Source organism: Falco cherrug, chromosome 1 (genome assembly GCF_023634085.1).
Source record: "Falco cherrug isolate bFalChe1 chromosome 1, bFalChe1.pri, whole genome shotgun sequence".
Lineage (NCBI taxonomy): Eukaryota > Metazoa > Chordata > Aves > Falconiformes > Falconidae > Falco > Falco cherrug.
Window position 1 is genome coordinate 7,810,557 of NC_073697.1, and position 288,358 is coordinate 8,098,914.

At 39.9% G+C, this 288,358-nt stretch overlaps 7 protein-coding genes and 2 long non-coding RNA genes across 32 annotated transcripts; 6 read left to right on the forward strand and 3 right to left on the reverse strand.

Moving 5' to 3' along the window:
- Positions 1-1,999: 1,999 nt before the first annotated feature.
- INTU (inturned planar cell polarity protein) lies at positions 2,000-57,643 on the forward strand. Of its 4 annotated transcripts, none has more exons than XM_055728311.1 (16): positions 2,000-2,173; positions 13,040-13,626; positions 25,296-25,381; positions 32,286-32,489; positions 37,168-37,286; positions 39,848-39,937; positions 40,498-40,575; positions 41,337-41,526; positions 45,631-45,684; positions 46,918-46,980; positions 48,020-48,241; positions 48,807-49,229; positions 49,767-49,864; positions 50,618-50,807; positions 54,682-54,836; positions 56,857-57,643. In XM_055728311.1, the coding sequence occupies exons 1-16, from the start codon at positions 2,061-2,063 to the stop codon at positions 56,966-56,968; spliced, it is 2,784 nt and encodes a 927-aa protein (XP_055584286.1). In that variant the 5' UTR covers positions 2,000-2,060; the 3' UTR covers positions 56,969-57,643. The 4 variants fall into 4 exon arrangements, with proteins under 4 accessions (XP_055584286.1, XP_055584292.1, XP_055584280.1 ...); XM_055728317.1 differs by lacking the exon at positions 2,000-2,173 and adding an exon at positions 8,166-8,314 and having other exon boundaries at positions 56,829-57,643; XM_055728305.1 differs by lacking the exon at positions 2,000-2,173 and adding an exon at positions 8,166-8,314.
- Positions 57,644-72,272: 14,629 nt separating this feature from the next.
- Positions 72,273-97,349, forward strand: HSPA4L (heat shock protein family A (Hsp70) member 4 like). Of its 4 annotated transcripts, XM_055700010.1 has the most exons (20): positions 72,273-72,636; positions 77,003-77,060; positions 78,420-78,560; positions 79,902-80,024; positions 81,516-81,615; positions 83,360-83,493; positions 84,431-84,675; positions 84,762-84,838; positions 86,028-86,179; positions 86,684-86,790; positions 87,181-87,314; positions 88,539-88,741; positions 90,132-90,179; positions 91,286-91,387; positions 91,911-92,048; positions 92,894-93,019; positions 94,167-94,274; positions 95,364-95,483; positions 96,034-96,195; positions 96,659-97,349. In XM_055700010.1, the coding sequence occupies exons 1-20, from the start codon at positions 72,530-72,532 to the stop codon at positions 96,851-96,853; spliced, it is 2,580 nt and encodes an 859-aa protein (XP_055555985.1). In that variant the 5' UTR covers positions 72,273-72,529; the 3' UTR covers positions 96,854-97,349. The 4 variants fall into 4 exon arrangements, with proteins under 4 accessions (XP_055555985.1, XP_055556141.1, XP_055556206.1 ...); XM_055700166.1 differs by lacking the exon at positions 90,132-90,179; XM_055700231.1 differs by lacking the exons at positions 90,132-90,179; positions 91,286-91,387.
- Positions 97,350-101,376: 4,027 nt separating this feature from the next.
- LOC114016606 (uncharacterized) lies at positions 101,377-131,962 on the reverse strand. 7 transcript variants are annotated; one of them, XR_003561139.2, is made up of 4 exons: positions 131,770-131,962; positions 131,291-131,359; positions 111,979-112,130; positions 101,377-108,890 (listed from the first exon to the last, which is right to left on the reverse strand). It is a non-coding gene; the product is annotated as an uncharacterized LOC114016606 (long non-coding RNA). The 7 variants fall into 7 exon arrangements; XR_003561141.2 differs by having other exon boundaries at positions 101,377-102,504; positions 106,083-112,130; XR_003561140.2 differs by having other exon boundaries at positions 101,377-102,504; positions 103,309-112,130.
- Positions 131,963-132,134: 172 nt separating this feature from the next.
- Positions 132,135-150,409, forward strand: PLK4 (polo like kinase 4). The gene is made up of 16 exons (XM_055698918.1): positions 132,135-132,323; positions 133,150-133,245; positions 133,998-134,093; positions 134,188-134,302; positions 136,249-137,278; positions 139,287-139,387; positions 140,964-141,337; positions 142,193-142,297; positions 142,672-142,774; positions 143,626-143,775; positions 144,686-144,816; positions 145,702-145,793; positions 146,172-146,313; positions 147,984-148,124; positions 148,971-149,077; positions 149,797-150,409. Exons 1-16 carry the CDS (start codon positions 132,294-132,296, stop codon positions 149,894-149,896), a joined length of 2,913 nt encoding a protein of 970 aa, XP_055554893.1. The 5' UTR covers positions 132,135-132,293; the 3' UTR covers positions 149,897-150,409.
- A 2,061-nt stretch (positions 150,410-152,470) lies between these two features.
- Positions 152,471-165,395, reverse strand: MFSD8 (major facilitator superfamily domain containing 8). Its single transcript, XM_055723449.1, has 12 exons — positions 165,130-165,395; positions 163,153-163,238; positions 162,076-162,119; positions 160,686-160,926; positions 160,251-160,364; positions 158,694-158,838; positions 158,012-158,070; positions 156,787-156,892; positions 155,566-155,700; positions 155,074-155,177; positions 154,716-154,975; positions 152,471-153,943 (listed from the first exon to the last, which is right to left on the reverse strand). Exons 1-12 carry the CDS (start codon positions 165,213-165,215, stop codon positions 153,728-153,730), a joined length of 1,596 nt encoding a protein of 531 aa, XP_055579424.1. The 5' UTR covers positions 165,216-165,395; the 3' UTR covers positions 152,471-153,727.
- Positions 165,396-165,666: 271 nt separating this feature from the next.
- On the forward strand, positions 165,667-192,450 carry ABHD18 (abhydrolase domain containing 18). Of its 3 annotated transcripts, XM_055706162.1 has the most exons (15): positions 165,667-165,685; positions 168,607-168,744; positions 169,575-169,683; positions 172,978-173,062; positions 174,149-174,249; positions 176,011-176,089; positions 176,172-176,256; positions 177,049-177,076; positions 179,362-179,500; positions 181,512-181,601; positions 182,321-182,422; positions 183,794-184,172; positions 186,246-186,408; positions 187,425-192,083; positions 192,230-192,450. In XM_055706162.1, the coding sequence occupies exons 3-14, from the start codon at positions 169,592-169,594 to the stop codon at positions 187,474-187,476; spliced, it is 1,395 nt and encodes a 464-aa protein (XP_055562137.1). In that variant the 5' UTR covers positions 165,667-165,685; positions 168,607-168,744; positions 169,575-169,591; the 3' UTR covers positions 187,477-192,083; positions 192,230-192,450. The 3 variants fall into 3 exon arrangements, with proteins under 3 accessions (XP_055562137.1, XP_055562130.1, XP_055562124.1); XM_055706155.1 differs by lacking the exons at positions 165,667-165,685; positions 168,607-168,744; positions 169,575-169,683; ... (2 more) ...; positions 176,011-176,089; positions 176,172-176,256 and adding an exon at positions 178,869-178,957 and having other exon boundaries at positions 176,996-177,076; XM_055706149.1 differs by lacking the exons at positions 165,667-165,685; positions 168,607-168,744; positions 169,575-169,683; ... (2 more) ...; positions 176,011-176,089; positions 176,172-176,256 and adding an exon at positions 178,815-178,957 and having other exon boundaries at positions 177,060-177,076.
- A 2,260-nt stretch (positions 192,451-194,710) lies between these two features.
- LARP1B (La ribonucleoprotein 1B) lies at positions 194,711-227,357 on the forward strand. Of its 10 annotated transcripts, none has more exons than XM_055708338.1 (19): positions 194,713-195,316; positions 203,220-203,281; positions 204,365-204,424; positions 207,453-207,621; positions 209,031-209,174; positions 211,544-211,687; positions 211,900-212,068; positions 215,898-216,042; positions 216,247-216,421; positions 217,268-217,440; positions 217,923-218,297; positions 220,027-220,150; positions 221,016-221,227; positions 221,607-221,713; positions 222,258-222,415; positions 222,730-222,874; positions 224,105-224,214; positions 224,437-224,564; positions 225,357-227,357. In XM_055708338.1, the coding sequence occupies exons 1-19, from the start codon at positions 195,040-195,042 to the stop codon at positions 225,588-225,590; spliced, it is 3,111 nt and encodes a 1,036-aa protein (XP_055564313.1). In that variant the 5' UTR covers positions 194,713-195,039; the 3' UTR covers positions 225,591-227,357. The 10 variants fall into 10 exon arrangements, 8 of the variants coding, with proteins under 8 accessions (XP_055564718.1, XP_055564313.1, XP_055564376.1 ...); XM_055708401.1 differs by having other exon boundaries at positions 194,714-195,316; positions 211,544-211,645; positions 222,255-222,415; XM_055708213.1 differs by having other exon boundaries at positions 194,863-195,316; positions 222,255-222,415.
- Positions 227,358-232,143: 4,786 nt separating this feature from the next.
- Positions 232,144-244,876, reverse strand: PGRMC2 (progesterone receptor membrane component 2). The gene is made up of 3 exons (XM_055708835.1): positions 244,485-244,876; positions 234,120-234,275; positions 232,144-233,380 (listed from the first exon to the last, which is right to left on the reverse strand). Exons 1-3 carry the CDS (start codon positions 244,858-244,860, stop codon positions 233,283-233,285), a joined length of 630 nt encoding a protein of 209 aa, XP_055564810.1. The 5' UTR covers positions 244,861-244,876; the 3' UTR covers positions 232,144-233,282.
- Positions 244,877-245,370: 494 nt separating this feature from the next.
- Positions 245,371-252,923, forward strand: LOC114016597 (uncharacterized). Its single transcript, XR_003561127.2, has 3 exons — positions 245,371-245,560; positions 246,800-246,975; positions 251,367-252,923. It is a non-coding gene; the product is annotated as an uncharacterized LOC114016597 (long non-coding RNA).
- The last annotated feature ends 35,435 nt before the right edge of the window (positions 252,924-288,358 follow it).

The following is a 288,358-nucleotide window of genomic DNA, read 5'->3' on the forward strand; positions in this document are numbered from 1 at the left end:
ATTCTAGCCTAAAATTTATAGCCTCAGTATGCATGTGTAGGGACTCTTGCCTCTTGTTTGCTTGAAGAAAATACATGCAGCGCTAGCAGCTCTGGCTCCTAATTATGCTGCTGTCAGACACTGAGCTGCCAAAGGCTGATTACGTCAAAGAGGAATTACAAAATATTTTTTGATTAATCAATGCAACATTAAGCATCATCAGTTAATTTCCCCCCCCCCCCCCCCTTTTTTTTTTTTCAATTCGGCATGTAGACGAGTGGACACAATTTAAAACCACCTGCACTGTCACTTCCCCACTTTCACAGGGCTCATTAACCATAGCAGACATACTATGAAGACACAAAACCATCTATGAACAGGAGGAAAATTTCTAACCTTGTAATCTGAGCCATACTTCCAGGAACATTTGTGTAATGAAACATTCTAAGCTTCGGATCACACATTGCCTACTGGTGCAGTCACCCAGAAACATGGATAGTGCCTAAGTGTTTTTCTAGAGTGATGGGGACATAACCACCATGCGATTTCCATCAGCTTTCTGAAATCAAGATGTGGGTATTGCAAGAAGTTCTTCGCTCTGTGCCCACTGCAGAAGCCTTGTGCTTATTTTAATACTGTACATCCCAATCTCCTCCAGTCACTGCTATTTAGACCCAAAATCCTGGTATATCTTCAGCTTCCCTGGCACCATAGCCCTGGTGCTAAAGGTCACGACAAAGGTTTTATGGTCATAATCCTAAATAGTACCGCTGCTGTTGCTTACCTCGGTGGATGACAGTGGTTCCCAGGTTCTTTGGCAGGAGTAGAATTCAGAGGAAAGTGTTCTCTTAAAATTTCTACCTGGTATCAAAGAAAGAAAGAAACCAAAAATTAAAAAAGGAAAAAGCGGTTAAGACACCTAAACACTAGAGTCACACTGCTTGGTGAGAATCCCAGCCACAGACTCACAGTGATTCTGCATTTACCTTCTTCAAACTGAGCTGTTGTCACTCACTCTCTGCTCAAGCCAAAGGCTTAAAAAAGCTGAAGTTTCTACTCCAGGCAGTGGCCAATATTCCATGGAGTTGGGTGCTAAAATATTCAATGGCTTCCGATTTGTAATCCATTCTGTATCATGCCGATGGTCCTCCTCTTAATGGTCTTTCTGAGAAAAAAAAAAAAACTTCATTGCTGTGTTGCTATAATTATCTCAGACACAATGACTGAGAGAAACTAAATGTGATGCTTTTAATAACTGATTGCAAGACTTTATTAGCTATTGATCTTAAATCACGTAGCAGATCTGGAGGAGATGAGCACATCTTGAAAAAATCTGAACATTAGAGAAAACTGATCTCTGTGAAATTGAGCAGAGGAAATACATGATGGCAATTCATGGATAAGAAATAAAAATGGCCAAGGTATGGGTTGCACCACTTCTTATACATTTGCATCAGTGTTTGTTCAACACACCGTGTGAGAACTTTGCAGGTGGGAAACCAGTAAGGAGCTCTGTAACTCAGTAAAAGCGCTTGTAATTACTGTTCTGTGAAAAAGGGAAGCAAAGACTGGATCAGAGTTTGTGGGACTGACAATTTTTTGTATTGATTTTTAAGGAAATTGAATCAGCCGGGCAATTACATTATTTCAACCAACAGGAAAACACGTGGGGGGAAACCCATTTTCTCACATAATGGGAGCTGGGGATGCAGCTGGGAGGGGATAAAAACCCCACCAAACCAACCTATGGCTGCAGCTCGGCACGGCTTTACTGCATGTATATGAAACTTGTGTTTCCGGGGGTCGTTAGCTGCCGAGAGAGCCGACACCGGGCGACAGCGTAGAGCAGCCCCCTGGGCCGTGGCAAGGGGCCGTGGCAGAGCCCGGGGCGGGGGGGGGGGGGGGGTGCGGCAGGCCGCGTCTCCGCGGGAGCAGCACCCCCCCGCCCGTCCCCCGCGCCCCGCGGCGTGGCGCCGGCGGGCTCTAGGACCGCGCGGGAGGCGCGGCGGGAGGCGGGCGGGTTGAAGGGCTCCCACCTGCCCGCGGGCGCCCGCAGTCCCCGGTGCGGCGGGAGGCGGGCGATGAAGGGCCCGCGGGCGCCCGTGATGTTCGGGGCGGGCAGGTACAGCATCCCGCCGCCCGCCACCAGGAACCTGGAGGATCTGGACTCGGTGCAGAGCGTCCTGCTGCACAGGTCAGTGGTGGGGAAGGGGAGGCGGCCCTGCAGCCCCTCGCTTTCCGCCCGCATCCCCCGGGAGCGGCGGCCGGGCCACTCCGCGCAGCAGGAGGTCGCCGCAGCCCCGCGAGGAGCCGCCGGCCCGGGAGCGCCCCGGGCGGGCCGGGGGGGAGGGGGGCGGCAGCGGGGGCCCGTGGCGAGCTCCCGGCCCTGCGGAGAGGCTCCCCGCGGCAGCCTTTTGTTGTCGAGGCGGGAAGCGAGAAGGGCCGCGTCCCGACCGCCCCTCACCTTCCTCGGGCGCCGGGGGCGCGCCGTGCCCGCCGCCGCGGGGGTAGGGGCGGGCGGGCGGCGGGAGCTGGGCCCGCCCGGTGCCCGGGGAAGGGGCGGCTGCTCGCGGGGCACCGGCTCGCCCTCGGGCTTTCCCTCCTCCCTGAGGAGCGGCGGACCGGCAGGTGAGGGGAGCTCCCCTGAAGCGTTTCTGCAGGGCTGCGGGGCAGCCCGGGGGCTCCCTCTGGGTTTCTGAGGGAAGCGGGTTGACAGAGGGAAACTCTTGCATCAGTTCCATGTGCATTTTGCACCCTTCTTTAAGGGCAGGGGAAAAAATGCAATAAACCTGAACTCGCACACAAATGCGGGCCGGGCACTCCTTAAGCGGGTGTGTGGGATGCATGCTGCCTGAGAAGACGCTGGGGTTTGCCCCTGCCTTCGCCATCCCTAACGTGCAGTACTCCACTGTGTCCCCCCACTAAGAAATCTCAACATTAAGTTCTTGCCCCATAGGCCAAAGCAGGACTTTCAAAGTCAGCCTCAGTGCCATTTTCTGTGGCCAGCTGAGAGCCGCTTAAACTTTACAAAGGAAACACCAGCCCGTTTGGTGGCGGTGTCCAGGAGAAGCCCATCTCCAGTTGTCCTATAAAGTGCCTGCTTCCTAACGCATTTTCTCAGCTACATTGATTTATCTCCTACTGAAGGAAAAAGTACACTTTCTTTCAGTGCCGACTCCAAACAGCTTTTGCTATGGAAACTAACAACTATTAACTCAGCTTCTCTCCAGCTCAAAGCATCAAACTGAATAGTCGCTTAAAATCCATTCCTGTGAACGCTGAGGATGAAAACACTGAGTACAGCAAGGAGGGCACACCAGGATCAGCCCGTTCCTGCATTGCACGCCGAAACCACTTTTTAAGCAATAAATGTGCCCATAAGCTAACAGGGGACCTTCTGGTATCTGAAACCCTGTGCATGCATTTGTCAGTGACTTAACAGAAAATGCTCCATTTCAAAGTTGGGTTAAAAACATGCTGCCCCATGGTATTCCTTACATTCATATACTTTCAGTGTAAGAAGGTACTATTCATACTTGAAATGTTTTCATGTTGACTGACTGCAAATAATGGTTTTCTTTCATGCTTGATATGCCTGCTATGCATAGCAGGTGATCCTAAAAAAGCCTGTAGATTTAAAGCAAAGCAAAAACAGTAGGAAAAAATCTTATTTGTAATTACAGCTGCTTTTCATGCTAGAGGGAACTCCTGGCTCTGTAAGACTGTTTAGCAAAAGAATGAGATGGGTTGAACTAGTCTTCCCGAATTCTTCTTGGCAGTCTTCTGTGGGGTTTATGTTGTTCTTCTAAAATACTTGTGTTCTAATTGTATAGAGGGAAGTTGATACACAAAGCTTAAAAGTCGGAAAGAATGGTCTATTTATTGAGCACTGGGGTGTTTTCTCACAAATTTTCTGTTCCTTTGGTCACAAAGGTGGCCTTCATTTTTCATTTAGTCTGTTCATATGTAAATATTCCAATTAAAATGACAGTCCAGTATCACTATTCAATTCATGCTACTTTGCTGTGGATGGTCTTTATGCAGTAATGTCAGAAAAGCTGTGAAGGGAAGATTTTGTAATTATGATCTGATTGGTGTAGTTCTATGTAAACCTTGTAATCACAAAATCCTATTTATTAAGGAATGCCTGTGAAGTGTGCCTTTTGTCTCTTAAGAAAGTCCAGCAGGATAGGGGAAAGCTGTATTGTCATTAATCTTTAAAAAAAAAAAGAACTCGTTTCTGTCTCATTTTTGCTGATGCTGAACACTGAAGGAATAAAATAACAATAGGAATCAATAGGTGAAAAGTCTGTAATGTCACTCTTTACCAGTCCAGGTTTTCTGTTAGTTTTTCTTCAGATGTTTGAGTAAAGCAGGTGTTATCAGCAAGAAACAGAACTGTTACACAACGATGAAAATATTTCCCTTGTCTTATTCCTAAAATCTTAGTTGTATCTACTTGTAATGTATCACATTATATCTGTTATATATTGTGTTAAGTCTATCCAGTTGTTGATAGAACCTTCCTAGAAATCTTGCCTGATTTGAGAACAAGCAAGAAGGAAAAAATGAAACTATGAGAGGTCACTTAGCCCTTCTTATTTTTTTATGAATAATGAAGAGCTGTAATTTGAAGTATGGAAGGGGAGTGGGAAAGCAAAGGCACGCTTAAAATGCTGTTGATACGCCTAGTGAGTGTAAGACAGATTCAGCAATGGTCCAGGTATATGCAGTGAGATTTGTCTCACAGTGTTACTGTGGCCTGTTTAAACTGCCTGCACTGTACAAAAGAGCCACAAAAGTGGTAGATCCAATCATTAAAAGAATTCTCCCAGTCTGGAGCACTGTTCAGGTAAGTACAGAGACAGCACTATGGTCTGCTTTTCCTCACCCACCACCTGCATTTAGCAGGGGGAGTGACCCTGAAGAAGAAGGGGAGATTGCTAAAAAATCAGGGATCTGATCTAATTCTGGGAGAGTGCATTGACACCTCACAAGCATAACGGGTACTCCTGAGTATCAGGCGGCATTCAGTCGTACCAGAGGGACCGTTAGTTTGCCCCAGTATGCCAGAGGTGTAACACTGTCACAGTTTTCAGCCCTGTGTTGAGAAGAGCTCAACTACATCCGCAATTCAGGCCCAACAAGCCCTCTGAATGTGAATCCGTGAAATCAATCTGGCATATCATCAGTGAATTGTGGGTCCTGGTAAGATTGCTAAGATTGGGCCTGACTATACGAAACCAAACGCGTCAAGTTAGAGTAGTCATAAACACTAATCCTAAATTTCCCTGTGCTCCTCCATCTAGCTGCCAGGAAAGACTCTAACTCCAGCCTCATTACTTCTGCATCGGGTTAAAAAAATCAGCTGTCAGTACGTAATAATGAAAAAATGTTAGTAGTTTAAATTGGACGGTGGTTGGAGTTGGGGTTCACAAGTATCCATGCAACAGTTCCCAAAAATAGTTACACCCTAGTTATTTTTCTCCTTTATTAGAATGGACCAGAGTATCTCTTTGTGTGTCCTATACACTGTCCTCTTTTAACTCCAATCTAGTCCTGAATATAAATGTGGCTCAAGGTAGACTTACTTTTAAAGCATAATAGCTTTTGAAGCAGGTTAATCCAAAAAAGTAACAAGGAACTCTTGTTCTGAAATTAATTTCTGCACATGGATTTAGTTCCTTGCACTAATCAGAACAATCTTAAGGCAAAGAGGAGTGCTTTTTAACTACCCACTTTTTAAATGCTTATTCACCAGTTGTCCAGTAAGGGTAAGCTGTGATATTGATGCCAATGATGCCCTGTGGCAAATTTTTACCATCTGCTTGTTAGTAACAGCAACCTAACATGGAAGGCTTATGGGTTCCTCAGTGAGAAGCATCAGCTCAACTACTGGGAGTAAGTGTAAAGGATCTGCCAGAAGACAAATTATTTCGAGACTTTCCCTAATATTTATGCACAAGAAATGAGAGGCTTTCCTCTCGAGAGGGATTGTGTGGGAAAATCTGTGTCTTCACTAAAATGAAATCCTGCTGTGTGAGATATATTATGTCTTGAGATCTTTAATTGTTCCCACAGCAGCAAAAATTTCACATTCAATTCAGAAAAATACTTAGGTGACTCACAACTACCTAAGTGGACCAAAATCTTCCATCATCCTTTCTTTCATGATAGGGTTATCCCTATAAAACAGCAGTAGTGTAGGACTGCTGCCTCCTTTTTAGAGTGCCTGTATTTCTCACTTATTGAGCAAACAACTGGAAACAATTAACCAACTCTTGAACTCAGTGAAATTTAACATAACTAACACAGGACCATCTGGCATAGACTATCGCTTCTCGACAGAAACACTTCAGTGTGCTGTTCAGCGTATTATAAGTGCTTGCAAATACAAGCAGAATTAGGGAAGGCGGGACACTGTATCTCACCTACCTCTATTAAAATTCTAATTTTAATATTTCTCTTAGATATGCAGGAATATTCTTGCAGTATTCCTCTTAGAAAATCATAAAATCATTAGACTCTTTGGGAAATTGTGTTTATAAAGTATCTTTTTTTTCAAAAGTGCTTTTTTGTTTTCAAAAAGTAAATTGTTTGGGAAGTGGGGTACTTTCAGAATATTTTTTCCACTTATTCTTCTGGAAGCAATATAAAGCATGAAAGTTGGTGCATATCTGGCATTCTGACAATTGGAAACAACCAAAGACCTGATTTATTTTTTTCTCTTTTAAAGAATTGTCTACCATGCATGCATGGGTTTTGTACTTTGTGTGAAGTGGTTATTGCTGGCTCAGATAGGAAAAAAACCTTAAATTATCTACCATATCCTGAGCTAAACTGAATGAAACCATGTTAGAATTTTTTTTTTCTTTAGGTAGGGAATGTTTCTGTCTCCTTTGGATAGCTTTGTAGTCTTAAAATCCACGTAACAGTGATTTATCTGTAAAATCAGGTCTTGTACAGGCACTTCAGAATGGCCACAAAATTTAATATAGGTATCTTTAACTACTTCAGTTGAAGCCTTAATGACATGGATACGAGTCCAGAACATTTCTGTTTGTTAATTCACTTGAAATCACACTTATTAGTGAATGCTTCCTTAAAACAGTTTCAAGCACAGGAATTTCATACCAGAATTCTGTGACTTCTACATAGTGCTCCAGCACTATAAAACCTCACTGCTGAAGCAGTGCAAATATCCCACTGAGCAGAGATTAAATCCAACACATTAAAAATGTTCCAACAATTATTCTTCATCCCTTTCGTTATTCACCATGTGTGTCCTGATGGGTTTACTGACATAGCTACGCAGCAAGTTGTCTGCAGGGTTGCCATGGGTCTTGTTTTTCATGGATGTGAATAATTTAAGTCCTGAAAACCAAGTAGGGTTCCCCCCCTCCTCTTGACTGTGCATGATTTTGCATTCGTAGACTGTATTGACTGATTTAAGGTGCTAAATCATCTAGCTTGTTCGCCTGTCTCACATCCTTGCCTCTCCTTCCTAACCTAACTGCTTTCCTGACTAACCTACAGAGAAGTTACCTTAGTTTCTTATGACAGAGCATAACATAAAGCATAGAAGTATTCCACCGCTAACCATTTGACTTCATGAAAATTACGATTTACCTCATGTTTCTTTCTCCAAGTCAGTTTTTTATTATAAGCAATGCTTTGAGGCTTGCCCTGGGACTATGAGTTTCATTAGTAGTCTCTTTTATGGGACTGTTGCTGGGACCTTGATATCAGTCAACTAAATAGTCTGTTCTCCATTATGTGTTCCATATTGACCCACTGAAAGACTTTCAAGGGACTAGTGAGACTCAGCTGCGCGTTCTGAGGAAGCAAACAGGGAGGCTGGGCACTTTCAAATGTTTGTTTATGATTATTCTTGCCAGCCGGAGGAGCGGCCGGCCAGCTGGCCTCTCTACCAGCACACTCAAACGGCAATTTACCTCCTCCCGAGGCGGGCAACAGTGCGGGGCCGTTATTACCGCTTACCGATGCCCGGGGCTCTCTCCCGGCCGGCGGGACCCTCCGCGGGCCTCCGAGGCGGTGCCGCCGCCGTTCCCGCTCCCGCGGCGGGCGGGACGTGCCCTCGCGCTTCTTCCCGTCTCCATGGCGCCGGCCCGGGGCCGCCAATGGGGAGGGCAGGGCGCGGGTCACGTGCCCGGCCGGCGCGGAGGGGCGCGGGTGTCATGGCGTCCGGGGGGGACGGCGGGAGCGGGCGCGGAGCCGCTGAGGGGATGGAGCCGCCGCGGGAAGAAGACGCTGAGCGTGCGGGCAGCGGCAGCGAGAGCGGCTCGTGTGCTACCTCGCTGTCCGGGAGCTCCGAGTAAGGGCGGGGCGGGGGAGGCCAGGGCAGGGCGAGCGGCGGGGCGCGGGCCCGGGCCCCCTCAGCGTGCCGCCCCGCCCCGCCAAAGCGCAGCCCGCTGAGGAGGCGGCCGGTGGGCCGCGGCCCGGTGGGAGCTTCCGTCCGTGCCTGTTTGAGCCGCAGGGCCGGTTTTAGTGGCTTTGTGCTTTCTGAGGCGGCGTTTGTGTGGCAGAACCCCGCAGGTAACGTGGCGGGCGGCAGCAGGCGCTCAGCTGGCCGGCAGTCCCTGGGCTGGCGCTGGATCCCGGCCGGGCGCTGCGTGAGAGCGGGAAACTGGGGCTTGGCTCGTGTATTATAAATGCCTTAGCACTGGAGACGCCGTCAGCCTGTTTTTAGCGGCCTGTCTTTTGGGAAATGGTAGGTGAGAAGACAACTCTGGAACAGCAGTACATATTTTAAAGTCACATATGCAACCGATGGGGTTTTCTTACTATTTTTTCATCTAATTCGTATAAAATTTACTCTCTTCTCTGTACCCTGCATTAAAACAATTCTGTCTGACAGTTCAAACGCATATTTCAAGGTCTAATCGATGGATTTTATTTGGCATGTTATTTTCGTAAGTAATGCAGCGAAGAAGGAAAAGGTTTAAGTGGGAGAGGTTTCAAACATGTTTAAGTACACTTTGTCTTGCAGTTGTCCCGTGCCTCTGGCTCAGTGAGAAATGAAGCGGTTTGGATGTACACCTGCCTTATTTTGTTCCTGTGTTTATAAGGCAGAACTTAACTTTAACACATCTCACTTGAACCCATGCTTTTTTTTTTTTTTTTTTCCTTCCCTCCTCCTTTTATGAGTTTTGGATTTTTTCTTTTCCAATTCTTGCATCTAAAATGCAAATCTACTGGTGTTCTTTGTGCGTGTTCAGGGGATATAGCCGTGCTCCACAGTTTTCAACACAGAACACGATGTATAATACTGTTGGATAAATTGAAACACATCTTTTCTATCACTGCATCAACAGGACTGCGAAGCTTTAATTTTAGGTCCAAATAGTGTCTTCTATTGGGCCTGTACCAGTCCAGCCTTCTGAGTACAGAAACAAGAGGTTAAGATGTGGCTTGTAATGAAGATGGAGAGAGAAACAGTACAGTTTTGCAAAGTAAAAGGTACAAAGATAGGACTGTTAGCTATCGTAAGATAATGGCATTTGTTCATCTATAGGTGATCTGTGTATGGTTTTATAGTAGGACATATTTGAGTAAAAGAAAGAAAGAAAAACCTTGGGAATGGGTTTCTGAATTAAAAGTTACTGACTTCCAGATTAAACTTCCGTCAGTTGAAACTGTACTACTTAATACTACAGCTAATGTGGACAAACCAAGGTACACCAAGGAGCATTGGTGTAAGGGTAGAAATAGGGCTGATGCAAGTTGTTTCTTCATCAGAGCCCTATGATTTTTTGCATGGCCTATTTTCAGACAGCTGTGAAGTGAATGCTTACATATGCCATTGTGAAAGTAGTGTGTTGGTTTGGTTTTGGTTTTTTTTAATTTTGTCTAATTTAACACTTGCTGCCACTTTCACTAGTTGTGATGGATCAGGACCCTTCTAGGCAGCCATAGCTGTTAAGAGGATGGCAGCTTTGCATGTACCAAACTGATGCCTCAGTCTGAAGCCATACTTTGTTGTTGCATAGGCAAAGGTTGGGAAGACTAAAGATGATTAACTTTGCTTCTGCAAAGTATCATATGGGTGGAATTGAATCATATAGTGCAGTACAATAGTTAACCTTTGGTTCGTTGTTTTCTTTTAATTGCTTTAAAACAAGGCTCATAGATGTTAACTGTTTATTGTTTCTGAGTTTCCTTGGGTGAGAACAGTCCTGTCTTGCTTCAGAATCAGAACTTGGATCCTTCGTTTCTGGTATATGTTTCTTACATACACAGGCAATTTCAATTGGCACGTTTTTTCAGACATTTATCCTAAAGAAGAAATATTTGTGGGGATCAGCGAAACTGCTCTTAGAGGAATGTGGGTCTTCCAGATTTTTAGATCCCTTGACTGAAGCTTCCAGACCTATGTAGAAGCTCAGGTTATTGTGCAAGTGCTTGTTTTGGCACAAAGGAAGAGAGGTGGGAAGGAAAGGTGTTGAGAATATTGTATTTTATTTTTTAGCTTAGTATAAATTAGTTGTGAAACCACAGCATTAAGGAAAAAACCTGTCATCCTAGCTGTAGATTTCTTGTTTCAGCCTGTACTTTTTTAGATGTCTGTATGGATCTGTATTCAGAAAGTCATAGTTCCTTTGCAGTACCTCATTAAGATGCCTTCAAGGAGAGAAATTCATGCCGTTGTGACATTTTTTTCAGTCTTCCATCTTCATCAGCTTATTCACATAGAGTGACTTTGCCATATGTGCTGCTGCTCCTTGAAGAGCCTTTTCTCTGGAGTGCTTCTGTTTGAGTGGACCCAATGTAAACACCATGCTAACATACCCCCCCACACCCCTACCTTTTTTTTTTTCCTTGATCCATATAGTAGTTTCTAATAAAAATAGACAATGAAGCTGGAGAACGTGTGTGTATGAACTGACATCCAACTTGAAACTTCAACTTCTACCCCAAAGAAGAGCGAGCTTTTCCAAAAACAATAATCCCTTTTAAAGAGGAAAAAAAAGAGGGAACAAAGAAGGCTGTTGTACATCACAGGAGTTTCTGCTAACCCAAATGTTATTTCTTTTTAAGTTTCTAATACTTTCTTTATCAATTTTGGGTTTTCCCAATTTTGCTTACATGTACCAGAATGCAAGAGTACTCCTTAAAAAAACAAACCAAGGAAAAACTTTGTCATGTTATTTCTTACTTAACCACCTTTGAGACATGTTCAATCATAGCATTATCTGGTCCTAACAGACTTTAGGTGGCGTTATCATTTTGATACTTTATAAGAAGGTACTAAATATCTTGAGTAAGGTTTTGTAGAAGATGCAAACTCTTGACTTACCCATAGCCATTAGGAGCAGCCAAATTATCACAAGTGGTGTGTCATCTTTTAAAACTATCAGCTTGGGCAAACTAATAAATGCAAAGGAAGTGCAGGATGTTTCTTCCTGTCTGCCACATCCATAAACTTCTCTAAGTCACTGGGGTTCCTGGAAGAGAGCAATGCCGGTGTTCTCTGTATTCTTAGTCCAGCCAGATCCTCTCTTTGAGCCCTTAAAGGTGCTGTGGTGCAGTGTCTGTGTATAATGTTCTCTGTTCAGCTGGACTTTGAAGCTGCATCGCTTACCTGTATATTCAAATCAATGCTCTATTTGAATTCTAGAATACTATTTATAAATGACATTTGCATTCTCTATTCAGTAAAATAGCTAATTCTAGTATAAAATGTATGAATGTATGTTAACTTTAAACAATCAATGATATTAATTAGCACGTAAGTCTCCATTCTGTATTTTTCCTTATTTGATTTTTATCAGTGTGGTCTCAGATTGCAAGAAAGGGAGACCTGTTTGTCATCTAGTCAGGAAGAATGAACTGGTCCCGTCTGTGAAAATCTTCCATACAGAACATCCCATATGTTCCTTACATTGCCTGCTAATGCTGATTTTGTGTGTTTGTCTGTGTGAGATCAAAAACTTTTCATATTGTTTAGGTTAGATACTTTGGTAAGTTAAACCACTTAAGTACGCATCCTTTGACCATTACTGATCCTCATCCTTCTGCAGTTGGACTGTTTGGCCTGTTGCTTCTCTGTTATCGTTTTTCATTTGGTTTTTTTTCTCCTCCAAAAGAGTTTTGTTTCCTTCAGCCTCTCCCTTTAAAACATGTTTATAAACTACTTACTATTTGTCTCTGTGCTCTGGGCTTGTTTCAGTTACTACATCTTTCTTAAATTGCACTATCCAAAACTGGACATGGTTGACACATTGCCATTGCCAAATTAGGACATAAAAAATTTTGCGCTGTGCAGATGGCACTCCTGTTAATACATCCTGTAGCCTTGCCTTTTCTTTGCAGCAGCTTGTTGCTAGTGACTTAAAGTGATCCACTCCAGCTGCTAGAACTTCTTCTGTAGCAGTGCTGTGTCTTTACTTTTTTGTTGGGTATTTTTGAATGTGATCTTGAGTATGCTATTTTGAACTTGTCTTGTGAAAAGTGTTAACCTAGACTTTATCTTGAGGTTGTTTTGGGGGTGGTTTTATATATATGTAGAGAGAGGTGATTTTAAAATGTTAATCTTGTCTTTCCAAAGGGCTTGCAGTACAGACTGTCTTGTAAATGCATAAGAGAAAAAATAATTGGAGAGAACAAATAGGATGGCGTCTTTTCTCTTAAGAGAAAGCCCCATTGTGCCCATGAATGTAATTACTAATTAAAACTCATATGTGAAAGAAATTATTTGGGGTTGGGGTTTTTTGTTTGTTTTCAGAAAAGGGAGTATTGCTTTTTGCAGTGGCTGTTTTCCTGTAAGGCATTTGAATAAACTATTTCAACATCTGGGAGAGATGTCTTTCCTTGCCGTATCCATAATTTGTCTGAGAAGAGCTCTTACCCTCATGGCAAACTTAAAACAGTTGAGCTTTCAGTGTTCAGGAGGTGACATTATTATTTTTTTTCTTTCTCTTTTTCTTTTTTCCTTGTCCTCTCTCTGTCCCCTCCCTATATATCTGAAGTAATCAGATGTCACTTGCATAGCAGTCTTCCTTATCAGGGTTGTCACTGATAATTCTTCTTTCTTTCCCAGTGACCTTGAGCCTGAATGGCTGGATGGTGTGCAGAAAAATGGGGAATTATTTTATTTAGAATTGAGCGAAAGTGAAGAAGAAGTTCTGCTTCGGAACACCTGTCCAGAAATGCCAGCCGTGAATCATGTCAGGTTTCGTGAAAATGAAGCTGAAGTTATTCAAGAAGGATCACGAAAAGAAAGAAAGTATGAACTGAAGAACCTGACCAAAATATTAAAAAAGAAGAGTCTTTTACCAAAGTGTTCTGGTAAGAAAGGCAGTGGAAGTTGTAATGTGCACTCCACTGGGCCTACTTCCATACTGAAACACCAGTCTGCTCAGAAAATTTGTGTCACTGTTCAGCAAAAATACAAAGATGTATATGTTTATGTAAATCCCAGAAAACTGTACAGTGCTGGAGAAGATGAGCAGCACAAGCTGCTGGAGGCCTTAGTAGGGATTGTCCATCAGTCTTCATGGAGCAGCAGAAGAGCAGAAAAACAAGGCAGGAAGGAAAAAGTCATCAGAGGAACTGGTGAAGAGAAGCTTGTAGTACATAGCTTGGTGCCAGGTAGTTCAGCAATGAAAACAGGTCAAATCCTGATTGGTAAGTAGTTGAACAAATAGTTAACTTCTGCACTTCTCCTTTGAAATGAAGATATATTTTTTTTGGTTTGGAGTTTTTTGGGGTTTTGGCTTTTGGTTCTTTGGGGGTTTTTTTGAGGCAGCTGACTTGAACATTCCAAGGCATACGCAATTACTTACAACTGTTTTGTCAGTTCTTGAGGGATTATTTTAAATAAACATTATTGCATCTGATATTTTGTTATCTCTTCAATTTTACTTTATTAGTGGTTTTAAGAATGTGTAACATAAACTAGAAGGTGTTAATATAGTAAGGAGATGACTATCCTTCAAGGGTACAGGGAGTGAGCAGCTTGAACTTCAAACAACATATACACTGCCACCACCACCTTTAATTTAGTGCATAATTTTCTCAGTAGATAAGTGGGACTGGAGAAAAACTACAGTCTGCCAAACTTTGTATTTTGCTTTAATTCTTTTCCACACCATCCCCTTTAGATAAAAAGCTTTACTGTATATCCTTTAAATGGATTTTGTACCATAAAAATGAGGGAAAAAAATACGGAGTGAGATACATTCATATGTTACAAATGTTCTGCACAGTTTTGTTTGGATATTCTTCTGTTTAGCAAGTATAACAGCTGCTTCTTCAGGGATCATGATCAGAAGGCCTCTGAATACATAGTGGGGCTGTAGTCTGAGGAGGCAGTGAGCCAGTATAGCAGCTCTCCTTTATGTTGGTTTGGCTGTTGTCAGATACTTCCATGAGCTGATGCAACTAAATAACCTGGCAGGAAACTAACCCAGAAGAAATGTTGTCTGTCTAGTTTTTGCTGGTATAGGAAGTTAAGCTGGGGTCACAGAAGGCCTGACAAGCACCCGAGCGTGAATAATGGAGAGGGATGAACCTTTAAAGGTAGCTGGTAGTGAAGGAGCAGAAATACTTCCACTTCCAGCATCAAGAGGCCATTAAAAGGACTTGGCACTCACAAGACCCCAACCTCACAGACAGTAAATGTGAGAGAGCTAGACTACATCTGTAAAGGGTGGAAGGTTGGTTGTTTAATTACCCTTGAAGTTGGTCCCTCATAGAGAGAGAGCAAAGATGTGACGTTGGTTAGAAGATCATGAAAGTCTTGATACTATAGTAGCACGAATCCCACAAAGTCAGCATGACTGCTTTTAAAATTCCAGTGTTGTGTGTGTAAAACGGCAAATCGTGCTTTGACTAGCTGATTCTTCTAGCACGTGTTTTTGGTAGGGATGCTAAAGAATACTCCAGAGGGAAAATTGGATAACTTTCAGATTTTGCCAGAAAGAACTGATTAGTCAAGAAGTGGGGGATGCATGAGGAGGAGGAGGAGGGAGGGAGTTTCAGCTTGATCTGCTTAATGGTAGTTAATCTAATTAACGTAAGAGTGGGTACTTATAATGTGCAAGTTACTTTTGGGACACAAATTTGTATGTAACTGCATGTTTGAAAGAGCAGGTGTGAAGTCAGAACATGTAGGCAAACAGCAGATCCAGGAGATAAAGCTAATCTTCTAAATGGAGATGGTACTTCATCTGCAGGATTTAATGCTTCCTGGAGCTAGTGAGGACAAAAACTGTGGGGGTTTTTGTTTTGTTTTAAATAGAAGAAAATTTAAATTAATCTAAAGAGTCTAGCAGTTTAATATGTCCTAGCCTGTCATCAACCAATATTGCCTTGTTTTTGCGCATTGGAAGCAAATACTTTCAAGCATACTGTAGTTATTCAGCTCTTAACTGGGAAAATGAGCTGTATTCTGTGCCAACAGTATAAAATATATAATTTTCATATAAAAATACTCTCAAATTATATATCTATAGTGAACACTGTGTACTCTGGAATTTTTATGTGGTGTCTAGAAATAGGAATGCTTTGCATAAATTAGATGCTCAGGTTTCAGTGCTGTCTGCATAAAGAATATGCATTAAAAAAATTTTGTTCCGGTCAAAAAACCATCTGGTTTACTGCATCTTCATGGCACATCAGAGGATGGGATAACTATGGTAAACACCCAAAGCCTGATTTAGAAGCAACTTGTAGTTCAATGGATAGCCTCCTCAGATCCTCCCAGGATCTGAAGTTGGACGGAAAGTTCAAGAAAAATACAGTAGAACTTTGCTTTTTTGGTTGGTTTTTTTTTGTTATTGTTGTTAAAAGGCAGTTTTAGGAATCCTGTTAGGAATTGCAGAAACAGTCAAGAATGTTTCTGTGGTCAGTCTAAAACTGAACAATTTCCACAAAAGATAGCAGCTTCTTGAACAAATGACAAATACCCGATCAGTATAGCATGGTGCCTGCTAGCTGGTTTGGTTATAACTTTGTTCATATTCATTGACCTGCATATGCATAGATATTAACCTGTTTATGTTTTGCTTTTTAATATTCTAATAGCCTTCAATGGTGCAGGCCATTTTTTTGTAGTAGTCTTTTGTGAAGCAGATACTAAGTATATTTACCTTTAAAAAGAAACATTTCATAAATGATACACTGTGGTCTTTGTGGTGACTGGTTTGCAACACGTGTTGCAGGCAAATAGTCTTGACTCAGGGAATTGTTACTGAATGTAGCTCTGTCCATTAATACAAAACTTCAGATCACTGTTTCAGGTGCTGAGAAGGTGAAAACAAAACAAGACCCCAAACGATAAAGAAAATACCTTTTCCCGTGCCTTCTCCAGACTCAGATTCAAGCAAAAATCTCTCCCCTTTCCTAGTCTCAGGTACCCTTGCTTTCACTGCATGATAACAATGTCCCCCAACTCCGTTGGTGAAGTAATGGATGGTGCAAGAAGGTGGGACTGCGTGTGTGAAGTTTTCCTTCTACAGCTCCTTGCTTCTTTCTTGTTTTCCTGTGCTGCAGCATGACTCCTCCACAGCCCTTTAGGGATGGGTCCCCTCTGTGGGCTACAACCCTTCCCCTGGTGACTGCTGCTTTCTTCAGTACGTCTGGGCAGAGATACCATGGCTTCCCCAGCTAGGCAAAGTTTTGATACGCAATGAATTGCTTGTACCAGCTTCAGAACTGGCTATGAGCAGCACAAGGCAGCTCATGACCTCCTGCCACATGGGTCACTCCTGTAGCACCCTGCTACTAAAATCCTGCCAGTTACACTTGGGAGAGCGTTTAACTTTCCCACCTTATTTAAAACTTGGACTCTCTAGATTATTTTTTCCAAGTCTTGGGTTTGTAATATGTAAACTAATAACCAAGTTACTGATTACTTCATATTTTCATTGGCTAATTAGTTAATTTGTCAGTGATAGGTATGGTAGCAGTTTAAATGGCTAGCAAGGGGGACTACGCTTTTTTTCATTTTTCTTCACTCAAACAGTTACAAAGTGGTTATTGCTTTAACATTTTTTAGTAGAAATAACTGCTTTCCCCCCTCTAAATAATCACTTTACTCAGGTGGCTTTCTTAACTTATTCTGAAATGTGTATCCCTAATAGCTTTGAACACTTAAAACATCTGTTTATTATTTGTGCACTACACTTTAATTATTTTTTTTGAGATTGCATATGGAAGTCATAAGTCTTGTTGCTCTGCTTTATTAACCAAGCAGAATGCAGGCACTGACCATATGAAAGTAAATACAACGGTTTTGCAAGCTAAAAAACCCCTGCTGCTTTGTAGCAATCATTTCCTTTATCTTTATTTTTAATATTTAACAATTCAGCATCTATCTTAAGTTTTCAAAACAAAAAAGCCCTCATTGATTTTTATATTCTTACTGTCACTTTCATTTTCGTTAATATGAAATACAGCTGCTTTTACCTCATGTTTTTTTAAGTGCCTTTTGTATTTTTCACAAAACTTTTTTTCTTACTTGAGTTCATTATTAACAATATGCAAAGCCTGGCCTGCTATGTAAACCTTTCTAGTCTTATCTTAGAGCTTATCTTCAAAGATAAAAAGCTCCACTAAGTACTCACTTTTACATCCAGGCAAATAATGGTTGTGATAGGAAATGCCATTATCATTTGATATCCCCCGCCAGCCTCCGTTTCAAATTGAAACCCGTCTGATTCACAGCAGAGGATACTTCTAAATGCCAATGATCATCATTTTTACTGTAGTACAAATGGAAGAGTAATTCCAACAACACTGAAAATACAAGAAAGCTCTTTTCACTAGCAGAGCATACTATTGTTATCCTCTTTGAAATTATTTTCTGTTCTCATTTCTTTCATCACTGAACAGTGTGCATGAATTCTCTCACCCTATCAGTGGGTACAATTGTAAAAAAAGTGTTAAAACTACTCATGGACCAGGGAGTGATCTTGGATGATAGTAAAGATGGGCTATAATCAGTTTCGAACAAGTATTCATAAGATGCAGGCTGCTGTTGCAAGCTTCAGTTGAAAGGTCCAGATCGCAGCCCATTCACTAATATGATTTTCTATGAGTTTCTAATCCAGTAATTCCGTTAATGTTATGTGGGAGGGTTATTTGTTTTCCCCAAATAAATAAATGTACAGGTAGCAATCTTTGCTCATTTTAATAGTAAAAACACAGATATTGCTGTTGGAGTTCTGAAGTTCTGGTAAACAAGGCCATCATTGCTGGAAAGCCAAGTGTATCTGTTACATTTCTATAGCATAGACAGTGGTTTAAAATGGTAATCCATTTACAAAAATTAAGCAACTTGCAGTCATCTTCCAACAGTTAAAATAAATGCTGGTTTTGTCATTTGCAGACCATGGAACTAAGAGTCCTGTCAGAAAAATGTCCCTGAAAGGACCAAAATACTGTGAGTGTGTGAGATTTTCATGAGGAGTTACCATATATGGTGTACTTGTTGAAAAGGCTCTCCAAAGCAGAGATGCTGGGCACGCAAGATAGAAACACAGAGCTTGCGTAAGCTTTGCTGTGTTTTCACTGTGGAGTTTGGGATGTCGTTTATGTTCTTTTAATCTCCTCTTGAAGCATAACAGCATTGGTTTGGGTAAAAGCAGCCTGCTAGCATATAAAGCAAGTAATAGATCTGGCTTTCTTCAGTAGAATGTGTTCCATACTTTGCCTTTTTTGGAAAGGAGTATGTGAACATTTATAAGTACTTGCACCAAGTCATTACCAAGAACAGAGGAAACTAAATACCAGGATTTCATGAAAAAAGTGTCCTCAGTCCTCTCCCATGGTTCTGATTTTAATTCAGCCAAAAATATTCACTTCTCATCACAGTATGGAAGTGGTATTCACTTACCAGTCAGTGTCCCCCAGCTTAATACAAAGATCATCTACTTTTAGAAACAGTGCTTGCAGGTTTATCTTTAGGGAATGGGTATTTAACAAAAGTAGTAGTCCTGTGCTTCATTGCAAAATGATAGGCAGCTCTGAAATAAACATTTTTGGGATGCCAGCAGTCCCAAAGACTTTTCTAAACTTTGTCTCTAAAAAAGCAGGAAAAATTTCATCAGCTATGTGCAAACTAGGTATTTGATATCAATATACACTGTTCTTAGCTACTACTGACTGGATGCAAGAAGTCTTTTCTAATGAGAAGATGGGAAGATACAACAAAGAAAATAGGAAAGAATTCCTGCTTCTCTCCTCTCCCTGTTCCATCACTAGTAAAATTCAGTTCTGCTTGGCATTGTGTGGAGGACATACATGGACATCTTACAGTTTCTGTGTGAACTGAGAATCTTCTTATAATAAATTATAGAAATCAGAAGCTTGATTATTCATTGTTACGGGATTTTTAAAAAAGCTTACTTTATTCCTTAAAGAGAAGGACATGGATTTTTTTCTAAATTAAATTCATTGACTCAAGGTCTGATATCCTGGAGCTGCCTGAAGAAAATTTATTTCCTCTATTGCGGTTGCTCATTTTGTCTCTAAAAATGGAACCAAGTGAGACTGTTCTAATATTCTTCATCTTGTAGCATACATGCTGGTGACTTTCATGGCAGACAATAGTGATCTTATTGCTGGTAGAAACGCCAGCAGGGCAAGTGCTATTCTATATAGTATTATGCAGTAAAATTTTTGTATACAACTGTATTGTTGAAAAATCTAAAAATAAAGCAAAATTTTACATTATTTTATATCAAGTTTAAAAACAACATTTCATGCAAGTGTCTGCTTCTTGTCTATGTAAGTATATGCAAAGGGGAAAAAGTTCACTTTGATCTTAGATACTTAACAAAAGTCAGTTGGAGGGGGGTTTTCACCCACTTCATAGAGCACAAGAATGATTGGAAAATGTATTTGCAGTATCATCTGTACAGCTTTTTTTCTCTATTATGAAATGTCTCTACATCTGAAATTCAGCAATGTTTCAGTCTGGGAAAATTTGACTGAACTCTGCGAACCATCAGGTTAGATCAACTTAAGCAAATACAATTGGAAACACCATTTACCCTTTTATTTCATTTAACATAAATTGATTAAGCATTAAATAAGTGAAATTAAAGTTTATACATTTGTGCTATTTTTTTGACAGACTTAATGTCTGAAGATATGTCAGTCTCACTTTGTGTAAGTTTTTTACTTTCCTAAAGAGGAGAAAACAATTATCCAAGAAAGTGTAGATGCGAGGCTCTAACAAAGGAACATTTGCATATATAAACTCTTTTGCTGGCATCGGTTGCCACACGGGATAGGTCTTGTTGGTCACGTTCTGCTTTAAGATATTAGGTGTTTGTAATTTTACATACTTCCTATCATGCCAGTGATGTCTTTCATTCTGTTACTTCAGTCTCTATTTTTTGTATGCTCTTGTGTTTGGCAAAATAAAAGAAGGAAAAAATGTGAACACCCTACTACCACCTCCCACCCCCAGTTCTGGGAAATTCATACTGATAAATCTAGATTTTTTTCTCAGTTCTACATCAAGTTAGGACAAGAGGAAATGGTATCAAGTTGTGCCAGGGGAGGTTTAGATTGGATATATAGGAAAAATTTCTTCATGGAAAGGGTTGTCAAGCATTGGAACAGGCTGCCCACAGAGGTGGTGAATCACCATTGCTGGAGTGTTTAAAAAATGTGTAGCTGTGGTCCTTAGGGACATGGTTTAGCGGTGGACTTGGTAGACCTGGGTTAATGGTTGGACTTGTTGGTCTTAAAGGTCTTTTTCAACCTGAACAATTCTATAACTCTGAGGTGCAGTTCTTTAATAACAGCATTTTCTGGCAAAATGAAGGCAGCCTGACAGGACGGCTTTGGCTGTGTCTTCTGGAAAGCTGTTCCATTTATGGTATATGATTACATTTTTACAAATAGAGTGGGATAAATGTTTACTGCTGCAATGAAAGTTTTACATATGTACATTAGGTGTCAAATAAATAAAACACTTTGGGTATATGAGATGTAAATACTGTTGGATCTTCTCCTTTCAGAGTGTCTTTGTATATTCCACCCTGGGAGACATGGTTCAAAAGTATTCCCTTAAGTGCTAAGGTGCGTACAGCTTCACCAGATGTGTGTAGCTCATTTGAATGGCTTTGTGGATTAGCTGGCTCGACTGTTGTCTTCACAACAGAATTCGTAAGGTCTCTAGTAAAACATAACACAAACAGTTTTTGTTTAAGCAGTGCTGCAGGTGAGTACAAGAACAATTTCTGCTTTCTTTTGTATTTGTGAATGATAATCTTCGATACGGCATTCTTCAATAAAGAACGTAGTATTTCTGTTTATAATTTCTTGTTATATTAGAGCAGCCTGAATGCTCTGCTTTTGATTACTAATTTTCATGTCTTGGGGCTTTGGCGTGGACTTGCTGAGTTGTTTTTAAATGCTGTTTAACTTTCAACTTCCGTGTCTTTGAATTATTGTTATGTTGAAGATTCTGTAGGCTATTCACTGGGCTGTGCATTAAAAAACACAGAGATTAGGGAGAGAGCTACTATCACATGGTACAGAAAAACCAGTTAATTCCAACGAATGATAGTATTTTTGAGTGTTTAATAGAACTTAACCTTTTCTTGGTTTTGCTGTAAACAAAGAGTAGGAGCGAATGTTTTCTAGTGTATTAAAAAGGAATATTGCTTGCATTTTGGGGGGGATTCTGTATTTCCTTACTGATGGTTAGTTAAGAATAATGTTCTTTCTCTTATTGGCCCTTAATTGTGTTTTGCACTGATTTTGAGCAATTGACCCAGTACCTGGGAAGAATTCCAGTTGTATTTGATGGTGTTTAACAAGGTAGAAGACAGAAATAATTATAAACTCAGAATTTTTCTAAACTTTCATATTCTAGATTCTCAGGAAATGGAGAGACCTTAGAGGCAACAGGTTCTGCTTTTCCTTAGTATGCACATCGTTAGCACTGTGTTTGAGCTAAGAAAGTCTTCTCCCTAGAAAACCTGAAATACATACTGAACCTTAGAGTTGTTCAGTGCTTTATTGCTGCAGTTGAGCACGTTTTTGTTGCCAAGTCAAGGCCTAAAATATAGTTATACTAACATGCACATTTACTACAAATCCATACCCTTTTTCTAATCTCTTTAACCTGCATGAAGGAGTGATGAGCACTGCTGCTACTGCCTTGCTGAAGTTGAATGCTGCTGTAACTGCCTCTGGCTTTGTACATGTCCTGGCGCAGGAGAAAAGGACAAGTACCTCCATTACAGCTTCTAGCCTGTGCATTCAAGAATTCATATAATTCCCTGAACTCCAGCAGCCCTAGTTGTGAGGGAAGTGCTGGTTTATTTCACCTTTTTCAATATGGCTCACCTAAATGTGATGAGATATAAATGTATATAAAAATAATAAACTGTGAACAGAGGAAATAATGAGCTGTCCAGCTGTCTTTAGATTTATATCCAAATTAAATTAAAAAAAATACACACATCCTTCACTGTGCCAGTCTCAGAATTCTTCCCCTCCCACCTCTCCTCACACGTGGAGATACCTCATACTGCTCCTATTCTATTCCCTCTCCTGCCCTCTAACAGCTTTTTGGACAAGTTTGTGTTTGCTGTGTCTGATTCTGAACTGCTCTTGTTCAGCCAGCTGGAGTTGGCTGGGCTGGAGCACAAACAGGACGGGTGATGAGCTCAGGGTGCGGCTTTACCAGGGGCAGGAGAGGAAGGGAAAAGGGAGAGGTCTTCTCTATTCAGCACATTAAGGGAACTTGTAGCACATAACATGACTTGTGCCTTCTTTTCCAGCTTTGGCTGAAATTTAGTATTGGGATCAAAGCTGTTCATAGTACAACTGGAGAAGCCTCATTTCCTTAGAAAACAAAGCTCAAGAGTACCTGTTTTGAAAGAAAATTGAGTACCTCAGTGAATATTTATCTTTTTCAGTTGTTTATTAAGTGTCTCACACTACATGTTACACTATATTAAACACTGATACTCATAAGCTTGAAGAGGATGTGGAGGCACTTTTTAAGGGAGTCTTTGTGCAGTTCAAGCAGTTAGGCTTGGTTTTCAGTTTGCTCTTCCAGAGCAGCTCTTGCTGTTTTCAGTTTACACCTGTAAAAGGCATAAGAATGATCTTGGAATGAAGTCACTTTCAGTGTTGAGTAAGAAGCTCATTTCTTTATTTCCCTTTCTACAGACAGAAGGTACAAGCTGGAAACTAATTGAGTTTTTCACCTAATAGGACAGAAAGCAGACAACTGACAGTGACACCAAAGAAAATCAAGTATAAAATAAGGCCTATTTTGTTTCTCTGAAGTTGAATATTTGATTCTGGAAAGGACCTAATGCACCATATCAAGTCCTATATCGTGGTGCCACGGGCAGTCACTTTGTGTAGTTTTTTTCATAAATTTATGTTGCCTCATCTTAGTTTTTTTGCCCTAGGTAGCCTTATTGGAAAGCTTTTTAGAAACTTGCTGCTTAGAGACTAAAGAACCTCCTGATTTCTACTCTAGCTGCTTTCACACCTAGCCTTTACTCACCTCATCTTTAACCAACATAAATGGGTTCTCCATTTTCCATGGTGACTGCAGTATTATTTCTATATATCTGATCTCATTTGATTTCATTTTTCTTAAGCACAGGTGACTAGAATTGTAAGTCGTACCCTGGATGGGATCCTGTCAGGTCCTGTTAATACTTACCTACATTCAAAAGAAATGTCTTCCGTAACGCATGCAGGTGCTGTGTTTGCCTTTTTCATGTTTTGTGTTACTTGGCTACCTTCTTGAGAATGAATATGCTATTTAATTCCATTATATTTCTGTTATTCCAGTAATATTTATTGATTTCTTCCTCTGTGATACAGTGTTTCTTTTGTACTGAAAAGTGCTTCCAACATCGGATGTTGACATCAGAGAAACCATCAAGGACTAACCTTTTAGCAGGCGTTTTTCTGACTTAGGTTCAGCCTAAAATCTCACCTTAAATGTTGGACTGATGTTCTAAATTGGCAATTAAGTTATCACATCTTTTGGTTGATTTAGGCTCCCACTACCATACATGAAATATATTTAATATATATCCTCTTCTTACTGCTGCTCCCTTTTTTCTTTTTTGAAACTAGATGAAAGGCCGAAAAACCTTGTATTTTTACTTTTCAATTTCTGTTCCTTTTGACAGGTCTCAGTAGTTTTATCTTTTGATGTTATTTTAGCTTCATGTTTTCTGACTTCTTAGGTGGGGTTTTTCACTGGTCTTTTTCATACTTCTTACATACTCCATGCTTAAACATGCATCTTTTTGAGGGGAATGTGGCAGAGGTTATCAGCTAATAATTACTGGGATACATCTCTAGAATATTTTCCAAATAGACATCCCAATTTGGTCTTTGTACTTTAATGTGGATTTTAAGTTTGTAAGCTCTAATTCAGTTCTGTTTGCTTTCATAACTAGCACCTTTTAATTTCTTCAAACCTTTTCCATTTGCAGTTGAAAACTTTTCCTTCAGGATCCTGTTGGGTTTTTTTATCCTGATTTCTAATAATGGGAAAAGAATCAGATTTAGAAAACGCAAGATGTCATTAAGCAGGAAGAGCTGGCAGATAAAAGCATGAAGAGGGCAGAATAAGAAGCCATAGGAGTGGAGGCATGAAAAAGAAGAAAAAGGACTAATTTGTGATGTAGCTTGAGAGACAAAGGTAGCGTAGGGATGAAATGAGGACGAGTGAATGGTTTTCTGCCAGTTTAGTGAACTAAGCTGTTACTGATATGCATGATAACTGCCAGAACTGCTTCAAAGAGAGGGGGCTCAGGGGTGGTGAGATTCCCGCATCATTAGGCTCAGTTAACAATTGAAACCTTTGGTGTAAGCAATGTCCTGGCACTTGTGAGCTGCTATAGGAAGAGTGACTTTTGGAGTGCTTTTGGAAACAGAAGTGCTTATATCAACAGAGGTAGCAGTGGAGGACTGGCAAGTGAACAGAGGTGGGTTTGGAGGAAAAAAAAGTAATTCTTGGACAAAACTTGATAGGTGAAGTTGTTGGGTTTTCTGATCAAGTAACAAGAGTGATACAAGCCTGGATGGAGGGAAGAGGCTTTGACAGTTACTTTTTTACTTTTGTAAAATGATAGAAGTGTGGCAGTAAGGCCTTAAGAGCACGGAGGTAATAGACAAATGTTTGTAAACATAGTAAATGTTGCATGCAGAAAACATTTACTTGAATGTTATAAAGACATTTATGATTTTTTGAAATGACATGTTAATTTTTAAAACAAAACACTCTTTGGCTTTGTATTGTAGTGTAATACCATCTGACTTTCTCATGTTCTTGTCTGTTTTATCTCCAGGAGATGCTCTAGTTGCTGTAAATGATGTTGACGTGAATTCTGAAAACATAGAGAGGGTTTTGTCTTGCATTCCAGGTCCTATGCAGGTACGGTAGTCAAACACTTATTCCAGCTGTCCTCTGTAAAAATTAATGTTGTTCATAGCCTTTTTTGCTTAGGAAACAGAACTTGGGCAGTCCATTTCTTAGAACTTCCTCATCTACTTTTTGGACACATTGGTTGACCAGTCAAACTTTCAGAATTTAATTCTAGTCAGTTCTGTGAAAATAAGTAGGTGCAAGTGACTCAACTCAGTGTCCCATGAAGGGATATTGGGCACAGTCCAGCTGTTACATACTTTATTTGTTATCAGCCAGTCAGAAAGCCCGTGCGACATTGTGCAAGAGGTAGCAGCATACTTGCAGGTTTAGACTAACCGTAACACCTGATATTTTTTTATTTTTTTTTTACTGAGTGTGAGAATCAAGGCATTCTATACTTGCAGAATTCTGAGTATACATGTTTCTTTATGAGAACTAGTACATACACATGTGAAAAATCAAGCTTTATTACTTTTCTGCTTAGAAAACAGATTAACACTTGCATCACAATTCTTGTTGAATACAGGGAAGTAACTCCTTTGAGACTTGCACAAGCTTTTAACCAGTGATAGTTGTAGTTACAGGCAAAGATGGCAAATATGGTTGCTTTGACAGTTATTATTTTGAACACTGATGTCAGCAAATGAAGGACAAGGAATGTAACATTGTGATGCCTTGCTCTTGGTGGGTAATATGGCTGGAGATGTGCAGTCTGGCAATAGGATGTATGAAGCAAGATATTGATGTCTAGCTTAAAAATAAATATGTCAACCACAGAATAGTAGTGGCTTTTTTTGTCAATTACTGTTCTTAAAATGCTAATAATTACTATGCAAATAGTTTAATAACATAATTATCTCTTCATCACTATGAGACTCACAAACCACAAGAGAGTAAAAAGAAGCCTGAATTAACAAGTAGTGCTATTAAAGATATTTAAGAGCATGTAAATGGAGAAATTGATACCACTTTCATATTTAAATAGAAAAATAAAATCTTGAGTATTTAAGAGCTTTTATATTACTTTTAAGATCTTGTAAAACCGAACAGTGATGAAGACCAATAGAAGTCAGTAATAAAGACTGATAACAAAAAAAACAAAAAAAAAAAATTGAGAAAAAAAACCCCAGCAAACAAACCTGACCTGCTGAATAATATTTCTTCCTCCCAAAACATACTGCATATATCTTCGCTTCTAGCTGAATAATTTTGGAGCTATAATGAAGAATTGAATAACTAATAAAGGATTAGACAGGTATTTCAGAATTAAACCAGGAGAGTGTTAATTTCCTAGGATGTTGGTAGCATAAAATTATTTTGGGTTATTCTGCTTAAATCCACTTCCTGGTGGATAGGGTGACAAGGTAAATGTTGCAACTTAGGTATGAGATGGAGCAGGTTAAAATTACAGTGTCTCTTACAGTATGTCTGTAACCTCTTGGTAGTTTTTCTTCAAGTAGAATATATGAGGTGATAATAATAGCAATGTTTTACTGTCCAGAGATAAAAAGAAGTGGAAATTTTAGGTTTTGTTAAACATGCTTCTGTTTGCAACTTACATAGTGTAAGTGCCTGTAGAACTACATCCGCCACTGCAGTAAGATTGAGTACTAGTATGTCAGTTTAGGAAGCTTTCCAAGATATTTGACAGTATGAATCTTGCCTAAGCTACCAGAGTTGTGGTCAGGTGTTGGCAGAGCTCCATGATAGAAAAACCTTGTCTTGCCTGCCTTTGACCAAATATGGAGTTGCTGTAAGTATTATTAAATACAGAATGATTAAAAAAGCAGATATTATATTGTTTATTTAATTGTATCCTTGCTAGATTAAAGTATATGTATTACTTGTTGCTATAAATGCAATGCAACCCTTTACATAGTAGTTACTTTTAATGCAGCATTAATGTTTACATTGTCAGTAAATCTGTCAAGTAGACAGCGATTACTTGAAATGTATACCCGTTTGTCATGTTGGCTTTCCAAAACCTTTTATTAAAGTGCAATTACTCCTTTTCTACTGTGCAGTTTAAGTCAAGCCAGAAGAGTGATGGCTGAAATAGACCAGTGGAGAATTTAAATACAGAGTACTGGGTTTTTTTGCAGTGTAGAACACTGTGTTCATGCTGCTGAAGAAACAGAGGGTTGTTGTTTCTGAGATCTAGTGATAAAGCCAGCTGTTACATAAGCAAAATTGTTAATGTATTCATCATTCATTGCAAAATAGCAAAAAAGATGCAGTTTAAAGCCATTTTACCATGCTTATAAGTTATTTACATAAGCTAAGTCACTGCTTTTCTCGGTTCAGTGTTAAAAATTACTGGAAGTAATTTAAAAAACTACCTAGATTCTCACAGTTGCAGTGTGTGGCGTAACATCTCTCGTTACTGTATTTCTGGAAGTTTGCTTCCCTTACCTCAGTTTAGGCAAACAAGCTTCTAGGCATGTAAGGGCTAATTTAGTGTATTTATTGAGCAGTAGAAGTCCAAATGCAACATCAGATTTTGGTTGGTTGGTGTTTTTTTTAATGGCAGAACTGTTTCTGTTTGGATGCTTGCACGTCACCTAATAAGGTAGTCCTTGCTCTGATTAAAGCATTGGACATCTCATTTAGAAGTTCTGTAGCCATCACTGAATGTGACAGACCGAAGCATACCCCTCAGTCAATGCCTGAGATAGTATGATAAAGTTATATTCTGAAGTTTATACAATATTACATTTCTGTAATCAAAATATCTGCTTTTTCCCAGCACCACAAGACAGAGAAGACAGAATAGGAGGGGGAAGATGGGCTAAAATAATGTATTTTTCCTTATCCCAATACTTGGAAGTTGCAGCATCATTTTACCTGAAATTTTCTAAAAATATTCAGCCTGAGGCAGACATTCAGAATCAGAAATTTCAGACTGAAATTTTGAGTTACAGTTGTGCAAAGCATAACCACATGGAAAACAGAGACTTAAACAGGAAATGGTGCGCAGTCTGAAAAGGCAGGCAATGCCACCAGCTCTGGCTATAATAAAATCCATATTCTAAGGCATACAGCTTTCTTGCAGATAAACAGAAAGCATGCCTTTCTGGGTCAGACCAACAGTATAACTGCTACATTTCCTGTTTCATACTCTCCTGGTTTTGGTTGGGGTAGAGTTAGTTTTCTTCTTAGTAATTGGTGCAGTGCTGTGTGTTGTATTTAGGATGAGAATAATGTTGATAACACACTAATGTTTGAGCTGTTCCCAAATCAAGGACTTGCCTGTTTCCCGTGCTCTGCCAGTGAGGAGGTTCACAAGAACCTGGGAGGGAGCAGGGCCAGGCTAGCCAACCTGAACTAGCCAAAGGGATATTCCATACCATAGACCAGCATGCTCAGTATATAGACTGGGGGCAGTTGGCCAGAGGCTGCTGATCACTGCTCGGGGACTGGCTGGTCAGTGGGTAGTGAGCAATTGTATTGTGCATTGCTTGTTTCGGGGTTTTTTTTTCCCCTTGGGTTTTATTCCTTTTGACCCCCCACCCCCCTTTCATTACTGTTATCATTACTCTGTTTTCTTTCACTTATTAAACTGTTCTTATCTCAACCCATACATTTTGCCTTTTTTTTTCTGATTCTGCCCATCCCACTAGGGGAGCAGGGAGTGAGCGAGCAGCTGCATGGTACTTAGTTGTTGTCCAGGGTTAAACCACGACACTTACACTGACAAATGTTTAAATAAAGGGTATTAAGAAACAATATAAATACAGAGTGACCTTCCCATCATACTTTTCGAGCTCCCAGCGGTCAGTAGTTAGGGACATGCTGGGTCACTTAAGGTTTGTACCTTCTTTTTTAATCTAGTTCTTAAAATTTCTTTCACTTCCACAGCTTACTGTAGCAGTGATTTTTGTAACTAATTTGTCTTACGTTCATTTTTTGTTTTCAAACTGCCATCTAATTAAGTACATTTCACATCCCCAGATTCCTGTGTTATGAGGAATAGTTAACTGCCCATGTCTTATTCTTTATATCATTGCATGCCTTTGGAGATCTCTGTTATGTTCCACTTTTGCCACATCTTTCCTAAGCGGAAAAATCCCTGTATGTGTACCTCATGGTTTGCTGTTATTGTCACCTTCATCCGTGCCTTCTTGCGGTTTGATTAATATTTTTTTGAGAACTCTTCTAAGTCTTAAGAATATGTGAATGCTATATATTTATAGAGTGGAATATCAATATTTTCTGTGCTTTTCCCATTCTTCATTTTATTTCCTTTTTTGTTTTCTGCTGTGCTTTGAACTGGTTTTCTTTAGGAGAAATGAAATCAAAGTTGTGAAAGATTTCATAGTCAGTATTTACAAAAGGGTACTTCAGTAGTCACATATTCAGTCGGATCCTGTGCACTGCTCAGGACAAAGATTCATTTCTCTTCCACAACAAAAAAATAATAGTTTTTTAGGGTATGTAGAAATGTAGTCTTTGGGTCACTTTCTATTACAGCATTTTCCAACCTAGATGGTCTTTTTCCAGTATTTTTTTATTCAAGGCAGGAAATAGATTAAATTCGGGACAAAAGTAGAGGGGAACAGAAAATGTCATGTTTCAAGCTGTTAGAATCAAGAAGATTTGGGAAGGAATATGTAGCCAAATTGTGGCAAGAGATCTTTCTCAAAATACAATGACTTCACACTTAAGCTGTGTGGTATTGCCTACAGGGATGCAGGAGGCAGCATGGATGCCTACAGGAGGAGGGAGAGCTGAAGTTCTCTTTGGTCCAATTTGTTTTGAGCTCTTGCTTGGAGGGCCGTATGGTTGTGTATCTTAAAACAAAACAGACTGAGCTGGTTTTTTTTTAATTGAGAGACTAAAATATAGACTGCAGCAAGAATTACATCTGTGCGTTGTTAGTGTAGAGACTGTAGCTTAAGTCATGAATGTGTCCACAGATGAGATGTAGTAGAAGTTAAGAGAAATAACTATTGAGCCTTGAGGAAATCTGCAAGAAGTTAAACAGGGTATGAGGAAAATCCTCTGAAATACATGCAGATGGCATGGCAAAGAAAGAGAACTGAGTCACAGAATGCTGGAGAAGAAAATATATATCTATAAAACTGTGAACAATCAAGTTATTGGGTCTTTAAAAGCCACTGCTTCTTAACTGGATGTTTCTGCTCCTGGAGTCCTGTTAACATGCAGTTTAATGAATTGAAACTGAAATGACGAGGAGAAAGCAGGGGATGAGTTACTGTCAGAAAAGGAAGTGGTAGCACGCGGTAGGAGAGCAGGATCGAGTACAGCGCTGTTCCAGAGAATGGGAAGAGAAAAAAAGCTGTTAGCAGCCAAAAGAGGAGAGGAAAAGATTAATGAGAAGTGTTGGGAAGGAACAGAGGGGAATGGGAAGATGGCAGTCAGTGACATAAGTGTTGTAGTTGGAAGAGCCAATGATGGCACTTCTCTCTGATCTAGTTTGACAGGCAGTGGGTGTCTTAAAGCATCATTATTTCGTGCTGGCACTCCTCTCTTAAGTTTCTGTATATACATAGGCAATTACGAAAATGTAAATTATTTGGGTTTAAATGTATAAATTACCTCTGCTTGGGCTTTTCAAGTATAAACCTTTTTGGTTGCATCAATCGTTAGGCTAAACTTTCACTGAGTTTTAACGAGAAGCAGGATTTGGTGTGATGTATTATGTTTAGAACTTCCCAGTCAATAGGCATGTTAAAGATACTTTAAGGCAGACAAACAATCTTGAGTAAAAACATATGAAAGAGAGAACTGAGAGCATGCCTACTTAGTCCAAATAGATATATGTTCAGTCACTTTGAACAATGATGAAAACTAAGGAAGTAAACCTATTTATTCTCCTCAGAAATTACAATTTTATGATCAGTCAAGGGCTAGGTATTTCTCACATATCCTTCTTTCATACTTAGGATGAAGTGTTCATTCACAAAAAAAACCCCACACCACTCTTTCATAACTGCTGAAACAACAAAAGTATTTTTTGTAAGGCAGTGTTCATAAAAAGGACGTCTGTAAAGCAAATTGTGAAACATGTTTCCACACTAGGTTTGGATTTTGTGTTGCTTGAGAGCCAGGAAATATGCATTTATTCTAAATTTCCTGATCTTTATTTGGGAAATAAGTGACAGTAAACATCATATAATTTTTTGAGAAAATAAGCTTGATCACCTAAACTTCAAGTTATTTTTTAAGAGAGAATGCTTTGTTTGTGCTTTGATTTTAATTGGTTTTTCTTCTGAAGACATAGAGCAGCAAGTGCTGTAAACAATTTTTATGCTTCTTGCTAGTTGTGCGCAATTGTTAAATTTAGCAACAAAACTCTTATTTGCTGACTTTACAGTTAAAAAAAGAAGGAAAGTTAACACAGTGAATATGTTGGCAGATTGAAAGAATTGCTACTCTGTTACAAAATAAGACTTTTGCAGTCTAATGTAAATTGATTTTCCTGTGCAAATATACCTGTCAGTGCAGTCAAAAGAGCAAATAAATGCTCATGAAAGAGTCTTGAGGATATATACTTATGAAAGTGCTGACACTTTGAAAAAAGTCAGTGTGTGTTTCAAAAGCATTGTAATAAGTTTTGTGTTCAAACAAACCCGGAGCAGTAAGTATATTTTTCCATTCTCAAAACCCTAAGAATTAAGTATGAAAACACATAAACCACATGCTTACTCATATGGTTCATAAAGCATGTAATAGCTGGCTTTGTCCTTAATAATATATGGTTATGTAATGCTGAATATATAATTGGTTTTCTTGAAACAGCAGGAATTTTTGAATGCTTACATCTTTATCAGTAAAGCTAAGAAAGTTTATAATCTCTTAAAGGGTTCAAACTGCGTCTGTTTCATCTGATACTAGAATGTAATTGTAATTACAGCCTCATTTTCACAATAATTAATTATCTTAATAGGTTAAACTTACATTTGAAACATCAATATTTGAGCCTGAAGGAACTTCTCAGCAAAGGTATAAACGGGCACAGTCAAGTATGAACAATCTGGTTCGGCTCTTGTGGGGAGAAGATAGTACGGACCTTCAACAGGCTATACAAGACGTGCCTCACATTGTTATGTTCCTCACACTGAAACTGGACTCTGAAACATCTAAGGATGAGGTATGTGGCAAACTAAATAAAACTGAAGATGAAGGGTAACGATTGACAACAGCAGCTGTCATGTTTTTTAACGTAAAATTCATAAACAAAAATTGCTAATCATTTTGAGTAGGGAATAGTTTGTAAAAATGTCCAGAATTAAGGCCTGAAATTCCAGGGGGGGAAAAGAATAACATCACTGCTGACAAACTCGTAATTGGACTTGAAATCACCTCAGTGCTGCTGAATGTCTTTACATAAAGAGCAGGGTAGAGGTGTTAAAGAGAAAGCAGAGATAAATTCAGAACTTCATTATTGTCTGTCAGATGCTCACTGTGATGTTTTCAATACACTTCTCAAACTTGAACTATCAAATCTGCCTAGTCAGAAAAATTTTCCCCAGCAGGAGCTGTTGGCAGTCCGTATCCATAATCCATCTAGCTCCTCCTGTTTTGAAATGCTAATATGCCTTTTCTTAGGGGACTCTTGCATGTCGGCTGTTTGCAGTCAACTGTTGATTCTTGCTTGGGCTGCATTTTTGAGCTTCTGAAGTACTTCTCCTTTGTCCAGTAAAGCTTCCTTTCACATTTCTTTCCTTTTTGTGTTCTTCAGAAAAATTTTGCCAGTCTATGTGTAACTCATTAGGTTTGTGTAGGCGGTGGTCATGATGTAGTCATAGCTACAAATACTCCACTCAGAACGCAGGGGCGCAGAACTGTGTGGAGGGCTGAGTCTGACCTCTTGCCCAATCTGAAAATGACAAATGGACAAAGTGGACTTTTTAGGAACAGGCTTTTGGAAAAAGAGTCTTCTCTTCTGTAAATTCTCCTTAGATTTAGCATAGTGCCCCAGTGATCTTGTATTATTTATGACATGGAGACATCAATTGAAGCACAAGTTTTGCCAGTCCCCAGGGACTGGGATGGCAGGACAGTGATGGAGTGGGGGGCAGAAATTTTGCTTTCTCTCCCCTGGAATTAATCCTTAGATCCAGTTCAGTGCTCCATCCCTTCTCTGAGATGTCTTTATATTTTTTGATACCATTTTTCAACTGACAGAAGTCTGTATTGCTCTGTTGGTGATGAGTAATAGAGAAAAAGTGTTACACCTACACGTAATGGAGTTTACTTTTATCTTCTGAACTGGGAGGACTGGGGAGGACAACCCTAGAAAATGACGTGATATCATAGTATCATGTAAAAAATGTTGTAAGTTTGCAGAGTGAAGTGGTTGAAAGCTAGGAAATGACAGATTTATGGCCACTTGTGCAATAATTCAGCCCTTTTGTACATATGCATCACGACATTGTCTTAAGTATTCATTTTTTTCTGAAAGATGCCTGTCTTGTGCAGAGGACAAGATGGACAGATGAGTGTGTGTAATTAAGGCTTATTAGGCAACTGTAAATCCAGTACTTCATGACTGGAGTACTTTGCAATATAAGTCATGCTCTTAACATTATAGTTTTAAGGTAGTGTGTGCTTCACTGCGTATTACAGCAAGATCTAACACAGTAAGCTTTGGTTTGCAGTTCTTTCTAATCCTGTTTAAGAGATTAAAATGTTTTTCATGGGAAGTACCTTCAGCAGAAATTAGTTTATACAAATGAGCCTTATAATTATTACTTTTTCTTTTTTCAGTAGTGTTGCAGCTAAGCAATGTCTCTCTTTCCTACCTGGAAAATGCCTCCATTAAAACATATGATACTGCAGTATTTTTTTTTGCTTTGGTATTTGCATATAATAAAAATGAAAGGAGCTCATTTAACTGTAAATTAAATAAACTTAAGATGCTTTTATCCAGGTTTACTTACATACTGCAAATAGTTCTTTTTTTCTTCAATTCTAAGTTTGCAGTCCAAGACTGCTATGTTATGTGGATAGAACAGCTATGGACAATCACTGTAGACTTAGACCAGTGTTTTATTGGTCACATGAACTTTATGAAATATTTAAAAAATAATTATTTCAGGGCCTCTGGCTCTTCTGTTGGTAGGTAAATAGATATGCAAATGGATAATTGCCTTTCCTGCACTTCAGAGTAAATGGAGTACTGCTCTCTTGCCCAATTGTTTCCTTATACTCTCCCAAGAAACAGGATTAACCCTGAACGTTGAGCAAAGGTAAAAGAGGGATTGTAATGCACTTGTTCTCCCTTCATACCATGGAATAATTGTTTCCTGAGAGGTCTTGGCAGTTATGCAGCCCTAAATAGTCTCTAATGTTGGGACGTGCTTTGTTGGTGTAATCCAGCTCTTTATAACACTTCCTAACAAAAGAATGCCACCTTCTTCAAGGCATTTATCTTTAATTTCATTTGGTGAGCAGTAAGCGACATTTCTCCTGTGGATGTACTGTTTCAAATTTAGTTTACAGTAGTACTTCAGATTAGCAGTGAAGTTATTATATATCTAAGCCATATTGCACACTAAAAATATAATGAACCTTTACTAAGCTTCTTTGCCCATATCCAAAGGAGGCATGGTATGTAGATCACGTCTATGTTAACAATGGCAACTAGAACTAGTAACTAATTCTTGCACTTGTGAACTTCTGGCACCCAAAAATAGAATTAATGAGCTCTAAGACTTCTGAATTCTATCTACTGAACTACAAAGGAAAGTAGTATCAGAAATAATTGAGGATATGTGCATGTGTGTGGAAGATGCCCCTTACGATAATGGTTTCAGTGAGTAAGGTTGATCTTGCCTTTTTTTATGTTTTATTTCAAGGCAGGTATTATGATTGTAACATATGTTATTTGTACCAGCATACAACGGTAACATCTTTATGTGTTAGAACAGGTTTTGATGATACGATGTCTTAAAAGGAATAATGGTCATATCCCTCCTATGTGATAGTATTCCTGGAAGCAGGTGTTTAGCATATTTGCAAAGTAGGTATTATGAGTACCTGTTAAGATAGCTTGGTTCATACAGACACTGACTTGTACCGCCTGTAGTGTTTCTCCCTGTTTTTATAATTTCTGAATTGATCTTTATAGTTGTCTTTCATATACTGGGGTTTTTTAAATCTTACATATGATGCAACTTAAAGCCTCTTGTCAGTGCATTCTGTTTGAACATTATAGGGTTTTAGCTGATCAGCACCATTTTGACACAATTTCTGTCAGTCATTTCTTATGTTGTCAAGACTGTTCTCATTATTTTTTAAATGTTATTTAGGCTCAGTTTGAGAAATTAGTAAAATAAACATAAAAAAGGGAAGCTGTTTGATAAGCCATTAGTTTAGGTAGTCTGTCCAGATTGGGGTTTTTCGGGTTGAGGCAGCATTTACACTTTTTAAGAAATGAACTACTTCTCATTTATTACTTCCATTGTAATTGGCCTATGAACTTTCGCCTTGCTCTGACAACAGCTGCTCTTGTATGGTGGTATGAGCTGAACCTTGCAAGCTCACATATATATGTGTGTGTGTCTATATATACATATATATGTGATACAGCTGTGACCTTTTGTTACAGTTGTCTTTTCTTCCCCTGGGAAAGTGTACAGATAATTCTCAAATGAATTCTGTGTAAAGGCCCCACTTCACAGTGAGGAGAAAAAAAGGCTCTTTCTAACCCTTTGTAGTGCTGTAATTAGAAAATGGCAGGGGGTTTGCCAGTGAGGGATTGATTCAAGAAAAAAATAATCCTTGTCACTAATGAGTACTTAAAAATAGAGCTAATTAAATTGGATAAGAATGAAGAGTTGCCAGGTCCTTCAGTAATGAAACTTTACATTCTTTTAATCTTGGTGAAGGAAAATTTTCTAGTGGGTGTTGGTGCTGGCAGTGCTTAGTGACATAAATGGGAAAGTTAAGTCATGTCTATGCTTCTTTTGTTTGTGTAGAAAGATAATTCACTATACTCTTTGCACTGATTATGCTTAATGCTACATGCATTATTTCTGGCCCGTCATGGTTTGGCGGAAAGCAATAAACACGAGGGAATCATATGTTTGCTTATTACTACATTTTTATGATTGTGGAAATAATAAATATAAGATTTTTGAAAATAATTTAAAAAAAATATTTTAAAGAACTGGCTAGAAAAAGAAAAATAATTGCCACAAATGTTTCTCTCTACTGATCTTCAGTTTTGAGATGACTTTTTTAAGAGTTTGCAGATACAAAGGGTCAGAGGCTTGGTGATAAAATTGTTAATGGTGTACATGTTGTTTGCGTATATAGCTCAGTTATGTTTTGTGCCATACATGTAAAGCAAATTAAGTAGGGTTATATAGAGAGATTGGAGGCTTTGTATTGTTGGTTTTAAAGATCTAAACCACAATACTGAAACAACCATACAAACACTAGATATCTCTTGAAATCAGATTTGTTAACAGTGTACTTTAAGCTCTAAAAGGCAGTGGCCATACTGTTTGTCATTTTATGTTTCTCCATATAATAATGATTCTAAATAAGTCCTACTTTCCTATAAAATAGAAAAGTTAAAAATGTCAGAAATATTCATGTGCATTTTAGAACTTTCCAGTATGCCAGTGGAGACCACTGCTTGCTTTTACCATGTGAAAGTATATGATAAAAGCTTTCACAGTTAAAAAAAAAAAAATGATGCCAGAAAAAAACCCTTTTAATCTTGTTAGCTGTGGGGTTTGGGTAGGGGTTTTTTGTTTTGTTTTGTGATTTTTGGTTTTGTTTTACTTGCTTAACAAACAGCTTTACTTTCTTCACAGCAAGAAATTCTTTATCGGTACCCCATATCAGAAGCGTCCCAAAAACTGAAAAATGTGAGAGGAATATTTCTCACACTGTCTGACATACTGGAAAGTGTTACTGGTACCCAGATTATCAGGTAAAAGTATTTGAAATGTAACATATTACTACTTTTATTATTTTATACATATGTGTTCAGAAAACCACGCGTGGGTCATGCGTCAAGTTCTAGACAAAACAGGAGTGACTCTGCCTGTTAGGCAGTAATCTTTTAACTTGAACAGCGTGCCTGAAGTTGGACTGCTCAGCCCAGGTGTACACTGATTTGGGGGAATTTCTTTGTCATGGGTGGCAATGACTAGGATTTTTTAGTTCAGTGAAATTGTTTTTAGGTCCCTTCTTAGACCTCTTAAAACATTCTTACCTAACCTGAGATTTTGTGGCACTGTACTATGGCAAACTGGAAATTCTACAACAGCTTCAACAAATTTTAAAACAAATTTTTAAAAGATAAAATGTAATTCAGTTAAATTCATGAATGCCTGCTACTTTTAAATTAATTTCATTTCACATTCAACTTGGAACATCTGAAAGATTTTTTGATATCTACAGACCAGGACTCTAGTAAGAAGTCTAATAAAAAAAAAAAAACACTCCTGAGTTTCTAGAGCAGCATAGGGGTGGTGGAGATATGTCAGGAGATTATTGAATATGTAAAGGTAGATGGTTTTCTGATGGAATAATTAGAAGTGAGATAGCAGGTATCACTTTTCCACTTCACACTTCTTCCCATTGAGAATCAGTACATGAGTTTGCAGCTCCTGAGGATCTCTGGCAAGATTTCCTTCAGCACATCAGTGCCTCCTGTGTAAGACACAAGACCTAGATGGGTATAAAAAAGCCAAATGCAAGTGGGACTTCAGGCCCAGAAATACACAGTGCAAGCAGTAGTGAATGTCATTGGCAATAATAAGGAATTCCTCAAAAGGCAAAAAGCCTGTTTGATATATTAAAGTTCGGTTTTCCACTGATAAATTTTTCCTTAAAAGGAGCTCTTGAATATTTTTGCTTACCAGAAAATTAATCCTGGCTAATTTACTTTTGTTTACATTTGTTTTTAATTTGTTTTTTTCTCAGACTTGTTAGTATCCTGCTATTTTGAATAAGAAGTTTTAAGACTGCGCTTTAACCATGCTTATAACTTTCCAGTTAATGAGTTCCTAAAAGTCATGTTAACAGCAGGTATCAAATGCAGGCTTTTGATCTTTTGCATATACCAGTATTTTAATGTGATGCCACATTAATTAGCACTGAGGTATGTTAACCTCTTTTAAATGTTTATGCATTATTATTGTCCAGATTTTCAAACACATCCAAATGACAAATCAATCTGTTATTTTTCTGCTGATATCATGGGTACAGATCATAAAATAATACAGAAATCCATGATAGCATAGATTCACCTTTCCTGTTAAGGTTCTCAATTTCCCATTTTTGAGTTCTAGAAATACAAAGGCACTTCTGCTGGTTTCTGTGGACTGCCTCATCTCTTCCAAAAACAGAATAGATAGTCCTCAGCTCTCCTATGAAGCTTTTTCTGTCAGAAAAGTAAATCACGATTATTGTCTGCACACGTATTGTGTGTCTTTTGGGATGGGAGATGTTTATTTCTTTATAGTTAATTACATTATAAGTATGTAATTTGTTTTGTTTGGAAAGCACTTTTGGTTACGTGAAGAACAAAAATTTTCTGGTGACCTGTGGAAATACTAAGGTATTTCTTAACTAATGAAATGACATTTCTCTTATTCAGTACCATCAATTTTATGGTATGAGAGAATCGGTGAAGCAAGTTAATTCTGGAGCCGTGTCCTAAAAATTAATTTCTTGAATCTTTTCAGCATAAACTTAAGTTATCCTTCTTTCACTTTGCAGCAGTGTTATCTTGTTATTTAAAATCTCTAACGTGATAGTAAGAGAGGTGGGGTTTTGATGTAAACTTAGTGATCAGGATATTTACAGACCTTGGTTTTAGCAGCAACCAGTACATTGAATCTGATAATCAGGTGCATAATGTGAGCTTTACTGCTAATTAGAACATTGGGTCTAATTCTGTGTCATGTTGTAATCCACTCTGTCTCTACATCTTTCTGGGATTGCTGAGCCTTACAGAGCAATTTTCTATACAAGGAGATAGCATAAGAGTTCAAGCTTATGTTTATCACACAGGTAATGTGTTCAAATACCTCTTGAGCTTGTTGTCAGAATGTATATAGAGTCTTTTTAAATGATTTTGTGAGTGACTGCTATGTTCAGAACTTTCATTAGTACCTCCAGTTGCCTCAATGTGATCTGAAATGACATTCATTTTCTAAGTTGATTGTATTAAAAGCTAGGCAGGAAGACCTTTAAAGAGCATCTGAATCATTCAGAAGATGACTGTAGCTCTTCAGTAGTGCCTGTTCAACCATTACATTTGTATACTTGAAAACATTACTACTGGCGTGATCTGTTTGGAACAGGAATCAGAGAGTCTTTGAGTTCTAATTAATACAATTACCTAGCCCAGCTGCATGCATGTGATTATACATGAGCACAAGACTTTGCATACAAAATACTTATAAATCATTCTGGCTTATAGTGGTGGTCTTCTATAACTTCACAGTGTTAACAGAAGTACTTCTGGTTTAATTTTCGTAGTTCCTCGCTCTTCTTGTGCGGAAAACTGGTTCAAGTTGTTTACTGGAAAGAATGTGATAAGTTGCTTGTAATTGGCCTTCCTGAAGAAAAGTAAGTTTGAAGTAGAATGGTTTGTTTCCTCTTGTGTGTCCTTATATTGTACTCTTGTATCAAAAAAAGCAAGACAGGCAGGGCTTACAATGTACTCTTTTTACTATAATTAGTTTCTGTACCTGTGATCCCACTTTTTTGATTGACTTTGTTTGCATCTTTTATATATCCATTGTTACAGTTTCTTTTTCTTCTAAACGGAATGAGGTCTCATAAGATCTCAGAAATATGTGTAGGCTAGAAAACAGTAATTTTGAGTGTTTGGTAAAGTCAGGTTCTGATTAGAGACTACCGAATAACAGCAGTAATATTACATATTTATGTGTCCTAGGAGGACCTTTTTTTTCCCCCCTCCTTTTCCCGCCCCCCCCCCCAGCTTTACTACTGTCTGTGTCATCATGGGCAAGTCACTTGGAAGAAATCTGTTGTGCAGTCCAGTTAAGAATTTTTTGTTTCCACTATGTCACTATTTGAGAATAGAGCTTTTCAAAATATGACTACACTTAATTATAGTAAAAATGTTATAAACATAGCTGTACGTTTGAATTTTTATTTTTTAGTGTGCCACTTTCTCAGCTGAGGAACATGATTGAAGATGTTGTCAGGACATTGAAATTTATGTACAGTTCTTTAGACAGGTGAGTTCTTTCAGAAGTATTTTTATTGATGCTGATTGAAAAATAGCATTAATTTTAATGCTTACATGGAATTTCTTTGCATGTTGCTTTACACTTCTGCAAAAAAACGGAATTCTGTTCTTGCCTTTTTGTGTCAGTCTCAACACTGTTAAGACTCTTTTTAAACAGCCTGTGTTACTTCAGAAAGTTTTGTCCTTAGATTAGGTTAAATCTAAGTCACTGTGGTTGTCAACAGCACTCTGCAAATGTTATCCTTTGTGTTAAAGCACCATCTGTAAAACGTACATATGAATCAGTGTTGTATTTTTAATAAAGTAAACACTCCAGAATTCTCAACTTCATTTGGCAGAGTAGCTGTCTTTCTCTGCATTTGGAAATCACCCAGAAAATTTTCAGTGTGACTATAACCTAAACAAAATTGCCAAGGTAGGCTGTTCGTATGCTTGCTTTCAATTCAGGGTTAAAGTGCATATGCCATAGAGAAAGAAAAAGAAAGATGTTAATTTCCAAAAGGATGAAGCTGATCATTGTCTCATCTTCAGTTGGTCTAAGACATCTATGGTGCTTCGGATTTTTTCTTTGTTTGTAGGTACTGCCTGGATATGGGCCTAGTGGGATTTTTTATATTTAAAATTAATGTTAAGAAAAAAAAATCTAAATGTAGTGTCATGCTCTAAAGAGACTTCTGTAGCACAGAGGGTTATATAAACAAGCTACATGTGTCTGAATGTTATTCTAACTTGGAGTTCATGTTTGTTCAGTGCTTTTTGCCAGGTGGAAAATGTTTCTTGCCTGGATCATTTTTTCAACCTGTTCTTCCAGCGTGCACTTCAGCCTACAAGACTCAAGTCAAATGCCAGCCCAAGTGCTCAACACTATGATACCTGCAGTGCATTATTCTTAGACAGTCTCCCAGGCTTGCGCTGGCTGACATTGCCTCAGGAAGTCAAGGTAATGTCATTTTTGGATCTTTCTAGAAAGACTTGTATATGGAAAGCCAAGAAAATTGATGCGGGCATCTTCTGCTGTTATTGTGTAATTTACATAAGTGCTTTGCCCGTCCCAGACCACCCATTTTCTATAGGATCCTTTATTTAAGAACTACACAATCATTTGCGTATTTGGAACTACACAGTCATTCCCACAGGAAACACTGCTATCATGAGTGTAGTTTGGTGACTTTAGGAAGTCTAAATCTATGAGGAGAACGTGATGACAAAGGAATTACATTTTATGTAAAAAAAAATTATAATAAAAAACATCTATACATGCATACCCCACAACCTCTCTAACAGCTAGCATATGCAGTAGGGAAAGCAGCCCCTGGTATGTAGGTTTATGTTTGATTTTGACCATTGAAGTATTTTTCTAGGTAGAAAATACTACTGCAGAAGCTCATGCATAACTAGATATTTAGGAGAGTTATAAATGCCTGTTGCAGAATCAAAATAAGTACCCATACAGCACTTGTTTGACATCATATAGGTACAGCTTTTCTGCACCAACTCACTGTCTGGTTACCTCCCAATCAGAAATCGGATTGTGCTTTAAGCAGTAGTAAGACAAAAGCTAGATCACAGTAAATAGCATTATAGCTTTCAGTCTTAAGCCTTCATTTTGATGACATTAGGAAGTTAAAATAGGGATCATTAGGATAATTATTAGTAAAGTAATATTTTTAAATAAAAATAATAGATTTTATACATGTGATGCATAATCTCTGGCAAGTCTTCTGTGAAGTGGTTTTTCACATACACCTTAGAATTGACATTGTTAGACCAAGATAGATGAAGGTGATATTTCTCAGATTTGAAACAATTGTAACAACTTTGTACAAGAGAAATCAATCCTAAGGAGATTTCAGCAGTGGAACCATACTGCTGAACATAGCAGAGACCAACATACATGGTCTTATGTGGTTTTGTTTAGTATTTATGGTATTATTTGGAATTATATATCTATTTCAATTACACAAAATCAAAACTGAATTCAGATTTAATTGTGCAAAACAAAGTCTGCAACACGGGTTGCAACTAGAAAAACTTTGTCTTACTGGGGGGCAGATTCTGTAACCCAGTTCCAGCATAGTTTGGGTCTGCACAGATAAGCAAATCCTAGTAGTTGGCAGACAAGCTTATTATAATACCTTTTATTAATGTAGTAAGTTCTGTCAAGTGAACAGGATACAGTCAGCAAAGGATGTACATAGAGGAAAAAATTTATGAAATTACATTTACCACAAAAGTTGATAGTTGTGTCTCAGGTACAGAAAGTTCCTCTAAAATGTTTTTTCTTGTATATTTTTTTTTTCTGATGTGTATCCAGATCATCTTTTAATATATATATAATTTTTTAAAAATGTATTATTAAATAACACAATTGTGTATTTAGAAATGAACCAGAAGACTTCCTTTACTCTTTCACAGAGCTTGTAGTTTCCAATATTTTTTTTCTGTTTTCATGTTACAGTTTGCTATAAAGTGAGTTAGCATCACTACCTAAGGGGTTATGTGTTCCATGTAAAGCATTGCTAAACCATGGTTTGATCTGACAGTAGGTTCAGTTGAAGATAACTGAGTCTTGCTAGGTGCAGTTTCCTGCTTTATTTTCAATTATACTGGAAGTACAGAAATCGAAGTGTACTTTCAAGACACGGTGATTGTGAAATGATTGGGTTTAAGTTTCCTTCGGGGACTTTTGTGTGGCACAGAGTACAGGAAAGCTCTCTTCCCTGCCCCCCCCCCCCCATTTTCTTGGTTGTCTTAAATGAAAAGCTCTATTTTTGGAAGACAGTATAGTCTGCTTGGATAAATAATGCATCCACAAGAAATTATTTTATAGAGCACTAAAGCAAAAATTTAAGCAGGGCTGGTAATACAAGTACCCTGGCTATCTCCTGGCTTTTTTTTTTTTCCTTCCAATTGCTGTAATCTCATCAGTATTCATAGTTGTTATTCCATTGTAGGTTTTACTAATGTTTCTCATTTTAATCCCATAGAGGGTTTTTTTTTTTCCTAATTGGGTCTTTAGCCTCTTAGCAAAATAAAGTTAAAAATGAGGCAAAATGAGGCTTCTTTATTGAATTTGTAGCAACTTGAGGTAGAAACCATCTCACCTTCTTTTAAAGCTATTATATAAATTACTACAGTTGAGGTGCTACTCCTGAAATCTCCTTATTATTTAATGGGGAATATCTGGTACTTTAATAGTAATTCAACTACGGAGCTTCAGCTGTTTACTTTAGTATTAGATGAATCATGCCTCAAGACTCCTGTGGCTTCATCTGCATTACCTATGAAGACAACCTGAAGTGTAAGGACTAGCTCAAATAAAGAATACCTGCGCTGTAGGTATTTAATGAAATGCAGTGTCATTCAAGGATCTAAGCATATGACTAAGTAGCTAACTACTGCTTAAATCTGCTGGCCTTTACTGAGACAGACATACTGTAAAATTGGAACACTTCTATGTAGAGCAATCATTTGACATATCATATAAAACCTCTAATATCTGTGATTGCAGTTGAGAGGGTAATTTTCCCCACATCACGTGTACTTAAATTGCAGTTTGGTAATATTTGATATCTTGTCCTTCATTCAAGAAATGTTAAATATCAGATGTTGTAGTAAGGCACAGTGGACCTGTTAGATTATCAGTCATTTCACTTGAGGGTCTAAAGTGGATGAAAGAAAGACTCACTGCATTTTCATTCTCCATCCCCTTGAATATCAGTGCATGTAGGATTCATTTTTGCCTTTGTGATCTTGAAATATTTCCAACTCCATAACAAGGACATTATTTTTCATATCGTGTGAAGAGTTTTTTGCATACCATATTAGTCAACACATGTATGGCAGTTTTTGCAAAATTTCACAGGAAAAAAGAAGTTTCGTTAAGATGGAATGATGTTTAGAATATGTTAGTCTTGTCATGGTAGAGGGTTTTTGTTTTATGATTATTTGCCATGATTTAATGCAAATGAAGCAGCTGGGAAATTTTGAACTGAGAGTTTTCTTTCGTGGATATACCCAAAATATTTGTAACTATTTGTATCAATTACACTTTGCTCTCTACTTGAGCTTGCAGATTGTTTCTTTCTTGTAAAATTGTGGGGTTTAAAGGGATTTAGAAAACAACATCATTGATATTTATAATACAGACTTAGCTTTCCAAAATTGTCTGAGATCATCCACATTTTCCAGAAGAATTTTGTTGCAGAAGATGAAACTTCCATCCATTTTGATGAAGATCTTTATTAGGAATATAAAACAAAAAATGTCAGTTCTTTATTGGGCAGAAAGCCCTTTAAATTTTAACTGGGGAAAAGCTGAGAAACTGGTTAGTTGTCAGCTGCCAACAGCCTCACTGACATTTCTCTGAAAATCTGGCTGTATTTCAATTAGAGGCAGCCTGTTAATACTGCCCGAGAAGTTTGTAATGATGGGGTTTAGGTTCTTTTCATGAAGTAGCACGTTTATGTCATGAACTTCAGTGGCTAGTACCATGTTCTTTAAAGGAAAGTATTTTAAGTAAAATGTATATTAACAATCACTCTTGTAGTTAGAGAAATAAGCAAGTTTAAAGCAGTTTCAGTAGAACAAAGATAATGTGTGAGAGAGTTTTTTGGCAATTTCCATAGAGGCAAAAACTAAATCCATTGTGAAAAAGGTTTTTCTAATAACTCAGCTGGATACAATAGCTTGCCAGATTTCAGAGTTCTCCATAGCCTTCAAGGGGTAGTCTCTAGACTTCATGTTTTAAAGCATGCTGAGAGTGACATCTCCTTTATACCAAACGGTGCGTTCAACACAAGCAGAGAAATTTTACAGTTTCAAAGAAGAGGAAAATACACAGAAATTAAGGATTTTTCTTTAAATCTGTTGAATAGAGGTGTTCATGATATTACTACTGAAAAGCATGTGCAAATTTTTATCTATTCACTTTGTACTTATGAATCCTAATCTTCTGAGACTAGCAAGATAGAGTGAACTATGCTATTATTGTAAGTTACTGTGTTGGAAATCTCTATTAAAATATACTGTTTAAATATTTCAGATGGAAATTGACACAGCACTGAGTGATCTGGAAGCAGCTGACTTTGCAGAGCTGGTAAACATTTTCTTTTTGTTGTTTGCATTGCACTGTATCTCTTTACCTTGGTGTCATATTCAGTAGTTTAAAAAAGCACTAATTCCAAACTAGTCCACTTTTTTTAATCAAGTGAGAGTCAAAGCAAAAGTATACTGTATTATTCTTGGTTTAAGCTTAATTTTACCCATTCTGTTTACCTGAATTTCTCTCCATGATTAACATTATAATTGTCTTATAACCCTACAGGGGTTAGTCACTGAAAAGCCATGATTTACTATAATTTAAGCCCATGGGATGTCTACAAGGACACTCTAATTTCAGCATAGCTGATAGTTGTTACATTTCTTTTTTTGTATAGATAACTGTCTCTTTCCCAAGCAATTGTGAATAAACCTGAAAACTTATATGGAGCACGAAGCACTTAATTTTCCAGTTTACAGAAAACAATTACAAGTTATGCATAATTTTAATACTGTTAAAGGAGAAGATAGTAATTTACTTGTGTCACTTGCTGTGTGTGCTCTTTACTGTACTGATCACCTCTTTAGCATAACAATTTGGGGCATAAGTATTCTTAATTACAAAATATGCTTAACGATTCTTAAAACCTAAAATACGAGGTAGGCAGACATATAGCCCATCTTGCAAAAGAATAAAAAAGAAAGAATCGCTGTAATAAACAACCTGGATGATTATTTACAAAAAGCAAATTTATAAGTTGTAGTTTATTGCACAGAAATTGCTTGCACCCACTTAATTTAAAATACACTATATCTACCTAAAGATAGTGTTACCAATCTGAGAGCACTGGGCATCTAGATTAATAGATCAATGAATGGCTATATTTTGGGTAAAATGTCAAATAATGGAAAAAAATGCTTTGAGTTGGATGTTTTACTCTAGGAGGGCCTCTGGTGTCAGTACTTATGCTTCAGCTACTTTGCTGTTAAGAACCCTGAGAATTTGCGTATCTTAAAAATAGTTTATCTACAGATAAGAACTAATCAGGAAATTTTGAGCTGAAAATTGTTAGAGAAAATTGTAGTGACATGAAAATCAATAATAGAGGCTAAAAGCTTGGTATTCCACTTAACTGTTCAGTGTTAACTGACATTGACAATAAGAAGTGGTCAAAAATGAAAGTATTAAATAAGATATTGATTACCATTTGCTGGAATTAGTTGACTTGCATTTAGTAAATAAAATAACAATTCTGAATGAAAAACTATACCATGATTTTTTTTCTCACAGTCTGAAGATTATTACGACATGAGAAGATTATATATGATTATGGGTGCTTGTCTCTTCTACAAGGTAGTATCAGTGATTAAGGTCTAAAGATTAGGCAAATGCATCTGGAGATCTAACACAGTCATGGAGTAACCCTTTGCAAAACCTCACAAACATAAAAAAATTGTATGATTGCTTTAAATATGTTTTTCTAGTAACAGACATAAACCACAAACACCATAACAGAAAAAACTGAAGTCAGGAAGTGATATGTATCAGTAAGAGCAAAATACTTGTTTGAAACTGTCTTACGGGAATTTTGCAGCGTATGATCCAAGGATTGGAGAGGGACAGTAATAAGGAAGTAACTAGAGTCAATTCAAATGTGAGACTGTAAGATATTCTAATAGGCGCTTTTTTTTTGTTCATTGCCATTTTTTAGTAAAGACAACAGGTGATCTATCTTTAGTCTGTCTTTAAAACAAAGATTTGAGAAACTGTATTGACAGCTTTTTTCACTTTGGCCTCATTTGTAAATTTATTTTTATTAAATGTAGTCACTGTATTCAACAGTAAAAAGAGGAAGACAACAGCCTTTGCGTTAAGGAAATGTACATTTTAAGGATTTCATCATGCAATTGTTGTTTGTGCTAGTAGTGTTATGAGACTAAACTATTAGCACAAATGGAACTGCACACTGTCTACCATGACAGCACTTTAACTGTAATGCCCTTAGTGCTAGGAACACCACTGTAATGTGTCTTCTTTGGAAATTTTAGTAATTCTAGTGAAAGCACCATATATTTGAGAGAGAATTAAAGCACCTTAACTCTGTAGCTGTTTTGCAAGCTGTTGAAGCCGTGCATTTCCCAGCTTGCCTTTAATAACTTGCATATATGCTGATGTTTTATTTGTTTATATTTCAGTGTTTTGGTTCTTCAGATATGATGCAAAAGCTCAGTGTTATCTGTTGTACAACTGTATATCAGAAAAACAGTCTCTGGCCAAAAAGCTTACAATCTTAATGCATGTGGAGCATGGATATCTTTATATGAAAAGTACTCTTTAAGTGGTGGTGTTTTATTTCTTACTGAATACACTTCCTTTTCTGTGTTTAATTAAGGGTTACTTGATTGGTAATCACTTGCCAAAGGAAGATCTTATTGATATAGGTTTATATTGTCGGCACTATTGTCTGTTACCCTTGGCAGCAGAACAGAAGATTGGTCAGTTAGTGATATGGCGGGAAGTATTTCCACATCATCATATCCAGCCATGTGAAGTTTCGAGTTTTACAGGATATAGGGAACCTGAAGCCAGATACTTTTTACTCATAGTTGGCTTGGTAAGTTAACGTTTGCAATATGTCTGTTCTCTGATGCTCTGTTTTGTCATTCTGTGTTGTCTGTCACTAAGTAAGAGCAACATTTCCCATGCATTTTATTTAGCAATTTTACCAAATATTCATATTATAGCTGTCTCATGGGATATAATTCCTCAAGAGAGTAGTATTATTTATACATTCGTAAAGCTTGCAAGTTTAAGTATAAATTCTCATTATTTTTATGCGTCTTCATTTAATTATGTTTTTACTTTCATGATCTGGTATTTTCAGGCAACTCATTTCAGAACTGTGTTTGGGTTTTTAATGTGAGCTCTTTTTTTTAAAGCAAACAGCTGAGTTTCTAAGTGATAGCTTTTACATTTGCATCATTAAGTTAACGTGACAACAGAAAGATCTCCTTGGATGTGATTCAATTAGGAAAAAAAAAAGTAACTCCTCCGGGGATGAGGAAGGAGTGTTGAACGTAGTGCTGTATTTTGCCCAAGTATAATATGAGACATAAATATAACACAGCACGTACTGTATGTTAAGCCAAAGGCTAATGTTGATACCTCGGTATTTACAGAGAAACTTCATGCTGTGTGTCCTGCTAGAGGCAGGAGGCTGTGCCTCAAAAGCTATTGGGAATCCAGGACCAGACTGTATATATGTGGATCAGGTCAAAGCTACTATACTTCAGCTGGAAGGATTAGATGCCAGCATAGAGGAACGGCTGGATTCTCCTTCCAATCCACCTTTATCTTGTGCTGACTGGTTCCTTCCTGCAACACGTGACAGACTGGAGAGCTTGACCACCTCACCCATCCTAAGTAAGCTGCAAAATACTTCCAAATCGGTAACCACTCTGGCAAGCAGGAGGACCCTGTTTGGTGACTCTTCTTTAACGACACGTAAGCCAAGCCCTACAAGAAACAGTGTAGGATCTGACCACGGTAACGAAGGTCCTGTGGAAGAGGAAAGCAGTAATCCACAATCTATAGTGGATCAGGTCAGAGAACAAGGAAAATTGATAAGGTTCTGGTGGGTTGCAGGGGAGGAGGCAATTCTTTTAAAAACTCACTCAAGTAACTATTAAAAAAAACCAAAACAACCAAGCATACTATAGAAGAATAAACCTAAGCAGTCATGAATTCGGTAGAATATACTGCTGTTGCCTTGGGAAGCTTTGGGTCAGCCTCAGAGCAATCACATTTTTTTATTTTATTATTGCTTGTAAATATTTGGGGGTTTCAGTGACTGAAGTGGGCACAGCTGTGTTGGAATCGGCAGAAACAATTGGAGAATATCCCCACAATAACAATGGCGTAAACATAAGTTGTCATAACAAATTGCTGTACAATTGCACAACCGCTTCTAACACATTTTAGTCTAAAATAGGCTATAAATTACATTTATATAAGTTGATGGAATTTTTTTGCCTTTTTAAAAATTATACATTATTTTCCTCGTAGGTGATTTGTTGGTTTGATTTTGTTCTTTTGATAGCTGCGTTTTCTGTTAGTTCATCTATCTGCTTGTTTTTCAGGCCACTAGAAAAAAACATACCCTACCAAATCCTTTTCATTTAGGAAACCTCAAAAAGAACCTTTCAGAGAAAGATACAGAACTTCTTAATGCTATCAAGTAAGAAATTATTTTGTATTAAGTATTTAATTTTTAAGGTCATACTTGGATCATTTTTTGAATATGAATTTGAATCTGTTTATGAATAGATTACAGAAGTCCCTGCATAATTTTATTCTAACCAGAACTTTGCTGTGTGAGGATTCTCAAATAGTGACACTCTTAAATGAAGAAATTAATTAGAACAGATAACTTTCTCAAGTGTGTGTCAGTAGAATGTATGCACGTGTCCCACATATATGTGACCTTGAAAGTTCAAACAGAAGCATTTTTGGGCCACATACACACTTTGTGCCTTTCCAGTATCTCTAGGTAGGTGTACAAAGGACAAAGAAGTCATGATCTTCCCGGTTCCCACCTGTTGCTTGTGACAGCGCAGTCTGCTCTGCTGTTTTGCTTGAGCTCTAAAGAAAGCTTTTACTCCCCCCCACACCCACACCCAACGCTTTTATTTCCCCTTTCCTTTTGGTGGTGAGAATTTTTGAGAACACAAGTGCAATACCTAACTAGTACCATAGTTTTTCGGTTTGTTGGTTTCGGGTTTTTTTAATTTAGCAAGATTTCCACCATGTGGAAATAGACACCTTTTGAGTATCTGTATCTCTATTGTCTGTAACTATTGCGGTCACCAGAAAAACAATTACTTCCTAAGAAACAAAAGTATATGTTGTTTAACTGAAATGCCTTTCAAAGTTATTTTAGGATTAAATTAATTCTTTTTTTTCTTTTTTTCTTTTTTTTTTTTTTTGTAAGGTTGACTTCTGGTCCTGAGAATACCCTCTTCCACTATTTAACTTTGGAAACGATGCAAGGAATCTTTATTACTCCAACCCACAAAGAAGTAGCACGGCTTGGTGGCTCCATCCATCCTCAGTTAATTGAGAATTTCTATCGTTGCTGTCTTTCAATTCGTTCCGTTTTTCAGCAGTCCATGAGGAAAGAAGTATGGAAGCTTTTGATTTTTTCCTGTTTTTATATTTACATTCTTAACTCAGCATTTCAAGATTGTTTTCACTTGGTTATTTAAATAATTCACTAGCAAGTGTATTTCCATGTATGTGGTTGTTTTTAAAGCTTCTAATACTTTCACTGTTATGGGCAGGTTCTTTCTCTGACCATCCAGCCAAGTACGCATTATGGCTTTCTTTCCCACCAAAAATGCCCTCAAAATAAATCTTCCCATGTCTCCAGTATAGTATACTCTTACTCTGTTTCATATTAGGACTGTTGTTTGTAACGTAGCAAAAAGTTTCACATGCTGGATTCAGAAACTGTAAGTAGCAAAGGGGAGGGTGTTTAGCCATTCTAATTCTGGGAAGGGATTTCAGATTGGCAACAAAAAGAAATTCAGGCACTCCTTTTTTTTTTTTTTTTTTTTTTTTTTTACCCAGAAAATTTTCATATGAGCAGTGACTGCTATTTCCCCTCACCGTGCTGTCAGTGTGTCTGAACACTTGGTGTCTTTGGTCTCAGTGCTACTCAGGATCGCTTATACATTTGCCATCCACTAATGTCTGTAATCATTTGTTCACATGGGTAGTGGTCGAAAAAAACCCTGGCTATAACAATCAATTCCTTTTAATTATGCTGCCAGATCTCTTTTTAGATTAGCTGGCATGCTGGAACAGGCAAGGCTTTTTCCCTTTACAAAGATGGCCGTTTGAACCTTGCTCTAGCTGTGGGCTGAAGCCGATGCCAGCTGCCAGAGCTTTATGTGGGTATTGCTATTTAGATTAGACTTAAAAATAGACAGAAGTGATGTCAGCAACTGTATTGCCTTGTGTTTGATTAAAAATATCTGTTTACCTCAAATGGTCTATCTGGAGAAAGATGGTAGTAGTAACGCATACATTTAAACACTGGGTATAAGAATCCATTTATGAGATACTCCATCCAGATCAGACCTTTTGTGTTCAATGCACACTTTATTTTGCTAAAAGTCAGTTTTGTTAATTGCACGGTTGATTTTTATTGTCATTAACTAAAATTAGGGTAACATTTCATCTCTACTAATTTTGTGACCTGCTCAGTCCTTTTGGAAAAGAGAAATAGTTAACTATAAACCTAAGGGGAATACTGTCTATTAGTTGGATTTTTTACATCCTAAAGTGGCGATCCAAGTGAATTAAATGAGAAATGGGAAATAACTGTACAAACTGAATGAAAGCAGTTTGCAAATAGTAGTATTTTTTCTGAACGTTTTCTTCAAATTACCAAAGAAGTCACTTCTGGTTAGACTGATGTGCCTTGTAAATGATCTAGGAACTTTTACATGTTAGAAAAATAGGTTAATTTGGTGGATTGTTCTGTCAACTTCATATGACACCAGGGTTTGGCTGAGTAGGACTTTGGCAATGAGTCATGTATTTTAGACGCTTCTGTCGGGAGATAGAGAAACCCAAAGCAAGCAGAGAGAATACACAAATATTTCTTATCATCAAATTGCCTTTGGTTACAACTGTTAAAGAAACGGTTTATAGTTCAAACAAAAAAAAAAAGCTTGAATAAAAGAAACCTTTCAACCATTAGATGTAGCTCATAAAAAGTGAAAAACTGACACTTGAGAGTCAAGACTTTGGTTTTGGACACAACTACCTTAGCACATGATTTTCTGGCTTCTTCAGACGTAAGTACAGTAGGCAGCAGCTGGGTTCATTCTGCTCTGAAAATCAGAAATAATGGATGGATATGTGCTGCAGAACAAAGTTTCTCTTTTAGAGAAACTTGGGGTGTTTTTTGCATGTTGGCTCCAACCATTAATGCTGAAATTGGCAGGTTGCATTATGGCATAAGGAAAATGTGAAAGAATAAATTGAAGTTTTCCTTGTTTGTAGTGCACGACAAAGGGTCAAATATAGAAATGTACTATTATACTGCTTATTCCTTGGCATCAGCTAAATATTGTGTTATAGTTTAGGATTCAGAGAATTGCACCAGTAACGCAAATTTATTGTAAATCAATCAATAATTAACGTTGCCTCGCTTTTTGAGAACTGAAAATACACGATTTAACCTCTAAATGTGTACAGGAAATTTGAATACATTTTAAATTGAGCAAAAATAAGCTCTGTAGTCTTAAACCCTAAAATATATGTCGCTGTATGTAATAAGCAGCTTTGGCCTCATTTTCTTCATCATCATTGTAGTATTTTCTTAATGTTAAATAAAATCAGAAGGAAGTAAGTTTTTCTGCATATGACAGTACAAACCCTCATAGTTCTGTCAAATATCCCCTCTTAATATGTATTTTTTCTTGAGTATGAATAGCACAGTGTAAAATGTGCTAAAATATAAACAGATGTTAGAATGGAAATTGCATGATGAAGACTCCATTTTTTTGCTGGGGAAGATTATTAGACTGAATACTAACATATTCCTTAAGTCTTCTTCAATAGCGGTATTAGCAAGAACAGTGTTTGAAACAACTTTACATACTAAGGAATGATACAGGAAGGGTCAAGTCATCTATTGTGAAATGTCTTCCACTCTATAAACTAATAGTAATTTAGAATATGCTTTATGCATTCAATACAAAGCATGTTTAGGGAATTTAAAAGACATTTTCTCAAGTAAATATTAGATGTTTCGTTTCTCAAATACTAAGGTACATTTCACTTCTACCATTTCGGAGAAATTAAGATAGTTGTGATGTTCTGACCATCTTTGCTAGGTCTTCAGCCCCTACATTTTCAACATAGTAGGCAGATTGAATGATGTGGCTTCTGCATACAGCAGACAGCAGTTCCTTGAGATAATTTTTTTTTTTCCCAAGAAAACATTTTATTTTACCTTTGAAGCAACTGATTAGAACAGAAGCTTCATTGACAGATCCAGAGATGCCCTGGTGTAGCAACTCTTTTAAGACCAGTTCATCTCAATGGGATTTCCACTCCTGTTTCCATAATCTCATCATGCTTCTCATGCTTCAAAAAGAAGAAAAAAAAAAAGATTCCTTTTTTTTCCCTTTTTTTTTTCATTATTACATAGATGTTTACAAAAAAGTAATAAACTTCCTTTAACTTCAGTGGGAGAAGAGTTAAACTAGTGACAAACCCTTTCAAAATTCCTCCTTTATTTATCTCCATGTCCATTCTGTTCTTCTTTCCCTTGTGTTTCTGATGAAAGATACCATGGCTCACAAGACCGTTGAGCACCAAGACAGAGCAAAGAGAAAAAAGTAGATTTTGTGCCTGCAGTTTGAACCTCACCAGACAGGGACCAGGAATTCAGCTAGAAACAACTGGAACTTTTGCAAGGTTTATTCAAAAGCTCTGTACAAAGCATAGCCCTAAAAACTCAATGAAACATGAAAATGTCTTTATTTTCAATACATCTTATGCACTCATGTTGAGTAAGAGCAAGAAAATGCTCTGAGTGCTGCAACTGTTTATTTACAAAAAGAAATTCCTGCCTGGCGAAGTTTATTGAACAGACTTTTACTATCACAGTTCATAATTAGGGAGGCACAGAGAGAAAGATGAGAGCTTTAGCTGTTGTAACACACTTATTTAAAGAAGCTGTATTATCTCAGATGCCTTGTTAGAGAAATAGTGTTCATCTAGAAGGGGGAAAAAATCCAAAAAGGGAACATGTGTCTACTTCCAAGCTGTATAACAATGGAAAAGCTTGTTGATGCTGAAGTAACAAAACTGGGAAGAAAAGAATCATGTAAGCAAGTTGGTTACATCTTCTAAGTCTGGCTTTTTAACAGCAGTATCATTCATCAGAGATTCCTGAAGAAACCACAAACTTATATTTACTAGTGTTTATGTAAAGATATTTCTTTCTATACTAACATTTTGCCAATTCTTTTACAGAAAAAGACAAAAGCAGACAGTGGGATGTCAGAATTTAGTAAGGCAGATGAGGACCTAGATCTGGTGAGAGAACATGGAGTTTTGTTTGAGTGCTCTCCTGATAACTGGTCTGATCAGAAGAAACCACCACCAACAATGAATTACTGGGTTGTGGGGTGAGTTTACAGACAAATGCATATTTCTCCTAAAGTTTTCCATTTTGAATGTACCACTGTATTCTTTAAGATTAACTTTAACTGTAGCGCATCACAGAAACTTGAGTTGACTGAGTGAGGTAGCTTTGATTTGGGATCTGGGAAGTTGCACTGGCGTGATATTCCACCTGCTGTCAAACATAGGTGTGTAACTGAAGTGAGCACCGTGCCAGCATGTTACCACCGCAGAGCCGGCACCTTTGCAGTGCTACGCTGTGCTACGCAGACACGCGGAAGTGCTGTAATTATACTCTTTCACAATTCTGCACTTTATTTGTGCTCCCTGCACTCTTTCTGACGGCTCCATTCCCTCCTTTGCAAGTAAATCTTACTTGTCTTGCCTCCATGCATAATGCCGATTCAGTGATACAAAGAAGTAAGGTGAACAATTGTAGTTGTTGGTTGGTCGGGGCTTTTTCATTGGGAGGACCAAATCAACCTAGCAGTCTACTTGAGATATTTTGGAAAGGCGGTATTCTTTCCTCAGTTTGTTTTCAAAGTTCTGCCATCATCATTGTGAATGGATTGTGATTTGTGTTTTATTTTTTTTTAATTTGTTATTTAAACTTAATTTTAAGATATTTTCTTAATGAGGCGTATAGTTATTGCTACATAGCTAAGGCTTATTTGCAGGACAGAACAGCATACTGCCCTAGGCATTAAATACTAAAATTAATACTGCTTCTGAAGTAGTTAAAATTAGGTGTAATGAGAAAATAGTGTGTACTATTTCTTCACAATTCAGAACACACCAGATCTTGTGATTGTTTAAGTCCAGACCAGTAAGCCCTATTCTGTAGCCACTACTTCTCATATGTTATTCTTTCCTCAATCTGCTATATTTTGTGCCGTCTACATTTTAGCTGCAGTAAGCAGACATATTAGGAATAGTCTGTCAACAGGATGTTTCCTTCTTTTCTGCATTCATCTTCTGTATTTGGCAATCCTACTAGATGAATAGAAAAATGCAAATACCCAGTTAAATGGAAGCTGTGCTTTCACCATATGAAAAGAAAAAAAATCAGTCTAGGCAAGGGGTGAAAAGAAGACAAATGGTTATGCTTGATTAATTCATTAGGTTACGATTTTCAACTAGTTCAACTATTGTGCAAATAGGAAAGTCAGAAAACGGCAAAATAAATTTCTGAATATGGTGTAAGAACTTTTTTCTGATACAAGGAGAGGAAACATCATCCGTAGGTAATTATATTGGCCAGGAATAATAATGTAGAAATTCTCTAACAGAACTTCTGTTCAACCTTTTTGCCTCCAAGTCAGATCTTTAAAGAGAAAAAAGAAAAATAATTGTTTCCCACCACGAATGTACATAGCTGCAGTTTGTGTGCTGTCCTTGGGGTTGGAAAACTTAAAATCTGTAATTTAAACATTTTAAAATGTTTACGCTGCTGTTGAGATGTTTGAAAAGAACAAGTCTCTGCATTACCGAACAACATGTTAAATCTGGGGGAGTCCACTAGTATTTGCAGAGCTATATGCTATGCTGGAGTGCTACACACAGCTGTGCAGCCGTACTAAGATCTTTCCTATTTTAACTCTTCCACTAAAAGAGCTTACTAGACTAACATGTGGGAAACTACCTATCCAGATGTATTAAGTCTAAGGATAAGTAAGTATGTGAATACTGGCACTTGCTCCCAAGTACCTTGAATGCAGCTTGTAGCCTGGAAACTTGATTACTGCAAACACACCAGTACTATACAAATAAGTCCTGAAAACCTGAAGAATTTTTTTCCATACACAGTCTTGAGAAAAATGAGCAGAGAATAACTTGATTATAAAATACAATGTATTGAAGGGAGTAAGATAATTCAGGAGAGCCATGGAAATTTGCTAGCTGTCTTACAAAGCAGTTGCTTTTAACATCTTGCTGAAACCCGAGTACAACTAGAATATATCAAACCGTTGAGTAGAAAAAGCTAACACCAATGACAGTTTTCTTTTTTTATTTTTTTTCCTTCAGGAGACTCATTCTACATCCAAAACCTCAGGAGTGTTACGTCTGTTTTCATGACTCAGTGACAGAAGCTGCTGTTGAACTGGCCTTTAAATTGTCCTTCGGCTTAGCTACATAGACAAGCTTCCTGAACATTCAGCCATCCTGCATGGTGTTGTCATCTCTTTAAAGTACTCCAGTATAAAGAGAAATTAACTCAGTTGTGGTGCCCACCCATACCATATCTTTGAAATGCTTTTTAAAAAAAGCAATCTGCCCTGGGGTATGACACAGGTAAAATTTCAGCAGTGATTCTAATGGTCTCATCAATGGAATAGTTAAAAAGATTTCAGAGAAGCGAAGTTCTTATTTTTGTATACTGTCAAATTATTTATCCTGATCTTAACTATATCATATGAAAACATCATTTAATTGGTACATTCATTGCTGTTCAATGTGTAATATGGAATGTAAAATGGTAAGCTGGTATCCTTAAAGTACTCTGAATATCTGGCAGTTGGCGATAGAGGGGAAAAAAAGTTTTCCAATTAATTAAAATTTTGTGCCTCTAAGGGCATGGAAAATACTGAATGTTTCCAGTAACACTGTGTTAATCAAAACAGAAAGAAATCTTCCAGATAATTCACAGCACTTAGCCACACAAAACTAATGGCTTATCATTTTTGCTGGTATGGTCTCCTGCACACTCAAGGACTATAGTGTGGTTGATGTTTTACTTGTCTTCATGAGTTTCAACTATAAATAATACTTTGTATTTGTTAAAGCACAATTTTGAAGGTACAAAAGAAGATAAGGGCGGGGGGTGGTGGTGGTGTTAAGACCTATGCATGGACTCCGCTTATTTTATATTCATAATTTCTTAATAAAAAAATTTATATTTTTCAAAGACCAGTAAAGTGTTATTCTATTTCTTTTTACTTAACGTATTTTCTCTTTTGTTTATTTAAAAAGTATTTGTTTAGCTAGATCTGCTGCAATTTACAGCTGGATATTACAAGAAAAATGTTAGGTTATATCTGTATAAGGCAATAGAAAGCAAGATGTTTGCAAAAACAGAGTTCTACAAAATTCAGCTTTCCTACAAATTGTTTAAATGTTTGTAAACTACACACCACCTACTTTTTACTAAACTTTACTAAAGTTTAGTTTAAAATGTTAAGATTTTTTGGGGGTCTTTTTAGCCCCAGTCAGCACATTCACATCTGATCATCTGCATAGCATTTCATCCTGTTCCATGTCAACAGGGCATTCTTTTTTCTTTCTGCTGTTTCTACTTGCTTTTAATGAGTGCTTCTCCTAAAATGCATGACTAAAGTTGCATTTTAAACAGTGGGATCAAAAAGTTTTAAGTATGCAGGAAAGTAAATTCAGTTCCACAGGTTCTCGTGATCAAACCTTTAGATCTTGTTTTCACTAGTAAATTACACTGTTTAGAGTAGTTCTAAAATAGTCAATCAATGCTTATAACTGCCCACTGTCACAGTGTGATTCACAGCTTGTCCTGAATCACTCAGCAGTTGCTTTTAAGTCCAAGCAGTAGAAGTCTTAAGCCTGAAGTTTAAGTATATGAAGATTTTGTTAATCAGCCTTCTCCAGTATCTATGATTCCTAGAATGTAAGAAATAGACATTATTTCAGTTTAAACTGAGTTATATCAATAGTGCTTTAGATCTCTTCCCCACACATAAATCAAGGGACGTTATATTTACTCGTTTGAAAAATAAAAGTATGTAATAGTATGGATGACATCTGAACAGCACCTTTCAAAAGTCTAAAATATGTGAGGTTTGAATGTTAGATTTCATTGTAGATATAAGAAGGAATACAGAAAAGCATTCTGTGCTGCACTGCTTCTAGTAAGTTTAACAGCTTTTACAGAACTTGCATGTGTGTGCCCCTGAAAGTGTCTCCGTATGGAAAAGAGTAATTTTGCTGATGTTTGTCTCATTTCAATCTTCCAAAGGCCTGGGCTATGTGGTTTGAATGCTAAAAAAGAAGATATTTGAATGCTTTTAAAAGGAGACAGCTAACTTTTATCTAGATCCTTCTATTTAGTTAGTTAGTAGGTTACTCTGCTGCCGGTGTATGGGGTTAAACTCAGTTGATTCAGCTGGGCCAAACACACAGCTGAGTCCCATGAAGAAGAAAAAGCATGGATACTTAGATGTGTGTGGAGAAGAGAAGAATGAAGGTAGGTGGGGACTCCTTCAGTACCCATCAGCTATTTAGATTGGCTTGCTCCTTCACAGGAAGTCATACTTTAAACAGAATTAAGGGTACAACTTTCATACTCAAAGCAGTGTAGTTCAGCAACAAAACATTTCAAAGTTTCCATTAATCATGTTGATACTACCCTCAGGGAGATTTTTATTGGTTACTTTGTTAGTCAGCTGAGTAGAGACTGTATTTTGCAGATTTTTTAAGAATATGTTTAAAAAGAGACCCAAAAGGATAAGATTTCATTTCCCACCAAATACAGATTTATTCTTATTTTTTATCAGGGATCTTTGATAGAAATTGTGAAGCTTTGTAGTTTTCAGGAAGATTATAACTGAATCAGTGTACAGAACTGATGTCAAAAGGTATAGATATGGAGAAGCTACTAAAGGAGTTCAAGTGGTAGTATTAAGGCTCAAAAGAAATTAATTTCTTTTGCCTTTAAATTGTTATTTATAAAAACTATTAGCCAAGCAATGTGGTATACAACATAGAAATGAAGTTACCAGGGTTAAAACTACTAATGTCAAGGGAATGCAAGAAACAAAAGTTAGCATTTAAAAACATCATCAATTAAAATGTTTTGAACGAACAAATACGGTGTTTCATGCCCTCATTAGTCATGAAGTCAAGAGATGTAGGGGAGGTAAAGCAATTAAAAAAAACCCACACCAAACATGTTATCAGTAGTCTAGGAGGAGCTGGTACTTCTGACCTGCAACAGAATGGGTATAAATAACATGAGTAAGTATCATTTACTTCTCATGTATAATGTTTATTAACTCATAATTCAATATGATCAACATCTACCCTTTTTTACCTGCTTTTCTATTATCTAGTTCCTGGTCAGGGGCGAGGGGCCAGTTCCCACAGCTGACAGAAGCTTCTGGAAGGTTCCCGAGGCCTCTGCAGAGCTTGCTGCCGCAGCTCAGGCAGGACAGCCCTCCCCGGACAGGATCCATGGTGCAGAAGCAAATGGTGCGGCTTCTGAGCCCAGCAGCCCCTCGCGGACGGTAATGGTGGGGGACGCAGGCGGCTCAGCTCCTGGGTACCCTGAGACCATCGACTTTAACTTTGGAGGAAAAAGAAGCCAGTGAGGTGCCCGCTGGCCGCGTGCTTTTCGGGCAGGAGAGGCAACGGCAGTGTGGGGCGGGGGGCAGCCAGCGCAGTGCTGTGTGCCATGGTGGCCCTGCAGGGCAAGGACCCCTACGGTGCCATCTCCACCGGGAAGGACCTGCTTTCAGGACACTGGAACGCGTTGCTGCAGGGGAACGGGGAATGCTTCATCCAGCAGGTCTGGGCAGACCAGCAGTACAAGGGCATGGGACGCTGCTGCTTCGTGTGTGTCCCCAGGGAGCAAGGTTGAGGGCCCTGGGGTGCTCCCCCATCCCCATGCCTTGCCCTGTCTCTCCCAAACCTTGGAAAAACAAAAGCTTTTAGAAATGCCTTTGATGTCTTGGGCCATTGTGGGTCTTGGGCATTCAAAGGAGTATGGATACTGGCGGAGGAGGTGGTGCAGAGTGGGTTACTGCTGGGAACATCCTCACAGAAGTTTTTGGTTTATTTGGTAGTAGCAAAGGCATGTTCATTGGTATGGGTGGACAGAATAAAATACTTGTTTTCCTTGTGATAGTTTTACAAAAGCAGAGTGGATTTGGCGTTCTCATGTTAATGTATAGGAAAGCATGATCAAAACAAGAAATGAAAACCCAGTTTTGAGTTCTCTTGAAGGAGTCTTTGCCTTCATCCGTGGTAACACAAGAAAATTCAGAGGTTTGAATGAAGAGCGTGGCTGTGCGTCACAGCGATCACTTCATTGTCACTGCTTAGCAAACAAAATGTAACATCTGCAAAAATCTTCAGCTATGTTATTTTTTTCTTATCACCTGCACCTGCGCTACCTCCTCAACTCCATTTAGCTGCTTATGCATTTATCTTAGTGTGCAAAGGGATCCGTTCTTTAATTTAGAACAGGATAAAAAAACACTGCCGTGTTCCCAATACCTGTATAAACCGCTTGTCATCGCGTTAATACGTAGTGTGAGCACCCCCTATGGAAGCAAAAATGCATAGGCAGGCTACTTCAGGGAAACTGTTCACATGCAGTTCTGTGAAATATTCTTCTATTCTGCGGTTTACAGGCTGCATTTTATGTAGGTATCCCTAGTCTTAGAAATGTATCAAGTAAGAAAGTTGAAAAATCTTACCTATTTCTCAGCATTATTCACATTTCACTTGTAGTTTTAGATTCTCTGGTGCTAACGCTGAATGTATACATCTGTTGGTAAGTGTCAGAATAAATCCCAGTTTCCAGTACCATATGCCTGAAAAATAAATGGCCTTGAAAAGCACATTTTTGGCCTTTGTTCCAGCTCATACCAAAGCAGCAACAATGGAAGGAATATTGTATAATATACTTGGTGTAGTATAAACTTTGGAAATGTTATTTTAAAGATTCATTTCTTTTTCTGCAAAATTTTTTAGCTTTTGGTGTGTCAGTTTGGCAAATGTTATAGGGTATTACCCAACACAGGCTCTATACTTTGCTTTTAAGGACAAACAGAAACAGATTTTCATGTCCAAGGTGAATAAAGAAAAACAGGTAAATATTGCATATGACTTCTGTTTAATAAACAAACTAGATCTCGTAGTTGAGTCACCATCCCTGGAGGTATTTAAAAGACATGTAGATGTGGCACTTGGGGACAGGGTTTAATGTTGGACTTGGCAGTGTTGGCTTTACGGTTGGACTGTATCTTAAAGGTCTTTTCCAATGTAAATGATTGCATGATTCTATGGTCAAGGGCTGTGCAATTCTTTCTTTCAGCATGGTTGGTAACTAGTAGCGGTATATTGCTAAGATTTTGTAATGAGCTTATTTTATAACAAGAGGAAGAGTGAGCATGGCTTCCTGTGTAGCTTATTGCTGAAGGTAATGAAATCTGCTTTTTGATCTTTAAAGATTAATGACTATGCGGTGCATGTAAATAACTGCTTATAACTGCAGTCAGAATTTTCAGAGTTTTGTTCAGGACATGTAATTATTTTGGAGTTAATTGATGCGCGAGTATTAAGATGGATATTAAAAATCTTGGATGCAGACACCTATGTTTCTGGGCTTTGTCAAACCCCCCAATTACATTCTTACAGTTAAGATTGCATTAATGTGCTCCCTAGTCTCAAAAAACTTTATGTTCGTAATTTCACTCACATGAAATTACAGCTGCTTGAATAATGTGTGAAGTTATTGGGTTGTGTCCCTCAAGCAGGAATCTCTTTAAATTTTTTTTCGTATTATTTTCTTGATAATCATTAGTATCTGTGTCAGAAAACACTTAAGTGCCTATTACTGCTGTAGATAAGTAAGGATTCACACTGAAAACTGGTTTCTTGCACATGTAAAGCTAGAAATGTACTTACCAATAGTTAAATAGTTAATCTTAAGAACTTAGTTCTGTACAATGCTCCAGTAAAAGACCAGGTTTAGGTTATAGCTCAAAAAGGCAATTAAACTTTTGGGCTATACCATCTTACGTTGCAATTCTGTGTACTTGGGAAAAGTCCCTTAACGTGGATGGATTCTTGAAAGACACAGCCATGGAATTAATTACGAGAAATCTTGGTCTTGGAAGTGAAATGTTGATACTGGCGTTTAACAAATTACATAAAATTCATTCATATGAGCAGAATGGAAAATAAGTTATTCATATCTAATTTGTGCAATGTGAAAATAGCTGGAAAATCTGCTTTATTTGTGTCTGTCTTAGGTTATCTGTTTTAGGATTTCTTTGGTTAGGTTTTGATAATGTAAACAAAACTCCAATGTTATGTGATTTCTCGTGTCGACAGTTTTCTACTGCAGTGCCAGAAACTTTTCTTGCCACAGGCTTTTCTGGTGGTGCTGACCAGGAGGAATGCTGGCAGTTATTAAGGTTTGATTAATCTCCTTGTATTGCATGCAAATTCTTAAGCAGTCCTTTTTCAATTACAGTAATTTTGTATGTAAAGAGTTCAAGGTTTCTATTTTCTTTCTTTTCTTACAGTGGAAAAAGTAATACGTGCATGATGTAAATAACACAGTGTTTATAGTTCTTCAAATCTCCTTTATGTCTCCTAGAAGTGTTTCCAGATGACTTACATGTGTATGAGCTTGTGACTCAAATTTTAGAAACATTCCATGAATAGCAGTCAAGATTAATTTCTTTAGAGGTACAGTATTTAGCAAAGTAGCATATGCACTGTTGAAGCTCAGTGGGTTTGGATGCTTTCTTAACGTGTTTTGTGCAGGATAGGAAATGGTTACATGCATTAGTTGTTGCTTAGCTGGATTATCTTTAAAAAAATAATAAATAAATTGCTAAAACCATTAGATTGTAAAGTGCAAAGGAATTTCTGTTAAAGAAGACAGGCTATATCTACATGTCAGACACTTGGTACTGGTACAGTCAAGGACCTTCATATTGCAGCTGCCCCCCCCCCCGCTTGCTACTAGAACCAGCAACAGGTTATGCAGCAACATGAGCTAGGGCAGGTTGTATAGAAGTACAACTAATAAAGTATTAGGGCAGTTAAACTATGCACCAGCAACTAAAAAGTGATTTTGAGTACATCTGCATGGCCTGCGTTTACTACACAAGATGTACCTGTGATGCCATTTTAAGTCAACAGAGTCATGTCAGATATCACCACCTAAAATGGTACGCAAAATGTTTCTTCTGTGATTAGCTTTTTCTTATTTGGTAAATAAGTATGGGCGACGCTGAAAGTAAATGCAGTGATTTTTATGTTTCCCCATTCCCCCTTCATGGAGAGTTGATGCACAGTTGTTGTATCAGTTAGATCCACAGGCCGATTGTTATGGAGGAGTGGATAATTATAGATAAGAAACATATTAACTGCTGTCGGGGTCACAAGCGCACCATGTAATTCAGAAGTTGAAAAAGAAAATAGCTTATAAACATTTTTTAATAAACGTAAAAATAGCCAGGAAACCTTACAAGTGGATATTCTGAAAAAAAACCCCAGTATAGGTCTTACTCTAAGACTGCTATGTTTCTTGAATGTTTTGTAAATACTACAATATTTTAGATAGTTCTTACTCTTCATGCTTTGAAATTTCATGTAGTATTTACAACAAAGGTCAGTATTATGGTATTGTAATACTGTATTTTTATAACTGTATACAGCAATTTTTGCGTTTCAGTTCTGGAAATGCTTTTTGAAAAACCTGGCTCCTGGCAGAGCAGCAGGAACAACCTCCATGTGCATATGGTACCTGTTAGACTTTGCTGTTGATGCTGGGAAAGGTAGTGAAATCTCTTCAATGGCAGTTCCAGTTTTAACTGATGTGCCTCAGGTTGTTTATATTTACTTCGTTTTAGAGGCAGACCAATTTTCAACAGTATCAGAACTCTATTACTTAAAAATTTACCATTGCACAATTACAAATGTAAAAGTATTAAGAAATGTACAATCTTTATTGAAGAGGATGAAGGTGAGTGAAAGAGGATTCTTTGGAAACAGTGCTATAGCACAGCTGTCAAAGTTTTGCGCTATTTTTAGATTCTGTATGGAAGAGTCTAACTGAATTTTGCCAATTTTGGATGCCGGAAACCAAAGGAGTTTATTTTTCCCTAACCTGTGGTTTATTGGGTATCGTTTAAAGTTAACGACCATCCTTATTCTATACCAAGAATGTCAACTGAAGATTTTCAACAAAGATTTTGGGTAGTACATGTCTCTAGATACATGTTTCATTCACTCAAATAGATAAAATTAATTTCCCAAAGACAGTGTCTGGAAGGCTTTGCAGCAGGGAGAAAGAAATCTCTGCTTTCTGTATCATTGTTGGCTTTCCTGATTTGCCTGCAATGGGCCAAGTTAACTCTAGTTGCTGTCTGTGCTGTGCAAGGTTGTCCCAGGAGTTGGCTGCTTGACTTGACTTACTACTTTCCGTGCCCGTACTTGGGCCGAATTAGTGGGTTTTTTGTGATACCTTCAGTATAAGAAGGTGCATAGTGTGTAGTTCTTCCTTCAAAGACTAGTTTATTGCTCTTCAAAGACTAGTTTATTGCTTGCTGTCTTTTCACCTGTGGAAAATCCCAAGAGCTTGGGTGTAATTACCCGTGGAATGTGGAAACAGATTAAAAAAATCTACAGATATAAAAGCGGATTTTTTAACTTTGTCACAGCTTGTGGCTAGTGTTCCATTATAGGAAAAAGGTGAAACAAATAACACTTCTAATAAATTTGAGTAAGAACATGTGGGGAGGAAGTGAAAGCATGGTATTACGTAGAAAAAATTCTTTCCAGAGAGAGGGTAAGAGAATTTGTATATAAGCATTCTGCTGAATGAGGACAAAACTGGAACGGTAGTTATCTGACCAGAAAGTGTTTCAACAGCGGGATACCACTATCTGTTTTCTGTCTTCAGAAACTCTCTTCATCCATCCATGCATCTCAATTTCTTCTTTATGCTTTGTTCATAAGTGGACAAAATAACGATCTACTATGTTTATGTGTCTCAGTCATGCAAATTAGTTTGTATGAAAAAGAAGGGCTTCTGTAATGCATAACAATGTGCATAAATATATTTTATATTAGGAGCTGCTGAGCAACCATTCCAGGGACTTGGTGACTATTATTAAAATTGCAGACAGATAAGTTCGTGGCCTGCACCAGGGTTTTGGTGTTTCACTACAGAGACTCATTGTATACCAAGCCTTCTATTTTGGATGTTATGATACCATTAAGGTAGCTCTTACAAACAAAAATGCACACATTTTGAATCTTCATGGTATTTTAAAAATTTATTATGAACTAATGAGGGTGTTTGTTGCAGCTTTTGTCTTTACACTTATTTGTGCTGAAAGAGTGTATTACTGAAGAGCCAAGTCATTTTACAGTAGGATTAACAGCAGAGATTATCAAAATTATATTTCATATCTGCTGGATTTGACATACATTTTATAGAATTTGTACAGGCTTCCATTTTTTATTATTATTTTGCAGGGATTATTGTCAAACTCGACAAATTCCTTCCTTTTTCGTTGCTCAGATTGTGACTACGTACTCAGAAATGATTGTCTTATCCTTTACACACTGTCAGGAGACACATGATGATGCAGCTGCAGTGTAGCTTGCAATCCTTTTCTGAAAATTACTTGCAAGATTTTTGAAGTTTGGTGTTCTAATTGAAGCACTGTATAGCCTTATAGCAGGTTAGAGACTATTCAGAAAAGTGGAAACGTCTCCAGAAAGAAAAGAAATAAAATGAAACAAAAGTATTGTGGGAGCCTGGTAAAAGTATAATCAGTTCATGGCTTGGTGAGAGCTTTTAGTAGAAAAACAGAATCTGTTTTCTTCTTCCTACTCAGAAGCCAGCTATTTCGACTAAGACAGGTTTGTGGGTAGAATAATATCCTTTATTAGCTCAGCTAATGCAGTTAGAAAAACAGTCTTTGTGGCACACAGCTGTTCTTCAGGTATGAGGTAGAATCGGTGATCTTCAAAGCTCCGTACAAGCTGAGAATTGCTTCTCAGCATGTGATGGATATGATAGTGTATTATTAGCAATTAATGTTGGATCTTGTTGCTAGATATTAGGTAATTTTACTAGGTAGTTCAATAGCATTTGAAGCACACTTAGTAATATAAATTCTTGTTATGAAGATCATCCTCAAACACAAAATAAATAAAAAGAAAACCACAAAAACTCTGAAATCCTGAAGATCCCGAAAAATCAGGACCTTGTTCTCTGCATCCCTGAGGAAGTTTTGCCATCTGATAATAGAAAGGAGTTCTTAGTTCCAAAGAAGCGTCTCTACATTTTGTTTCAGGAGTATCTTCTTTTCTCTCAGTATTCCAGAAAGTCAAAAGCAAATCGGAATAAATTTTGGCATAGAACTTGCTTAGGTGCTTTCAAGAAATGCCAGGGGATACGTAGGTTCTGACATAATGCATGCACACCTCTGGTAATCTGTCCTAAATAACAGACACCTTGAAGCTTACAGTGGGAAAACACCATTAGCACTGCTGACTTCTCTTCCTTTCAGACTATGTATCATTTCACTGTCTTCAGATTCTGTTTTATCTGCTTAGTCAGCAGTAGGCCTACAGGTAATGCTGTCTTTACTCCTAAGTACTGTGCCTCATGAGGCCTTACCAAAGAATTGCCTGTATTTCTGGTTATTAACTTACCACTAGGATAGAGAATAGTATCAAGATTATTAAAAACATAAATTTATAATTATGTGAAATAAGATAACGAGTTTACTAGCACAAAAGATGAGAATGGGAGGTCGTATATATGTTGTGGATGTATTAATGCATTTCATCTGGTGTCCTTGTTTCATTCATGTAGTTCTGAAGCTTCAGGTACAAATAAAGCTGATAAGAAACTGGTGAAAATCATACTAATGATGTGTATTCTGATCCAAGAGGAAGCCCTGAATTAAATACAGCACCATTTATTTCTTCAGTGAAAAGTATATTTGCCAGATGAGATAACTTTCTGAAATAATGAGCACAGTACTGTTACTGCTTTCAGCAAAGTTGACTTTCGTCAGCTAAGCAGTAGCAATCGTTACCAAATATCCTTTCATTTGCAATCATGTCAGTTCAAGAAAAAATATTTTAAATGCTTTTTAGCTACGTTACAATGTTTATTTATATTGATTTATGTGACTGTTTATCACAGATGTATGTCCTGCATTTATTATGTTCAGGATATCTATAGTGATCTCATATCTTGATTCCTAACAGAAGATGTAATAAAATGTAACCCTGTCTCCATCAGAAAATTCAAGCATCGCTTTATTAGTACCAGAGTATATCACAAAGGCCTAAAGTGGGCAAGAATATCCTTCTGCCGTTGTAGAGTCTAGAACCTCATCTTGATACTGCAAGTGGATTTGACTTAAGATTTAGCTAATTTAAGTGAGATCTTCAACAGGAAGTAAAAAACCCCCACCTACTGTCTTCTTTCCAGTTGAATGTCACATAAAGACAGAGATTTGGATTAATCTCTCAAAAAAAATTGTCAATGTTTTTTGCTAGTGAAGACAAAACCCAGTGTCTGTTCCTACTACAGTCTTCAAATCCTGAAGAGACTGCGGTTCCAAAACAGGAATGGTTTGACAGTTCACCAAGCAAAAAACGCTTTGTCAGAGCTGTGGTGTTACGCAGAGTATCTGAGAGATCTGCTGTCATCATTATGCTGAGTTCCACAGCGGGCAAGAGTGTATCCCACGTGCTGTGCCGAGAACAGCTACACAATGTTTCTCTGGGCTGTCTCTACTGTTGGGGTTTTCAAAACTTAAAGGAGCTGGCATGATACTGCACTTGGAAAAAACTGTAAAGGGGGAGTAGGGGGTGTCAGCGCTTCAGCTCTGACTTGCACAGAAACAGTCACGTGCATGCATGTGCACGCTCACTGATTGTCATCCTTCCTTCACCTATAAGCGCTTGAAGTGAGTTTTAGTGAAAATGGTGCTGAGGTCTCCAACTAACAAATGCTCCTTTTTGCTTTGTTTTCATCAAGCAAATTAATGCTCAGAAATCAGGTGGGCTAGATGGAAACTGGACTGAGCTCCTTCTCAGCCTTCCTATGTTTTTAAATAGTTGTGATAGTCAAGACCTGAACAATTTTTAGAGGTCTCTATTGCTTACTAATGAACTGAAATCTACTTGGTATAAAAATATTTCGATGGTACTAAGGAAAAAAAAAAAAAAAAAGAGCTGTGGAAGTTTTAATAGCACTGAAACAATTCAGAGCACTCTTAGGACTGGAGTGACCTCATTTAATTCCTAAGCCTTCTACTTGCCCAGTAAAGCTTAAAAGAAGCATCAGAAGAAGGATCACAACCTTTCTAAATTTAGGTGTTGGAACCAGCTAACAGAGTATTACATCAGATAAATATTTATTAGTTAACAGATAACTCCTTTGCAGTAAGTGAAACATTAGGAAAAAGCTCCTTAGTGTTCTTTCCTAAAGCAAGACAAATTTGCTAGGCATCTCCGCTTCTTTCTTAGTGCAGTGCAGTAATGATTTGTCCTTATTATTTGTGTGCAGAGCAGGGAGACTGAATGCCAATATAAAGGAAACGCTGACTGCTTTATGAAAATATATGAGCGAGAGGGGCTGAGTGCTTTCTTCCGTGGAGCATTCTCCAACACCCTTCATGGAACAAGAGGAGCCGTAGTGCTAGTTCTTTATGACAAAATTAAGGACATTTTTAATCTTGGTTGTTTCGGAGAGCTCAGGATCAGATTAAAATAGCGAGGGGACTTCTATTTTGTTTGTACGGCATACATGATAGAATTCTCATTGTTTGCATAGCATATTTTTAGTTTAAATGTCACATAAGCAATAATTCTAAGAAATTATTTGGTTTTGTTTGTGTGGTTTTACGATAAGCATGTACTAAATCAAATAATTTGTTTTCAGGGAACTTAAGAACACTGTTTGCATTTCATTCAAGAAATGGATCCAGGAAAATACTTGCCTCTTGTTTAAAATTCTCAGTGTTTCCATTTTATTCATACTAAATGTTGCACATCTTGAATTTTAAATTGCAGCTTGTAGCTGAATGTATTTTGATAACAGCAGTTTCCCTGGCCTGTTAGCAGAGTCCATTGTAAGTACGCGTACATATCAGCCCGCTACAGCTTCTACATGAACCACAGTAAAAAGAAATGCAGTTTCTAGCCCATTGATGTGTTTTCATGATATTTTAAAGCACAAGTCAGGACAGCAAAGGAGTTTAAATTTGTTGGGTTTTTTTTAAAAAAAAAAAATTGGCATTAAGAAATACAGCAACCCTTTTTTCTCTCTGTCCCATTGCTCAAACAACATTGAGAGGACTGTAGTCTGTCTGGCAGCGTTTTAAGCTAAAACATAGCCCAAAAGTGTAGAGACCCAAGTACCTAGAGACATAGAACACTTGATACATTATTTCTTGAGGAAATTTAAAGTGGTTGAGGATTGTTCTCATTATTGAAGATAAATCTTACAGTGTACATAGATGAAACTTAATTTTTATTTCTGAGTTAATAATTTTCAATAGGGAAAGGAAAAAGAAACCAAACCTTGTGGAATATTGATAATTTGGGGACCAAAGAAAGCACTTAGGAGACCTTTATTTAAATGTTTGGTTTCAAAGAAATTAATGCTAGCAGCATTCCTGAGATGTCTCCACAACCATTAAATTTCACACAAAACTCTTAACTCCTTGAGTTAGTACAAATATTTTTTTAGCTGCTAAAAAAACAGATGTGATCCACAGGCCCAGAATTGCAAAGACTTGAGTAACGCCAATTCCAAGACAGCTATAGTGGCAGTAGATGATTGTGGAAGGATATGCTTAGGCAACTTTGTGGCTAATCTGACTTTACTGAATTCTGTTCATACTTGCAGACTGGGCAATCAGTATGACACCAAAGCACACAAACAAGACTTTTATGAAATACTTTGAGTTTGGCTTACTCTGCTTACAATCTTATCTCCAACTCCTAACAGTCTTACTCTTGACAAAGCAAGTAAGAAGTCCATTGGCACTTCCTTGTCGCTATCATGAATGTCTGCACACATTTACGTTCCTGACTGCAGCTTGGTATCGGCTGGCCAGGTTGCCAGAAACAATGCTGCAGTGGCAGCATGAAGCTGCGTACAGGCTGCTTTATCCTGCTGAGATGCGAGATATGCCAGTGCTTCTGCAGCGATGGCTTGTCCCCCTGCTGCAAGGTTGCACAATTTCTTCTGGGCCTGGTTTAGTAATGTGGCATAGCCACACAGGAGTATTTGCATATAATCTCTTGGCCCAAGGTTTCTTTTCAGTCAGGAGTTAGCCTCGGGTGGTGCTGCAGAAGCTGGATGCTGCAATACCTTGAATCACCGAGAACTGGTTTTGTAACAGAGATTGAAACAGCAAAGCAGAAACCCAAGCTGGGATTTGTCTCCCTAGCTCCTGCAGATGGGACTGGACCTGGTTTGCCTTTCTGATCCTAACACTAGCAAGGAAAACAAGGTGGTGAATTGGTTGTGCTAATAAATAATAGTTGTGTTACAAATACCTCTATTTAACCGTGGCTTCTCTTGCTTCTGGAGGTTTTAGAGGGAAACAGCCTCTGTCGTCTTCACCAGGAAAACTCTGGCTGTACACCATTGAAAACAGTAACAAAGGGAGAGAGAATCGAAACTCTTGACGGGATGCAAATCTAGTTCAGTGGCTTAACACTTACTTTTTGTCTCTCCAGCGCAACAAAACTGTGCAGCACAGTGTCACATGCTGCATCAGAAAGATGTCATATTGCTGTGTGAAATGGTGACATCATTTTTAGAAGTAAAAAAAAGAAAAAATACAGAGCTTTTCAAGCCTATAGGTATGTTTTGTAGCATTGCAGCCCCCCATACTTAAAAAAGACACCCATAAAAAATGGGATAACTGCAGTAGGGATACTCAGGTTTCAAGACCTCTTTTCTCTGGGGAGGAAAATGACAAATAGGAGGGTGCTTCTGGCAGTACGCAGGCACAAACTGGCGACAGCTCTTCTGCATGTGTTGGCAGCGAGAGGGGGATAGATGGGGCTTCAAGGTCTTAAGCCTCTGCCGGTCCCTGGCACCAGAAGCAATCCCCAGCTCCGTTTCAGACACCAATGCCTGGGTTTCATTTCTGATGGCCGACCTGGCTTTCCCACACAGGGCTAACCCCGCACCGTGGGGCACCCGGGGGTGCCCAAGGTGCCCCGGCCATCCATCGCTCCCAGGAGCTGGGGGTGTTTGCCCCGCTCCGCACCTCTGTGGCGAGCAGGCAGGGCCCTGGGCCCGCAGGCCTGGGCTCCTCAGGTGGCAGGGGGCCCGCTGCCCGCACCTGACTCACCACGGTATACCACTCGGCCTCATCTCTGCCCATCAGTAATTGCACTGGGTTGTTATAATCGCATTCAATTACGTTGTGTTGCAACCAACTCGTGTGTTAAAATGGTGGGCGAGGGCAGGCAGCAGCGCTCGGCGCTGGGGATCGGCTGGGCTGGGCTGGGCAGGGCAGGCCGGGCCGCGCCGCCCGCCCCGCCGCCGCCAGGTGAGGGAGGGCCGCTGCCGCCCGCCGGCTCCTTTAAGGGGGGGGCGTGGGCGTGGCCCGCCGCAGTCGTGACGTCTGGGCGCGGGGTGTCGCTCTAGATAACGCCCGCTCCCTCCCTTTCCAGATCTTTCTCGAACGCGCGTCGGCCGCAGCCAGCGCAGCCCGAGCCCTTCCGGAAAGTGCCGAAGCCGTAGCCGGCGCCTGGCGGATTCCCCGCCGGCCGGCACAGCGCGCCTGCGCAGAGGGGAGCAACTGCCGGTTGGTGGCCGGTGCTCCGCAGTGGGGGAGAGCCGGGTGAGGAGCCGGGTCCCAGCAGCCCAGACGGTCGCCGCTGCCGCTGATAGTCACAGGCCGGCGGGGAGCGGGAAGCACCAGGCGCAGCCATGTCGGTGGTTGGCATTGACCTCGGCTTCCTCAACTGCTACATCGGCGTCGCGCGGAGCGGCGGTATCGAGACTATCGCCAACGAGTACAGCGACCGCTGCACCCCGTGAGTACCGGCGCTGCCGGGCCGCCCGCCGCCGGGCCGCTCAGCCCCCCTCCCCCGGTGCTTTTCCCCCTCGCCGCCGCCCCGAGCCCCGCCGCCCTCAGCCCGCCGCGCCCGGCGCTGGGCTCCCCGGGGCGGCGGGGCGGGTGGAGTCGCGCGTGTCCCCGTAGGGCCTGGTCCCCTCCGCGGCCCGTGGCGCGGCGCTCACGGCCCGGCCCGGCGCCGGCCGCTTCCCCTCAGCGGGAGAGGAGCCGGGCTGTGCCGCCCAGCGCCCGGCCGCGGCCTCGCCGCCCGTCAGGAGCCGCCGCTGACGGGCGAGCGCCCCTTTCTCGGAACACGGGCGGCGTGTGGAGCTGGCGCGGGACCCGTGTGTCGGGGCGGGAGGCCCCGCCGAACACCTGCCCCCCGCCCCGGGCTGTGACTCCTCCGTGCCCTTGAGATCCCGCGCCGGGCTGGAGGTGCCGGGCGGCCCCTCGGGCACAATGGGCATTCCCCTCCCCCCCGCCCGTAATACTTTCGTTTCGTGTAGCAAAGATCTCGGTGAGGGAAGTGCATGTGTTTCCCCAACTCTAGAGCGGTTGCCAGGGCTTGGAGCGTTTTCATTAACAATTTTATGATGGAGGGGTGGTGAGACGGGTGAGGAGGAGGACGTTGATTCACCAGGGAGACGGGGAAGTGGCGCGATGAGTTCCCTTTCCTTAAACCTGTTCTTGGCACCGCGCTGCATCTGCTGGCCGTGGAATACCGAGGTCTTGCAAGAAGGGGGGCGGGGGGGGGGGGGGGGGAGCAGCGGGCAGCGGCCGTGATGATGGGATACGCAAGAGTAGGTGGAGATACTTCCCTTCTGTTTCTATGGGATCCGTCTAGGATTTTTAGAGCTCCATCTGTGCGTAATTTTCAAGGAGGATTCAGGAATTCATATAATACTCGTAAAAAACGGGGTTTGGATGGTGCTTCCTTTCATAAAAAGGAATTTGCAGCCAACAGCAAAAAAACTTCTTCTGTTACGTGAGGCTATAGTAACTTTAGCATTGCTGTCTTTTTGATCTGAGAAATGGAGGTTTTGTTTTGCTTTCTAAAAAAGGTTTTTAAAAGTACAAAGAAACTGAGTGCTAAAACGCATATTATCTGTATTAATAGGAATACTTTAAAATTCTTTGTAATACTTCGAAAAATACACTTCTCGTGTGAACTCTCAGGAAGTTGTTATCCTTGTACACGTTTTCACGAGGACTGAAATTCCAGGACCTTCCAAATTTTGTGCAAGGAAACCCCTGAAATTGTTGCCCAAAGAAGCCTCAGGCACCTGCAGTTTCCTTCCCCCTTATGCTGAAGAGCACTTCCAATTCTTAGCTGTTCTTGGAGTGCATTCTTTGCAGGTAGGCTTCACGTAGGTTTCCTTGCATTTAATATTTTTCTCTGTGGTGTCTGAGAAACTGTACTTTCGAGATGCCTGCTGAGTGATCAAAGGGGTTTAAAGCACAGTTAGTAAGGTAGCATCTGGAGTGCACAGATACTTAAAGACAGTGGTTATCTCCCTTAATGACATTTTTCCGGGTTTTTTCCTTTTCTTTCTCCAAAATTTAATACAGGAGAACATGAGGAACTTCCTTTTTAATGCTGTTGTCTTAAGGAAAACCAGCGTAGTAAATGGAAATATAACAGGTTTATAACTTAGGGAAGTTTATCAAAGTAACTAAACCTTGCTTCAGACAGGATTTGGGTGATGTAGGCAGATCTAACTCTTAAATCATCAAAAGTTTTCTGCTTATTATGCATAGCAACACAGTAAATGAGCTCTTTATTTATATGTTCCTATAGAGGCGCTTACGTCACTTAAATACTTGAAGTTGCTAATGTTTAACATTGATTGGATATGTCCCAAATACTTGGGACTTACTCCCAGAAATACAGAGCGATAATGTTTGTGTCTGTGTAGTGTGGTATTAAAATACTTGAACTAGCTCTGGACAAGCTAGTGCACTTCCATGCGCAGTGTGGTGGTGGTAAGCCATGTAAAGATACTGGGTTAGGTCCTAAAGATAGGACAGGGCTGGCTGTGCTCTACAGGGCTGATTGTTCTTTCTGGGCAAGGCTAATTAATGCAGCCAGCTTCCAGTTTTGGAGCCGGTTCGGGTATCTCTGCGATACTGCTGTGAACAGTTCAGTGTTGGTGTAAGCATACTTCAGTGCTACAAACAAAAGCAGTGTAGATCTACGGAAGATGCATTTTAACGCAATTTAATGCAGCACTGTTAGGCATAAATCCAGTGTCCTGGTGGTTTAAAACATTCAGATGATCCTTTGTTTGCCTAAAACCTACCTCCTGTAATCTAAGGCGTGGGATTGTTAGCGTTTGTAAAGCGTGTGTCATCTTTGAAACTTTAGCACAAGAATTCTAGGAGGGAAAAAGATTCGGCCATGGAGTCATCTGTAAACTTTCTAAGGCTTTTGGCCTTAGCATCTCTTTGGATGTTAACTGGCAACTGGCTTTTTCTGAACTGGGAACTCCAGTAAGCCTGCTGTACGCATTGCTGGTGTGCCTGGCGTGTTGAACTCTCATGGCAGATGGCTTTCAGGTGCTCTGTCTCACCACTGTGGTGTTGTGGGAAAATGGTTGATTGTTGATAGCTCGTAATTTTTTGGTAACTTTTTTCAGACCATGTGTAATTAAGGTAATCACAAATTATAATTAAAATGGTGAGATAGTATCTTCTTCAAAACAATGCATGGAGGTTTGGAATGTCCTTCTGGTGAAGAGAGTTGCGACCTTCAGAAAAGTCTGTGTACTGCTCAGAAGCTGGCTTCAAAGCAGGCCAAGGGTAGTGGGCGGGGAGACAGCTCAGTTGTCCCACTTGCATCTTTATGGTGGATGTGCTTCCTAAAGGACTGTCTCGGATACAACTGAAGTGTTTGGAGCCGAAGGGCACATTTTATTTCTTGACACTTCTGCTTCCCAGCCAAGGGAGGAAGAAACCATTCATCCCCTGGTGCTGGAACTGCATAATTGAAGTAAACCGTGGCAGGAACTGTGGTGGGCTGAGGAGCTTTTTGACTTGATGCTTTGTGCTCCGTGCAGGAGTATTAGCAAGTAATGCTGTCAACAGAGCCAAATTCCTGAACTAAAAAGTTGTGATATTTATAGCATTAGTATGTTCCTATCCATAAAATGTCTTGTAAACTGTTTGCACCCTTGCTAAATTGCTCTCTTACCTGACTTAATTATTACAAAGTATAATTGGGAGCTATTCTGCAAAGTGACGTGAAAAATTCTAAAAGCAGTTTGTGAAAGCTGAAGTACGTATTTGAAGATGTAGGGTAATGCATTGTCTGTTTGCGGCAGGTACCTGTGGAGAAGGTTTTGCATGTTTGGTGTGGTGTTACAGCAGAAGAGGTTGCTAGATAACACTATCGAGTTACACACAGTGCCCTCATTGTTGTGGTGATGGCGAAGAGGCAGGAAGCAATCTACTGTAGTGACCTTTACGCATTCATTAAACAATTTGAACCATATGAAATCAGAGTTGTATTTGTTACTTCCTACTGAATGGGTTTAGCCTGATCTGTTCTGCTTTGGGGAAGGAGTTCCATTTCAGATCTGTAAAACAAAGATGTGGTGAACAGTAACTGACAAAAAAAAAGGTTTCTAAAGGCAGTTGAGGTGGCCAGATGGTACCTGGGGACCTGGGACAACCTTTGCTAGAGCCAGAGGCCAGGCTGAGCGGAATGCTCAGTGGTGACCTGAGAAGAAGCAAGCTGCAAGGAAGTCTGGAGCTTCCGAAGCGCTTGGTGGGTGGGAGCCGTTGCCAGCCATCTCCCCTTTTGCCTGTTTGCCAGTAGTCCTCAGGCACAGGAAGCGCTCAACAGTTTGTAGAACTAGGCTGTTTAGCTACCTTGGGTGTGTATTTTTTTAAAAAAAATTTTTTGTCTTACGATTATTGTTGCTGATGTCTCTTGCAGTGGTACTGTCAGACTTTCAGGGTTGTTGAGTCAAGAAGACCTGATTGGTGAAGTTCAGGTTTTAAAATCAAATGTCACAGGCTTCTTTGGTTATAACCTGTGACCCAAAAGTAACTATTAATTCCTTACCTTCATGATAAGATCTCTAGAACATGTAAGCTTTTAAAGAATTCCGTAAATGCAGTTATAATGAAAACTATTGCAGTTGCTTGTAGTTTCTGAATTAATTCGCAAAGAAAAAAGTAACTGGAATTCCGCTCCAAGTTCTGATGCTTCATGCAGTAATGCTGTTAAATGCCATATCAGTATTTTGTGACTTTAATTTTTGTGGGTGTTTTAAAGTATCATGGAATTATCTTGTGATGTTTTCTTTTAAACCTGAGTTTCTGTTTTATTGTTTTTTATTTAGAGCATGTATATCTTTAGGATCAAAGACCCGGGCCATTGGGAACGCAGCAAAGAGCCAGGTAAATGGATCAGTAACTCTCATGTTACTTATCTAACTTGTCTCCTGTTGAACTGTGGGAAGAAAAGTAATGAATAAAGTTGATATATTTATTTCTGCTTTCAAGTAAATTTTCGGCAATAAGTGTATGTTTCACAGTAATAGTTACTGCTTCAACACTATTTTCCTGTATTGAAATTGAAACGCTATTTCTGTGTTGTTTTGTCATTTGGAGTAAAAAATGGGAAGAAACAGAAAACCATGTTTCTTCCCCAGTAAAAGATGTTTCTTTTTGCTTACGCATGACAGCAAGAATGGAGTTCAGAATTAAATCTCCATTGGGGGTAGGGAAGAATACTGCACTGTCTCAATTTGGAATTTAGAACAAAAGTAAAATTTCTCTTCATCCTCTGTAAAATCACTTGCAACCTAGGAAAGCCTTCCTTTTGGAAAGAAAATATGTAAAATTTCAGAATAGCCAGTGTGAATCTACAAATTCAAAACAGATGGGGTCTTATCCTTTTTCTTTGCGTTCATGCATCACGTTAGTGTGCTGAGGACTTCCTTCCCCTTAGGGTAGAGTTAGGTAACTGGACATTTGCCTGGCAGATATGAAGGTGATGGAGCCCACTGGTGGTGCCATGGGCAGGCAGTATATGCAGCGGCTGTATCACTTTCATTTGGAGAAACTTTATGCTTCTTGTCTGAGCTCAACCCCTGTGCTTTGCTGGTGAGAAGGTATCCTGTCAGTACTCTCCCAGCTATGAAGTTTGCTGTTTAAACTAGTTTATCTTGGAGAAGATTACCCTGGAGTAATTTCTTTCGATAGCTTAAACATTGTGTTAGGATGTGTTTGCTCTGGTCCTTTTTTTACTTTAAAAGTCTGTCCCTAAAGTAATTAGGTTGAAACACCAATGAGAAAACAGGTGTGGGAAGGCTTTATGTCCAGATGGGATCTGAATTAGAGGAGAACTTTAAAGGAAGTGAAATGCCTTAATTTCTCAAAGGTTCATTTAAGGTTAGTGTAGGTGATAACTTCATTTGTTCCTGCAGACAGCCATTGCAACAATATGTAATATGGTTTTAAACGTTGCATGCTGTGTCAGAAAGCTCTAAAAATAAAAAGTACAGTGAAAATTGATGGCAGCAAGCTGATGGGTATTAACGAGTGAAGGAAATTTGAGTTTTTTTAATGGAGACCATAGATTAAAAATAGATGTTACTTCTCTCCCCACACCCTTTGCTTTCCAGTAAATGTGTGGAGCTTGGCAGGGGTCTTCAGGATGGGCATTAAGGCCAAGATATCAAGAGTTCCTTTCTAAACGGTCTTCTAAAGTCTACATGTCATGGGTAATTAAAAACAAAATACCTTTTCCCACAGATTGTCACAAATGTAAAAAACACATTACATGGTTTCAAAAAACTGCATGGAAGAGCATTTGAGGATCCTTACATACAAGTTGAAAGGGCCAAGCTTCCCTATGAACTTCAGAAGATGCCGAATGGCTCTGTAGGAGTAAAGGTGAGTTAGAGCTTTGTGCGGAATATCTTTAATGGTAGAGATGAGCACTTTGGACCTCTGTCACTTAACTTCCTACTTGAGCTGATTTACATTTTGCTTAACACAACTCTAAATGTATTCTTAATCATTTTGAGAAGAAAAGTCAGGTGATAACCAGTACAATAAAAGCTTTATTTTTCACAGAGTCTGCCTTGGCATAGTTTTTCTGTGTTTCTCGCTTCTCTTTGTAATTCATTCACTTATTTAAATGTTCAGGAAGATCTAGAGCACTTGCTCTGTATTACACGCTCATGTCTTCTAGTAATAGTGTAAAAAAAGTGTTGTCATCTGCCGTACAGGTATGCTATAAAATCTTAACAGCACTCCCCCCAAAAAAGGTTAAGTTGGTCTCATTCCCCTTCATTAAAATGGACTGTGTAATAAATCAGCTGTTACCAAGAGATGAGGACACTTAATTCCCTGCAGTGACATCTGCTCAAGTCCTGTACTTTGTCAGATACCTGCTGAGGTTTCTCATCAATTGTATTGGCTTTCTATAGTCACATTAGTAGCTTTTCACCTTACCTTACTAGATTTACCTTCAAATACGTCTAATTACAGTGTTTGATTATTAGTCTTATCTGAGTTTAGGTCTTAGACATGCACAGACCAATTCTGAGGAAAGCAAGGTAGCGCTGTGAAGACATAATCTGAACAAGTTAGTTTTAATTGCTTTCAAACTAAGTGGCTGGAAACTGTTCTTCCCAAAGTCACATTAATTGCTGGTATAAACAGCTGCTGCTCATCTTTCTAGGTTTCCCTGCACAGGAGTGTTTGGGATTGCTAGAGATACAGCAGCCTGTCAGGAATTCAGGAGAAGGAAGCTCACACGAAGGCTGAAGATCCAGATGTGTTGCTGGAACAGGGCAGGACTGTTAGAATTGCCTTGTTTGCCTCTTCCCTGCCTCATGTGCCTGAGTGATCCTTGCAGGAAGCAAATGTTCCTTGGGTTCATTCCAAAACTTATTTTTAGCTTGTGTCAGGACAAATGTGGTTCTATATGTATTAGGGATTTTGTTTGGTTGTGGTTTTTTTTAATTAAAAAAAAATACTGAAGCATTGTGAATAGCCCCTTGAACTCAGGTGTTACATTTCACACAACAATTTTCAGCTAAACTGTACTGTTACGCTTTTTTGTAGGTAGCACAAATCCATAGCATTAGTTGATATGGAGAGTTACTCGTGTCCAGAATCTGGTGTTAAACTTGGTCTCAATGCGCAAAACTGCAAAAAATGTTCAGGTTGCACACCTCGGAGAGAAGTTGAGATGGTTTATTACAGAATTGCAATTCTGTCTTTCAGGTGAGATACCTAGATGAAGAGAGACTGTTTGCAATTGAACAGATTACAGGAATGTTACTGGCCAAACTTAAAGAGACTTCAGAAAGTGCTTTGAAGAAACCAGTGGCAGACTGTGTGATTTCAGTAAGTTTGTAATATATTTATTGCAATTCTTTCTACAGATAACTTTATGTAAGCTAGCACCATTCATGCCATGGTGCAGTGGTAAGAGTTAAAAGTAGTGGATAGAAATTGCATCTCCCAAAAAACGGATTTTATTATGGGTTTTACCAACGTCGAATACTTATGTAACCATGTGTGAGAAGATGGAAAACTTGTGAAATCAAGGGTGTGTTTTCAGGAGGAATTTACTACTTAAGGTGATCGAGACTGGCTAACTCCAAGTGCCACATACAGTAATCTTGGCTACTGTAGTCCCTGTGATAAATGTGAACTGTCCTACGTGTAAGCTTATCTTCCTCCATTCCAAAGAACCTTCCCTTATTCACGTTGAATTTCTTTGTTGTTGTGTAGTTGAATACTGTTGGGTTGTAGTGTGGTTGAGAGTAGCCTGAATTCTGTGGCTCTGAGGGTCATACTGGCAATTTGAGAAGCCCAAGCTACCTACATTTGTTTGAAAAGGTTGCTTTTATTTGACTGGTTTACTTGTGTTGAGGTTTTTTTAGCTAGTGCCATCCCCCATGGTAGGGGGGTGAGCTTGAAGATGAGGTTTTGTTCCTGATATGAAGTTCTAAATGTTTGCTTTTCACGTTGTCTTTGTTTATTGCTTCACTTCTGCTCTTGTTCTGGTGAGAAGTCTGGGCATGCAGTGTTGTGGTTATCCTCTCTCTGTCAAAGAGAGACGTGGAAACTGGCAAGCTGTATACTTCAGCTGTTAGAAATCCGCTTTGATCTCTGTCTGTGCTTCTTTATGGCATACGAAGACACTTGCAGAGAATACCTCCCACACAAATAAGGATCCTTGGTAATACCCCACAATGGTAGCTCGTGAAATAAACTAAGAATGTAGTTCTGTGTCTCAAGCTTGACTGAAGTTGGAAATACATGCGGGCTGATGCAGCCAGTTTCTAAATGGGCTCCGGCTGCGCTTTGGCTGTTCTCGGTGGAACTGAATATTGTAGCGCACTGTGGTAGAGGTGATAACTGAAAAATGGATACAGGTTTGGTCGTAACACAAAGCGTAGCTCAGCTCTGAGTTTGGTTCCAGCACTGCTGTAGTGCTTATGCAGCAACTTATTTTGGGGCTATGTACGAATATTTATTGTGTTGACTTTGTTGTGCACAAATGTTTTTAGGAACTGGTAATGATTTTAAGATCAAAGACTCAACAGAAAAATCTGAAGAAACTTTTTTGGTTGTAGTGCTTAAATCTACTTTTGTTTAAAACAACCCTGGATGTCACTCCACTTTCGTCATGTTTTGACATTTTAATTAAAATAGACACTAAAATGAATTACATAGCTGTTTATTAGACTGCCTTATTAATCTGAGGTTACCTTAAAACAGTTTCTTGTGGTACTGACATTTATTGGGTTGCTTAATGGGTAAGTCTGACTTCTTTAAATTAAAAAGTCCGTATTTCTTAATATCCTACGTAATTACTTTTGGAAACAGGTACCCAGTTTCTTCACTGATGCTGAGAGAAGGTCTGTAATGGCAGCTGCACAGATTGCAGGATTAAATTGTCTGAAGCTGATGAATGAAACTACAGCAGGTAAAGGGCAACAAATTTTGCTTTTTGCCTTTTTTCTTTTTTTTTAACCTATTCAGACTACTGAATTTGTGAGGGTGATGACGTACTCCTGTTACACAATTAGAAGCTTGGGGAAAAAGCTATCCAGGTTAGTACTGCCCAATCCAGCTTGGGAACTGGATACACAGCAACCGTTTTGGTGGGGTGGTGTTCAGCACTTATGAGACGCGGTGAGAGTTCAGGTTTGCTAACCTGAATACAGGGCCACCTGAAAATAGCTGCTCTGCTTCTGAAATAAAGCTGGTATCTGTCCTTACCTCTCAGCTGTACCATCGAGCTACAGCAGCTGTATCAGGAAGGCCTGAGCCTGCTTCACAGTCTCCTGCTGGTCCAGCTGGGGTGCGGACCTGACCTAAATTCTCAGTTGTTGTATTAAATAACAGTATAGTACAGCATTATCAGATGTAATTTGCATCTGTCTGAAAGATTACAGTAAATACATTGTTTAACATAGGTGTGTAGCGGGGTCTTCTAATTTTCTTTGTAGCTTACTGGAAGATGGGTGTGCTGGTGTTAAAAAATATCTGGAAGTATGAGAAGTACTTTTTTATCACAAGCTAATACTTACTTGAAGTGAAGTACATTGAAGAGGAATTTTTAAGTGTGTAATCCAAAGATTTTTTCATTTGTAATATATACATATGCTTTGAAAGCCTCCCCTACACAAAGAGCATTTTTATGGAGCTTTTTCTGAAAGCAGTCTTGCTGATCATATTTAGAAACAACTTGAACTGTATGACTTCACAAAATACCCCCATCGTCAAGCATGTGTCCGTGGCACTATGACAGTTGAACATTGTGGCAATCCTGTCGGTGCTGGTGTAGCTGTTGTTTCTGTAAAGTAATTTACTCCCCTCTTACGGTTTTGGTGAATTCCAGGGTAGAGTATAGAAACACTTCATGGGAACTAAAGTTGGAGCTGTTGAAACCAGTTAACTTTTTTTTTTCTCTTGATTTAAATTCTGTTTGCTTTTAGAAAGTCTCAACAAACTTTCAAAGTGAGTGCTGGTATTGAAAACTTAGATTCATGTAAACTAGTTGTCTAAACCATTTTTTTCTCTTGAGCATGCTTGAATTTTGCAAAGCTGAGCTAAAAAATACTGAAAATAAGGCATTTCAAAGGAGAGGTGTAGGCATGAGGCTTAACCTGTGCAGTTTCACATGTTACAATGGTAATTTCGCTACAAGCAGAACTGAAATAAAAGGTGATGCTTTGGTAGTGTAAAACCTTCACTCGACATGTTTTTTCCCTTGTTAGTGAAAGAAGTGTTTTCAAAATGCTAACTTGCTTTGTGATGAGCTGCTTTATATATCGACAGTGATTCTTAAGCAAAAGGAAAAATAGCCAGTCTGATAAATCCTGGGTCTAAAAACTTTAATTTATGAAGGCATATGTGCTGCTGACTTTTAAGTTAGTGCTTTGAAGGTACACAGCATCCAGTTCTTGTTGGAAAGAGATGTTAGGTAGTACAGAATACTTAAATGTCAATTACATGAATGAACATGAGGTAATTTACTATAAATCAAACAGAAATGAAAATAACACTTGTGATCCATTTGACCCTTATGTTCTATTTGAGCAAAGTAATGGAGGTGTTTAGAAAGAGTAAACATAAGTAGTGTCTATCTATTGGTAGAGCTTTTAATGTGTGCCTGACAGCTGTATACAGCTTTCTCTTACCTTCTGTTGGTTGGTGTTTTTCAGTTGCACTAGCCTATGGAATATACAAGCAAGATCTGCCAGCCTTGGAAGAGAAGCCAAGAAATGTTGTCTTTGTAGATATGGGGCATTCTGCGTATCAGGTTTCAATCTGTGCTTTTAACAAGGGAAAACTGAAGGTAAGGTTTAAAGTCATACAGTAAAATTCCATGTTCTTGAGGTATTTAATTGAACAATACTCAAAATACTATTTATTCTGTTGAAAGATTTTTTTTAACTAAATAAATGCCTATAGCAAATATATTCAAAATGTTGAATACAAAAGTTTCATTATTTTTGGCCATTTTAGCAAATCGGTTTTTATAAAATGCAGAAATGAAGTATCCCAAAGTCTGTTTTGAAAATGCTTGACTGTTAAGTATACTGCACAGTTTTTGTGCCATGTTATATCACTGAAATATTTGCATATTCTGGTAGTCTCAGAAATGTTGCAGTTGTGCAGCTGAATGACTTAAGGGAAATTGTTGAACTCCCCAAATTGTTCTGTGACTTTTTTTTTTTATTTATTGCCACCCAGGACTGTTCAAAATCTAAATTCAGTAAGATGTGAAGTAAAAGTGAACAGTCTTCACTTCCTGGTTTGGAGACTTTGTGAGCTGCTGATGTTGCTCACTGGCTGTGAGCTGAATTTTTTGTAAACTTTGGTAGCAAAATGTAGTCATCTGAAGTCACGTGGGAGACGATAGAGAGTTTTTCTGTTTCAAGTAATGACACACAACTAGTAATAGCATGACCAAATAGCTATCCTCACCTGCCTTTTCTTTAGTGAGCTAGTAAACAGAGTAGAGGCTTTCAGCATGGTAGAAAATAGCATGGTAGATGTGATCGTTTCTTCCCTCCACAAATAAAATACTAAATAATTGAGTGACCTTTGAAGTTGTTCTGTCTGGCAATTGCATAGAAGGCGGTGAGAAAACCACAAAAAATTTTCCCATCCCAAACCTCTGTTTTTACAGGTGTTAACTTACGAAACTAGTGTCTGTAGGAAAGCTGTCCCTATACCTGAGCTAACATTGTCTAATAACTTTCAATCTTTGTTCTTTCACTTCTGTGCAGGTCTTGGCTACTACCTTTGACCCTTTTGTAGGTGGTAGGAATTTTGATGAGGCTTTGGTAGACTACTTCTCTGAAGAATTTAGGACAAAATACAAATTGAATGTAAAAGAGAATCCCCGAGCACTGCTGCGATTGTATCAGGAATGTGAAAAATTGAAGAAGCTTATGAGTGCAAATGCATCTGACCTTCCACTCAATATTGAGTGCTTCATGAATGACCTTGACGTCTCCAGTAAGATGAACAGGTACTGACCGTTATTTTCACTGAAGTGCAGCGAAGTGCGGTCTCTAAGCTGTCCTGTAATGTGAACCGCTTTCCCTGTTCCTGCAGAGCTCAGTTTGAGCAGTTGTGTGCTGCCCTTCTGTCCAGAGTGGAACCTCCCCTAAGAGCAGCCATGGATCAAGCTAGTAAGTAGGAGTTAATTTAGGTGCCACTTTTGGTTCAAGAAAGTAACTAGTAATCCAGTTATCCTAGATCTCTTTAATGATTATCTTTTTAATATATTTTTGTATTTATTAGAATTGCAAAGCTAAGTACTGAAAAGTTAAATGTAAGTTCCATTCATGTGCTTGTCATGTATGCATGATCCCATTCCTGCCTCATTTAGCACACGTATCACTCTGCAACCTTGGTTTATTGACCCTCATTCACCCTGTGTAATGGAAAAGGTTGGTGCCCTGAAAGATTTATTTTATTTCAAAACACAAAGCAACCAAACTGAAACTATGACGGGAAAAACTATTTCTCCTTACTGCAACTGTCTGGCCAGCCTGTTCCATGTGTGATACATACATGTCCTCACTGACCTGAGAATTTGGCAGTATATTCTTGAAATAAATTTTCTGAAGCATGTGCAAATAACAATTTTTTTGTTTTGTTTTTCTTTTGCATAATGTAGTGTAGAGCAGAGAGTTAGACTTTCACAGGAAAAGGTTTTACTCTCCAATTCTAGCATCTTCAAGTAAAAGGGAAGAAATCTGCATATCTTGTGACTTGGCTAGATAGCTGATACAGGAAGTAAGAACCTGAATAACTGCTGAGTAGAGCTGTTCAAGGACTCTCAGTTGTTTGAGATCACTTCTTGAGTTCAGAATTAAAAAGCTAGCCTGCAAGCACAGTCCAATATTGTATATTTTTAGTTAAGGGTTTTGCTTTTCTGTATTGGCAACCAAATTAAAGTAGGCATAAAATGAGGTGTATTTAGGTTTCATTTTTTTCTTGTTTGGGAGGGGTGAGGTACTGTCCGGTAGTGCAGGGCTGCCAAAGGAAACCTCATTTCACACTCTGGAGTTACTGCACACCAGAAGGAGGATGCACATGGACAATGCATTTTAAAGAACAGCTGTCCTCATTGGTGCTTGGCTTCTGCATTTTCCAGGTTAGTGCAACCAGAAAACTGTAGCCTGCAGGAGAGGCAAAGAGTTTGAATAGCACACGTGATGACAAATCTGATTTTAAAGACCTTGTCAGCTGTTGAATATATTCAGCGCTTGTCACAGTGTCTAGATAATAAGAGAACTCCTAATTTTTTGATTGTCCAAAGTCAGCTTTTTGGTATCTTGATGATAACTTAAGGCCATGCGCTCTCTTTTCTAGAACTTCAGCGTGAAGATATCTACAGTATAGAAATAGTAGGTGGGGCTACTAGAATTCCAGCAGTGAAGGAACAGATCTCTAGCTTTTTCTGTAAAGAGATAAGCACCACGCTAAATGCTGATGAAGCTGTTGCAAGAGGCTGTGCCTTGCAGGTATAGTTATTAAAACTAAACTTAAAGTATTGCTTTAACATCATGTACTAATGAAATGCAACTAACCAAAAGCAAAAGGTACTATAGCTGAAATAAGATGTAGAGTCTTACTTTTCTTTCAACAGTTGGTGGCAATAACTATGTCAGAAATTACTGTATTACATGTACTAATTTTTTTGTGGCTGTGTCATGAGAAGGATGGTCGTCTTACAGACCTGTTAAATTTGATGACCCACATTGCACTGTTCCACTTCCATGTAGTCATTTGGAGGATTTGCTGCGTATCTTTACTGACAATCACTGGGGAAGTAGCATCTGTTACTATTACTTAAGTCTTTCAGTTCAGTTAATTTCGTACTAAGCATAGGAAGTTTCTGTTAAGAATTCCGTGATAAGCAGGACCTCTATGTGACTTGTAGCCTTTCTGCACTTAGGTATTAATTATTGTACTTGCTATTTATTTGACTGCCTGGATATAATAAAACTTTGGTCTTTGTTTTCTAGTGTGCAATTCTTTCCCCAGCTTTTAAAGTGCGTGAATTTTCCATCACAGATGTTGTTCCTTATTCTGTAACGTTGAGATGGAAATCGTCTTACGAAGAAGGAACAGGGTAAGTTCTGTGGTGCCTACTAAAAAGTGTGTGTTTGTGTACATAAAGGAAAGTGTTGAGCTATGGGAAAGATCAGGCCTCAGACCTTGAAGCTGTCATCTACTCGAACAGTTTTAATTTTCTTCTTTTGATTACTGCTTAATAATTGAAGATACATGTAACTAAAAAACGTTGGTAGAAGTTGCTTAATTTTGAAGTGTGACATAGAATACATAGTCCAGCTTTGAGACCCACAGGTCTCCAACCTGCAACTCTTGTCATAAACTGGCTTAAACGAAGTTACTTAGCTGCTTGGCTAGCGTGGCTGCTGATGATTAACATACCTTGACTGTGGTTGTCCATTATGTTACGCTCAGTGGTTTAACCTTACTTAATATTTTACTGGTTTAGGGAGTGTGAAGTCTTCAGTAAGAACCATGCTGCTCCATTCTCAAAAGTAATTACTTTCCACAAGAAGGAGCCTTTTGACCTGGAAGCGTACTATACCCATCCGCATGAAGTGCCTTATCCTGATTCCAGAATAGGTAAGGACAAGTGAAGAAAAATCCCACACCCAGCTCCTGTTGTTAATGATGAGAAAAGTGGTTCTCCTGGGGTTTTTTGAGATGTTAACTTCCATATTTTCTAGGTTCTTTAGAAAAGCTCTGTACATTCTTCTTGGTGTAGATGCAGTGATCAGGCAGTATCAACATCTTTTGGCAGTTCCTTAAAAAAAAAAAAATAAAAATCTGCTTTCTTTAGTATCTGTCTGTCTTCACTGCTTCTGAATGATTTAAAAAAAAAAATAAGTACAATAAGTGCAGTGCTCTACTGTCTGGTTCTTTCAACCTCTATAAAATGGATAAGGATCTTACATGCTCGCCAGCCTGGATTTTTCAAAGAAATCGGATCAAAGAAGCAGTTAGCAGTAGACAGTTCTGTCGAGACAGGTATCTGTCATGTCTCTTTTCTGTTAATCTGAGAACACACAAGATAGGCATTTCCTAAACTTTGGCATCTGTAGTAGAGCCTAAAATATTAGATGGTATGAGTAAGTTTCCTGACAGTTAATACTACCTTACTTGCACTTATTAGTAGACTCCTCTGGGTCTTTAGGCTAATTCACAATTTTATTTACTGATTTATGAATCAGATAGAAACTTGGTACTGCCTGTTTAGCTGTCTGTTCAAGGAGTCTATTGTCTTTAGGAAAGAGGATTCTCCTTTAGGTGTGCACAGTCTGCATTGCTTACACTCATATTTCCAGCAAGTTGCAAACAAGGTGTCAGTCTGTTTCCAGAAGCTTTGATAAGCACTGTTTGTTCCCCAAAATGTGTAGTACAACCACATTACCAAATTCAAACAGAATGGTTTATCTTTGTTAACATCTTATTTTTCAATGCAAAGTTTTGAGTTATGTGGATGAAAGAAACCATTCAAGATGAATCAGAGTAGTTTCTCTAGGAGGATGGTTAGAGAAGTCAACAGGGAAGTAAAATGCCTAATAAAGTGTGATGTTGACATTTTTCATGAAACACGGATAAAGCTAAACAATCTTACTAGTTATCAGTTAACTGATAATTGGGGAATCGGGTTTTAATTCCTTTAGCTGTGGCTTACATTGTAGAATTGACAACTAAGAAGGAGGTTTCCAATTAGTTTATGTTAAGATGCTATTAATATTAACACCCTTCCAACAACATATTTTATTTCTTTTATTCCTCTTTCACTATTTTTTGAACAATTAAAACCATCTTTGTGTTCTCAAGGGCGCTTCACTATTCAGAATGTTGGTCCCCAACATGATGGTGAAAATTCCAAAGTGAAGGTTAAAGTGCGTGTCAATATTCATGGCCTTTTCAGCGTGGCTAACGCTTCTATCATAGAGAAGCAGAACGTAGAGGGAGATCACAATGACACACCTATGGACACTGAATCATCAAGTAAGAACCAAGGCAGAGATGATGAGCTGGTATGTAAACTTGTAAATATCTACACTCCTTGTAATTCTGACGAAAACCAATAATTAGAGATTAAAACATAGTGTGTAGCTTTTGACAGTTTTTGTTTCTCCACCCTTAAATTATTTCTTCAGTTATGTAACACATTTCTTCATGGTTTTTATTAAAGTACTGGTGATGTGGTGCTAAGAAAGCAAAAATGAATGTAAACCCAGATTCTAAAAATTTTTTTCATTGTTCTTTACCATCTCTCTACTAGTCTTAGCATTATCTAGTGTTGCTACCAAATGGCAACATACTCGGTGAGATAGATTGACAAATTAATGCTAAAAGTTGGGTTTTCCTCAAGTACTATGGAATGAAAAATAGATGGTATTTCTTTATATATGGAAGACTTGCTCTTCAGAAACATTCTTTCACTAACGGCACTTCTATGTAAGAACTGTACTGAAGTATCAATGGCGTGTAAGCCTATAGGGGAAAATTACTGGAAATTAATGTCATTAATACTGAGGAATTAACGAAACTATGTTGTCCTATGCTAGTGCAAGGAGGATCAGCTTCCCTGATCGTGCACTGCATGCTGGAAGTAGATCACTGAGTAGTGAGGTGCAGCTGTTACTCTTGACTTTCTGGAGCTGAGGGCTGGTGCTAGGGAGCACTTTGCAGCAGGGAACGGCACACCAGCCTCGCCAGGCCTCGGCAGCCTTTCCTTTTGCTTGTGCCCTTCTGTTGCCTGGGATTTTGGTTATGTCACAGCTCACGGGGAGGGGGCGAGAGGGGCGATACTGTAGGGAAAAAAGAGGGTAAAGCAGTAAGCAAGTTGCTGCTGCCCACTGCTGCTGCCTTCTGCAGATGGCAGAGTGCTCGGCAGAGTGACCAGTCTTGCAGGCTGTCGGGCACACTGAGGGAAGGTTTTCTTGCGGAGTAAGGTTGGACAGAAAGCAAACACTTGGCAACTTTATTAGGAGGAAGGGACGAATGAGTTTCCTGTCATTATCTTTTAAAATGTGTAGCTTTTTAAAAGTAGCAGCTTTTTCTACTTCAGTTGGATATACTACAGGAATTGGAGCAAGTGGTTACACAGTTAGCACTTCGCAATTGATACAAGCAACTCCTTCAATATTACACTGCTTTTCAGGAATTTGCGCGTATTTGAAATGCCAAACGTGATGCAGGGTCCCTGTGGATGAGTGCTCTGCATCTGGTGTTTGTATGCAAGTGAAAAATGGTTGAAAGTACCGTCGCTGGCATGTAGTGTTCCAGGCCTGCTGCCTGTGGAGGTACTAAGAGGAGTACCCTCTGTTCAGTGCAAGAGTAACCGCTTCCATCCTCAGGCTTTCAATTTGCAGTACTTCCGTTCATCTAACACATCTTTTGTTTTACAATGGTGCTTGTCAGCAATTACCTTTCACTATTGAGGACGATGCCCTCGACACTGAGGAGGAGGTTTGTGGTGTATATGTATTTTCCCCCTCTAGCTGTTCTGCGTAGGCAAAACAGCTCCTTCCAGTTGTTGCCTTTTCTGTGTGAACAGTAAGAACAGCAAACGATACTAATTTTTTTCTACTCCGAAGTGACAAAACTTAAAATTTGGTAAAAGTAGCCTTCTTGTTTTCAGCTTCTGTCATTAAAAAACCTGCTGAATCAATTAACATAGCTAAACTGCAACCCACACACTGGTGCTAGAGTTTGAATTCCTTAAACAACTTTTCCCTGTATTTTGCAGAACTAACAGTAAATTGTTTTACATGCATATGTAGTTTGTGAATCCAGGAATCTTAATTCCTTGTAATCTCAGAACTTTCAGACTTTGGTTACAGCTCATTAGCTGTTGATGCTCTGGATGTCCAAGTATGGGAGTCATCCTAAAAACATCAGACTTACCCATTGCTATGTTATTGTTTGTGATCGGCACTAGTGATAAGTGATGTCTTTAAGATCCTTAAATTTAGAATAGGGCATCGGTGAACTACAGACAGATTTTAAGTGAAACTTCCTTAATTGTGCGTGTCAGGGAGGGGAGATAATTGGTCATGTGCTCCAAGAGGCTACTACAGAAACTAATTTTTATGGTCCTGTGAGACAGATGCCATTAACAATTACAATGGCTAAGTTACTTCTGCTTTGGATTAAAAACTTTATAAAGTTCAGGTGAAAAATGATAGGAGGTTGAAGTTCTGGCTGTTCCATAGAGAACCTGTTGTTATTGCCGATGTTGGTGGTGTGTTTCTAGAATGTTCTTTGCATATGTTCTATATGTATTTATTTCTAATTTAAAATGGAGCATTCACAAGACTTAGTGTAATTCTATAATGGGGACAGATGGCAACATCATAATTATTTCAAGTGGGACAGGCAGAATAGGATTTTCGTTTAATTTGAGAAAGAAATGAATACAAGTACTACATCAAAATGCCTGTTTAAACATGGTGAATCAAAAATCCTTCAGATTGATTCTGAAGTCCATATATTGTCTGCCATCTACTGTAATTGACGTCAGTCTTAAATTGTACAGCAATTCTTTACATTCAGTTATGTAACTCTTTTTCTAGGATAAAATGCAGGTTGATCAAGATGAAGGTATTCAGAAAAATCAAGCTGAACCACAGAACCAAGCAGATGAGGAAGCTGAAAATGCAGGAACTGAAACAAAAGTTTGTATTCAGTATTGATAAGGAAATGTAATGTTGCTTCCTTTAGACTTTTCTTTTTTTTTTACCCAGTATTCTCAGTCATTGATCTTACTAGTTGCAAAACACAGGACTGTATTTGGAGGAGCACAGCTAGACTGAAATGGTTAAGTTAGCAATGCTACCTTAGCACTTTCATTTTCAACATGGTATATGATTAAGACTTCGAAGTAAGTTTCTGTTGTTTAACATAGGTTTATAGTGAAGGCGGAATCTAGGAAAACTTAGGAAACATTATGCAGAAGACTGTGTTGCGCCTTTAGCTTTTGAACAAGTTTTCTCAACAGCTCTTTCTGTAAAGAAATTCCACCAGTTTGGTTCAAAAATAAGGTAGTGGTGATTCTGAATAGCAGGAGGACAATTAGGTACTTCATTTACGTATGATTAATTGTAGCTGTCAGATTAGTTTCATCTGTCTCTTGTCAAGCATAAATGCAGTAATATTTCTATTTTGGAAAGTTTCTTAAGAGTGTAAATCTTTTTATAGACCGCTTCTGGAGACAAGCAAGATCATCCAGCCCAGCCGAAGGCTAAAGCAAAAGTTAAGAGTATTGACCTACCTATACAGGCAAGCCTCTACAGACAACTGGAACAAGATCTTATCAATTGCTATATAGAAAATGAGGTAAGCAGCCTGAACAGATGACCACTCAAATTAATGTCACTGTGAATAATTATCCAGAAAGTATTTGTAACGGTTAATGTAGAATTTTCTGGGGGTTTGTCTTTAAGGGGTTTTGATTTGGTTGGGCTATTTGGTAAACCTAATCAGTTTCATTGGATTTAAGTACCCAGATGTCTGAGTTTGACCTATTAGCCTGTTGTTACCTGGTGTCAATTCTCTCCTTAGGCAGAAGATGCCTAAGGCTTGCCAGTACAGGCTGCGCAGTGTGCTGACTGACCTAATACTGGTCGGGAGTAGCATTTGCACATGTTTTGATGCCTTACAGAAGCTGTGTCCTTAGTTCTGGCGTGCTTTTGCCCTTCAAGTCCTATGTCAGCAGGAAAGTATTACTACATGTAGGAAACTTCCCTTTCAGAGGATCCTTTCTGAACTTTCTAGGTGTTGTATCTACGAAGATCTCACCAGCATAAGCTCCTATCTGAAGGATGGTCAGTCTGCAGAATCAAATACAAAATAACTTTTGTAGAGCAGGATGATTTCTAGTGACTTACAAACCAGAGTCGAGACTTGTCTTCTAGTCCTGGCTGTGCTGGTCGGTTGATAATTGATAATCTGATCCACTTAGGTTGAAGCACTTGCCAAACAGCTTCCAAATCTGAACTATTTTTTCCTCTGTTGCCGTTCTGCCTGCAGTGAAGGTGACTTAGACAAAGGTGAAAATTCTAATCTGTAACTGCAAATTAGCAGGCTCCTGCAAAGTTCTGTGGTACAGTTTCAAGAGTGTAATCATTAAGCTTGACACTTGCAAGTGCTTTTAGTTTTAAATAAGCTTTTCTCCACCCTAGGGGAAAATGATGATGCAAGACAAGCTTGAGAAAGAAAGGAATGATGCAAAGAATGCTGTTGAAGAGTATGTGTATGACTTCAGAGACAAGCTGTGTGGAGTCTATGAGAAATTCATCACAGAAGAAGTAAGACCTTGCCTATGTGTTTCAGCTGTTGGAAAAAATTCCTTTGTGTTTAGAAGGTCTGAGTGTGGCTGCGTGGAGGCTGCAGGGGTCTCTTGGACTTACTAATGCGTTTCGTATTCTAAAAATCACAGAAGTGAAGTTCAAACTACACTTAAATCTGACATTTGACATGCAATGATGCAGAGCTTTTATTGTCTGAGAAGTTTCTCAGTGGTGAGAAAGGTTTTGCGATGCAGGCAGAAGATAAAAAACCCCGTGGTGGGGGTAGGAAAGCAGGACAGATCACCATGAGCTTCTAAATGGCATGAGCGGGCACAAATAAAATGAAAATGAGCAGAGTTAGTGTGTCTGTAGCTCTGGGGTTTATTGTCTAATTTCACTAACTTAGAAACGTGATTCTTTCCCCACTTGAAAGTCCAAGAAAAAGATGAAGAAGAAAGCTGTACACTGGGCTTCTGCAAAAGCAGTATTGAAAGAACACTTGTCCAATAATCATTTTTCCGTAACAGCCATCTAAATTGACTGGTATGCAAGCAACCAGTTGGTGAAACAAAGGCCCAGCAGCAGTTCTAAGGACTGCTCTCTGGATTACATGGTTTGCAACCCAGCAGTGCAGCACAGACTCCCTTCCAGTGTAAATCAGGGGTTTATTTAAAATCTAAAAGCAATCTTTTACCTAAGTTATGGGGATAGAGATTTTATTTCTAAAAAAGTTAAGATAAAATCTTTGGTTATAGCCAGCAGAGTCGAGTTACCACAATTGCAACATCAGCTATCTGTATACTTGTCCGTATTTGTCTGTTCTGTCCTGCTGCCAGAGAACCTGAGAAGCAGAACTTCCCATGTCAAGATAAAAGGCGGGAATTTTGGGATGCGCATGCTTTCTTAGAAAATCAATACTGACGCTACGCAATTCCCATAAACTTTACTTGCAAATTAGATTAGTAGGGCTGTCCTGCCTCTCTCGCCGTTCTGTAAGATGGTGGCTTTGAAGTCTATTAATTAGTTTTCCTTCTCTATCACTGTGAATGTTTTAAACTGATGAAATGGTCTTTTCTGAGCAGGGGAGTTTCTTTGCATGCTGGGGGGAGAAGTCTCATTTGTTGCGTTCTCTTCTGAACTGGTGTGTCCCTACCTTGCCTCACAGGATTCAAACAAGCTCACCTTGATGTTGGAGGACACAGAAAACTGGCTTTATGAAGACGGAGAGGACCAGCCAAAACAAGTATACATGGATAAGCTTCAGGAACTAAGAGTAAGGTTTTTAAGATACTTTCCAGAAAAATTGTGTGTGTGTTTTGGGGCTGGGAGCATTTACATAAATATGGCTAAGTATGCAGAGCTCTTTTAATGAGGGGTATGTGTGTGCACATCCGTATGTGAGTTACGTAAATCCATTAACTTTTGAGTGTGGACATTCAGGTTGCATCTGGATGTAGCGGAGTTAGGAAATGAACATAATATTTAGAACGAGAAATACAGTTTGTTTTAATGTCAGTTGTGCTCTTAATTTGAATACAGTCAAAATGAAGCAGACATTTAGTGTCTAGAACTAGTGACGATACAATTAATTGCTACGGGAATTTTCTGTCAGTCTTGTTACAAACTGAGAGGCTTTTGAGACTGCTCTCCCAGGTGTTCAGAATTACACTCCAGTGTATATATGCTCTGCTTTTCATGATTTCAGCAGTCTTCTATAGCTATATTGTAAAATTTTTGGTCTAATATCTAATGACAAATGGTGAAAAGTGTTTTAGCAGTAGCTTCCACTATATCATTGGATTAGTAACGACAAAAAAAACTTGGATACTTGAGATTTTTCTCTTGCGGGAAAATGAATTCTCATGAGTGACTCGCTACCCTATAATAAGTTTGTCTCTAGCTCTTGGGCCTCAGCTGTTTTCTCTCGAGTCTGGTTTCTTTTGGGGGAGGGATAACTGACGGAAGCAGCAGTGCAGATCCTGGCAACTGCCTGCTTGCCTGGATACCAGTATTCAAGAGAAGTTAAAAACAAACAATAAAACAGAGAAGTTTCCAGATGAGCTACTTCGACATTAAACCATCCATGTAAATCCTGTCTTGTTTTTTCTTCCAAATGCATTGTACCAAATGCTGCTCTTGCTGAAAATAACCACAAAATACTAAGCGCACTAAGGACAGGCACTACTCCCGTGTTTAAGCTTCTGGGCTGCTTTTTGTTGTACTCTAAAGCAAAATGCAAAGTTTAACCTCTTGGATGGGTGAGAAAAGGTGTTAAGGCAGCCTTCCTAATGATGCCATGTTTTATTCTTGGACCAGACTAAAGTAAAACTGTATTTTTCAAGACCTTTGTGTTTGTTTCCAGAAATTTGGACAGCCTATTCAGGAAAGATACATGGAACATGAAGAGAGACCAAAAGTTTTAAATGAACTGGGAAAGAAGATTCAGCTCCTTATGAAAGCAGTAGAAGCATACAAAAATAAGGTAAAGCTAATTACTTAGGGAATGAACTATTATGGGTGTTTTGAGCTTGGCTGTAGAGTTTTTTGCGTTTAAAAAGAAATCCTGTAAGATTACCTGTTCAGCTGCTTTAAAATGGCTGTTGACTTCTCCTCCAGGAACTTCTAAAACGGTTCTGGATTGCTAGCAAAAATGGTTTCTTGATAAGAACTTTTTTTTATGGCTTGTACCACTTGAAACGGATATCTCGAGTTACGGCTATTAGCATAGTTTCTATAACTCAGAAGTCTTGTTGTGGTTAGTTACACAAACTACACTGAATGTTAGGTGCTTTTCTTTTCCTTGCAGCTTCATTACTAACCTGTGCTTCAGCAGCATGCACTGAAGATCAAAATTTCAAATTACTAAAAAAAAAAAAAGTCCTGTCTGTCTTGTTCTTCATACTAAATGCTTGTTAAAACTACTTGTTGTGTCAGGTTGTAGCAATGTTTCCCTACTTCATTATGTGTCGATGGAATTCTTACTTGAGTGAGAAGCACAAATTAATCGGTGGTATAAATCTCTCTCCCCTTAGGATGAAAAATATGATCACCTAGATCCTGCTGACATGGAAAAAGTTGAGAAATACATCAGCGAGGCTATGAATTGGTTGAACAGCAAAATGAATGCCCAGAACAAACTAAGTCTAACTCAGGATCCAGTTGTTAAGGTGGCAGAAATACTGACAAAATCTAAGGTAAAAAAAAAAAAAAAAAATAATAATACAGTTATACTTGTTGCATTCTGATTAAGTTTTTCCTTAACAGGATTTTGGCCTTTGTGTTGAGCTAGAATGTTAATTCTTCAGAGATTTTAAAGCTATTAAAAGATCCATGCAGAGGGAGCAGCAGTTCTATCGATTTTTAGTTCTGGCTCTTCATGATTTACAGCCATACCTCTGCATAAGCCTTCTGAGAATGTCCTGAGTTACAGCACCAGGCTGGCTAGGGACTGGGTTGCCGTATCGGCCTTTTACAGACTGGGAGGTTTCAGCTAGTGAGAGATCTTATTTTAAGTTTCTAGATTTGATAGAACTGAAGAGCCTAGTCCTTAAAAATTAAACTGCGGGTCATTATGAACCAGGAATATATTCGAGACAGAGTTTTGTGCAGTTACTGTGCCATGAAATGAACTTGCTGTCTCACTTCTGTCACAACTAGGAATTGGATAGCTTCTGTAATCCCATTATATACAAACCCAAGCCGAAGATAGAACCTCCCAATGATGGGCAGTCAAAAGCTAACGGTGAACACAATGGACCAGTGAATGGACAGAGCGGTACTGAAACAAAACCTGAACCAGCGAAGGAGAACTCTCAGCAGACCAAACCACCTGGAGAAATGGAAGTGGACTAACTCTTGCATTTCTTTTACTTTAAATAGTGCAAGTAACCACAGGGTCCATTCTTTCTGTCTGGTACACGCCTCAGATGTTCAGTTATTCTTAGCCAACCTTCTGTCATTTGTTGCTGAGTAGTTTTGAAAGTGTTTTATATTATGTACACCTCTGATGTTCACTTCCACTGATGCTGCTTATGTGGAGCTTTAGCCAAATGTAGATTGTATAAGTCAGTTTAAGCTTTCCCAATATATTTTATATCAAACATACAGAATTGATATATAAATGGCAACAATCTACCTTATTTAAAGCTTTTATTGTGGATAAACCTCAGCTCCTTTATTCAGGAAAGGATACTGTATTGCACTACTGATGCTCAAGTGTAGATCTAATTGCATCTTTATTTTGGAAAAATATTGGAATTGAAGTGGCAAAACTTGTCACTTGAAGCACTGACCTTTTCTAGTTATTGTATTGTTATAATTTAAATATTAAAATAGAGGTTAGTTGGCATACTAGTCCATCTTGTTGATGTACCATGAGAATTGTACCGTCTTTTTCATAAACAGAATAATACAAGCTTAAAACGTTTTTTTTAGATTCCCATACTACTAACAATCTTAGTTACAAAATGCTAGCGTGATGGCTCTGCCGCGTGCTGCAGTTAAGTGAATGGTCTCAGTGCCCATCGCTGTACATAACGTACTGTGCTTACGATAGGATGATGCTAATGATAATAGTATGAGGGGTAGGATATACAGGAATTGTTGCATAGTTTTCCCTTGGAAGTGTCTTACTGCACATGTTACTATTTCCATTTCTTTTGTTTTGAACGAAATCTCTTTGTCTTGATCACATCTTGTGCTGGGGAGAAGAAACAATAGGAATTGTGCTGTGCAAGCTGGGTGTTAGCACCCTAATTTTGAGGTTACTTTAAATGCTGTTTGTTGCAAAGTTGAAATAAATACTGCAGGCTTATTTAAGCCTCAGTACTCGGCATGTAAATCGTAAATCTTTTGGGTTGAGGATCTAAACAAAAGAGCTTTCAAACTGGATATTCTTACCCCAAAGATGGAATCTACTTGACAAGCTTGCATAGCTTACAAGTTATCTCTGGTCATTTAGCCGAGCTAATGAAAGTGTCGATAACGTATTACACAGTTGAGTCGCTGTTTTCTTTGATACATCTTAGACATTGTCAGGGTCTAATGTGTTTGTATATTCTGAACACTTCAGTCGCTGTCAGTCACTGAGGTACTGTAGCACTTGGTAAAGCAAGTCACTTTTTTTTTTTTTTTTGACTTGGAACAACTACTCTGACCGGAACAGGAATGGGCTCCTCCATGGGAGGTAGTTCCTTAGTCCAGTCAGCAGAAGGGGCTGGGGTTAGCTCCAGCGTAACACTTCAGTGACTTGGAGCTCCATCACAGAAACGCATTGTAGGTGTTGCGGTGTTGAGGCACTCCCGCAGCAGTTCTCCTTGCAAGCGAGGGAAGGGTCGTGCTCCTGTTCCTGCCTTTGGCAGCCATTTCAGCTGCAGCTGCGCCCTTCACGCTCCAGCATTGTTGATGCTACGGGAGCAGGCCCTGACCCACGCTGGAGGTGGCAGAGGTGAACTACCCTCTGACGTACCTTCACAGAGACAGCAGGTGTCACTTACAGCTGCGTATAAACCTGCTACTACCTCGAGTGCTGGAATTGTATCTTCATAAGTGACTGAGATGTGTGGTGTACTTTGCTCTGCTGTCAGTTGGGGATGGTGTCTGGCACCCTGAGTTGACACATTTAAAGCCCTTGAACAAAACCTGAGTGACCTTGAAGGGAGCTGCAGCTGCTCTGCAACCTCAGTCTTGAATTCTGCCACTGTAGTCGCACACCTTTGGCACCGAGGGGGTGATTGTACTTCAGTGTCAATTGTCCCGATAAGTTTGAGCCTGTACACAACTGAGCTGGCTTTGGTCCTGTGGGCTTTAACGTCCTGACTATCTTAGTGGCTTTACCACAGCAGTGGAGTGAGTTGTGTGCTTGAGTGTTGACTTCCTAAAACCCATCTACGCAGCAGTTTGTCTAGTAGACTTCCTGGTACCTGGCTGAAGAGCTTGAACAGTGGGAATCTGCTGTGTAAGCTCCCCAACAGCTGGGTCATGTGTAAGAACATAAAAGTCTTCTGCTTGTGGTCAGCAGATGCTTGATACTACATTTCAAATGTTCAAGGCACTTCTTATGCGCAAAGGCTGGTATAATTTTAGAGTAAGCTTAAAAGCAGGTATGGTTATGGCAAGCAAGTGTAGTAAAGTTGTCTTCGTTGCACAGGTGCTGTGCATCTGTCTGCTCTGTCTCTGGATGGGTGGTGGAGGGGAGCGCTGCCCACAGACTGCCGAGAGCACCTGGTTGTGGGTATACAGGTTAGGAATTTCATTTGGAAGGGCAAAACTGTTCCTTCCACAGTGAACTTCATACTGACACATAAACGTAGGCCTTACTGCAATAAGTTATCTGTCTTCTGTTACAAACAGGAAATTTTCCCAGGATGCAGATGGTAAGGTTCTCAAGTATTAATACAAGCTATGCACAACTTGATGATGAGGTTTTGTGCATTGGACTCAAGAAGCAGGTCACCCTGTGGTTACCCCAGCAGCACCGGAATAAGTGTCCTGCACCATAAAATAAAATAATCTGTTAGGGAACCAACAGTAATATGCTACTCTCCTTGTATATTTTCAAAGCAGGTATTTTTTTGCTGGTACTTAGTTCGATATGCTAGTATCTAGTTTGCTAGACTTTCTGTTGAAGGGCAAAGATACATTTCTGGTGTTTGAGAATGTTCCCTCCACCCCCCAAAAAGAAGTAACAGGACGTGACGCCATCCTTGTAAAGGCAGTACAGTTTTGTGTTGAATAAAAAAATGTTTTGTTAATCGTGGTCTTAGAACTTCATGTATAAGTTCAGTTACAAACCAGCATAAATACTTTGTTCTACCAGCACCATCTGTCTTTCTTTCCTTTAAAGAAAGGAAATGCCGCTGTCTCGAGCGTTGGTGGACTTGCTCGAGAAATGGCTTTCCAGTGAATTTTCGAAGTTGTTACTAGCCCTTTTACAACTGATTCATGGCTTGCTTTCCATGTCTTTCATTGCAGTGGTTTAAACTTCAGGATTTTCTTTGAGCTTCATTCGGATGTAATATAAGCAGATTTTTTTTCTTAAGAGTATAAAAGTTTACTTTTCTTTGAACGGGCAAGCGTTCTACACGGTAAAACAACCTGGCACAGCTGCCTGCCTTGTTTGCTCTGAATTGAAGACCCCTCTCCTGTGTTTGCTTGTGGCAGTCAGTGCCCTTCTTTGGCTGTTGAAACGCTGCCTTCGGGGTGAGAGCAGGCGCTTGGGTCCCAGATCCTGCGGAACCGCAGGGGCCGTGGTGCTGCTTCTGAAACGTCTGGGGCTGCAGCATTGTGCATGGCTGGGGGGGCTGCTGCCGGGGGTGCAGTATGAGGGGGTTGGGTTTTCCACTTCCAAGGGAAAGCCGTTGCTCCAGCGCGTCCCGTCTAGCTGTTGGTTAGGCTCCTTCGCATCTTGGGCATTTGAAACCGCTCTCTGTGCCCTGAACTCCAGCCTCTACTGTAGATTTCTCCTGTTACTGGCCTGCTCTCGAATACCCCCTACTTCAGTGGGGTTTTTCCCTGTAAGGATTATGTTTTAAGTGTAATTCCAGGAACCGGGCAAGGAGCTGGCAGGAGACTTTGCTTCCTAGGTATTCTTGGACAGTATATGAGAACTTCACAGCCTTAACAACCCTTGGAATCTACGCCGCTCGGTGCTCTGGTTATCCCTGCCTTTCAAAAAACGTGAAACCATTCTCCAACCATGCTGCATTTGCTGGCTGAAAGCATGTGCCAGCCCCTGTAAGAGGAAAAAAAAAAAGGTAAATTCCCACAGATAGCGTCACCGTGAACCTCGCTACCGGGCAGCAGGGCTTTCATTTCAGTGTTAGCACAGTGTAATACGCTAATGTGCTCGTTTGTGTGAGCCCTTCTAAGCTGAAGCCTAGGTGTCCAGACTTCAGCAGGGGGTCAGTGCAGTGTCCACGCGCTCAAAGGATGCTTCTGTTAGCTACCGCTAGCTGTTGAGTTTTCTTCAAGTGGATAGAAGAATATTACGTTGCCTCTTAACGCCTCATTGATTCTCATTTCAGCTCCCAAGATAATGTCTGGAGTATAAATGCAAACTCCTAGTAGTTAAAAAGCACGTGTGTTGTGGCTGACTCTTAGCTGAATTCATAATTCTCCAGTTGAAAGTTTAAGACTCCAACCACTGACTACACATGAAAACAGTGAAAACAACTACATGTGACTGTTAGCACTGCAGAATAGCTCCTATTAGCACACCAGGAATGCACTTTACTCACCTGATACAGATACTAAACCCTGTGTTCCATCTTTCCTGGTCACAAGGAAATAGAGCAAGCGGTAAAAAGTAGGAATCGCTGCCACGTGATCTGTTGATGAATCATTTCAAACAAAAAAAGCAATTTTAAACAAAAAAAGTTTTAAGAGCTGTACCCACCGGCCACCTCTACAAAGCACTGAAATGGTTTAATTAAATTAATAAAAAAAGGTGGTAGTCCCTGAATGTTGCATAGTGGGAGAAGTTTGTTTACACAGCCTGAACATAACTCCATAGGATGGGAGGGGAGGCGGGGGTGAGATGGGAGTGTCGGAATTTAAAGCAGTGTTCTAAGTATGCAAAATGTTTACTATGTATGTAAATGGGATTCTTATTAGTGACAGATCATGTGCAGATTGACAATATTTCAATTTATTTTTGAATGGCAATATAGATTGTCAAGGTTGTGTATAATTATAATAAATATATAAACTGCTACTTGAACCATAAATGACCACCCAAGACCTCATTTTTACACCGGTGCTCTTAAAAGATGCTCGGAAGCCACGGATCGATTCAACGTGTGTTTGCCCAAAAGACCCCTGGTAAGGAATAAGTGGGTTTGGTGGCTCACCCTGTCCTGCTGGCGGTGGCAGGGCTGGCTTCTCGTGCTTCTCCATCCCAGGCATCTGCAGTCTCTCTCCTGCTGACACATGGCACCGGGTGAATTACCTGTGACGGCTCCACCTGCCACAGCCCAAACAGGGTACGGGTTTGCCTTGGGGGAACTCCACTTGTTTTCACACCTGCAGTCACATTTGTCCATCTGGATAAGCACACATTGCCAAATTTAAAGTAATTCCTCTCACAAATTAGTTATTGCAACATACAAACGCGTTCAAAGTAGATTTCCTGGCATCTTGAACTGCTTGGGGAAGCTGCTGGCTTTGGGCATTGCTGGTGCTTGGAGAAGATAGCGAAGCGCAGCAGTAAAGCAGCTGTCCATGGACTTGCTCCAGGAGTTCCTTCATGTCTCAGCAGCGCAATGGGATTCCCTCCAGCCTCCACCGGTACGCGAGGGCCGTAGACCATCTGCATAACCATATCAAACTGCAACATGGCTCAGCATGTCCATATCCGTCTTCCTCAATGCGCTTTAAAAAGCTTCACAAAGTCTGCATTTCTTCCAGCCTTTGCACACCTGGATCTCAATCAAGTCTAATGAAGTATTTAAACTATACCATTAATTTCACAGGCAAGGTTTGGGATTTAGGGGTGGGGAAAGGTCCTGCCAATAAAAAAAATACATACACGCCTATATGCACGTATATACATCTATATGTGCACATGTAAAGCTGTACAATCTGAAAATGAACTCCATGTGTCAGTATAGGGGAAAATACTGCCCCTGACCTACATTGCCATCTGAGCATCTCTGATGGCTACATCAGCCGGTTCACGCTCCAGTATTTACCAGCTGTGCGAGGACACTCACCCTCAAGAAACTTACTGCACTGTTCCGCTGCAAATGAGGAAAACCAATTATTCCAGCAAAATTAAGTGAACCTGAAAAGTTTAAGGTAGCCAGCTGAAACTCTTAATTAAAGACATAGCCATGATGTCATACTAATGGTATTTGCATCAAAACACTGAAACACATTTGGTAGATTTCACATTTTGTCTCAAATCTGGCATTGTGACGTCCTCACGCTATCCCAACAGGCAGGTGCAGTGCAGTTTCAGGCAGAAAAGAGCCGCTTGCGGAATAAAAACAATCTACTCCCAGGGACCATGTTTGTCACTGAGCTGAAACAAGAGTGTCCCAGTGATGGTTACCATGACTGCAAGTAAATAATATCCTTTACTTTCTCAGATTAACCCTGTCTTACCTTCTTTATTCTCCCTACAAATATGTGTGCTCTTCCTTTTGTAAGAAGTTACTTGGATTTGTCAATATTGCTGAAGCACTTTCAATCACAAAGGGCACTTTCTATAGCGAATACAGCATTTAAAAACTACAAGTCAAGAATATTTTACTTGCAAATTTCTCCAGAATGTACTTGAACATATACATATATTCAAGGAGACGTACCTGGTGGGAGAAGATTCAGCAGAGAAAGAAAATACTCCACTACCCGTTGGACACAACTAACAGCTCCCCAAAACACAGCAAATCAGATGTGAGAGCTCTGGAGATCCCGGTTTCTCTCTCGTATGTTTTTTCTCTGAGCACTGAACTTGGATAACTCTTCAGTAGAAATGTATTCTCAGCCAAGACAGCAGAAAAAGAAAAGGTAAGAAACCCTGCCTGCCCTACCGCGCATCCCCGACGCTGCCGCCTTCACGTGCCTGCCTCCGTGGCTCCTGTTGGCACTAGCGGGCAATAGAAGCACCCGGAATTGTGTCACCAGTGGTTCTGTCTCCCAAGGCTACATTTTATACAAGCATATTTTGAATCCAGCTGGGAAATAAAGAAAAACACACCATCTGACCAAAAGGATTTTTAGAAGTACTAGATTATGGACGTGGGTTCCTAAATAACTTCACAACCGTACGTCCTTTCTGTTGCCACCTCTTGCCTGAGCACTCACCAAACAGCAGTTTCTTTGCCCTAATTTATGTGCTACAGTAATAATATTAAACCCAGAAGTTTAAAGAAGAGGAATTAAAGCAATAGACCACACCAGCCTGGCAATTTTCAAGGACAATAGTCTAACTCCACAGCAGTTCCATGTCTCCCTTCAGAGGAAGGCATTACGAGCAATTAACCAGCCACAGAAAAGACAAAATCCCCCAGCTATCAGAAGACTCAGATTTTACAAGATCAGGCCTGTAAATATGCTGGGGCTTCCCACAGCAGGGGTAGCAGTAGCAGGACACCCAGGAACAAACACTGCAGTGGAATTTGCTCCACAAGGGCCAGCAGTTCCCGAAGTTTGGCCTGTGCAAACATTTCCCCCGACGCCCCAGACCCTCATGTGCTGAGGAGGATAAAGTAAGGCCATGAGCTTTCTCCAAGAAGCACCCACAAAAACAAGAAAGACAGGGGCACTGGGCTCAGTTTAACACAAGTATTTTATGCTTTTGGGTCAGCAGCTATTCTGTCTGTAACGTGAACACCAGTTTCTAAGGAAGGTGGTGGCAGGGACATTTGTTTGCCTGTTTTAAGGTGCCTTGAAGACTTTCACCTTGAATTTAACCTTGAACTTGAGACAATTTAGTCTTGAATTTCAGACTGTAGCCATCCTCAACACCAGGAAGGCAAGGCACCTGCATAAAAATCCTAGGCCAGAGCTTCTGAGTTCCTTCTGTAGAGCACGGCAGCAGCCAGCACAAGAGCTACTCTTGGAAACTAAAATGATAAGGCAAGTTCACAAACACCTGATAAAACTGAACAGGCTGGCATCTCTGGGCTTCGATTTACAGTAAATTTAAATTTACAGTGGAGGAAGTATTCCGTGTCAAACAGAAAAAGGCAGAGAGCCCGTAAGAAATACACCTGCTCCCTTCCCCACAAAGAGCTGCAGTTCCTGTCCAGGCAACCCACCACATCCAGGCACATGTGTAGTTACTCCTTTGCTTGCTGTAATGAAAAAAACAAAAAAACCCAAACCCAAACCAACAGCGTTTTCCTCTAGAGAACTGCTTCCATAAAGAAACACAGGACTTTCTCGCAGGTAACGAGTGATAGGACAAGAGGAAACTGCCTCAAAGTTGTGCCAGGGGAGGTTTAGCTCAGGAAAAAATTCTTCACCGGGAAGGTTGTGAAGCACTGGAATGGGCTGCCCAAGGAAGCTTTATTTCCTCAGTGACAGCAGGAGCTTGAATTCAAGTAAAATCCAAACTCCCTCCTCTTATGAAAGCGCTATTCCTAAACAATCTCTCATTTACAAAAGACCTTCAGTGACTTCTCTCTCCAGCATTTTCATAATTCTACTTTTGACCAGCACTGTTGACCCAAACAACCTTCAATTCCCCAGAAAAGAGCCAGAGGCAAGAGGATATTCTACTTATTTGACAAACACGTTTGGAGAAAGAAACAAAAATAAAAATGCCAAACAAAACCCCAAACCTCAAAGACTTAAAAACTTAAAGAAGCAAAGGGTGGAGCAGGAAAATACAAAGTCCCAGCATTTACAAGCAGAGAAATAAATACCTAGAAACAAAAGTACAGTACATTTTCCTCTCTTTTGAGTATAAAACCAAAAAGGAGAGTAAATGCAAATTTCTATTTGTCTCAAACACTTTCAGTAAGTCAACAGATAAAATGTAATAAACCAACCCCATTTCTACTTACACTTTCCGGAACAGGACCACACATTAAAATCAAGTAGAAGATATGACCGAAGAGAGTCTAAGACCTCTGAACACGCTCCATATAGGCAGCCAAAACTACTGCAATTACCAGAGAAAAGGCTTTCAGAAAAAGTTTGCAGACACTGCAGATAACTCCACACATGCAGAATTAGGTAGGAGCAAAGAGGACTTTTCATAGCTCAGTATGTTTTCCAAACAACTTTTTTAATACACTGATTTAAATAAGAAAACACAGAAACACATTTTTCCTAACTTTCCTTACCTAAACCTTGTAGAACTACCTCAGAGGGAGCTAACATCTGCTGCTTCTTGTGACTTCCTAAATTCTTCTCAGGTTTTTCCCAGTAGGTAATGGCTTTACAGATGTGTAAATAAATGCGTAAATATCCTTACAAATGAAAAAGAACCCAAACATGCAGTTTGACTTCCAGATCAACGAGGCTGTTACGTAGCCAACAATTGCCAAAGAGGAGCTTTGTAGTTACAAGGCACATAAATCTGACATGGAGGTCACTGACCAGTTCTGCAAAGATTTACCATGATCCTCACCTGAACACAGTGCGATTAATCCTACCAATGTAAGAAGCGCTGCTTGCGACAAACGGAGCGGAGCACAGGTATGACTCTCCACCAGATCTGAGCCTAGGACTCCGATGAAGAGGTGTCATGCAGCTTGCTGCCCTGGCTTTCCAGAACAGAACTGGATTTTAGGGCTTTGTATGCCAACGTCCCTCACTTCAGTCCCAACACAGCTTTTGGCCTTCAGTTCTGAGCCCCTTCCTAGGCACCTGCGCTCTGAGCTCTCTTTTCAGGCGTTAGGAACAAATGGGTATACGTGAAAATATGGATTCTGTCTTTTCTTATGTCTCGCGCAGGTAACAGTTGGTCAAGTCCCAGCAGACGCTTCAGAAAGAGGCAGATGTTAGTCACTCATCAGTTTAGGCACAGGCACGAGAACTGCAGCCATTAATATTTCTGTTCTTCAGACAGTCAGAGAAATATCATTCGCTCCATGAATAAGGCAGTCTTTGAACTCAGTGGAGTCATCTCAAATAAAACACATCAGAAGCAAAACACAAAACGTTTGACTTGGGAAGCTTCGTCCCTCAAAAACCTTCAAGTGACGCTGCACAGGAGATACAAGCCCAACCCTGCAATTTTTTCTCTTCCACACAGACCTTTCTGTCTATACAGGTGTTTTTAAAGGACAGAGAATGTTATTGGACTGGTTTTGCCACCAAAAAGGCAAGCTGAAGTTGTCTATAAGATTAAAAAAAAAAAAAAAACAACAAACAAAAACCAAACAAAAAACCAAACCCCAAACAATAAAAAAATTGTTTTCAGCTAAGATCTCCAAACTTGTCTACCGGAGCTTGTTTTCCATTCGTGCAATGGAAGCACAGATTTCCTACCCTGCAGTTCCAGCTGCCAGGACGCTCCCCATCGCAGTTTCCAGGGGAAGGCACCGCTCCAGGACGGAGGCACAGGCACGCTGCGTCTTCTCCACCCGCTCTGACTTCAGCCCTGAGCTAGCGATGGGGCTGCTCCAGCTCCGCCGGCCCCAGACAGTGCTGCGTCCGCACAGCCGAGGCTGGGGATCTGCCAACCAAACGGCACTGTGTCGGGAGATTTAGTTCCTTTCTAAATTAGGCAGAATCGGTGGGTTTAGAAATCACAGCTTTCCATTTCGAAACCCAAAAGTCCACATTAAGACTTCAGATATTCAACAGGGATTTTATTTGACCTGGTCTATCACGGGAAAGTTTCATTTTCTTCCATATTACAGGAAGTACGAAATACATATTTATAAATATAATTTGACAGGTAGAAGTAGAAAATGTATCTAAATTCACTGACTTGCCATGACTATGGAAATTTTTAAAATAATTTTCCTACAACTTTAAATGTCAGAAATACAGTATTTGCATTCGCCTTTGCTCACAAGGAAATAAACAACCACAGTCCAATTTGCTAAATTACCATGACAGTGCTTTTTCAAGACAAATTAACCAAACTCAGACAACAGAAACTGATTTTTCAATTAACTTCTTGCTACACCATCTTGGTGATATAACAAGCCATTAGAGAAGTATTTTGTCTTGCTTTCCTTTAGTATCATGTCAGGAAAAACACCACAACCACCCGTTTGCCACAAAAAGGGCACTGAGAAATGTCATTTGTCTTAATTTGCTAAACTGCTGATATAAATCCTTTGTAAACAACTGGACAAATGCATAAATTACATTTACTATGCTCGGGTGACATTTTGTTTTTATGGATAATATCAATAAACTGATTTTCAAAGCCAAAGGGGCAGACATGTGCCCTGATGGTGACATATGAACTGAAAAAAAGGAAAAAGATATATTAGTATTTCAGTCAGGCATACTACAATGTAATTGATATTTTGTTAAGGAAGCTTTTAGATCTTATACTACATCCTTAATTATGCTCTTCTAATCTACCTGAATGACCTTAGCAGATAGCACTACCCAAGGGATTCAGCTTCTTTGCAAATCCAGCTGCTCGCTTGGTAACTAAGTGCTAGTTACAACCAGAAATTTATAAAAATAGTTTCAAAGGCAGTCAATCAGAATTTCTGACATAACAGCCTAGGGAAATACCAAATAGATTTTTATTTAAATTGGGTTTTAGCTGTAGGTATCCAAATAGGAGTGTTGCTGCACAGAAAAATCTGTTTTCTAATTTTAAATTTGTATCGCTTTACAAGGCAGAACACCACTCGTAAAGGGACACAATGCAAGCGCTAACCCAGTATCTGCACTGATTTGAAACTCCTTCATCTGTGTTGTGATAATATTATTTTCACTTTGGTGTGAGGAATTCTTTTCATTGATAAAAGCAAGGTTTGTGAAGACTTTAATTAAATTGTGATGAATTTAATGATAATTCTAGACAAAGCTAGGTCTTAAGAAACAGTTCAAATACTGAGACCACCCTTTCTCACAAAATTTATTTTGACTTTCAAAAGTTTGCTCTATTAGGAACTATCATTTAGGGGTCACAAGTGCTGTACAATCAAAAGAATCACAGAAAATTTAGAGGTTATCAAGTCAACTTAAGGGCATCAAGACAAAAATAAAAAAGGTATACTTGTCCTAGCAAGTGTGTGTTCTGCTTCTCTTGAAAATGACAGACTTCATAATCTCAGGAGATATACTGAGGATGTATTTGCAGGTTCACAGAGAACGCAGACAAAAAACAACCAACCAACCAACCAACCAACGAAAGGCTTTTAATGATGTTTTCTTGTTAAATGGATTTTATAGCTGCGACAAATTTTCAATCTGGCTGTGAACAAGTCTCCTTTTTGGCAAGAACTATGTAGACCAAATTCTGCAGGGAAAATATCAATATGCACATGCAAAACACCGAGCACTGTTGAACCTAGAACCCATCTAGTATCTGTTCTTTACTGTTGTACAGTTAAAGACTAGAAATGTCGTCTCATTTTCAAAAGATATGCAGATATACACGTAAGACATTTGATTGCCATTGAGAAGTTTGATGAACAAGGAAGAAAGGGGAAACACTACCACACTGTAAATCACAACTAACAATAATTGCTTTTGCAATTGTGTTTGCTCTACAGTGATGACACCAAGATCATTCCATAGTCGATGTATCTATCACATACTGATATCCACTGATGTACGGAGTTATAAAGAAGGCTGCAAACCGGTAAGTTTAGTCAAGAGCAGGGAAGTCAAATCAGGAATAGATGACTTCCAAATACAGAAGACTAACATACTGAAAGGCCGATGAAGAACATACAGCGAACTTCCAGAGAAGACAATATAAAAGCTGCTTTCACGCTGATTCATGTCCCGCTTAAGAACACGGCGCTATCTGGTATGATGTTCCATACAGCAACAAATATGGCAGACTCTTACAACCAAGGCATCAGCTAAATCATCAAAACATTATCAACGACCTCATTGTTTCCGTAACAATATAGGCATGATGTCAGCCTGGCTCTAGCGGTACATCAGTGAGTAACCTCACACTTGGTATCTACAGAGAACAGGACTCAAATATACCATATGAAGTTACAAATACCGTAACGTCACTAAGACGTACAAAAGATACAAGGTGAAAAAAGCTCATGCTGGCATAAATGGTGAAATTCCATTGAGTTAATCTCACCGGACTACCAAATGCTGGCACTGGAGTCCAACACAATTAGCAAAAACAGAATAGCCACCTGGCTGTGACAGCATTTATATAAGCAACATCATATTCCTGTAACATAGACTGCGGGACATTGCTGCCGGGCCAGTAACTTGATAGGAGAGTTCAAAGTTGGAATGCCCATAAAAATGTATTCGACATTGAAACAAAGCCTTATGACATACCAAGGATTTTACTCAAACCAGAATATATTTAATAACTAGTATTTTAGAAAGAATCATTCTTAGCACAAACTATTTTTCTTCCACTTACATTAGAAATAACGCCACCCACACTCCTCGGCTAAGGAGGAAACACATCAATTTTACAGATGAGTAAACTAAATCACATGGCTGACAAGTTTGACTTGCTTCTTAAAGATACGGATTTAAATAAAAAAATACCCTTCTCTGAAATAGGTGGATTTTTCACTAGCATAAGAATATTTCTCATAGATGAGAAAATAATTTTTTTCTAGATTGGCATGACAGTGGCAGGGTCAGTTACAGGATGAAGAAGTTTTCAGTTTATTTTTCTGTCTGAAACAGACGTTCCCTCTGAAGAACTCACCATCAGACAGAGGAATGAGAATCGCAGCCCTTTCCTGTGTGAGGTAAAGCATCAAAAATTACACAGGTCTTAAGATACTTGTTCAACTCCCAGTCTCTCACAACTCAAACATTCTGACATTTAAATTCATGTATTTACTCTGAGCATGTTTCAGAGAGAAATGTCATTCTCCTGAGCAGCCACGTGTGACATCTGAAGTGGGGAAAGGTTTTTTTGAAAAAAATAAGCTTAGGCTGCTGAAAGGAAAAACAGAGGGTGTAACGCACTGTAGCAACACCATTGTTTGTCAGCCTTGAGCAATAAAGTATCATGGGCATAAACAGGCCATGGAAAGTTCTCAAGGAAAACCAGTCTGGTCTCTTAATGGTAGGGCAGAGTATCAGGGAGGAGAACCAAGAGCTCAATAATTAAAGCTGGGCATAGGATTTTCTTTAAGAAAGCTAAGCCTACATACTGCGTTGTGTACCTCCAAAACTCAACCACACCGTAAAGAGACCCCTTCCAACTTTAAACTGCCTTCTTCAAGTACCACTGCAGCCACAGCAGCACAGTGCTCAACACAGGCTTACTAATCCCCAAACACAGGCCCAAGCTCAGGCTTAAGTAAAAAGTGGGCACACGGTGTAAAAGAAGTGGTGCATATGTGAAGCCAAAGTATTCCTGAGACTGGAACATGCAGGAAAAAAAACCCTATCGGACAGTATGTGAATTTTACTGGTGAAAGAAGTCCGTTATTCTGTTTTTCCTCCTATTTGCTATGAGTAAGGCTATTTATTATTGAGCTGGAAACCTCACAGAAGCAACGCACCTTCACAGGTTTTGAAAATTTTAACCCCCAACCTGGGAATCAACTTGAACCTTTGTACAAAGCAATACAATTTACCTAATTTCAGGGGAACTTCAGCTGCTTATGTTTAGAGATGAAAATAGTCTATTACAGTTTCTGCCCTTGGAAAGCGCTGCCCCGATTGCTTCAGAGGAGTTGCAGGGTTTAAGCAGGCACTTCAAATTTATTTTCAGTCAAGACAGTGGAAAATAACCACATTCATCTAGTTGGTGATCAGTTCTATTGCTAAAACCGAGAGAAATCTTACTCTTTTTTTTTGCTAAGCCCCTCTTATCTTAGAGGAAGCTGAGGATGAAGCTGAGACCCTGCTTTAGCGGTGGGTTGGACTAGATGATCTCCAGAGGTCCCTTCCAACCCTGGCCATTCTGTGATACTGTGACGTTATAGCTGGGCAAGCCTCTGCAGTTGCATGAATGTCACCGGTAGTTTTGGATCCCAGGAATACAGCGATGGTCACTTAGATCATTTACTCACTCAGAGAACTTCTGCACTTCATATGACAAAAGGTAATACCTGATGGCTCACTGGATGATCATCAATATTCACAATATAAATAAATATACCTAATTACACTATGCTGCATAGGGCAGGCACATATGTTTCCTCCTACAATTTGGTTAGCTTTACTGCTAGGATGAAGCATAAAGACAGGGGTAAATCCATTAATTCTCTTTTGCTAGAAGAGCATAATAAACACTACATTTTATAAAGGCAGGTTAACTCTTTGTTACCCATGACATCTTAAAAGTATCTATACTTAATAAGCTGTATTTGTTTTTAACTTTTAAAGACTGCTCAGATACGAATGCTCCATTTATTATCAAAAGCATTGCTTACTATGATCCTGTCTTCCTGCATGGAGGCATTAAAGTGCAGTTCAAAATCCAGTTGTTTCCTGTTCGGTGGTCTTTTTGGATTTTATGAAACAGATGCAAACTTCATCTGCTCACAGTAAGCTCAGCGTACAGGTAAGCGCAAAGATCCGAGTTCTGAAAACAGATATAAGGACAAATGCTAATTAGAAAAAGGAATAAAATATGACATAAGACAGTAGTTAATGTCATGACTCTTGCATAATTCTGTACGGCTTGGAAACATCATTAACAAAGGAATTGTGCCTAAGGGAGCAGTCTATGTTTGCAAATAAAACTAGCTGTCAACACTGGCAGTTACACCCACTGCTGGCAACTGAATATTCAGTACGGAAGACCAAAGAAATCTCTAGCAAACATCTAAATAAACTAATATGTTAGGCAGTGTATCTGGAGGGAGGGGGGAGAAATGATGCTGGCATTGGGCAAGGATAAAAACAGCCTAGTGAATCCTCAGATACAAAACCACACTGAGCACGTTTCAGCCAACATGTTTATCTGTGGAGTTGCATCTCCAGTGTACCAGGTTACTCGGCACTCAAGAGAAAAGGTTAAGAAACACGAGATGAAAAGGTTTACAGAGCTGAAGACAAGCAGCTAAAATTCACCTGCTACAAACTGAAGGCCAGCGTCACCTTTGAATATTGGGATGCTCAAAACAGAATTTGTAAACTAAAGACTTTACATGAATAAAATGCATTTGCAATAACTTGATGTTGCAGTATTCCTCTGAGGGCATTTTGGCAGGCTGAATTAAGCATAGATAAAGTCTGAGGTGGAATATCCCTTGCATAAGCCAAAAATGCAGAGGTGTTTTGTTTTGTTTTTCCCAGATTATCTTCTGAGTCATAGGAGAACACTAAATTTTTTGGACAGTTTGTAACTTAGGAAAAAAAATAAATTTACAGACACTGAAGGTGTGGATAATAACCATCAGGAATATGTCATATGCTCCCAAAGGAGCACAGTCAAGAGTAAAAACTTTTAGTGAATTTGCTCCAAACTTCAGTATAATCAAGATACAGAGGTTTTGTTCTCATGAATTTTGGCATGGTGCCTTTTAAGATAAAGCACGAAAGTGGCAAGACCTTTTTATGCTCCTCTGTAAGACGTACTTATTGCAATTATTACATTACTACGTTTAACATAAAAAGCACTATGTGAAGACTGCAGACCACTGTAAACAGCAAACATCCAGTAAGTATGTTCCAAAATTCACAAACCAACCGCTGAAATGCCAGACTGAAACAAGCATCCAGTAATGAATTGTTACTGACAGAAACTTTGCTTTTCGCCACTCAAGTTTTCATCAGACAGATAATTCTAAATAACAAGAGCAAGGTTTCTCATCTCTGAAAGCAAAGCTCAGTTCTCTTACTGAAAGGTTAACGCAGAAAGCATTTGTGTGGGTGGGCAGCAAAACAAATTTTTAATTTGATAAAATTTTATATTCTTTGTAGAAACACAGTTCAGTGAAAGAGAGGCATCCAAGCTTCATGATCATGTACTTGAATAAAATAAATGAATAAAAAATACACAATAAAAAGCATTGCAAACATAAACTGGATTGGACTCAATTTTATGTTTTGAGTAAATCAGTCCTTCCCTGCCCAATTTTTCTAGTGTTACCATCCAGAATGAAGAATATTGGAGAAAACTGCTTGTGTGGTGTCACTGAGACAGTAACTGGAAGGGGTTCTTCCTTCACAGGGGAGTCATAAACAGAAAAACAAAATATGCATTTCAATGGTATCAGGCCAGGAAACACCCCACTAAGGTTTTGTGGCTGCATAATTACAAACTTCGGGTTTTAAGTAAGTTTTCTTCTTGTCGTTGTTAGACTTGGTTTCCAATGACAACGTCTCACAGAATTGCATTTACTTTAACAGGTTGCTAAGGCACACGGGCAGACTGGCAGGACAAGCCCTGGTGCTTGGATTGCTTTGCTACCCTTCTTTGCTCCAACAGCTTGCAGCGCTGCAGAAATACACTCCCTGCACAAGCACGCTGCAATGAGCTCACTCCCTAGCCAGTCACAGCAATCTCCTGTGCATATGCCTGTGAAACTAAGGCATGATTTATTCTAATATTTAGGATATAAAGTTAACACATCAAAGCAGAACCAGACAGAGATCCTTTCAACACCTTCCTGTGCCACACCTTAATTGTCTTAAGAGAATGAACGATCCATTATGTGGTTCATTTCCTTTCCTTCTTCCCTTCACCAGTGCCGAACATGTTATTTCTAGCATTCTTGCATATTAAAGCAGTCACAAGTGAGAGAAGTTATGCAAACTTAAAATATTTAAATCTGAAATAACGAAGATCTCATCAAACTTTGCCATGTCGTCTAAATGAGCTTTCTTCAAAAGCACAGCCACCTTTCCCAGCTCTTCAGGGGATGAGGGAAGATACGATTGAGTCATTCTCCAAACCACTCCCGCCTTCTCATGTTAGAGAATAACACTTAGCAGAATACTGTTAATAACAGCCCGCAAATCACCACTCACCAAATGCAAGGTGTCAGCTTGACCATGTCTGTATTGCACCAGAAAAACTACAGACTTTCAAACTAATCTTTTTCTATAACACTTGGCACTATATAAGTAAACACAGTGAAGGGAACAGCTTCAACAGAGCATCACTATTGTAGAGCGTAATGTTTCTATGACAAAAGAGATCGCCTACGGTTTCCAATTGTTGCGCTGATAAGCTGTTCTTGGACTGGGAAGTAGAACACTGTGAAACAAAATTGACCTGTATATATTCATGCAAAACTGGACAGTTTTTAGGTTAACTCAAATCACAATTCAGATTTTAAAAAGTGCTTATTACACATTGCAAGCAGTGGATTTGTCTCAATGGGAAATATCTGTCCAGAGGACTCAATGGCCTTCATTTATTATTAAAATGAAACTGAGCATTTGGCCCTAGACTTAAAGTGGAACAAAATACAGAACAAAGACTGGCACATATCTGAAGCAATAAAATTTAGGGGAGAAAATAATCTGAGGTTATTTATGTAAATGACTCCACCTCTCCATTCTTCCAAATACAGAGATTATTGAATGTTGACGCAGAAGGTTCGAACACAACTTATACGACCAATGTGATCAAGTTAGTGCCGCTTTATTAAAAGACTTACAGCAATTTATACTCTCAGCAAGATACACACGCTACGCAGGCTTTGTTATGCAGAAGGTGACAGGCTAAAACTACTCGTTCACACGCTCCCACCTCCCCTGTGACTGGTCCCGGTGTGGTGCCCACACGCTGCTCCCCCCTTATGCAGGCATCCTGCTTGTTCTCATCTTTCAGTCCAAGTCTCTTATCTCTCTGCGATTACACAGTTTCTTTGCCTCTCTTGGCCTTGCAGATGCCCTTCACAGCAGCTGCAGCTTGTTACAGCCCCGGCCCGTTATTACAACCAAGTTGTTCAGTCTGGATTGCTCATAACATGCTCATTTTCTTCCAGCCACTCCACAAATCCCCCTTTTTGTTTTGAGCAATCCAGACCCCATTCTCAAACATCCGTTTAATTAACCCATTCATCATGCGTTGCAAACATTGAAGCAAACAGGGATGAAACAATATCAAAATCAAAACCACTATCAACACTACCAATGCTCCTTTAACTGCAGCCTGCAACCATCCCCTTAGTCCAAGACCGCTGAGCCAACCAGAAAAAGGATCACGTCCTTCAGTAACATGCTTCATATTCTCGTGCAGTGCTGCCAATTGCTGAGTTATGCTTCTTGAGTGATCAGACAAATTGAAGCAACACATCCCTTCAAAGTCTTCACAACCATGTCTGTCTGCTAACAATAAAAAAAATCTATGGCAGCTCTATTCTGCAAAGTATCATGTCTAACACTAACTACATCAGTAAGTAGCTCACTTATCATTTGTGAAATCAAATTAAATGGTTTCTGGCCCCAACATGCTAATCTACGTTTGTTTGTTGGTTTTGGGGTTTTTTTTGGCATTTATGTCTGACATTCCTTCTGGGAGGAAAAAGGATGTGGCTATAACAGTGGCTAATGATGGCAGCTGTATGTTGTCGTTACATGTATCATCAAAGGTTCGAATAGATCTGCGCGATCTTTCATGGTTCCTACTGATATTAATGGAATACTAATCAAACAGGTTTGAAAAGGGTTATCCGCTTGTTGCAAACTCAGACAAAAATCTGTTACCCCAGTTGTTACCCAAATATTCGTTCTGGGTAAAATGTCAAAAATCCCCTCACTACTTGGTAGAAAAAAAATTAACATAACTGTGATCCACTTTTAAGGTGTTGCCATCGTTTTACCTCCTTTTTCCAATTGCTCTGATGCACCTGCCAGCTTCGAGGAATGTTTATTCCGAGTCCACAAACCTTATCAACTATCTTGTTGTTCTATTAATACACTGCAAAGCTAAGCATTTCAAAAGCCTGAAACTAATTTCTGCTAAAACCCTCTGCCCAAGGTCCTCAATTAAGCTTAAAGCCTCAAAAAACTACTGTTATCCTCTAAGTATTTGGGCTTGCCTTTCTATATTAATAGCAGATTACTGATATGCTGACACACCTACAAAGTCAGACAACCCGCTCGCTTCAGAATAAAACACAACCCGATCACTACACGAGTGACATTTAACCGCACTATCCCAATCACATGCACGTGTGACTCTCCCAGTCTTCTTGTCACACCACGCGCAATGTATTAAAACCCGAGGTCAACAGTTCAGACACGCTCTCGACAAGCTGTGCCGTTTTCTTTGGTCTGCTCTGTGCTGAGCGGCTGCGTTCGCACAGCTGCATGACACAACGGCAAATTTGGCAAAAGACCAAAAGCTTCACTGTTTGCCGGCTGTCATGCTGCCAGCAACGGGGTCAAGATGCCAAGTTCAGTTGATGTTAATGTCGTTGAAGTGCCTCAGAACGTAAGGCTACTGTTGACATCGACTCATGTCCTGTAAAACATACAAAATTAAACCTGATCCTCTACTTCATTATTCTTAAGATCTCCTCTCCAGGGCCGCACCCAGCGACCCGGAATCCATCTAACACGGGTATCTGTAACAATACAAGCATATCCTCGCCACATCATTTTTAGTTCCGCAGGTCCCTTCCATTCTCCTGTAGCGGCATCTCCATGTTGAACAAAACCACTATTTCCACACTGGTTTACCCCAGATCTCAAACCCAAACTATGTATTATTACTGGCGGTTCATTTCTATCACCTGTAAACCGCAAATACTTCAATACGTATATCGCTTTTGCAAGGCGCTCTGCTGGGCCCAATACCTCTCCCCCTTTTTGTTTTTGCAAAAGCGCTTTCAGTGTTTGATGCGCTCGTTCCACAATGGCCTGTCCCGTGGGGGAGCATGTTATGCCTGTGATATGACGTATACCCCAAAGTTGACAAAAATGAGTAAAGTTCCGAGAAATATAGGCCAGGCCATTACCAGATTTGATCTGTGCAGGCATATGTTTAATTAAATGCCGTGCTGTTTCACCAGCTTGCGCCATTGCCCAGAGCGCTGGGGAAAAGGTATCAATTGAAACAGGCACATATTTAAGCCTGACAAATTCTGGGATACGAGTTACATCCATCTGCCAAAGTTGTAGGGGTTGGAGTCCTCGAAGGTTCACCCCCAAACCAAGGCCAAGTCCTGCCTTCTGGCAATCAGGACAGGACTGTACAATCTCTCTAGCATCAGCCACAGGAATGTGAAATTGCCTGGCCAAAACTTTCGCCAACTGGTGAAAAAACTCATGTGATAACCTGGCTTGTTCAAAGGTTTTAACAACAGGACCTGTCCAGGCTGGAGCGACAAGCTGATCAGCCTGACCGTTACCTAAAGCTATACTCCCACATTTCTGATGACTGCAAATATGCACAATAAAATATTCGTCCCAATGTTGGTTCAAAAGCGTTAGCAACTGTAACAACAGAGTACACAATACAGGATGTCACACAGGTTTCACCATACTATGTTCTAAACGCTGTACCGTACCCACAACATATAATGAGTCTGATACCACATTGACAGGTTCCGGAATTCAGTGCCGAAATGCCCAAAAACCAGCTTGGAGTTCTAAAGTCTGTAAAGAGTCTCCAGTTCACCCCAGAGAGTAGTTTATGTTCCCAAGTTTCTCCTACTTTCCAGGTGACTGCAGCTCTCCGAGATTTTGGTCCAGCATCAGTAAAAACAGTTATCCCTTTTACAGGAACCTCCGATTGCAAAGGCAAATGTTCAGTCGCTGATGAGATAAGAACGGCAAAAGTTTGTCCAAAGGGTAACTGTCAGTAAGAGTTCACAAAAAATCAGCAGCTGCTATTTGAAATTCTGTTGAAGCAGACAACAACCAGTCCAAATACAGTTAGGCCTGAGACATCTACAATTCAGTGCCTGCCTTTAATAAGAAGCTGTGAAAACAATTCAGGGCGCGTCACAACTGTTTTTCTGGGCTGGAGGGGGAGAAAAACCCATTCCAAAATTCATAAACACGGTCTCCCTTCTCCCAGCTGGATAATAATCCCTAATGGGTGTTCTCGCTCACCTCCTGAGTTAATTATCATAAAAGAAAGAGCTTGGTCATCTAATCGTCTGCGAGCATCAGTTGTCACTATCTTATTAGTGATCACTTGCTACGCCTGTTGCTGATCCTCATTCAATTGATGGCATTCCTGAGCCTGCGCAGCTGTTCCCAGGAGCGGCATCAATGGTTTCAGATCATCGTTCATAATCCCACAGATATTACAAACCCACAGGATATCTCCCATTAGGTTTTGCACATCAGACAGTGTTTCTGTTGCTGCGTTAATTTTCACTTTCTGGGGTCGAATAATTCCATTTGTAACGATCCAGCCCAGGTACAACCATGGCCCTTTCTTTTGAATTTTCTCTGGAGCTATCTTCAGCCCCCTTTTTCCAAGACTACGTGTGAGCTGTCGTAAAATCGTCTCAGAATCCAGCTGTTTTCCTGCTACCAAAACATCATCCATATAATGATAAATAAGTAAATGATGATACTGCCTACGAATGGGTTCTAAAGCCCATGCAACAAACAATTGACACATCGTAGGCGAGTTTTTCATTCCCTGCGGTAGCACCACCCAGCGATATCTTTTCACTGGCTCTGCTTTATTTATCAGTGGCACTGTAAAAGCAAACCTTTCAGCATCCTCCAGATGTAAAGGAATTGTAAAGAAACAGTCTTTCAAATCGATAATCACCAAATCCCAATCCTCTGGTAACATAACCGGGGAGGGTAGCCTGGGTTGTAAGGCGCCCGTATCACACATAACAGCATTGATTGCTCATAAGTCATGTAACAGACACCATTTCCCAGATTTCTTTGGGACTGTAAAAATCGAGGTGTTCCATAGACTAGTTGAAGGCACGATGTGTCCAGCATCTAATTGTTCCTGCACCAAATTATTAACAATCTGCAGCCGGTCTTGCTTTAGTGGCCACTGGTCAATCCAAATTGGATCATCAGTTTTCCAGCTGAGTTTTAGAATTGGCTGCTCAACAGTGGCCGCTCCTAAAAAGGCAAAGCAGATCTCTTCCGATGAGTGCCACAGGTAAGTGCGTTACATAGGGGCGTGTAGTTACTACCTTACCATCGGAGAACATAAATGCAATTAGATCTCTACTGATAAAGGTAGCTTGAGTCCCACCAACCCCCACAAAGCCGGTACCCGCTGGCATTAGAGGCCACTGCCTAGGCCACTTAAAAAAATGTAAAATCGTTGCATCAGCTCCAGTGTCTATAATCATCTGCAATTTACACACTTGCCCATTAGGGTGCCTCATTTCCATTCGCTCCTCCAGCTTTCCCCGACTGATGTCCATGGCTAGCAAAACATCGGGTTGACCGGTAGACCCAAAACCTTCTATCCCCCTTTTCTGTTGTTCTGCGTTAGGCACTTTTGCTTCAAAAGGAGTTAATTGAGCAATTTTTGATCCCTCCTTAATAGTTATAGGGGGAGTTAGTGTGTAAACCATTATTTTAATCCGTCCCTCAAAATCAGCATCAATAAGCCCTGGGACCACAAAACCACCTTTCCTAGATAGTGAAGAACACCCAATTAATAAGGCACTTAATCCATGTCCCAAAAATCCCACAAGATTTGAATCAACAAATTGAACTGTGGTGTCGGTAAGTAACAGCTACTGCTGTTGCCAGGTCCACTCCGGTGCTTCCAGAGGCGGTGGCAGAGCAGCGGTCCAAGCACCCTGGACTTGTGTCATAGCACGAGGGCGAGGCGCGCTCCACGTCTCATTTCCCTTTTTCCGACAATCGCTAGTGTTATGATTGTCTTTCCGACACCGCACACACCATTTCTTTTGCTGTGCGCCTGGAACACGACATTGTGATCTGATATGCCCCATCCTGCCACAATTAAAACATTGTCTGTCTTGCTTCCCGTTATTATTTTTTCCTTGCACAAGCGGCTTCACTGCAGCTCCTACCGCGGCAGCTATAAAGGCAGCTTTTTCTTGATCAATCATTCTTTCTGCCGCCTCCCACAGCTGAGCAGCTGACAACCCCCGTAGTAGGAGGCTTAAAGCTTTCTTAGTTTTTCCATTAGCATTATCATAAGCAAGCCTATCAAGACATTTTGCTTTCATATCCTCGCTCAAATCAGGGTTACTCATGAGAGCAGCACACAGTCTAAAAATTAAGATTCTGTAGGTCCCTGTTTTATCCCCATAAATCTTGGCGCTATTTTGTCATTATGGAGGATAAAAAATGTTTTCAGAGCCAGTTCCTGTGTTAATCGTAACACCTCAGGTTGGAATCCCAATTGCCACTCCGGGTTAGCAAAGGGGCTGGCGCCTGTCAGCATTTGGGCATTGACTCCAAACAGCGGATCCCCTTGCTGACGAGGCATGGCCGCAGCAGCATCACACGCTGCCTGCCAGCGTTGAAAAAATTGGACCTGCTGAGAAGCCGTTAACAAAGTTTGTGCAACCGTACGCACATCATACGGAGTTAATAAATTTGCTGTAAAAATACGCTGAATTACTGAGTTAGTATATGGAGATTTCAACCCAAATTGTGTTACTGCTAATTTCGCTTTTTAAATTACCTTCCAGTCTAAGGGTTCCCACTTGACACCCTGTGACGTTACTATCACAGGAAATGCCATTGGCCCAAGCTGCCCAAATTGCCCCTCTATAATTGCATCCCAAATAACCACCCGCCATCGACGTGCTGGATTACTATTACCCCCCACGCTTCCCATTGGAACCGGCAGTGGTAGCGGTCCCGCTGCTAATGTCTTCCCAGAACCGCCCACCCCCACTCCACCCCATAAAAAAGGATTAGTAGAGAAGGGAGATAGTGGCGGTGCTGTAGGAACAGGCTGAGCCGCATCTCAAGTTGCTCCAATTTTTTCATGAGATCTTGCAGCTGCACATTCTCCAAACCACAGCGATGTTCTGCAGACGCCTATCGGGGTGACGGAAGCAAAGGTGGATAGGAGCCATCTTCTGTCGAGACGTTGCACGCGCGTTCCGGGGACTGTTCTCTCGAACTTGGACCAGGAGATACAAGTGGTGGCAGATTCATCTCCTTTGGCTCTCGGCCCTTTAGCCGCGCTACTGCTACACGCGACATATCCCTGTCCTGGCTTTTGGGAATAAGGATCCTGAGAATGTCATAGCAGTAGCAGAGTCTTTTGCACTAGCGCCTTCAGCTTCTGCCGACAGGGCAGCGAAAGCAGATGTGGTAGACTGTCGTTCTGCTTTCATCTCTTTCAGAGTCTCTAGGATCAATCTCCACATTGTGGAGAATTTCCCACTGTCTTTAGAGCCTGAACTAATGTCCTCCTGCAGTGCTGCGCCAATCTTTTCCCGAGTATCTAGTTCAAAGGCTGCACTCACTGAGGGGATTAATCCACGCTGCCAAGCCCATGACAGCAACCTCTTCAGGCTTCCCTCATCATAAGATAAGCCTCTCTTGGACAGGATATGTCAGAGGAGCTTAACTACTGCTACTTCTTCTTTGCTTAGCGTGGACCCCATCTCCTCCATGACCGCTCACCTGATCAGGGCAAGATTCCGACAGTTGTGCTCAAGCGTCTTCCAGGCACCGGGGCAGCACCTGCTACGGCCGGCTGCTTCTGCCCCCTCTGAGCCGCCTCTTCGCTCCTGGAAGCACGGACAAGAGGGTCCCCGTTCGGGTGCCACTTGTTGACGCAGAAGGTTCGAACACAACTTATATGACCAATGTGATCAAGTTAGTGCCACTTTATTAAAAGAATTACAGCAATTTATACTCTCAGCAAGATACACACGCTACGCAGGCTTTGTTATGCAGAAGGTGACAGGCTAAAACTACTCGTTCACACACTCCCACCTCCCCTGTGACTGGTCCCGGTGTGGTGCCCACACGCTGCTCCCCCGTTATGCAGGCATCCTGCTTGTTCTCATCTTTCAGTCCAACTCTCTTATCTCTCTGCGATTACACAGTTTCTTTGCCTCTCTTGGCCTTGCAGATGCCCTTCACAGCAGCTGCAGCTTGTTACAGCCCCGGCCCGTTATTACAACCAAGTTGTTCGGTCTGGATTGCTCATAACATGCTCATTTTCTTCCAGCCACTCCACAACTAAAGAGCTTATTCAAGCTGCTGAAACTTGGGGAATCCTCAGAAAACTACTAAAAAATTAATATAACAATAATATTTTTAAAAGGCTAATGGAATGACCCGAGATATGGATGGCTTAATCAGACATCAGTGCGGACCAAAGTAAAAGACTTGAAAGAGTTAAAGGGTATTAGCACCGCAAACACCAGTCACACAATGTCACAGAAGTGGCACGAAACACCGCAGGTGTGCTCCTTGGTTCAGTCAGAAGGCCTATGACAATCCAAATATAACACCACAACCTTAAGACTTTAGAAAAGCATTTGACTTAGTACCACCTGGCATTTTTGTTCAAACAGGATGATGGTAGCGATTTGTATTTTAGCAGAAAAGAAACAAAAAGCTAAATAGCTTGAAGCTAAGGTTAGGTAAAGTCACTCTAGAATAAATGCATACATTTAAAGTGGAGGCAATTAACCACTGAGACAACCTAGCTAAAGGCAAGACAGAGTCATTGTCATTTGACATGTTTAGTATGGAAATGAGATCCCTGGAGATGGAATTGCAGAGCTGTGGGTCCCTCAGGCAAACACACTGCCCACACTCTTCCTTCTCTTCTGTGTAGAAAACAGCACAGTTTGAGTATGTCTGGTCATGGCAGCTGCAGCAGAGTAACACGGAGAGATTTCTTTATTTCTGTCTTGGTTTGAGCATGTTTTAGTAACATATGTCTGGCAAAAGGCTGGTATAAACTTTGGATCCCAAAAGACAAATATCATTTAATAATTAATGCTGAAATTCTAACCCAATTAGTTTTGTTGTTGAGTCTGTACAACGTGTTGATGATATAAGAGACCAAATAATTAAGAACTACTGTAGATTAAACAGGGTCAAATCAATTAGGGGATTCCAAACTGGGTTCAGATACTTCACTGAGGTAGCGTAAAAAGTCCAGAAGAGGGAGAATCAGATTTAAATAAGGCTAAAGTGTCTTGTAGGATTAGAAGGAGAAATATTACAGAATGTAGTGTCAGCATGAGAAAACAATTCAACAGATCAAAGGAAACTGAAGTTCAAGCAAAGTACTTGCCGTAAGTACAGTGAGCCAGAGAGGGGTGACACTACTTGAAATTTGGACTGACAACTCGCAAACCACCATAAAAAACCTGTTCATAGAAAATAATCATGGAGCTATCGCTGATATCTCAGTTCATCAAAAATACAATTCTTTGCTAGGAAGATTTTGGAACCTAAGTACAGAGAAGGCTTAAACTTGCTTTTCATCAAAATTTGAAATTGAAAAGATTATCAATGGCCCTCTTATAAAAACATGCGGGAAGGAAGAATACACTTTAATGATAACATAGAATTAGAAGCCATCATAAAAACAGAGGGCTGGGTATCATAGATGATGTATCTGATGACCCTCAGAATTTCAATAACAGAAATGAAATCAAATCCAGTAATACACAGTGAAGGATCATGCATTTGTGGATGAATCAAAAATAATTATGCTATTTGAAGATGTTTCTAAATTTGAAGAATGGCAATGAAGGAAGGATTTGAATGTAATAGCTGATCTCATGAAGACTATAAACTGCTAGTATAACAGGACTGAAAAAGCAAAGTGAGATCTTCTGAAGAATCAGAAGTATTTCTAGTAAAAGAAAAGGAATAGTAGCACTAAGTGTTAATTTAATACCAGCAACAGCCCTAACAACTCATGATAAGAAAAAGATAAATTCACTACATAGGAAGTGCAGAGAAAAGCTACAGATTGACCTGGGGAACAAAGAACATACCCGCCATATGAGAATAGAAAAGCTTGGCTTGTTTATACTGATAAAATAAACACTTGAGGTCATAAATGTTGTTTGTCAGTATGCTATTAGAGAAATAGACATCAGCACCATGCAGACTAGTAAATTAAGGTTCCAAAGCATTAGCTTGACCATTGGCCTACTGCTTGACTATCTGAGCAGCGTGAATACAAATCAGTGAATAGGAAGCATTGTTCTCATTTAACAACTTCCATGATGGTCAGATTACAAAGGCAGGTGTGAAGCAGCCTTAATAGTAGTTTGCTTAGCTATAGAAATCAAGTATTGCAAAAGTATTGCAAGGGTGGTGACAGGAAGGGGCAGAGGGGAGGAATCTATCTACAAAGCCCTTGGCTGCCTTATTCAATCTTTCCCTTCTCCTCCTCAAACAAGAAAGAAACCTTTGAAGTATCACAACTTCATTTTTTAGAATCTCTCCAACTGCCCCTTGCATTTGACAAAAAGGACCCATTGTGATTAAAGTTTAGTGGGATATGATTTGCTGAAGTCATGTGCTGTACAAAACAGTAAGCCAAATTCCACTTGGCAATAGCACCAGGAACCAACATTCATCACAACAAAAAAAAATATGCCAGTAAGAATTAATGTTTCATGACACTTGAGTGTCATTGAAGGAGAAAAACAAAACCAAGTGGATTTTTTTATTTAGTCCTAACTGTCAAATAAAAGCCACAGCTGATGGATCATTACATGCTCACAACTCATCATTTACCCAGGATACGCCAACAACGGTTTTGAAAAGACTCAACTTTTGTTGTCTAGACTGGCACTATGCTACCAGATAAATCTGAGAAAGCTTCCTTGCATCTGTCAAAAGCAGCAATAAGAGATAAATATGTACCTGCACTAAATATGTGGAACTACTAGTGTCATGAGCATTTGTGACAAGATGCAAGCAAAGCTGCAGAACAATCAATAACGACAGATTACAATTTGTAAACTGTAACTTTATGCCCTGTGGTTGAGCACCCTCTGAGTTTTCCTAGTGTCAGTGTGCAAACATGTTTATCCGTCATACTCTTTAATACAGCTTTACAAATGCACTGGCTGCTTTCAGGTTTTACAAGTAAGTCTTTCTTATTTAAATGGGGCTTGTTAAAATTAAGAGCTACAACCAGAAATCCAAGGTCTGTTGTTTGGGTTTGTTTGTTTTTTTTTTAATTGAGAAAATCACAATGAAGAAGGCCTGCTAAAATAAAAAGTGTGTTCTTGGTCTGACCCAGCAAAACCTTTTATATTTGTAATGTCAAAGGTAAAAATAAAAACAGGGTCAATTTGATCTTCTTCACATGTTGACTATGAAATACTTCACCAGAAATTGTTTAATTACTGGCTGCTTACAATCACAACACACAGAAAAACAGCTGTATCGCATACATACTATTAGTTATGCCTGAGTACTGGAACCAGTGGTCAGACCAATGTAATTAGCCCAGACCAAAACAACCTCAGATCATACTGTCTGCATGACATAAGATGTTTTTTGCATATACCTGATCCATGTACAACAGATCAGGAAAAGCCACAGGACACCTTATTTTTATTTTTTTTTCTTTTCATGACAATGAGCTAGCGCAAAATAACCCATCCAGAGACTGCATGTTCAAAAGAACTTGTATCTTCAAGTTACAAGATCGTACTAAGAATAATACTCTGCTTATCAGCCTACCGAACTGGTACCAACCATACACAGTCCGAATGCATTGCAGCCTCACCTAATGCTATACCCATGAAATAACTATTAAACAAGGCGTGCCAAGCAGCCTCTACCACTCAAACTTTCTGCTCGCTTTTCTGACTCAGTGAGAATGTAAATTGAAGTAAATTCTGCCCTTTTTAATGAGAACAAATTAGATATCAGGAGATATTCTGAACAAGTAGGCTAATTAAAGACCTGAGCTCTACCTGCATGGACATTTCTGCAACCCACTGACACTGCACCTCTGCCACTCTGTTCAAGGACGAAGTTGATTTGCATCAGTTGTGACACACAGAGATGGATTTCAATAGCAAAGACAATTATCCATGCTCATAAAGTTCGTCAGTGCAGCCAAGAGACATCAGATCTAAAATAACCATTTTCACTGCTTAATGCTGTGTCTAAGGCGTAACGCACCAACACATACACAGTGCTCTGAACCATCACCTCCGCTGCAAGTTAAAACACTCGACAATTCTTGTTCACCTTCTGCTCAAAAACCTGTCGTCACTCCCTTACTCCCCAGGCTGGGCTGGAAGAGGTCCATCAGCTTTAGAAGGTTACGGTGTCGCCTGAATGAAGCGGAATGGCATGAAGGGATGATGACTTCTCTTTCTCCCAATTTCTGTGTTCCGTATATTCTAGTTTTGCTTTTCATCATCCTTCCTCCTCAGCTCCTTTTTATTCTTGTTGCTAATCTGAGCTCTCCACTGATGAAGGACCCTCTAAATCTTCACTTTTTTTTGTGCAATGAAGTTGAAAGAAGGCCTGCATGCCCTGTTTTAAGGAAGCCCTATTACTATCTTAAAACTATTTTTAAAAGACTTTAAGCTAGCATTTCCTTCAACACCGAGGCATGGAGAACAGGATTAGATATATATTCGCTTTCTGACAGAAAGAGTTAGCAAGGGATTTATTACATCGCTAGTTCATCTTGCAAGCTCTGCTTACAGCAGATGCTGACCTCTGTAGTCATAAATTCAACCCAACAAGAGAATATTGATTCAATTTTCTTTTTAATCAGAGGAAAGTATCATATCACTGGCATGTTGCTGGCTTGACAATTATAGAAGGAGCAGTTACCCAGCCGATGAAAGTCCAAAGACTCTCTGGCTCCCATTTTAACGGGGACTATGTGACATGAAAGAAAAATAAGCCAAACTAAACAATGACACCTACCTCCCAATCTTATGCAAGAAACACGATCTTCTTCAGAAGACTTCCTATTTATAACCTCCTAACTACTATGCAACCCCAAATATGCTACGCACTATGCAACAGCACTTCAGGGAAACCAGTCCCTGTGCCCTAAAGCACACACACTTTTCCAGCAGTGGCTAATATAAAAAGGTATTACCTCTACCTACAAATTTTGTCTTCTGTATAGTCATGCGGCACATTTTTTATGCTATTAGCTATTTAGTTTGCTCCAACATCAACATATATCAGTCATACTTTTGGCACATGAATCTACTCACACAACTTTTCTCATCGCTGTTCAGGTTAAAAATCCAGCCTTGAAATTAAACTTAAAGTCTTATTTTTCCTAATTTTCCACCCTAATTACTCAAACCAGTGATGACTGTTGATGTGGCACAGCTCCACAAACCAGATTATTTAGTCACACAGCTTCCATTTTACACTTAAGGATTCTCAACAATTGACACACACACTTATCCACAATCCATTTTACGCGCATGAAGGACTGGATGACTGCATGCGATGTCCTGAGACCCTCCTCTGAAGGAGAAAGTGCAGCTTGATTACAAGCCACTTGCATATTTTATTCCAACAATGAAAGCTGGCAGGCAGTGAGGGAACTGTTTAAGATCATAGTCACAAGATGGCAAACACTGGAGAAGGTGAAGTGCTAAGTCAATGCACTTCCTTGCATCCTGGATGCTAGCCTGCCCTAGCCAGAGTAACTCTTTGGGAGCGCTTCCCTGGCACAGAAGTAGCCAGCAAGCTGTTTATCAGGCAGTGTGATTCACAGGGCCGTCTAACCAAAAAAAACCCCAAACAACCCCCAAACAAACAAAAATTGTCTTCCCCAGCCAAAAGCAACTCCTTGATCTGGTTCACTGTGTAGCCACATGAACAGTCCTGTCACAGAGCAGAGGAAGAAACAGAGGATGGAAACAATCATGTCTGCATCAGCCAGCTTCAACAGCTTTGCATCTGAATGTCAAGAAAGAAATAAATAAACAACTGAATTACCAGTTGAAAGGAAATGGAAAAGCCAATTATCTTCTCCAAAACTGAAGACAATTTATTCTGTGCGAGGGACCCGCACCAGTTCACTAAAGTGGTTGAGTCTGAATGCTGCTTGAGAGCATACTTGCCCAAGGATGAATTCCATTTTTAATAGAGTAGCTAGGAATAGAAAAGCACACGAGAATGTAAACAATCTGGTCAGGTAATGGAGCTTGAAGACGTTCCCTCACATTTTAAATTCACCTTAACTACAGAAGGAAAATTCATCACTGATGCCTGGCACCAGGTGTAGTCAGCTAGCCCACAAAAACAAATTTGTTAAAACAATGTTACTTTGTTTCACCTTAGACACCAAGTGCTGTTGACCAGCTCTAATTGCTACTTTGACATCATAAACAAAATCTAAATGAAAGAGCCAAAAGGACACAGACAATGTGAGAATAGCACTCTCTACTCAACACAGTTGAAGGATTTTATTTTATCATAAATTCTCCATAAAACACAACACAAAAAGGTCACTCAACATTTTTAAAGTCCTATATGGAAACAGCAGACTTAACTGCCTAATGTAATGATGCATCTGTAATAATGTACATGTAATGTGTATGTAATAATGTCATGGAATGGAATGGAAAAGAATGTAGGGTGCTCTTCCCCCTGCTCGGCTTCATCTCACTGCCTTCTGCCTTTGGGTGGAATTCCACAGCAACATCAGCCCATCCAAGAGAGAGCTGCTACTGTCCCACCTTCCCTCTTGCTCCCATTTTGCAGTCCTGCCCCGTCCATTGCACCAGCACTACTGCTGGCACAATCACACGCTGACCTAATTCAGGGCACTGAACAAAACCTAATCCTGCTGAAAAAACCCACATTTTGAGCTGTTTCAGCTTCTTAAAAAGGCTTCCCACTCAGCTGAAAAAGCATCACAGCCAGCACATTAAAGAACATAGATGAGACAATGGCAGTCCTGAGTAACCTCACCCAAGCTAACGGTGACCAAGAGCCTTAGAAAGGATGAGTTTGCTGTTAAGAAGTAGGTTTGCAGGTCTGCCAAGAGGCCTACCAATCAGGGCTCTGCCCAATAATGCATTAGTGACTCAGGTTAAAGAAAGATTTATGTTAAGAAGAGTATGCTAAGGACAGGTGATGGAATGAGGTTGACTCCTGATTTTCTTCACTTGTGTTTTTTTTGAAACTCCAATCCGACTCACAGTTCAGAAGTTATTTCAGCAGAAAAAATAGTTGGAAAGAACATTTTTGCAAAAAAACCCAATGTAGCTAAGAATTAAATTTACAAATGGATTAAACCAGCTGCTCTGCCTTTACCTCTCAGTTCTGCCTGTACTTAACACTCATTATACCTTCTTGTGGTAGAAGGCAATTCAAAGAAAGGCTGCGCTATATTCTAGCAATAATTACAATAACCATCACTGTAAAACCGGCATAATTTCTATCAGGGGAACAGGCTAACAGAAGTGGGAATTGCAGTACCTTTGAAAAAGGTTAAAGACTCAAGAGGAATTTGGTTGCAAAGGCATGGCTTGCAGCTGAAAGCAGCACTGAGAGATCAGAAACACAGCTGAGAACAAGGGTGCTGATAGAATAGTTGTGGAATGACTGAACCATCCCAGATCCACTAAAGCATTTTACTCCAAGTAAAATAAACCAAAACACAAGCAGAATCTCACAGCAAGAAAAACAACCAAATGTAAATAATGGAATTATATGTGACAGGTCTGCTTTCCCTTTTGTGCCTTTCCCTTTCCAAATAAATGGTTCCAAAAAGTTTGTCTACTCCTCTATAGCTTAGATTCTACTCCATTAAACATAAAATCTTCCTGGCTCTACTTTCAAAACCACTCAACTTTGATAATTTTCTAACTAAACAGTAACTCAGCAAGAATGTTAACTTCATCTATGCAAACGAAGGCGTGTAATGAGCAGAGCACAACATGTTAGCACACTTACAAGAAACAAACATGTTATCCAGTTATATACATTTCATAAAAGTGAAGGCCAGAAAAACAGCGAGGTCTTTGGAGTGATGATGCTACAGACAATTAAAGGAAAAGGATATACCTCTTAAAGGACATCATAAAAAGCTGACAAAAAGACAAAACCCGATGCTTTAAGGGAGGCAGCCACTTACTAATGACAAAGAATTAAGATCAAGTCAAGTAGGAGAATGCTGACCTGGTCGCTTAATAGAAAGGATTGTCTCAGAAAGAGTTCTTACTGCTAAATGTTTCATCGTGCAAGATCATTACAGGACCAAGTACCCTTTTTCCACTCCCAGATCATCAGAAAAGAACACTAACTCCTGTTAAGAGCAGAAGAGGAATTCTAGAGGCAATCTCTTCTGGCTGGAAAATCTCTAGAGTCCGTACAGCGCCCTTTCTTCTTTGCCTGGTGTACTGACAGCTCCCCCTTCTGTTCCAATCGACTTTGACCATCTTTCGGAGCATACACATACATAGTACATAGATCTATATAGATAGCTGGGGTATCTGCTAAGGGAGGACTATCTATATTAAGCCCCATGCCCCTTAATATAAGCAGGCCAAAATACCATGCCCACATTTTATAAGAGAAATACAACCTGATCACAAATGACAATCTGTTCCCAGAAGCACTACTTCTATTAAAAGCCCTTTTGATTACAGTACTTTAGTAAAGTTTCAATAAAAACAAATACTTTTGTCCTAAGCAACTTTCGTATTTAAGTCTGCGTTCAAAAAAGCTTCTATATTTCATATGAAACAGAATAGAAAGAACCCAAGAAGTAGGTATCAGACACAAAGAATCACCACTTGCAGCTCACTGCTCCATAGTGCACTCTGTGATAAACCTACTTACGGTCGTGCACTGTGTGTTGAAGCTATGCCACTATCACAGCACATTACTTAATTTAGCACTACAGCCCCAAAAACGTACCTTCAAGAAGACTGGGAACTGAGGGTTTAAAGCTTCGACTTGCACCTCTTCCTTCAGTGAACTGAACACCTGAGAGGGCAATACACGACAAAACCCAGTCGACAGCTCTTTGAGCCAGCTCTGGGCACGTTCCCCCATGGGGACCCTACAGGAGAAAGCTGGGCACCCAGACCCTCGCACCTACACCCGTTGCTGCTTCTAGCCTGTGCATCCCAGACAACCACCCGGCAACTTCATTACTAGACGCTGTATTAGAGGAAGCAAGATGGAAAAAACTGCACTTCGTGCTCGGTATGGAAGGCAGTAAGCCAAAGGGAGGCCCTCAAACTTTGTGCGAGCTCACCCCAGAACTTAGTTCAGCTAGTAATATAATAACCAAGAAACAGCTAAACCTTTCTATTGAGTGCGAGGGAGAAACCCACGTGAGGGAAGAACAGTTCCTTTGACTAAAAAAGCTCACACCGCCCCCAGGAGCTAACCCTGCCAGCTCGGCTCGGCCGGTCTTCCAAGCCTGAGGACTTTCATCGGGACGCTCCTGGTGAACACGGCCAGGCTAAGCCGCAGGCAGCGCGGACACTCTCCCTCCACTAAGGAGGGATACCTGGGACCACACAGGCCCCTCAGAGCCGGTTATTTTCCAGCTACCGGGCCGAGCTGCCGCACCCCCGCCGGGCGCCCAACCGCGCCTGCGCCGTAACGGCCGCGGGGGAGAGGGCGCCGCCATGCCGCGCGTGCGCCGCGCCTCCCCGCGCCTCCGCCAGCGCCCCGGGCGCCCCTGCGTGACGTGATTGCGTCAGACGCAGCCTCGACCTGGGGCGGGGCGGGGCCGGGGGGTAACGGCGCGATTTTTCAAAATGGAGGCGCTGGGGGAGGGGAGCGGCCGCCGGCCCCCGGAGCCAGCGGGCCTGGGCCGAGGCGGGCGGCGGAGGGCGCCGTGATGGCGAGTCGCGGTCGAGGTCCTGAGGAGAACCCGTAGCGAGAACCGGGGAGAGCGACCGGCGCCATGGCGACCTGCATCGGCGAGAAAATAGAGGTGCGGAACCCAGCCCCCTCCCGCCACCTGCGGGCCTGGCCGGGGCCGCCCCGCCATTTGCCGGGGTTGTGGGGCCGGTGGCGGGGAGAGGCCAGGCGGGGGCCCGGTGCCGGCTCGGCTCTCTCTCGGGCGGCTTGTTTGTGGGAGGTGGCCGCCGGGGCGTCGAGCGGGGCTCCTCCCAGGCCCGCCCGCACCACCGCGCCCTCCCGCTGCGGGTGCGGCCCGGCGGGCTGAGGTGGGCTGGACCCCCAGGCGCCTCTGGGGTCGGGCCGTTGGCGGAGCGGCCGTAGGGCCTCAGCCCGCCGGTCCCGCCACCCGCCCCCGGGGCCGAGCCGTGAAGCCTCGTTTACCCACTCGCTGGGGGTCCGGGCGGAGCGCCCCCGGGCGATGACACCCGGCGGGAGAGCGGCAGCCGCCCCGGTGGGCTGCCCGGGAGCCGGGCGGTGCCCAGGCCCTGTGTTTGCGGGGCGGGCCGGCCGTCGCTCCCCAGCCGCTGCCATAGCAGCGGGAGTGGGGGCGGGCGTCTGTTGCCCCCCGGGAGCGGCGGGAGAGGCGGCGGGAAGGTGGCGGCGCCGAGCTGCCGCGGGCAGCGCCGGTACCAGTGCGAGGCGACCGCCGGGCGGGGAGGACGATGCCGCGGGGTGTGCGGTGCGGCCCGGAGGGCTCCGTCCAGGTACCCCCCGGGCACCCCGGCGGCGGCTGAGGGTTTGCCCCGGCATCAGGGGTGTGGGGCCCCATCTCGAGGGCGAGATCTCTACGTATTGGGAGAGGGGCATCAAAACCTGGGCTGGGGCTGAGGGCGATGACTTATTTGCTCGTGTTGCAGGATTTCAAGGTGGGCAACCTCCTGGGGAAGGGCTCCTTCGCAGGGGTCTACAGAGCAGTGTCCCTGAAAACCGGACTGGAAGTGGCTATCAAAATGGTAAGGCAGCCAGCCAAGGAAGTCTCTGGCTTCAGAGAGACTGAACGTGGGCAAGTTGCAACAGGTTGGAGTTAGGCAATTGGACATTCATGCCTGGATTGCTTGTTTGTATCTAACGATATCTAGATTAGGATTCGATCCTGAAAGATGCAGTGCAACAAAGTAGACTATACAAATCATTAATAGAAATGCTTACTTTACTGTTAAAAGCACCTAAGCTCAAATATTCAACACTGTGTGGACAGTCAGTCCTATAATTTTTAATTCAGGAATTTGTAATCACAAAAGCTTCATTTAGAATCCCTGTGGCTGGAGAGGTCCTGGAAGAAATGCCTTGAAAAATTTCCCTTACTGCCAGGACAAACTGTTTGCAAAGGAAATTCACACATCATAGGTGTTTTGTCAGATCTACTTGTAATCTGTAGTACTTTGATTTAGCTACATTTTTAATGTTAACTATATTTAGTATATCTGCTAAATTAGGTTTCTTTGCGTAAGTATTTCAGAAAAAAAATTAATTGGTGTTAGTATTGAAAACATTAATGCTTACCTTCTTTCAGACAGTTGTGTGTTCCTCCAGCTATCTATGGTACTTGTTCATTAAAAGCATAATTAGGTTAAACTGTGGACACTTGCTTAGAAGTTTTCAGGCCAACATGCATCAAACATGTAAAATGTCAAGTTCACTTGAAACTAACATGTATGTAATTGATGTTGTGGTGCTTGAAATACATTCTTTCATCCATTTACAGATAGATAAAAAAGCCATGCACAAAGTTGGAATGGTACAGAGGGTTCAAAATGAGGTGAAAATACATTGTCAGCTAAAGCATCCATCTATACTTGAGGTAAGGATCTTTTTTTTGTAGAGAAGACTGTATATGTGACATGCTGTATAGTCTATAAAATGTATTTCAATTTTTTCATTGTTTTATATTCTAGCTTTATAACTATTTTGAAGATAGCAATTATGTATACCTGATACTTGAGATGTGTCACAATGGTGAAATGAGCAGATACATAAAGAACAGAAAGAAACCCTTTTCAGAAGAAGAAGGTGAGACTTTTTTTTTGTGTAGTTCTCTTTGCATTACTGTAAAAATATTTATAACTGCCATCACTGAACCAGTTTCTATAGCTTAAAACCTTGTGCTGAGTGATAATCTAGAGATTGATTACTGTAACACATATATTCACTTGAATTCCTGTATACTTTTGTTTCTGTTTATGCCATTTTACAGTAGCGTGTGTTCTTGGGGTTTAAAAAAAAAAAAAAAAGCTGTTATCTTGGAAGGTAGAGGTGTGTAGAAGGTAGAGCTTACTTTTGTACATAGAATTATGTTGAAGGTCAAGATTGAAAAGTTCCACAGAAGGGAACTGGCAACTTCACATCCACACATCTGCTTTCTTTGTGTTGCATCTCTTCACCTCAGTATTACTGTATTACGTGTCACAAGTTAAAAACCTTCCAGGTTAGAGGTTGCCTTATGTGGTATCACTGGAAGTATTTACTGTGTTCTAAGCTCTGCGTGGAAATGAAGGTAATGTTCTTAACTGTGTTGCTTAAGGGCTGAGTTAGTAAGGAAGTGTCCAATTTGACACTCCATCTAGAGTTTTTGAAGGACTGGCAATTGAAGAGAAATTCTACTATGGTTTTTACCTCCATTTCTTATGGAGAGTGCTGAAAATTTTGTCTGTCACTGAGTTCATTGTCAGAGTAACGCTAAAACTTTTTAAATTGGCTATGTTACTCTTTTGAATACTGTTTTGAGCAAGAAGGCTTGGAAAAAAATGAATCTTATGAATTTACTAATACTCCATTTTCTTACAGCTCTTTTTGAGAGAGAGGGTTTCAGTTAGAACACGGACCACTGGAAGCCTAACCAGAACAGCACTACTTAGAAAAAAGACAGCAAAGAAGCTGCAGTATATAATGTTTGAGGGCACAGCCAGACAAGCTAGTCTGGTCTCACCTGATCTGGATTCAGTGGTTATTGCCTCTGCAACGTAGCACCTGATCATCTCTTACCCAGTTCTTCCAGTTTACCTGCTTCTCTTATCAGTTTCTAATATAGTTCTGTTAAGCAATTACAGATAGGGATTTTTCACAACCTGGATCACAGGACTGGACTAAAGGGGTACTGCTCTACAGGCATCATGTGTGTAATTTGTGTCTCTTCCAGCAGAAAGAGTTCGCTTGATGGTATCTTAAGTTCTAAAAGCTGGTAAACCACTGACCTGGATGAAGAAGTCTCCTCCTCCAAGCAGTGGTTTCTGCTAACATTTATTACCTGCTTTGCCCTCACTTTGCTAAGAGAAGGAAGGCTGTAAATTGTTTGCTCTAGAAAGAATGATTCTTAAGATTGGTGTAATTGCGATACTGTAATAAATGATGCTGTTTCAGCCTGGATGAGGTTTTGTTATTCCTGCTGTAAGCTAAAATTCTTAAATATTCCCTGAATTTCTAATGTAATAGAACAGAAAGTCTATCCCAATATTGTGAATGTAGGTGTTTTTGAAAAATTGGAATAATACTAGCCTTGTCAGTTTGATAATTATAAAAAAAATATAAAATACAGGAGACATTTTGGATTATAATCTGCATGTAGTGAAGCTGCCTCATTTTGTATATTTGCTGTTTCTGAAAGTGAGAGGCGACTTAACTTTTTTAATGAGGAACCTGATTTTAAAAATATAGGCCAATTGAAAGTATTTCCAGTTCTGTTCACATTATTGTGTCAGCAAAAAACCAATCTGGTTACTGCATTACAGAACACCTTTTTTTTTTTTTTTTAGGAACTCTGTACATAATTGTGCCATGTTGTTTAAAGGAAAAAGCAGAAAGTTAATTTCAATCTCATTACCATGACGCTTAAATAGTGACGATGTTACAAGGATATTAAAAAAAAAAAAAAAGACCAATAGCAGACTGCATGAAGTTGTTCTTTTCACAGCTATGATTTCAATTATGCAACTAAAATGTCTGGTTTTGTGTTTTGACAGCCCGACACTTCTTGCATCAAATTATCACAGGTATGCTGTATCTTCATTCTCACGGAATACTGCACCGGGACCTCACCCTTTCTAACATCTTACTCACCAATAATATGAATGTCAAGATTGCTGATTTTGGACTAGCAACTCAGCTGAAAATGCCTCATGAAAAGCATTATACCATGTGTGGAACTCCAAATTACATTTCTCCTGAGATAGCCACAAGGAGTCCACATGGACTGGAATCTGATGTGTGGTCTTTGGGCTGTATGTTTTACACTCTGCTTATTGGAAAGCCACCTTTTGACACCGACACGGTCAAGAATACGCTGAATAAAGTAGTATTAGCAGATTATGAAATGCCAGCGTTTTTATCAAGAGAGGCACAGGACCTTATACATAGGTTACTTCGCAAAAATCCAGCAGATCGTTTGAGTCTTTCCTCTGTGTTGGATCATCCCTTTATGTCCAGGTGTAGCTCTGCACGGAGTAAAGATTCGGGAACTTCAGAAGATTCCATGGACAGTGGAAATGCTACTATCTCTACAACCTTCACAGGTTCTTCCAGCATCAGTACCAGTGGCTGCTTGAAGGAAAAGAAGAAGCTGTTAGTTGGACAGCCGCTCCCAAACAAAATTACTTTTTTTCCTAAAACGAGGAATTCCAGTAATAGTTCGTCAGTAGATGGAAGTGGCTTTTTCCAGCAATGGGGAATTCAGGGAAAAGAAGTGGGCGTAACTGGCAGAGGAAGAGCAATGCAACTTGCTGAAGAGAGACCACATTCGCGCTACCTCCGAAGAGCCCACTCTTCAGATAGGTCTGGCACATCCTGTAGTCAGACTCAAGGCGTATCAAATATTGAGAGATGTCACTCTGTGGAACTGCTTTCTAAGCCTAAAGTAGGAACAAGAGAAAATACAGAGTGCTTTTCACCTGCGAACAGCTATACTGATATAGGAGAAATATTTAAGGAGAAGACTTCTAGTAGTTCTGGTTCTTTTGAAGGGCAAATATCTCCACCTGTAAAAGATCAACCACAGTAAGAAACAGTTTTTCCTAAGATGAAATTTAGAGCTGCCTTATATGTTAAATGTGTGATTTTTTCCTGTAACTAAGCTGTAGTAAGTGTCCAAAGTCTACACTTGTAGCTTGAATAGCAAGTAGGAGAGGTCAATAGTTAATGCTGTTGCTATGTAGGGGTTTACCTCCCCGCTGTTCCTATCTCAGTCTCCATCTATTATTGTAGCTTTTATTTATCCTGGTAATAATCTTATTATTGGCTTACTGCCATATGCAGCAAGGTGAGTGTTTCTTTCCCCACACTAATTGTAGTAGAGAGCCTTACTAATTCTTTGTAGAAGAGATGTAGACTAGGCCAGAAGGCATTCAGAGTGTGATTACCAATGCTTTAACTTGCTGCTCTGTTCTGGTTGTGGGGTTTTTTCCTGGCTTTTTTTGCTGTTCTTTTCTGTTATGCTTAGACAAGATAAAGGAAGAAAAAAATACAAAATTAGGTGATGGATTATAAAATTGGCGTACCGGAAAGGAAAATAATACTCAAAGATAATTATCTGAGACTTAGTTCTGTCCTTAGTTGTAGTTTCTAGGTTAATATCCTGGCTTCTTTGTATACATTGATGGACTTCCCCAGCTGATATAAACCAACTCGGGGATCAAGTCTACAACTGACGCCAGAGTGGTGTTGGAGGCCTCATCCTTACCTTCTGAGCTACACTGCTACACAAATAGAGTCCTCCTTTGTGATAACTTCAGTCTATGCTCCGAAGTTTGCTTTGTTTTTTCCCTCAGCAGGGTATCAAGTAACACTTTCCTGTTTTAACAGAAGGGCTATTGCATATCTTAGTTGTTGCATTTCTCTCCACATTAAGTGGCAGCTTTGGTGGTTTAATATGTTTTTCTTTTTGCAAATCAGTTACGTAAAAATGCAAATAAGCACTTTGCCCTGTAGAAAAAGTAAATGGAGTGTTTGACATAAGCCTCTGTTCAGCAAGTTCAGTGGGCATGTGCATTCTTTTTAGTTTGAGAAATATTTGATGAATCCAAAAAGAAATTCTTACGTGCAAATGTTAACATAATGCTTGCTTGTTTTCCCCATGACATAAAGACATACTGAACGTAGAAGTGACAGAATACTAATATGAGTGTGCAGATTAACTGAATGGTTACTACTGGTTTTTACATGGTTGATTATAGGAGAGTCTCTTGCATCTACAGTTAGCCTGCACAGCAATCATAAATGCAAGGTTCTAACACTTACATTAGATACTTCTATTTTGGGTTGGGTTTTTTTTTTATGACGACTTGAGTCCTTGCCAATGCCAAAGTGGTGATCATCACAAAATGAAAGTACAGACAGATACCGGCTATAGAAACGGACAACCACACAGGAGCTTAGTGTTGACTTTGCAACAGATACAGTAACTGTTTCTGTATGTATTTTTCAGTGTCTGGATTATGAGTTCACCTGTGACTACATATGTCTAAAAAGCTGGTAAAAAATCTTGGTAATATTTGGGATTTACTATAGTTTATGTAAACTCAAGTTATTTTAGGTGATGTGTATTAGGTGACATTTAGGTGATTGCCTACGTATTTCAGCTGCGTATGTGTGATGCTGAATGAGAGCCACTGGGGTCATGTGCATCATCCCTGTGTCGTCTTCAAGGTTGTTTCCTACTTATACTGTGAATTAAGAACTAGATATGTGAACATCCACAGCCGGCAGCATTATCAGTAGCTCTTTTGTTCATATATCTCAGTTCCAAGAGTCTACTAGTGAGTGCTAACAGGCTTAAATCTGTGCTGAAACTGTTCATTCCATTTGGAAACAGTATTTTTTTATGCTTTACCTAATGAATATTCCCCATGAAAAAAGAAGCACGTTTTAAGCTGTCTAGGGCTGTGAAATGCCACCTGTGTTTCTTCAATATTCTAAAAGTGTTGTGGCTTCTGTAGCTGTAACATAATTTTTGCTGTGCAAATGTCTTTGATGTAATCTTGATTACATATGTAACTTCTTTTTTCAGCTCGAATTATCTCTGCACAATGAAGCCCCAGGTTGGTTTGTTAGAGCAGAAGTCCCAGGCTGAAACAATGCAGCAGTGGCTTGGAAGCATGCAAACAAATGGTGTGTTATCAATCGGTTGTTTATTTTTGCACTCAAGCCGGAGTAGCGACTTAACAGTTTCTGTGGGTTTTTCTATATTTCACTTCTTTAAACTTATAGCAGAAGTGTCTGTATGGCCAAGTAACTGATACCAGCGTATAAGGCTGGCATCTGACATAACAGTGACTGGATGTTAACAGAGGCTACTTTCCAGTTCTGAATGAAAAGCATGGGAGACCCTAAATTGACTTGTTTGACGCAGATTGATTTCCAGCATCGCTGATCTGTAGACTCATTCTTAAGCAAGCAATTGCCCACTGGAAACATTGTTTTGTCTTCTCTTTTGGTCTAAGCTGTAATGCTTCAGTTTCATGAGGTAGGAATTAATTTCAGAAGGTTCTGTAGTTAGTGTTCCTCTTAAGCTCTTGGGTTGGTATAATGAATTGTATCTAACTGCCTTTGTAAGAGTCGAAGAAATTGTACATTGAATTTGAATACTTAACTTCCTGAAATGAGGTTGTTCTCTTTTAGTATTTTAGCAATTTAAAAAAAAAAAAAATAAGGAAAACCATTCTAGAACCTGCCGTAATTATTCAGTTGTGACTTGAAATGTGTAACTATAAACATGGGACAAAAGATGGGCAGGTGAATCAAAAGCTCTGTTAATTTAGTTGTGTAAATACTCCTTAAGAGAAAATGGGACCTTAGTGAATGAGAAAGATAATGAGGCTGCAGACGGAGGGGTGGAGGAAAGGACAAAAGACGCAGGAGGGAAGGAGGTGTTCTTTGTCGTGCATCATGTTACATCATTTACAAATAATGTAATTTAATCATAAATTGAAATCGAAAATCCATTCTGGCCTTTTTTTGTTTTGATATTATTGGACTCCTTCCCTTCCTGTCCACAGGGAATTGAACTTGCATGACATATGGTCTGAATAATCCTGTTTTAATTTTTAGTCCCTTTTCAACTGTCCCGCAATATGGCAGGAGGAGTGCAGTACTTAGGTAGGTGGGATGAAAGTTGATCAAGGGCTTAAATATCAAAACTAGGGAAGCAGTTATAAGAAGTTTAAATACAAAAATAGGTTTTTGTCTTTTAACAAGTGATTGGAAATAAAACAAGAGGTTTAGAGGATTCATTTAACATCTTGAGTACCAAAACTTCTGGTTGATGCTGAAACACTAGTTAAATAAGCTGAAACTTAAATGAAACTTGGTACTAGCAGTTATCTGAATGGCAGGTAAACTGTGTTTTGGTGGAGTAAACTAATTCTTGTTTAAGTATCTATTTGAAATAGTAGTTTGTTTGTAAATGGTTTTGCAGAATGATTTGCTGTATGTTAAGACTGAAGGCCATCATAACTGAAATTTCGTAACTTTCTTTTAAGCAGCATTGGAATTTTGTTAACACCGGTATTGATTGGTGCTAAAGTCATAGCCTAATGATTTGGACCGAGGATTAAAGAAAACCCATTCTCCACTTAAGCCTTCTAAGATGATATTTTGGAAAGCTTATAAAAACATAATAGCATTTTTTTTTTTCCTTCTGACTGTGACTCTTCGAATCTATAACGTACCTTTATGATTCTTTCAGTTCCGCCGAGACCACCTGCAGACCTAACCGGCAACAGTAATGCACATGGAGGTTTTCGTTATCATCTGGATATGCAGCAAGATGCATCAAGAAATACATGGAACACCTTAAAAGATATAAGGAATCACGATGCATCTGTTGACTATCCACATTCTTTACACCAGAGAAACCCTAAGAAATACATCCCTGGAGTTCTCTGCAAACCTGACAAAATTCAACCATCTTCTGCATGTGGCCTTTGGTCAACTTCAGAACAAAACCAAACGTGGGGCAAAGAACCACCAGCACATCAGAAACCTACACTGCGAAGTATAGTATCGCCTCTCAATGCTCACAGGCTAAAACCAATCAGGCAAAAAACGAAAAATGCAGTGGTATGTATCAGTTCCTAAAATGGAAGCAACGTAAGAGATAGTCACACTGTATTTAATACTTAAAAATCACTTGGTAAACTAGAAGCATTTTTTTTTAGAAAACAATCTACAATGACCTAATTTAAAGTTACATTGGTAAGATGCATCTTAATTTTTGGGTATGGAGCTCTCGTGGTCACTACCTGCAGTGACGTGGCATTGCTTTTAGCTTACAAGCAAAGAAGCTGTAGGTAGACACAGCAAATATTAAGTGCATATATACTACTTACTGTTCTGAAACTTTGTCCTGCTTAGCTGTACAGTTGCACTTAAGATTAACTATGTCAAATGCATAAAACACTTCCACAGATTAGATAAATAGCTGAATTAGAAATGAAGAGTCTTGCTCTCAAGTACAAACTTGAAACTTTTTCCTATAGCACTGCTTTTTCCCTGTCTTGTGGGTGAGGAAGCAAAACAAATTCTATTAATCCTTACCGATCATCACTTTACGTTTTTCTGGTTGGTTTGTTCCTGGTATCGCCTGTTGTTCCATTTCTTATAATCTTGTTCATCCTGTCATGCTTCCCCCCACCCCCAATTTCTTTTTTTGAAAAAACACATAATAGAGCTGACCTGTCTTTGATTAGTCACTTAAGAAGCCCCACCCTCACTGACCAGGTTTATAACCATCAGTCACGTTGCAGTGTTCTGCTTTAATAGCACTACTAAGACAAGTTACTGTAAGTAGCATAAGTTTGCAGTGCATTTGAGGAAAAATAAACTAATGTTTTTTTAAAGCATTTGTGGAAAGAAATGTTATCTTATCTTGCCAGAAACTAAAGTTTTTTAATTTCTGCATTTAAAATATTTCAGGTGAGCATTCTAGATACCGGGGAAGTGTGTATGGAGTTTCTAAAAGAACACCATCCACAAGAACTTGTGAAAGAAGTTCTCAGAATATCTTGTGATGGAAATGTGGTATGTTTTCAGTTTCTTCACTGTCGGGCTTAGAGTATTCTGTTCTTTCAGAATTTTTTTTAATTTTCATTTAAGTGTTTATTTGTTTGGAAATGCGATATTTACATATGCACAGCTATAAACTCCTTTTTTTTTTTTTCCCCTGTAGTACAGCCATACAAATATAGGTAGCCAGCAATTATTTCAGAGCAAAATTAGGCTTAACTTTTGGAATAGGTGAAGTATTGTTGAAAAACTGTTGCTGTTAAATAATTACTTAGAGGAATAGAGCAATATGGTAAGTAATTAAACTGGTTATTTCCATACCTGTTGAAGTAGGGAGTGCTGTAGTAAGTTGCAACTATAAACACTTTTTTTTTTTCCCCTTTTTATAGATTGCAGTGTATCATCCAAATGAAGGAAGAGGTTTCCTTCTCGATGACAGACCTCCAGCTCCTCCTGAAGGCATCTGTATGTATAATTTTGACAACTTGCCAGGTAACTTGAAATTTATTTTAAAATTATGATGGTTAATGTGACTTTAAAAAACAAAAAAAAGAGAATGTTGTTTGAGACTTTGGCTTTTAGCTGCTACTTTTCAGATTGTGAAGATAAAAATCCTTTCAGAATAAGACTCAAACTACGGTTTAACTGGGAACTGTATTTTTGAAACTTCGCAAGAAAGTGTAAACCTGCAGGTTTACATTCATTTTGCATGGAAGTTAGAAGGAGTCACTTACCCCTTTATAATACACTATATAATACAGTGTACTAAAATTAAAGCTTTCATAATGTTCTCCTTGTTCATATTGGAAACTGTTTACGTATGAGTGGAAAAATACGATGGAGTCATTTTTAAACCAGCAACTTTACCTTGTGCTTCCTAACGCTCATAGCTCGGGGAGGAAGGGGAAAAACACATATTTGAAAGCATTGACAAAGTATTTAATGTAGTCAGCTGAAGAACAAGTATAAGCTAACTGTAAGCTCTTAAGAGACAAGCAGACTTTTCTGCTAATTAGACATCAAAGTTAGGTTTTACATAAAGCCAGGAAGCCGTCTGGACCATGATATCTAGTTGAACAGTATATGCAGCACTTCACTATGTTGTTTAGGTTTTGAACAATGTTAATTGAAGCTATTCAAGTGAAGCTATTGAAGATACACACTTTTCTAATAGTTGGTGAAAATAAGTCAGTTTCTTTGAATATACTTCTGTAAAGTACTGAAATGTTGCTCACTACTTTTTTTGTTAAACGCTGTGCACCAGCTCGGAGGGAAGTAACTTAAAATATGTATTTGATAGCTGAAAGTACTCAGATCAAAGCTTTTAAATTTTCTTTTTTTAGAAAAGTACTGGAAAAAATACCAGTATGCAGCCAAGTTTGTGCAGTTGGTGAGAACAAAAACCCCCAAAGTTACGTTCTACACAAGATATGCCAAGTGCATGTTGATGGAAAACTCACCCACTGCAGATGTTGAAGTCTGTTTTTATGATGGTATGTATTCGTTTTGGCAATTATGCAAATAGTTACTGTGTTGTTAAAGGTGCACTAGAATATTGCCAAATGCTGAACTTCAGGTTGAAGAGAATACTAGAACCTTTGGGGTTTTATTTGCCACTCTGCCTTTATTCTAGCACTTGCAGATCAGTTTGTTTTTCATTAGTTGTTTACTGATATCTTCTTCAGGGAGTACATGTTACAAAAGTGTTATTTAAATTACGCCTTGTTTTTATTCAGGAGCTCTTCTTTGAATCTACATTTGATAGTTAACTTAGGGAAAGGTGTGTCCATACTCCAAGCTTTCCATTGTTGACTGAGGTAATGATATTACCACGAACGTTGACTGGAGAAAGCAACTGGCTGCCTTTTCCAACTCTACCCTTCATAAACTAGACTGCACTGATGATGGTTTTTTCACTGTAGGCTACAGTCAATTAGGATGACTTGCTATATGCGTAGACATACCTCAACAGAATTTGTGACAAATAAAAAAAAAGACTTAACAGCTTTGTTTCATTGTGGAAACGCTATTGAAAGAATGGGCGTCTCTCTTACAAAGACATTCAAACGCTGATAAAGCCTGCTTAACCAATTTTTGGCAATGCTGTTACAGATTTTAATATTGCCTCAGATTGTTTAGAAAGGTAGTTCTTAAAATATGTAATAAACACATTATTCAGCCCACTTAAGTAGTAATCTTTGGCCACAGAGGGCATTACGTTAACATCATAGTTCCAGTTTAAGTGGCTCTTTATATCTGCTAGACATAGAGCTCACACAGGAGCGGTTTTATTCTTGCAGTAATTAAGTCAGTGAGGTACACTTTAGAATGTAATGGCAGAAATCTGTATTTTATAGAAGCTGTTATACAATTCACAGTAGAAGTTTATGGGTTTTTTTACAGGAGCAAAGATACACAAGACAGCTGGTATAACTCGTGTGATTGAAAAATCAGGGAAATCCTTCACTTTGAAAGGAGAAAGCGAAGCAGGTTTGAAGAAGGAAATACAAGCTTATATGGATCATGCAAATGAGGTACGCTGTTCTATGTAGACATTTTTCCAGTGCAAAGCAACTACCTGAAAATTCACTTTCTTTTTCACAAATGTGCTTCTGATGTTGTTTTTCATATTTTTATTTTTTCCCCAAATTTACAGTAATAAGGAGGGATGAAGAAGTGTGGGGTTTGTTGTTTTTGTTGGGTTTTTTGTAAGAGTGAGTATCCCTGTTGCCTCTACATTAACAATGCCTTATGGGAAGAATGTTAGGAAATTCTTACTAGTGTGTACAGGGTTAAACAGAACAAATGAAACTGCTTTATACAAGTTTAAAAAACCTCAAAACAAACAACCTAAACACATACTTCTCCCCAAAACAAACAAACAAAAAAAAACCAACAGAAAAAACACACACACAAACCTCCACTCCACCCTGCAACCCCCCTGAAAAAAAACACCCCAAAACAAGCACAAAAACCTGCCAAGTGTTTAACTGGCCTGCCTGCTGTGCTTTCTATCCCTTTAGGCAGGTCATCCAGTTAACAGTCATGAGTAATTTTTTTGTCTGTGAACTTAGGAAACAGTAAAAATACAGGGCAAATTTCCTATTCAGTCTTCTTTAAGTTCTGTTGTTTTCTGGAATAGAATTCAGGGGGCTTCTAGTCCTCTGTCTAGCTCTACTAAAAGGGAAGAAGTGATTATTAAGAGCATAATTCCAGATGTGCTGAAGTTACAGGGAGTAGTATAGTTACAGGCTGTAGTAAAGGTTTTTGAATTGCCTCCGTAGTGCAGCTATTGCTGATACTCAGTACCCCTGAAAAAAGCATTCCCTTGTGTAGGCTCACCTGCCGTGCTAAACGTGTAGGAAATGGTTATATTGTTCTCAATTAAAAACTTTTTAACAAGTTCCTTCTAATTCCAGGGACATCGTATATGCCTTGCACTGGAATCTGCCGTTTTGGAGGAAGAAAAAAAGAGTGAAAGCGTTCCATTTTTCCCAATAATTGTTGGAAGGTAGTATATTTAACTTGAAAATACTTATACGTTTGAATACTCCCACTAAGCAGCTTTATGCAGCTAATGTTTGCAGAAGCCAGGGTTGCTTAACAGAGGCTTATAGTCATTAGCAAGATAAATATTAACTTGACAGCATGTAGGAACACCTTATTTTGGACCTGCAAAGCCCCCTTTGATACTAGGACAATATACACTTGTGGATTTAAGATTAAACCAGGCTAACGGCACATGTAAAAACAGTTCTGCAGAAGACCGTTGCCATCAGGTGCTTTGTGCGGTCCACGGGAAACTGAAGGAAAAGCTATTTTGTCCTCACTTGTTTCTTTATTCCTTTTTGAACAGACCTTTTCCCAATTTGTCTCACTATTTTTCCAGAAAACCTGGCAATAGTGAATCGCCACAGGCTGTAGCGCCTCCGCTGTTGGACAATACAAACTGTTTGAAAGAAGTTATGGCACTGGATAGAAATACAGCTGCCAGTTCTGCTCCAGTTCAAACTCCAAACTGTACTCCTCCTGTAAGTACACAAGAACATACAGTGGAAACTACTCATCAGTAGGAATTCAGATATTTTTTTTGTATTTGAACTAATGGATGAACATTTGTAAGGATGTAGGCTCTTGTTAGCCGTTTGTGAGCATATTGATTAGAAATGTTAACTTTGAGTTCAGCTGGCTGGGTATCTGGATTTAAGATTATCTGAGAAATCAAGATCCTCCAAAACTTTAGCACAAATGCCTCCTGGGAACATAGTTTGGGAATTGCTTACTCCTGTTGTACAGCACTGTCTTCCATTTGTTTTGGGAGAGCTCGGAGGTGCCCTCAGGCCTGTGTATGGCATGGTCGTCACAAAGGGTATTACACTTGAGGTCGTTCTGGAATAATCAAGTGTTAGTGTGTATAAATATATTTACAATTACACTTCTTTTATATACGTATAGCCAAAAAGGTTTTGTGTGCGATTTCATCTAGCTTGTTTAAAAGCCCCTCAAAGCTTCAACTGCTGCATCACAGCCCTGAAACAGGATCCCCAGCTGACTGAATTGTACTGGGGTCTCGGCACGCTGAGACTGTGTTGTGAACTTTGTTGAACTTACGTGGCTCTGCATCTCCGTCCTTCGGTTGTGCAGCACATGTCCTTAGCGCAGTTGTTGCTTGACTGAAATGAACCTGGCAACAAAAATTCTGTAGGGCTTCAGTATTAGTGTTGATCTTTACACTGACTTAAGGATACCCACCACCGGAGTTCTAACTTGAGGGTTCAGCATTCAGACTCATTCTTTGTGTGCCATATAGCAAACGCTTGGGTCTTCTGTAAGACTTTCTCTGTTTGCATTCTCCTCTGAAGTACGTATTTCTAAGCAAAATAACACAATAGCTGGTTGCCTTTCGGTGTTAACCCTCGACTCTTACCAGTTTCTTTATACTTGAACTAGATCTGTATATCCTGAGGTACAAGATGTTTCTTTCAGGTTCCCGTAACTATCTGGATCCTAATCTCTTTCCTGACCAAGCTGCCCTATTTCAGAGGCATCTTCTGACTTTTACCTTTTCACTGAACCCTGAATCTTAAGTCCTGCTAAGCCCACCACCTCATTTGCCATCTCTCTGACTATGGGAGGAGGTATCAGAGTAGCAGAACTTTTACAGAAGCAGATGTGTTCCTCCTAGACAGTGGTAGTGGCCTTGTCCTGAAGACCTCCAATGTTTGAGCCTCTGTTGTTCTTCTGTTCATAACAGACTGTATGTGCTGTAGAATTCTTCTATTCATGTTTAATATTCTAGTTTCCAATTAAGAGTAACGTCCATGTTTTTGTAAAATATTGGCCAAGTGGTCATTGGGATGAGGGCTATTTTGTAATCATGTGCTGAACATTTTTGTTGAAGATGGACAGTATTTTCTGACAGTTAAATAAGGAAAAATGGGGCTTAATTAGAAAAAAATCACTTGGGGAAAGCGATCCCTTTGAGTACAGGGCAGTGCAAGAAAAACAGTCGTAATACTGAGGAAGTCATATGAAATCCTGTGGCGTTTTTAGAATGTAATGGTGTTAAATGAAGCATATAGACTAAATCTGTCTGTGTGTATGAGAAGATTAAAACAGGTGGTAATTGACCCCTACAGCTAGTACATAATCTGTTGGATGAGTACTAAGGCTGCTAATACTGTGCATTTCTGGGTTTTAGGTGGTGTCGTATGAAAAGTCTGCGTTTATGACAAATGCTGCTGAAACTACGTGCTCCTCTGTTCATCAAACGGAATGCAGTCCAAATTCAGCCCAACTTCTAAAATCTGTCTTTGTGAAAAATGTTGGTTGGGCTTCTCAGGTGAGAAGTGAATTCTGATAAAGGAGGGGTGTCTGTTATTTTTTTCCTATTAAACTTGAGATATGTATTTTTAAGTAATTTACTTTAAACTTGATCTGTGAGGAATACATTCAGCTATGCTCTGTTACAGTTTAAATCTGAAAATTGTTATGTGGAAAGATTCTTCCAAGTAAGTGTCCTAGATAAATAGGACAGTGCTTCAGTTACCACAATTTTCCTGGGATGGTTATTGCCTATTTTAGTGTCTTCGGTCATCTAAATCTGACTCTAGTAAAAAATCAAAGCTGTTACATCTGCATTAGTGGACAGAAATTTAAAGGTGTCATGACGAAGTGTTTTTACCAGATCTATACAAGAAGAATGAATCCACCTGTCCAACAGGAAAAGCTGTTTCCATAGAAATTTTTCCTCTGCTTTTCTGTGGGACCAGCTTTAGATGTAAAAGTTGTTCTCTGCAATCCAGATAAAGTAGCTTCCTGTCCTAACAGAAGTTTGCTTTACATATATAAACTTTAAAATGTATATGGCTCTGAACTCTCACAGGTGGGCCTTCTGTTTTACGTTTGGTCCTTTTTAAAATGCCTTTAGGTGTGGTTAAAGGCACTTGTTCGTTTAACTCTCATTGAAAAAGGATGACTGAAGCAGAGTATCTGAAACCTTTGGAAGTCTGACTCTTGAGACTGCGTAAGACTACTTACTCCAAAGTAGTACACACGCAATCTTTAAAAGACTGACCAAGATACCTAAGTCACTTCAGCAATTCTGAAGAATTTTCAATTAGAAAAACTCTAGGTACACATTCTTGTATTTTATGTTCTCAAACCATAATGCAACTTGTTTTGTTAGCTGACCAGTGGAGCGGTGTGGGTTCAGTTTAACGATGGATCCCAACTGGTAGCCCAGGCAGGTGTTTCTTCTATCACTTACACATCTCCAGATGGCCAGACAACTAGGTGAGTCCATCACTGCTATAAAAACAGCCCAGTCTGCTGTTGGTACAAAGCTGTTAATGCATAGCAGCTATGAAGTTTATGTTTTTGTAAATGTTAAAGTTTTTTTTTCCATTACTTGTTGGTTGATTAGCTTTATATAAGCTTGATAAATGAAGAGAAGGATCTACAGCTTTGACTGAACTCTGCATAACAAATAACCCCAAACAAACTGGGAATGCATGTACTTGGTCTCTAGAGTGTAGCCACTATTCCTGTATAGTATTTAAAAGAGGGAGGGGAAGAAAAATAAGGTTTTATTATTCCCCTCCCCCAAGACGCTGCTAGATTAGGGAGATAAGATGTCACCACTGATGCATAGACCTGAAGTGCTCGGGTGAAGTTTTGCCCATCTTTTGGCTACTAGGCACTTCCCACACAAACGCAGCCACTCAGTACCGTGCTTCCTTTGTGCAGTGTTCAAGACTGTAACAGACAGTTGGTTCAGATGGTATTACAGCTTGACGCATGGTTTCGATATTTAGCTGAAATGCTTTTTTCAGTTAAATACATATATGGAACGGGAGCCTGGATTTAAGCCATCAAGCTCAATCAGTGTGTCTAGGTGTACTTAAAATCTGCTTGCCTGTAAATAGGCAAACCACTCGGGTTTTGAAGTAATTACACTGTCCTGAAATTTATTTCAAGCATCTAAATTTTTCTGTGCTTATTTGTCTTTCTAGGTATGGAGAAAACGATAAGTTGCCAGAGTACATCAAAGAGAAGCTGCACTGTCTGTCTTCTATTCTTGTGATGTTTACCAACCCCGCTGGTCCCTGCTAATTAAAGCAGTGCAGGTGTCAGGACACAAGAGCTTAATAAACCCACTTACTGACTTTGATGTGATGTGACTGATCTTACTGAGCTTATGCAGAAATTCATTCAAAAGCTGGTAAAAAAAAAATAGGAAGGGGAAGGTTGCTCTGTTTCTGTGTAGCAAATTGCTTGTAAAGTATCATACAAAGCGTTTTTTCCTCAAAATGATGGATAAACTTGCTCAAGTAAAACTTTGAGCAACTTAGTTCTAGATAGCATCAACTACTTGGAAATAATCTGAATCTGTTGTATTTTTTTTACGCCCAGTGCTTACTTGGTGCCAACAATCAAGGAAAGTGCATCTGTGCTGTTGATGTGTTTGTATTTGTAAATAACTTGTATTTTTGTCTTACAAGTAATATATGTAAATATGTATATGTTTTACAACTGTTTTTATTTTTTGTAGCATCAGCTTTTAACTTTCTTGCACAAGCATTTTATACGAAAAAAAAAAATTAAATCCAGTGGCAATTGTCCAGACCTATTTGTTTGTTTCATGTTCAAGTGATGGTTGGGTGAGAGCCCTTTTCTCTGTAGTATTAACCACAATTTATAACAGGAACTGATCTGGTGTCTTAGAACATCAGAGGTTGGGAGTTCAGGGCTGCGTGAAACTTGGAGCAGTGGTATAAAGCTATGGCAGAAGTTACTTCTGGCCTGCAAGTGCACTGTAGTTTGCATGTTCAGATCTTAGCTTTGGCCTACAGATGAGTAAAACCAGGAGCACATAGATAGGAAAACAAACTGCACCTACTGTAGTAACTTAAGTTGTTACTTGGTAGGAATTTTATTAACTTAAGATACTTTTACCTTGTCTTACACAATGAAGCACACTAACAAACTGGAGTAGCTCTAATAGTACCTTTTTTTTTTTTTTAAAGCATTTTTCTTAGTGTGGTAGCATTCCTGATGCTGCTTATAGTCATACTTAAATACTCCAACATATCCGCTCGGCAAAACCCTTTCTCCTGCCGTGTAAAGAAGAGTGAAATCCGAAAAGGTGGCAGCAGCAAGGAGGGTGGAGGTTCAGGGGAGCTGGCAGGGCCCTGCCTATGTGGTCTGGATGCAACAAACAGCTGTAAAACCCTCAGGAAAGAGACGTTCCAATAGGGGAAGATGTTCACATCACATCTCCAGGCTCAGCTCAGAGCTGCAGTAGCCTTAAAGTCAGTTCTCCTTATTCATCTTCTCTCTAATGCAGACAATTTTGATTATTTTTTCATGTCTAAATCAAGGAAGGAGCTTGCAAATAAAGAATTTGTATAAAGAATGCTAAACAAGTAGCACGTTTTAAAAAAAAAAAAAAAAACAAAAACCAAAAACACACAAAAAAAGGCTTAAGTGATTCTCCAAGAGGAATTTAACTGCTTTCAGTTGAGAAGTGCCCCTTCTCATGTTGGACCTTACTACTCAGATGGAGTGATTGCATGGTAAAGCGTCTTAACTATTACAAGTCTTTGATAAACCAAGTGGGATGTGTAGCTCTTACACAGACTCTTAAGGTTTTTTGAATCAACCTGTAGCTAGAAGCATGTGCACAGGTATGTAAATAGAGATTGTTTTTTTTTTAAGAAGCATTTTAGTACTTTCATCTTAAATGTAGCAAGTCAACCTTGATAAGATGTGGGCCAGCACTGCACGTAGAAAACTTGCATTACCAGCCACGCTTACTCTCTTTACTTCAGACACAATATAATCTACAGAGTTTGTGTAAGCTAAATGCACTAATAGTTGAAGAAAGCCCGAGGGTAGACGCCGGAGAGCAGAAAGGCGTAAGCGCCTAGAAAGAACACTCAGCCGGGGTAAGAAACAGTGTGGCTTGAGCGCAGTTACATGACGTTGCCGACCAGAATAAAATGGAAAAAAGAGCTGCCCTACCTGTGAATAACAAGATGTTTTGTAAGAATGAGAGGATGCCAACCCGTAACAGGGAAGCCATAGCTTTAAACACAGCTGACTAAGGAACGTAAAAACTCTCACAGCCAAAGAATTTTAAATCTTGCTTTCTTACTTCAGTTATGGTGTGAACATCAATGTGCATGGGCTGCCCCTTTCTAGGGCTGTTCTGCGTTCCACAGGTATGCGCTGCAGAAGACGGGAATTGTATCTAGTTTTATCCTTAACCCTTTACGCAAGTTACAGGTAAAACATACTTCCAGGTACCCATTTTCTCACTTTTACGCTGGAAGTTAGCTAGCCCGAAGAACAGTAATAAAAACCCTCCAACATACATACTTTGTCCTAATGTTCAGCACAAACTGAGTTGTAGAACACAAAATCCGAACGTGTTAGCCATTTTGAAAACTCCTGCGTTTCTCATGTCTAAAGCAATACCAGTTTCTCATGGCTGAAGTAACTTTCGGTGCTGTAACTAAGCACTTTGCAGTCTGCCTTCAGCACCAAAACAGTATTTCTGGTACTACTAATTATGAATTAGCATGTAAAATAAATGCTTCTAAAAGCAAAATCCTTTCTCCTAACATTTTGTGATTCTGCAGCAGGGAAGCCCGAGAGAGAAGAAAATTTCTGTACTCCTTTCAGTCAGTATTAAAAAAATAATCTTTTAATTGAGTAGGTTTTGAGTGTTTGAACAATTGATTACATAGGAATACTTAATTACATTTATTAAATTCAGTAAACATCCAATATTAGACACATTAAACAGCAGCTACAACCCTCATATTGGAGTTACTCCATATTTTTTTCCCCCAGTAGTACCAAAACAGATAAACCAAACCCATACAGATAAGCTTAGGCCTCATTATGAAGGAAAATTAGAATTTCCCTTTTTAAAATAAACACTGAATGATCCAATTTTAAATTCCTGTTTCTCATACCATATTATTTAAAAAAAAAAAAAAAAAGAAGTCTACAGATAATAGATAATAGTCAACACCCAAGGAGCCAGTTTCCTCCTCTTTACTTAACACCGGTCGCTCAGCACAGCGCATTCATTCTCTCAAATGACAACGGAAGTGTAAACTATCGTTCTTAGTATTTCCTTCTTGTAGTAAAGTTAAGAAAAGCTGTGCATTATTTCAACTCTGTGCAGGTTATCTTTCTTGCTACAAAAAGGCATTCAGCAAAACAGCAGAAGAAAAATTGCACATCTGGTTCACTGTAATTCAAGTAACCGCCACGGAGGCTGTGATCTTCAATGGCTCGTAACCAACTTACATGCCCAAATCCCACATAAACTGCTTGTGAAGTAGGCACCTACCTTCCTGTACCGTTCTGTCACATTTCATTTGAAATCCTGGAGAAGATTTACTGATCCTTAACAGTTTGCCAAGTCAGACATTTTGTATTAATCAGTGCATACAGGCTAGCAAACTGAACTTCGGAAGGTTCACTTAATTAGCCATGTTTCCATACAAAGTGCATGCAGCTCAACTAATCTTGTAGTTACAAAAGAGTTACTAATCCTGATTCACAGAATCAAGACAATATTTCTTTTACTTCTTTCTGGAAAGGATGCACGTAACCTGTGACCTTCACAGCTGCATTCAGTACACAGGTGGATCATTTAAACTGTACGCACATCAAATGTGCTGTTGTGTTGATCTAACTTGTTCACGTCCCTCCCTCTGCTGCTAGAAAAGCAGACTACAAAAGCCCTAGTGCAGCAGGTGTAATCATGTATTAGGATACGACAAGTTTTGTGTTCTGTCAATATGTAAGTATAGGTGTACAGCTCTTAGCATACAGCCAACAAGGTCAGTGGTTAGGTACTCCTCATTAAAAAGCAGTAGTAAACTTCAGTGTTATTTCTGGTTGGCTTTACTTTTAACTACATATTTAACAATTCTCTTCTTGCATCCTTCCGTATCTGACAGAAAATGCAATTAGTCTCTTGTATACTATCTCCAAGAGTAAAAGAGAGACTACAACCACCCCACAGATTAAGCTAAATGCCCAACGCGGTCCCAGGTGAGTGTATATTTGGCTCACAAAAACAGGCCCGAGAATTCTTGCTCCACTTCCAGAGGCAGTTAACCATCCCATGTAGACACCCTGCAGAAAATCAAAAGCTTACGTTAGCGATCAAGAAATTATTTGGCTTGCCAGTAATTCCCACCAATTATCCTCATTAGAAAATTTACAAGTATTTAAGCAATTGCCTATCTTTCTTAACTCGTTAAGGTACTCAGTACTTTGTTTCCAAGAGTACTGCTCAGCTTCTCTAAGCATTAATTTGAGGGCTCCACTGAGCTACATCCCCCATCGCTTTCTAATAAAATGGCATTCTGGCTCAAAGCATCTAGTCTCTTACAGCAAAATGAAACACGGAAAAAATTAGATAAGTGGTGGAAAAGGAAGAAAAATTTTTGTTAAGCAGTAATATCAGCATGCTGTGTGCTTCACCACTGTAAAGCGTCAGTAACTGGAGCTATCATAGTGTTTGCAGCCTTTATACAATATACACAGGAAGAGGAACATTATTACGTACTAATACACCAAATATATAATTGAATTGGTTGTTACAAAAATGACCCTTCCAGAACAGTCGTGAAATCCACAAGCTTTGGATTTCAGAGTTGTTCTGAAATTTTCACTCTGGAAGATTCGCCGTAAGTTGTAGTCCAAGCCTTGCTTTCTAATTCCGCCAGGGACTTACCTTGGATCTTAAAAAAGATTACAGTTTCTGGAAACTTCTGCCGCGATTGAAACGTACTGTTATTTGGCTGATGACAAAAGGAATTTTAGCTAGATCCCTCATTCTAATAAAGCGGGTGCAAGTCTTGGAGAGCAAAGGAAATATAAACCGTTAAGACATCATGCTCACCTGAGGTTTTGGTCCTAGAATTTTTGAGTATAAAGTGTAGGACATGACATTACAGACTGGATAGCCCAACCCGATTAGTATGTCAGAGCTGATATACTGAGCCAGGTAGATCATAGGGGTATTCAGGCACCAGGACTGTGTGACAGGGCAGCCGGTGGGTTCTGCTGTGTGGTTGGACGGAAGCTGCATTGCTTGCAAACTCCAGAAAGGCATTAACATTTCAGTGGAAGTTGTCCTAGGAATGGAGTTATTCTTTATTTCTGTAAAATTAAGTTATGCATACTATTAAGAAAAGAACACGATAAAAAGCTTTCAAAAAACCCACGATGATGATAGTTCAGTACGACTTGATTTATACCTTGCCACTGGATATTTGGTAGTTTTTTCCCCCAAGGCAGCAAGATAAAGAATCCAACCAAGACAATCAGTAAGCCTCCATGGAGTATGGCACGCTCACCAGTCCTATCAAACAATGACATTACAATTAAATACATCAATTAATTAAAGTAAAATGTATGAACGTGCTAACGACATAGCCCATTAGTTTCTGGAAACAATGCCTGACCAAAACACCTGGAAGACAACTGCAAAATCACAGTAACTTAAAACCTGTTTTTCTTGCGATTGAAGGGTAAAATACAGACAAGGAAGGGGGTTACGTTAACAGAGTAAAGAATGACAACAGCATCACGGCTGTGTCAAAACTGGAAGTACTTTATTATCGTAGTAAACCTAAAATCATTAACAAGTAAAAGATTTGAGTAATGCAGATTTGGCCTTGCCAAATGTGAAGTGTTTTCACACTTAGTTAACATCAGTAACAACATTCCCATAAACTCCAAACCCCTACCTTTTAGATAGTGCTTTAACCACCATGAAAACAATAACCGATTCAACGCCAACCACGCTAAGGATTATTCCATTGTAAAAAACAGCCTCTTTCCTGGTCCAGGAATACATATCCATCGTCAGTGGAGTAGCTATACTAAATTGACAGAATGACATGACATTAATTAAAAAAGACCTTCTTCTATACAGTCATTTCCATACATATATTGTCTCAAACATCAAACACAGTGGTATAGAAGCCTTTCCTCCTGACAGGCGTATCAGAAAACACAGGCTAGTTATAAACTAATTCTGTGATGCATCATTTATTAAAACTAAACCCACTAGACAAAATTCACAACTGCATTACACCAGCCAAACTCTGAAGCATCATTAATCCCTTCCTCAAAGTGGAGGAAGAGATGGTGGAGTCAAAGTAAGAGTAACGGAGCAGGTGGGGAAAAAAACAATCAGGCCCTTGAGTGTAAAAATAATAAACATTTTATACTGTTTCAGTTTTTGCAACCAACCAGTCTCTAGGAACCCAGTTTTCTAAAAATAAGGCGTTTAAGACAGAGGCATATTAGCTACATTAGAGCTCAAAAAGCTTACTCAAAGTATTTTATAAGTTATAACGTTTATAAGTTAAAAAAACAAAGTATACCTCAGCCTGAAGTTTTGCTTATTCTCTTACACACAGAAAATTTGGGAGTGAATAACACACCTCTTTAGGTAAACTAAACAGTCGTGTAAAATAGTGTATTTAAGAATACAATCGCATTAGCTATCTCAAACAATTGTGTTAGTCATTACTGAAATAAGAGCTTTACTAGAGCTTTTGGAGCTGAACAGAACCATGCTAAGAAATTACACAAAATTAAAATAAAAAGTATAGAACAAGGTACTCAACTGAACAGTTTTCTCTGAATATTTCAGGTAGCTTCCCCCCCCCCCCCCCCCCCCAACACTTCATAAGTTGAGGATATGGGTTTGCATCCATTCAAAAGCTTTTCCATAAATGTTTCACATACCACAAACTGTATGCTACATAATTTTAGTTATTACTGACCTTTAATTCCTTACTTTATATCAGTACACATCAATTTGATTGCATATGGGTTTTGACTTCTATTTATGAAGAGTACAGATAAGAAAATGAGTACAACAGAAAGGACTTTATATGCGCATCCAGCCTAACTACATTACATGTCTAAGCGTTTTGAGAGAAAATAGACAAACTTACGTTTCAAAGACAGCAAATACAAACAAGATGACAAAGAAAAGAACATTGATTGCTGCCACAGCAACATGGTCAATGTTTCCTTCTGCCTCCTGATCCTGAACACTTTCTGCAACAAAACAAAAGAATCATCTAAACTTGCCAACTGAGCTTTTTTTACACCACTACAAATTACAAACAGTAGTGATTTCCTTACTCTGGTAAGTATTTAGCATGCAGGTTGATGGGTGACTAGGCAGCTGTATTTTGACAATCTAAGCATAATGTTTTTAAATTGAAATGGAATTGTTGAAACTTCAGTTCCTCTGACAATGAGGGAAAATTATTTCCAAATTGGTTATAACATATGTTTTCCGAATGTAATGCTGGGACTGACAAAGCCCCGAGTGACATCAAAATAAGCAAACTTTAAATAATCTTAACAATGGAAACCAAAACACTTTCCGTTCCTCTTGCAAGGTCAAAAGTACACAGTAGAATTCTCCGCACTACCACAGAGCCTTTGTTCCTCTAACCTGGGCATGGTGTTTTCACACACAAAACACCCGTGCGAGGTATGCACAAATAGCTCCCTTTTTAAACAGAAAACTAATACAATACTGAAACTGGCGACTTCCATAGATTTTAAGAGGTTTAAGATGACCTTTCATATGCTTTTTATTCTTCAAGTGAAAGGGATACTCACAATGTTTTAAAAAAATTTGAACCGCATACAGTATGCATATATATAGGTTATATATGAAGGTATATAGTTGAACATAAGCTGTTGCACTGTATGGGGCAACTACTGTACTTTAGTCTCAACAACCAAATTTACTTATACAACATACATCTTCTAATAAGATGCTGTATGTGAAAGCTGAAACGCAACAACAGTATTACTCAGCATGATACAGAACAAAAAAGAAGTATGACTGCAGAGCAGAAGTTAAGGGAGATTTTTTTTTTTTAACGTCCATGTTCACTTCATCCTGCCCCTTGGAAGAGACAGTTCCAGGGTGAAAATCTGGAAGGATCCATACTTTTTTTTTTTTTCCTTCTTTGCTACCAGACAGCAGTATGGACACAACATGGACATGAGGCAGTTAGAAAGAGATGTAGCCTACTTTCCACTTATTGATCTGTTCCAAATTCATCAGACTTTAGAATACTTCCAAAGGCTTGCATGTAGTAAGAAAATACTTCAAAATTATAATCACAGAATAAGTTTTCAAGAAAACACAGGTACCTTCTCCTTCACAATTGATACTTTTGCATTGCCGTCCCAAGTCATCCACTCGATGCTCTCTAGAAATTTAGAAGTTTCATTAATACACATATTTATTCGATCTACTATTGAGTCAAGTTTCTATTAAAATAATTCTAAATTACGTTATCTTACATTCTAAGTATTCACAGCTCCTTCAAACATCATCTGTGCAGTCTGCATTTGACACAACCATGTTCAAGAAAGAAAATATCCTAGTGGGAGAATATCACATATCTGTGTGCATATCTCCCCTCCCCTCACTCCCACCAACGGGATAATGTATAAAAATCCCCCCTCAAGATTCCTAAAGGAAAGACACAGAGTGAGAACCCTACAGACAAGCTAACCTTATTTCTCTTTAGAGAAAAAACACGGGCAGAAATCATCAACATGAAAAATATATCAAGGCTAAGCTACTAATCTAACAGCTCTAACTTTTTCCATCAATTTACATTCTAGCCATAATACCACTGTGATTAATTAATGAGAATAACGAAAAAGATAGGTATTAAAGAAGGTAGAAACCCTGAAAAATAAATAACAGCTTATAGTTTCAGCACCCCAGATTTCAGGCTCATTAGTCCTCCTTGCGAGCAGCATATTGTAACAAGCCACCCACTAAAAAAAAAGGTAGAATATTTCTCTGTTTTCACTTGATTACCTGAATATGGCAAAGAAGAGAATAATATTAATAACTCCTAAAAGAGCTCCAAATAAAACCGGAGCCGTATACATGTTCAGCTGAAGATGAACCAATTTCCATGTTACTCCTTCTTCTCCAATAAGCGTAAAACATGTCTGAAAAACTTAAAAACACAAATGTATTAGGAAAATCTTGAGAATAATTAAGAAAATATTAGAACACATATAGAATAAACATATAACACTGGATAAGCGAAGTTCTTCTAATTGCTAAGTAAAATTTAAATATTGTACCTGTCCAACCTTTTACATTCTGAGCATCTGACTCTAAATAAACTGATTGATACCAGTGGGATCTCAACTAGCCGGAAAACTACTTGGTTACATACAAATACACTGTATAAATAACAGCATGACACTTAAAAGAACTGGAACTGAATTCTGAGTGTACCAATGGTTAATTTTCTTGGCCACGTGCAGGCAGCTGATTTACTCTTTTTCCTCTTCCTCCTACACGGAAAACCTTGCTCCTGGGACTGGACTATCCCGCCTGCTAAGGGCAAGCTAGAAAGAAAAGAAGCGGGGTGGGGAGTGGTGTGTGTAATTAAAATTTAAATCGGTGCTGAGCAAAAGACTGTAAGATCAGGTGATTTGTTTACTACTGTTAGGAAACAGACAGAGAGTCCCTATCAAATTAGGAAAGGGAATTACCTACACTTGTACTCTATGCAAATCTCACAAAGAACGCAGATTATTTTTTTTTGTAGATCCCTTAATGCTCTATCAACAGCACTAGTAATAATCAACTGGAGAAAAAAAACTTTCAGCCCTAAACATTCACCTCATTATATTACCATACACAGAGCACTTCAGCTCTACTACTAATCGGATAATCTTAATCTCCAGCTATAGAAGACAAGTAATCAGTAGAGGCTGTTTAGGACAAAATTGCTGGTCTCTCTCTACAACAGAAGGCAAGTCTAACACACTTTTCCTCCCATGAAGCAGACAGCGCACCTCAGGAGCCACAGAAATGCCTGGTCGAACAAACACCCCTCGAGCTCTTTGTTCCCATAGCTCCCTGTAAATCCTGTGCTATGTCTTAAAATTTTGGCCAATACAAAGATTTGGTTATCATCATTACAGGATCAGAAAGATCTGTTGGGTGTTATTTTCTACAACACGTGAGGCAAGGTGAAATTTTCAGTCGTTTTGGAAAGGTGGAAATTTTTGCCCTAGTACACTAATGTTAAATTCTCTTCTCCATGAATAAAGTGCAAATGGTCTATTTAGTGGGTACTGGTACAAGAGAGCATCTTGGAACTTGTTTTTCCTGCAGCCAGCAGTACGAACCCGGTAGTTTTTAACTACAATTAGAATTTCTTTGGACTAGAATACTTAATTTATATTGGCAAACATAAGTATATATGAGCATATCCCATTTATTCAATTTTGATACCACCGACAACCTATGCCTTAAAATCCCCAACATGCATCTGCAGAGACTTCCTACTTCCAAAGCTCAATTTCATCCTAAAAAAGTATTACGGAAGTGAGGAAAGAATATAAGCTTTACCTGGCCCTAATATGAATCCAACTGCTTGGCAGGCACTGGTATTGGCCATGGCACTTGTTCTTTCTGTAAGCGAAGTGGCACCTGCAATATACGATCGAACTACAGCCACATTTCCTTAAAAAAAAAAAACACACCAAGAAAGTGTTCATGGAAATACCAAGTTATATTCTTAAATTATCCAGTTATACTTATTTTAGGTTTTTTCCCCCCTTACTTTGCACAAAAATAAACCCGAGCACTCCCTCTAGCATTTATAGACAACTGCACAATTACACAATTTTATTATAAACTTATATTGGCTGACTCTTTGCTTTTTTATGTAGTAAATTTATCATTGACATAATAATGGTAAATCTGGTACTAATATATAATAACTATCTTACATAAGACACAGAATTCAGTAAGTTTCAGAAACGTATATTCTGCTGTGGTTACCTGCTCCAAATCCCACAAGAGCACGTGCAGTCAGCATATAGTATTTGTTGTGTGAATGAGGTACGTGGACGTAGGCATAAAGACAATTAGCAGCTACTGAAATAGCAGTTGAAACAACGAGAGGTTCTCTCCTTGGCCTGTAATTGGACCACAAACCAAACAGGGGAGAGGCAACCATCTGGCCAATGCTATAGGAAGCTATAATCCAGCCCAAGAAACTTCCATCTGCTGTCGGATCAATCTGCAGAAATAAGTTACTCAGTTCCACAAGTAAAGTATTACAGTATTGTACAGTATCAACAAAACCATTTTATAATCGGTACCTGAAATACCTGAGACTCTGCACTGTAATTCTGAGGGTATATGGCACTATGCAGTGCAGCGTTAAACCTAAGTGATCACCAAACAAGTTAGTGCGTCTGCATGGCATTGTTTGCTGTTGAATATAAACACACCATTCTGGGGCTCGGAAGCAGTTGTTTTCACATAGTACTTTGTCTGGGGCAATAAACCTTGGGTACCTGTCTCCAGCAAAGCACCAAACCAATAAAAAGTGCTTTCCTTCTGAGATTGGAAATGGCTCACTTGCAGCAAATTCTAACAGTTTTCATATGGCACCAGACGTAACTTAAGCAGTACAGCAGACAATTTACATGCCAGGAGCAAGGAATCACTTAAGTCATCTCTCCACATGCCTGTCCTGATTTACAAGGCTGAGGATGCATTTTCTTTTCTTCTCCAAGAAGTCAGCACCAGCCTCAACTTTAACGATACCACTAGGACCCTGCTCAGGATATGTTCTTCCAGATTTGCATTTGAAACTGCCTTCTAGAATTCCAGGAGCAGTAAAATCCTAGCATGGATTAAATTAAAGGTTTTAGAGATCTTTTCTGCCACGATTAACAAGAATGTAACAAAGAGGGGGAAAAAACGCAAACAAACTAAAAACACTATCCATGAACACAAGCAATTCCTTGTTAAGAGTATCAAGAAGGTCTACATGCAACAGTCTGACATTTACAGAGCAACTTCCTACCCTCAGCTTGCCTTTTTTTTTTTTTTCACCCCAAAATGCAGACAAGCCTTGCGTATTATGTTTTAACACTACAAATGCATTCCGATAAAGAGATTTCTACTGCTTCCTTGTCCATAACAACAGTGAAACTATATTGGAAAACCAAACATTTCTGGATTGTGATGTACCTTTATCAATTCAGGATATCGACTGACAGATGTTACATGAAATAGTGAAAGCTAAGTGGATGGCAAAATAAAAGCCTTTTCCCTTTACTGTTTCTTTTCCTAAATAAAACACCATTTTTGTATAACACACTTTTCAAGCAGGACTTTTCTGTTCTTATTAATTTAAAAATAAAACACATTTACAAACCTTTTGGAGATATGGCCACACAGACATAATTACAATTGAGAAACCTGCAATGCAGTAAAAACATAACTGAAGTTACTTTATTTGTCATGTTTATCAGTAATGTGCTCTTACTGAAACAGTTATTACAGGTTCATTCTTTTACTCCTAAGTGTATTATAGCCTAAAACTGTGCATCAGTCTGTCATCTGAAAAAACTATGTATTATGTGCATTTTTAAGAAGTGATAATTCCTCCTAGCAGGAGGAACTGTTTTTAAAAGGAGATTTTATAGGTGCGTACACACCAAACAAAAAACTCCTATAAAAAGAATACCGATGTGCCAAGCAAACTGCATGGGTTTTTCCCTCCCAGTTGAAAGACAACAAGGTCCTTGGAGCAAAAAGAATTTCTTGATATACCGATATATTTGTTTTCCTTTATCAATGAAATTTTAATTAATCAAATAAAAAAAAAAAATCACTGAAGAACCCTACAATTTTCAAGATCATTTCTAGGCCCACAGAAAATCACCAAAAGTCAAAAACCAACAGAAGTCTTGTTTCCAGGAGCAGTTACTTAGGAATCAAACAATTTGCAATCAAAAGTAATTTGTTCTCCAGTGGAGATGCAAAATCCCATAGGAAAAAACAAGCTCTAATACACTTTTTGAAATAGATAACACGCATTCCCACAAAGATCTTACCTCTTAAGAACTCTGCATTATTTCTATTTCCATTCCCCAGAAGTTTCACTTGGATGACCTAAGTGTGACCTTTGCCTTCTTTGGTTCTGAGCAATAACCTTACCCTGCCACCACCTTTTACCCTGAACTACTACAAAGCCATAAAATAAAGATTTAAGTAACATGTCATTTAGTCTCAAAACAGAGCATTGTTTAAGTTGTCTTATTAAATGTAACTTTCTGTTTGACTTGCTAGTCCTATCTTCTCTTTTGAAGAATCAGAAAACGTACCTTTTAAGGTTATAAAAGAACAGTAGCATTAAAGGAGCAATGTAGTTGAATTCTAGAAAACTCCATAATTTTCAACCCAAAACATATTAAGGAAATAACATTGAAATCCACCTGTGTTTACTCACCTACACTACTCAGAAACATAGTGAGATACATAATCCAGATGGACCGCCACCTGCTCTTATAATGCTCTTGTGTTTCCACAGCATCCCTGTTTTTGAACCAAAAGTCGAGAGAGAAAGAAATCATTATTAGATTCTCTTCTAGTTGTTCCCACAGGACACAGAAAACATTTTTCACAGACTTCTCAATACAGTTGTGTAAATTGTTATGCAGGAATGGACTTCTACACAGCGAAGAACACAAAAATATTTTAGAAGCAAGCTAATTTTTCACTGGAAAATACTACATTGACAAATCAAAAAACTAACAGAAACGCTATTACTGTACCACTGCATTCAAAGTTACACAAAGAGATCTTTATCTAGAGTTCTTCAATTCCACAATCTCTTTGTATAGACACTTTGGAGCATTAAAGAGATCATGTAAAGGCTTTAAGGAGTGCCTATCAAACCATAAAAACCCAGACACCTTCTCAGAACGCTGACTTTAAAGCAAAAAAATATCCAAACCTGAAATACTATTGATTTGACTAAAAGGTATGGGCTGCCTATTCTTACCATGAAAAAGTAACAATACAATGTAAAAGAAGCATGTAAAAGGTACTGCTATAGATTGTAAGGGCTGCAAAAAAAAAAAAAAAAAAAAAAAAAAAGAGAGAAAAGTTACAAACTGTGTGAGCAGTAAATTATTTTTCTAGAATTCATAAGTACCATCTGAGACCCGAGTACTTTTTCAGAAGCAAAGGCATTCCAGGGTTCTTCACTGGTTTTGAAGTGTTATGAACAAAATAATCTCTGATCAAAAGGTACAGACCTCGGTTATACATGCCTGAACATAATTTATAAACATTGTTTATATATGTCGTACACGGACACAAACTTAGGCACGAACATAATTTATAAACATTGTTTATATACGTCGTACACGGACACGAACTTAGGCACGAACATAATTTATAAACATTGTTTATATACGTCGTACACGGACACGAACTTAGGCACGAACATAATTTATAAACATTGTTTATATACGTCGTACACGGACACGAACTTAGGCACGAACATAATTTATAAACATTGTTTATATACGTCGTACACGGACACGAACTTAGGCACGAACATAATTTATAAACATTGTTTATATACGTCGTACGCGGACTTAGGCACAAGCCCAATTTTAAAGCTAATACAGCTATTCCACAGCACAAATCGCACATTTATTTCTTCAGAAACGTTTATACCGTTGAAGTGCCTCGGTTCAATGATACTTTAACCCCATAAACGATGTTCCTAGAGGTAATTTGTTATCTTATTGCCCATCATGATAGAAAAAAGCGAGTCAAACCCTGGTACACGCTGCGCCTATGCTACGCTTGGCGCCTTTCAGGGTTTTAGGTAAATCGAGCAGCGAGTGCTCTGGTTTTAGGCAAATCGAGCAGCGAGTACTCTGCCAGAGCGCCTTGGGCCGGGCGGGCGGCGGCAGCGGCGGCAGCGGCGGCAGCATTAGCCGCCCTACACGTCCAGGCCGCTGTCGCTGTCCTGACAGCAAGGAAACAAGCCGGTGACCAGCTGCTGCCCAGCACAGGAGTGCTACCGAGCACCCAGGCTCCAGCACCGCCATAACCGATCGTTACGCTTTTTAGACACCTCCCCAGCGAGGACGTTTGTTTTCTTACAGCAGCGGCCCCTGCCGAGCGCGGCCCGGGCTGAGGAGCCGCCGCGGCCCCAGAGGCTCGGTCCGTACCCCCCGCGCCGGCGCCTTCCCTCGGGCTCGGGCTCTCCTTGCGGGGCAAGGCACCCGCGCAGGGGGGAGAGGGACCCGTCACCCACGGGTGGCTCCTGCAGCGACTCGTGGGGGCGTCGCCTCAGCCCCCCCCGAGCAGGGAGGGACGGGAGGCGCCTGTTGGCGCAGCTCCTGCCCGCCCGCGGCGCCGGGAGCCGCCTCAGCAAGGAGGGGCGCGGGAAGGAACAAGCCCCTACCTGCTCTCCTCCTCCGCCTCTCCGGCGCTCAGCAAAGGCTCCTGTCCCTCAGCAGCCACCTCCGGGCTGGACAGCGCGGCCGCCATACCCAGCCGGGGCCGCTTCCGAGCCCGGGTAGCGCCGGGATCCACCCCCGGTCCCCGCCGGCCGGCCGGCCGGCCTTCCCGCCCGCCGCCGCCGCCAGAGGGCGGCCGTGACACCGGTGGGCGCTACGGGCCGGGCGCGAGGGGCCCCGCCGCCGCCAACGGCCGCCGAGCCGGCCGGGAGTGACACGGGGCGGGGCGGGGCGGGGCGGGGCGGTCACGTGCGCGGCGCGGGGCGGGGCCAGAAGCCTCCCGCCCCTCTCTGCTGAGGGCCTGCGTGCGTACGTGCGCCCGCCCGCGCGTGAGGCCGGCCCCGCCCTCCCCCTCCTCCCCCTCCTCCCCCCCGCCCGCCCATGTGGTGCCCCAGCACCGGCAGTGCCCGGCCGTCGGGTGAGTGACCTTCGCGGGGGGGACGGGAAGGGGGGCTGCCCGCCCGTCCGGGGAGCGGCGGTTGGTCTCCGTGCGGCCCTCAGGTGCGGATGAGCCGTGGCCCACTGGGGCTTTTCCCTCACGGCTGTGCCCAGCCCCGAGGGGCGCTGCGGGCACATCGCTGCCAGCTGTAGGCGGCCTGGCCCCGCGGCGGGCTACCGGCCCCCGTCCTGGGGCGGGAGGAGGGAGCGGTGGTCTCGGTGGTCTCGGTGTCCGGGGCGCTGAGGGGGCGCGGGCGTCCCTGTCCCCGCCGCGCCTCGGGGCGTTAACGGGCCGTCGGGCGCCTCCCGCCTTCCCGCGGCCGCCCGGGGAGCGCCCGTGTGCCGCTGGGGGCGGGCCGAGGGCTCGGTGCCTGAGGGAGGGGGTTTCCACCTGCCGCCCCGGCGGGGCCAGGCGCGGTCTGTCCGGCCCTGCGCTTTGGGCCGGTCGGTGCCGGGGTCGGGCCGCCCAGCCGCCGATAGCCCAGTGCCGGGCGGGTGGGCAGCGGCTCGGCGGCCCGTGGAACGCTGCTGGCTTAGGCCCCTTTGTTTATCCGCAGGCTCCTCCGTGCGCTCTGTGTGAGGCTGTTGTGGGGCTTGTTTCTAGCTTGTCGCCGTGACTTCTTTGTGATTTTGGTTTTTTTTCTAAAAGCTGCCACTTATTGGAGGGAAAGGGGGGAAAAAAAAGCATGACCCGACGTTAATTGGAAGAGATTTTTTATTATTCCCACCCCCTCTCCCCCAAAGGTAATAGGGCAAGGAAGTTAAGGACTTAGTTTTCTAAAATAGATATACCTTCTTGGCTTTTTCGGGTTGACTTCTTGGTGGGAGCAGTTTCTTATTCATGTATAGGAACAGTGGTCTGGGCCTATAATAAAGTCTTTATGAACTTCCCTGTCGTGTTTTTCTTGTAACTGAAGCTGCATGCGCTGGCAAAAAGGGACTAGCTGACCGTTTATGTGTTGGCTTTTGGATGAATTTTTGTGTCTGTTTCTATGAAATAATTGTACATACCAGAAATTTATAGTTAGTATGCAGTATGAGGGTTCTAGAAGCAAAAAACCCCACTCTTCCTAGAGCAAGAGTATTTATTTATCTGATTATTATTTATCTGTAGGTTTCCTTGTCTTCTTCTCTGGAAAATACTATTTTAAAATGTGGGAGTATTTTTTTTGTGTGTGTGTGTATCGCTTCTTTACGTGCCTTTGATCCGTTACAGTTTACATTCACAACTTAAACTATGTAGAGCTTACCGTGTTAGCAAATATACTCATTGCATATTCATAACACAGGTACTGCTTCTTGGGCTACACAACTATGCACCATCTTTATCACGTCATGACTTCTAGCTGATCTGTCTTACAAAGGAATTCATGACGTGATGTATATGGTATCAAGTGGTGGAAATCCAGTTGCATTCCAAAACAAGCTCTGCTGATTCTTTTCTCAAGTTCAAGCACTCGCTACTAAAATACACTCTGTAGCTCTGCTATGAAGTTATAGAACTTCCGCCTCCAACAGTTGGATTTGCCTTCTCTGACAGTGAAAGTATCTGTAATTGTCTTTCCATGTAGACGTTGATGCGCGGTGACTAAAGCATGTCCTACCCTTTTGTTACTAAGGTAAACAAAATGGGAGGATGAGCCCTATTTTACCTCAGTAATATTTCTGAAGTTGTATATGACATACTTCATGTACTTGGAATATTTTTTAGTGTTTCCTGTACTCTTTCCAGTTGCGATGTAATCTTGAATCAGATTAATTGAAATATCCTGAACTACTTTAGAGTCTTTATTCAGTCAATGAAATAGAATACAGAATGAGACAACTCTTTCACCTCAATCAATGTTGCATTTAAATATAATGTACTTGTCTAGAAACTTGGCATTCTTTGTGCAACAGAGCGAGCTCATCGGGCCAGCCTTTGAACTTGCAGCAAAATCAACATCTTCATATTTTCTCTCTTATTTGGCTTTTATTTTGGAGAGCATTAAAAAAAAAAAAAAACAACAAACAAACAAAACACACAAGGCTGCTTTGTTAAGTGTCAAAACATTCATTAAAATTTCTTTTCACTATTACTGGTGAGCAGTAATAGAACTGCAAACCTAGTTTTAGTATATTTTTGACAGCACAGATAACAGTGTTGTGTGTCCTCCCTCTGAACTGTCTTCCCAGCACCATAGCATCCAGCAGCAATCTGTATTGCTGTCTCTGTCTCCACCACCCAGTTCTCTTCTAGCACCGGGAAAATGCTGAGCTGTCCCCCTGCTTGAAAAAGTAGAAGAGGGACCTTGCAGAGGCTGGCAAACATTTCCCGTCTGACTCCCCAGCAGCACATGGGGTCAATGGCCATCTCCAGAGTGGGCAAGGAAAAAGATTGCACTGGGGCTGTGATTCTATTAGACCAAGCAGATGTGGATCAGAATAATAAGATTGTGCAATCAGCTGTTTGGGACTGGTGGAGTAGAAATGTAACACTTTCTACGGTGTTAAAATAGAGGGTCCCTGCTTTTGACTCTCTGGTGATTTCAGGTATTTATTTCTGCCCTGTAATGACTGGACGTAGAACCATTTTGGCTTTCTAGGATGCTTGTACTTAAGGTATTCAAGTACCTTAAGTTGTCTGTAATTTCTGTTTTGATAGTAACTTACTGTAGGTGTTAAGAATATACAGGGGGGAAAAAAAAAAGAAAAATGCTTTAAGCGTTGGCTTTTTAGAAGAGCAAAGGAATGTATTTATTAATCTGACCACAATTTTAACTTGCTATATTGAGACAAGTTTATTTTAAGAATGAACGTGGCAGAATAGATGAACTTTGGATTAAAAGTGAAAAACACAAAACCATGTGAATGAAATTACACTGGTTTAGAGTATGATGAAGTTATTTAGTCCATTTGGTATGGAAGGATCTGGAAATACTAGAAAATACTTGTAGGTAATTTACTAACCAAGTCTTTGATTGTTAAATCTGTTGTTTTCTTAGGTGTATGCGGATCCTGGAATTCTTTTTTTTAATTGAATAACCTGTATCCTGCTGCCCCAAAAACCAGATTTGAGCTATCTTTCCCCCCGCCCCACTTCCTCATCAGTAGAGCGCAATAGTGGCTACCTGTTCACTTCAGTAAGTATAGCTTTGAAAATAATACTTATTTATACTAATAGTATTTATTGATATTAGCTATATTTGAGCTAGTGTATTTGCTGAAAGAGAAATGATACTGGTAAGGATTTTGACAGTGTGATTTCTTCCCTGAAGGGTGTGGGAGCATCATTTTCAAAACTGTAAGAAATCAGTTGTCAAAAATTGGAAAAGAATGGATAAAATAAGGGTTAGGATATATGTTTGAGACGCCAATGAAGAGAAGTTTACAAAAAGAAACTTTCTCTGCATCAGTGACTGGAGCTATGTTTTTTTCTTTTTTATAAATGAATAAGTATGTAGCTAGGGATCTAGCCTTATAGTAGTTGAAAAACAAATACTGTTTCAAGCTTCCATTCTGAAATGTGTTTATGAAAGCCCATGTGGATTGAAAAGTTGCTGTCACAGCTATATTGATAAGGCAGGTATCAATGCCACTCTTGGTTTTTTTGGTTCAAGTAAAATACAGTTAGGACTGGCTGAAGATGTAGTTCTGTGACTTTATGTGCCTTTTTGGTTGGCTTGTGATCAATTATGTAATAAATTCCTGGTTATATTAAGCACATCAAATTCCTATTTCTAAATTGCATTTTCCTAAAAAAGCTAGAGTTTGTATTAACTGCCTTTGTATTTTGTTTAATATTTAAAGTATTGATCTGAATGTCAAGGTTAACTACCTTGGAATAAAACGCTTTGGCTTTTCATTACTACAGGTACCAGAGTAAGAAGCTACTATGTGTTACAAGCCAATGAATTTGCCACTCAAACTAACCGCTTTTAACTGCCTTGTTTCTGCTTGTTCTTTTTTCTAGATGCCAGTTTGCTGCTAATGGGTGTAAGTAAATTAGACGTCTTATACAGAAAGCTTCTCCTCACTAAACTTTTCATCAGAGGATGGGGAAAGCCAGAGGATCTGAAAAGGTGACTTGTTAACAGCATAAACAGTATTTTATAGTAAAAGAAAAATTCAACACTTGAAGTACCAACAATTGTTATTGTCCTGTATTTAAAAAAACCCCAAAGTGTTAAACTTTGTTTTGTTCAGGAAATCACGTGTTTTCATGCCAAGGGAGGAAATGGATTTAAAAGAAGTCAAAAAGGGATTTGCTAAATGTTTGTGTTTAAAGAGGCTGTTCTTGAGAGAATGTATATATGTCCAATTACATTTTTCATTTCTGCATATATGATAACATACTTCAAGCAACATCTCTGAAAGTGTTTTCTAAAATCGAAACTTGCTGAGTTTTTGCAGAGAAATTGTTCCGTTGAACATCAGAGGATCTTGCTAGCTTTCTGTAACTTCTTAATAATAGTGACCTTTAAAAGTGTAAGATGTAATCAGAAGGTCTTCATAGCCCAATTTAGATACCTTGAAAATAAGAAAAAATGGAAGTACCTCTTAATTTTCAAGTATTTGCTGATTATTAGTTATTATTAAGAGTAACACCTGGAGATAAGCACTTACATTTCTTAAGTTTTAAAAATAACTGAATATATATCTTCTGTATCATGTAATATTTAAATAGGAAATTATAAGTCTGCATTTAATAAGCTGTTTCTTAGGTACTTGAAAATCATTAAAGACATTTTAAGGAAAAAACAAATAAAATTTTATTCACTCTGGATAGCAGTGCAGTTCTGGGGGGGCTGTTGTTTTTTTGTTTAAGTCCAAGAGAAACATCTCATCTTAAAATGGCACTTGGATTGCTTTGTATGTCTGTCTTCAGTTGGTTTTTTCTCTTAAGTAGCAGGCTTTCCTGCCATATGAGAATGTTGAATTTCTAAAATGTTTAGTTTACTTCTCTTGGATAAGTAAAAAATGTCGGGTTTGTTTTGATTGCAGCATTTCTGTATTTTGCTACACATGTGTATCTGATAGGGGACATCTTAACGTTATCAAAACCCTTTCTAAAAAACTTTTAGGTTCTTGGTGAGACATGATGAAGTTTCACTGCCCTATCCCCTCCTGACCCCAGTGCAATTGCTATCTGTATGGGGGAACCTCGGACTAATTCTACTGTTTTTGCAATACTAGGCAAGGCTTTTCTCTTACATGGGGTCTATAAGGGTAATTGTGCTAATGTCAAATGGCAACAAAGAAGCATTGCTGGTAGTAGTAATGGTATTGGCTGTGGCTCTTCCTTTTTCATGGGGGGGGGGGGGAACGTAAAACCTCTCACGTGACATCAAAAGCTACGGGGGAAACGTGAGGCAGGCTTGTGGGCCTGCTGGTCTGAAAAGTGGAAGAGAGGATTTGTTACATGTATTGCCCCGCAATGGGAAGATGATGAGCTGTTCCCCAGCAGCCTGGCTTCACCTGGATGACGAAGGAAGAACCTAACCTCCCACTGATTCCTCACATTGGCGAGTGAGAGGAGGCAGTACCACTCCCTAGTATGTGTGCCCTGTTGTGCTGCCAGAAACAGTGTCAGCGTCTTTTTTTTTTTTTTTTAAACTGATGACTGTGATGCTCTATTAGAAGGAATTATGAAATTTCTTATCTAGCATTGACTGATATTACAGACTACCTGCCTAGATGTAATCTGAAGTTTTACGTACATACTCTTCATGTGATGACTGCTAATATTGTAAAGCTTTACACTCAACTCATTAGCAAGAGCTGAAATTCCTCAACACGTGCAAGATTTAGCATTCAGTATCCTCCTAACTACAGATTAAATACATAAATAAATCCAGTATTTTTAGAGGATTGTGTCAAGCAAAACACCTCTTCATTTAGCTTACCCTCCATGCTCACATCTAATAACTTTACCCTTATTTTCTCATACTTAATAGACTTAACTGTTCTGTATAAGAAAAGCAGAGACTATGTACTAGAGCTGGTTTTGTTGCTGTGGTAAACTGATTTTCTTTCTGTCTGTGGTTTGGTTTTCGCTGGTGTTGGGAAGGTGAACACGTCATTCCTGTTATACTGTTGTTCTGTACTTTCCACCCACATCTTGCTGTTTTAGTTGGTCAGGTAACCTCGGGTGTGTTTACAACCATAAGAATGAGCAAGATATTCTTAGCATAGAATATTTAAGGTTGAGAGGGCCATCTTAGGGGCACCTAGCCCAGATGCTTATTCAAACCACAGCTCACTTAGTTGAGTCAAGTCACTTGACACCTCATCCATTTGAGTTTTGAAAGTCCCTGGAGGATGGAGATTATTCCTAGTTTCTCTGGGCAATCGTTTCTAATGCTTAACCATTACCACTCTGAAAAAAATCTCCACTGTGTTCCAGTAGGAATTTCTTATGTTGCAACATGTAACCATTGCCTCTTGTCCTCTGGCTGTATACCTCTGTGAAGAGTCTTGTTTCATTTTCTCTGCAAGACTTTGCAGCCCTTTGAAGTAGCAAAAGCGGCAACTAGATTTGCCCCTTAGCCTTCCGTTCCAGCAATGCAAACCCCGTTACCCTGCCCTTTTGGCTGCCCTCTTGCTAAATGGAGAAGGTATGCTATTGGTTTTCCTAGCTGCAAGGATGTGTTGTGAGCTTGTGTTCTTTTTGCTGTCTGCCAGAAACCCCATGTCTTTTCCTGCAGAGCTGCTACCTAGCTGGAAGTTCCCAGCCTGTATTATTGCATGGGGCTGTTGCATCCTAGGTGCAAGATTTTGCAGTTTTATTATTCAGTTTTAGGATGTTTATTGACCTGTTCCTCCCATTTTATCCTGGTTGCTCTGAATGGTAGCCTTACCTTCTAGGTATCAACCTCACCCTCTGGCTTTTGTCACTCATAAACATCCTTACGTGCTGCTGTTAACTTGTTTCCAGCTAGACTTGAGATCATGGGCAACTACATTTTGATGTTGGTGGTCCAACCTGTTTTTCACCCATTCAGTCTGTATTGCCCCAATGAAGCTACAAGGATGTGCAAGCGTAGGAGGTTGCTGTAACTTAATTTGGCCCCGAAAAATGATAGATGTTTTCAATATATCAGGTGTAAAATATTATTTAAGAGCTGTGCAACTGCAAGCAGCGTACCTAGCGGTTTTTTATGTTTTAACTTAAAAGCATTCTTATATACCTAACGTATGGTAGTCTGATTAATCTGTAAATGCAAAGCTGGTTTCATAACTTTTATTTTCTTTGTGGCTTACTTTAGCTCCTGAATGTTTTTATATATATATATATAAACACACACACACATATTTATCTTCTCTTTTTTTTTAGATTAAAAGTTGAATCTTCTCTACTTGTTTCCTTTCAACAGAATATTTGAATTCAGAAAGATTATTGGAAACAGGGAAAAATGCCAGACGCTGGTTTCAAAAGATTACCCAGTTTTCATTGACAAGGTACTTAAAAGCAAGAGATGCTGCAGTTCAGCTATGTTTATTTTCCTGATGGTATATAAAGGTGAAATCAACTTAGGAGGCTGCTTTTATAAGATAGAAAAATTCAATCTTGATGTCATGTGATGTTGTCACAGCATGACTTGCTGCTGGGATTGGCAACTGGGAACTTGGGTTAGGGAGTACATAGAGATAGGGTGGTGAATGCACCTGACAACATTTAGTTAGATTTTACTGACATTAACTGACTTCACTCGTGTTCTCAGTTGTTCTGTATCAAGAAAAGGACATTGCAATTGATCTGTGTGGGAAGAGGAAGTGAGTCTGTAGAGGCAAAAGAGATCTAAGTAGTGTGAGTTTTCAAATGCTCTTGATTGGAAAAAGGAAGCCCTGAGCTTCCACGTGTGAGGTGTGCAGATAAAGTGATCGTTGCCCTGAGGACTTTTCAATCTAGAAAGTGTGAACAGGGGGGCAGAAATGAAGAGTGGTTCTGAAGTCAAATAAATGCATTGGTGGTCAATGCTGTGGCAAGCTAAGTACATAGTTTCCTGGGGCTTTTTTGGTTTCTTTGCTTGTTTTTGAGCTGCTGTGGATGGAATTAGGAGGCAGTGGCAAAAATGTGAAACAGGTTGGAAGGGATGGGAAAATGAGCAGTCCCATTGGCTTCTAGTAGAGAACGGAAGGAAACTGAGAGATGAAAGCAGTGGCTCTACAAATACTGGTTTCTTCCCACCCCCCCCACCCCCCCCCCCCCCCCGTAGTACAAGAGTCGTGGAGGTGGGATGTCAGATCTTGAGACTCAAAAAATGCTTGAAACTTAGTATGTGTTATGGAAGTTATTTAAAATGGGACAGCATTACACTTTATTCCTTGATTCCTTCAATAGGTCATTTAATAAAAGCAGAGTTTGACACAACTGTGTTGATTGTGTTGACTGTGTGTTCCTATATTTGAAAAAAGACCTCAGCTTTGGGGTTTTTAAAGTACATTTTTATCCTGTAACAAATCCTTGTACTTTAAGAGATTAATTTTCAGAGCAAGTTAAACACTGATATGAAACATACTGCTTTAATCCTATTCTCTCTGTAGGTTGAGGAGCAATCTGACTGTAAAATCCTTGAGGGGCACTTCATTTCCCCATTGGCTCATTATGTCCCAGGTATCCTGCCAGTCGAATCTCTTGTAGCAAGGTAAGAAAAAACAAGTGGTATGTCCTTTCTGAAACTAGCATGGCAGAGAAACAATGGTCTGTAAGTAGTTTTATTGTGAAGCTATTTTATTGTAATACAATGTAAAATATTTCAAACTGGTTTTTTTACTAATGTTTTGAAATAGATTTTGACCTCAAAAGTGAAAATAAATCTTACTCGTGATAGTTTAATGTGTGTATAAATAATAATAAAATAAGAAGCCCCCTAGCAAAGTATGTTCGTTGCTAGGGGGCTTTTTTTTTTTTTTTTTTTAGTGTAGAAATCATATTGCATAAAGCTATGGAATACCCTGGTTTTTTTTTTTTTTAACTGTTTATTTTTTCCGAAATGAGCAGCATGCTGGAAATGAAGGATACTATAGCCAGGACAGTAGTTGTTTCTTTTACATATAGCAGGAGAAGCTGTTTACATGAAAGCAGCATGTTACATGGTATTTGAAAGAATCATTCCAGCTTTCCATTTACATTGCATACAAAAAAATTGTATGTGTACTGAAGTAGTAAGTTCATTTAATTGTAGCAGGAGAATCTGGTGCCTTTCTTACTTGGCAAGCCAAAAAAAAAAAGCATCCTTGCAGAAAGCTGGATGATACCTAATGACATTTTTGCTGGTTTTACACTAATACTGCTTTGCAGTTGAGGGATGGGTTTGGAAAGGGAGCATATTTTCTTCTTGCTTATAATTTTGAGCTAAACTTTCATGATGGAATTGGTTTCCCAAGCTTTGTTTAATAACTTAAACATTTTGTCAGCTCAAGTTGATACTGGTATTGTCAATTTTATCAATATTACTGGTTGGTGGTTTTATGTGTACTTAAACATGTAAAACTAAAGAATGTCAGAAAAAGTTTTTTAGTCAAAATATCAACTTTTTTCCACCTCTCCATTGGTTAGAGAAAGAAACTGTTGCTTAACATTATTGGACTATTTAGTCCCATAGTGGAAAATACAGTATACTGGTTGTTGCCTTATCTATGTTCTCTTACAATTTGTAGTCAAGTTATGCTAATTGCTATATTGGACAGTATTGTTACAGTTTTGAAATGCTCTACAAATGTCTCTTAAGTTAGTTGTGCATTGTGTGAATATTTTTTTCCAAAGTGTAACACTGTTGTATGTAACAGTGCTCCATCTTGTGGGGAAAATACCAGTGGCTCAGAAGTTTGGGTTTGGGTTTTTTCCCCAGTAGTTAGCCTGTAAATAACTTGAGTAGCAGCAAAAGATATTAAGTGATTGATGTTGGGTGTATAGAATAGTTTCATGGTTTGTATGTTGGGGTTTTGATGTTTTTTCTTAATTTAAATATATTGCTTATCTTTAATCTTCAATTTCAGCTGTTGTGTCTTCAGGAAAAAAATAGCAATCTGCCTAGGAGAGCTAGTTATACTTTTTTAGGCTGCTCTTCATCTGAAGTTCCATTTCTCCACTCTGCAAAATTTAAATTGTGATGATGAGGTAGTGGTCTTTTTTAGGAACATGATCTTTAAGCTTGGCTCCTTTTCTTGTTTGACATTTATTCTCTTCTGCTTTCGGATTCCTTTCTTTGCTGGATGCGTTTATGAAAAATGATACTACTGAGTCGCTGGCAGTTTACTGCATGGGTTATAAAAATACTTTGTTCTGTCTTTTTCTTTTTTTTTTTTCTTTTTCTTTTTTGTTTCTTTTGTTTGTTTAGATTAATTTATCTGGCACAGCATGTAAATAGATATACTTTGCTACAATAGGTGTTTGTTTCTCACAGATTTCAGTTCATTATACCCAGAAGATGGAATAGCAAGCACAGACCTGTGTGCATTCATTTAGCAGGCACTGGAGATCATGTAAGTATGTAAAATGCATTGTTATTGAGAAATTAAATAATCAGATTTTATCTTAATATATGTTTGTACATCTTATCTTTAGCACTTCTGGAGGAGACGCACATTAATGGCACGCCCAATGATTAAAGAAGCCTGTATGGCATCTCTATTGCTAGAAAATCCTTATTATATCCTTTTGTGGAAAGCATATTTATTCTTAATGTTCTCTCCAAAAGGTAAAAGACTCATCACACTGGTATAGTATCTAGTTTATGGATTGATTTCCCATGGACTTTTCGGTAGGTAGAAGCAAAGAGCAAAGTATGACCATTGCAAGAAACACAGTGTGGAACACCACTAATATAATAGGCTACTTTTACACTGAGTATTGCTTTTTGGTTTTTTTGAAAATGTCTTTTACAACTTCTTACTGTAGTCATTAGAGTAAAAATTCTGATATGAATCTGTTTACTGATCAAAGTACTGATATCATGCCTTTAGCCATGACAGCGTGAAAACTGCATTCATTCTGTATCATACTGTATGACTTCTGGATGTATTAATGACAGAAAAGAAAGTTGCCTCTCCTGCCTTCCCTTCTCAAATACAACTCTTCAGTACCTCAGGTACTTCTGAGAAATTTACTGCTACCGTTTAAGATTTAGCTCTTAAAAAAAGTTAGGTTCTGTCTAGTCATCAACTCATCAGTAACTTCTATGACACTGTTACTCTGTTTTATTGAATAGGTTCTCTGGTTACACCTTTTTCCTGCCCACATACCTGACAAAAGTAAAATCTTCAGTTGCAAACTGCATGATCAAACTACATTTAACTTGATGTAGTTCCAGTTAAACATTTAGAATTTAAGTTCCAAATTATAATGAATCCATGTTATTTATGTATGTGATTTATTTTATTTTTTGTTTGATTGTCAGTTTTTATATAGAAATATTTTACTTTCTTTAACTTGAGTCTTCTACATGGCTGTAGAAAACCTAAGGATCAATTGTAAGTATTACTGTTACATTCATGGAAACTGTCTTTTTGAATTACCACCTTTTTTTTTTTTTTTTTTTTTTTTCCAAGAAGCTCAAAGTAGTATGAACTTTGATAGTTTATTAAGAAAAAAAAAAGTCCCCAACATGAAAAAAAAAAGTCCCCAACATGGAGCACTTGTAACCTTTTAATGTGAAATTGTCTACCCTTTGCTAGATGATTTTGATATTTTTTGTTAAGAGATCACAGTGATCAGGAAATTTGCACAAGACGAACTTGTAGTATAGAGCAAGATTTCAGCAAGTTGTGTGAATGCAAGCACCAGTTAATTTCCTGATTCACAACTGTGCGTGTACAAATGCTGCAATTATATGTCAATCAACTGTGAATAATCTTTGGTGAGGTAGCATATTTCCCTGCTGTAATTGCTAAGACTTTTCTTTTTTGAGATATTTTAAGGATTTACAATCAGACATGTAAATAAATCTGATGTTGCTTGTTTGTTAGTCAGTGGAAACTATGCAATATTCAATATTTTACAGAACTTGCTCCCTCGGTTTCTTAAATGGGAATTTAGAAGCTTAGTTAAATGGTCCTGTTTTTTTGCTTTTTGCATTTTCTGAACCATTGGAGTATTAACAGAATTCACCAGGATATGTGTCTGAGGCAAAGCTGTGGGTTTAGTCTACCAATATTTCTTAAGATCCAAATATGAGTTGGTGTTCTAATCCTTTTTAATCCTGACTTGGACATTTAACATGAGTAGAAGATGCATAGAAAGCGATTTAATTTTAAACCTGTCCATTCTATTAAGACTTGACCAGGAGCACCGTCTCACACTACAGCATTTTAGATTTTGTAGATTTTATTTCAGTTTCAGCATTTGGATTTAGGAAATCGAAACATTTTAAAAAATACTTCAAAGGAGAAAGTTTTAATTAAAAAATAGTTTCTAGGTTTTTTCCAAAGCAGATGCAGAATTTTATTTATTTTGGCATAAGAACCACATTTTTAAAGAAAGCAAATTACATTTCTCAACTAAGAATTGCTTTTTTGACAGAGAAACTGCTTAAAAAAATATTACGGCACTTAGAAGTGTGAGATAGGAAGTGACAGGAGAGAGTGTGTGCTGGAATACATCCATTGGTGGTTTCTTTTTCCAGCTATTGAGGATCTGATGCGGAAGAATAACTTAAATATTTTGGCGAGGATATTTCTAACTCCATCCTCAGTTCTCTAGCTTGACAGCTTAGTACATGCATGATTTATAGAAGGATTGTTTTAAAGAGAGTGCTCAGTCTAACACTCCAACAGTGAAGCAATTGTCACTCTTCAATACGAGGTTACAAAGCAGCAGCAGTGGGTTTTGTTAATATACAAGTAACAGTGTTTAATAAATATAGCAGCTGGACAGGGCTGAGGAATATCATAACAAAGCTGTAGGAAAGAATTACATTAGCCTATAAATACTGGTCTGCAGCAGCTATGTTCATTTCTCCGTGACTTGCACAGTAAGCTTTGTCCTTGTGCTTCAGAGTGTCTCAAATGTGATTGTACGCTGGCAGAAGAGGCCCGTAGCCTTTTGTAACCTGACTGCGTGATACTGAAAATACACAGTCCGCTCCCCAGACTAGAGGTGTATCAATTGCTTTGTAAAATACATTTTTTTCCCATTTTCTAGAGTCCCTCTTACGGTTGAGCTGAATAGCTTTCTACATTTTTTTGTTTCTTCTGTTTTAATGCTTTGCAGTACACTACATGAATTTCTCAGTACCGTGACAAACTTCCCACTTTGCAATTTCAGTCTTACAGTGACACTGATGAGTGCTTCCAAAGCTGACATACTGATTGCTCTTCAAATGTTGTGTGCAATTTTTCAATGATGTAAAACAGGTAAACAAGACAAAGAACTGTTTCTGCAGATGAGATAGTGTATATCTAGGACTGTATTACTTTGATTCTATTTCTAAAAGGTCCGTTATGACCTTACAGGGTAGAAGATTACTGCTAATGAGATTCTGATGTTGGTAATATCTGTTGCTAGAAGACCAAGCTGTCAGTGATATTACATTAGAAGCTTAGCAGGTGTCTATTTCTCATCCTTATTTAGATGAAGATGTACAAGTGCCAGAGAATCTGGACTTGCTTTTTCTCCTGTTGCATCAACAGGAGTTCAGCTCCAAAATTCTCTGGGATTGTATCAGGCTTTGTATAAAAGTATGTATAGAATGATGAGAACTGTAAAAATTTAATCTTAGAAAATAAATCCTATATTTTCCTTTTCTGGGGACAAAAAGACGGTCATGTTTAAAAAATGTCTCGGACCTGTTTGTGATGGGAGGAGCTCTTGTTCTAGAATCGGCAGCTCTTTTGCACTGGCTAGAGAGAGAAGGCTATGGACCGCTAGGGATGACTGGAATATCCATGGGAGGACATGTAAGCTTTTATATTTCCTGTTCAGTAATTTTTGTTTTAACTTCTCGTTTGATCATTTAGCATACAGAAAGAATTTGTTTTATAGTGTTCCTCTCAGAAGTAATTTAAATAAACATTTACAGTCGTGAGAAACAAATTGTTGGCAATTCTCACTTTCTGTGGTGCTGAATTAGTAAAATCCTCAGTAAGTACTGACAGATCATAGAGCCCTTTTGTCAGCCATCTCCTGACAGGCTTAATAAGAATATAAGCTTCTCACATAATTATGGTTTTTTCTGTGGAGTGGGAATGTTTTCTGAAATAAGATCTGTACTGATCAATTGCTAGTTCTCCCTTTTTAACTCCATTCTTCTCGCCTTAAATTTGTGTGTTTGAATGGGTTGTGTGAAATGTCTCTTCTTTGTAGGGGTGTTGCAGTTGAGGTGACTTTTGGTGTCAGTTCTGTTCTCTGCTCATCTTTTTTTCCCCAATCATTGGTATTGATCAGAGGAGATTTCTGTGGTTGAGGTGGATAACGTTTTGTGTATGACACTGTGCATATTCATACTAATACCCTGCTGTTTTAGTTTGATGCTTGAAAGACTAATACACAGTTAAACTATTACTGTTTATATCTCTACAGATAACCATTGGCCTGTGAGACATAGTTACAAAGCTTATTAAAACAGCCTGCCTCTGTTTTGCTGATCCTTGTTTGTTTGTTGTTAGGAGCTAAATAAATAATGTTGGTAATTGTAGTGTCTACTGAAAGGAAAGTAATTTTCCCCCAAAGCACATTTTTATAACTCTTACTGTTGTAAATGTACTAATGACCTTTGGTTTACATAAATATCACCTTGCTGCAACAACAGCTTTTTTGTTAAACACGTCTTCCCTGTCTTATATTTATAAGTTGGATTGGAATTCTCAAACAGTTACGTGCCCCGCTAACCCTGCAGGACACTTCAAATGCTGTGCAAATGCTTTAGGAATAATGGAGTGCTGTATCCGGTACCAATGATCATATGCAGCGTGGGTATAGAAGGAGGCAAGATCTGAGAGTGCGTTTGGGAACTCCTTTGAAAATTTTTTTCGTAGTCCGGAACATACAGTGTTTGACTGGTCCTGACTTACAGGACTTCTGGTGCAATTTAAAACCAGGGAAATAAATTGTATGTTATGTTGATCATCTGTAGAATGTGTTTTGCAACAGAAGGTAGGTGGCACAAATTCAGTTCAGTTGATGGGGAGAGCTGGAAATAAGAAGAAAGAAGTCAGACTTTCTGGCTATCAGAACATAGATATGTGGTGGTGTTCTAACTTTTTAAATAAAAAAATAATTACAATAGAATTATAGCTTAGTTATATAAATCAATTTATGAAAGCATATGGCACAGACATGGGGTATTACATATTAAGGGGGTTACACTGTTTTTCAGTTTAGTGCAATAAAATAAAACATGTCAAGAACATACCATGTAGGAAACTTCTATACGTTTCTGGGACAAACAAAATATTCATAAAAATGTGTTCTGGGAACTGATGTAAGAGTAATAACTTAAACTTTACAGGACAGAAAAAGAATCTGCTTAACATGATGAATTACTTCTCCATATTTTGTTTCCAGTATACAAATCTTAAAAGTATGGCATTTTAAATAGTTCTTCTCTTAGACGGGAGACTTCCATTTTGCCTTGGAATAAGCTTGCAAGAGCTTGATGAAAAGGCTTTGTAGGTGGTTTTCATAGTTTTAAACAACTAAAAGTCAGAATAAATATGCCATTGGGAATTCTTAAAACAAAAATTCAGTCTTGAAATTAGCCTTATCCACAACAATGTTAGGGAAATCACTGAAGAATAGGCTGTATCTTCTGAATAGGTGAAAGTATATCCAACTGCCACAGTCCTTAACTACTTTGACACTGTGTATTTGGTTGATACTGTATAAACAATTAAATTGAAGACAAAAGAGTTCTTTTTACCATTTTGTGATTTCAGTATTAAAATAACTAACAAATGCTTTTGATTGTAGATGGCTTCACTGGCAGTGACAAACTGGCCTAAACCATTGCCATTGATTCCGTGTCTTTCCTGGTCAACAGCTTCTGCAGTCTTTACTACGGTAATTAAAATATATTGTTGTTAATATACTAGAATGTAATTAGATGTGGAACTTAAAAGGTTTGGCTTGGCCACATTCACCTTTTCAGTTAGGGCATTTCAGCACCTTTCAGCCTCTATTAGTGACTAGTGGCAAAACCCACCCTTCCTGCTCCAGAGATAGAACAGGCGATAAGGAAGGTAGCTTTCAGCTACTTCAGCGGGTCCTGCACCAGTGTGGGGACTGGGGCTGGCTTGTGGGACAATGGTCAGAGTCCTGGTCTGAGTGTGGGAAGGTGAGGAAGCAAGCCACGAAAACGTGTTTTCTTCTGCTCAAAGCCTGGCTTAAATAGTTGGGTAATAATGCTGCTACTACCATGGTGGGTGTCTGTTTTCATTGCTGATGCTGCTGGGGTAGGTGAATGAATAGACTGGCTTTGACAACCGTCGTTGGTTTAGCCCAGTCTAGATGTGTGCAAATCCGAAGTGGGTCTGGTTTCTGTCTTTTTCACACACACACACCCCTTATTTTTTAGTTTGGTTTTTAAAGGGAGGTGGTTTTCAGTGTCCAGCATTATAATATGTGCTTATGCTTTGATTAAAATATTTGTAAGGGTTATCAGGAAACTTGGCCAGAATTCCACTGGAAAAATCAAGTCACGAAGAGGAACAGATCCATTTTCTCTGTAAATGATCTGTGGGTTTTACTTGTGTACTGGATGCTTGTGTTTATAATCTCAGGGTGTGTTGAGCAAGGCGGTGAACTGGAGGGAGCTGGAGAAACAGTATTTTACACAAACTGTTTATGAAGAAGAAATCATAAAAATGCTTGAATACTGTGGAGTAAGTATAGTTTATTTTCCCTATTTGCTAATATTTACATGTGAAAATCTAACAAATAATGTAACTTCATTTTACTTCTAGTAAAAGTAACCAGTTGTTAGCTAAAACAGGTTTGCCTGTTGTTTCCTTATGCTTTTGATAAATGTAATCTTTGAAGGAAAACCTGCTGAAAAAAAGAAGCTGATATTTTGGTGGTGTAATGTGTGTAAGTATATAGCCCTTGCTAAATATTTTTTTCCGTGACCACACTTAGTGTGATCTGCAACGTAAGATTAATTTAATCAAAACATTGAAACTGTAGATAGTGTTTCTCAGTAACTGGCTTTATAGTCTGGAGAACAGATAACCTGGTGTGTAAGTATTAAAACATGATTTATTACCCTTTGAAGTAATTGCTTCCAAAGAGTCAATGCTGTAGACTGTTTTTAATATGTAGCAACATTGTAACTTTTCTAAGTTGTTTAGTGCGAGGTCTTTCTATTTCTGTTTCTTTGTGTGATGCTTGACCTCCCTCAGCTTTAGATTTACTGCACAGGCAATTGGGATAAACAGGATTTAGAGCTTTTATAATTAGCTTCTTGCTCCTCATGAAATGTAATTTATTGTCTGCATATGTTTTTTGCTTTCTTCTTGACTTTTTTTGACTAGGGTTGAAAGACTCGTGCCAAGAGGAATTTCTTTGCCTCACTGCTCTTCTAGATCGGAATGATAACTTTTTGAGAATTGCTTGTATGTCGCAACACTGTCTTCTAGCCAATTCTGATAAATAACTTTTTTCCTAAGATTCTTTGCTTTGTGACTGTCCTTTTTCAAATATCTTGCAACAGAATAGGGGCTGGGCTGAAGATAGTTTCTGAGACACTTGCCATTTTTAAGTAAAATACACTCCAGGAACACTGATGGAGCAGACATCGCTAGAAGAAGAAACATTTCAAGATGTTCAGCTTATGTCTTCCTAGTATTTAGGGACATTTCGTATTCAGATTTTTCAGTCCTAAACATAACATTAGATGTGGTCACATAGGTTTAGTACCCAGAAATTTAAACTTAAATGACTGCACTTATAAATTCAGAGTTTAATATAGAATCAAAACCAAATGTTTGTATCATAAGCTATCATATATAAGTACTTTCTGCATTTTTTTTAAGCTGACAGAAGTGTAGAATGAAATTTTCAAGAGATAATGATGGTCAGGATTTAACTGAGTGACATGCCGGCTGAAAATAAGAAGTACTGTGAGCAGTGCCCTTTGTATTTTTTTTTTTTGTTGTTGTTCTTTTTTCTTGTAATATTGAGTTGATCTTAATGATAAGATTAATCAACTGGTTTAAAGGAGAAACCCTTAGTAAATTACCTGTTGTTTTGTTTAGACGGATTCTTTCAAGATGGGGCAAGACTTTGTTAAAAACTTCCCTGACAGTGTGGACAGTCTGGAGGATGTGGATGTGACTTCCAGAATGTTTGACCTTGATTCTTCAAACCAGACTGTATCTAAAGAAGCTGTTCACAGCTTTGCCACAAATAAAAGTACTCTAAGTGCCTCATCAGAAAGACTCTTAATGCAAGATGCTCCTAAAATGCAGTGCATAAATCAAACATTTTCAACCAGTAGCAATAGCAATAAAAACTTAACCAGCCCACAAGGACACAGGATAAATAAAAGAAGAAAGAGTGACACTTTACAGAGAGAATCCTTAAGGTTCATGAAAGGAGTGATGGATGAATGTACACATGTAGCCAACTTCTCAGGTATGTATTTAAGTTTTTTTTAATGTGCAGTTTGGAAAACAGTAAAATACGATGGAAGGAGAGGTATTTTCTTCATCCTCCATTGTGTAAACCTGCTGGCACCTTAGCTGAAATAGGAAAATATCTTGAGTGTTACTGAACAGCGTCTGTTTACCACTCCGTTTCCTAATTGTTTTTCTGTTTCTTCTTAATGGCCACTTAATGATAAAGTGAATTAAAAGTTTGCCTTTCAGTATCTTTGCTTATTTTTTCGGTGCCTCGCTGTGGCTATTTTCAGGTATGTGCTAGTGCAAATTGGTATTATTTAAAAGAACAAAAAATTAGATTAGGTGTGATCTAATAGCTAGATTAATTAATCTGCTAATAAGGTTTTTCGAACAGATTGAAGTAAATAAAAGAAAAAGTGGAAATCTGATAACTACGTAGCGGAGAACCAAGCTTGAATGATTCTTTTAGACAAGTGTGACCAGTAAAAGTGCACAGAGGTCCTTCTGGAGTGATGCAATCTGAATATAATCTTTCCCAAGACAGGTATAGCATATAGAGGGAGCTGTAGCTCACTGAGCCTTAAATCTGATGAACCTGGGTTTCTTGGCCTCTAGGACAAATCCCTTTCAATGGCCCACTTGCAGGCCGTGCAAGTGGTTTCATCCTAGAGCTGATTGAAAGGGTTTTGCTTTAGTTGGGGCTTGGAATTGCTTTTGTGGCAGTCCATTCAGACAAAATGGTTCAACTGAGCGTGTACCCACTGAGCACTCAACACATCCTAGAACGTGTTTTAACTTCAGACAGGTTTCTGAAAGAGTTGTCTTTGAATGTCAAAACATTCTTGATACTGAGACCCTGTGCCACCTCATTTTTAAAATCTGACATTCAGTACTCCATTGTTAAATGTTTTTTTAAAAAAAAAACAACGCAAAGATTTCTGTAATAGCATAGATTTCTTGACTTGGGCGATGTCCGAGATCATCTAGCCAGAGAGGTTTCGTGATAAATCCCAGTGAAGTGTTTTCCTTAAACCTTTAAAAGTTATTTCAGTAGACAGAAAAAACTCTGTAATCTTTATTCTAACTACAGCTGTTCTTGTTTCTCTAGACACTTATCCAGGTATCACTTAGCTAAAGTGTTGACCTTTCTTGAAACTTAAGAGGATCTGTGATCCTAACGCACTTGTCAAAGTGATGTAGCGCTTCGTGTCATTTGTCTCCCAGGTCTCTTCATGCTCTGGGAGACATTGCATCCTCTGCCAGGGTATCCTTGGAGTGTGTCTAGAGAGGAGCTTCAGAAAATCTGCCTACCATTCAGATTTCATGGAAAATTGAATGGAAGGCTAGAATCTATCTTAGCATTACATGTCCTCTTTACATGACCTAGGATATATGAAAGTAGAGGGTCTAAATTATTTGTGGCATCCCATTGTCAAACGTCTTGGCTGGCCACTCTTTACCATACCGCTTATATTCTTTGTGAAGAGAGAACTGTTCTGTGTTCAGCATCATTTTGGTGGTGTTCTTGTTAGTAATCTGGTTGGTGCAATTCTTGTAATGAGTAATAAATACATATAACAGTATATTGGGGGTTTTATGTTGCAACTAAAACATGTAGGAAACAGAAAAGAAAGTGAATGGATACTGCACTTTGTCTGACCTCTCTCATATGAAAAGTTCTTTTCTGGTACTCGAGGAAAAAAAATTATACAAAGCTTCTAATCTGAATTTCAGATGTCTCCTAGTTCTTTTCACTGGAAAAAAGAGATTTCAGAGAACTGACCTGAATCCTATAGAGTTTTGTTGATAAGAGGAAAGACAATTCTATCGTTCCTCAGAGACTTCTGAAGCTTTCTGCTTTAAGGGAGGGAAAGGGATTGATTAGTTTGTTTTCCTACTGATGGCCTCAGTACTGTAATGTCAAAAACCAGACAAATTCTGCCAGGAGACTTCAGAAAACATAATTTTACCAAAGCTTAGAATAATTGAATTTGTTTTAGAAATAGAGAACATTTTTACAACAGAAATCTCAGCTGATGTGTTTCTCTTTCTTACCTTAGACGAATTCAGTTTTGTTTTTCTTTAGTTCCAGTTGACCCAAGTTTGATCATAGTTGTACAAGCTAAGGAGGATGCATATATTCCTCGGACTGGGGTGCGCAGTCTTCAAGAAATCTGGCCTGGGTGTGAAATTAGGTATCTGGATGGAGGTCATGTCAGTGCCTACCTCTTCAAACAAGGGCTCTTCAGGTAAGTTTAAAAATAGTTGAAAGCTTAAATCCGTAATTTTGACATACATGATTTTTCTTCTAAAAGCAAGTCTGTAACTACTCTAAGGCAACAATTACCAAATACTGCTTTGATGAATAAGTTGCTGGATCTGAAGTCATTTAAAGAGAATAACAGCATTTCCATTTTATGAGCAAAGATGAGGTGCAGTATGATCATTCAGTAAGCCAATGGCAAGAGAATGATCCTTCTCATTCTTGTTTTCCTACAAAAGTTTTTGGTTAGCTTGTTCACTGGACACTAGAAAAATATTCTTTTAAGCAGTGACTGCTTATGTTGTATTGTGCAGCTGTTGTCTTTTTGCAAATCTTATTTTCTGAGATTAAAAAAACCCACACAATTGAAAAGCAGAATACAAGCTTGACTGCCAATGAGTAGTACTTGCATGAATTCTTGCCTTAGTAATACTAGGCACTGACTTTCTGAAGACAGTTCTAGAAGTCGCTTATACAAATGCAATTCCTTAGTTTTAAAAAGTTAAATACTTGTGCTGTTTATTTTAAAATGGAAGAAATTAGTAAGACTCTACATCCTTCCCATTTTGGAAGCTTTGAGCAACAACAAAAAGAAATAGCAATATACTGGTTCAAGGTATGCTAACTAGTAGCTCATTGCTGTTTAAAACTTCACCTTATTATGTGACAGTTGCACAAAAATTACGAATTATGCATGTCTCTTTGACCATTTCTTGACATGTTTGCGTAGAAACCTCCTAATCCATTAACATTTGCAGTCGTATTAAAGTTGGTAAACAGTCCCAGTTGTTCCTGAAGCACAGATGTATTACTGGGTTGAAGTGAGAGATCCTAGAAATAAGTAAAGGAGGAAAGACTACTAATAACAACTTTTTTATTGAGTGCTGTTTTGAAATTGCAATGATAGCTTTGTAAACATGTTTTGAAATATATGAAAATAGGCCAGTTATATCTGCCTTTTCCCAAATTACACAAATTACCTTTTTTTTTTCTTTGTTTTAGACAAGCGATTTACGATGCATTTGACCGCTTCCTTCAGAAATACACAGTTTAAAGATCTTCTTAATGTGTTCAAACCGATCTCATTTGTACTTCCACTTACTAGAACTCATATTTGGAAAACAAGCCTCTTGCAACGTTGAGTTTGACTCGCTGAGTTTGACTGTTGTAGGTAACAATTATCAAGAATGGTAAAATACCAGCATTACTTTCATTTTAACCAAATGCCATTCTGACACACTTGCTTCAGTGAAAAAAGCTGTGAAAAAACAATGGCTGGCAACATTTGTTAGTGCATGAATGGTTCACGTACTTCATGTTTAATCACATTGTGTATTCCTTCAATTCTGAATAAATCCTTAATTGTGTATCAGTTGAAAACAGACCAATTAAGTATTGAAAGAATGTAAAATTTGCTGTAGGGCTAAGATGCTTTCCTGCATTTAGTGTGTTTCTAGTTTGTTCCAGGTACCTGGGTTTCCTCTTGCTTCCTCATCCCTTGCTATTCCTATTGTGCTGCACTGTGGCTTTGCCAGCACTCGGCCTCTTGTGTTTCTCACTGATTTTTCTCTATTATTAATTGAAAATTAGCTATACTAGAAGGGGCAGCATCAAATCTTGCAAAAAGAGGCTTTCAAAATTCAGTGAAGAGTCAAAGACATTTTCATTCAACACATCTGCGAGATTTTTCTGCCACTGAATTAAACCATGCCAGTTCAGAAGAATCAGGTAGCAATTAATTGATCCGTTTCACAAAACTGGAATAAGTGAAAATGGATTGTCTAGTAATTAATTGTTTACATGCATTCAGTTGGATAACAAACTTTTTCTTCTAGATTTTTTTTTTAGAATGCTAGGGGAAATAAAAATGTAATTTTCTTTAGAAGCAGTGGCACAAAGAGTCTGATTGTAAGCAGTTAAATCGGCAGCAGATGATATGGTGCTATAAGGACCTGTTTGGAGTATTTCAACAGAGGTCCTTTTCGAAGTGCACTCAGTGCTGATATGCAAAATACAGTTTCACTGTATAATAATAATAATAATAATGTATGTGAGACTAAGGGTTATTAGAACAGTAAGGTTAGCTCCTTATTTCTCCACACTGTTTTTTTAACTAGATGGGAAATAACAAAAAATTGGGATTATGGGTACACTTAAGAAAATCCAAAGTCTGTTGTTTCCTCTTTTGGGATCAAAAAGGCCAACAAATTGCAGTAGAATAAAAGGTTGTCATGCCTCAGCTCTATGTGGTATCTGTCCACATCTTATTTCATGGTAATCTCCTGTAATGTTCTCTTAAAGCTGGTTTGCAGAGAAGCTGAAGTACAGTAATGACCAGAGTTACACAGAAAAAAAAAATAGAAAAATCCAGACATTTCTCAGGATGTGTGACTCCTGCACCCTTCATGTCAGGCATTTCATTGATCTCCATGATTATCGTAATGGTTTTTAATAGGCAGAGTATGAAACAAACAAAAGTCAGTTTATATAACTATGTTATCTTGAATTTTAGTCTGGCAGATAGGACTAGTAACTGGGAAGAAATCGTGGTTAAAAATCAGGTAAGTTCAGTTAAAACCAAAGTGCAACAACTTGTAGTAACCCAAATGATTCAACGTACAACTTTGCGGAAAGTGCAAAGTAAGATGCATTCTGCTGGAAGTTAAATTGCTTCCTTTGAGTGGTTTTTCAGCATTTCTTTAGACAGTGTTGGTTTTATATATATTGGGAGCAAGTGTGGAGTGACTAGCTTATTGAAATAGATTAGAACACTGAATAAAAGTTTGAAATCAAGTATAACTAAGCTTACAAATTTAAAATTGAAAGCTTGGATACTATACTGAAGGATTTATGGGACTTGTATTTTACAAGCTCATTCATCAACTAAGAATGTTTTACAAGACTATTGTTTGCTATCCACCAACGTTTTTAGGATCTCGCATTTTAAATGTATTTGTGTGCTTTACGTCCTGTTTCTGTTGCAGCTATGAGAAAGGGAGGTAACTGGTGGTGAGGGAAAGGGCATGAATAAATGGAAGAGAGAAAAGATATTTTGTAAGGCTGAGAGTAAGCACAAAAAAAATCAACTTCTCTAAGCTACAAAGTATAACATGCCAAAGTAAATATTTTCAAAGCGCACAATACTAGGAATTACACAACTGATGGGAACTTGACATCCTGAGGTCAGTGTTCTGATGATATTACTAACAAGGTTTAACTTGCCAAAAGGGCATACTAGTCACAGAAGCAGATTTATGCTAATGTAACTCCCGTTTGCGAGTGTGTCTTTTGGGATAGGTAGTGAAAGACTGGTCTCTGAAAAAAAGGAGAAATCACACTTTGCTACGTAACTAAAGTAATGTTGCCAAATAGGAAAGCCTGGTAAGAAGCATTTAAGAAATTTATCAGGTTAGAATAATAAAAAGGAAAATTGAGCTCTGTGGTCTATTTCTGCCAGTTGTCAGACACAGGAAGCTATTAGCTGGTCTGTGAAGGGGGGAATTCTGCTGTGTAAATGTTTTTAACCTTTGAAAATGGACTTTTTAAACCGGATTTTAAGGTTAAATCCTATGAAAGCTTTATTAATAATCTGTTTTGGTGTTAAATGGGAATGTGATTTTAATCCAGTAACTGCTTAAGAAAAATACTGGAATAAGGTTCCTGCACTAAATCTGAGTAGCAGATAAGCCATTCAGTATGTCTTAAATTTATTGTAAAACTGGCCTTGATAATTTTCTGGTTTTAATATTTTTCAATAAAAATCCTAAAAAAATAGGTGTGAGGGTTTTTTCTTTCTTGCTAAGAGGAAATTCAAAGTGCATCTCACTCATCCTGTAACCTTGTTATGCCTACTAGTACTGTAGCACAAGAAGAGTAGTTAATCTACAGCACAAGATAAAAGCTTCACATAACAAAAGTGATACTGCTTTCATGTTTTTCTACATGCGGCACCTAGTAAAGAAAATAAACTTGTATCATCTCATTAAGATACTATTGTGGTTCCAGTGTTGTACTTTTCAGTGGCTTCATTGTGCTAGAATTTCCTGAACTCATTTAAAATCCCTTTTGCTTTTAAAAGGGTCCAAATCCTGTACAACTTCTTCCTGCTTGCTGCTGTGTTCCAAGCAAGGGTGTGTTGTGCCATAATAAACTTAGAGCATATTGTAGGACACCTCTAAGAGGAACTGGAAAAAATCACCCTTGCTGTTAACGGTTGCAAGGTGGGAAGGTGGTAGGAGTTTTGGATTGCTGCTGTCAGGAGGAGGCTGTTTCTTCGTCTGCAGCAGTTTGTTACATGAATGGGAATGTCACATGCTAGTTGAAAAGCCGCTTAGAACAGATAGCTGTAAATGTTACTAGCAGGTGCATCTTTGAGTCTTGATGTTTATATGCCAAAAAAAAAAAAAAAAAAAGTCCTGGAAAATTGTTGCGGCTTACTCTGTGGAATTGGAGCAGTTATTCTGGTGGAAGCCTGCTGGTTGTACCCAGCAACCAAGATGCAATAAATTTTATTTTGGTGCTCAGTTACACTGTCTGAACAGGTCGTGGCAACACACTTCTGCATACTAATGCTGACAAAACAGGAGGAGGACAGACAGAGCGGGTAGTCCTTTTTGCCTACATTTGAAAGGAAAGGCTCAGGACGGAGTGAAAGGTTAGGTCTGGTGTTTTACCCGTGAGTAACCCAGGTAATTTTTTTTTTAGTGTTTGTTTACATATATTTCTCCTGGCATCGAAGTGCTGGTCACAGTCTAGAACAGAACGCATCTAATCTGTTGAAAGGAGCTTTTTGTAATCTTTCCCCTCTCTGAGTTAGAAAAACACACACCCCTCAAAAGTGACAGCTCAGCAATTTTATTTTTTTTTTTTTTCCCCCCCCAAGGATCGATCACTTGTGTTGTATTACACTAGAAAGTCTGCAAAAAGGTATGATATGAAGGAACGGAGCCTTGTTGCTTTTTCTTACTGGAATGTCATATGCATGTGTACAGATACTCTGTAAATAGTAGATGAGAAAGTGAAAATACTTGGAGCCTTGGAATGCTTTTTTTTTTATTTTTGTTTGGTAGCTGCTAACATTTTGAGGCAGTTAGTTTTGGGGTTTTTTTTATTTATCCTAATTGCTCCTGCCATGTCACTTTTTTAAAAATGTTGTTCTTCATTACAGTTGGTTGGGCAGGGAAGCTTCTTTATCTTAAACTGTCAGGTTCTCTGTCGGCTTGGCTGTAATGATAAGTTACACAGTATTGAAAGGAGGTTTGTATAGTCTGTAGGCATGTAATTTGCCATGAAAAACTATTACGTGAGTAAAATGCTACTGTATTTCACAATCCTGCAATTTGCAGTGTTGCCTGGAACACTTGGATGCTTCCACACAAGAGAAAACATAAGCGTTAGAATGTAAAGTAGCTCGTAACGATTGTTGTTCTCTTGGTTTCATGTAGTGTATATCAACCTCTTTTTCAAATACCGGTATTTTTAAATACTGTGCTCTTAAAGGGAAAACTAAGGTGAGCTTCACCAAGGAAGTCTGACTTGTCCTGCTTCTGAAAGTAACGAGAGGGATGAAACAAAGTGGACAAAGAGTTAAAGATGAGTCTTGCACAACTATAAAACCTTTTTCTATACTCTTCAGGCCCCGTCCCTCCAGTAACGTAGAGGGTAAGCCTTCTGTTACCACAAAGTTACAAAACAAGTATGCGCAAAAGCTTCTCAAGCTGCCATGTTACTGGTCACCTTGACTGGTATTTTGCCCCCATGTAGTTAACTCTTCCATCAGTTTTCTGCTTTTTTCCTGGTCTGTTCAGGTTCCTGCACTGCAGTACTGCAGCGTTTCTGAAGTCCCAGCCGGCCTACGCATCTGCTCCCTTATCTTCTAACCCTTGAGCAAAGAAAAGAGGAACCAGGAGGTTAATCCCCTTCTTACCAGTGACTTAGGTAGGGCCTTTGTCCTTTCGTATCACTCCAACCTCTGCTTAACTTCTGAGTTTGGGAAACCAAATAAAAGATTTGAGAATCGTTTTGAACAGGCAGTGTGATGGATGCTTCTGCTATCAGGAACGTAGATGTAAACATATACAGATACTGGCTTTTTTTTTCCCCAGTCAAAATTACTAAGAATGCTTTCCTCTATTTCAAATAAATCTGCCACTGCAATATGCAACCGGCGTGTCCTTGATTAGTAAATTTATTGCATCTGAAACAAATCACATTCTTGGTGGCTTACAAAGGAAAAAAGCTTCTATGAGTTTGAAGATTTGCTTTAATTTTAATCATTCTGCCTTTTCCCCCCCTTCTTTCGTGGTGCAAATTTAAAATGAAGAAGGGATACACGTGTCACTGTTTGTGCAAAAGTGCTTGGAAGCAATAGTGATTTTCTATTTACGAAAAGAGAAATTCCTCACTTATTACCAATGTTGGGTGCTGAAACCTGCAGTTAGAAATGTGCATTCATGTATCTGTGGTTTGTTTGTAGTAGCATAACCATTGAGGTGGGTGTTTTAATTTCAAGCCTTTGCCACAAAAGGTCATTAATTTCCAAAAAAAAAACCAAAGCAGCAAGCACCTAGAGGCGGGGTTCTTTGAGGTGGACCTGGGCCCCAGCCGCGCGGTGTGACCCCATCACACCTGGCTGAGTGGCACTGGGCTCGGGAGGGAGGTGGCCACGAGCCACTTCAGCCAGTCAGGACAGTTGAAGTGCTTGGTGTTGCAGAAGGTGGCCTCTCTTCTTTTGAGCTGCTACTGTACCTGCAGCTCCAGAGTAATCCTAAAAACGCCTTGGCGCCTGAAGAAGTGCGAGCTACGGTGGGGTTCGTTGGGGTTTTGGTGGGTTTGCGGTTTTCTTTCTGACGAAGGGGCAAAACTGCTACAACCTCCTTAAAGCAGACAGTAGCGTTACCCCAAACGGAACATGTTTTGCTGCTGCAAAACAGTGGAAATACAGTTACTTGTGACACTTCTTTAAAAATATTTGACGAGCTTTATAAAAGCCTATTTGAGAATTCGCTTAGCTCATTAAAGAGGTATTGGGGTTTTGGTTGGGTTTTTTATTTTGGAAGACCTTTTATAAGTAAGGAAGTAAAATGGGGCCATGAGACTGAACGCAAGAGGTGGGGTAGGAGAGGGTGTCTTTTTTTTAAGGTGTAATCGAGGAGAATTACAGGAGCAGTGGGAGCCTGCAGAGAGGGAAAGGGGTGATCAATGTCACGCGGCAGTGGCTTTCCCCGTTCTGTGCCCACAGTGCTTCTGGGATAAGGCAGCGGCAGAAGTGCCGGCGTAACCTCCTAACGAGTCCAGTGCAGTGTGCTGCTGCGAGGCGATTTCTGGCAGGTTTTTGACAGAAAGTAGAAACGTGGAGGGGACGGGGCACGATACGAAGGTCCCCGCCTGTGGCAGTGCTGAAATGACACGCAATGCCCTCACTGCTTGGACCCAGGGATGTTCTCATGTGCCCGTTGAACACGTTCTCTAGGCTGGGCTGCCGGAGGGGCTGAACCAGGCGAGTCCACTTTGCTTCAACGAACCACACTTGTCCTCCTGCTGCGTTTTGAGACCCTGGTCACATCGTGCAAGTATGGGAAAGACCTAGAAACCCAAAAGGCCCAGTGCGCGTCGCTTGGGAGCTTGAACCATCTTGGGTGCATCGGTGACGGAGAGCAGGCAGGAGACGGGCGCTGCCCTGTCCTGCTTTCACGTCCTGTGTTGCTGCCGCCTTCACCTGCGGTTCCATTTCAGCCTTCCACCCAGGCAGCCGCTTTCAATGCGACTTGATGTTTAAAAAAAAAAAAAAAAATTATCACGGATTCTAATAAGGTGTTAAAAACTGAGGCGTGCCCTCGCTCTACAGCTGTTGGGGTGTGCCTTTTTTTTTTTGCTTGGTTTTTTTTTGTTCAGTGTGTGTGCGCCTGCGGGAGCGGGGTGTGCGAGAGGGCTTGGTGCCGGGCGCCCTTTCGGGCCCCGAAGTGGACTTTTTTTTTTTTTTTTTTTTTCTCCTTTTTAATTAACGCACACGATTAGTGCGCGGTCGGGACGGGGCACGGCCGCTGACGAAGGTGCGGCGAACAGCCGAAGCGAGTGACGGAGCGTTGCGCGCAGGGACATGCCCCGGGCTGCGCTCGCCGCCTTACCGACGCGGGCGCTCGTGGCGCCGTCGCCCGGGGACAGCGGGGCCGTCCCGCCGCTTCCGCGGGGGGGGGGTGGGGGAGGCTCGCGCCGCCGTGCTGGAGCGCGGCCGCCGTGAGGTCATAACGCAGGGGAGTGCCCCCAGGCCCCGCCCCGCGCCTCGCTGCTACGGCGGCCGCCGCCCGCGCACCCCCTCCACGCGGGCCGGCGCGCAGCGGGGCCGGCAGCGCCCGCCCGTCCCTGCGCAGCGGCCCCGGGTCGCTCTGCCCCGCGCCTGCCCTCGCGGCAGCGGCGGGAGGCGTCCGGCCCCCGAGCGGCGGAAGGGACGCGGAGGGCAGCGAGCGGCGCCGCGGCCCGGCCGGGGGGGGCTGACAGGGGATCTCCCGCAGCCCCGGCCGGCGGGGCGGGGCGGGGCGGCGGGGGGAGGAGCGGGCCCCCCGCCTCGGCTTCCCTGCGGCCGCCCCGGCTGGCGGCCCCTCGCGGCGGGCGGCAGGGCATGTCCGCGGCGCAGGTGTCGGCGGCGCCCGCCGAGCGGCGGGGCTGGGGCGCTGAGGGCGGCGGCCCGGCGGCCGGCCGGCCCGCGGAGTCGGAAGAAGCCCGGCGGCCCGAGCCCGGCTGGCCCGGCGGGGAGGAGGCCGCGGAGGAGGGCGGCCGGCGGCGGCCGGCGGTGGAAGCCCCGCCGCCCAAGGAGAACCCGTGGACGAGGCGCAGGGCGGCGCGGGACAGCCCCTCACCGCCCGCGGCGGGCGGGCAGCTCCTCCCGCAGGACCCAGGTGCGGCGGCCGGGCCGGGCCGGGGAGCGGGAGGGGGGGGGGCGGCGTGTGCGGCTTCCTCGGCGTGGGGCTCGGCGCGTGGTGTCGTGGGGTCTTTTGGGAGCGAGTCGCGCGTGTTTGTCGCCGCTCGGCGCGGCGCGGGTGCGGGGCAGCCCGGCGGGGCCGCGCTGCCTTGTGACATACATGGGCAGAGGAGGGAAGCGGGGCGGGGGCGGGGGTCCGGCGGCCGCGGGGCCCGGCGCGGGGCGGGGAGGGCCGAGCGGGACGGCCCGGGGCTGGCGGGGGCAGCGGCCGCGCCGGCAGCAGCTCCCGGCCGTTGCAAATGGGCTCCGCCGGGCTCGGGCACCGGCTCGCAGGGCTCGCAAGCGACTCGTTTCGCTTTTTCTTTAGAAACGTGGCTAAGCCCCGTTGGCCTTACCGCCGGTCTGCCGGGGTTTTTTTCCCTAATTACAGAGTTGGGCCCTTTCTGGACGATCCGTTACTTGGTTTGGCTTTCTGGAAGACTTGGGTTGCGGAGGCTTTAAATGTTAACAAAAGCGGTCGGCTTGCCCTGCTCCATCGCTTCCCGCATGAGCAGCCTGAACCCGGAGGGCAGAGCAGCCCTGGTGTAACGCTCGGGCCTTTAATCCCTGCGAGCCAGATGAAGCTACTTTACGGGCTCCGTGCCGACTGGAGGGGCAAGTGGCTTTACAAAAAAGAGGTGGCCTGACACTGCCAGGCCTTATGCTTGGGCTAGCAAAGAGTTCCTAGAAGTTCACAGCTTCTGGGAGCGTTGTTCTCGGCAGGGAGCAAACCGCTGGCCTCAGAATACGTATTTCAACCTGCGCTTCCCGAGAGTTTCAATCGCGGCGCTTGCTCCCCAGGCACCTGGCAAACCTTTCTGTGATCTCACGGTCACTTTTATCCTTGAATTAAATGCGTGCTTCCGTCACAAAGAGAAATCTGTAATTTATAGCTTCAAGTAGACAGGTCACGCAAGCGGAAGAGTTCCCCAGACCACAAAGTCTTTACTTAGCCAAAGATCAAACCTTTTGGCAACATGTGGAGCCCTCTTTATCGTCTCGACTGTTTTGTTTGCGTGTCCTGACACACTCATAAATACCTGTTTACGCATAGCTTCTGGAACCTGGCTTGCTGGGCAGCAGCCTGTGGTCTTGTCCATGCATGAAAGAGAACTTGTCACTCACTTGCCTCGCCGTGGCAGTCGTAAGAATAATGGTAGGTCCGAAGCACTGGGAAAGCTGCTTTTGTTTTATTAGCACCTCGTGCTTCACCTTTTTTAAAGTTTACTTTTCCACTTCAGGTAAAACACACAAATAGTTGTAGAAGGAAGGAGGGGAAAGGAGGCAGTGAGTTCATACGCTGTGCACGTTACATGCTTAATTTGATGATTTCAGAGAACTTTGTATTTTTCTTCCGCGGGAAAGTTGCGCTTAGCGTTATCAGGTTTAATGTTAAACTGAGTACTTGCACTGGAACAGCTTTTTCAGTGGCAAGTGTATAATTGAGCAAAGATGGGAGTTGCTGTTGCTGGTGAATGGCATTGGTGAAGAACACGTGCCAGGGTGTGTGTTTTGGTTTGGCCACTGCCGAAAGCACGGTGAAGGAGCCACTGCTCTTTCCCCTGTAAAAGGCAAAGCAGCTGATCTTTCTTGGCTGTTTGAAGGAAGGAATTGCCATGTGCCTCCATCTGCAACGAGGGATGTATTTTGAAGTTACTAATTGCATGTTGGCAAAGCAAAATCAGCCACACTAGGCCCTTATGAATGTAGTAGTATGGTAATTAGTCATGTGAAATAATTAGATGAGCAGAAATACTACTGGGATGGAATGTAAAACTATCCGTCAGGAGGATAATAAAATGTAAAAGAATTTCACATCAAAGTAGCGACTGAATCCTGTTCAACTTGTTGATCCTGGCTTAATTTGTTGAAAGTTTCCTGAGACATGCACGCGTGGTATGTTCAGTGATAGTTACGCACTTGAGAAAATTGACCCCAGTCTGTCATCTTTTGACTTTCAATGTGGTGTGGTGTTCGTTTGTAACAGAGGCAAATCTGACTCTTGTTGCTGAAAGAAACTGTTAACGTCACCTGACACTAGAAAGAAAAAAAGTAATGCAAAAGGCTTAAAATCCTTGGCAAAAGAATTCGGTTGAAGTGATGCTACTATGGTCTTTTTTTTTTTTTTTATATATATATATTGGTCTCAAATATGTTAGTAAGTTTTAATCATGCTATAGTAAACCAAACACCTAATGTAAATATGTTTGGATTTTTCACGGTATGTTTCTTAATACAGTTCAGTGTTTCTGACTAAAGCCTTCTATTAAGCTTCTCTTTTAAGCACAGTAATTTCAGAATTATACAGCTACTTTTACATCCTGATCTGCATTTAACTCATGGGAGAAAGACTCATAGCAGTATAAAACTGCTAGTGAAATTAATAGGCTTCTGACTAATCCTGGTGATTGTGGATTGTGAGTACAAGGAATTAGCTTTAGCATAGGCTGTCAAATGATGAAAGGTAACTTCTGCGATGGGTCTTCCTCCCCTTGCCTTCACTTGTAGTGCCCAGGCAATATATTGCAGTAAATCTTCGGTTCTTCAGGATGAAGCTGTGTAAGAGGAGAGGAACAGCTGCAAGGAAGAAGTCCTGTATAATCTTCTAGATAATTTTTCACGAGGTAACAAGATAAGCTTTTCTTAAATTGAGCCAACAAGGTGTATGGAAGCGGCGGAACAGCCCAGTGTTAGTCCTGTGTTCCTTGTCTTTCCCCTCTGAGTCTTGTTTTTCCCCAGCTGCTACTCAGAGCAGGGCTCTCGCAGAAGCAGCTAGTTACCCTTCCTCCGTATAAATAATTTTCCCAGGATGGAGTTGTTGAATTAATTTTATTACAAGAGTTCTCTCACCTCTTCGTTTGATGAAACCTAAAGTACTGCCCTTTTTGTAAGGTTGCAAAAGGGAATCTGAATGACAAGTTCTCTAGCCTTTCGTATAGCAGGTGTGGGTCTCTAATGATTCATTAGCTAATTATTCTAAAATTGTTCGTGAAATTTATGAAAGTATTCAATGAAATGAAATACCTGTGCTGCTTAAGTGGTTGAAGTGGGTTTGCATCCTAGTATGCTTGAATGATGCAGTTAATTAAAATAACTGCACGCTTCAGTCTTCTATGCTGTGCTCGGTTTGTCTGTCTTTGTTGTGTTTATTTCTGGGTATGGAAGAACACTTTTTATCGGGTTGATATTTTTGGTAGCAGAACCAGTTCACTCTGGTGCTCTTGTGTAAATTAATTTGCTTTAGTCTGTGGGCAAAACGAGTTGTAAAAGCACAGTTTAGTAAAGGTATACTGTGTTACTAGGAGTAGTGAGCTTTTGACTAGTAAATTGGTAAATGATCGGATTGTCAAGACTTTTTGGTGTGTTTAAGGCAGGCGTTATCGTTAGCTCTTATGAATTCACTGAGTGTTTTAATAGCAGCTTTTAAAAATCATTTTAAGAATTATCCGAAGGTATGACATTGACGATTACTCCAGCCCTGAAGGGATTAAAAACATTATCTTTGCAAACCTGCTGCCTGTATTTTAGTCGGGTATAACAGCATATGTAATTTTGTACGGTAGTTTGTTTGTTTGTTTTGCTTTGTTTCTAAGCTGGAGACCTGTAATGAGAGAGAAATCCATCCTGCTGCCTACAGTCCGAGACACAGTATTGGCTTGCTGTGCTCTAGCACGTGCTCCCTTTAGACCATAAAAGCTTTTGTAGAAATTGAGTCACAGGTTGCAGCTTCCTATGCAGAAGCTAAGAAAAAAGTGTGATGAGAAATAAAATGCAAGGAAAAGAAATAATATAATTATTATTTATTAATCTATCATATATTGGGTTTTTTCCCCCTGTTTCTTGTTGTATTGAAAAACTGATGGGTTTTGAATGTCACTAGATGGAAGGATGCTGGTGTCATAACTTGCTGCATTGTTTAGTTGTTCAAATAGCGTGAAGAAGGTCAATCTAAACGCAGCTTTGCTATAAAATACTAGAACTATTGTAGGAAAGGATGTTAGCATAATTACTGGGTTTTTGTTGGTTTGTTTTTTTTTTTTTATTTCCCAGACTCTTGGATCTAAATCCACGCTCTAGATTTAAATTATGATATACTCTAAGGGATTGGTTTGTCAGATTTGCAAGGCTTTCATGTAAACATGTTAAAACACTGGTTTTAAGTATAGCTTACCTTGTTTAAAAACGGGTTATACTGTGAAGTTTCAAACTAAGCATTGAAACGAAAATCGTGTACAAGTTCAACAAACGTGTTCCACTCAAGTTTTGAAGAGTTGTTCCGCTGGGTGATTTCAGCCACCTCCTGAAGCACTTCTGGTGTATATGCGATGTTGTTCCTTCACTGAAGGAAATACACATGCAGTCAGAGTAAAAATAACGCTTGAATATTGTCTAGAAATCCTGACAGCATAAACCGTGCTTGTATCAAAATTAGAACGTGTTCCACCTTTTGTTAATAGACTCTTTCAGAAGAAACTTGCAAATCATCCCTCCCCTTCTAGCAGAAGAAATTACTTGCTGACTAATTATTTGCAGAACTTCAAACCTTCCATTCTGAAGTACTACCACAGTAAATTTAATTTGTCTTGCAGTCGGTGGTACTTTGGTGATACATCTTTATGTACAAACTTTGCTTCTCTTGTCTCTGCACAGCATCCAGCCTGCTTTTCCTTTTCTGTTGCTGTTGGCCCAGAAGATTCTGCTGCTGTTTTGGTGGTTCCAGAATTCATCTTTCGTTTTCCAGAACTGTCATCCCATGTGTCTTGACATAACTGCAGCTGGCGTGGTTGCACATCTATGTCTTTCTGCAGAAAAGATCTCACGTTAGGATGTGGTGTGTTAAGAGGCTCGGGAGAACTATAATAAAAATGGCTTTGAAGGCTGATTTCTGTTTTCCTGTGAATGAATGACATCTTTATTAGATGGAGTTCAGTGATTGAAAGATGGTAATTGGCGATTAAACTTGCTCATCCTTGATTTTACTTTTTTCCCCACCCCCAACTCAGCTGAAACACAGCCGGTGAAGTAACTGAAGATAACAGAATTTTTATCAAGGCAGCATGCTGTCACTGAGCAGGTTACCTTGTAGCACATGACTGAACAAATATTTTAATACAGTCAGGTTGGAATTACTAAGTGAAATAGTTTAGTTGCAAAGGCTTGTTGGGTTCTGCTGGAGCAGTGTACTAAAGATGCTGTTTCTGGGTATTCAGCACTGTTATGTGATGTTGAAACCAAACATTGGAGTAATGTTAAGCATAGAGATTTTTGCCTGAACAGTGGCTTTAGCCCTCTTCATAACAATGTAACAAATGTGACCTGGGTAAAACCAGTGATCTGATGTTTTGGTTTTTTACTCTTCCATCCTCTTCTGTTTTGTTTTGTTGGTTTTTTTTTTTTTTTCCTTCCCCTTTATCATAGTTTTCAATGCTTCTCGCTGAAATCCGGCTCCCACATGATAAGCCCCAGCAAGCCAGTTAGGAAAGATCAGTTAAATTTGGTTTTGAGCATGGCTCTTCTGGGAGGACAAGAAACTCGGTGGAGGGTAGGGAAGTATGGTGTGCAGTGAGATCTCGAGCCTTTTAGTTCAGAAAGGGCATCATCAACTAGGTGGTGTGTTGCCTAATACTAATTTTCTTCTTGTTTAGTGTGCAAATGCATCTTCCAACTCTTGGATTGCTACATACGGATAAGAGAGATTCCTTAAAACGAGTTGGGTCTCATTCTGCTTGACTTAGATAGTCTCTCCTGCCGCCTGGAATAATATCCCATGACTAAGATAGTGCAGCGACACTGAGGCTTTTATTTTTTAATTCCTTGCTACACCCTGGTGACACACAGAAGTCCTGGCAGAGCAGTCCTTCAGCAGCAATTTAAGTAAAAGTGCTGTGAGATGGAAAAAGAGCTTCGTTAAGGTGATTGAACAAGCTAAAGAGACGTGTGTTTACAGACTACTGGAGGACAAATGCTATGGCCGGTCAGTTTACCTTTATGGATAATTGGCAGTTCTGTAGGAGAAAATTACAAATTTGTTTGCTGCTCCACCCCAACAGCTGTTTGTCTTGTTTTGAAAAGGGCAATTAGTTTACTACTGGATGACAAGGAAAAATTAGGATTACACAGGCGCTGCATGTTTCTGAAAGCGGAAGGCAGAAAATGAAAGTTTCTGAAGTCTATGAAGTTAATTGAGGCTGAGTAAGAAGAAAGAGGCAGTTGGGGGGGGGGGGCAGGGGCAGGGGCAGGTGTGTTTTGTCTTTGTTATAAAAAGCCAGTCTGTGGGAGAGGGGGGAAAAAAACCCCAAACCTGCTGGTAAACGGTGTGGCGGAAGTCAAAGGCTGATGGGGATTCGCTGTGGGATGGGCAAGTTGTATATAGCAGTATTAATGTAATTTACAGAGGAACATGGAGTGTACATTAGTTTATGCTTCTGATGTTGGCGGTATATTCCAGAAAGCAGAAAGCAAGAGGGCTTCGGAGTCACTGGGGCACGAGGGTGGGGTTCCCAGTGTGAAGCTGCGATAAGGAAGATTAGTCACTGGATGTGAAAGTGATAAGGGTTGAGGAGGTGATGTTATCCCTGTACACAATAGTAATCCAGTGATTTCAGGCATGTTCAATGCTTCAGGCTTGTCTTGCAATAAAATACTGAATAAGAAGTGTTGAGGAAAGGTGGTGACCACTTCTTTATGGGAAAATATGGATCAGCAGAACAGAACCAGGGCTTAGCAGGAGAGGTTAAGAGCTGGTTTCCTCTGTCTCTATTCTAATCTCAAAGAAAAATTGCCTGGTTACTAGTGGGGTTTTTCCCCCTGTATTGCCAGTGCAAAAAGTAGAACACAACTGAGATGAGTAGGGAAAAATTGCACAGAATAAGCAAATCAGGCTCATACACAGAAGGGTAATTGCACATGTATTAAAAGACTTAGTAAGTTTAAACAGATTTTTTTTTTTTTTTTCAATGTGGGTTATTGATCCTAGATCATTAGGCCCAATAATGTTGCCATATATGAGGAAGAGAGAGAGAGAGTTATTTCCAAGCATTGTATTAATTCCTGGCAGATATTAGTGGTAGAAATATAATGGTATAATGGACTGTTGCTCAGGAGATCAGATGAGATCGTTTATTATAAAGTTTTGGTCTTGACTCAGGATGGTTCTGAAAATGTCTGAGTGTCAGCTTCGTTGCAAATGCTTGTATTTGTCATTAAGATATCCATTGTGGAATTTGGGCATTAAAATTTATTAGTCTTAATGTAGTAGTGATAGTAATTTTCTCTTCCCCCCCCCCCCTTTTTTTTTTCTTCATTGCTTTGGCTTCATTATGAGCAATATGCCTGAATTTTATTTGGCATTTGAATAACTGCTTATAAAAAGAAATTACTAGGAATTTGTGAATATGTAATTGCTTCTGGGTTTGGGTTTTTTTTTTTTCATGCTTGCATAATGACAGATTTCGGAAAATAATTCTGTCTTAAAATATAGTTTCTAATAGGGTGACTTCTAAAATGTGTTTCAGGGGCTCATTTTCTTTGCTGCTTCTTAGGTTAAAATACCAGGGGTTTTTGAGATAGTCTTGGCCTTATGCTGAGTAATAGCTTAAATACTGCATTATACAGTATCCTGTACATGTGGTTTTCAAGATTATTTACACTTACTATGAACATGGGTTTTTCAATGTCTTGTAGTATTAGTTAGTTTATGGACATGTTGGTTGACTTATAATACCAAGGCCTCAAAAAACCTTTGGTGTAGTATGATAGTTAAACAGAGTTGTTAAAGTGTACCTTACTCTTATGAAGTGCAGTCTAATTCTTCACCTGAAAATATTTTTCTCTCTTTTCAGAACTACAAAATTCTGCTAAAGTTATAAAAGCAGCAAAACCCAGGACAAGGAAATGCAGCAAGGTTTGTATTTGCCAGAAGGACATTTAGCAGTGAGTTACTGGACTGATTGTGTTTGAGGTCCCAGTACATGTAACCTGTTAATCTAAACTGGCATTTAGCTTGGCTGATAATATGCTAGGAAAATGAAATAATTTCAAAGGAGAATTTCTGGCTGTAAATTGTCACTATGATAAACAGCTGATATTACTGAAATAAAAAGATAGCAAGGTATTTTTAAGTTACAACCAGAAGTGTTATGTCCTGCCTTGGTAATGGTTAATTTTGAAGGCAGGAAAGCGGAAAAGGAAGGGAAATTAAAATTAGGAGGGATGCTTAAGTGGTGTATGTATGAGGGATAAGGAAAAGCCACTGCTGTTCAAGCAAGTAATGGGATTGTATGAAGATGTGAGGGTTCTGCAAAGAAAGAACATTACTTGAGCACAAGATATGCTAGATAGGTTTTGGAAATCCTTCTTGCATATTATGTGGTGTGTGCGTTTTATGTGCTGTCATAAAATTATCATTATGACAGCAAGAGACACTGAATCCTTTCACTGAAAAATTTTCTACTATTTTGTACAGCCGCCGTTCTTTAGGTTGAATAATACCTGTGCTCAGAGGTCTTCCAAAAGCTGAGACTTTTAAGCAGTAGATATCTTTAAATCACATAGGTGACTGGTTGTAAGACAAAATTTAATCTGACAATTGTTTTATGTGTGCTCAAATGTCATAAGCCCTTTTAGTTTGTTTTATAATAGAATGTAGAAAATCTTGCTTGCTTGCTGTCTTCTTTTAGGCTGTGCTCACTTAAAATATTCTTCATGAAGGCATTCTTTAGACAGTTATACTAATTACAAGCTAAGGTGTGTTGGACCTGGATTTGGATGTAACTATAATGAATAGTTGTTTCTACAGTTGATCATACTCTGTTTTCAAAAGTTGTGTGTTTGTTTACTGTTGTATTTCTCAGTTTTTAAAAAATTGCTGTTCCTAACAACTCTGCTCAAAGGGGTAGTCTGGCCACTTGAGTCATGACTGACATCTTCTATATATTAAAAAGGATCAAATCTGGGAAGTTGTATAAACTGTTTGTCGTCTTTGCAGGCTGGTGATTTTGGTGATATCACAAACTGGCCAACACCAAGTGAAATAGCAAACAATGAAGTAAGTATCCATTGTTAATTTCAGTGTTATTTTTTAAAAAAACCAACATATTGACTTCTCTGTTTAATACCATTCCCCCCAGCATGTGCTTTGGGTGTTACAGGGTTGCAGCAGAAATTCCGTTAATAATTCAGGGTACTGGTCTATGCTTAACTGTCTGTGCTGGTACTGGAATTTTTGAACCCTTTGTAAGCCCAGATACATACACTCCATTAGCGGTGTGCCATGGACCTATAGGTAAAAAAATGTTTACTCCGCTGTTTTAAAACTTGTTTTTCCCTTTGCTACTCGTTGGGAGGTTTGTGCACAGATGAGGCCTTTGGGGTTGTGAACCTGCTGCCCTCCCTTGTGGCTCAGAATGCTTTGTGCAGGCTGTCTTCGGATGACTTAGTTATCCTTGACCTGATAGATATTCCCCTTGCTGGATCTTTAGTAACATCTGTTCTGTCAAATTATCTTCCTTTCACTTTATCTTGAGTCATAAGCGCGTAATATATCTTGCATCTTGTGTTATTTAAAACAAGACTAGAGCACAGATTATTGCAAGCTATGAGGTGCCATTTCACTCTAGTTCTGCAGCACCCTGCGATGCTTTTACTGCTTTCTTGGTGAGGGAAACCAGAAGATTTGGGTTCAACAGTGTGCATTGTATAATGGAAGGTGCCCAAATGGAAGCTGAAAAAGAGTATCTTAAAGTAGTTGGGAATGAATAATTTGTCCTGTGGGCTCAGTTTCTAACATGTTCCCTTCTCCCCCAGCTGATTGTCATAACTTCGTTATTTATGTTGGCAGCAGAACGTTTTCAGGTATCTAACTAGGCTTTTAGCGTTGCAGGTGAAAATTACAGATGTCTGTAGATTTGACACAACTTTACGTTTGCTGCTAGGTCGAATTTGCCTCCTCTAGTATCTTGTTCTACAGGATCTCAAAGAAAATCCTGGAGATTGCTAGAAGAGTCTTTAAAACCTGAATTGATTATATGCCCATAAAGTAATGCTCGTTCAGTTGTTCAGATACCAGGTAGAATACTTCGGTGTGGGCATATGTCCCATCGAGGTGTAGGTGACTTAAGAAAATATGCACCCATATCTTTTGCATTCTCTTTAGTACTTCAGATCTTTATCATCTACTTGGTTATTATCAAATTTTGCTATGAGTAATGGTGTCTGTACAGTACTAGTCAGAGTGGCTGAGAGAGATGCATGTGTGGTGTTTCATAAGAATATACACATTTGACATTTTCTGTGTGAAACGGTGTGCTTTAAGAGTATTTTTTAAAATATTTTTTTTTGTTTTACCAGATGGTTTAACTTGTATTATGTAGATAATAGTTAACCTTTTGCTGAATTAAATATCTGAGAATTTTAGTACACATTCATGTAACGTCTGTTAAAGTACATAACATTTAGTTTGTATTTAGTCTCAATTATTTGTCTAGGGGAAGGCTTTGCGTTCAAATTAATTATGGCGTGGTACTGCAGGATCTACTGTACATACTCCTGGCTCAAAGCTATCTCCACAACGTAGGAGTACTCTTTCTGTTTGGCAGAAATGTCTGTAAAGCTTAATTTTGCAGGTAGATATTGTATCCGATCACAGAATTATTTGGGTTGGAAGGGACTGTGAAAGGCAGTCTAGTCCAGCCCCCCTGCAGTGAGCAGGGACATCTTCAACTAGATCAGGTTGCTCAGAGCCCCGTCCAACCTGGCCTTATATGTTCCCAGGCATGGGGCATCTGCCACCTCTCTGGGCAACCTCTGCCAGTGTTTCATCACCCTCATCGTGAAAAATTTCTTCCGTATATCTAGTCTGAGTCTCTCCTCTTTTAGTTCAAAACCATTGCCCCTTGTCCTACCACAACAAGCCCTATTAAAAAGTCTCTCCCCATCTTTCTTATAAGCCCCCTTTAGGTACTGAAAGGCTGCAATGGGGTCTCCCCAGAGCCTTCTCTTCTCCAGGCTGAACAACCCCAGCTCTCTCAGCCGTTCCTCATAGGAGAGGTGCTCCAGCCCTCTGTTCATTTCTGCGGCCATCCCATGGACCTGCTCCAACAGGCCCACATCTCTCCTGTGCTGAGGGCTCCGGAGCTGGACGCGGTGCTCTGGGATGGGGGGGTCTCACCAGAGCAGAACAGAGGGGCAGAATAATCTCCCTCGACCTGCTGGTCACGCTTCTTGTGATGCAGCCAAGGATATGGTTCGTTTTCTGGGCTGTGAGAGCACGTTGCTGGCTCATGTCCAGCTTTTCATCCACCAGTACCCCCAAGTCCTTTTCCACAGGGCTGCTCGCAGTCCCTTCATCCCCCAGCCTGTATTGATACCAGGGAAAAATGAAACTTTATACTGTTTGCTAAAATGCTGTTCATTTTGCCTTCTTTGAAACCTATCATTCTGTGGGATTTCCAAGAAGTGATGATCTGCAGGATGCTGGCAGTACTCAGAGGGACGCAGTTCCCAGTAAATGCTGTATTTTAATATGGGGAAAAAATAAATCTGTAATCATACACCTCCACATCCTCTGATCTTTGGTTCGTGTTCTGATTTAGTGGAACAGAATTGTCAGAGTTAAGACCTAGGGCTCCTTACAGTTTACATCAGTGTTTGGCATGCTGTTGAGATTGTTCAGCATCATGGGAATTTCCGATTTACATTCAATATTCTGTAAGCGCAGCTTTTTAAAGATAATCAGCCTGAACATTAGGTACTGGTGAGTAATATTTCTTTCTTTTCTGTAAAATAAATTTCAGTTCTGAGGCATTGGAACACGACTGTTGTGTGCTCCACAATTCTACATAGCCAGTTAAGGAACTTCAAAATCTTCTAGTCTAAAAATTCTTTTTATACTCTCACCAAGTTAGCAGAATATAGAAATATTTTAAGTGAGACTTTACGAAACAACACAGTTTTTAAAACTTACCATACTGAAGAGGTTGAGAGCAGGTAGTAATAAAGTAATTTTAATAGGTAAAGGAAACTTATACCTTTTGCTATAAGCTGCTGTTAGAAATAATTACTACTATCTCTTGCAGTGTAAGGCTGTAAGTCACAGTAAGAAGCCAACAAATAGAAGAGAAAAGGAGGATAAATCTGATCAGAAAAGCAATAATGGAATCAAGGACAACCCAGAGGCAAAGCCAGATGGTCCGGGAGATAATACTAGCGAAGATGAAGCTCCAGCTAATAACCAGAGGAAAAAAGGTCAGCCTGGGCGCTGTGTATAATGCAATAAGTCACTTCTGATACAGTTACATTAATTCCATTCAGTGACTTCATGAAACCTTGATGTTTTGCATTTTCTAGGTGATAACAGGATGTATTGCTTTTTGCTAGGAAGCTTAAAACAGGCTTCCTTTCTCCGGTTTTGGAGTGTTCTGTTCAGTGCAATAGGAATTCCAAGGAAAAAGCAGCTAATGTCCTATTAATGGTCCATGAAGCTCTGACAATTTCTGGAAAACTTTAGCATGGCTGTGCAAACCATTACTGTCTCTCATATCTTTGTTTCCCTAAGCAGATAGCACTATGTTAATTTAACTTCACATATATATATGTGTGTACGTGTGTTACTATATATACTAACACTTTAATTTTCATGTTTTACTATTAGCTTATACCTTGAAGCGATGACTTGAAAAGTAAACCAGGTTATTAATTTCCTTTTGATCCAATCTGTAACATTAAAGCTAGGAAGCAAACCTGTATATTATTTGGTCAGTAGACTGGAGTAGGCTGGAGAAACAGCTGAGGGAGTTTTAAGATATAGCTGCCATCAGCTGTTTGTTTTGGTTTTTTTTTCCCCCTTGCTTCCCTGCTGCTATTTGTTCAGGTCCTAGAGACCTTTGTTGAGTTGATTTTAGATTTGTTAATCATCCTATATATATAGATATATAATATTAAAAAACAAACCCTTTATTACTTTTTAATTTTTTCAGTCTAAAGCAAAGCATTCCACAGGTACAATCTATTTCCACCTCCGCCCCACCCCTGGTGTGGATAACACATTTTTTGTATTTCCTTATATTTCTTGGCTACAAAGGTATGAAGCCCGCAATACCAATCAAGTATAGGACAGCAAATATTATTATTAAATATTTTAGCCAGCTTGCAGCAAAATACAGCTTATTTGTTTTTATAGTTTTGATACACAGCAGGGGAACTTAATCTGAATATCACAAGGTAAAAATACAGTACTGTAGCTAAATTTTTCAGGAAAATTTATGGTTTGCGATTGAAATCTTCATTTTAGTGGTTAACTTGATATATTATTTTTTTACCTTTAAGTTTCATATCCAAGTTGTGAAACTACATAGTAATGAATTTATTGTATATATTTAACACTTAGGTAGCTTTACATTCTTGGTAGAAGCAGCTCACCTTCATTTCATATTTAAAGCTTAGGTAAGGTTACCTGTCAGAGGAATTCCTGTTTACTGCATTTATCATTATTTAGTTATTCGTCATAGGTTACAAATTCAATGTTAAGCCTCTCCCAGTTTTTAAACTTAGAAACTGACTGTTACTAGTTCTACAAGAAGAATGCTATAGAATCTTTTCAGGAGCTGAAACCTCCAGTAGTACTAAAATGAAGAGTAATATATTACCTTTTCAAGGTAACAAGCAGAAATGGGTGCCGCTTCACTTGGACGACGTAAGGTCAGACAATCAAGACAGACCAGGCTCTCGAGCTAGCTCAAGATTTCTGCTGGAAACAAACAAGTTAATACCTCATAACAACAGACGGAATGAGGCAAGAAGTAAGTAGTTTTCAATCTCTGGGGTTTTCTATTTGTGGCAAACAAAGTATAATACCACATGAGTAGGCATTTATTTTGTTGATTGGCAGTTTATGTTGAACATGACTTTGCCTATACTAAGTAAAACCTAGTGTTTATATTTGCCAATAACCAGCAATAAATAAATAATTGTACTGTAGCTTGACAAATTTTAGATCGAAAAATTTCGTTCGAATGCTTGCTGCCCAATTATTTTTTTTTTTTAACCTTTTCAATAATTGAGCAGAGTTGTGATGTCTCCATCACTGGCTCTGCTGAGTAACTGAGTTTGGAAACAGTCTACCTTTACGGTGTGTGCTGGCGCTCTGAATCAGAGCAGCATATATTTTTCTCTTTATGGCTCCCTACAGGGTCTTGGGCCACAGCTTTACGATACAGAAAGTTTGGAGTCTCATAAGGCGGCTGCTCTGTCCTGCTCTACTGCTATTCCCGCAGCTTGTTGCTACCAGAGCAATTGCTTGTGGGCCTACACTTTGAACTCTGCTTTGGCAATTCTACTGATGTTGGTTTTCTCCTTTAAGTTGGACCAATTCCCTCGGTTCCCTGACCTGTTTCTCAGGATGGCCATGCAAAAAGTTGTACTAGAACAACAGAGGGAGAATTGCACCACAGCTTGTACTGCTTCTGGTCCTCGGTGTCCTGAATACAGCTTGTCAGGTGGCAGAAATCTTAGGCTGAGCGTAACTCTTTGGTTTATTTATTTGCCACGGAGATGGGAATTGTTTATGAAGTTCTTTTAGGAGCATGGGTGCAAAGTTTGATGTGGATGTCTGAGGGATGGACAGGAGCAAGGGGAGAATTTTCACTAGTGTTACCACTTTCTTCAGCAGTTATTTCTCAGGGTGGTCAAATGACCAGAAACTTGTAGCTGTAAGTGATTCAAGACCAGATTAAGTGTGAGGGACCATGAAACATATTTTGCTCTTCAGGAGTATTGGCTGTTTAAATAAAAAGCTTGTTTCGGGTTTAAATCAGCACTAGCCCATTAAGGTGTTTCACGTAGGACTGTAGCGTGTGTCTGAAGCCACATGTACTCTCAGAGTGCAAAAATAAAACTGATTTGGGGAAACAGTTGAAGTAACTCCTACACGTTTAGGACCTCTTAAGGTTGAGGGTGGCAAGTGTGAAGGCTAAGGTCCAAATTCCCAATGATACACACAGGTTATGATACTCATAAATTCAGGGTCTTATTTGACAAAAAGTAAAATACAGGAACTCGAATGTATGAGCACACGTATATTGTCGTAGGGTTCATTAAAAACAGTTGCTAGTAAACCAAGATTTCTAATACGAACAAAAAAAAATCATATCATTAGTCAGTCCTTTGTTAAATCTAGCAGCTCTCAATTTGATCAAGTAGGTGCTGTATCCCCAGGCATTCCTCTGACAGAGAGGTCCCCCGGCATCTGGAAGATATCCAATTACAACTTAAAGAAACTTTAAGCAAGGGTGCCTGAAGATGGAAGTCTCTGAGAGTGTTAGGAAAAGAGAAAGAAATGGTGTGAGAGGGCTTCGTTTTCTCTCATGAGTAAAGGGAGAATTACACCTGTCCTTAAGTTTTGTGGTGAGTGGAGCCAAGGTCCCTGGGGTCTGGTTTGGACCTGTTTGCTTTTCTCTCTTCTTCTACTTCTCTCTTGCTCTCTTCTGCTATGTGTAGACCACATACTTACATGAAAACCTTACACAGATTCTTACCGAGTTGTCTTAGATGTGCGTGTGTTATCAAAAAGGGGTTCTTAACTTAAAAGCTTGGTTTGGGGCACGACCAGCAGAGAATAATAAATGATCGCCATTAAATGGGCAGTGTCAGGGGAGCTGTAGAGACGGCTGCCTCTAGGACCAAAATGGAAGCTCCAGAGAGCCGTGGCTGCGGAAATCCCACACCGAGAAGGATTGTCGAGAGCTGGCGACTCTTCCTGGCTCTCTCTAGGTACTGGGAGTTGTCCACAGGAGGAGACTGTATTATTACGCCTGGAAGGGAAGTTGAATTGCATGATCGTTCCTTCCTGTCCCAAGCCGATTGGGTATTGTGATCCCTGAACTGGCACCACAGCGTCCAGTGGCTTCAGAAGCATTTGAGGTTGCCTGCCAGTCAAGCCCATTTACTCTTCTTTATTGCTAACAGCTTCTGCCCCACTCATCTCAGGCATGGCTGGGCAAACCTTACTGTTCCACTCCGGCAGCTTCAGATCTGACCTTCAGCTTTGGCCAGCATGGTTGAGTCGGTGGACTGCCTGGGCGCAAGCTGAGAACTTTGTTACAAGGGACTTTGTGTCACTGTGATGCTTAATTATGATTGCGAGTACTGGGTTTTTTTTCTCTTTTCAAAGATTGGCGTCGTGATAGAGAAAAGAGAGACGATCACGACGAAGTGTGCAGCGTGAGAAGTGAGGGTGGCAGTGTTCGAGGATTCTCCAGAGGCAGAGGAAGAGGTAGAGGCAGAGGAAGAGGACGAGGCAGAGGAAACCCTAGAAGTATGCAAAGAAGTAGATGCTAACCAAAAATTTTAAAACTGTTTTATAATGTTTTTGTTTGCACGTGAAGTAGGAATTGTCTCAGAAGACGTAGCCTGAGTCTTTTTAAAATCAGATGCTGCAAACCAACAGTAAAGTAGCAGCGTGCTATACTTGTGTGCTGGGCTTAATATTTTTGTCATCTTTCTTTTATGTTCTCCTTTATTTTGAAGTGAACTTTGAATATTCAGTTGGTTATCAAGAACTGTATGGTGAAGGAACTGACCAAGTATTTCATCCTGAGCTTAATGCTAGTGTGATGTATTACTATGGTGATGGAACAGGAGTGCAGATGTATTCTGTGGATGAAGCACTTCTCAAAGAATATATAAAACATCAAATGTAAGTGGATCCTTTAATGTAAACATATTTTTAGGGATCTGGTTAAGATAACTCATTTCAAATGGCGTTTAATCCTTATTATCCATATAAAGATGGAGATTAAGGCATTTCAATTTAACTTTTTGATTTGACTGTTACCAGTGTCAGTTTGAATTTATTCACTAGTGGGGTGGAAAAAGTTGAGTGATGGGGAGGATTTTTAAGGAACCTGTTCTGCATCTTGTGCTGTAGTCTGGCTCTAACTCGTATACCTGCTTTATTTATGGTACATAGCCCTCTTTATGTTGTCATGTAATTGAGATTTGGATGTCTCTGAGCTTGTGCTTTTTGAGTACTGTTGGTCTGTTTGCCTATAAAGCTCTTCTTGGGTGATGTAGCTAGATGTTTCCCTTATTTGCTCTCAATTTCACTTTGAGAAGTCTTGTTAGTTTTATGTTTTCAGAGTGTTTCACCTGAAACATTTAACTGAAAGAGAGTAGTTTTGCAATGGTACTTGATTTTTCAATAATCTGAAATGTTTACTTTCTCGTGTACACCATTAGGCAATGAGAAACCATCTGGAAGACTGATTATCACCAGGAGACAAGTCAAAAAGGGCCTGGAAACCACTAGCTCATTTTAAAGAGACAGTTTCCACCACTGACAGATATTTCATCTTCTGTACTTGCAACGGCATTTGTTTGCGATGCCTTTGTGGTGGTTTTTGATTGCCCTTGTATTCCATAAAGCAACTTGCTTATTTTATTCTTGCTTCTTTTGTTACAGTTGACGCAAAAAGGAAGAAAAAAGCCTCTTTAAGGGCAGAAAGTATCTGGCATGTGGCTATCAACTTCAAAACTTCTATTGCAGTCTTTTTTGTTACTCTTGCTGCCAGGCCCTTATGAGACCTGACAGTGGACATGTACCCCCATGTCAGGATAATCGGCCTGCACTGTCCTCAGACAAGTGGGGGAGGAGCACAGACACTCCACTGTTGGCCAGATTTCTGGGCATGCAGTGTAGAATCCAGACCTTCTAAGGTAGGACATGATGATGTCCCCCTCTGCTGAGAAAAATGTCAGTTACAGCATTGGTCGCATCTGACTTCTGGTTATATTTGTATTTGGTTTTAGCAACGAGAGGTTGGCAGGTGTCAGTAGAAGACTTGGCATGGCTGGCTAACCAGAGCCGTTGGTTGCTTGTCTGATGTGAACTTCTAAGGCAGTTTGATTATGGAGTTTGCTTTCCATGAGAGGGAGATTCTTGAGCAGGTTTAGAGCATAACTTCACTATTTTTATGCTCCTTAAAAAACCAACAACAACAACAACAACAATAAAAAACAAAACCCAAAAACAAACCCCCAAAAACCCAACGTGTTTTTTATTCACTTTTTCTATCACATTAAAAATTATTGGAAACAGACTTTGTTCATCAGTTACTTATTTTTCGCTTCTAAATGGGGATAATTTAGTTATAAAGTATTAACCATGCCAAAGAAGGAAGTAGATACAGAATAAAGCTACACAGAACTGTTAGGTCTCAGCGTTCCTTATGGAGTCCAAGATTAATATTAGAGGAGTGAGATTGGTGTTTGAATCCTAGTCAGCTGATGAATTTTAAAACAATTTACCTGCTTAAGAGGGCAAAATCTTAAGAGACTATGTTCAGCTGAGTGGATACGTAATTACAGTAAGAAATGCACTGCTGTCAAGCAGTTCATGCTTGTCCCGAGAACCAGCTTGATGTACAAGTGAGCGTAATATTTGTATTGGATACAAAAACATCTTTAATGTTTTTAATTACAGGCTGGAGTTGTCAGCCTGAAATGTTTCAGTGCTCAGCAACTCCTCAGTCTGCAACATGCAGTAGAATTCTATTTAAAAAGTCCTCTTTCTTTAAAAAATAAAGAAATACAAGTCCAGACACGCACCCAGGTCTCCATCAATTCAAGAACAAGTGAAGGGACTGAGGAAAATGAAAAGAAAAGCTGGAGGGGGTGTATGTGTGTGTGTGTAGGTTTGTCCCTCTACTTGGAGCAAATTTGTGCGTTGTTTTCATTTATCATTAATGGTCTTTCACATTCCTTTTTCTAGAGTGATGGACATCAAGTGAGGCAGTTTGAGTCAAGTTCAGTCATTGTCCATTTCTGCTTGTGGAATTTTTAACTAGATGAATCGTTACAAGATTTTACCTTTACTGTATGACTGTAAAGGTAACAGTAGTAAAAACTTGATATATGGCTTTTGTGCTTGCTTATCTTCTAGACTGGGAGGGGAGAAGAAATGTAGCAGTTCAGAACAGTAAACAGGATATTCTTGAAAGAAACTTTCTCTTTGTGCGCAGTTGCTTCACTGGTCAGTTTACTTAGCTCTGAGTGAGAGCTAATTCTCCGAAAGAGTTATTCTTTTCTCCGTGTGCTCCGATCTAATGGCAGTGTTTTCATTTGTCATATGTCTTATTGTCCAACTTTGAGACTTTTATATTCATTCAGTCCTGGAGCCGAGTGTTTCATATAGAAAGCTTTAACGTTGCATTTCTTTAGCTACCAAAAATTAGAGTGAGAAATGGTACCAAGCTTCTCCTTGGGTCAGTGATGGCATCAGAGTCCTCTCCTCTTGGTAACTTTGGCCTTGATCCCAACTTCAGTGGAGACACTTAGCATTTTATACTTAGTTGAAATTAGAATTAACTTTATTTACATCTGCATGTGGTTGGGCTTTTTCCCCCTCAGCGTTTTAATGCCCTCTTGTTTTATTTTGCACTATCTCTATTTTTGTGTTACGGAATTTTAATTGCTCTCCATTAAATATTTCACTGCCTACTTTCTTGAACCTGATGAGGAGTAGTGTTCGTTGGATGCAATATGCAAAATCATGGTATGATGTGTAAACTCTGTGAAAGGCCTAGATTTTAGTTGTCATGATTGATTTGGGGGGGGTGGTTGTCCATTCTTTTTCATAACATGTTTTCTTGTTTGCTTGCTTTGTGTGACAGGTCATGATTTGAATTCCTTATTTTCCTCTTCACTAGAGTAAAAACATCTTGACACCCTAACCATTTTGTAGAGCAGCTTCATTGTTTAAGAAGATTTGTCTTTCTGCTATTTCTTTGTCCCTTGTCTCTCTCGTTCTGTGGTATTGTCAGATTCTCAAAATGGTCCTTGTCCCTCTTCTCTTTATCCGCTTAACATCATCTCTTCTTTTTGACTTTACCTTTCGCCATGAACTGTTGTGCCTTTTGGTACAGTTTCACGACAAATACAACATTACTATTTTTGTTTTCTCATCTTCCCACAAGCATGCTTGAAGTAATGATTCAGAGTACATATATGTGCCTCAACACTCAGATAGGATACTTAAACCTTCTAATGTACTGGAAACTGGGAAAAGAAAAGATACAGTTCAGAATGGAGGCGCACTGATACTGCTGTGTGGGAAATAACTTATGCTCTGACTGTAAGCAGTAGTTGTCCTTCATCTATATGGAGGCTAAGAAAATGTTGTTTCCTTCTGTTCATGTAAGTAATAAGGAAGGGGGGTGGGTGAAAGAAAAATTGAGCACAGTTTTTTTCCTTATGCAGTTCATGTATGCAAATGTTAACAAGGCTTTGATTTATACCCTCTATGTACTGTACTGGATCATAACTCTTTCTTAACACGTTGAGCATGCATGCTGTTCTGTAAGTTTTGTTTATAATGATACACCCGTGGAAGGAACGATTTTGTTGATGATGGCAAAGTGTGGTCTGTTTTTAATGGAAGACTTCTAACAAGGAATCTCTTAAGTTGCTATTTTGGGATTTTTCTTTAACCTATGACAGGCTCATATTTGTATGTTTCTTTTCTGCAGTGAGTATTATTTCAGCACAGAAAATTTGGAAAGAGACTTCTTTCTGAGGAGAAAGATGGACCAACAAGGATTTCTGCCTGTTTCATTGATTGCAAGCTTCCGTCGGATGCAAGCTCTGACTACAAATGCTGCCCTCATTTTGGAGGTAAAATAATTCAGGAGTATGTATGTAGAAAGTTGTTTGGTTAATTTTGTACTGCCATTTAAAGTCGGTGCTATGAATTCCTGTTTGCATTGACAAGGATTTTGTAAGGAGACTATAAATGGCAAAGTTTGGGAGTGTTTTTTTCTTTTTTAGGTGGTGCTAGATATGTAAAGTTTCTAAAGTTATAATATGCTTGTCACGCAGGCCCTAAGGGACAGTACAGAAGTTGAAATTGTGGATCAGAGGCTAAGAAAAAGGGTTGATCCAGAAAAGTGGCCGATTCCAGGTCCTCCTCCGTGCAGCCTGCCACCGACTGACTTTTCCCAGCTCATCAATTGTCCAGAATTCATACCAGGCCAAATTTTTGGCTCACATACTGGTAAAGGATTTATTTTACAGAAACTAGTTCAGGACTGTCGATCTAGCTTAGGAAGTTTGCCTTTTGATACTGATTTCATAATAGAAGTGGTACATTTGGTAATGGTTTATTCAGCTGATATGTTTCTGTCAGCCTTGCAGTTGCCAAGTCACATGGCTGGCATGGCTGATGTGAAGGAGATAAAAATGTGTCTTACATGCTGCTGCTGTGACCGTTCTCCGGAATATAGTATGATGGACTACAGTTGTGTAGTAGTAGTAGAAGCAGTAATGGTAATCTTAAGTTAGTGGTAAAATCTGCTTCATTGGGGTAGCAGCTGCATGTTAACTCTTTTTTTGATGCATCCTGGTTTTGGATGGGGATTTCATTCGCATTATTAATAGGGAGATGGCTTTGTTTGCTGGCAGCCCTCGGCAGGGAAATCTTTTACTAAAATGTTGGCTGGAATTAGATGGCAAGAATGAAGACTGAGTTAGGCACCCATCCGTAGAGCTAGAGGATGGCGTGGAGAAAACCTGTCCCCAATGATGCTGCTCTTGTTTTCTGACTAACACGTAACTTATCTCAGACTGTTAGAAACTTTACACATAAATAAGTTGCAAGAATTGATATTTCCCTAAAATGTTGAGTGAACTGCGAAAAGCCATCTCCTAAAAATGAAAAGAAATTCTGCTGATCAGTGTTACATTTCATCAGAGAAGTAGAAAAATAGTCGCTATGGTTAAAAGAGACTAGTGAAACAACTGAAAAAACCACCCCAAACAACAAAAAAAAACCCTTAACAAAATGAAACTAAACAAAAATAAAGCAATCCAGAGTAGAAACTGAACTGTTTTCCACTGCTAGAGTCTGCACCAAGTTCTCCAAGACTGGGAAGCCCGCTGAGTCCAAAGGAAAACACCGAAACGAGTAATTTTCAGACGATGTCTAAAGGATTGTCTACAAGTTTGCCTGATTTGGACTCTGAACCTTGGATAGAAGTGAAGAAGAGGCACCGTGCATCCACAGTCAAACTAAAGGTAAAATCAAAAACCTTTAAGTTGGTTTTAAATAAACAAATGCAAAACCTGGCAACTTATAGATTATACCGTAAAAGAAGATTTTTCACATCGTAACGTGTGATGCGTGATAATGCAGTACAGTTAGTGTGCATACTTCTCACTGTGTCGGACCTAGAATAACTGAGTGCATTTGAAATTCTGATCTAAAGCTCACTAAAATGAAATACTGTGGTGTGGGGTTTTTTTTTTTTCTGCTGAGGGGCAGTTGTACCTGTTGATTATTGAAAAAATGTATTATGTGCATCGGTAATTGTTCTAAAAGCTTATGGCAGAATTATTTAGTACAGTAATTTACTTAATAAGCATCTGAAAATGGCTATATTGTTTCCAGTTTCCCCTATGTTTGTTTATTGAAAATGTTCTATCATGTTCTGTTTGTCTCCCATTTGGATAATGTCTGTCCAATTCAAATGTAAAACGCATCACCTTTTCCAACTTAGGAGAGCGGCGTTCCTGTGTCTGATCAAACATCAGATCAACAACAGCCACCCCCACCTCCAGAGGAGCAAGAACAGGAAGAACTTGATTTTATGTTTGATGAAGAGATGGAACAAATTCAAGGTCGGAAGAATAAATTTACTGATTGGTCAGACAGCGATTCTGATTATGAAATTGATGATCAGGATGTAAACAAGATTTTGATCGTAACACAGACACCACCATATATGAGAAGACATCTTGGTGGAGATCGTTCTGGCAACCATGTATGCCGTGCAAAAATAACATCAGAACTTGCTAAAGTTATTAATGATGGCTTATACTATTATGAACAGGATTTGTGGATGGAGCAGAGTGAGAATGACACTATGTTGAAGGTAACTTTCTTAAATTTTTACCTGAAGACTATGCCCGTCCAAACAGTTCTAAAATGGATTTCAGCCATCTGCTGTGTAATTGTAAAATGCTGGGGTTTTTTTTGAAAGAAAAGTGATAGTAGTTCAGTTTACAGGTCTCTTGAACTCTCTTTATTTTGATAATATTGTAAACAAGTTGAAAGCAAAATCGGCAAGTTTTTCTTGTCACAGATTTGACCAAAAACATTGAATGAATATTTTTAGAACTATCTCTTAACATTTTGGAGAAATTTCAACTTTTCCAGTGTTTTCTTGTTCTATGAATAGTTTGTTTCATAACATTTGCAAACCCCTACCGGAGAGGAAGTGGTCACATTCTTGAGATAAGATGAGAGGACGGTAATACAGTCATTTTGAAGTAGTTTTACGTTAAGGTTCTGTTTGCCTTGTAGCTTGTTACAACGTTAGCTCTGTCAGCAAATGAAACTTTGGATTGTACACCTTACATTTCATTGGAGAAACACTTCTATTTCCTAGCCTGTGCGTGGGCCCGTCTTTGAGGCTTTCAAACCTTTACAAGGAGATGGTCAGCTTTGATATTTTAAAAAAATATTATTTATTATTTTTTTAAATATACTGAGCAGCTGTAAAATTAGATGAGTTGAACTCCAGCACTGCAAAGGCAGAGGTCAACGTGGCATACTGCAGTCCTGTCACGTATCACTCTTGGTTTATTTTTTTGTGCAAGTGAGCCCAGTGAGTGGCACGTGTGTCAACGATCTCACTGTGTCACTAGCAGATATTAAGTGTACAGAAATACAAAGTTACCTAAACAGTAAGTGGTGAGGAGAAGGAGCTTTATCTGTGCACAAGGGTAAAGGTGGTTTGGGGGAAGCAGCTTAAAGGACAAATGGGGCATGTGGGTACAAAAAAGAGCTGACAGATAAAAACGAATGTTGAGAATAAGAGCAGGAAAGTAAGGGTACAATTCAGAACATGGAGGTTTTATTATAAAGGAAATGGACCAAGAAAACCAGCACACTAGAAGAGGACAGTGAGAAATAGCACACAGCCAGGGAAAACTACTTTTTTGTTGTTTTGTTCTTAACATTGATTTAAACAAGATTTTTCACGCACAGCATGCACGCACAGAGATGTCCCGCCCCACCTTCAGCTGAGCAGGGGCAAAAGTGATTTGACTTGTTGCCACACATCCTGGAAAATCCTGTGCTTTTGCGGTTTAAGCTACCAATGAAAACATTAAAAAAAAAAAAAAAAACAAGCTGAACATTTTATTTACAAATGCTGGCTTTTCTTAAGATGTTGCCTGAGAAAGGGAGGAGGGTCTTTTTTGCTCCCCTAAATTGCTAGGGCCTTCCTTGGCACACTTACTGCAGAAGAGGGATGGTTTGGGGTTTGGCAAGGGGCCAGGGTCTCAGTTGTTTTTATTTCTTATTTGTCTGTGAAAATTCGCATGTAGGTGGCCTTACTGTCTCCATTTGCCCATTTACCGGCGTAACTTTGTTTTAGCTAGTGCAGTGTGAGCTTATATACAGTGTCCGTGGCAGCTTTTTTTACAACGTGTGCTAGAGACTTCTTCCATTTTCCTGAAAAGAAATCTGTACTGGCTGTGTGTGGGTAGCTGTGTCAGTTCTGGCTTGCTTATTTTCTCTTCTATGAATTTCACCTGTTTCTCCGGATGATATTAATTATTGTGCTTTGCATTTACAATTTGCTTTCTCTAATTCAGCAAGAGATTGAGAACTTTAAGAAGCTAAGCCTCATTAGTAAAGAGGAATTTGATAGTCTTGCACCAGAACCAGTTGCTGATCCAACCCAAGAAGTTCCTCCAGGACCTTCAGGGTTACGGAAAGGTAAGTAATAAGTATTATTTTTTTTCCGAATCTCTGTAATAAAGAGCAATTCCATAGGTGTTTTAACTCTTTCTGCCTGTGTAATATTTCAATTTTGGTTCAGTCAGCAATCCGAGGGGATTGCTCTTTGCTCATTTTTCAAATTGTCAACTGTTTGTTAGTAGCATGGTTTCCATTGAGTTAGAACAAGCTGGTACTACTACTTTGCAGGATGTGTATGAGCATCAAAAGGCAGTGTTCTATTTTGTTGTCACCATGTACCAACACCAGGTGCTTTTTGTGTAGTTTGACATTCACAGTGTGTAAAGTAATAGCTAGTGATGTTGTGAAACATATTTTCTAGAAACCAGTATTTTTACGGGAAATGGGGATAGAAGGAATTGAAACTAGAAGAATTTTCTATTTGTATCATAACCTTACTGAGCAGTCACTATGTCCAAATCTTATCTTTTGAGTATTTCTGATGCAGTAGTAGTATTAACATTTACTCGGATACATGCTAATAGTGTCTTTAAAGCAGTTGAAGAAAACCACCTTACTAAACCCACGGCCTCACCAAAAAGCAAGAATGTGGTTATGCTTTCACCAGTGTTTATTTTCCATTACTTCCCTAGTGTAAGTACCAAAGAACAAGCAGTGAAGAAGTGGGTTTAAATTTTCTAGCAAAGACATGCTTGAAACTTTATTTCCTAGTTTTGAGCGGTTTGTGCTGCTTCTGCACAGAGTGCTCTTTTTAATTTGATTATCCTTTGGGGATGATGTGGTTCATTTGAAATGAAACAGGCCTTTAAGATACTAAGGGAGCTTAAGCTTTGAAATCCGAAGTCTGTTTTGAAAATGAGTGTTTTGTCCTTCCTGCCTACAGATTTGGCAGAGGAGCTGCCTTGTAATTTGTTAAGTGTTGAAGTCCCTCCGACGGCAGCAATAGCTCGATCACTGCCAACAGCAGTGCCAGATTCCCCCTGCATTCAACCTGGCTTCACCCCGCGAACACCTCGCACCCCAAGGCTACAGGACCCCAACAAAACACCCAGGTTCTACCCTGTTGTTAAAGAAGCACGATCCATTGATGTGAAGGTAAATGGAAACATACTTTTTCTAAAACGAGAAAAAGTCTGTAAAACTCATGCCTGTGCATACGACTTACCAGGAATAAAAAGAAAAAAAAAAAAATAAACACTTGTACATTTTTATGGCTTATCTTCAAAATATTTACCATATTGTTACAAAATGATTTCCTAGTTTTCTCTGTAACATTTCTTAAAAGACCTTGCTGAAAAAGTGTCATGTCAAAGACTTTGAATTTGTTACATAAGACTAATCTTTAGGTTATGTAACCAGAGTGTTGTGACTATAATGTGTTAGATAGAATATAAAATTTTTAGAACTTTGTCTTAATAGGGAGAGAATGAGTGAAATGAAAATAGGGAAATAAATACTTCATTTGCTTTCTTAGACTCCAAGAAAAAGAAAAACACGACACAGTACAAATCCTCCCTTAGAATGCCATGTGGGTTGGGTGATGGATTCCAGAGACCACAGGCCGAGAACTTCCTCTGTGAGGTAATTTTTATTTTTTTTCAGTTGTAGAATATTTATTTGCAGTATCATTAGTTCTCACTGCTAATGGAGAAACAGTCTGTGATAAAATACAATTTATAAACACATTGGAGGGAAGAGCAGAGCGATCAAGAAAGACAAAACGATAGAATGCGAGGTTACTGGGGAGTAAGCTAGCCAGGCTGACTAGGTTCCACAACGTTGTTGAGCCATGATACTGTAGCAGTAATATTACTTGAAGTACTGACATTCACTTCAGTGATTTTGCCGTTAGGTGGTCATTTAAAATCAGGCAGTAATGTAATGTTTAATTATTGTCATTCAAAACTGTCTGGTTTTTGACATATTAGCTCAGAATCTGATTTCAAAAGCGGGTGACTGGGACCCCAGGCATGCATTGTAGTGGTGGTCCTGCGGTGACTGCGCTATTCTGACAGCTCTTGCATAGATCAGAATGGTTGAAAACTGATTCTATAGAAAAGCACTCTTTACAGGACAGAAGTGCATTTGCTTTTTTTTTTTTTTTTTTTTCTTTTTTCTTCAGCAGTTCCAGTGCTTCGCCTTCAGAAGGAGCTCCATTAGCGGGAGGTTACGGGTGTACCCCAAATTCTCTTCCAAAATTTCAGCATCCTTCTCATGAACTGTTAAAGGAAAATGGCTTTACTCAACAGGTGTACCACAAATATCGTCGAAGGTGTCTGATGGGTAAGCCACTAAATGTACTTCCTGAAATTCTACCTAAAATTTTCAAGGCGTCATCTGATACCAGTTTTCTCCACACTGTTCCTCATCCTAATTTTTTCTTGGAAAAGGAAAGCAAGATGTATTTTGTTTCTCTTTTATGAACTCTGCTTTCCATTTAACTTTATTTTCCCTGACAAAAAAATTACCCTCGCATTTAAACTTCAGTTACTGTAAGCTCTTGTGTGTGTATTACTAATGGAAAAGCACTTGAAAATATGTTGCTGAAAAATTGAAAATAACTTTCTCTTTTTTTACTCCTTTCTTTTTTCTTCCAGAGAGGAAACGGTTGGGAATTGGCCAGTCCCAAGAAATGAACACGTTGTTTCGTTTCTGGTCCTTTTTTTTGAGAGATCACTTTAACAAGAAAATGTATGAAGAATTCAAACAACTTGCTTTAGATGATGCAAGAGAACACTACAGGTATTCACTTTTTCCTGGAAGTTGAGCTGTTGAGGTCGTACCTGTGCAGTTTGCGTATATCTGAAGTGAACATTTCTAATATTGGTTTTGAGTCTTTGGAAATCTTTAAAATAGCAGCCTGTGTAAGTTATTTTAATAGCAAAAATCTGTTTGTTTATATTTGTGCTTTGCAGATAATAGCTAAATGTGCAGCATTTCCTGACTTGTCATCGGTCTTGAATTCTACAAAACCCTGTAACTTGTTGACTGTGACAAGTCAGCTCTGTACTTATTTACACTCCTAAGATTCTTCCTTCCATAGGTGAAGACGTTCTTAACCTCATTGAACTTTGGTGCGACTGCTTCTGGCCTTATAAAAATACCAGAGAAATGACCACAAAGGAAATTACCGCTGCCCCTTTAGCTCTCTGATGTTATTCCCTTCCTTCCACCCAGTTCCTCCCACCTCTGTTTCCCTTAGCTGAAAAGACGAGGTAGCCCAGCGTTCTGAGTGCCAAGCGAGGATGTACCTACCGGCTTACAGAATCCTGAAGTTTGGATATGTCACTTGAGGCTGCAGAGTGATATTCCCTGGGGGGTGAAGTGGCTTTAATAACGCCTTGTCTCTCTGCTCTGGATTACTTGATGCTCTGTGATTATCCAAGGATACGTTTACTAGGAGAAACTTCAGAAGGCTTTTAAGGGCGCTAAGGTGGCAGCAGGCAAGAACGGGAGGAGGTCTGCGCTATCTGGAGACCCGAGGCAGCCAAAGCCAGAGTAATGCCGAAGCATCACTGAGTGCCGAGCCAGAAACCCTGCCACTGGGGTGGGTGGGAGCTGCAGGAACACAGTCCTGCCTTACACGGCAGGTTTTGCGCTGGTGGCGGGTTAGGCTGACTCCTGGGCCGACCCACTATGATTGGTCTTGTGTTAAAAATGTTTGTGTGCCCACACATACTGAAAACATGAAAGCATTTGTCTTCATTTTGTATGTGTGTATAGTGTCCGTAGATCCTAAATTGAAACCATGGGACGGACCTGATTTTCCTAAGTCAGTTTTGGTTATTCGTGAAGATGTTTCAGAACAATGGGGTGATAAAAACTGATGCGAAAAGGAAGCGTTTTTTTAGGAGAAGGGTAAAATGAGACTGTGCCGTCTACTTAAATGCAAGGAGAGACTGGAAACTTGCCTCCCTCTGAGGGATGAGCAGCATATGTGTAAGGTATTTGTACCTCTTTGTTCTGTTACAGGTATGGATTGGAATGCTTGTTTAGGTTTTACAGCTATGGCCTAGAAAAGAAATTCAGGCAAGAAATATTCAAGGATTTCCAAGAAGAAACGAAGAAAGACTACGAAGCTGGTAATTATCATAGGCCGGTCACGGCTCACACTGGGGTAACTTTAGTTGGAGATAATCCCCGTTCCTTGGCCCTAACTTGTTAATGAACCCAAGAGCCATTTCTGTTTGTGTTCCTCTTATCTTCAGTTCTCTTAAACATACAGTTACCAGTGAATAATTAAGGTTTTTTTTAATTACATCTGACCTCTGTAAATTGGTAAAATTGTGTTTTTCCATTATCAGGTCAGCTCTATGGACTGGAAAAATTTTGGGCTTATCTAAAATACTCTCAGCACAAGACTCCAGCCATTGACGCCAAACTGCAAGAGTACCTTAGTAAATTTAAGAGGCTGGAGGACTTCAGAGTAGATGTAAGTTTCAGTACCTATTTCAAATAAATATTTGGTGTATGAATATTTTTACTGCAAGGTAAACTGAGAACAGTTACTTCAGTTCACAAAAAGGCAGCTTTACGAATCCTGTCAATCACTAGAAAAAGCATGATTACAAAAATTTGAATGAAAAAGGCAGTTGTGTTCTAGCCATTTGTTATTATTTTCTTTTTAAACCAAAGTATGGTGCTGAGGTGGCTAAAACGTAGAAAGCGTTGATCCATTTTCATTGTGTAGTGAAAGAAATAGGAGAAAAAAAAAAAAAAAAAAAAAAAGCTTGTCATTTGGTAAGACTGATGATTTCTATACCGTTCAGGAATTTGGCAAATTAATGAATGGCAATCCTTGATGAACTGTGACAGGCATTGTCCTTGCTGAGAATGTAAGTGCCAAATTCAGTGCAGCCTCCCTGCAGAATGCCGAATTCTTAGAGTACGGTTCCGGAGTGTAGTGCTGCCCTGCCTTTCGTACCTGGCTTACGGGGCACTGCGCTACCATCGGCCCCGGTAATCCTCCATTTCCTAGGAGTTGTGGCAAACATTTGGGCAGTGACAATTAAATAATGTAAGACTGTTTAAAGTCCTTAATATGTCATGCACTTGCGCTTCTAGCTAAATGGCCAGGAGAGCTGTAGAACATTACCAATGAGTTGTGAATAACTAAGCTGAGTTATGGAACGCTCTGTCTTTTTTTGATCTGTTAAGTGTATGAAAGGGCAAATACCCGGCCTTACAGAAAAACATCTAACAGGTTGCTCGTGTTTATTTTCAGCCTCCTATTAGTGAAGAATCTGGCAGAAAGAGACCGGTTGCTGCTGCAGGTGAAGATTCAGGTCATCGCAGACATCAGTCTAATTCATCTAAAGCACTTCTTGCCGCTAAACCCACAGCTGCCTGTCAGTCCCAGGCACTGGGCAACCTTACCAGTGGGAACACTGTGCAAGCATCCGTAGGTCATAACAGTGCTGCCGCAAAATCTATAGGAAATGATGTACCAGAAAAATAGACTTAAGATGAGCTGACGCCCTTGAGAATCAACTTTTACATCATTCTCTTAATTGGGAGATCTTCAAGGCAAGCCGATCTAATACATGATTAAAAATGTATGGGTAAGACAAAGGATTGGATTCTCTTTTTCACAGGATTTAGTTCCATAACACTTACCCTAGGAGAGTTGCTCTTGGTTTTGGGATCATTGGAAGGATCCTAGGGAAGATTCTTTGGCTTCAGTATTGCTTTCCTCAAGCTTTTGTTTACAAAGAACTGCATTCCTTGCATATGCAAAAAATACTTCGGGGATGCCTTACATTTCAGCTCATATTTCTTAAAAAAGGTATGATATACCCATGATATTTACTGTGCTTTCTTTACCCAGAGCTTCCCGTTTTTTGTATTTTACCAAAGCAAAAAAGATTACATTGTATGTAGAATTTTAAATGTAAAGGAAAGATCTATTTGATTGGTTTGCTCTTGAATCTAACTATTAAAAAGTACGCTTTTGTGCAAAAGCACGCTTGAGAATGTGCAGCTATACATGAAACTGCATTTCTGGATTCTATTTAAAGACATAGTTTCTGGTTTTTTTCAGGGTCTCCATAGTATTTTATTAAGTATGGAGTTTGAGTGGACATAACTGGGATAGTTTTGCAGGTATTTCCTTCAGTACTGGTTCTTAGTAAGTCAAGCAACAGAAGTGTACAGGGGAAGATGGATCTGTTGGCTTCATAGGGTCTTAAATTAACATATAGTATCTACAGTTTGTGCAGGTTGTTAAAATAGCAAACTATTCAAATTATTCTTGGCTTGAGAGGTATCTTCATTTGAATTAGCATGATTATTAATTGCTCTAACAGGAGAGGCATAATTTTTCCAAATGTGTTTGGTCTTTTTCCTCCATATTTCAAGTAATAAAAAAGAGTTTGGAGGGGAAACAAAGTATTCCTTGTAAATCTTATTTTTTGCTTTATTTTACAATATCTGAATGAAGTTCTGTTTAAATTGTGCTAGCTAAGCATAAATAATTTCAAACAGGTCTAAACATGATTTCACCGAATGTAAGTTACTCAAATACAAATCCATTGCTGTAGCTGAAAGATGGGGATGTTAATATCCTGTAATTTCTTCTTAACTTCACTACTTGGTTTTTGAAGACTCAAATGAGTAACTTCTTGTTTCCTAGAGCAGGTAAGAAGAATTTCAGGTTTTTGTTAAACATTAACTGCAGAAAAGACTTCACTTTTAAAGTTAAAAAGCTACGTCTAGCACAAATGCCTTAATCCGTGAAGGTGTCTGAACTGACTGCACAGCCACATCCAGGGTTTTAAACTCCTACCAGATCTCAGAGGGTGTAAGTCCATTCATTTTTCAGTCATTGTCTTGTGAATCTCAATGAAACAAATGATGAACGTTTGCATTGTAAAGTAGTGTATGTTTGCAGTGACCTTCCCAACAGTTAATACCATTTCAATACAAAATGGAGCCTTTTAAACGGCCTGTTCTAAATTAATTTCAATTTACTCATACCAATATTTTAAGTAATATCCTGTAACTATGCTGAAGTGGCACATCTCAATCCTGTGTTTGATCCATGCCTTTTGCTATCCAAGAAAATGATACGAATGTAAATTTGGATTGAAATTGTATATACAAGTAATAAATTTAAGGTATTTCCTTTCAGTTTTTCATTGGAAAATGTGCAGATTAAGCTTACAGTGTGTGTAATTTTGTGATATCTTGAGAAATTTCATAAAAACAAAAAAACCCCAAATCCTAACACTGTTGTATGTCAACTTTTTCCCCTACAATGTGTGAAGAAAAACAACTTTGAAAAGATTGTTAAAGCTGTAGACTTGCATAGAAATTTCTGCTGCCTCTGGTGCACCAAGGTAGCGGGGAAAACCCTGCCTGTTCAAACACTGTAGTAGTTCTTGGAATGTGAACCAGCTTTCTTCAAGTTCAGTACTGATGTATTTTTTTCATATAACTAGGTACTTATCAAAGAAAAATACAGCTGGGAGCAAAGAGGGTGCATTCTTCACCTGCTGTCTGTGCTGCTGGCCTCTACAAGGCTGGTTGCTTAGACAGTGTCCCCTCACTCAGGCGGACAAAATACCACCCACAGCTCCAGGATTCATTTTCAGGAATGCACCCCTTCACTTCCCAGGGGCTTGATTCTTCCCCCTCTCAGCCCTTGCAGGCAGGTGGAACAAACCAACCCGTTAACAGCTGTTTGCACGCGGAGCTGCGAACAAACCCATGGAATTTTAGAATAAACCCCAGAGACGTTGCTGGCTGAGCAACTTGTTGCTCTGTATGGCTGGAAGTGGTTAATCACCTTTCAGTAACCGGCATACCGGCTGCGGAGCCATGCATTTGTTTTTGAACATGCACCCATGTGTCCAACCTGCTTTCCATTTAGCTCCCTTTAAGCCAACCTCCAATTTGTCCTTCTTAAGACTGGTTGTATTCTAATAGTAGTCTACTCCTAAACACTAGCAAACCCTAGACCTTTCCTTGTTTAAAAATCCTCCCCTACGCTTAACAAAGAACTCTTGTTTAGGTCTGTCTTCATTTCTTCTGTTGAGAAATGACTCTACAAATATTTCGGAACACTTCCCTGCCCAAACTTGGTAAAATTTTTCTTTAGTCACGCTCAAAATGTTGGATGCTGAAGGCTTTTTGAAAGGGAAGACTCAAGATGGCTCTCGTCCCTGATGGAGACCAGATAACGTGTTCCTGTAAGGAGCAGCTGTAGCCTGTCTACATGGCTGATGCTGCTAACAGGGATTAGATTTCTGTGGGAGATAAAGCAGTAGGATGAACAGAAACCAGTTTATATTCGTAACAGCCTCTACCCTTAACAGCCTTTGCCTTTGCTTCAGGCATCACTGTGGTACTGAGGTGACAAACTACACTCCTTCAGTTCCAGACAGAGAAAGAGACCAAGTGTTAGCCAGTGTTCTTTTACTGACAAATCCCGCCAGAACTTCGTACTTCCAAAAGGCTTTAATTTTAGATGCTGAGAGAGTGTACACTTGCAGGCTTTGCCCAGTTACCTAGAAGACGTGGCAGGTCAGTAAAATATGATTGTCACAAAAAAAACCAGTTCAACTTCATAACCAGAATGGGGACAATTCTATTTCTTCATGGATTTTGCAGGAAGGCTGCAGTGCCAGACTGGATCTCACATGTTAAAGTTCCTGCTTTCTGGTACAGGAGAAAATACACAAAACCCCAAGAATCCCCCAAGGGGGAGGGGTGGGGGGTGAGGAAGGCTTGGGTTTGGTTTGGGGTTCGGTGGTTGAGTTGATTCAAGTTAAACAGCTCTCCACCTGCATTTGAACCAACCTTGGCACAGGTATTCTATCAAAAGCAAGCTTAAACCCCAATCTGTAAACACCTGGTAGCAAACATTCACCTTCAGCCATAAATTAGAAGCCAGTGAAAGGATTTGCCAGTAACAGTCATACTTAAATATGGAAACCAAATAATTAAGTAAGCCTTCAAGGGCAGGGTTAGATTATTACTAGCGTTAAGCAGGAAAAGGAGTGAATAGCCAAATCTGCAGCTGCAATGGCATCGTTCCATTCATGCCTGCAAGAGCAGTCAGAGGGCAGCCAGGGGAGGGTTTTCCCCACGGCCCACGCTTCAGCCTGCAGCGCGAACATGGGAGAGCGCCCAGAGGCTGCAAGGAGGGCTCCGAGGCTGCAGGACTTCATCGCAGACACGCTCTGGGCTGCTGAAACAAACTTCAGCAACATTTCAGTACTGAGTGGCTGAGTGACGCTTCATGAAGAACTATGCAACTTTTACTCCTTTAGGACAAAACCAACCCCAAAGTAGAGCCAGGAAGACAATTTATATTCAAAGTTCTAAGTCTTGATCAGTATTTCGTACTAATTATACTATAATGCATGTATTTCCTGGAGGAAATAAAACCCCACAAACTTCTATTGTAGAGAAAGTAATTATCCAAGAGACTTAAAGCATAAGTAAGCTTTAACTATTCCTTGACCTTTACAACAAGGATATTAAAATCAAGCTCATTTTGCAGGAAGAAAAAGAAAACCCCAAACATTAGGAAATGGTTTAGAACTAACCTATATCTGAAGTGAAAAGAGATCAGAAGCAGAGTGCCAAACTGCTTTTAGGTGTCGTGTCTGACTGAAGGATAGAAAATGTAAACCTTAGCCAAAGAAAAGTAGATTTAGTTCAATAAAGAGAGACAAACAAGTACAAGCAGGTGAAAGGATAATTCTGTAGTCCTTGGTGGAAACTCAAGATGCTCAGCTCAAGTAATGACACGGTGGTACTTTTGTTTTTAATCAAGAAGGTTTAAAAATACATTTTCTGCCATAATAAAGCATTTTTGGGAGGCGGTGTATAAATGAGGCAGAAGCGTCAAAACAGATGACTACTCAACTAGTTTAACACTAAGTCTAGCCTAGGAAAACAAGTCGTGTGTTAAACTGGAAATGTACTTTGTTTCTAAAGATGGTAAAAAATACTTCCTTCAAGTCCTTTACGTTGCTCAAACAAAATTTAACACGTTGTCAGTATCAACCTGCCTGTCATTTTAGTTAACAGTGAATTTTGACCAAGTGATTGACAGAAACATTTCATGGATGAACACCTCCATGGAATTATTAACTGCACTGAAGTTTTGACGGATCTGATATTATGATTTTTTCTTTGTATGTGTCAACTATTTATAAAAATGAAAGCTCCTGTGTGCTTTCAAGCACTTTTTTTAGGTTGTCAGCTTTGAATCACTAGTGACTTGGTATGTAGGATGAAGGAGGTTCATTTAGAACCCCCCAGACATCAAAATACAGGAGTAAGCGTACACAGCATACCGCTCCTATAGGTGACAGGTTTGTATTCTTCACGGTTACCATTAAGTTGCTTCAAAGCAAAACTCATCCTTTACCCATCCTGTTCAACCAGTCCTAACAGTAAAAATCCGAGCGTTGTTCTTTTAAACAATTTAAAAGACCCCAACAAACCACAACAAAACCTCACGTAACTTCACTGTGATTAAGCTTCACTGCACTTCTTAACGGGAAAGGAAAAGGGGTTTGGCAGTGACGGCATATCCAAAGCTACCCTTCTTTCTCCAGTAGGATGTTGTTTCTACATAAAAGGTACGGACACGATAAACAGCTAACGCTACAGCTATGCCAGGTGTGCCAATGCTAATAGCCGTAATGAGTGAAAGGCGGAGTAACTCATGGCAAGCGTTGAGAAACTCCAGCCATGACTGGATGGTAGAAGCTGACACACACCATTTTAGGTAGAAGCCTGGGAAAAAAATATTTATCTGGTTGTCCTATCCGACAGTTGGAGAAGCCACCTTTTCCTGCTCCACAACTACGTGCATCTCGGTGCCAGGATGAGGTGCAACAGCTGGTGCAAAAGCTAAAAGTGAAAGACATACCGAAATGAAGTGTAGCGCAAAACCTTTTCTAGCAAGATTTAGTTAAAAGAAAGAAAAAACAAACCCTAGCGAAGCATCCAGATTAAGAACTGCCGCTTAAGTACTTCTAGCTCCTGTCCTATACAAGAAAGCTTTCTCCTGGGGTAGCTTCCATTTTTCCATGTTAAACGATTATTTTTGTGGTTGCCCAGCACTTCAGCAGTGTTAAGGTGACGGGCAGACACTTACAGTACCAACGTGCAAATGAAGCCTGGACACTGCACCGTCACTCGGCTTACATGGCTGTGACCCGAGCAGAGGCCAGTGCTTCACCGAATTACGGGCAGCAGGCGAACAGCCACACACCGGGCTGGGTGGTTGTTCAGCCTGTACAAGAACCTGCAGGCGTAACCTAACTTCTGTGGAGAAATGGCTCGTTTCGTTACTGCTTCTGCGATTACCCTATTCCAGGCTTGGATACACAGAAGAATTCAACTTGCCTTCCAGGACACGGGAGTTACACGATTCAACGGAGGATTTTTGTTTATTTGTTTGGTTTACATCAATATAAATCTCGTTCAGTCAAATAGTAATAAAAAAAAGTAGTCGTCCCTTGAATTTCACAGTTTATACCGTTCAACAGAATGCACACTATAGAAATCTGTTACTTACCACAGGTGAAATCTGCAAACACAGGTATGGGTGTAAGCCATAGAGCTGCAAGTCGCAAACCGAGTAGCATCACCATTATGAATTTAGCAGAACAGACGGTGAAATTTCTACAATATGTTGAGCGATACCCGCGTACACATCTCCAGCATTCTTGTCCTATCAGTGCCACAAGGCACATTCCTTTCACAGTACGTTACATGTTTCCTAAAATGCTTCTCTCCTTTATTTACATCACTTCCCCCCCCTCCCCCAAATGCCACTGGCATAGGTTTATTCTCTTAAATACGGCTTACCTGAGTAATTCTTCAAGATTCTTCAACAGCTGGGACTTGAAAGGAGAAAAGGCACCACAAGGACTGGGAACAGGATTAATAGCGGTGGATGTTTCACATCCAAGAGTTCTTCCCGTTACTTTCTATTCCATCATACTCCAGAGCTGCCTAACAGCTTCTACATAAAGTCTGACAGCACATTTGGTATTGTACATGCTTTATTAAAATGGTATTCGTATTTACAATATCTGCAGAAACAATCCCTCCCAAGTCTTGCATTCAGACAGACACGCACACATACACACGCGCGCACGCCCCTTCACTCTACACGGGGGTGAAGGCTACGCTCCCAAAAGTTAGGCAGCTTCTGGAAGAGGAGGAAGGGTGACTTTTTTTGTGTGTTTGTCATTACCTAAAAAGAAGCACGGGAGTATGCATTTGGCCATCACAATGCTAATTTAAGTATATGTAGTATTAACATATGGCAGTAACACTGAGTATTCCTCTTTTACATTCTATACACAGAATGACATCAAGGTTTTCCAGTCAACAGAACATTCGAACTTTAGTCTCAATGCTGCTTGTAGTGACTATGAAACCACAAATTTGGGGCTGTCCCTTAAAACAATTCAAGTCTATGTAAGCGAAATAAGGCACAATTAATATCTGATTTGATTTAGAGGATGGGAAAAGGGGGGAGAGGCAGGCTTCAGATCATAGTTGTTGCAGAGAAAAGTTTTACCCAATCCTTTTGAGAAAAGGACGAATTTTACCCCCATCCTAATCTACACGGACTTTCTCTTAGAGAACTGAAGTATTCTGCCAGGGCTATTAACGCCCGCAAAAAAAAAAAAAAAAAAAAAAAAAAAAAAAAAAAAGGTGGAAATTCACATTTTAACACCAGTTTCAGTAGTCTAACCTACTGATACTGATGCATATGAGTACATCTTTTTTTTTAATGCTGAAGACACATGAAACAAGATTCAAACCTTCCGCTGAGCTTGAAAGACTCACGTCTTTTGGAGAGCTTGTAATATATACTATTTGAAGGCTTCAACTTACTGATAAAAAGGAATAGCGTTTTTGACTTTAAATTCCTGGCCCCTCTTCACTAACAAAGCCTAACCAGACATCACAAATAAACTGCAACAAAAAGTTTGGCAGCACAGATAACGTCTTGTATTCAAATCTTCATTTGTGAGTATATTATTTTCCTTGTACAAAACCTGTTGAATGTTTTTCGCAGCAGATGAACTGTACCCAAAGATGCAGGACATTCTGTGATGGGGAATAAGAGGTTGCAGTTCCGAAGGCCCCTGACTTTGGTTGTTTACAAAGTTCATTCCTGTTTAGTGTGATCCTTGGTATCTTCCTCATCTGTGTATTCTGACGGTTCTTCCCCTGGTTTTAGGAGTCTACCTACGTAGTCATATTTTTCTGAAAGAGAGTTATGATTCCATTACAATCAAATACAGCTGCATTTGCTAGTTAGCCTGCACTACTGCAAATTCAATTCTTCTCCTACACACCAAGGTACTAAACCTCAATTGCTGAAATTGACGGCAACTTATCAGCAAGCTCAGCCTCAAAACAATCTTGCTGCCATCGCTGCTCACTACTTTCTCTACCGTGACTACTTTAAATTCTCCCACAGCTCATCAGGCAAGCTTTATCACACAATGCCTGAAAATGCTGCTATTAGAACTGGCACAAATTCCCTTAGCCTGTTTTGATTTCAATCAATGTGAAAAATGCCCCCCTCCCTCCAGAGGCATACTTCCATACTTTTGAGAAATTATTTCAAGACAAACTTGTTCAACCCTTTATGCCAAAACAACTCATAGTCCTAATCATAATTCCATGGCATCCAAAGCCAACAACCCGCCAGCAGGAACTCCATCAGCTAGGCTACACTGAGATCAGAGAATGAAATTCTGCACTGAAGAGCTGAGATGAGAACAGCTGTCTTGCATAAAACCGAAAGGTTCAAGAAGCTATAGTGGAATCCTCCCTATGGAAAAAAAGCCTGAATCCCCCTTATTTTCCTAAGAAAGTTACGCTGCATTATTAACTTTACCATCAACATCTCGTCAAAAGCTGCCCCAAGCCCACATCAGTCATTTTGATTAAAAGCATTTCCTTAAGGCAAAGATGTGCTGCTAATTGGGGAATTTACCTTTAAATTGCATTTCCCACTCTCTTACACTTTCCATCTGTACAGCATTTAAGTCCGATAGGTCATCATATTCATCTCTGAGTGCATCTTTATCTAGACAGAAAGTTGCTAGTCCCCTGGAGGCATCTCTGCCAGCAAATATTCCATATGGACCCTCTGAAAACAAAAAGACAAAATCGAGACCTTCAAACCTTTGTTTATAGTGACCAATCTCAGTTCTTTATACACTCTGCCAAAGCCATACATTAAACTTCAGCAGTGGTGGGAACAGCAGCAGTTTCAATGCCATAGCTGTTCAACATTCAGCAGCACTGCAATTCAGTCTTAAGCGTCACTAGGAGATAAAGTCTGCAGAGAGAAGCAGAACCAGGAAAATAGCTTTGAAGGGATATCTGGAGAAATCCCTGTCAGTTGATGTAAATTCCAAAGGGACTGGAGGCTGGAATTCAAAAGAAACACACTACTATTAAGCAAAACAGAATATATTTACAAGTCAGGCATGAATAGAAGCAAATTATATAGACATCTTAATTAGATACCTGTTGAATTTTATCAATAAATAGAAACTGGAGTGCTAATTAATAATTTCACTTCACTTACAGAACCACCACAACTTTCTACACACTACAGTGTGTCTTTTGACACATTTCTTCTGCGGAAACAACCTCATTTATTTTGGGCAGCAAATCACCCATACACCTATCCTGTACTGTTCTTGAAAACTGCACAAATCTTTATGTTAAGAACGTAAAGCAACTACTTGCTTTGTGACTGATGCAAAGCAGCACAAATATGCCAATCAAATTTTGAGCAATGACTGTAAAATATTACAAGGAGAACTGGACGATTTGCAAACCAACAACTTTCAGGACGAGGCCGGTAACTGGCTTTCCCAAATTTTTATCTAAAGAACTTCAAGAATATCGTTATCTTTGATTTTCTTGACCTAAACCCAAATACCTTAATTCAGCTCAATGAAAAAGAAAACAAAAAAAGAAACGCTTTAAAAATTTCTGCACTAACTGCAGCAGCTAAGCAACAGGGAAATGCCCAAGGCATTCTAAAGAGTGGTCACTACTTGAAGATAAATAGGCCAGAACCCTTCTCTGGCTTACCTCTCAGAAGACGACAGTGGCCATCAGCCTGAAGAAAAGGCAGCACCCATGGGCAAGAATGAACACAAGCAAGTGGCAACACACTGTCCTTCAACCCCTCTATTGCCTGCTGTAGCACCTCAGACCTCTTCTGCACCAGGACGAGCCACAGGAAATCATTCAGAGAGGCTGGTTTCCTCCCAGGCCGCTGGCTCCAGCCACCACACCTATCTGCTCTTGCCGGGCATTGACTTCATGGTTGAGACACAGGCTGAATGCAGCAGGAAGAACTCCTGAGGCAGGGAACCCGAGTACCATATGGATTAGAAGAAACTACGTCCTCACCAGAATTGCTGTCATCTCTCCACCCCAGAGTGCTTGGCATTGTAAGTTGCTTACAGTCAAACCTGAGAACAGAAGGGTGTCTTGTGTGCCAAAGACAATTCCCTTGTCTCTCTGGAAATAAACCAACCGATTTAAAAGCAAAATTTCACAAGAAGTAGACATCACAGAAAGAACTATCAACTGCAGGCTTGCACTGTGCAAATCTGGCCATAAGAGAGAACCACAATGATTAACAGCATCTCCATGCTCGTCCTTTCAGATAGCTCCAGGTATGGCATTCACAGTAACTACCTCTGGGATCAAGGACTACCTTTATGCTACTTGAAACAAAGTCAAGAGGGCTTGTGAACTCCATTCTTCCCTATCTGCATCCTGAATTAGATGTTTATTTGAAAAACGGGATTCAGAGACTGAAATCAATCCTATACTCAAATATTTAATCTCTGCATTTTGCATGCTCGGTCAGTTCCATAAAACAGGGCAAGAGGTAGCAATGGCTGTCTTTTGCAACATAACATAGAGCCTCTTCAAACAAAGATTCTTGCTTCATTCCAAAATAGCTATCATTCAAAGGATCTAGGTTTTGATGTTCTGAAGGAAGAACACAGGAGCTGTAAACAGCTCTTACAAAGACCACACACAATCAGTAAATCCTTAACAGCAATTATAAGCCGCTACTCTACCTGCCATCGACAGTATTTTGTCCCCATTTTCTTTCTCTGAAGTGTTTAAAACAAGTATTTCCATAAACCCTACTAGCTATTTGCAGAACGCATTTTCAAAATTCTGGCTAACCAGAGTCAGAGAAGCACACTGTTCCCCTTTCCCTTCTACCCTGCATTTCGTGGTTTATGGAGTTTTACAGCACCTGCTGAGATGCCACCTCCTGGTCTACCAGCTTGATTCCAATTATTTCTATTAAAAAGAGAATTACATTATATTTATCAGTATCAAGCCCTGAACATCCCTGTATCTCAACAACATATACAGTGGAAAGCATGAATGCTTCCAGAATGTATCAGTTTGCATTAAGATTAATGGATGCAAAATTTCTGCAAATATATTGTAATGTCAGATGCTATTATACCAATAATTTTTTTTTCTTTTCTAAAATTGAATTTAAATGTTAGCATTCCATCATGTTTGCTACAGAAGCATTAAGGAGTCAAAAAGAAACAATCAAGCCCAGCCCAAGCACTCAACAGAACGCTAACTAGTAAAACCCAGCCTTTGGACTTGGTAGACAGCATCTCAAATTCCAGCTCTGCAAATGTAACTTAGAAACACGCCTCATTCTTTAATACTTTACTAAAAGACAAATACTGAATTACGATTCTTTAAAAAAAAAGTCACAAGCCTGGCTTCACCTTAGCTGCAGTGTGGCTAAAGCAAAAGTTCAAATATCTCAGCACGAGCAATCTACTTCAAGATTTAAAGCTTCCATTCAGATACTTTTACACAGAGATTAAGCACAGTACTTTATATTAATACAGAATATACAGGTCTGGGGTCTTGCTATAAGCCCTAGTCTAATATTTGTTTTCATATAAATACCAGTGCAACAGTCTTAAAAAGGTATTTTGCCTATCAGATTTTGCTGTGCTTGCAGAAGCATCCAGGAAGGTGCCAGCATAGAGAACCCTGCAGAAAAAATACCCTTGAAGAGTATGATTTGGAGGTAGAGACATTAGTGCAAACCCAGACATAACTCCCACAGAGTTCTTTCATGACCAGATGCAATTTACTCTGCAAGCCCTACCCATAGTCCTTCTTTTCTTTCCTTTTGTCTGCCTACCTATTTAGACTGGCTCCTGCTCTAAATAATTGATTGTACCACGACAGGATATACACACTGAAGAGATGGCAAAAGGAGATGCTATTAGCATAGGTATGTGTACCAAACTGATTTTTCAAGACCCCCATCACAAAATTTTAGTGGTTTTCTTTTGCTGTACCCCCAAATTAGCTATTTCATAGTCAAATATTTCTTTAAAAACTTCTCCTCCCACTCTTACTTGCCATCTCGAAACAACAAAAGGAAAGTCAGGGGAAGTGTCAAAACCCATTAAAACACGCCTGCTACATGTTGCTTGGCTACAGGCCTTACACGAAAGAAAACTTTGTTCCTTGGAGAATGTTTTTCTTCCCATCATTGCTTTCACATATAAAAACACTTTGTTTCAGAGCCTCTGAATATTTTTGCGCTGAGGCCAAACAGTTATCAAGACTACGTATTTGCCTACCTATCTCCACATCTATACCACTACGTTTATACCCTGCCTTCCCAGCCCCCCCAGATAAAGTCCTCACGTACCTTACAACTCTATCTTGCATAAAGTATGCCCTTCTCTGAGCTAGAACACATGCAAAACGTTGCTACCCATCACCTGCAGATCCTCACTTTCTTTCAGAATCCAGTTAAAAATCTGGCTGCCTCGAAGAATCTGACATCTTGTTCCAGCCTGACATTCATCTCTGTTCACAAATGAACTGGGTAGTTTGAGAACTGGCAAAATCCACGTCTTCTCTGCCAGTGAAAAGACCTTTCCAATTCCTGCACTCAGGATTTCTGCATCCCCTAGCCCTGTTTTGATTATTAAATGAAGATGTAATTTCTCTTTGCAGACACCCTAAACCAACAGCAGGCAAGGAAAAATACATTTAATGTTAAAGCACTGTATTTAAAAATTTGAGATAAGAGGCTGTCCAAGCTGAGTTTTTATTTGGAAGCACTGCTTCTAGTCACTTGCTCCAAACAGGCTAAACTGGATCTCGGAACAGCATGTTTCAGTTTTCAGCTGGTTTGGCCAATAGTTTCCCCCAGCAAAACCTATGCTGGCGTTCAGCTTTCGAGTAGGTATTCCTGTTTTACTGAAACAGCTGTCTGACCACTTCAGTTCCATACTCGCTTTGCAGAACATCCCAGACTACTGCTCCAAGACTTGTCACAAAGGTGAACAGTGTATACTGAACTTTGGATTGCTCCAACTGTCAGCACAGGGACTGCAGCTGCCTGTGGACTTTACATCTAATGAAGCGATTTGCAATCTCAGAACTGTATTGTCTCACAAGGCCCATACAAGTTCCCTGAAGAAGCCACGCAGGGTAACAAGGTTCAGTTTTAAACCAGCTTTGGTTTCTTCAAATGGTCAAAAGGCACTTGCAAGCAATCACCAAATATGCAAAGCATACCAGATGTTCTTTGCATCTGTGGGCTCCATGCAGCCGCTGGAAATAAAACCCCGTTTTGTCTGAAGCTTAGAAATTCGGGGACAACATTTCTTGATTAAGAATGAAGACAAACTTCTCTTTTAATGTAAGTTAGAGGAACAAAGAGAGACAGAACACAAAATTATTGGCAGCTGCACTACCCTACCACTTTGTCTACCTTTTCCACTCCAAATGAAGCAAAATCTCCACTGACTGTTTAAAACTTTCTACCTGAATCCTGACACCTGTCTGTTCAGTGTTGCATCTTTTATGAGGGAATGAAAAAGCTACAAATTGGACAAAGCCGTTCTGAGATGCAGCTTGAAAGCAGAAGCTTTCTAATAACATTTATCACTGGGAATTCAAGGTGACATAATTTTAACTTTACTGCTCCAGATTTACATGAAAGGAAAGATGTGGGTCAATTTTAAGTTACAACTTGCATGGAAAGTAAGCGTTCTTAGGAAAGTGATCTACAAAGCCTACATACTAAGATGGGAAGTGCTTAGAAAGAAAGGTCTAAACCTGGCTTCTCAGGCACAAGACCAGAGGGCCTCGCTCTCTCTTTTGCTTGCTTCCTTTTTAACTCGGTGAAAAAAAGTGCAAGAATTAATGACCCAATTTCAACTACAGGGGCAGACAACGAGCGCTTCCAGGAGAGCCTGTAGTTCAGTAGTCAGGAGATTGCTAGAACACAGCTCCACACTTGAGGAAGACATGGATCCCACATCTTGCTTTAGTGAGAAATGCTCTGGACACAAGTTTATTTCATAATTAAGGCAAGCAATGCAGGCCAGGTTTTTTGACTAAATGAAATGAAACTACACTGCTGTGCATGCACTGGATATAACATCTATACGTCACTAACAACGATGCTACTATCACATCCTAACATATCTTGCTCTGAGCATACATGCTTGATCAGGTCCCTCAAATCTCAGGTGACTGGAACCTGAATAGTTTAAATTGGAACTAAGGGTTTACACGGACCTTTTATCAAACACACAGCTGTTGAAGTTTTAAAGAATATAATCAGGTTATTAAAAAAGGAAAAAAGAAAAAAAGACAAAGAGCGAGCTGACAGACACACAAAGCAGAAGCAGAGGAGGAGATAGTGATGCATCTTCCTGCACAAACCCACTTGACTCGCCCCTGCTCTCCGTGAACATGGACTGAGGGCTTAGAACAACCCCTTCCTTCATCCTGAAGGCCAAGGCACTATTCTCTTTAATCAGAAGTATGGAAACAACCTCTCGCCAATCTGCACGTATACACCTTTTCAGAGCCGCTACTTCTGGTAGGAGCTTAGCTTCTTTATCCAGAAATGCTGTTTCTCTGAAAAGCGGAGTTCTGGGGTGAGAGACAGCACCATTACACAGACACCAAAGAGCTGACAAACATCAAAACACAGACAAGGCACACACCTTACAGAAAGTACTTGTTTCCCACCAGTCTTATCCTCTGTATTATCTGTAAACCCTTGGCCTGTTGTGTTCTTAAGATAAGGCCACCCTTAACAGAATTCTCCAGATACAACATATATGATGCCCCTCCTGCAACATTCCACTCTAACCATACCCTCATAAAGGATGTACTGAAAAACATCGGTGCCGTCTTTTAAACAGAGACGCAACGAAGTTTACAGCACTCTGTTCCAAAGGAAGTGCAATAGCATCAGATTATTTTTACAGAACTGATGGCAAAAAATGACAGCTGTTTTATTAGAGAATTTTCTGAAGTATTTAACATCAGAACTCAACAGTTCTTAACTGGATTTGCAACATCAAATAAAGGTAATTTTCCCCTCATGAAAAATGAACTATGATGGAAATTTTTGTGGAAGGAACTACCACCTAATCTATTCCTCTCTGCAAACTGGAAAGGAGAAATCTTCACGACACGCTGAAAGACAAGAGTGGGATGAGAAATGAGTTGACAGTGACAACGTATTGCAGCAAAGGAAAGTCAGGAAATTGATTTTTTAAAAATCATTAAACATTAAGAACCAAGAAGTGATGTGGAACATTTGTATACACTGGACTGCATATAATCTTGCTTTGTCATGCTCAAAGCCACAAATATTTCATAACTGCACAAAGTATTTGATAAGTTAATTACAACCTGTTTACAGCATTATCTTGGCATGCCAATTTAAATGCTAAATATTAGGATTTGCTAACATTGCTTTAACTCTTGCTATGTCCTTCTATTGGCCGTTACCAGGAATCTTGATACAAACAAACATGACATTAAAGGTTGTGATAAATGAAACAGTAAAAACTATCTCTCATTCAACCCAGTACACGTTAAAGGTATTAATCATCGAAGTGATGAGATGTGATTACAGATGGGGAAATCGCCCCAAAACAGCTGCTTTGAAATTCTGGTTATATGGTATTTTTAATAGTGAGCCACTAATTGTTTACTATTTCTTTTACAGTTTGTGTGTGATAAAGGAAAAGGTAATTAATTAAAGGTAATAACCAAGCAAAGCATTCTAGGACACTTACTCATTTGGGCACAAAGATGATATTTAATACAACTAAAGGTGAAGTCTCGAAACAAAGGGTATACTTGCAGAACACAGGACTATCCCAGTAAGCTGCATTTTGGAAAAGAACTTGGCAAGTAAGGTTTTAAATTAAGAGTTCAAAGAGGGACAGATAGTAAAAGATGTGATATAACCTTTTCTTGCTCTTAGCTAAAATGCATCAGACATAACCAAAGACTGATAGGATACCAATGAGATAAACTGGAAAGCTTAAAGAAGACAGCAAGAGAAAAACCAAAAAATGTGGAAAACATTTTGATTAAATATTCTAGAAATTGATGTTTGCAGTCATGACTGTTTGAAAGGATGACCTCAACAGTCTATCAATTTTTAAAAATATCTTAACTGTATGTGTTTAAAGGGCTCTCCAATGAAACAGACCAAAGCATAACAGGATTCAGTGGATGGAAACTTACAACACAGGAGAGCGTCTAATAAAATCAGAAGCTTACTGTGAATTTTAATGGCATCTCAACTGCTGGACAAAAATCTGGACTAGATGGCAATTCTGTGCATTTTTAGCCTTCTGCTGTAAGTAGAGAAATAAGGAACAACTCTGCATCCAAACTACACTGAAGGAAAAAAACCAACCCACCTTTATTTTAAGACATCGGAAGACATTCTGAGGCAGCCACATTATTCAACGTTAACCCAGCAGTCAAGACATACTTAAGATTTGATAGTGAGCCCTCAGCCAATGCTTTTTGCTGCCTTAAAAGCTGAAGCAGTATTTCGCATCAGTACCTCAACAAAGTACAAAAGGCTCACTGTCCTAACCTGCAATATCAGCAAAGCCAGTGCCCTCAACTGTTTCTTCTGTTAAACAAAATTTAGCCACGGCTTTGTTGGTATGCTCTGCGCTTCTCTTGCTATACTCCAGCTATGAGGCATAGTTACCTAAAAAACCACTGTGAACAACTGGCTACTCTGACTGAAGTCTTTCTGAAAAGGTCTCAATCAGCTGTAGAAGACTTTTCCACCTAAGTCTTCTCAGATCTTTTAAGGCCTGCACACCACCTACGAGCCTTTTTTTCTCTTCAGCCACAATACAGTCACAAGAAAACATTCCCTGACATGCATCTCTACAGGGAAACCCCATCAGCACGATTCTAAAATCAACACCTTCGGCAGAAAACACACAGCTGATAATGCACAGGCTAAGCATCACTATCCTCATGTGTGTGGCCCAAGTAACAGAGATATGACAGACAAAGATGATGTCAGTATGTTATAAAAAGGTAATCTTTCACTACAGGGAGGGACGGCAGGTGGGGGGAAGCCTTTGTCCCTCTTCACAAAAAGCTGGAAGCACTGCTTTAGGGAAACCAGCTGCTGCCAGTTATCAAAAAAAACAGACTGAGGTCCCAGAACATAAAGCTTTGGCTTCCTCACAAAAATAGACCTCCAGAGGATGACGATGTGAATCAGTGATGACATCTACAATGGAGGGTCTAAAATTTAGTTTATATTTGATACACAAAAGAGCTAAAGTGACTGTTTAGATTATGGCTTAGTATTATTTCACAGAGTAATTTATGAAGCAATCTGTCAACTTACTGGTGTTTTAAGTTTCACGTAGCATATGCATTACCTGCACTTTATATCAGCACTTATGTCTCAGCTTAAAAACCCCTAAAAAGTGAGAGACAAAAGAACTAGCCTGATTCAGTATCATGAAAGATGGAGCCCACCAGACTGCAATTTCTCAGCTTTACCACTCAATAAACAAAATAAGGCATGGCAAAGGTAGCTTAGATTCTATTGTTGTTTTCCAGTACCCAGTCAGAAAAGCAATTTGATTCATTTATGCCAGTTTTGATTTCTGCAACTAGCAGCAGAGCTGGAATCACAAACCTGGAGGGTAACAGGAGTTACAAAATACTAGCGCAGTTCTACTGCACAACTGTTTGTCACTTCCCTGGTAAGAACCAAAGACTTCTAACATGTCAGTTCTGTATTTTTTTTTTTTTTTAATCTAAGATTACTTAAAAATAATAACTTAACTTCAACTATTTTCAAGGGGGGGAAGTATCCTCTCTCTCCTCCATCCCTTGCACAAAGACACTTGCCATACCTACTATGAAAACTCCTGCATAATTTGATTAGATCATATTTTCCAAACCACCATTGTTTAAGGAAGAAAATTATCAGCAGTCATCACCCTCATTTCCTTTGCCATCAGATGTGAACACAGTGCTCACCAGTAAGTTTACCCGCCTCATTATTAAGAACACTGTTTATTACAAGAGATTACGCTGCAGTTTCACATCTACAATGTGAATAGCTAAACATTGCTTTTAAAGCGTACTTTTCCGAACCTCTGAAGATTCGCTGAACCTTTGGTGCATTTCTGCTACAAAGAACTGTGCTGTCTATTGTTTTAAGAGAGCGGGTTGATTTCTGCACTCTCCTCGATGGTGGCAACACAGCAGTCCCCGAGCTCTCCCTGTCTGCCTCTATTCTGATTAAAATTCATATTCAATATGGCATTTGCACCTAAGTAAGTAACCAGCTTGTTTTTCTCTTTCCTGAACCGTAAGAGCTAGAACGAAGGAAGCATTGCTCAGCTGCACTTGGGAAACCTACTAGAAAAGACAGAAGGGAAAAAAAAAAAGAAAGAAGCATTATCGACATGGCACATCCATATCTAAGCAACTGGATACACGGATGCGCGGGGGACGCCTGAAGGGAGCCCAGCGCCGTCACGCATCACCTGTTCGCAAGCCCCCCCAGGCCGCAGGCCGGCCGGCCCAGCAGGGGCTGTGCACCGCAGCCACCGGGGCCAGGTCGCGGTTTGCGCGGCCGATTCCCACCGGACACCCCCCAGGTAGCCCCTATCTGTCAGCCGAGCGGGCGGCGAGCGCGGGGGGCTGGCCGCCCGAGATAAACCCCGGGGCCCGCCTAAGGCCGCCGCGCCGAGCCGCAAGCCAGGCCTCCCCGAAGCCCACCGGCCCGCAGGGCGGCGGGGGGAGGCCCGGGCGCCGGCAGCACGGAGCCCCCGGCTGCATAGCACGCCCGCCGCAGCAGCTCCCCCGGCGCCGCCCCCGCCTCCCGCCGGCGCCGCCCGAAAGGCAGCGGGCAGCTGAGGGGGGGCGCGGGGCCCCCGCCCGGCGCGGCGGCGGCCGCCGAGGGACGCCCCCCCGCCCCGCGGCCCCGGCGTCTCACCGGGCCCGTAGAACTTGCTGCCTTTGGTCACGTCGAAGACTTTGCCGTTGACAGCCAGGAGGATGCGGGGGTTGCGGGCCCCGTCGAACTCGCGCAGCTGCTCCAGGGAGAAATCCCGCCGCTTCATCCGCGGCAGAGCGGCGGCCTGGCTCTGCCGAGCCGCGCCCCCCGGCCCGCTCCGCGTCCCCCAGCGCAGGTACAGCCGGTAGGCCGCCAGCAGCGCCAGCGCCAGGAGCCCCACGTTCAGCAGCATCTCGCCGCCCACGGCCGCCGCCACCGCCGCCGCGCCGGCCGGCGGCTCCCCTGCGCCCCCGCCCCCTAGGCCGCCGTCGCTGCTCCCCTCAGTCCTTAGCCTCCCATCCCCATCGTCCGCCATCACTACCAGGCCAGCGCCCGCCCGCCCGCCCGCCCGCCTAACGGCCCCGCCCCCCCAACGGCCCCGCCCCGCCCCCGGAGAGACGCGAGGCGGCCGCCGCGCCCCCGCCCGCCGCTCCCCATTGGTGCCCGGGCTGGGCGGCACCGCCCCCGGCAGGCTCGCGCCCCGCGGGCGAATTGGGTGCGGACACGCCCCGCCAGCCCAACGGCCCCTCCGCTCGCGAGAACCGCCGCCGCCGCCAGTGCGCCTGCGCGCCCCCTCACACACACGCGCCCCCTCCCCCCCCCCGCCCCGCGGCCAGGTGGCGTTGGCGGGAACGTGAGGGGGAGAAGGCGGCGGGGTGAGGGGGCGTGGCTTCGCCTCAGGGGAGCGGGCGGGCCCCGCCGCCTGCTATAGCAGCAGCAGCAGGGCGCGGGAGGGGGCCGTGCGCCGGGGGCGGCGGGCTGGCGCGTTAGACCCGCGGGCCGGGCCGGGCCGGGCCGCGCCGCGGAGGGGAAGAGGTCGAAGGCCGGCGGTGCTGGCCGCCGGGGTGCAGCCACGTCGTGCGGCGCCCTTTCGGCGGGTGCTGAGATAAGCGACGCGTCTGCTCCGAGGTGGTTTTGCTGCCCGCCTGAGTGAACGCAGGCGTGCCACTGAGGTGACACTGCAGCCCGGCTTGAAGGTAGCTCAAGGGAGTGCTTGGTGCACTTCAGTGCTTAGGGTAAATACAGCCTTCCGTTTTTTGCCGTCAGAAAGCGGGATGGTTGCTAACAGTAGGCTTGTCCACTAGAATTACTCCTTGTGCATGTGGCAGTGGCAGTGCATTAGGTGGCTTTACTATGTATCTTGTTGTACAACTCATGCCTGGCAGTGAGTTTGCTCAGTTACCTGAGGAGAAACACTAACAAGACTTTCTTATTTTCAAGGAGAGAGTGGGTACGTGTAGGTCACCTCAGTAGGATGACACTTACCTGCAGAGAAAACAAAGACCTGGGCAGAATTTAGCCCTTCTGTTCCTCTCATCTTGGGAATGTGTTCCCAAGCAAAACTGACTGTCGCATCAGGTGATGCTGAAGAGCCACTCTACAGACGTGTAACGGCCTAGGGAGTGCAGGCTGGGCCCAGCCACTCTCCCTGCAGCCAGAGTGTGAGTCAGGGAGTACTTTGGACTTGAGAAACGTGGTTATTCCACGTAACTCTGTGGTGCTGAAGCATCCCTGCGTAGTAACATCAGCCTTAAGAATAATACATTATGTAAATTCAGTCACAAAAGTTGAAAACCTCAGTTGTTTGCACAAAGGCTGGTAGATGGTGCAAGAGACTCAACCCAGTGGAAAATAACATTAATGATACTTAGCATTTACATAAAGCTCTGTGTTTTCAACACACTGTGTATGGGTTAGGTATTTAATCTTCTGGCCTCTGAGCCAGTTCAGTAATGACTACCTCTGTGAGGAAACAGGATGAAGTTCTTGCCAGTTAAAGACCTGCAATTAAAATACTACTACTATTTCTCTTAACCCAGCAGGCTCTATTTAATATATGTATAAGTAAACACTATTAAAAAATTCCTTTTATCTTAACAAGTTACAGCTTGATTGTGTTGACAACAGTTTTTATCACAGAATTGTATGTTTGGATTGTCACAGGGCACAGCTCTGCTCTGTTGCAGGTCAGAAAAAGACAGGAGTTGCACTCTTAACTCTGGGTTTCCTTCCCTCGTGAGTTTAATTTAGATTTTCCACAACATCTTACTATGCTCTCTTAACTTCCTTTGTATTGTAAATATGAGTTCGGAAAACAGAAACAAGTAGTAAAAGGTGCAAAGTACTTTTACCCATGTTTCTATCAAGATCTTACCTTTAAATTCATACAGACTGACTAAATAAATCTAGACATTTATTTGAAAGCAGGTGGTTTTCCACTGCATTAACGTGGTGTTCTGCTATATTCTGGAAAGAATGCTTTCAGGAATCGGTGTGGCTACCACAAGCGTTTCTAGCCTTCTGTCCTGCTCTGGATGCTTTCTTAAGAGATTGTATTGCCACCTGGGCTTGGCTGGGATACCTCTATTTACTTCTGTGAGCCTTGGCTTGGATCTAGTGCAGCAAAACGGTGGCAATTTTTGATCCCCAGGTAAGAACTGGAAACCAAGCGGAGTCCCAGAAACCTGTCCCAAAGAAATGGAATTGTTTGAAAGACTGACTTGAGAAGAATTTGAATACTAGGAAATAGACAAATACATTAGAAATAGTATAATACAAATACTAAATATGCTAAGTATACTTGGATTAGAACATTTCCAAACCTAGGAGATAGAAACGACTGAAAACATGTAGGTTCTGAACTGGAGAAACATTGGCTGGTTGCCCCCTTGTTAACATACTCCTCAGACAAGTCCAGATACAAAGTGCCAAGGAAGTTAAGGTCCCAGTGCAGCTGCAGGCACCTTTGATGCCAGAACATCATCATTAGATGACAGAGGCACTCATGATCTGCTACCTCAAATACAACAAGCAAATGTCTTCCTGTCCTGGCGCAGACTAGTTTCAACTTCAGTCAAATTTTGTTACCCTGCTGTTAGATTTACCTGCCAGAGAAACACCAGAAAAAAACAGTTTCTCCACCATGACTGTTACCAGTGTTTCTTCTTCACCTGTCCTTGGTTTGCCAAGGCAAAAAGTCTGTCCCTGTAAAGCATAAACATTATGTTCTATAAAGCTATGATGACTAGTAAAGGGTCCTGAAAAGTATTTTAGCATTACTATGTTTCTTCTGCTGTTCTTTATGTGCGTTTTTTGTTGGTTCTTTTGGTGTGAACGAATCTTATTTTGAACTAATTGACAGCCAGCTGTCATAGATCCTGACCCATGATTGGGGAGCCTAACTATTGCTAAGGTGGCAGTGGAGTAATTACAGCAGTATGATTAGTGAAAGGAAAATTGAGCATCCTGGGTTACCTGTGAAAAAAACTGTCAGAATTTTCCAGATTCTGGAATTAATGCACAGCTATTTTATTCATACAGATTTGATACGAGGAGCAAAGTAGTGATAGTTGTGTATCACTGTTTCCCTTGAAGAGCTTAGTGAATCCTGAAAAAATATATATGGAGTATTACCGAGTTTCTAATTACATATGTTATAGCTTCTGTTGTTGTTAATTATTTAATTTTATAGGGTTTTTTTAACCTAACAGAATTTGAAGAATACCTAGAAAATGAATTATCACTATATTTTAATGCAATCTCATCTATTGTTACTTGCGTATCCTCTAATTCTTGAAGGTTGATAGGCATTAATGTTCATAGCAGTCTCTGAAATATCTGACATGATTTGTTCTAGCAAAAAGGAAAAAACCAGCAGTAGTATCTTGTAAAGCTATTTGCTCACTGGTGTTAGATGTTCAACGTCTCTCCACATCAGTATATATTTTCTTCTTCAGGGTAGTCTTCTGTATTATAATGTGTCAGATATACTATGGCTAACTATTGTACCTTTGTCCTAAGAATTTCGCAGATAGATCAGTTGCCACCTACTTTACTCCACATACAAAATAATTGTCTAACATTTATTACTTTTTTTTTAGAGAGAAGTAGGCAGGATGCTTCTAGGGGACTTTTCCATTAGGAGGTGAATGCCTCAACTCAGAGTTACATTCTTCACTTTTCTCTTTTCAAACACTGCTCATTACAGTCTCTGGAGAGGAGACCGAACTCAGTGAAAAACACAATGAGAGCAAAGTTTCACAAACAGAAGTTGAACTCTGATACAAGCTATTATCGTGGCTGAAGTTTATTTTCCATTGATTTTGAAGCTGAAGAAACATCTGTTATCACATAAAGACAGGCTACATTCAGGACGGATTGGGAGGCAAACTGCATGCGGAGGAATGTAGGAATGTCTCAGTAAATTTGGAATTATAGAACAATCAGTCAGCTCCATGGATGTTGGATATTTTTAAAGCCAGCTTAATATACAGGATGCACCGATGATTTAGTTTTAAGCTGATAAAGCTTGGAAGTGCTTACTGTTGAGGTCAATGCAATGCTTGATGTCTTATTTCAAAACAGTATCTGCTTACATTTCTTAAGACATCTTTATTTCATACTTATTTGAAGTGCTACATGTAGACCTACCTAAAAGTTTTTAGTATTATGTCACAGGGTCTTTTAATGAAGGGATGCGGAATGCATACGTTATGCAGAATTTCTTTTTCAAAATTTGAAAATACAGTGTGAATAGCCACAAAGTGAAATTTACATTAATCCATTTGCTTCTTTTGGCTAAGACAGAGTTAATATTCTTCACAGTCGCTGTTATGGGGCTCAGTTTTTCATTGATAAGAGAGTCAACTGTTATTTCTTAGTCTTTGTAAATGGTGTGATATGTGAAGTGCTTGGTCATAATATCGCAGCAATAATAAGGGTAGCAAGGAGACTGGGGATAAGACCTGTCTAGAGGGTTGGGAAGTAGACTGTGCACTGGTACGCTGCGGTTCATGAGCGCAGGTATGGGTATTCTTGCCTTAGCGCTGCTAATGTATGGCATTGTAGATAATGAAATAGTGTATGTAAAATGTAGAATTAAAGTCAGAAAATAATTTGAACTCCTTAATGCAACTGCTAATAATTTTAGTACTTCTGTACATCCAACTCAGTTCTTGACCATACAGGTATGACCTTTTGCACACTGGGCAGAGTTGTACTGTGTGTATTTTACTACAGCACTGGCAAACCAAGCGCTTAGGTAACCAGATTATGTTTGTCTGTGCAGTGATATAGTTAAATCCCATGAAGTCCATAAGAGTTTTTCCAGTGGCTTTAATTTCACAAATTTAATAATATTGGTAACCTTGTCTTGGTTTTAAAAGGAGCTGGCTTGGTTGGTTGGTTTGTCTGTTTGTTTCCCCCATAGGAAATACCACTAACATAGACACTTTTCGTGTAGTTTTCATCTAATACTGATTTAGCCGAATTTCAGTTGTTTGTTGGTTGGGGTTTTTTTCCCAGTTTAACTTTATCTTGGGATTATCTTTATAAGATGCCGCTGTGTTTACATGTACATTTTGTTCTGTAGCATGATACCACTTACATTGATATGAATTCCTATGGTAATTTCCTTGGGTCACTGCAATCACCGTCTTCTAGGTTGTCCACAAGTGTCTGTCTACCTCAGGTGCTGTTCTCTCTCTTTAAGTGTTAGTGTTGATACAGTGAGTTAAAGTTAACAAACAGAAGCAGGCCACTACTAGCATTCCTCCTGTTCTGCGTTCTTGTATGTCTTCGTCCTGCTTACCTGCCTTTCCATCGCAGTTCCATGAAGCTTTTGAGGCACTTTATATTCTATTCAGTCTTAAAACACTGTTCCAGGCTACTCTTGACAGCTAATGAACCCGTGTTTTGACAAGCCAGTGATTCGTAGTAGCTGACCATAGGAACAGACCTGTGTTTGCTAAGCGGTGATGGGAAACAGACTGCATACCTCAGTTTTGGGTTTGTTTCAGAAATGGTCGCTAGCTGTCCTAGGAGATTTTAGCAATGAATTCACAGATGTCCCCATAGGATCGAAGTGAATGAACCGATGTTTCAAGCTAATAGGCATTTTTTTTTAGCTGTATCTGTTACCCTGTTGGTTTTCCTAGAGAGATTGGCTTCTGTTAAGGGCAAAAACCATTTAAGCAGCTTATGCAGAAGCCTGCCTTCCATCCCAAAGTCCACATTATTATTGAGGGGGGGAAATGATGAATACACAACCAAGTGTAAATGTGTCATAGTAGTGACCTAATGATTTTAAATAGGCGTACATGACCGTTCATACAATTAGATGCCTTTCATTCAAACATGATGGGAAACTAAGATAGTTAAGTCATTACTTAGGCTACTGATAATAGACCTCTTCATTGGACAAAACATATCAGGGTTCAAATCCACCAAAAGGCAGTCTGTCTTCGTAAGTCTTTTTTAAAATTTATTTATTTTTTATTTTAGCGAGGGGCTGTGAAAATTATGCACACATACAGCTCCTGTTCTTTGGCAGGCATTCATAGTGAGGAGTAAATTGCTGAAGTCTTCTGTGGAAAAGTCCATGTTTTCAGTTTTTGCCCTTGCTTTTTCTGTTTTTATGAGGAAGGGGAGGAAGTTGTAGGATACAGCCTGATTATACTTATCAGTAGCAGCAATTACATCAGCAGCTCATTGGTAGCCTTTGCCATTTTCTAATAAATAATACTTACAAACTTATGCATCCAGAACTGTGGTCAATTTGTTTAGTTAATAAGGTGAATTTTGCTGGGTCAGTTCTGCTATTAACACTCACATTCACTGATATGTGGTATTGTCACCAGGGTCTACAAAATCTTTTTATTGGCTGAAGAAATTCCTCTACTGGAACAGCATACCTTCTCCTTGCTTACAAAGACAGCATGGCCATTGTATTAAAATTTAACTGGGGCCTGTATCATAAAGAAGCTAGGTAACATTTTTCTTTTGAATTTCTGATTAATGAATTGTCTTTCTTTAATTTTGCAGGTACTCTTGAGTACAGAAGGGCCATTTAGCGGACTGAGCAAGGCATTGCTACAGATGGCAAACAAGGGCATCTCATTCCCAATGACATTGCTGTGGAGATGTAAAAGGAACACCAAATTCTAAGATTTGCTGCAGGTACAACAGGAATAAGGAATAAGAAACTCTGACAACTTAGTGGCATGAAAAAAAAATGAAGAAAGAAGGCACTTGTTAGAAGGGTAATGAGTAGTTTCAGCATCTAAAGTTTATGTGCAGATACAGATTTTATAAAGACTAATGACGAGGTCCCTGAGCAATACCACATAAAAATTATAACAGTCCATTTATAGACTTAATTTTCACAGATTTCACTTTAGCTTTAGTTTGCACTTGGCTTGCCAAAGTGTACTAGGTAGTTAAAAAACATGTTTTGTTAGCTGACAGAAGGTTTGATCACATTGATCTTAAACATTTCCTTTTATATGTTTCTAATATTAATAAAGTTGTTTGTTTATTTAGACATTGGTTGTCCACTTAGTCATAAAAAAATGGCCATTATGTTGGAATGTTTTAAAGAAGAATAAAGCAGCCAATCTGTAAGATCAGATACAACAGCACCCCATGCTCACAGAAGAGTACGCACCAAGGTTTATGTTCAATTTGACATGTAATTAAAAAAGCAATCAACACTTATCCCATGCAATCCATACAATTAATCTGGCACTATGTAACTATACAAATATATAGTCATCTAGCCTGAAGCTTGTTAAAAATTAAGCACTGCAGGCCTCTATAAAGCCCTATAACATATGTGCATGGCATGTTCCAGAGCATTTTTCTAGCCAAAAACCCACCATATAGCTTAGCAATGAATTGCTCCCTAAAACAGCCTCATCTGCATACATATCGTCTTTCTAATTTTAGTCTTCCTGATTTCCTGTGAAAGTTATGGGTGCTTCCCAGAAGCACAAGTCAGCTCAAAACAACTCATAGCAAAAGTTTACAGGATCCAGACCTTGACAGAACCCTCACTTTCAGCTTCTCAAGTAAAGGTACAAAATGAAGTGTGCCACAAACTTACTTAAACCATTTGTAGTGTGTGTAAAAGGAAGTGTTGTCTTGCCTTACAAATGCATGTTGTACTTCAGCAGTGGCTAAGAACATACTGATTTTTATGTACAATTCCCACATTGTCTGGGACTTACTTCTAAAATAGTGTCAGGAGAAGGTAAATGAGGTTTACCTAAGTATGTTAGCAACTTCTAACCCTTTACAAGCGATGGCACTGGTGCTGAGTGAGGTTCAGTTTGCCAAGCATCTCGTCAGAGTCTCTACTCTTTAAGTTAGGGTTTTGCCATAGGTGTGGCCAAATTCCTCAAGACATTCAGAGCTGGAGTTAGATTTCCTCTGGTTAATGCAAGCATTAAAACTTTTGGGAGGACAAATTGTGGGCCCAGCCTTTTACCTGCGGGAGTACTCCATATGCTAGGTTATGAATTCAAGCCTTATGTAAGAAGAGACAGCCATATCCTTTTGGGACTAATCAAGATCCTGTGATGAGAGGAATGTAATTATTTTGTATGTAATAAATACATTAAATATTTAAGGACAACTGGAAAGCAGAAGAATGTAGTATTTTGTGTTATGATTATGTTTTCTTGACCATACACATCAGTCTGAAATTATATGAAGCTAGATGCAGAGTTTCTAATTCATGTAAAAATGCAGCAGTAAACCTGTTAGGCAGGCAGGTTTAATTGTTATTGATGTGCTCTAGAACAGGTGAACTCAATCCTTTATATTTATACAAGGAACATTTTCATGGAGGGTAATATTAACTAGTTCTCTTATTCCAATTCATTTTTTTTATTTATATATGATAAGGATACGCACCTTTATTCTCCTCAATTCATTGAATACTGCCAGAAAAAGAGAAAGGACCAAAAAACCCAAAATGCTGTGCAAGCAAAACACTCTAGTGCCTGTGTTTTACTTCCCTCCCCTTGGAAGAGACATATAAAGACCACTGAACATATGGTAGATGATGGTAACATCACTCAGTCAGGGGTCAGATGCAGCTATGTGGAGATGACAGAGCTGCTCAGTCAGATGGTTGCTACTGTATCATATGAGCAGAATCGTGCCTGTCAAGCTAGCCTGTGCTACCAAGGAGAGGGAGATTGAGTGGGAAGGGACTGAAGTCTTTTAAAACTTGCCCTCCTATCAAATGCATGCTTTCCTCAATACATTTCTGGCAAATTTTTAGATACTGTAGCAACAAGTGAGTTACACTAGAATACCTTGCAAGTCTTTCATTATTAAACCCTTTCGAAAGTAAGTGTATAATACTAACAAATCAAAATAGGAGCACTCGACTTGTGTTTTGCACTCACCTAGCAGGGGTGTGTATGACTAAATAAAACACAAGGCACTGGAAAAGCAGGCTTAGTGTGTATGTATCCATATTTTATCTCTTTGCACCCCTGTCTCTTCCTTTTAATTTGAATAATGACCAGGACTAGGCTGAAACTGAATGAGAAATCCATATTCCAAAGAAGCAATACAATATTATAATTTAAACATCAGTTTGTTAGGATTGGGAGCTGCAGGGGCATTACAAAGAGCCTAGAGAGAGTCAGAAGGGAGAGAGGTTGTCTTCAACCTGAGTAAGGATTTGGGAACTTCCCTGTTAAAATCTATGTTCAATGCAGTCTTGCCAGGAGTACTCTTAAGAGACTAAACTTTTCCTCCAGTGGTAACAACAACCATGTACTTCTAGTAATTTGTGCTGAATAGGGATTCAACTACACAGACAGCACAAAACACAAAAAATACCTACGTAAGTATATCTCCAGTGGAGCAGATATACTGCCAGTCCGATATCTTTTTTACAGAGGGGTGTTACAGCCTCTTTTGCCTTGAGTAAGTTAATTTCTGTTTAGACCGTAAAGGTACAAAATAATGCATGCCAGTGTTATGAACGAGACATTCATACTTTCTGAATGTCAGGTTTGTCCCTGTTTGGAGAACCATTATACTACAGTAGACTCACTCCACGTAAGTAATTGTCAAACAAACCTGTATTCTTTATTTGTGCCCATAATAATGTAATTAAAAACCTATATGCAGAAAAAATGATGCAATATAAGGTTGTAGTTCTGCATTAAGTAATATAAAATCTGTGCATGCCGGATTTCCTGGCAGTAAAAATTTGATCTGTATTGGCGTGAGCACACAACTGCATTTTTATCAAATCAGCCAGAGCATGTGTTACAGTGTTTATTTAGATTTTATGCCAGCTTTCTGCCAGTAGAGCAGGGTAAATCATGCCTGATCCAGCATAAAGTTAGAGTGGTACAAACAGACAATATCTCATCTGATAGGAACTCTCCTGGGACAAAATTATTTCTTCAAGCTATTTACTGTCTCGCAGAATGATAGCCTACTACCCTAATATGCTGTAAACCCTACACAGTCCTTAGACAAATCTTTTTCAAGTCAGAGCATGTCTATATCTGATTAGCTGTAAATAGACTGACAATCTTTTCCTCAGAGGGGAAGAAGGGGAAAGTCACAAATTCAAATTATATTTTACACCTTAGGCAAATACAGAAATGTTTCAGAATATGATTTGTAAAGAAATCTCAGGTGTACTCATGTATAAATGTAAATAATGAGATGAGAAAAAATGAGTCGTAATGATAATTAGGAACGTAATTCTTGCAATTATAGGTTTGGGCCCATATTATGAAAGAAAAAGGATCTGATTTTGTGCTTCCTTCCCTATTTTTTCTTTTAAATATGCAGCTGCTGTGTTGTATTATGGATCCTTGGCATATCATTCTGAGGATGAATTGTCATGACACTAGTTACTGGAGGTAAAGATAGTAAACAAGAATGTTACGGTATGACCAGATGATTTTTGAGATTTCCTAAATTGAAGAGTCGAATTCGTCAGTAGGTGTATACAGCTTTTACTGATTTTGAGATAAAATTTTTTGAGGTTATTTAAGATTTTTCGGGGATTTTGATAATTCTTGTTTAAATGCCATTAGAATTTATGCATTTACTTTTGTCACTGCAGTATTGCCTGTCTTTGGCCAGGGTTTGTAACTGACTGCAATTCAACATGCAGTGACAGTACTGCTTAACATTGTTCAGGCAACCCTGGCTACTCATTTCTGTACCTGCACTGCAGCCTTTACTAGGTGTGGTGGGCTGACCCTGGCTGGACACCAGGTGCCCACCGAAGTTGCCCTGTCACTGCCCTCCTCAGCTGGGCAGAGGGGAGGAAATAGAACAAAAGGCTTGTGGGTCGAGGTAAGGGCAGGGAGAGATCATTCAGCAATTACTGTCACAGGAAAACCAGCCTCCACTTGGGGAAAATTAGTTTAATTTATTACCATTCACATCAGAGAAGGGTAATGAGAACTAAAAATCAGCAGTTAAAAACACCTTCCCCCCACCCCGCCCTTCTTCCCAGGCTCAGCTTCACGCCTGATTTCTCTACTTGGTCTCTCAAGCAGCGCAGGAGAACAAGGAATGGGGGTTGCAGTCAGTTTATCACACATCGACTCTGCTGCTCCTTTCTCCTCACACTCTTCTGCTCCAGTGTGGGGTCTCTCCCACGGGAGACAGTTCTCCAGGAACTTCTCCAACATGAGTCCTTCTCATGGGCTGCAGTCTTCATGAACTGTTCCCGTGTGGGTCCCTCCCACAGGGTGCCGTCCTTCAGGAACAGGCTGCTCCAACATGGGTCCCCTCTGGGGTCATGATTCCTGCCAGCAAACCTGCTTCAGCGCAGGCTTCCCCATGGATCACAGCCTTCTTCGGGCATCCACCTGCTCTGGCGTAGGTGCTGGATGGCTGTCTGGGCTGCAGGTGGATATCTACTCCAGCATGGACTTCCGCGGGCTGAGGGGGATAGCCTGCCTCACCAGGGTCTTCACCACAGGCTGCAGGGGAACCTCTGCTCTGGTGCTTGGAGCACCTCCTGCCCTCCTTCTGCACCGACCTGGGGGACTGCAGAGTTGTTGCTCTCATATTCTTACTCTTCTCTCCAGCCGCAATTTTGTGTTGTGCAGATTTTTTTCCCCCATCTTAAATACGTTATCACAGAGGCTCTACCATTGTTGCTGACGGGCTTGTCCTTGGCCAGTGGTGGGTCCATCTTGGAGACAGCTGCCATTGGTTCCGTTGGACATGGGGGAAGCTTCTGGCAGCTCCTCAAAGAAGCCACCCCTGTAGCCCCCCTGCTACCAAAACCTTGCCATGCAAACCCACCGCACTAGGCCAGCACAACAGTTTTTTGGGTGCATGGTGGACTAGCCCATGGAACTGATTTAACTGAAGGATAGCAGAGATTATGAAAGCTGGCACTGTTACTGATTTTTTTTTTTCTTCCCCTCCAAACTACATAGAGTATGAAGATAAACAAAGCTGGGAACTTACAGCAGACCTGGCAAAAGGGTGTGGTAGTGCTGGATAAACTGAAAGAAGGATTATTCCTGACAGACTGAAGGTAAGAACATACCTGTTCCTCCATTCCAGGGAATAAGTTAAAGTCGAAAATGTTATGCTGAAGTAGATGCAGTCATATGAATACAGAAATACTTTTGAAAAGTACAGCATGTACTGGAGGTGTAAGTCAGCTTTGTTCTGGTATGACTGCCTCTGTACCAATTGTTCTGGTGTAACAATGTTAATAAAAATGTTCTTCTGACAGAGTTATGCTAGTAAAACTTATACAGGTACAAGACCCCTAAAAATTGGAATTAGGAATAAACAGCATACCCATCTAATGTAAACATTGCAGACCCCAAATTCAACAAGAATTCCTGTTATGCAGATCTAAGTTAAGAGTTTGTAGAACTGCAATTCTATTAAGTTAGCACTTCGGGAGAATGCAGAAGTTCCTTTTCAGAAGTTGTAGAGCTGTTGCATTTCTCATGATACATTTCAGTGAACTTTCCAAAATCATTCTCGGCACAGCTGAAGCATCTTCAGCATTCTTCTACTACAGTTTCTTCTACCACTGCCATCTCTTAAAAGCCTATGTTTGTTCTCCAAATGGGGCCAGATTGTACTGAGAGATTGGTATTTTTAATGGAGTTTCCTGTGGAGGAATAACCTAGACTCTTGGCAGCCTACCACTATTCAATTCATACACAGCGCTCATATCATTTACTCTGTACACAGGCTAGGGCTCGTGACCATTCTGATGTAATCTGCACTAACAGTGCTGTTTTAACTGCGATCACATTACATTATATGCAAGTGCTAAATGTATATGAGAACTTAAAACACGCTTTGGGGTTGACTTTTGCAAAAAGTGATGCTTCATAGAAGCTCATCAGTAGAAAACCTTCCAAGAGAAAGCTGATTACATATACCAAGTTAAGTTCTGATGTTAGACCATATTTGCTACGTAGGTAGATACTTAATCCAAAATGTGATTTCTGTATTTCACTTCCACTTGCAAGGGAAACAGCAGCCATCTTATCTGTGATTACAGTGCACTTGGAACCAAATGGGTCCAGCTACTGAGCAGCAGACACAGAGACATTCTCTTAGATAGGCTATTTTTGGTTCTCAGAGGCTCAGGAGTGACCACAAATCCTAAAGCAAAGAAACTACTGAAGACTATTGAGTATGGTTGGCTCAGATACTGTGAGGGGAGTCTGGTCTCCTTGAATGATCTTGAATGATAAGGCTTGTTAACTTGAGGTAAACCAGTGGGAACAGGAGTGATGTGAAAGAAACATCTATGTGATTTCTCTTGATGCAATTTCTTATAAAATATTGGAAAATTAATGTAATACCTTTAAATATTAAAATTGTCATTAATATCATCATATACTGTTACTTCATTATAATACTCATGTCACTGTACCTACATAGGAAATTTTTTTTATATTCCCCCAAGTGCTGCGCACATAGCTTCCACACATATCTAAATAACCTGCTTTTGTTTGCCACTCTGAAGTCCCAGTGGTTGGAGCTAGTTTACAGCCAGGTTTGCTATCTCTATGCAGACCCTAAGAGTCAGCATTTTGCTCTAGGTCTCCTTTGTGCTTCCCATAAGTGCTGTGCTGACATCCTAACTCTTCTTGCTCTTTGGAAGAGGCAAAAGTACAGGAAAGACTAGAATTCAAACTTTTTGAGAGAACTTGTGAATTGAGCTGGGTCACGGGCAGGCTTCCTGCAACATCACAGTAGAGCAAAAGATGTGACGATATTCAAAAAGAAGATAACTGATACAGGCTGGGCCTTTATCAGAATTCAAACTAAACAGGGTATTTTTAAGACATTGACGACTTACTCTTCCATTTTGAATATGAACAATGTGGAAGACAATAGTGTGGTGTGACTGAGGAATGCTCTATAACCATGTTTCCAAGGGATCTTTGGTACAGAGAAACTTGATCCCTCAAGTATGGATGTAATCCTGTGTTACCCCTCCTTCCTGCTTACCTTCATCCCGTTTCTGTTGCTGGGTGGTCTTCTGTTAAAGGAATGCTCTGGCAGCAAGCTTAACTGTTAAGAACCATTGCTCTTACCATTGGAAGATACTGGTATAAATATGATGTTGTGTATACCTAGTATTTATGTTCATTCCTGTAATTTGGTGCTCTTAACGTGTTGCGTGGATAGGTTTTGTGATGTGGATTAGCTTTTGTGAATGCTGCTTACCTCTGTTTAAGTTACTGTCATCCTTACATGCTCCAAATGACAGTTTCTTGCCCAGTAGTAAGCCAGGAAGCCACAAACGTTTTTCCCTCTTTCATTCAAAGTTCCCTTTTCAGCCCTCTAGGCAACTGCCTGTTCTGAACACATGCTTAAAATGATGGTGGCTTCAAATGGTGTCCTGTGAGAGCCAGCTCTTGGCTGTGGTTTCTGCAGTGAACTAGCCACCATTCTTTATGCTCCCATGGCGGTCATATCAGCCTCCAGAGAACATGCCCCATCATCAAAACATGTATGAGCAGGAACATTTTGATCACACAAGAAATAATTCATCATTATACAGTAATCTACAAAACCTTACCAATGCAATTTTTTAATCAGTAGAAACCTAATTAACCTTTTTTAGATATAAATCTTTTTTTAAAAAAATCTTACATTGCACTAGTAAGGCAAAATGCACAGAAACGTTTTACACAACACATTTATAATTATATACAATTATTGTAATTGTGATGCTGTTAACTCCCAGTGTGCTTAAATCTGATTACATAGCAATAATAGTGGCACACTTAACTCAGAATTTGTCCACAGATGATAGAAAAAGAAATTCCCCAAAACGAAGAAAGCTTGGAAAGGCTCTAGTGCAAGGCAAAACCACTTTCTGATTCCCTGAGTAGGTTTCTAAGACATTCCAGCCTTAGAGAAAATAAGTGTAATAAAGTTCTTGCAAATAAGGATTACTTTTTTTCCTTTTTGGCAACATAAATCAAGACCTTATACCTGTCCCAAGCTTTAGCCCTCTAAATGATTCCTGAATTGCACTTAGTTATGGCCTTGTTTTCCCTATGCCAAGGCTTCACATGGGGTCCGTACTGTTACAAGCAGTATTAAAAAAGAGTGAGAACATGCCCTGGCCACAAACAAACCTCCATTTCCCTCACTGCTCTGATGCAACTACTAACAGTATCAGAGCTATGGACATTTCCTTAATTTCCAAAGCGTATGAAATAAGAGGTGGGAAAAGGAATACCGTCTCCACAGGCTGGATAGAGACTTGAAAACCAAAATCAACGTCGCCTTTGCTGCTATAAAATCTGAAAATTGAATGGTAACTTCACCTTTCAGGTTTTGCTTCTAGGCTCTGAGCTCTTCAAAACCACCTTTGTTATCTAGTGCTTGCATGGCAAACTTAAGTGGGGAATCAATTTTTTATTAAAAAAAGAAAATTTTGTGGTGACCTTATGAAATACTTTCAGAAAGGAGAAGGTTGAGAGAAAGAAGAGCTTGGGGAAATGGATAAGTGATAAAAGGATAGGCTGAGGGTTTGCCTTGACTGCTGTTTGGAATTAACCCTGAGCATTATGCAGTTTAAGCCATGTTGCTGTTTGTGCTTAGAGCCTCATCAGAGTCATGTACATGGCACTTCTTGGTCACAGAATCACAGAAAAATTTAGTTTGAAGGGATCATAGAGGTCACTTGGTCCAACCTTGGTTCAGAGCAGGGCCATTTGAGATCATGTTGATCAGAGCCCTGACCTGCTGAGTTCTGAGTATCTCCAAGGATGAAGAGTCCACAGGCACACTTGAACAACCTGCTCCAGTGTTTGACTACCCTAGTTATGAACTGTTTTTCACAACAGCTGTTCTGTTTGTCCAGCAATATGTCTATCCTACTATCTGGTCCATGACCAGGACCATTTAAGGAAGTAATTTTGTCTCCAGAATCTGCTGCTCTTGTCTCTTCTTCCAGTCCTGGACTCTGATGTTAGGGGAGCATGGAGGGCAGGAAATTGTGAGTCAGGACACCATGGAGTTAGTTTGGGAAGCCTTCTGTTTCTTACAGCCAGAGAGGATTGTGGACAGTGCTTTGGATGTGGTTTTAGCATAGCTCCCACTGAGGAACTGAACTGAGGAGTATCTTTTGCTGTAGTTAGTCAGGACGGTCAAGGCTTGCATGTGTACTTCAGTGGAACCTAAATGTGATATGTTTTACTTTTGTTTTTCCTTAGGTGGGTGATTTGCTGTCATGTGCTAAGAACACCGGTGCTTCTCCAATTCCCACTCTGCTGCTAGAGGGGCAGGCAGTTTCTCTCACAAGCACTGGGAAAGGATTACTGGTGCCTCAAATTATTACAGTACATAAAGCCATGGACTGTAGCCCTGGAACTGGCCAATGCGCATGCAGGTACGCAGTGCCAAGACAGACACAGTAAAGGTATTGTTCTATGCACACTTTTCCCAGCAGCAGACTCTTTCAAGGCGTTCCCAGGACCCACCTCAACTGCCAGCTGCTTGTTCCTGACACTCTTTCGGCTGTGCCAACACAGCTGTTTACGTGTGTGTTTGGGAACTGAATCATGAGACTTAAGTCAGGGTAAACTGCCTAACAATGCTTTTTTGCAGAATTTTTCTTTAATACCTGTTTCATTCCTGGGGCCTGATTTGTATTGTGGCCTTACAGACAGTCCTGTTGATAAAAGTCATGTGGCTGTCAAGAGAACAGGACAGGCAGGCAGGCAGGAAGGAAAAATTGTTGGAAGTACTTTAAGTCAATATTGCCAAAGGCAATGTATCTTCAGATTTACAGCTTTGTGGTGTTGCCACTGACAGCTGAGCTAAACTATTGCTGTTGCTCAGAGTCCATTGTCTGTCTTATAGTGAACCTCAGCAATGCTGACACATCCATGGGTATACTCCTATCGGTTTGCTCATCAGCAGTGATAAGCTAAAGGTTAAATTTAAAGAACGTAGTTGCCAACTCTGCGCTATAGATGCCTACTAACTTGAGGGCTAATAATCTTGCAATACCTTCTGTCAGTTCTCATGGTCTCCACTGTTCAGCAGAAAATGGTTTCCAGAGCAGCAGTGAATGAGGTGCAGTTTTACCATACACTTAATCCAGACTAATAATGGGCAGCCAGTGGAAAGAGCCAGTTCTACTCTTTCCCCAAACTTGTGTACATCAAGTTCTGGCATCTCTTCTCTTGCACCAGATCAAATGGTCATGCAATGCAAGAAGATCAGTTCCCTTTGAGAATCCGATGGATAGCAGTTTGGGGGGGGGGGGGGGGGGGAGCGGGGAATGCTGGCCTAATCCTATTGAAGGGATTAGGAAAAGCAGAGGTAATGAGCTAATTCTTCAGTGAGGATGTAGCTGCAGAAACACCTTGTAAAAGGTGTTTGTAAAAAAACTCGTGATGTTTTTTAAAAGGAATTCCTTGCTTTTTGCAAACCCTGTACTGCTGAATTTGCAAAGTGACACTTTTTGGAGTTGTGGAATAGAATCTGAATTAACAGTATTTAAAACCAAAGTACTCATTTAAATTTTTATGTTAATTTCAGTCTGCCACTGATGTCACACAAGTGTACAGCAGGAATCATTTTACTGAAATCACAGACACTGCTGTGTCCCTTGTGAAGTAATTTCTACCTGTGTAAAATATATATGAAATGTTACTAAATCAAGTCAGCATTTTGTACCCGCTTGACACTCATATTGCAGTGATGTAAATTACTGCAATATGAGGCATCAGTGAATAAAATTACAGTAGAATAAAAGTCTTGTGTCAGAATCTGATCCCATATAAGTGTTTTGTACTGTTGTTTTAATGGAACATTGCAAAATTGAAAAATCATTAGTAGTCCTGCCAATGCTTTAGCATTTAAAAGGTCCTATTTTCCATTTCCCTGTAGTCCCTTTATACTACTCCATTAGTTTAAAAAGGCCATAAAGAGAGCACATTTAGCCGCTTGAGAATATTTTCATTTCTGTGTTGCTCTTGCCTTTGGCATAGTAGATATGTTAGGTTGTGGCTGAGGAGAAAGGGTCATGGCTGGCCCGCCTCTCTCTTCCAGCTATTCTTGGTTGCTGGAACAGCTCCTAGGGGCCCCAGGCTGCCAATTGTACTAAAATTGCTGGTAGCCTTAAGACTATTCAAGGAGTAATTAGCTACCAAATGTGGGTAATTGTGACAGAGTCTAGCTAATACTGTTTGTGTCTGAACAGACTAATTAAAGGCTGCACACATGAGAAGAGAAAAAAGCCTCATCTTTTAAGGAAACGAATTAAGACAGAAAATTTGATCTAGTATTGAAAAAAAAGTTCTGTTCCTTCTAGTAGGATCCTAGCAGCTTTCGATAATTAAACTTGGAAAATGAAGCACAACTAGAGTTTTTAAATTAAATACTTTCACTGTGGTACCCTTCATACTCTGCTTTTGGTTTCATAAAAGCCATTTTGTATTTTTTACAAAAAGGTTGTTCAGAGCAAGAACATTTAAAAATTATTCTTGCCTATGAAAAATCAGTTCTATTTCTGCTCTCAGAGACATTTCTAATTTAAATAAGCCCAGCTGAGCATGGGTTTGTAAGTTCTGGTTTTCCCTCTGTACAAAATGATATGAGGAGGGAGAATAATCTTCTGCTGGTCTAACAAGGCTACAGCCTTCCACTCATCAGTATAGCTGCGTTTGTCATAGTTTGTACCTGTGCTCCTCCTTTCTGCTGCTTCTACAATCAGCTGTGAGTAGTTCCATTCCATCCCATTTATGGAATGTGTGTCTTCAGTGGTACCTAGATATTTGCTAGTATGACCATAAAATCTCACATTCTAGCTAAATTTTCTATGCCTCTAGCTCTGCTGCAGGAAATACCAGATTTCCTAACTGCAGGAGCCCCATATATAGCTGGTTATATCTACTTTCTCTAGTCTGAAGTAGATCACAGTTACAGAGACCAACCAGAATGAGGCTCTCACAAGAGTAGAAGATTCAGAAAAAAAGCCGTTCCCTTTACTTCCTCCTGCCTAGCTAAAACAGATTATTTTAGAAAACACTTCCTTGTGTTCTAAGATAGTGCAGTATCACTAATACCCTCACAGCTGTTCTTAGGGGCCATAGTGTTTCCCAGCCACCAGCCAGCCACCTGGCCACCCTCAGCAGTCTCTGTTTCTTTCTCAGACCTATAAAATGTTTCTCAGATACGGCAAACAACTTGCAATGTCACACCTTGTACTTCAGCCTTAGCCACTAAACTTAGGGTGTTCTCTGTCCATCTTTCTCCTCCAATCCTGTTGGATTGGCTGTAAACCTGAATTTAAGATAAACTGTATCTTGTGTGTACTCTGAAATACGCAAATTATCTCATTAAATACAACAGAACTGCATCAGGCTTGGTAGCTGTTTATGGCTGTAATCAGTGACCAAATGTAGAGCCCGAAGCTGTCTATTAATGCTAATTTTGCAAAGAAGATAGGTAGAAAAGCTTTACTTATTTAGAAAGAAAGCCAGTTCCTCTTCTAACTGTAAAGGGGAAGAAGCCATGCTGTCTTGGTCTGTCCAGAAAGCAGAGAACTGTGGACTGACCCACATATGCATACACTCTGTGAAGTTCAAATCTGGTTGAATTCCAGACATTTTACAGCCAGGAATACAGGTGTTACCTTATTATGGCAGCTGCAATTCCTTTTTTATAGGCTGCTTCAAAGAGTAGCTAATATAACCTAGTCTCCCTGTTTAAACGTCTTACTCTATGTTGTCAAAGTGGATGAGAAATACCATATTACAACTGATAGTCATTCTCCAAAACAAAAGGAATTGTTGTTGAATGCAGTCTTTAACTAGAACAGGCAGTTTATGATTATCTTTTCAATACAAATCTGGTGATCATCAGAGTTTGTGGCTAATACTTACTCTTTTCTTCTGTATTCTGTCTACTCATTTGCTTGGGAATTCATGTAAGTGAGGTGTTCTGCACTTATGTGAGAGCTCCCGTGGAAATGTGAGGACATGGTAACTGATTCTCCTGCTCTTTGAACTGAGAATTTGGGTGACCTGACTGGCAACTCATAAAAAGACTCTTAGTTAAAGAGCAGCAGTGATACTGGTTTAGCAGGACAGTCCAATCTGAAGTAGTCTTCAGGTTGCCTTAGCTGGTTTTAAGGCTGAGGGTGAAAGTTCTGTGCACGATGTATGTGGAAAGATGTCAGGAGGCCCATGATACAGGATTTCAAGAAGTCTTCTTATTTACAGTCTTTATAACAACAATACATCTTTTTTTGCTCCTTGGTATTAATGATTGGAACCATCTTGAAAATGAAAGGCAATCATTGCAGCCCAAAAGAGGGGAAAGAAGTAGAAATTGCTTTGTAGCCTCATCACTCTGTTGTACAAATCAGGAAAGAAGAACCCCAAAAATATGAACGGTGATATGTCTGTACCTTTTCAAAAAGTCTGACAAGTGGTGCTATGGCAAGCATCTCTGCTGCTTGACCGGGAGGCATTCTGGGTGAGACAGTGAAAATGGTCATATAAGCTACATTTTAGAAATACTTGTCATTGTTCATCATTATTCACACAACTTTGCATAAATGGAAGTAGGGGCTTCAGTGTGAGTACTACCTTGCAGTGAAAACTGCAGGCTTGATAAAGTAAATTAATGTGTGACACATGCAGCTTCCATCTGGATGCATGAAAAAAGACCAGACTCTTTAAGTTTTATAAGAAAAATCTGTGGGTTGGGTTTTTTATTTTGTTTTGGTTTTAATTGACAGAAATCAGCAGCGCTTATGTAAGAAAAGCTAAATCGTCCCGTCCCCCCCCCCACCTTCAGACGCAGAGCTGTGTTTCCCACACTTACAATTGGTCATCGTGTCATTAAGAGGTGTTCTTTCTTTGTTGTGTTTTATGTTAAAGGATTAGTGTGACAAGTGGCACAACTTCAAGTACCACAAGTACCTGACCGTTTTATACTTTACTCCAGCCCTCATCCAAGAGCAAAGTGTTAGCTTGATGACCAGAGCACACCTCAGAGAGATCTGTGTTTAACTGCATTTGGCCAGGAAAGGAATTAGGCCAAGTTTCCCACCTCTAACTGAGGATTAATACCATTTTGTAAATTGGAGTATTATCACCATGGTGTTCTCCCCTGCTAGATCATGTTAGCAGAGGACCATGATCTGTCCTGACTTCCTTCTGGAAATTCTGCATGGTGACACACAAGTAGATGGAACAGAGCACCTGCAGCCTTGCACTGAGATTTCCCTCTTGATTCACTGTAGGCAAGTACTTCCTAAGACAGTGGCTTCAAGCAGCTTCCTGATGGGCTCACTGGTTGCTCTGGATTTCATTTTGAGGCATGCAGGCATCTACTGTGTCAGGAGCTTAAACATGAAAATGGATCTCTGGATTCCAGACTCACTCACACCTCATTAATATCTAACCTAAATCCTACCTAAAACCTCTGTACAAATTGTCACTGAGTTTGAGTGTTCTCTGAGCTGGCCATATTAGCTTTGCTCAGGGAACTGAATGGCTATGTGATAGCGTGGTGGTGTTTTACAGCATAGTGCCCCGGCAAAGGAAGAGCAGAAACTTACAGCCAGAGGTGGAGGGGAGGACAGGGCAGCTGCTTTCCAGGACTGCAGGCTTTGATTGCCTTAAGCTGCTTGTGAAACCACAGTTACAGTCTTTAGGTATTTCTAGGGAGAAGCATTTTTCTATTTTTAGATTAAATAACATGGCCACTGCAGCTTATCTAAGTAGTGCTGATACAGAATACTGCTATATTTAGAAATCACTTAACTCCTTAATGCAAGAACAATATATTACGAAAAAGATCACAGTATGCTTCTCTGTTCTATTAGTAATATGAGTTTTGTAGCTTATGCTAAACCACTGTATTCCTTTTTAATTACCACACATATGAACAGACATCTTCCCTATGTAATTGTGGCATCCATTTCCATTGATCTTTGTCTCAAGTGTGCTTATAAAGACTATTCCTCTAGTTTTCAGAGTCATGATTAGCTCTGAGCTCATCCAGAGGCTCTGATAAGGAATGGATAAGGAAAATGCATACTGGTACATTAAATCAGTATGCATATTGGAGCATACCAATGCATATTGGTATATGAAATTAATACCCTGCATTGTTCTACGCACTCCTTTTGAAGGAATCCATTCCCTCATTAGGGTTGGATTGGGTGTCTAATGAGGGTGAATTTGTGGTGTGCAATCTGCACATTAGCAAGCAGTGTGAGACCCACACCTCCAAGCGAAAAGTACACTGTGTAACACACTTTCACATCTCACTCTCATTTGCATAAGTTTCAATAAAAAACCAATTCATAAGAAGACATACCTCATTCTAAAGCAGTGAGGATCAATGTTCGGTATGGATAGCTCAAAGCTATGTCTTAAAGCACTGAAGACTAGCCAAACAGGGGTAGGGTTACCTCTGGATCAGAACTTGCTTCATGGAGCGTGCCTGTGAACTTAATTGGCCAGTTCTGGATACGCATTTGCTAGTGGGGAGAGAAGTCTGTTGTTACCAACTTCTGGTTCTGGAATTTGATTATACATAAATAAGAGCAGGTGTTTGCCAAGATAGAAGGTTAATCAATTTTTTCATCTATTGTTCAGGAATTGCAAATTATTATTTTTCCTATCAAATTCCATCTTCATATTTGCATGGGTATTTGCTTTCAATGAGCAATGTGTGTGAGGCGTCAGAAATTAAACTCTGAATTGAGTAGAAATAGGTTACAGAGCACATGGAAACACGTACTGATAGTCTTTATGCCTTTAAAAAGCTAATCTGAAATCAACACTGAAATGTCAGGAGATAAGAAATACCTATCAGCATGAGTATATGCAAGCACTTTGGATATGCAGAAAATAATTTGACATGAGGTTTAGACATTTCAAATGTCGGGATTGAGCAATGCGAGTACTGTAATCTTGTTACTTCCTCAGAATGGCACACAGGAATGCCCAAAGAGAAATCAAAGCCAATTTTCTAAATTGTAAGAATATGCTACTAAATTTTTTGTGTGTCAAAGAAAGTACATGATGTTAGTTGAGGGAAACTCATATTGAATGTCATATGTCACCCACACTTGCAGTGTTCCAAGCTGTGCTTAGCTTGTGCTGCAACATAATATACGCAGTGGCATTGCACAGAACAGGTGGGAATCCACAGGCCTCAACACAGACAAACCAGGCAGTCTTGGCAACATTTTTTCTGATATTTGTCATTTGGCTGTTATAGGACAGATTTGCTATTACACTTTCAGGTGTACAGTAACAGGAACAGATTGGTTACTAATTTGAATGATTTTAGTAGTGCATCCAACACAAATAAAGCAATTTACCAAACAATCTGTGAGTAAAAAGTTTCAGAGCTTTGCATCAGTTTTGTCGTTTATGGATCTAGCAACTAATTGCCTGACAGAGCTTTAATTAAAAGCAACTTTATAGGTATAGATATTTACTTCATATTTCCTGACTAGAGTAGATTGAAAAGTTTGACATAGTGGTTGAATACTGAGATTATCCTGCAATTCTTCGGACAATGATTCTGTTTGTAGGAATAAACAGTTTTGTATTCAGTGGTTCATCTAGAATAATAAATTACTTAGATTTTCTGTCTGAAGGAGGACCACTCTCAAACTGAGCATGTGTTTTTAAGTAGCTTGAATTCTAACATGTACCTTAGAAGCACTTAAAAAATCTAATTCATGTGAGCCAGTCCACCATTATATATCCAGTATCATATGTGTCTGAGGCTTGGTAGACCAGTAAGGTAGATGATTCACTTGATTTGCTTATGTAAGTGGTTAGGTTAGTGGTACTAGTAATTCCATAGGCTCTGTCTACATTGCCTTCTGTAATATTAGGATGCTGCCCCACCCGGTTTACTGTCCCAGCTTGGAGCTGGCAGCTCATGGTGCCACCTACCCTGGAAGGAAGTCTGTGACCTAATCTCTGTACGGTGGAAGATTCCCAATGCAGCAGCTTAGCAAAGGCTTTCTAAATCAGCAGTGGTATGAGAAGATTGCTGTTCGGTTGGTCTGGCGTGATTAAAAGTGGACCAACACCTAGTTCCAGAACAAGGTCAGGAAATTAAAGGAGGTCAGAACAAGCCAAGAATAGCAAGTCATGTTCAGGGGCTTCGCAGGGGGAAGCATTCTTGGCTGAGGTATGGTGTTTTCTGGGAGGATTTTAGCACGGAGGCACACACCTGTGACGTGGCACTGTATGTAGTGGGGAGAACAGGGAGGGGATCTCATTGCCTAGTGAGAGGTACAGGAGAACCTGATTTGTCACAGTTTTGCTTTTAGGCAAAGATATGTATCAGGGAGTCTCTAGAGTTGCCAGCCCCTTTCCTAGTCTCTGACCCAGTCATTCAATATTCGTGTAGCCTGACTTCATTCCTGCAAGATCACTGTTTCTGTAATTGTCAGAGAGGCAGGGTGGGAAGTGGGGAGGGAGAGAGGGGAGCCTGCAGTGCCAACTGCAGGGCTGTGATGCCAGATGGTATTCCCCCATCTGAGGTCAGGACAGCATATGGCATTCAGGAGCCCTGGCATACCAGAGACACATTGCACACATTTCATGTCCAGTGATGGGCACCATGATTATTGTAATTGTAAGAGGTGCCATTCCATCCTCTTGCAGGGCCTGTGTGATCATTGCAGGCAATTAGTTCATGGATATCAGCTCCTGACTTAGAATGGTGTTAAAGTGCACGTATAAATTCAAATGTGGCTGCTAAGTTTGTTTTGGCCCCTGTATCAGTCTTTGCTCACTTTTCTAAAAACAACAGGAATTTACAGAAAGCAGCAAAATATTGGTGAGATCCAGAGTAATTTTTCTGCAGGTATCATTTAATCTACAGAGTTGCTGTTGTACACAGCTAAGTAAATTAGGATGGGGAAGAGGTGGTAAGCTGAGAAATGTCTGTAGTCTCCTTTCATGTTTTGTTCCAGAAGAGGACTGAAAGCAATAGACAGTAGCACTGAACCTGACCCAACCTTCTTTCCCTGCTCACGTGCTTTTTTTAACTGTATCTCATTCATCCTGGCTATAATAGGTACCCAGTAAGACTATCCCATGCAATTAGATAGAGTCAGAGGACGTTCACTCACAACACAGACTCTGCATATGACCTTCACAGTACAAAGACAAAAGGAAATTCCAGTGTGCAGAGTAACTTCAGCTGTAGTTAGGTTTGGTGCCATTCTAAATTGTTTGGGACAGAATAGGGTGATGGCACACAGATAAAATGATAAAACCACGAGATCTACATTTGAATCCTGTAACTGGGTGCATCTGCAGAGAGGGAGTGAAAGGGCCATGCTAGCCACTGTCACTGGCTACAGATTTAGAACAGCAGGTATGGGGAGATTTATGCAACAGCTCTTCTTTCTTCTAGGCTCATACATGTATACTTTCCTCGACTTCATTTAGTTCTCCCCACAGCAACCCTAATTACTTTGGACTTTCTTTGAGGAGAATTTACTGAGTTTTCCTGCTACAACTGATACCCACTGCTTCTCTTAGCTACACGACAGCAGAACACAGGGTATGAAATCACATATGTATTTTACCACTGCTGTATACACTGAAATGGTAACTGGTCTAGAAAAATGCATTAAATAGATTGTACATCTATATACATTAAATATAATGCACTCAAAATACTCAGAAGTAATTGCAACAGCCAGCTGTAATAAAGAAGGAAATAAAATTTTTATGTTCATGGATGATCGTACCCTTATTGCAGGACTTGTTTTACACTTACTATGCAGAAAAAGGTAAGACAGATTAAGCAAATACTTTCTTAATTTATTCTTAAAGAATATGAACATTTTATAGTAGCACAAGTTTTAAAAATCAAGCAGAACTTTAAATAACCATGACCTGCTTCTGTTTGCAAACTGATCTATCAAAAAAACCCTAGCTTCTTTTCAGTACAATTTTTAGTGCTTTTACCCTACAACTTTAATGCCAAATAATCACATTTGGAACTGACCTGTTCTGAAATGTTCTTCTACAATCTAAAGTTCTTATCACTTTTTTTTTTTTCATTTCCACAGCCTAGTTTTTCTTAAACTAATTATGTTGAAAAATAAAGATAATTGAAAAGGAGAAGCTAAAATTCCTTCTTGTACCTTGCTTTTTAGGCTCAAGCCTTTTCTACAAAGAAAAGAAAACTGCTGCCCAGGAGTTTTCCCAGGAGGGAAAGTTCTTCCCAGCTCCTCACCTAATTGTGCATGTCTACAATCAAAAAATATTCACTGGCTCCATAAGTCCATCCAGTGGCTGCATATGGGAATTGCATATTTTAGAAGGTAAATTTCAATTTTATGCAATTTAGTTTATTAAGTAGTGTAGTTAATATTATTACTGACAATAAATATGAACCAAAATGTGTAATTGGAGTACTCCCAGCCTTTGCTGATCAGTAGGTCTGTATCTGTGAAGTACTCTTTTAGGATAATACTGAGATTTGTTATTGCAGCAACAGGAACAATGTAAAAGTTTATGATTATTTATTTGTATTTAAATTATTAACCTACTAGAATGAGGAACAGAAACCCCTGAGTGAAAAGCTTTAGCTTATTTTCATTCTGAAACTGAGACAACTGAGGTCATTGTGGATACAAGCTCTTGTGAAAGTTGTCCTCTTAGATCTCAGCATGCTTGTGTTTCTACTAAAGCAAACCTGTACAAAATGACATATTCTAATTATTAGAGATGTTCTTTGTTAAATACCATAAGATACTACATAAAGTAATTCAAAACCTGAACGTAAAGAGGACAAGATCTGAACAATGTATTCCAGCAGTCACATTAAGAATTTATACACAATTTCCAGAAAATCCTACTTAAGTTCAGTATTGAATCTTGATGGGTTACCAGGCTAAATCAAGCTAGCTGAGTGAGAACCCACCATTAGATGTAGCATTTCTCCTTGGTGATGACAGCAGTTTGAGCCTCAGTGCCTTGAGCCATGCTTCTAACATCACTTCCATTATTGCTACCAGTGCTGGAGTCGCAACTGTGGAGAGTATCAATGTGATATTTTTACCAGTTAGAAAAAGTCCATTCGCTAAAAGCCTTTTAATTCTCTGTTCTTGACAAATACAGGCTTCTAAAACGTTCACCATCATTACTTGCTTTTTTCTTCCCATGAAAGTAAATGTATCTTTAATTTTGCCTTCTAGAGTGAATACATTATGATACAGTGTACAATTACATAATAGCCTATTATTTGCAGAGGGGTACCCTGCCTCAGTTAGTGCATAGGCTGGGAAGGCATAAGGAGAGAATGACATTTTAACAGCAGCCTAAGTCTAGCTTTTCTTAAACTTTGAGTGCTTTATTTTTCAATCTACATAAATAAATTTTACCCTAGAAAGTTTCAGAAATACGTCTAAGATACTAGCTGGCAGGTACTTCGTACATGTTGAAATAACCATATAGAAACTATTGCATGCTGTGGTATGACAGCTGCCTTTATATTCCTTTTGAGGTTTTCATACATTTCAGATCTTTGTTTATTTTCAGTATGGAATTGCCACTACTGAGGTTGCTGTAACTGTAAATTCTTGCACTTTCTCTCCAACAAGAAATCCATTTTTAGTAATAACATCTAAAGTTAGAATATTACATTTCTTTCTCGCTGCAATGATTACTATAAAAATGAGAAAGTCAGTGTTTTGTGGCTATAATGCAAATCTTCTGTTCTGCTACAGAGACTCTGCTTTCAGGTTTGGGATTTTTTTTGTTTGGTTGGGTTTTTTTTTCACTAGGGCCACAATAAATTTATTATATTAATTCCAGTTTCAACACCTTATTTGGTAACCTAAGTACTCCCCAGGCTAAAACGTAGTCCTATATTTGGGTTCCATGGGAGTTTAAATTAAAATAAGATGGCTGCAAAGGAACACAATGAGAATATACTTTTAGCAACATTATCAACTGAAAAAAAACCAAGCAGAAAGCATTAAACTCATGGTCCCCGCTCTAGCAGCTTTTTGCATGGTTCCTGCTTCACAGAGTTGGCTGGTACCTTATGGATTCAGTTTCCTCTGTAGGAGTAAAGAGCTGAGTGATACAGAACTACTGAATCACTTCCTAACTCTCCTTTCCCTGTAAGCTGTGGCTGTCAGCATATTTTGACTTGTAGCATAACATAGGTTTCCTTAGGGCTAGGTGTTTAATACTATGTGTTTGATCAGCCTCAAAAGGCTGTGGATTATAACATTGCCTTTGCCCTATCCTTCCTTCTGAGTACAATCAGAGGACCACTTGGTTATTTTCTTTTATCTGTACTTGCCAACGTTAGGATTTTATTATTTATGTGTCAGTTATGACTGCATCATTTAGCAGAATGAAAAAGACTCAGCTTAGTACATTGCAACAGCTATGAACCTTTCCAGAGGTGTCCAGTATATTGTTTTGTTTTTCTTTGTCACATTAAATAGATAGGAAACTATTTTCCCCTAATGATTTATTATTCTTCATGAGCTAGAAGACAAGGAATAGGCAGGATGTGTTTCTGATTTGTTCTGAACTCCTTACTGGAGGTGGGAAAAGAACTCAAAATGTGGTAGACCTTTTCACTAGGCTGTAGTAAAGCCTACCTTTTGACCCTGCCAGCTTCCATGCTTATGGTCTGAGCTATATTAATACCGCAGCATTCTTCTGTTAATGCAGGACCCTGCATTTTATCATGACCTGTGCTGTGACTGATCAATAAACCCCTGCAATGAGGAGGTTACAAATAAAACTGTAATCCACACATTCAGAAAATTATTTTTAATCAGCCATAGTTTTTTATCTAAACAAAGCAAGGGTAATAAACACCTGCATGCCAAACACTTCCTATGTGTATTCTCAATATTTACAAAGCCCGTGGATTCTGCTTAGGGCTTAACAGGTTCTACAGTACACCCTTAATCTTGTACTCTGCTGATGGGTTGTTACACAGACCGCAGTATGGAACCATCTGTCACGTTCTAGTTTCTCTGTCAAAAGGTCTCTAGCAGTTCCAGAAGTTATGAGGTCCATTGCCTACCTCACCTCTGCCCTTTCACAACAAATGCAAACAAGAAGAAACAGTTTTCTGATATTGCAGGCAGCCTATTTTTCTGGAATGAACCCACCTGAATGATTGACACTGCCATTTTTGGGGCATATTTCTCATTAACAGAGTTCTTGCTGAACGGAAAGACTTTACCATTCAGTGTCTATTTGCCTCAAAGTGGAAAAATGCAAAAGGAAAGAATAAATAAAATTAGAAAATCTTCAGGCAAAATAATGGTCACAGGATTGAATTTACAGGTCAACACAAACATTACATGCATCTGTTAGTCTGTCATAATTATGAATGTCCATTTGTTCTTGTGTTATGAATAAAAATAAATGTAAAAATATGCCATTTAATTTTCTTAGACCACATTTTCTTTCATCTTTTTCTAAACAAGCACTCCTAATCTTTTAAATCTCCTGTGCACAGCAGAGCACAATTTTGTAAGGATTGTCAAATGCCATTGCAGAACTGGGTTAATTTAGTGCCATTATGTCATTTAATAGTGTCTTTCAAGTTTTAAAATAATTCTAAAAATGTCTAGTGAGGTTTTATGATGTTATGATCTCTATTTCTTATACTTATAATCCAGAGATCGGTTTCCATTATATTTGTACAGAGGTTTATCCAGTTAGTGTTTGGTTATGAGGTTACAAGTTGGTTTTGAAAAATTTGTTTCATGAGTATTTACAGTCAATCTATTTATGAACCAAGCACAGACTGAAGAGACAGCATATCATAGATGACTCATAAACTGGTTCTTAATTATTTCCATGCAGAGGCAGTACCAAGTAGAGTGCTTGCTCCTGTTGGCCTGCAAACAGTCCTGCAGCTGGTGGTGTAGGCTTCTGGTCTCACATTGAATTTATGTGTTGACAAAGCTGGAGGATGTTTGGGTACCCAGTCCTAAGAGCTGTTCACTCTCCCGTAATCCTGCCTCTAGAAACTGATAACTGACAAATGTTTAGTGAAAGGTTAAAACCCAGATGATCTTCATGTTCTGGTAACTTCTCTGACCGTTTCTTAATTCTACTGTACTAAAAATAATCAGTATACCAAAGGCTGCCAGTCCCGCCACCCTTCTCGTTTTAGAAGTGTTAAGGATCACACATTTTTTTACATGTTTACATTACTGGCTATTTTTCTGTCCTTGCTCTGAGGAAAGTACTGCAATATGCTCATTTTGCAGTTGAAGGAAGTGTTGCATAGAGAGCAATGACATGCTTCAGGGCACACATCAAGAGTGGTATAGGCTCAGTCATTCCAACTCCCACTTACAGTTAATGCTAATTCATTCTTCACAGCATAAAACCCACAACTTAACAAAAAGAAAAAAATTATCCCCAGTAACTCCTTTGTTGGGACAGGATTTTCAGAACCCAAATTTAGGAATTTTGGCACCAGATGCTACCCCTTACCTTAACACTTCAGTCTTCTTTTTTCAGTCTTTTTTTTTTGTAGGCAACTTTGTGCCTTTCAAAGAGACACCTAGATACAGTTAGAAGATGCGAAGCAACTAAGCTAGCTTTGAAGCAGGAGGGCTAACTGCAATTAAAAGGGAGGGGATTATTTTAACTAAACAGTGGTTTAATATAGTGAACAAACTAGAAAAAATGTATTCCTAACAAAGTACAAAATGGTCCAGTGGCATTTGATTTAATCCTGCTGTAAGCCCTAGTTTACCTTTGAAGAGGTGTTAACAGAAACTGTTCTGTCAAGCCCATTTAAAACCACACTTTTCATCAACTTGAATAACACTGTAGTATTTTATGCTTAAGATTAAAAAATTATTCTACTTTTATGTAAGTGAGGGAAGATTTTTACCATTGAGATATAATGCTGAGGAAGCACAGTCATCCAAACATGCATACCAGAAACATCCCTGGCTAATCAAATCACTCCTCTTAGCCAAAGAACCCTATATGTGGGTTTCACTGTACTCACAGAGTGCTGTGTCTTGCCTTGTGTTCTGTGTGCTACCAGAAAGCTGTTAGGACCGATGCATTGACCTTGAATAGTCTCGTTACTTAAACTTGTGCTTGCTGGTAATGGCTCTATTCTCTAATGGCTCTAATCAACTACTCAGAATGATGAAAACGGAGTAGAGAGGACATCCATGGAGTCACTGGGAGAACAAGGCTACTGTAACTACTGTCATAACACTACTTAAGATCACCTGAGCAGGTAGCAGCTGTACAGCATCTCTCATTAAATGACGCCTTCACCTTTGCAGAAAGGCTGAGTACATGGCCAAAAAAGTTCTGCCTTGAGGCTTAGCAGAAATCTATTAACAAAGAAATATAATGAAGAAAACCAGCACTATTTGTGCAGAACTCAAATGTTTTTCTCATCTCTGAAGTGACTCTTGAGTTACATTTATCTTGTCAGCCTCACTTTCCAATAGTTTTGTTTTTATGGATGGTATGTAGCAGGCAGCTCCTATAGTTTTTGCTACATGATAAATGTTTTTGTTCAGAGCATTTTCAAACCTGGTTGGAGTGTGGGCCCTAACGTCAGACAGCTGTTGGCATATAAGGGATCCATATTGGCTGTCATGCATACATTCGGTAGGTCACCAATGTATAGAGTAAATGGAAGGAAACTGTAAACTACAGGGTTATAAATACATGAAGAGTCTCTTGAGCAAAGCTTGAGTGGTTTCTGATGTCAGCAGAACCCTGAGATGTATTTAGTGTCCTGCTTGGTTTGGCTGTTTTTCTATTCTCTGTGGAGCAGGACTCCTTCATAAATAGCAAGAGAAAGCCAACGGTATTTAAGAGAGAAATCATACATAGATACTGAAATGATAACTGTAAACATTTACAAGATGTCTTATTCTATCATTGCCACAGACAGATGCATACCGTTGTGTTTCGTGGATGTAGCTCAAACAGGAATTCTGAGCTTATTCAACATAATTCATTTCCTGTCTGTAATGCTCTTGTAATTTGATACTACAAAGAACAATCTTGGGTTTTAAAAAACTGTTGGTATATAAATTGAAGCATAAAATCAGAAAACATGTTAGTACAGTACAGATGTAAGCAGGCAAGTTAAGGAAAATAGTTACTATATAGTATGCACGAAATAGTAACAGGATGATATATTTTCACGGCAATGCAATAGAAAATATTTTTTAAGACTAAGAATCTAAGATTTCCATACAATGAAAATCAGTAGTTACAAAGGAGGAATAATCTCAGTTAGTGACATTCAGAAAAAAAGAAACTGAACTAAATTGTTTCAGAAAAACATTCCATACACTTCAGTAATAAAAAATGTTGTCTTTTGCAAACTGCACTGCAGGTTACTATGAAACCTGTAGGCAGAATTAGAGTGACAATGCCCAACTGTATTTGCTTCTGACTCAGAGGAGGAAGAGTTCTGGTGTGAATGAAAAAGACAAAATAACAGCATGTTCTGTGTACTAGCGAAAGCTATCAGGCTTAAACTCAGTCACAGCAAATAATAACCTTGTTTCTACAGAAACATCTATTTTTCACATTGTGCAGTATAGTAATAATAAATAATTTATGATCATGTTGAAGGATGTTGCATATTTACTGTAGTTAGTCTGAAGGAGCTTTAAACATGTAAACAGCATGATGTGTTTCAGAGGTTAAATGTCTAGAACAAAAAGACAGTATCTGCCTGGATCAAAAGCTAGTCAGAAGAACATCTGACTTTTAAGTGTGGTTGGAATCTGTAAAACATTGAGGACCTTTGGGCAGAATTAGCTTTGTAACATTGCTAAAATGCAAGATGTGTCTTATTTGCGAATATTTATTTTAAATAACCCAAAAATCTATCAAAACCCCATAACATGTTCTTACCTGAAATCTGAAAAATTAGATAAGGACAACTGCCATTAGGAGGATGTGATTATTCTGCACCACCGTCCTTCCCTACTCTTTGTAAAGCTCACTAAAACTACAGAATATTTTGTAATAGTTACTAAAATATGTTGCCCTGGCAAAAATCAGGTGTGGCTCAGCTGTGATTTCTAGGTGCGCATGGAAGTGTAGGACAGGCTATGTGGCTCTGTTGTGTTGGAACCTGAATGAATCCAGCCAGCCTTTTGGACCTCAGGTGCATTTGCCTGACAGAAGTCCTGTCATGGGAGCCGAACTAAGCCATTATGTTGGACACTGCTACTTAGTACAAAATTTGGCTTGAGAAAACACGCTATACAGTTTTTGTTGATAATGTATCAGATACCCACATCTTTTGCTGAACTTGGCTAGTTGATCAAATCTCACCTATGTTGATACAGTGTATGAAGTGAAGACAAATGAAAGAAGTTTATTTTTCTGGTGCCATTCACAACTGATTTCAAGCAGTTCTTTTTATAGTGGAATCATGCTAGCAGCTAGAGTTAAGTTAAAAGTAAGTTCGAGGTTACGGGATTACAATTAGAGGCATTTTCTCATGTCAGATTCTCCGTGGTGGCAACAAAAATGCTCACTAGGTTTCAGGCTAAAATGTGGGATAAGACTAAAAGTAATTACTCCTGTGTGAATAGTCAGTTCCTTCTTCTGACAGTGAATTTATCTCAGTTAGTCTTTAAAGAAGTCTACAGGCATTGAAAATTATATTAAACATATTCCATGTGTGCAAGAGTGAAACAGAAATTTAAAATATATTAATTTCAGCCTCAGATGGGATATAACTCTTAATATTTCCACTTGTACCCTGGACAATATCTCATAGCTCTATAAAATTTCTTATTCTAAATGCAGGTGTTTTCTTAGAGCAATCTTGAAGGCAAAAATACCAGTCCTTTCCCCCTGGAAATCTAGAATAATAACTCACAGTACAGAACAATAAATCAGTTATATCCTGGAAATGTTACTCTTTGAAAAAGGAAAAAAAGCCTAAAACCCGCAGAGTTGATACCACTTTCCAGAGTAATGCAAAATCTTAATTGAACACGTGGCTGCATTGTCATACCATGCTTAAAACTGACAGTTGCACATGGCATTCAATACAGGCCTGTCACTGGGTCTGGCCCAAATGTTAACCAAACTGGTTAACAGAGTCCTTCAAGCATTTTGACTTATCTCTAGGAAAACTTTCCTATTTTACTCCTCTTGGGCTTTCCTCCCCTCCCACTAGATGGGTTTTTAAAAACATCTTGTTAATTATGTTAATATTTCTGGAATTAGGTTCCTTTCAGAGAAATGCACTGTACATTGTACTGTACAGTATTATAATGCTCAGAAATGTATCTGTGTAAAGTATTTCATGATAACTGTTAGGATGATATTTTAAAATATAGGTCTTAATAAAATAATTTATTTGGTTGTAGCAATACAGGAAGAAGCGTACAAAAAGAAACTCCTAAGAACTTAAGGGTAAATCTAATTATTATATCTATATTGTCTAGCAATAAAGGAGGTTAATTATAAAGGCAGATGATGCTTATATCTTATATGTGTAGATGAGCACACCTTCCTCCTCCCTCACACACCCCCCCCCCCCCCCCCCCCCCCCCCCGTTTCACTTCAACACATTTGGGAAGATCTGTGATGGAACATGCCTGCCACTTTCACTGTTAATGAGAATCTATGAAGTCTCTGGCAGGACACTTACTTTAAGGTGTGATTTCCTGCTGGAATAAGATCTGGAGGCCAAAGGGGAGGTAAGGACTTTATTAATCCTAGCTGGAAGTAGGAGAGAGAGATCACATCACAGAACATTCTGTCAATGTCAGCTATATATTCTAAGATAGGAGTAGCATTTTAAAATCTTACTGTGTCTGACAAGCCAGTCTTTCCATTTTAAAGAAAAGAAAAAAACCTTGTCAAGTCTGTGTTTTTGTCAGAAGTTGAAGAACTTAGTTTATTTATAAGGAATATCCACAAAACAAGCTTGAAATTAAACTATATTGGTAGGTTAAGGAATCTTGGAAATGTTAGGTAAAGGGCTGTGGGTTTGTATGAGATTTGTTTTTTGATTTTGGTTTTGTTTTTTTTTTTTAAATGGCAACCAGGTCTAGATCCATCTATGCAAAAGACAGGTAGGAACAAGACATATAAAGTGCCCCCCTCAAAAAAACCCACAGTAGTCAGAGCTCTTGCCTAGAGCAGAGGATTTGAATTTCTTGTTCTCTAGTTTGGAGCCAGAGGGAGAGGAGAAAACACTGTTGATCAGTTACCTGAAAAGCAGGTAACTCACATCAGTCATGGAAGAACAAAAAATAAAGGCTTCAATTTATCCAGAGGAGGAATTCAAACATGTACCTTCCCCTACAAAAGCAAGTGATTTAACCATGAAGTTACTAAGTATTGCATTTTGGGAAACAGTGTGAATCCTCTGTCTTATTTTTTATGAGAAGAGGCTGATGGGACATAGACACCAGCTCTAGAAGAAAGCCAGTAGCTGAGAATCCCAAATGAGGATAGGCCGCTAACTGTTTATGGGTGCAAATATTAGATCCCTTCTTTTTTTTTTTTTTTTTGGCATCTTTTACTGGTAGCCTAGGTGTCAGTCCATTAAATTTGCTGGTTTGAATGCCTAAATTTCCTGCGTTTTATGGGGAGTGTGGGCACCTTCTCTCAAGAAAGCGAATTTTATTGCAACACATACATCCACGATGGAAGTAAGCCAAGTTAATTTTTTCTACTCTAAAAACAACTGAGATTTTCCAACAACATAAAATGCCAGAGTTCTTTATGCTCATTCAGCATGAGGCAGAAAGCAAAAATGAGGCTTTTTTAAAATTCAAATGTGAGAATTTGTGCAGAGCTCTACTAGAATGTGTAACTAAAGGAATGTGAAGAGTTTTAAGCCCTGGTGTCATCTGATATGACAGACTATAATATTTCAGAGTTTGCTGCCAAATCCTAATCTAATAAAGGCAGATACATTTCCTTTAGCAAAAGAGTTTCCAGTCATGTCAGAAAAAAAATTTAACCAAAGCAGTGAGAGAGATTGTGATCAACCTAGGAAAACAAAGTAATTCTTAATCTGGATAATGTGGTTTTTTTATTACTTTATTGCAAAAGGTTAGATTCAGACATGATGCTGTTCTAGTAGTTGTTGATTAGTGATGCATTTATTTTGGGATGTATAGTAACTAAAAAGCTTACTGGACTGACAAAATATTGCCTATGTACACAGCCGAAGTGGGAATTCAGAATCATGAGAGGTTAGCTTTCCAATGAAAGTCTGTGATTTAAAATCGTTACAGATCAAAATTGTTTCAATTGCCTTTGGAGTGCAATAGGATCATCCGGGAATAATATGAAATCACTTCATCAGAAAAAACCCAATGACACATTGTCTTTCTCAGACCACCAAATTTGTGAATTAAAACAAATAATTTTTTTGTAGCTTTTTCTGGTACCTAGCTCACAGAGATGTTTTGTCGGTAAATTGATTCATTGTTACTGCATTAAATATGAAAAATGATGCACAAATATTATTACCCAATAGTAATTACATGACAGGACTATCCTAAGCTCTCAGAGCTCTTTTATTTTATTTTATTTCATTTTTTTCTTTTTTTTACTGCCTTTGTTACTTAGAGTTACTCATGATTAAACTTCAGATTTTGGGCCAAATCTTTGAATTTTTTTATGTTTGCACTTTCTGGAGTGGTCACACCTAGATTTCACATACATGTTGCCTGAAAAGACCATGAAGGCACTCGAGGATAAACATACGCAATGGTAACTAAGTAATCAGATACTGTAAGTTGCTTTGAGTGCTCTGCTACTTCAAGAACATAGCAGATGAAACGGGGTTTAGGTTTTTTTCTGAAACGACCAGTTCTCCTGCCGTCTTCCTTCCTCCGTTCCTTGCTTTCTTTGCCTTCTGCTGGAAATGGCTGGTGCCCACGAGATGGCACTATGCCACAGCAGGGTGTTGGGATACCAGGGCTACAGCTCCCATTTTATAGCATGGATATACCCCTTTTTAAACTCCAGTGATTTTTCAAACTGTACTTTCCCTATGCCACAAATATCCTGCCTTTCAGACTGTTATCAGCTGGGAATTGCAGGCGATTCCTGCTAGGAGGCTTGGGGGAATTCCAGTGTAGAAAGGGATCAAGTTGCTAAAAATTTTGGGAAACATGTTTAGCCTAAGCTGCCTCCATTAAAGGGGACTGCTAGGTGAAGGATCCTCTTAGGAACTAGCAAGAGTGTCCCTGAGGAGCACAGTTAATCAATTAAACAGGGATTTTAAATGTTTAATTCATATGTTCTTGGCCTATCTTCAAACTGGTATATAAAGGCAAAAGTTTTTTTATTAAATTAAAAAAAAGATTTAATAATTTAGGAAGTGTGTCTTTCGAATAATTTTTATCAAGACTAGCACACAGAGAGGAAATGCCTTATCAAGCCCTAGCCACCTGAGACCCACTGGGCTGTTCAGGCCAAGTTAATTGGTTCTGGAGCAGGGCACCACAGGCAGCGCAGAGTGTACAAGGTCAGCGCCCTCCCCTCCCCACCAAATGAGACAGAAAGAGAAAAATCCTTCCTGTCATGGAGCTGCTGTGCGGCTTTGCAGGGAGGAGAGCTCTTACTTTCTGGAAGAGGAAGCAACCTTTGCAGCTGTGAAACCTGAGAGAACAATGGAGATTGTGTAGACCAGCAGTTACGGGGGGCTGCTTTCTGCTCTCCGGGGCTCCATGCCAGAGAGGTCCCACAGCAGCAATCTTTTCTCTGTAATAAATTTTAAACTTCTCTTGACCTTATTGCTGCACTCTGGGCTGAAATGCATCCAAACAATTGATGGGAGGTACCATATATCGTAAAAATTGTGGATGCATCCTGAATGCCAACAGAACTGCTCTAGACGAGACCAAAGCGTAAATGGCAGCATTTTCCTCGTTTCCAAACTGAATTTGAGCTAAGCTTTTCATTCCTGCCTTAGCCATGCACTGGAGGAACATGTGACACCACTCAAGTTGCTTTAGGTTAGTGTGATAGAAGTAGCTCTCATTTGCCCGTGTTCAGCCCTGTGGTTTTGCTTTTTTGCTTTATATTATCTAAGTCTGGTTTAACTTTTTTTTTTTTTTTTTTTTTAACTGAAGGGAAAAACCCACAAACCTTGAAGCTTTTACTTAAGAAAGTCTGCTTTCTTTTTGCTCTACAGAATTGTATTGTCCTTTGCCTTCTCCACTCCCTCCAGCTTGCTGTTGTAAAATACGTTGCTCTCCAAAGTGTGATGGATCAAGCGTGGGTAGATCTTTGCATACCCTGCACAGGCTCTCCTTTATGTAGCACTGGTATACTCCATAGTAACTGCCTAGAGAGGCTGGTTCCACCTTGCTGAGAGCACAACTGTTCTAATATAACTGAGCCCATTCCCTTCTGTAGAAACCTTATCTGTGATTGCTGTTGCACACTTGAAAGAGCTCTTTGTTAGGCCAGGCTGAACGTTTGCATGGTTTGGCTGCAAAACACACTGGTCATTCCATCCCAACACATGCGTGTGTTGATCATGGCATTTATACAGGTAGGCAGCCATGGTGTGTTTTCGTATATCCATAAGTTGTTGCAAACTTGTTCTGTTATGCACTAGAACTAAAAGAGAAACTAGTTTCAAAACATCTACTTATTTTCTGAGAGATTTTACTTACCTAATAAACATACAGTGATTTTGCTTTTTTAATTCTGCCTTTTTTAAGGTGAAAATCAACTGCAAACATAGAGAAAGTGAAACCTTAAACAATTAAATACCAGACTGAAGCAATCCTGAAGGCTGTTATTATTTATACTTCAGTATCACTTTGAAGCATCTGTTCAATTTAAGGTCCTTGATTTTAGTCCAGGTTCTATGGAGAAGATGTCTCGTTGTTACAGAGCCTTCTCCACTTCGTTGTAAAACTACTTCTGTCCATGTACATACTAAGGCCATAGTTCTTCCAGCTTCATGGATATGCCTAAAATCTAGTCATGTGAACATTCTCATTGATTTTTTTTATGTTGTGTGCAAGTATGTAGGCATGTGTGTAACTTGCAAGAATTGGAACTGAATTATTGCTTTATCCTGAAAGGATTAAAACCCTTAGAAATGCCTACTTCTTGCCAAATAAGGCATAACATCCAGATTGACACCATCAGTTTTCTATACATCACAAGACCAAATGTATTAAACAATACAGTAAAATAATATTGTTCCTTGTGACATGTAACAGTGAACTTTCATAGTAAGTAACCCACAATTGTTGGATTAATATATGTTAAGGATTTGTAATTTACGTTTTAAATTATGTACCAGGATGGTCTGTATATTTTTTATACATATATATGGGGGGGTGGTGGTATATAGTCTTGGGTTGTAGCCAAGACTATGTAAGAAATATTGCTTGTGTAGAAGCTCTGAATGGCCTCCTTCACAGTCATCATCATGCAGGCATTTTCCCTGTTTAATATCTACTACCCTGCAATGCTATTTCCTTTAGGTAACTGTATTTCTGGCTCGTGTCACAGTAGAAAATACTCCCTCCACCGCCTGTCATCTACTAGGATTCATTTTAAATGTGGTAGTCACTATCCTTATCTAATGAATGATAGTACTTTGGCCAGTGCAGTTTAAGGATTGGGAGGATTTATAAATCTGCTGTCTGAACATAATAAAAGATTTTCAGCAGTGAAATAAGCATTTGAAATTCAAATTTTATAAATGGATTCTTTAAAACTATTTGATGTTTAATCACACCAAAAAAGAAGTTTATTACACCAGTGGCTGTAAGGCTTTTGGATGCTGTCTGTATTCATACCACACCAACACAAGAGAAATTATCATTACTTACTGAAGAAATAATCTCTGTTCTTTCTAGTTGGATTATATTTAAATCCTAGAAAATTTTGACAAAAGAGGAAGATGAAAGCTAAGGTCAGTGGTAGATTTAGTCTTGAAATAGTTGAAATGTGGCTTGTGGGATAAGTGCTGTTTTATATCGACTGCATGTCAGCTCCGTATAAGATGGGAGCATGACAATATTAGAGACGATGACTACCACAATTCACTGACTTTTATAAAAATTAGATGTTGCTGGGCTACCCCGGCAAGGGAGGCATTGTTTTGTGACTTCACGTGCTTTTCACACAACCTAATTCAAGGCACTCCAAGGCAAGTGCCTGTGTTGGGTGATTAGCCTTCCTAGGATCTCTGTAATTGTTGGGAGAAGGAGGTTTCTACTGCTTTCATTCAATTCAGGGGAAGAATTCATCACAGGTAACTGAACTACTCTCCCATGGAGGCCCTCCCACCTTGCTGATGCACAGGAAACCAACAGCAGCTAGCTTCCTACGTTATTGTATAAACAAAAAAAAGATGATGACGAAGTCAGGAAAAAAATCAAATCAGGATAAGTATATAAGCCTGTAGTATGCCAAATGTAAAATTAGGCCCTTAAGGCCAGAATTAAAATCCTGAAAATGCCTACTTATGTGGTACCCAGATTCTAGGCTTTCTAGCTTTCTCAAACTGTGCCATTGTCTAGTACTGCTGGGTAGGTGATGCATGTCATGCCTCAGTGTAATCAAGGAACAGAAAGTAGATGTTCTCTCCATTACAAGGCACTTTTAGTTTCCTCTGTTTCCTTGTCAAGACCGTTATTGGTGACTTTAGTGGTTAAAACAATGGTTTGCAGGCTCATTCTCATTTAAAAGTTGATATACAAGTGGAGGACAATTTTAAGCATTTATAGTTAGAAATTAACACTGTGATTGCAATAGATGCAGTGAAGTAACAGAAGGAGAAAACTAGTTCTCACCTGAGGCAATTGTACAATGCAATAAGATGCTAAACCTGTGTTAATTCAGAACAGGAGAAAAAGTTTAATCAGGCTCGAGGAACTGGGGAATTGGTAATGCCAGCATCAGGTTGATTCCATCATTGCAGTGCAGATTTGAAGTTTCTAGTGGAACTGAGTGAAATGAAGATTATGTTATTAATTTTAAACTTTTTTTTTCTTTATTCCTAAGAGAAAATTGGGGGGGGGGGGGGGGGGGAAGGCAAGAAAAAGTGTTAGCAGAGTCAAGACAAATTGTATTAATCTGTGGCAGAGGAAGAGGTAGGCTGAAACTGATGTCTTATCATTTAATAAATGTCCAACTTCTAAAGAAATCCAGACAGGTCTGAATGAGTGTCTATACATAGTATATCAAAAGATGTATATGTAACAGTGCCATTGTAAGACTGGCCAATAATCACAGCCTACATTAATTCCAGAAAGTACACACAAATAATATTTCTTGGCTCCATTTTCAAAGCAGCATTTGGAAAGTTATGTGCACTAATCCTGTAACAATAACAGGATTTGTGTTTCCAACACAAGCATAGCTTTGAAAATGTAGCCATAAGGGTCTAATGCCACAGTCAAAGTAATCCCTGACCTTTTACCCTCTGAGAAAAGAGAACAATTTTGCAAAAATGTTTGTCACTAAACTAAAAAAATGTCCTGTACCCTGGGGAATCCACACATGAACAGTCTCTTTCTGGCCTCAGGGATGTAAGTCATTAACTAAATGCAGGAGCAAGAGCAGATATTGAAAGAGCCCAAATTTGCTTACCTGTCTGAAAATCCTCAGTTCTCTGCCTCTCAAGTGTAATCATAGAATTACAGGATGATTTGGTTTGGAAGGGACCGTGAAAGGCCATCTAGTCCAACCCCCCTGCAGTGAGCAGGGACATCTTCAACTACTTCAGGTTGCTCAAAGCCCCGTCCAACCTGACCGTGAATGTTTTTAGGCATGGGGCATCTACCATCTCTCTGGGCAACCTGTGCCAGTGTTTCATCACCCTCATCATAAGAAATGTCTTCTTTGTATCTAGTTTGGATCTCTCCTCTTTTAGTTTAAAACCATTGCCCCTTGCCCTGTTGCTACAGGCCCTACTGAAAAAGGTTATAACCCCAGAGACGAGGAGAAGTGAGCGGTTACTTTGAGTACATTATCATTTAAACTGATAAAAGTAAATATTCTAATTTACTCTCCTGTTCCCTGACAGTCCAACGTGTTGTGTGTTCTCCTTCAGTTCCTGTTCTTCAGTTCCTATTTCCTTCACTCCAAGGAGTAGGACCATTGGAAATTTCCAGAATTGGCATTGTTGTCTTTTCCCTAGAAAAAGAATTTTGTGTAAATCTTACATGTGGTTAGGAAGTTAAGTGATATTCAGTAATTCGTGCAGTGAAGTAGCAAGTAAAATCTGAAAAGTTCCAACGTGGGTCTTTTTATTCAGAATTCCTGTTGGCTTCAGAGGAATCTAGGATGTGGCTCTTTTTTACAATAGAAAAAGAGTCCCCTGCATTAACTGTCTGTGGGAGTGAATGGATGTCAGCAGCTTTTTGTATTATACTGAAGGCTGTCAATGTCTTAGGGTACTGGTTTCCAGTCTTGTGGTTTAGAGCAGGGTTATTGGTTGTTATTATTATTTGTGACACCTATTTTAAAGAAGGATGTATTTAATATCTCAGTCCAGGATAGCAGTATCTAAAAATTGCAGTCATGTATAGCAGCATTGTTGTGAGTCTGAATAAAACTAGTAATATGTTTTTATTTCACATTAATCAAACACAAAGCCTTCTCAGCATTGTAAAAAAAGGTGACTTGCAACCCAAGAAAATGACCTAATAATCAAGCACAGCAAAGGATATTAAATATCCTTCCAGTATCTCTCATACCTCTCAGTTAAAAGGAAGAGAGAATTTCTGTGACAGAGGGACTTTTTGGAAAAAGAAACAATGTTACACACTGTTTAGGTTTCTAAAAAATAAGGAAAAGGTGGTTTTTTTTTGCAAAAAATGCCCAAAAGGTGGCAGTACTTCATGCACTGCTGAGTGCCTGGAGCCCTCAGAGCTATCCAGTATTCGTTCCGAAGTGCTTAACATCCACTTTCCTTCAAATACACCCAAGGAAACGATGTCCTTAAAAGAAAATACATCCCTTTGTGGCTACATTTGGCTTTTCTAGAAGTACACAAGACCACCTGAAATAAAATATCTTAATAGGTCTGAAAAATACTTGTTTGAGGAATTCCATTTTTACTCACAGACAGTCCCGCATTCTGGGCTGCTGGCTGTATCTCTTGCTGTAGTCTCACATGGCACGTTGCTATATCACAGAAGTCAGACAGTTATGCTTGTGACTTAATTGGCATCAGTCTGGATCCTTAGCAAAATTTAGCAAGACTAAGATGTTCTTGATCCTTCTACTTAAGAAAAATCCAGGATACAGCTCATGTAAAATCACCTTGTATTTAGAGAAGTATCTGCAGGGTACAGTTCAAACAGGTCGATTCTTTATGCCTAGGGGAGTCACACTGTAGTGGAGGTAAAACTGCAGGTGCTAAGATGGCAATAGCTGTGTTTTATTTCCTGTGGCCATTATCTTCCCACAACCTTCAGACAAAATCCAGCCAGCAAAGGATCCCTTTTTCATGCTTGAAAAAAACAACTGAAAGATCCTTGCTATTAGCAGTGGGTGGTTATGGCA

Excerpts from the sequence above, each read along its gene's own strand:
- INTU (XM_055728305.1), top strand. The coding sequence starts at position 8,178 with ATGGCGTCCGGGGGGGACGGCGGGAGCGGGCGCGGAGCCGCTGAGGGG. Across the intron at positions 25,382-32,285 it reads GCATTCCAGGTCCTATGCAG|GTTAAACTTACATTTGAAAC; the intron begins GTACGGTAGTCA and ends TTATCTTAATAG. Across the intron at positions 46,981-48,019 it reads GTGCTTGTCTCTTCTACAAG|GGTTACTTGATTGGTAATCA; the intron begins GTAGTATCAGTG and ends TGTTTAATTAAG.
- HSPA4L (XM_055700010.1), top strand. The coding sequence starts at position 72,530 with ATGTCGGTGGTTGGCATTGACCTCGGCTTCCTCAACTGCTACATCGGC. Across the intron at positions 86,180-86,683 it reads CAAGAGGCTGTGCCTTGCAG|TGTGCAATTCTTTCCCCAGC; the intron begins GTATAGTTATTA and ends TTTGTTTTCTAG. Across the intron at positions 95,484-96,033 it reads TAGAAGCATACAAAAATAAG|GATGAAAAATATGATCACCT; the intron begins GTAAAGCTAATT and ends CTCTCCCCTTAG.
- PLK4 (XM_055698918.1), top strand. The coding sequence starts at position 132,294 with ATGGCGACCTGCATCGGCGAGAAAATAGAG. Across the intron at positions 137,279-139,286 it reads CCTGTAAAAGATCAACCACA|CTCGAATTATCTCTGCACAA; the intron begins GTAAGAAACAGT and ends TTCTTTTTTCAG. Across the intron at positions 139,388-140,963 it reads TGGAAGCATGCAAACAAATG|TTCCGCCGAGACCACCTGCA; the intron begins GTGTGTTATCAA and ends TGATTCTTTCAG.
- MFSD8 (XM_055723449.1), bottom strand. The coding sequence starts at position 165,215 with ATGGCGGCCGCGCTGTCCAGCCCGGAGGTGGCTGCTGAGGGACAGGAG. Across the intron at positions 160,927-162,075 it reads TGTGGCCATATCTCCAAAAG|ATTGATCCGACAGCAGATGG; the intron begins GTTTGTAAATGT and ends TTATTTCTGCAG. Across the intron at positions 154,976-155,073 it reads ACCAAATATCCAGTGGCAAG|AAATAAAGAATAACTCCATT; the intron begins GTATAAATCAAG and ends TTAATTTTACAG.
- ABHD18 (XM_055706162.1), top strand. The coding sequence starts at position 169,592 with ATGGGTGTAAGTAAATTAGACGTCTTATACAGAAAGCTTCTCCTCACT. Across the intron at positions 169,684-172,977 it reads AAGCCAGAGGATCTGAAAAG|AATATTTGAATTCAGAAAGA; the intron begins GTGACTTGTTAA and ends TCCTTTCAACAG. Across the intron at positions 186,409-187,424 it reads TTCAAACAAGGGCTCTTCAG|ACAAGCGATTTACGATGCAT; the intron begins GTAAGTTTAAAA and ends TCTTTGTTTTAG.
- LARP1B (XM_055708213.1), top strand. The coding sequence starts at position 195,040 with ATGTCCGCGGCGCAGGTGTCGGCGGCGCCCGCCGAGCGGCGGGGCTGG. Across the intron at positions 221,228-221,606 it reads CACGATCCATTGATGTGAAG|ACTCCAAGAAAAAGAAAAAC; the intron begins GTAAATGGAAAC and ends TTGCTTTCTTAG. Across the intron at positions 222,875-224,104 it reads GATGCAAGAGAACACTACAG|GTATGGATTGGAATGCTTGT; the intron begins GTATTCACTTTT and ends GTTCTGTTACAG.
- PGRMC2 (XM_055708835.1), bottom strand. The coding sequence starts at position 244,860 with ATGGCGGACGATGGGGATGGGAGGCTAAGGACTGAGGGGAGCAGCGAC. Across the intron at positions 234,276-244,484 it reads CAGCAAGTTCTACGGGCCCG|AGGGTCCATATGGAATATTT; the intron begins GTGAGACGCCGG and ends TTTTGTTTTCAG. Across the intron at positions 233,381-234,119 it reads GTGGGAAATGCAATTTAAAG|AAAAATATGACTACGTAGGT; the intron begins GTAAATTCCCCA and ends ACTCTCTTTCAG.